Source organism: Plectropomus leopardus, chromosome 15 (assembly GCF_008729295.1).
Source record: "Plectropomus leopardus isolate mb chromosome 15, YSFRI_Pleo_2.0, whole genome shotgun sequence".
NCBI lineage: Eukaryota > Metazoa > Chordata > Actinopteri > Perciformes > Serranidae > Plectropomus > Plectropomus leopardus.
The window spans coordinates 30799639-31060301 of record NC_056477.1 but is presented as its reverse complement, the minus strand read 5'-3'; the positions used below and the strand labels follow the sequence as shown (position 1 = coordinate 31060301).

General features: G+C 39.4%; 6 protein-coding genes and 1 long non-coding RNA gene across 11 annotated transcripts; 3 read left to right on the top strand and 4 right to left on the bottom strand.

Annotated features, from left to right (window-relative positions):
• Positions 1-9016: 9016 nt before the first annotated feature.
• On the bottom strand, positions 9017-29737 carry eno4 (enolase 4). The gene is given in 14 exon segments (XM_042502844.1): positions 9017-9134; positions 9774-9891; positions 14884-14945; positions 15751-15925; positions 17367-17492; positions 17665-17829; positions 18323-18391; positions 19158-19286; positions 19376-19545; positions 20872-21014; positions 24048-24232; positions 27490-27618; positions 29509-29704; positions 29706-29737. Coding segments are annotated over 14 exon segments (1752 nt in total). The 3' UTR covers positions 9017-9081.
• A 33416-nt stretch (positions 29738-63153) lies between these two features.
• LOC121954294 lies at positions 63154-63734 on the bottom strand. The gene is made up of 3 exons (XR_006106561.1): positions 63686-63734; positions 63447-63602; positions 63154-63359 (listed from the first exon to the last, which is right to left on the bottom strand). It is a non-coding gene; the product is annotated as an uncharacterized LOC121954294 (long non-coding RNA).
• A 22868-nt stretch (positions 63735-86602) lies between these two features.
• kcnk18 (potassium channel, subfamily K, member 18) lies at positions 86603-101856 on the top strand. The gene is made up of 3 exons (XM_042501599.1): positions 86603-86828; positions 87081-87224; positions 101027-101856. Exons 1-3 carry the CDS (start codon positions 86603-86605, stop codon positions 101854-101856), a joined length of 1200 nt encoding a protein of 399 aa, XP_042357533.1.
• An 8452-nt stretch (positions 101857-110308) lies between these two features.
• On the top strand, positions 110309-152483 carry slc18a2 (solute carrier family 18 member 2). The gene is made up of 15 exons (XM_042502757.1): positions 110309-110483; positions 118791-119127; positions 126641-126699; positions 126799-126882; positions 131304-131396; positions 131574-131663; positions 132577-132620; positions 139107-139167; positions 140348-140443; positions 143902-143980; positions 146452-146503; positions 148573-148636; positions 148723-148842; positions 150275-150408; positions 152376-152483. Exons 1-15 carry the CDS (start codon positions 110351-110353, stop codon positions 152481-152483), a joined length of 1554 nt encoding a protein of 517 aa, XP_042358691.1. The 5' UTR covers positions 110309-110350.
• Positions 152484-163219: 10736 nt separating this feature from the next.
• On the bottom strand, positions 163220-220087 carry pdzd8 (PDZ domain containing 8). The gene is made up of 5 exons (XM_042501979.1): positions 219127-220087; positions 203586-203711; positions 197392-197494; positions 168390-168552; positions 163220-168296 (listed from the first exon to the last, which is right to left on the bottom strand). Exons 1-5 carry the CDS (start codon positions 220008-220010, stop codon positions 165940-165942), a joined length of 3633 nt encoding a protein of 1210 aa, XP_042357913.1. The 5' UTR covers positions 220011-220087; the 3' UTR covers positions 163220-165939.
• Positions 220088-225266: 5179 nt separating this feature from the next.
• On the top strand, positions 225267-246925 carry edaradd (EDAR-associated death domain). Of its 5 annotated transcripts, none has more exons than XM_042502849.1 (6): positions 225267-225444; positions 233511-233569; positions 234292-234334; positions 235528-235598; positions 237916-237964; positions 243437-246925. In XM_042502849.1, exons 1-6 carry the CDS (start codon positions 225387-225389, stop codon positions 243823-243825), a joined length of 669 nt encoding a protein of 222 aa, XP_042358783.1. In that variant the 5' UTR covers positions 225267-225386; the 3' UTR covers positions 243826-246925. The 5 variants fall into 5 exon arrangements, with proteins under 5 accessions (XP_042358783.1, XP_042358781.1, XP_042358780.1 ...); XM_042502847.1 differs by having other exon boundaries at positions 235525-235598; XM_042502846.1 differs by having other exon boundaries at positions 233508-233569; positions 235525-235598.
• Positions 246926-249976: 3051 nt separating this feature from the next.
• Positions 249977-258798, bottom strand: si:ch211-125o16.4 (neuroblast differentiation-associated protein AHNAK). Its single transcript, XM_042502676.1, has 5 exons — positions 258497-258798; positions 255425-255516; positions 255171-255291; positions 254849-255024; positions 249977-254354 (listed from the first exon to the last, which is right to left on the bottom strand). The coding sequence occupies exons 2-5, from the start codon at positions 255425-255427 to the stop codon at positions 250422-250424; spliced, it is 4233 nt and encodes a 1410-aa protein (XP_042358610.1). The 5' UTR covers positions 255428-255516; positions 258497-258798; the 3' UTR covers positions 249977-250421.
• Between the last annotated feature and the right edge of the window lie 1865 nt (positions 258799-260663).

Genomic DNA, 260663 nt, shown 5'->3' with positions numbered 1-260663 from the left:
AAGGAGAAATATGGTCCCTTTTCTTGGTTCCCGTTAGAACACATGCCGCAGCATTCTGCACCAGTTGGAGCGACCTAAGTGATTTGTTGGGGCAACCGAATAATAGGGAATTACAGTAATCCAGCCTAGAAGTGACAAATGCATGTACTGATTTTTCTGCATCTGTCAGGGATAGGATATGTCTAATTTTTGTGATGTTGCAAGTGAAAGAAAGCATTCCTTGAAGTTTGTTTTATATGGGAGGCAAAAGATAAATCTTGATCAAATAAAATTCTGAGGTTCCTTACAGATGTGCTAGAGGCCAAGGTAATGCCATCTGGAGTAATTACATTGTTAGAAAGGGAGTTTTTGAGGTGTTTGGGGCCAAGAACAATAACTTCAGTTTTGTCTGAATTCAACAAGAAATTACAGCTCATCCAGGCTTTAACATCCTGAAGACATGTTTGAAGTCTAGATAGCTGATCAGTTTCATCTGGTTTCATAAATAGTAACAATTGTGTGTTGTCAGCATAACAATGAAAATCTGATTTTCACTGAAAAGTTATAGAGCGTTTTCTAATAATGTTGCCTAGAGGAAGCATATATAAAATAAAAAGGATAGGTCCAAGCACAGAACCTTGTGGCACTCCAAAGCAGACCTTAGTATGCGTGGACGATTGGTCATTGATGTGAACAAATTGGGAACAATCTGATAAGTAAGATTTAAACCAGGTTAGTGCTGTTCCTTTAAGGCCAATTAACTGTTCCATTCTGTGCAGCAAGATGTGATGGTCAATGGTGTCAAAATCGGCAGATCTAATAGGACTAAAACAGAGACTAGACCTGAATCAGAAGCAATCAATAAGTCGTTGTTCATTTTTACTAGTGCCGTCTCTGTACTATTATGAAGTCTAAAGCCTGACTTACAGTCCTCGAATAAACTATCTTGGAGAAAATTCACAGAGTTTTAGTTTTAGTTTGTGGATCTGGGGGTTAAACCGTGGGACTAATTTTCTTTGTTTTATTAATTTCTTCTTGAAAGGTTCAACAGAGTCGAGAGCTAATCGCAGTGAGCCAGTGGCACTATCAACCAGACAATTAATTTGAGAATGACTTAAGTTAGTAAGAGTATTCTCAGTCATTGTAAGACATGTTAATGATGTCAATGCAGAAGGAATCAATTTCTTAAATTTAGCCACTGCTGAATCAGATAGACAGCTAGAATAGTAGCTCTTGCTGAGAAGCTTGTAGTCGAGTAGTAAAAAATTGAAAGTTATTAAATAATGGTCTGACAGAGCGGGATTCTTGGGAAAGACTAATAAATCTTCAATATCGATGCCGTATGCTAGGACAAGATCTAGGGTGTGATTGTAGCGATGAGTGGGTTTATGTACACACTGACTGAAGCCAATTGAATCCAGAAGTGTGGTGAAAGCAGAACTAAGGCTATCACTATTGATATCAATGTAAATCTTACTTCATCACTGGTCACATTGGGGAGGGGTCCAGAGAAAAAATTGCGGTGTCCGACTTCATCTTTGCATACTCACACACCGACTCTATCTTAATTTTAGTGACCGGGTGTTACGCTAATCGTTTAGCTTTAGCCAGCAGCTTTAGATTTGACTGGACATCGCCTGCTCTGGCCCCAGGGATTCATTTGACTACAGTCATTGTTGTCACTAACTTCAGGTTTCGCAATATAGAGCTACCAATGACCAGAGCTGTGTCCTCAGCCGGTGTGTCACTAAGCGGGGAGTACTTATTTGAAACGTGAAGGGGGGGCAGGAGGTGTACCGTTGGTCCCCTGCTACCTATGCTTCACTCGATAAGTCACCCAACCTCCTGGCTGCATGGGACAGGGACGGCTAGCAGAGGCTACGCTATGTCGGTCCGCACCGGCTACAGGGGGCTTGCTAACTATCGCAGCTAAAGAGGGATTTTCCATGGTGCAGAGCCGCGCTTCCAGATCGCTAAGCCTCGCCTCCAGCGCAGCAAATAAACTACACTTGTTACAAGTACCACTATCACTAAAGCAGGCAGAGGAGTAACTAAACATCTGACACACTGAGCAGGAGAGAGCAGCAGAAGAGGGAGAAGAGCAGGGAGAAGCCATCGCTAACCAGAGCTAAAGCTAAAGTAGCTAACGAGCTAACAGTGAGTGAGCGGCCATCACACACATCTCTGTGCCACCACTTTAAACGTAAATAAAACATCTTTTTGTTTATATCCTGGTAATTAACATTAGCTGTAAAAATGAGGCTATTTTGGTCTTTAAAAAAAAATAAATCATTTGTTTGATACCAGTAACTGACAAAGAAAGATAACAGTGACAGCGGTGTAGCAAAGCTAAACAGCAGCTACATAACACCTTTTTTGCTGAGCTTTCCTGAGTGAAATGCCATGCACACATGAACATGTGTCAGGAAATGGTGCTGAAGGTGATGTTTGTTTGTCTTAAAGCTACTACCCATGATGCAATGCAATGTTTTATTGTGAAGAAGACAACCTGAAATCCATTGTTCTGCTTTCAAGATGGAAACTTTGAAAGTTTGATGGTTTTCAAACTTATAAAATGAAAAACTGGATGAACTCATAATCATCAACATAATCATCTTAATCTTCTTTGGGTTTTATTGGCAGCTGGCAAATGTTTTGGTCCTGATCTCAACTTGATCTCTGCTATAGCTTTTTGTCACAAAGTCCCACAATGCTTTGTTCTGCTCACTACCACTGACATCACAATCCTATTATCGATAAAGCATTTAGTTTTTATACTACAAGTAAGGTCCTTATGTCTACACAACAGCACATGGCAACAAATGCAGGCCGTCAAAATGGTTGATATTGGCAAATTCGCCAATGGTTAGGTGTTGGCAAAAGAGGCACACGGTAAAGTGTAGAAATAAAACGCATATCCACACAGGGGCAAACTTTAGACTCCTGCATGAAAGCCAGTAGATTGTGGGACCAATCCACCACCCTGTCCACCCTATCAGCCCACTCACACACCTTATATTATGTGGTTATTAGCAGTGTTATTACCTGGCGGTGTCCTTCAGTGTTTCATGTGCAAGCGATGGATTTCGTCCGGCTGCGTTCTCAACCGGACGCCGCCCGTGTGCATTGCTTGTGGACACGCCCAGAGTTGTCTGGCTGTCTTTCAGTGTATAAAATGGTTCTGTCCAGTCGCATTCTCATCTCATGCCTTACAGCCGCGTTCTGGTTGGATGCGGAAGATGGCGTTTTGTGTCACACTCATACACGGAAAGCACTGAAAGAGAAGATATATTTGACAAGCTCTGAGTGAGAATGTGCTGTACAAGGTACAAGGTACATTTATTGTCATTTTTCCTAAAGCTGGATTAAGAGGAAAAGAAATTGAAGTTGATCCTAAATCCTACTACATCTTTTTGGCGTTGAAGGAGGAGTTGAGGAGTCTCACAGCCTGGGGAAAGTAGCTGCTCTGTAGTCTGGTGGTTCGGCAGCAGATACTTCTGTATCTTTTTCTAGATGGCAGCGGGGGGAACAGGGTGTGGCTGGGGTGGCTGCTGTCTTTCAGTATCCTTTGGGCTTTATACTACACTAGAGGCTCTTTTGGTCCCGCAATGCCGAAACCATTAAAAAATCACAAAGAAGGAATAAAGAAGGGACCTGGTAGTGGTTATATAGCGCCGTCTCTGTAAAAAAAAAAAAAAAAATAGGGCCAATGAGACTGAAAATCAATGCAAAGCTCTTGAGCCCTAGCTGTTTGTAAACAGTCTTAAAGTTTCTTATGGTGGATTTCCCCTGTAAGCCTCAGTCAGAGTTGACTGTTAGTCGGGTATGGAGTGGAGGATCAGCCTGTGCCCTTTGAAAATCAGAATGACTGTGCTGCCGATTTAAGAACAATGCTGGGCTACCCTTGTGTTGTTTTGTTTTCCCTCGACACCTGCCCAAATTTCCCAGACACTTCCTCGAGTGAGGGATTGAAACATGAAGAGCTGTGAACTATGGGCGATGTCCGTCACCTATTGTGTTCCACTGCTAATTAAAGCTTAGGCGTCTTTTAGCACTCAGGTGCAATTTCCAGCCCCTCACCCCCCCCCCCCCCCCCCCCCCCCCCCCCCCCCCACACACACACCACACACACACACACACACACACAGTGTAGGGGAAATGTCATTGTGGCTCGTCTCTTGGGCAGATTCATCAGCAGCACGCTCCAAAGACTCTTCCACACGTACATTCACTCCAGGAAGTCACACCCTAATTTTTTTAACATCACCATTAAGTCACAACAGTGGAGCTGGTAGAAACAGGAAATGATTCGTTAGGAGATTTTATAAACTAATCAGTTGTGCAGAGAGCAGATCTGGCGTTTCCTCTATTTTATCATGAGACAAGTAGCATGAGGATGTGTGAATGATCTCGGAAGATAGAGTCAGAGAGGTTCTTCAGTAGGAGTAAAATGAAAGAAGAGAAGGCCTTTGTATTGATCTCTGTATGCTCCCTTATATCCTCCGTATCTAATGAGGTTCTTCTGGTGGAGGCCGTTCTGGCACTGCTCAGTAGTTTGCCAACATGCAATATAGTGTTTGATTCAGAGGAGGTGTGGATGTGTTGTCTGCGTCCTTCCTCCCACAGCAGAAACAAAGTCAATGACCGGCTCAATTCCTTCCTCCGCCATCTGCTCCAGCCGCCGGACTCGCTCATGTTGATTGACGGATGGTACACATTGCCGATCAAAGCAAAACATGTAATTACACAAACCATGCTGCGTCCTTTTCTTCTCCTGCAGCCTTGTCCCTTGTCATCGTCTGATACAATATAATGTTTTGTTGTTTTTGTATTCTTGTTCCTTCAGGGACCAGCAATTAGGGAGGTCCTTTTAGTGTGTCTGGGAAACACTTAATTTGACCTATTTTGTTAGTCATTTCATTTATTTTCCCAAACATTGTAATTGCCTGCCGGGGAGCCTGAGTAGAGCCGCTGCTGTGTCCGGCCTCAGTTTGTGTCTGCACCTTTCATTGATTAGAGGTTGTCAGTTACAGCAGCACTGAGCGTACACTGCCAGCAAACCAACAAAACACACGTGCTCACACACAGACACAAAAACACACACAATCAAATTGCGAGATCCCATGGAGAACATCTGAGATTTCATTTGTGTATGATATTAAAGTACAGCTGAAGTTTATAGTGAATGAAGCAAGTGTATAATTAATGTAAAAATATTACTTTCTGTTCACCATTGCATATCAGGGAAACTGACATAATACATTTTAAAAAGTCAACACTTACAGCAGGGATCGTCAACGTGTTTTGCTTGGGGGCCACTTTTGCCAAACAACAGAAGGCCAGGGGCCAGTCACAGCACCCCATACATGTTTCTAGGATTTTAGGATGTTTCTAGGATTTCAGCACATTTCTACCATTTTAGGACGTTTCTACGATTTTAGGTCGTTTCTCATATTTTAGGACATTTCTAGGATTTTAGAATGATTTAAGGACACTTCTCAGATTTTAGGACATAACCAGGCTTACAATATTTTTCTAGGATTTTAGGACATTTCTCAGATTTATGGGCGTTTCTCGCATTTTAGGACATTTCTAGGACTTAAGAATGTTTCTCTGATTTTAGGGCATTTTCAGAATTTTAGGATGTTTCTAGAATTTTAGGATGTTTCTTGGATTTAAGATTGTTTCTAGGATTTTCCAACATTTCTAGGATCTCCAGATATTTCTAAGACTTTAGGAAATTAGGGACTTAGCTAGGACCTCTGTCAGGCGTGCGGGGGATCCTTCACATGGCACCTTGTTTTTGTTTTGGATAAACAAGCTCTATTTTGATGCTCTTTTATACACTCTGGATTCATATGTATACTAAACATAAACAGTTCCCAGTGTGAATCACTGTATTTGTATTGTGAATGAGAAAATGGTTGGGTGCCAGATTTGGCCCATTGGCCATAAGTTGATTATCACCGGTGTACCATTTGGTTCTGTGTCAACATCAACATCTTTAGTCAAAATTTTCATTTTCAGTATTTTTCTTTTTTTCCCAAGTGGTGCAGGATTGTTGGAGTGTGAGCAGGACCGTGTTAGCCAGACTGTGGGTTTCATAGAAAAGAGCCATGAATAAGGGAGAACTCACTTGACAGGCCCATTGATGCAGCTGTATGTGGCTGGTACACAAAGCACTTGTGCAGCTCCTCCATTTCCCACTGGATACAAGCAGGCTTTCTGTCTGTGCTGCAGGCCGGCCGGATGCTCGTCCACGCTGCTGCCCTCCTGTTTTTACACACTGACAGAATCATTTCCTCCAGGAACTGAGGAGCCATGAGAGGGGTCAGCCCGGGTGCTGACCAGTTATGAGGGAGTCTTTCCCTCACACGTCCCAATCAGGCAGGAGGCAGGCTTTGTTGGACAACACTGACACAGCTCTCTCTCTCTCTCTCTCTGTGTTTGTGTGTTTGTGTGTGTGTGTGTGAGAGAGAGAGCTTCGTACAGCCTTTTCTTTTCCAGTCCTCCTAAAGCATGGAGCTGCCAACGGCTATGAAAACAGCTATTTTTGTCACTCTTGAATCAATTTGCAAATATATAGTTTGATTATATTGTCAGTTATAAATACATGATATGAAGCCAAGATGATTAATTTATTAATTTATTAGTTTAACCCTGGTTAAATTGGTGTGATTTAAAAAAAAAACAAAAAAAATTGGGAATAAACATTGGGAATAAAATGCAATGACCAGCTTGACAAGAAATGTCCCACAAATTGCTACAAATAAGGAAATTACTTCAAGAAAATTACCTAAATTATTTTTTCAAAGGGAAATGGAATATTAAAAAATACTTAATTATTATTATTAATAATAATAATGAAAAAAAATGACCAAAAAAGGATGTTTATAACTATTATTATAATATAGAATATAAAATCATGTTACCGAACAAAAAATATTTTTTTTATCTTTTTTTAGCTAATTTCCTTGTGGTCTCCTCTTTTTTTTTTTCTTTTTTCTTTTTTTTAAAGAAACCAAACAAGTTTGCTCTGGTTAAAAAGGGTTAGCAATGCTCTTATGTCAGTGTGTAACTCAATATGAATATGTGTGATTGGTCATTCAGATCATGTCATACAGTGGAGACTTTTATTATATTTTAGAATAATAGTTCCCAACCTGGGGTCAGGGCTCCTCCAGAGGGGTGCAAGATCCATCTGAGAAGTCACAAGGTTTATAGAACAGGAGGACAGATAAATCACATCTCTCTCTCTCTTTTTTATGATTTGAAGTGAATAATTTGACCTCTTACTAAGATAAACCATTCTGAAGAGGAGGAATTAGTCTTTGCTCGAACTGGTCACAACCTGTTGACTTAACAAACTGTGAGAAGAGCTTTGGTGGAGATGGTCAAAAAATTGATCTTGGAATGTTAAAAATATACAAGTTGTTGGAAGTATTCTGTTTTTCTAGCTTGACAAAAAAAAAACAATTTTGAAAGTGTCAGAAAAAAAACAAAAGTTTTTGTTTTTTTTCTGACACTTTCAAATTTGTTTTTTAATGAATAATGTTTGTATTGTTAAGTTTAACAATACAAACATTATTCATTAAAAAAAGAGCATTAACCCTTTGACAACTGGATCAGTTTTCTTTTGCTGCATTCAGACGCCTTTCACAAGCATTTAAGCCTCTGAAACATGTAAACCTGAAAATTGGTTTTATTTCTTTCAAATCATCATGAGCAACTTGGCAAGAAATGTCCCACAAAATTTGTAAAAGGTGACAAGGAAATCTGAAAATCAGCTGGGGCGGTTTATTAGCTATGATCCAGAAATGAGGGGAAAATGTCACGAAAGCTATATTCATAGTACTATTCTATTGTTATTCAACATGACACACATATAACATAAAACACAGATAACACACATACAACATATAACAGAGTTAGTTTTCTTATTTTTTCATTTTTCATTTCTTGATAAGTTGCTTGTCACCCTTTTCCCATGTGTCGTAGAAAATATTTTTTTTTCTAATAATGTTAATGTAATCATGAGTAATTGTATGTAGTAGGAGTAGCATGGTTCAGTAATGTCATGAAGATTGTCTCCAGTAAGTCTGTGTGTAAGATACTACAAGAGCAAGACCATGTAGATGTTTTGGCTACGCTGATAGGCGCAGCTGCGCGACGTGTAAAATATACTGTTTAAAGCTGAATGACTCCTCTGTTACTTTAAGTTTTTGGTATGTCTCTGTTCATGCACATACATTATGCCAAAAGCTTCTCTGAACAGATATATGTAAGAAACATATATTCAAATAAGGACAACTGAGGCTCACCAAATTAATTTCACTACTTATTGAGTTATTTCACTACTTGTTAAGTTCATTTAATAGTACAGTTTATTATATTATTTATTGAGATTATTTAATTGTGCGTTGGTTCCTCAAAAGTACAAGATTTTCTTCAACACCATATTTTTTTTTAGAAGATATCAAGCCAATTTGCAGAGGTACCAAAGGGTTAATTAGCAAGAGCTGTCCCATAAAACAATGACTTCCACTGGTGGATCTCCCATGTTTTCACTGTACACATAGGATTATGTCGCTGTGTTATGGCTCAAGAGTGCTGTAATTTTTTGGATATATTTGTGAAGATGGTTGACTGAGAGCTTACAGAATGTGTGTGTGTGTGTGTGAGAGAGAGGGAGCGAGAGAGACAGAGAACGAGAGATCGAGAGGAGAACAGTGTAGAGCACCTGCTAACATGGCCTGTATATACCTGAAGTAGCAGCGAGACATCTGGGGATTGTGAAACCTGTTTTTATTGAAGGTCATGTTTACCCACTCAGCCCATCTCTGAAAAGCTTCATATTGATTTTTTTTTAACCAGTTTTTAAATAAACCAGGATGGTGACACTCGATTAATGCACTTTGTTTATAATCAACTCAGCAGGTTTTATAGGTAAAATCCTGACATGCAGCAGGATTTAATTATAAAGGTAAAATATAATGTAGCGCTGACACTGAAGACTTGCTTAAATCATATTTGGTGGATGAAAACGGAAGCAGTGAGCGGTGAGCCGGCCGTGTTGCACTGAGTCCTCTCTGTAGCAGCTGACTACTCCTGTGGTTTTCCACCAAACAGTGGAGGGGGGTGCTTCTCCTCAGAGACTGTGGACAACACAAAATAATGAAATGAAGAGAACGGACAAAAGCTGGACAGCAGACACTTCATATTTGTGGACCAAAACGATGTTTGTGCTGCTGCAGCTGGAGCACACTGAGCCTTTCACTGCACCTCCGTCCACTGTGGGCTCCAGCTTGATCAAGCATCAACAACACAAACATTTAATACGGATAAACATGTTAACCAAACTTCTTGATGATTCCACATAGAGATTCGCTTGTGTCTCATTAACCCTCTAGCGTCCCTGCTGCTGTTTGTCAATGATTGTGAGAGAAGGATTTGTCCCTGTGTGTAATTAGGTAGCCAATTAACTGATCCAAGGGAGGGGTTTTTATTCTTTCTCTCACACACACACACACACACACACACACACACACACACCAGCCCCCCACCCCCACCACACACAAATACACGTTTGTATGATTCCTCTCACGCAGTTTTCTTTCACATCAGACACAGTGAGAAAAAGAGAGAGATGTGTTCTTCTTAGGCACAGGGATTACTACCCCTCTCTCTTTCTCTCTTTCTGTCTCTCTCTCTCTCTCTCTCGCTTTGTCTAGCCTCTTTTTTTCTCTGTCTGGCTAAAAAAAAGAAGACATGGGAGGAGTAATAAAAAAGCCTACCCAAGATTCCCTGTTGGGCCAGTTCTTCCTCTATAGAAATTAGCCGGTTGTATTTAGTCATTCTCTCAGCACCGCTCAGACCTCCCAGTTTGACATAGTCCAGGCCCAGACCCACGGCCTGAGGAAGGACAAGAGACACTGTGAGACACACTGGTGCTGAGGAAAGGTGTGCGATTCCACTAAGGGACAGAGGCAGGAGGATACATAAACCAGGACCCTGCTGCTGGGATTTCACAGATGACTTTGCTGTTGTATTTAGACATTTAATGAAACTGGGGAAGGAGGGAGAGAAGAGGAAGAAGTTGTGTCCTATCACAGTTAAGACAGCTGATCTTAGCATGAAGGAGATTGGGATGTTATAAGGCAGTGACATTCAAATTACAGGATGCCTGGAAATGTCCTTAAATCCAAGAGATGCCCTAAAAAGTGAGCAATGCTCTAAAATCCTAGAATCTCCTTAAATCCCAGACATGTCCTTCAATCCTAGAAACATCCTAAAATCCGAGAAACGTCCCAAACTAAGACATAAGTCCTAAAATCTGAGAAATGTACAAAACTAAGACAAAAGTCCTGAAATCTGAGAAATGCCCCAAACTAAGACAAAAGTCCAAAAATATGAGAAATGTCCCAAACTAAGACAAAAGTCCTAAAATCCGAGAAATGCCCCATAATCCAAAAAACGTGCTCAAATCCTACAATCATTCTAAAATCTTAGATATGTCCTAAAACGTCAGAAACCTCCTAAAATAAATTTTTTAAAAAATGTCCTAAAATTAGAGAAATGTCTCCAAATCCAAGAAAGATCCTAAAACCCAACAAACTCTATCAAACTATCTGGACACCTAAAATCCTAAAAATGTCCTAAAATCCTAGAAATGTCATAGAATCGTTAAAACTTCCTAAAATCCTTGAAATATCATATATCAAATTGTAGAAATGTCATCCGTGTTTCAGGGGCATGTGTGTATCAGTCGCGTGGAGGTGAAAGCAGTTTAAAGTTTAAATTGGATTAAAAAATTCCTTTATCACTTTATCTTTATCACTGGTGATAATAATAACTAATATGTTTAGTCTATAAAATGTCAAAAAAGATTGAAAATGCCCATCACAGTTTCTCATAGCCTCGGCATATGTTATTCCTTGATAATCAGTATACAGCAGATTTTCAGAATTACCAAATGTAAATAAATAAATAAATACGAAAATCATCAAATATTCACACTGAAGAGCAGGAAACGTAAAGGACTATAGTGCAGAGTAAAAATAATTAAAAACATGTAGCCTACTGCAAAAGTAGAAATAGAACATTTTGATAAAAAATGTAAAAAATTTTAAAGAAAATATAATGTAAATTAGATATTTTTTTGTAATGACGAGAGCTGCTTTGATGATTGAAATTATTCTGTCACAAGAGAGGGTTCGGTTTGGGGATAATGTTTGTACTTTATTATCTTTTCACGATTATCACCAATAACCCCATGATAACCCCATAAGACCAAAAACAACAATGAATTTATTTGACATACCGCAGCTTCCCTGTGTCACCGAGCTGCTGTTGATCACACACACAGACACGATTGCATGAGGTACATATGTTCCTACAGCTGAGAAATAAAACCACAGGTGTGAGCGCATCATTCATAGTAAAGTCAAGCTAGAGATGGTTTGTTAAATGCCATGGAGACCATCTACCTCCAAAAGTGTTGTGTAAGGCAAGAGCCAGTTAGTCTGAGCACATCATTATAAACATAAAACTATCAGATGGTAACTTGTGTCAACATTAGTATAATTCCATTATTCTTGGTCCATTTGCACTCTAGTGGCACAACTGAGAGAGGGAAGTGAGAATGCATCTGACAAGTTTTGTTTATTTTATTTTATTTTATTTTATTTTTATCCAGAAAGAGACAGATACAAGCAGCCAGCAGGTGGCTTTAGTGCACAGTTCAAATAGTCTGACCACTTTGATCAAAGCAGAAAACTAGCAGCAGTAAAATGAGGGAAGATTCTCCAGAGGGTGAAAGGAAAGTTGCAAAGCTGCCTACCCTGTCCAAATGGCATGTGAATTAAGAATTCTTGTAAGTTAGCACCCTGGTTGGTGTTAAGATGAAGTGCCCTGACACACCAAGCTGAGCATCAGTCGTTTGGTCGATGTCAGGCTGTCGGTGAGTGTCTGTGGACCTAGTTTGTGTGATGTGTCCGAGCTTGTTCTAATTCTAGACAGCACCAGCTGAGAATGCGGCTGGACAGAACCTGTCATGCTGATCTTATGTGCCAGCAGATGGCCTGATGACACCAGTGCAGCAGCGTGATACGTGGGCAGTTGATGTCACTGGAGACTGTGGCCGGATGGAACCTATTGCATGATACACAGCAGGATGGCATCAGGTTGGAACATTGCCGTCAACAACGTCATATAAGGAGCACCAAGGTCCCTATAGGGCAGGCTAGAGGGGCAGTGGATAGATGCCATCCAGCAGTGTATCATGCAGATACAAAAGGTTGCTTTTGGCTCAGGATGTTACGCTTAAAGCACAACAAAAGTGGCTCTATTTGATGACTTTGGAATGAGAACGGGCTGGAGACATAAACCATGTGAGGCACTGGTTTTTCATGGTCGTTTTTGTGTGGTAAGGTGCATTATGTAAGATCTGGACATATTTTTTGTTGAAAAAAAACATAAAAAAAATTAACTAACCCTATCACCAGAGTGTGAAAAAGTACCACCTTTGACGTTATTTTCAAGATGCCTTTGTATTGTACTGCAGGGATATCCACTGCTCAGCAGCCAGGGACAGGCTGTCCCTTCTGTAATAATACATCCTGACTTGAGAGGCAATAGTGAGTCACTGCAGCCTCTAGTGAGCCGTGGGAGAAGATGAAGAAGTTAAGCTGGCCGGAGCACAGAGTCAATGGATACAGAAGAAGTTACAGTCTCAGTGAATTAGTTAGTGTATAAGAAACACAGCGATGGCAGAGGCTCCAGAAGAACGGCTGTTCTCCCAAAAACATGCGGCTCTCAGAAAACAACATTTGGTGGCAAAGAAGAGAAGCGATGTAAGAAGAAGCAAAACAAGTAAATATCTGTGTGACTTTCCAACACTGGATATAGCTCTGAGAGAGTAAACATTTAAAGGGTGAAATATTGCTGCTTATTTGGTTGGACTGGGTGGCTGGAACTTACACAATGCACATTTAAGTTGTTTCTAATCTTAAAAATGGCGGCTTGGTTGTATATTTTACAAAACAGTTGGGATGATATAATAACAGGATGAATATTTCAGTGGTTTTGAAATTGTTGTATGCAATGCACTTATGAAGAAGTTAGTGGCTGGCTAATTCAGCTCATGGCAAAGACAATCCAAGTTTTATTAAATACCTTCTTTTGTTTCGTCATTACTGTTTATTTACACTGAGATTGTTCATTAAGCTGGACAGATTGTATTGAGTTTTAGCTAAAATGTGTAAGTGAAGTTATTAAGATATGTGTAGTATGTAAGGACATCATGTGTTGGTGTCCTGAGAATACACACAAGTGAACTGTTGATATGGACAGCTGAGTGTTGCTCTGCATGTTTTGGCTGTTTTTTTTTTGTTGCAACTATACTACAGACAGAGCTGTGATGCCTCCTAGTCTCCATCTGTATCATTACATCTTTGCACCACTCACTGGATCCTTTCTATCATCATCATCTTCAGTCTCTATCACCACTATTCATCCAACTCATCTTTCTTTATCTTCATCCTGTGGGAGCCAGCGTGGACAGTTTTGTTGGGTTTCAGAAACTAAAACTGTGTTTGATGGACACTGAGTTTTCACTAAATTCACCAAGCTGCCACATGGAATGAATTGATTAGCAGTGCTAAGCTCTTCTCTGAAAACGGGATATTTATTAGTAAATAGTTTTGTATCATTTTAACATGTCGATGGTTCTGCCTGTGAGTGCAATTTAATTTTACGCCAAGGAGTTGTTGGAGTTGTTCAAAGATTCCAAAGTGGAAGATGTACTTCTGTAAATGAAATAACTCCCGAAGGGTTCTCGTTCTAACTCAAAGAAAATAAGACAGAAAAAGATAAACAATAATACACAACAATTGGATATAGAGGTATTTGGTTCTTGTTGGTAGTTATTAAGGGACGCCAGGCTTCATCCTGAAGGGCTGAGGTTCTAATCGGAACCGTTTGCTTCTGAAGAACCCTTTTTGACACTCACATGAGGTGGTATTTCAGACAATTCGAATCAGCCATAATTTTGCAAAACTGCAAAAGTCTAAGTTTCCAAGTCACATGATGCTATGGCTATGTGCTTGTCAGTAGGAACTTGCATGATGCAGCAGGAGCTACAAGGGTTGTTATTGTATCACTAACTCTTCAAAAGTTGAGTAGATCATCCAAAGTTTTGAATCCACAATTCCTCTGTGAAATTGTGGACTATCATCTCCCAGAAATCCCTCATACATGGCCGCTCCGACATATATGGGACTTGCCTTTCCATTATGGCTCCATAACACGCCTACGTGGCCTTGGACTGGAAATAATGATAGCTAGTGTAGTGGCTGCAATAGGAATAAAGCTGCTAATGTTTTGAATATCCATCACCGTGCTTCTTGGAATGTTATTGCCAGAGGAGAAGATGCTGAACATCACTCAGTGGAAACACAGTCATCTTGCAACTGTGTTTTATTGACATTTGGACAATATTGCTTAAGTTTTGCGTAAATCTGTGATGGAAAATTGCCTATTGTCCGTCTGTCATTTGCTGCTGAGCAGTTAGTGTGCAGTGGCTTCTCCAAAAGCATTCCTGTTGAAAACAGCTGCCTATTGCAGCAAAAAACGATGCTATGATAGTAGTGGGAGTGAACTGAGGTAGTAAAGTGTTGGGTCGGACAGCTAAACAATGAGCTTCAGCACTTGTTTCTGGACCTGCAGCAAAAGCAGTGGGTGGATGGTTTGTGACTCTAAGAGCACACAATACATCATTGCTGCAGTTTCCTACTCTGAGAGACTGTTCAACCAACAGAATGTGGTGATGAAACGATCAAGACTTCTCTGGTTAGGTAGATGACATGATGCTGGAAACACAACATGAGAGAAGGGAAACACACTCACTATATCTGACAGAGAGTCATCGCTGCAGGGCTCATTGCATGCTGTTCCCATTAACACTGAACCTGTCATGGAGATACACAGACAATTAGCAACAAAAACCTTTTTACATTCATTTTACATCATGGATTTCGCTATTAAACTCTAACGTAGCTCCTCCATAAAATATAAGCACTGGGTGCTGGCATGTGGATATTCTGTTTTACAAGCACTTTCGGCCAGAGATATCATCAGACTAATTAATGCAAATATTTAATTAACTGGCAAACCTTGTGTTGACTAACTGACAATTGTAACTGCTCCTAATGAGGATTTGAGCCAAACTGAAAGGCTGAAACAGCAAATATGCTTCTTATAGTAAGGGAGTCAATGAATTCTGTTTCTGTGTGGTATTCTTTCGGCGTAGGCGGAGCTGAACTGTATTTTACCAACGCAGAATGCAGCCCCACTATAGACGACTTCAGACGAAATCCACTCCCATTCATTTTGTATTTGGAAGCGACTGATTTCCCGGTACAAAGCATGCTGGGAGAACTGCAACATGAACCAAGCTGGCGGTGCGACCAGAGGGAGTGACAATTTTACAAATTCAGATGTATCTCACATCAAAACAGCCACTTAATCTGCAGCTCCAGTGACTTTCTGAACAGCTCTGAATAATTCAGGAAAGGACTTCAGTGAAACTTTCTGTGGTAGAGAAGGGGGTGAGGGATTGTGGATGGATACAAGTGATCAGTGGGGCAGGGCGGACGCAACTTTAGGCAAATTGGTCATGTATTGTGGAGCTGCACCATAAGAGCTGAAGTGAGCACTTGAACTGCTTGCTTTTCTACCCAGCATTAGAGATTTCTTATCGCTGGGATCTATTACCTTGGTGGTCTGATGTGATGCGAATCAAATCACTAACTGTTGTCTCATGAATGTGTTTCAGGATGTGACCTCTGACTCCTGGAAGGGGTGTGGCCTTTGGCTTGTGGGTGATGTCAGAGAGCAGCGAACATGAGTCTCCAACCACATTGCTCAACTTTTGCCACTGGTCTATGTCCTTACAGAGCACAAACACACAAGAACAGGTACACACATTTGGGCAAAGATGCTGTAGAAATGATCATACATATTCACGCAAACATTTACATTCAACACATAATCAACCACACAAACACATGAACAAGAGTACGCATAGGAATTACTACTAAAACCAAAGTACTATTGGAGTATTCCTAAAAATGTTATGTAACCTACAAGAGTTTCCCATAACATCTGTTGGTGACACTACAGTATTTTGGCAGTCAGATGGAGTTGTTGCTCAGCTAAGCCCCACACTCTTGCATGCTAGATTCTAGGATGCAGTTTCAAACTTGGGGTTCTACTGATATTACAAATTTGTTAGTAGAAACAGATAGGGTAGAAACATCAAAGAGTAAAAGAGAAAGACCAATATATAGTTGCTTTTGGTCTATTTTATGGGATTTGTCAAAATGAATATATAAGTAATGTAAGTTACAAGTAAAACTTAAGTAAAAGTAAGTATAATCAGGGAAATCTAAAGTATTAAAAGAAGAAGTACCTAATGCAGACAAAAAAAAACCCAAAATGCCCAAAAATATATATTTAAAAAATATAGAAAATAAAACCCCACCCCAACATTTTAAATTATAGAGAAGACTTAGATGTTTATCAAAATAGTTTTTTGTCGTTTTCTGTCAATTGACTGATTAATTAAAAAACCAATCATTGCACCCGTACTTTTGTAAACTGTTTGGTTATTTAATTAGAACAAAACATCATACTTTATAACCTCGTCTTATGTTTTTATGCAAAAATCTTAATATGTAGAGTAACAAGTAACTAAAACTATCAGAAGTACAGTACTTGAGTAAATGTACTTTGTTACATTCCAACACTGTCTGTGAAAATAGGTTGTCGTTATACATGACTTTGGACATATTGATAAAAGAAATGTCTTGAGCTGTGTTCGAAACCATTCCCTTTCTATTCTTTCTCATTCCCATTCTAGGAAAAAGTGAACTATATAGTGTGTTTGCCATTTTGTAGTAGTATTCGAATTCTTAGCGGTTAATTTCATCCACATTATAGTGCACTATAAAATATCCCCAGTGCCCTGCAAATTTGAGTGTATATACGATATACCCTACATTTTACTCCTGTATACCACAATGCAATGTGGTTGTTTATTTGCGGACTAAGAAAATTCCATCTTTCAGTTATTCCCTTTGTAGTTTACTATCTAATGCATACTACATGGAGAACAGTGAGTGTGTGAGTGAGTTAGTTAGTGATTGAGTGACTTTGAGTGAGTGATCGAGTGACTGAGTGACTGATCGAGGGAGTTAGTTAGTGATTGAGTGAGTAAGTGAGTGAATGAATGAGTGAGTGAGTGAGTGAGTGATTGTGTGAGTGAGTGAGTGAGTGACTGACTGACTGAGTAAATGAGTGAACGGTTTCGAACACAGCTTTGGACTTACCTCTCTCCTAAATGGATCGATTAAGGCCACCACCGGTGGGTATTTACTGATGAGGGATTGGTACATATCAACTAATTCATCTGGTGACTTTAAAACTCCTGTTGCAACTTCATACTTTCCTTTAGACTGAGAGGAAGAGAAGAAAACAAATTAGATTCTCTTTGCTGTTTGTGGTCTTTATAAGCTGTACCTATAACCTCTTCAGCTGTGCACATATAGAATTGACTTACAGTCTATCTCCTACTCAAGGATTACCAACACGCTGGCTCACATAAAGCAGCTACCGTTCTTGACTTACATTGTCCATTAACTCAGGGGCAGCACAGTTTACTGCTAAATGGATCTCTTTTCCCAGTGCCAGTCCACAGTAAGTACAGGCTTCAGTGATCAGATCTAGAGGCTGCTCAGGTCGCTCGTAGGTCACAGCCAGCACTCCACTGTCACACAGCATTGCCTGGGTGACCTCGGAGCAAAGACACAGTTTACCTTGTCAACAATATCTATGTATTATGCTTCACTGAAGCTGCATAGGAATGACAATAGCTAAGTATTAATTCATGGGTTTAAATGAAATGGTTGTCATTGCAAGATTATTGGAACACAAGTATGGGCACCCTCTTCACTGTTCACCTTCTGAATGTAAGGGCCACGAGTTATTGAAGAGAGCAGGAGGTAACTCTGTGTATACAGTGCAAATTCTGTGAAGGAAAGGTAAACCGTAGAAGTTCTGAATGCTTTGATAAGCATTTGGACATACCTCCAGGCCTGCATACCACAGTTAATGGAAGATTAAATATAAAAATGGGAAACAAATTTCCTTTTCTATCAGTAACTTTTCGGAAAGATCAGCAACAGAGCCTTGAATAGTTCCTCCGCCGTTTACATTATGTGCTCTAACAAAGCTTGTGTGAACTCAGGCTCTATTCTTGCAGTGAATAAATCGCTCTGTCCCTCACCCCAGCTTTTGTTGAAGTGTTCATTATTCTCATCATCTCCTTCTGTAACTCGAGGGTCATTGTGATGATCTGTAGAAAAAGTTCACAGTTCAGTGTGTTTAGCAAATTAAACTTTAATATACTAGAATTGAGGTGCCTTACCAATAACACACCACATCATAGCAACAACAAAGGAAGTAAAAGAAACTCACACAAAGAGCTCTGACTTCACACAGTCCACACACATCTATTCCATATACTGTATACAAAGATGGAAGATGCGCCCCCACTTACCCCCGCTATGCTGAAGTGAGGTTAAAATATCCGAGGCATGGGTGTTGCCATCTTATGAGCGTGATGCCATTAATAGCCTGCATCTGTGCAGCAGCGATATCCATGGTGGGCGAGTTCCTGCCAAAACACCCGTTTGACCAATCGCGAGCAGCTCCATTGAATGCAAGTGCACGGATTGGCTGTCACCCCCCTTTTGTATAATTTCATAACTCATTAAAGCCAAACTTACCATAAAAACAAACACTTGGACAAACATCATGTTCCCATGATGTTTGTCCAAGTGATGAACTACCTTCAGTGACAGAAACTGTCTTTGGTAAAAAATTGTTTGGTGTGTACTTTGAGTTTTTAGTTTGGCCTATGCCCCATTCAACTAATATGGAGGGGACGGCCTTAGGACCTGTACTGCAGTCAGACACCAGGGGGCAATCGAGACTGAATAGCTTCTTTCTGGGTTAGCTGTCGTGTCATCCATCTTTATATGCAGTCTATGGTCTAGACAAAGTGCCAACACACAGAACATGGAACAACTACAGAGAGATATTTGAAGAATGCTGAGTACTTGTTTGACTTGATGCCCAGTTTTGGGGATCAGGATGACTTCCTCTAGCAGATTCAGTTTTCCAGGTGAAGTCTTCCCACAGCTCAGCAGAGTGATCAGAGGGACAGGGATGTGAAACTGTGTTGGAGCCTGAATAACATTGTTTTAAGACATCATGACATGGCGCTCCCAGTGTAGTGTTTGAGTAAATATGCATGTCTGTGCTTGTCTGACCTAACCTTTCTGTTTTTCAGAGCTGCTATGTATTTGTACAGAGAGACACCCTGTATTTTTGCCCCAGTTTTGGCCACTGCCAGAGACACTGAGCCAATAGCTGAGCTCCCAGCAAGGACTGGTTCCGCCGGCTCTACTGGAGGAAATGGCTTCTCTGCAGTGTTGCATTTTTTAACTGGGAGGTAAGAAAAAAACTGTGAAAAACTTGGACAGATATTCATGTGACAAGAGGAGTCTGAACACACATTTTCATGCTATGCCCTTTATAAAGCTTACACTAAAAAAAGCAACAGAAAATAAGGCAAGATTCCTGACGTGTCACAGCAGCATGTGTAATATAGACCTGCCCATCCATTAGCTATAACTGCTTATTCTTTAGAACAGGGATACTCAACTTACTTTGCTTGGGGGCCACTTTTGCAAAATGACAGGGGGCCAGGTGCCAATTGCAGTAACACCATGCATCTTCCTAGGATTTTAGGACATTTCTAAGATTTTAGGATTGTCGGTGGATTTTAGGACATTTCTTGGATTTTAGGACGTTTCTAGGAGTTAAAAAATTTCCAGGATTTAAAGACATTAGGGGCTTTGCTAGGACCTCTGTTGGGGAATCCACTGGCACTTTTTTTTTTATAAACAAGCTCTATTTTGATGTTATATAATACATTCTTGCACCTTATGTATACTAAAAGTACAAAAACTGTTTCCAGTCATAAGAACTTTATTTTTATTGTGAATTAGAAAATGGTTGAGGGGTGGCAACCAACACCTCATCAGGGACCAGATATATAGATATATAGCTATATCTGTCAGCAATTATTGGCATGTAGATGTGTTCGCAAAGTTTGGGGCAGATTCGACAATGTATGTTGAAGTCTTAAACCTTGTCCTGTTAAAGGCAAAACAACTCTCTGAGGAGTTTGTTAAATTATTACCCTTGGAAATGTCTAAAAATGCTTCAAAATTAGACAGACAGTGAATTCAAAATGGCTGACCCTCTGTTGGGTTTAGGGTATGGCTCTAAGAGACTTTTTGTACATCTTCGGATTTTACATGTCTCCCAATTTTCATGCATTTAGGAGTAACCTCCTACGGTGGCTGCTTCATTTAAATTTTGAAGGGGGTTCTGCTGAGACTAGGTTTTGATACCATACTATGAGACCTATAAAATCTAAAAAAAAAATCACTAGTTCTGGTAAGTGTGCAAAGTTCTGTGAGTTTTTGAGCACCTGTTGCACCTTTACCCTCAAAAAGGCAATTCATTAGAGAAAATAATAATCATGCCCATGGTCTCAATAGGGCCATCATGACTGCCTGCAGTTGGTGCTTAAACCTTAAAATAATTTTTTTTAAATTATTTTTCTATTAGAGAGCTCTATTATCCCTTTTTTGGAACGAACACCAAAGCTTGTTTAAGTTCAGTATTTGTCAGCTGATGCGAGATGTCATAACTGTAGAAAGTGTGAACTTGCCAAACGAGAACAAGAAGTTGCAACCATACCTTTATCAGCACTCTTCTTCTCCTTAGTCTGTACAGGCAGTGGAGAAGATAACACCAGCTCACGCTCACCTGGTGAACAGCCCTCCTCCTTTTCCTTGTTCCTGTTGTCTTTAGCCTCCAGGTAGCGGGCCATGAAGAAATTGCTGCACAATTACAGAACACAGAATTACATTTTGGAACAACACAAAAGAGAAGCTCTAAAGAAGGCAGATCTGTAACAAAGGTTCTTTGTGGAGAAGAATTTAAAAAATACACCAAATAAAAGTGTGTAGGCTCCAAAATATTTGTCACCTACTACATGCCAACTAGAACACAGACGATCTCTACTGATGGTCTCAGGTCAGGTACAATCTATATAAATGATTGCTCCTGCACTGACTCATAATATGCCAATAATAACTGTTTCTATGCAGATGACAGTGTTGTATACATGTAGATCTTCTTCAACTCAAGCCATGTCCACAGTCTGCCTATAATGTACTTCACACATCTCTGCATGATCATATACCTGAGCTGAATTAGGATTTACCCTGAAGAACCTATAATTGTAACTTACATCCACCTGCCATTTATGCATCCATATAAATGTTTTTTTTTGGTTAGCAGTAGTCTTATACAATAACAATCTTCCTTTGAAATTGCAAGGGAAAACTGGTACCGAATCTGAACATAAAAATGGGATTCTTTGTTAATTAGAGTAAACTAGGTTTTTCACTTGAGGGATAAGGACAATATTAAATATGAGTTGAGAGACGAATAACAATGTTTTTAGATTGTTGTTGCAAATTTCACAAACTGTTTAGCAGGCTGCACTGTGTTCTGTAAAATGTCAATCACAGGGGCATTTCTTTTGTTTTTAAAAAATATTTTTTGTGGCTTCTAGCCTTTAATGATCAGGACAGCTCAAACGTGAAGGGGGAGGGAGGCATGCAGCAAAGTGCGTTCTGAAAAGTCAACATGTCTCAAAAATATTATCCAGTGATTTAAGGAGATCTCTTTCCCAATGTTAAGCAAATCGGGAAAAGTCTTTCTGAGCCAGTGTGCATCATGTGACGCTGTAGTTCCACTTTTGGCCACTATGTAAATTTTGCTTCAGAGGGTGAGGCACTTCCTGGGGGCCTGCTCTTGCACGGGAGATCTTTATCTCAATGAGATCACCAGATTAAATTTAAATTTATATATATATATAATGTATAGAGCCTCAGTATGAAGTCATTTCATGTAAATGAATATGCATCCCTATTTCTAGCTCAAAGCATAAATCTAGATGTCTGGACTGGATTAGACTTCATGTATCAATTAAACCTACTTTACAACTGCATCAAGGTACACTATGCAGGAATGGCTGGCTAGTGTTTGTTAACAGTAAGAGTGAACTGCGGTTTTTTCCACTTGGTTTTTCCGTCTTAACTTTCTCTGAAGTCCCAACCTCCCCTGCACACTGTGCCCTTGAAAGTCCAAAACACAGCACAAGGAGAAAATAATAATATAGAGTCCATAAATAGCTTCTTTTAATAATCTAGCAGAGTATACCTTTAAGGATGCAACCTGAGTATGACATAGTAAATCCAAATCTTAAACTACAGCTCACATTTCTCACATTTGGATAAATAAAGCACCCTGTCGAATCAAGCTATCCAAACTAATGCACTACTACTGACATGAGATTACTGAGATACTGCAACTGCTTGTAGCCTTACAAGCAGTTGCACGCTACAAGCAGTAGCAGTTGCAACTGCTTGTAGCCTTACAAGCCTTAAATTTCAATCCATTACAAGGCAGGCAGTGCAATAAACATCGCATTGTTCAACCCAACCCCCATATGATGCCTAGTAACTCATCAAGCTTTTCTATTGGGTCATGAGACATAATTCAGAAGCAAGCCATGAGTGGAGCTCAGTGCATCATGGTGATATGATAGGCTGTGACAATAGGCAAACAAGTGCAAAGCATTAACCTCGGCGTGACCTCATTCCAGAAAGGTCAATCCACAGTGAACTATATGTGACCCCACTGGATTCTAATGCACAAAAAAGTCCTAAGATGTATACAGTCTTTTTAGTTGTTTTTTTTTTTGTTAAATAGTTGGTTAGTTGTAGTTTAGGATTAAGATGATTGACTTCCAGATTAATGTGAATCACTCTCATTAGAGTTTCTGAGCACAGTAATTTCAGAATTCCAACATTAACAAATAATTTACTGTAATGATGCCTGTAATATGTTAGTATACTAACAAGCTTCAATTTGTTACCAAGGAGTTAGTAGTGTTACCTGTACTAATATTATTTCTACATATGTATTTTAAAAGTTTACCTTTACAGTACTTCAGATATTAAAAAAATATTTCAGAAATATTGAAAGAAATCATGCTGATATCATTTTTGAATCAAATATATAAGGGTATAGAGTATTAACAAGATGAATATGTATAATTTTTCTTTCATCTAAATTGTAGATTAATTATCTTAACATTACTAACTTTATTATGAAAGTTCAGAGTTTCTTAGAAAATAGTCAATATAAATGACATTTGTATAGCTTCACTACCTTAACCAAATCAAGGCCAAATCTACAGTTTGGTAAAGCATTTTTTAAATGACCCTAATTAGACTTTTATTTCTTGTACTAAGTCAGATAAATCTGTTCATTAAGACCCCTGAAACTTTAACATGTCGAGTAAATATGTCTAAAATCCCACCACTCACAGCCCTCATGTCTGATGTCTAATGTTGTTGTTACTAACTTCCTGTAGCATTTTTTAGCATAACTTAAACTGAATGGTGGAGATGGCTTTATCAGATTGAGTTCAACACATAGATCATTACGATATAGTAACTTAAAATGTGCTCTATCAAACAGCTGATCAGGATATTAAAGGGTTAAAAGCGTATCAAGAACAATTTATTACAAAATACACTAAAACAGTTAACTGGCACAGAATAATTTAAGGCTAGTAACTTCTGAAAGCATACTGACTGCCACAATAGAATATAAACAAACTTACAAGAACAAAGAAACTTACCTAGATGAAAAAAAAAATTACAACAAAGTATGGACCAATATGAAATGACAATAATTATCACAGCACAACAGCATAAAAATGGACTGATGAGCAGTTCAGTACCCAACCAGGAATGAAACCTTGAATGACAACTTAAAAAGTATTTGAACACTACCTGAGTATATGATCGACTTCTGATTGGTCACAGGGGTTTCGGCCCTTCAGCATGTTGTTCAGAGGTTCATTGATCCACTGGGCAGCAGTCACCACATGCTCTGTCCTCACCTGACTCTTAGCTTTCCAGTCCAGCGATGTCTCATTAGGCCCAGAGTGGCTGGAGATGGCAGCTGAGGACATGCTCTACACGCCAAGACAGAGGACAAGTTCTTCATCATAAGAACATGCTCTTTGCCTAAGAGTGGTTGAGTTGATATGAATTACAGGGTTGACAGTGTTTATGCTGAACCATATTACTTGCTTGATTTCAATTTACTGCATTGATTCTGTTATAAATCAGATGTATTTATATTTTAACCAACTATACAATGCATATGTTCTAAAGACAGGATCTAAGGACAGAGGTTGCTGTACACTCTATAGACTGTAAAGACCCTTGAGTCAAATTTATGAATGGGATATTGAGCTATATAAGCAAAAATGACTGTTTGGTGCATTTTATGCACTTTTCATTCTTCATTTTTTGATCATTTTGGCTGAGTTCATTCTCCTCAATTAGTCTAAATTACATTGTGGAGACTAAATTATTACATTCAGACTGTTAAGTACAAAAAATGCACCATTGAATGTCATTCAAGCTGCATTTTTTTAATTTGCAGCCATCAAATCATATAAACATGCATTGTTTTATTTCTGGGTGTCATTCTGGACTTTTGCCTTGGAATTTGTTATTATTTTTTCCCTATCTTTTTTTTAATCTTTATTATTGTTACCATATTTGGCATATGGAGAAAATACATGCTATTTCCACTAGGTGCACTGTCACAATAAATGTTACTGCTAATCATTGACATATTCCAGGCTGTCATCATCAAAAAAAAAATCTAGTTGGAGTTTATTGAATTATATATGTAAATATATATATTAACATTTTTAAATCTAAATACATAGTGGCATCATGAAAAAAACCTTTCATTTAAGGTGTAAAAATTCTGAAAATGAGTGAATATTTGATATTTATGATTAGGACTGATGTTGGCTAAAAAGAAAAAAAACTCTTTTTTATTTTTTACATAATCTGATTTAAATCAAATTGAGTGGTAGTGTGAATATTTTGATGCTGCACAAAAAAATAATAATCTATAAAAATCCATGTTGCAGCTTTTCATTAACACATTCTATGCTGTGATGATCAAAACAAAATCTACTTAGCATGTAGTACATTGAAAGTAGTTCATTTTATGTGGGGGTTTTTTTCTTTAAAAAAGCATAGTGACATTATAACAAACACCTGGCATTTAAAAGGTTAAAATTCAATGAAAGTAGTAGAAAATAATATTAATGTGTAATATTTATTAAAGCTTGATTTTGAAAATCTCAGTGTGTGTAATATTAAACCGGGCCGTAATGGTTGAGTTATTTTTATTATTATTATTCTTAATATTATTATATTTTCACTGTTGAACTGGCCTCCCTCCCTGACTGTGATATTATAGCACTGAGTAATACTGTTCAGTAAAAGCATTGATGCATGCCTATTGGCTCGGTCCTTGTTGTGTGCCCTCAGTGACCTCACCATGACCTCATTCATGGTGTCACATCTCATCTTACTGGCTTTTGTGATACAGTAAAAACTGAAATGGCAAGGGTTAGGGGTCATGGTCGGATTTCTGTTTGCTACGTCTTTGCTCGCTTCCTGCCTCCAGCTGCCTCTTCACGTAAGAGCCCACTGCATGTTTGAGGAGGCCTCTCATTGTCATTTCAAACCATCAGCACATCACTAATGAATCACATATCCTCTGTTAAACCTTCATTTGTTCAATTCTTACGCTTAATGCTTATTCTGAAAATCCAGAATTTGACACATGAGCAATTGTCAGTCAGCCACAATCCAAGCAGAAGCTATTTACCAGCTGATCCCTTAAAATTATATTGGACTAAAGCAGGGATAGGCTTTGCTTGGGGGCCACTTTTGCAACTTGACAGGGGACTATGAGCCAGTCGCCGCAGTCCCATACATGTTTCTAGCATTTTAGGGCCATTTCTAGGAGTTAAGGAAATTGCTAGTGTTTTAGGACATCTGTAGGATTAGAGAACTTTTCTCAAATTCTAGGATGTGTCTAGGATTTTAGGAATTTTTCAGATTTTAGGCAGTTATAGCATTTTAGGACAATTCTAGGATGTTATGATATTTCAAGGATTTTAGGATGTTTCTAGGATTTTAGGACATTTCAAGGATTTCAGGACATTTCTGGAATTCTAGGAGGTTTCTAAGATTTCAGGAAGTTTTTCAAAGTTTAGACGTTTAGGATGTTCCTAGGACGTAAGGATATTTCTACGATTTTAGGACATTTAAAGGTTTTCAGCATGCTTCAAGGATTTCTAGTAGAGTTGCTATATTTTGCTATATTTTTCTATTTTTTTAATACCATGGCCCCTTCTGCTGAAGCACGACTTTTCTATGATAGAGAAGCACTTATCAGCATCGGGAGAAGTTGTGTGGAGTTTGGGAGGAGTTTAGTGAGAGGATTTCCACCGGTGGCATGTGCCAAACGGCGAGTCAGACCAGAGGGGAGAAACAAAACCACAAGCGCCAGACAAAGAGCGAGAGGAGAGCCAGTATCAGGGTGAGGCTGATCCGACTTGAACTGGGAGCTATTCCTCTTCCAAGCCCTCTTCTGTCTAATATCTGCTCGCAGGAGAATAAAGTAGATGAGATCTGATAAAAGCTCATTCAGCAATGGTTTTTCTACACAATGGCCCGTTCTGCTGAAGCACGACTTCTCTACGTGGCACTTATCATCATTAGGAAAAGTACAGTAGACCGGGAACGGGTCCCCACCAACGGCATACGCGAACAAGCCAGTCAGACCAGAGGGGAGAAACAAAACTGAAAGTGCCAGACAAAAAGAGGGAGGAGAGCTGGTATCACAGTGATGCTGTCCTGAGCAGGAGTTGTTCCCTACCAAGCCTTCTTCTGTCCAGTGTCTGGTCGCAGGAGAGTGAAGTGGATAAGATGTGATTTTGGCTCACTGAGCAACGGGAGATCTGGGACTGCTCTGTGCACATCTTTACACAGACATGGCATCCCGGATCAAGCTGTTGCACTGGATGGGCAGACCTAGTTAAGAGCCATAAAGACTCAAGACTCTGATGCAAGTTCAAAAAATTCCCTGCAGGAATTAAACGATGCCATCAGAAGCAACATCACCAAGCAACCGGGTGGAATCTTCATAGTACCTGCTGATTTTACTAACTCAACCTTCAACTCAAAGATGTAGCAGGATCAAGGATAAATGTAATTTCGCTTTTCAAACTTTGTTTAAAAAATTACCAATAAATCTTCCTTCTACCTTCTCTTGGGCCTGCAGGCTGTAAGTTGAGTATTACTTGACTAAAGGTTGTGTCTGTTGCCACAAAATGTGCCCCATGAGTTTTACCTTTTCTTTGTTGCAGATGATGCAGAAGACCTCTGCCTCAATGGATATCTGTCCTCTTGCGTCATAAACCTCTCTTCCCGTCAGTCTGCTGATCCTTGGTGGTGCACACAGCTTCATAAAGTAATTAACCTAAAGGGCAAGTAAGAAGTTAGACAGTCTTTGAATTTTCTTCTGAACTGTTTGAAAAGTTATGTGACTATTTCAGCCTTTAAACCGGAGTGTTTGTTTTCAGAATTCATGCCCTTGATGAGCCAGCACCTAACAACAGCAATCTGGAGAGTACCCAATAAATATAAAGCATGTTCAGCTCAAATATATTTCACAATTACATTCAGTGACAATGTACATAAAGTTAAATGGACTTTCATGATAGATGGAATGCACTTGTATAATGCTTTTCTAGTCATTCACTTTAAGATCACAGTATTTGTTGCATTCACCCATTCATACACACATTCTCAACCTGGTGTGTGTGACCAAACAAGGTGATTCCTTCTACTCAGTTTTTTAGACATTCATACACATTAAAATACAATAACTAAACAGCCACAGGCAGTAATTTTGGGGTTCAGTATCGTGCCCAAGGATACTTTGACATGTGGTCTGAAAGAGCCAGTGATCGAATCAACAGCCTTCCAATTAGCTATCGACCTGCCCTACCTCCTGAGCCACAGCTGCCCCTTAATTATTTGACTCCTCGCTCTAGGTATCCTTCTGCATCTGCTGTTTATGTTTGGGGATGCTGCTACCGCAATGTCAACACAAGCATATGGTGGGATGATGCTCCATGTGGTTGGTTAGGATTAGGGGCAGGAGGAAAAGGGTAAGGTGTAGAAAAAAACACATCACATTCAGATTGGAAGTTAACACCTCATGAAAGTCCAGGGTTTGTTGGACCCATCCACCGCCCCTCCCCTCCACAGCATTTCAACCTAAGGCTGTTCTGTGGCATTTCATGCGAGCAGTGCAGGTGCCATCCACCTGTCCAGCAGCGACTGATTCCGTCCAGCCGCGTTCTCAACTGATGCAGGCGCGTCATACAGATGAGAAAGGCAGCTTTTGGCATAGGGATCTTACGCCAAACTCACTGCAATAGCAACGCTATTTGATGACTTGAGAATGACAACAGGCTGGGCTATCACAACAGTCAAAAAGTCTCAAATGTGCAGCAAGGTTAAGTCCTGACTGGTTACATGACTGAGGCTGCAAACTTGTATTTTGGACACAATCCAAACAGGTTACCCAGTTAGACCTTAGTAGGAAATGGTTATTTGAGTTTGTATCCACATTTTTGTGTATTTTTGTTATTGTGTAATTTTTAATACTTCACTCTGATTGTTACTACCAACCCAAAGTTATATTACAACTAGCCTCAGTAATAGGGCAGGTTGTAACAATGGAACTCCTGGCATTTGGCATCACTTAATTTAGCAATAGGCTTCCACTCAGGTTGTGTAATTGTTTTTATTGATGTTGTTCTAAAATGCTTCTTGTCCCCTGCAATAATCACATGATTTCTTCTAGAGCAGAAATTAAGAAATGGCAGAGTAAACTTTTTAATAATGAAGAAGGTGTAGGCTACTGTCATGCAAATTTGAGCACATTCTATATGTCTTGTGGACCAATAAGATGGCTTGGTAGGAGCTACTTGCTGAATAATGAATTATGTGATATAACTGGAGTTGAATAAAAAACTCATATTTGTAGCGGAGAAATAAGGATACTGTGGGACAAAATTTGAGAGATGTTATACAAAAATTCAGCAAGTTTTAGGTGCCCCCAACCGTCTCCCTGGCTCGAAGCAGCACCGGAGCCTCCCAGTAGAGCAGGTGAACGAGGGCCTACGGTACCCTCTAAGTGCTGCAGGCCTACGTAGATAGCGAAGCAGCCAGCAGACTCACATCTTGTTAATGGCTTCTGATGGGATTTTAGAAAGGTTTCTTACATTAGCTCTATCAGAACTCTCCGTGCAGCTGTTGACTGCACAGTCTGTTTAACGTGAGACGGAGAAACTCCTACCAGGAAGCCGTTGTGGTCCTCGGGCTGCTGCAGAAACAGCTCGTTCAGAGCTCTCTCGAGCTCCTGGGGGACCCGGTTCAGCCGGTAAAACTCCGCAGCTGCATTTCTGATGTCGTACTGCTCTTTCTCCTCCTTAGAAAGCCGGCTCAGAAACCCGCGGTAAGACATTGTCCCGGTGCCATCAGTGTCCCAGCACTCTGTGTTGTATGTTACCATGGAAACAACGCATTCAAGTGACACCCAGGAACCCAGGAAATCAGACTGACGTCGCGCGCTGCTACCATGTTTATCATGTCAGTAAAAAGGAATACATGAGGATGCTTCTGCATGACCCTGACAGAGGAGTAATGTCCGCTGTCATGTTTTGAAGTCTGTGCGAGTCACTGAGGAAAGGTAGAGTAAAAATAATTATAGATTGATAACCTTACTGCTCCTCATCAATGAGAAGATTCGATATTTTATGGTTTCCTGGCCCCTTATCAGCAGTAAATTAACCCTTTAACGCCTGGATTCTTGTGCCGCGTTCAGAGGCCTTTCACTAACATTTCATTAGGTTTAATTTCTTTCAGAAACAGAGGGAAAACACACACACTGAGCAACCTGCCAAAAAAAGTAAAAGGGGACAAGGAAATGATCTGAAAATTAGCAAGAGAAAGTAAAAAGATATTCGCCAAAAAAAAAACCGATATATTTGAAATATGGTAGCTAAAGAAAAAACAAATATGTTATCTCTTTCTTGGGGTCATATTCTTTTTTGTTGTTGTTTTGTTTTGTTTATTTATTTGGCTCATTTTCTGTTCTTATTTTCTTTTAACTGTTTAAAAATGTTCTTACTGTTGAGCCGCTTTTTGCCAATGTTTTGAAACAAATCAAGCCAATTTGCTCAGGGATCACAGGATTTCTAGCACAGTGTATGTTTGTGGGTGTGCTGTTTGAAACAAACAGCTAAATGTCTTAGCCCTTCTTATATTATTTTATAGCTGAAGAACTCTGCTGATCTTTTAAAATTCTGATTCTCAGCTACATCCAATATCAAACTACAACAGTTTCAAGGCTCAGCTAAATGTGAATCAAAGTGAAAAGCATTAATGTGCAAAAACTGCCATATGAGCCTTTTATGCAGTAAATTATTTGCATCCATCTTTGTCAGTGGACCTCTGTCAAAGGAGGTTTGTGTTGCAAGTGCAAAGCTCTGATTGGTATATCTGTACGGCAGGGTCCCATCAAAGTGGTGGAGCTTGATTTGCCACATGCTGATGATGCTTCTGAGATGAGGAGGATTTTAGGAATCAAATAGGTCTATTAACCCAAACCCCCACTGATGTGTTCAGTTGTTATATTATTTCTTTGCTCGATATCACACATGACAGTTTGCCTCAGAGGACATTACAGCATACAACATCCCTCTGTCCTTAGATCTTCACAGCAGATGAAGAAAAACTCCCCCAAAAAAACTTTAATGGGGAAAAAAAATGGTACAAACCTCAGGAAGAGCAACTGAGGAGGGATCCCTCTTTAAGGATGCACAGACATGTAATAGATGTCATGTTTACAGAACAGATGGACACAATAAAATAACAGTAATCCATATGATAAAATGATACATAGAGAAAGAGAGAGAGAGATTCACAGCAACAACAATAGTAACAGTAATGACTATAAAATATGAACATTGGTAAATTTAGTTTCTGATATATATTTAGTATACATATGTTGCATATATAATTTATACTGTAGCATATGTTTATGATGATAATAATAATAATATTTTTATAATAACAGTGGAACTATGACTGATAATAAAGTCTGTAGTAGTAGGCATCAGTCAGGACCATGCCATCAGCACAACCACGGCCCACGATCCAGGCACACATGTGACCTAGGAAAACTAAGAGACAAGGGAGCATAAATGCTCTGTAGAAGAAGCTGAGTCAGTGATATGCAGTTATATGACATGATTGGTTGCAGATGAAGAGGAGTGAGAGAGAAGGAGAGAGAGAGAAGGAGAAAGGAGCTCAGTGTATCGTCGCAAATCCTATATCCTATATCAGCCCAACTAGGGGCTGATCCAAGGCAAGCCTGAGCCAGCCCCAACTATAAGCTTTATCAAAGAGGACAACTGTTTCTCTCCAGAAGCTTTGCCACATGAGATATGAACTGTTGTTTTAGTGCAGCCCGTATTATTGGCATGTGTTGACATTTTTTGAGACCGGCCGAAGTTTAAACATGGCTGAGAAAGTTTGTGCTGTTTCTCTGGCCTGCTGATGAGACTGATCTCTGTGTCACTACCACTGCTACTTCTCAATGATACTTGAGATTTGGAGTTGAATGTTAGCTGCAGTCCTCTTCCTCTGGTTGGTCTCAGTGCAGCCAAAGGATGGAGGAAACAAGAATATGACTTGTTGGGTAGAGTTACAGTAAACAAGAATTTCTTTGAAAGTATAAACCTCTAAAAGTACACAGTGTGTGAAGCGTGTGTATATGTAAGATGCACGTAAAGGCTTGTGATTGTTTTCTTTGTAAATAACTATCTGTCATTGAAATAAGACATATGGGTATGACACAGCATAAAGTGTGAGAGTGGGGAATAGTTTTGTTATTAGTCTTGTTTCTTCTGTATTTGGCTGTATCATTTCCTTAAGAAGAAGAATGTTTACAGCGCCCTAAACTGTGCCAAATAGAGTTATATGTACTTGGGATAACAGATGTCAAGATAATTTAAATATATTAAAGAACAATTTATTTATATGAAAAAGAATATAAAAGTACCAGCACCTACATATACTGCTGTGATTCTGCCACACATTAGATTACCTGCACAGGATGGATACAGTGTATACACTGTGTGCATATGGTCACTTTAAGGCACATTATTAAAGCATAAATAGAAAAATAAATACATCAAATATAAATACAAAAAAAATTATTTAAGAAAATAAACAAACAAATAAAGATAGATAGATAAATATACAAAATAAAAAAATAAACAAATGCAAAATAAATCAAATATCTTGCAAAATTATTATAGAGTAAAAACAGTTGAAAAAAAATATTCAGGAGACAATGTTTGTGTTTACTTTCACCCCCTAAACCCAAACATTAACCACCTATCTGAACTGGGCTTTAACTGTATGTTTTGCCTCTAAGACATGTCAAGTCATGTCAGACACTCTGAGTTGAATTTCCTGGAATGTAACAGAAATGGTTCCCAGATTTCCAAGAAGATTTCCAGTTTCTTGTTTGTCTTCTAAGTGAGGCGTTGGAAGAAATCAGATTCCACAAGGCTGAGAAACCATTTCCAATTCAGTTTGGAGGATCACTCTTTCTCCAGCATCTGAGTCTGACCCTGTCAGCAGTGGTTATGGTACTTTTAGCCATTTCAGATATTTTTATCATCTGATATTTTTTTGCAGTGTTCAAGAGGCATAGACTTAGGTGGTTTTGTTCTCTGTTTTCAAAATCCAGATGTGATGGATATTTTCCTCTACAGCAGGAAACAGATGTTATTGTGATATGAAGCACATGTATGTTTGTTTTCATATTTTAGGCTGTTAATTGTTTTATTTGTTTTTGATAAAGTAGCCCATTCCCTTTATTTAAAGGAGAGTTGCCTCATGTACATTGTTCCTGGACACTAAATGTGTTAGCTTGCTCTCCTGTCATGATTTTTCATCTTTAACCCTTTGAAAACTGTATCAACATCACCTTTCTTGTGCCATGTTCAGTCACCTTTCACAAATATTTAAACCTTTGAAATGTATGCAAATTGCTTTGTTTCCTTTAAAAACATGGGGAAAAGGCAATGAGCAAATTGGCACAAAATGTCCCACAAACTGCAAGAAATAAGTAGAATTTTAAAAAGTCAAGGGAAAAAATTGTCATGAAAACTATATTTCCAAGTAACATCATCAAAAAATTGAAAATTGTTCTACAAAATCAAAATAATTTTCAAGACTTTTTCACAAGTCAGTTTTGTTTATTTGTTTTTTTACTTTCCATTTTGTGTGTCCTTTTTGTTTTTCTCGTAGGCTACTTGATTTTTGCTAAATTTGGGGTCATTTCCAATTCAGTTGCTTTTTGCCCTCTTGTAGTGACTTTGAAAGAAATCAAGCCCATTTTCCCGGGTTTCAAAGGGTTAAATGTCCTGTGATGGTGCGTTCAAATACCGCTGTCTACTCACCCTAACAAAAGTATATGGTCAAAGACACTGTCTGTCCGCTGTAGGCAATTTATGGAAAATATCAATACAAGTATTGACACTCAGAGCCTACTGATCACCAGTCCTCACGCACACACGCGCCCAGCGGGCTGCAGCCCTCTGAGTTTGCATTATTTGGAAGGCCTTAACCCCGCCGTCTTTCATTATACTGAGTGTCAACTTATTACCAGGCAGTGAATTGGATTCACAAACATCCAATCTCACCACTGATACCCACAAGGCCATGCGGCATTCCTAACTTTATAAGTGTTTGTCAATAAAAAGGGCGAGCATAATGACACGAGAAAGTTCTGAAAATCTTTTCCGTTTTGTCCCCATTGTCATTCAAGGTGTTGTTCTATAATAATAATGATACTAATAATAACTATAATAAAAATGGTGAACCCATCCGAAGGTTTTCAACGGAAGACGAAATGCGAGAAATTGCAATCATTAATTTATTAATGAAATAATTCCCTTCGTCCTCCAGTTTGTGGCGGATTCACAGACACTTGCGGTGAAAATGCACGAGCTGAACTTCTGAACTGTCCGTGACCTGAATCGTCGGGAGGAGGCAAACACACAGCCAGCATCAACCCCTGACGTTCACATCCTACTGAAGACATATTAAACAGTTCCTTCTCTCTCTCTCTTGCTAACACACACCGGCCGTGTATTGTTTCACTCCTCCGGGCTCATGGACGTTTTTATTCACTATTATTGTAAATCAATGAGGGTTATCTTATTAATTTATTTTGTAGTTAACCATTTCCTAATTTGGAAAATCCTGGTACCCACAGAGTCTTTCTTTGGAATTGAGCCACGTTTAATTTTATCAAAATGTTGAATTTAGTCTCCGGCGACTGGCTTCTATTTTATTTTATTTTTTTAAATCGAGGTTAGATTATAGATAGATTAGATTGGATAGATATAATATTTATTCACTCTTTGAATTAGTCAAAGTGAAGACTGGACAAGCACCGGTATATCCACAGACGTGACATGCAGTGGGCCTGTGGCTGTAGCTCGTGCCGGGTGTGAGGCAGCGTGTCAGCAGCAGCAGAGCGCGGAGCGGGAGCGCAGAGCCGCGCGGATCCGTTCCCCACAAAGAAACCCAAAGATCAGCGAGTCAAGGGCTCTTTCATGAACACAGAATGTGAGCTTTCTGGTTGAACTCTGCAGATTGTAAACAGAAAAACACACCTGTCGCTGCCTCTTACAGGAGACAGCAGCCGACTTCCAAATTCTGTCCAGTCACTTCATAAAAATCTTCAGATTTTAGTCTTCAAAATTAACACCCAGGCTGGTTTGTTCTGCGAGTCTACAATTATTTTCCCAGTGTAAATCTAATCCCCCAATCTTCAAAAAAAAAAAAAAAAAAAAAGCTGAAATCGCGCAATGCCCAAACAGAAAATTAATATTTTTTTTTTAAATTAGGCAACTCAGTATGATTTTAAATAAATTTTAAAAAATAAACAAATCATTTAAAATGTTATAAGTTCGCGCTACAGTTTAACACACACCCACACACACCCACACACACACACACAGCTATAGGCTGTTTTATAATAAATTTTATATAAATATTATATATAAATTATAACACACAATGTAAGTAGAATTTCTGACATTTCAGGCGCGTGCGTTTTGGCCTAAAGTGTTACTCATTATTTTTAGGCTATTCATAAATAATAATGAAACCTTGTAATACAGCGCATGTCATTCAATCAAAACGTTTGTTAAAAAAAATAGATGAAAATGAAGCGCGCGCATCACTAAAACAGGACGCTTTATGTATTCAGTATTATAACAGGCGTATAATCCAATACTATAATATGTTTTGAATGTGTCAGGGTCTGGCTGGGATCAGTCTGGGGGTAGCCGCAAGGTCGCGTGCTCCAAAGCAGGACAGCGTGCACGTGTCTTTAATGTAGCTCACATTTCCGTATTGACACACAGAAATGTCTTTATGCCATGACTCCAGAACGGTGCAGAGGGGCAGCCATGTTTGACACATTATTACTGATCATCAAAACTGCGCATCTTCAGCAGGAAATCACTTCCTGTCGTCCAATGCCAATTACCTCCAAATCTGTCTAATCTGCTCATGTAGTCCCAAACACACTGCATGCACTGACTCACAGTGCACACACTGACTCACCTGACTCACAGTGCACAAACTGACACACAGTGCACATACTGACTCACCTGACACACAGCGCACACACACTGACTCACAGTGCGCACACACTGACACAGCGACTCCAGCATACCTTGAGGATGGATAGGAAATAGTTTAGGCAACTCAGAGTAAAAAACTAAAAGATATCATCGAAACAACACCACACAGTAAAATCTGACAAATTGATTTTAGTTGAAAAATAAATAAATAAATAAACAGAATAAGTATAGAATATATATAGGCTATGTGTTTGTGTGTGTGTGTGTGTGTGTGTGTGTGTGTGTGTGTATTCTGCAAACTAGTATCATATTAGTATTTTGTTAAATGTGTTGACAAAACAGAACTGGCAGATCTCTGAACTTCATCATTGGAAAAATCCTCTTTGTTATGATGAAGTTAAGTCACACTAACTAGGTTTACTGCACACTTAAAAGTAGTCATATTTGCTCCTCTTAAAATGTGAAAAAATATACATAAATGTGTAAAATGCAAACATGTAATTTTGTAAACACTGCTGACAGATATGTTTTTTTAAATTGTATTCAGTCTTTACTTTAAAAGCATACAAATTTATGACATTCAGCTCCCGTGCGATACATGATAATATCTAATGAACAAGTAGCAGCATATGATCCAAAAGAAAGAGGGCAGGTGCTGAGCCCAGGGAGCGTGACACAAAAAAATAAAGAGCTGGAGTGTTCAAGCTGTTTATTTGTTGATTTAATCTCTAAAAAAATCACCCTGATGAGCTTTTTGCTTGTTTACATAAATAAATATTTAAAGTTGTCTGGCCAAATAGCCATGAATAAATAACACTGGTAACATCAGTGATGACAGGTTTTATTTTATTTTTTTCATTTGAGTACGTCATCATATGCTTTAATCCCTTGTTAACCCTTTAAGAGCTTTTCAAATTGACTCAATTTCATTTAAATTATGTGAATAGAAATGGTCCAGAGAGGAGCAAGATTTTTGCCAAAAAATTAAAAGAAAATTGCTATAAAATAAGACAAGACTAAAACACACACACACACACACACACACACACACAACACACACACACACATACATATATATATATATACATACATATGTGTGTGTGTGTGTGTGTGTGTGTATATATATATATATATATATATATATATATATATATATATATATATATATATATGTATTCCTTTCATAACATTATTTTGAATTTAAAATATAAATTAAGGTAATAGTAAAGAATAGTTTTCTCACAGAATTTCTGGTCATTTTACTTATTCTTGCAATTTGTGGGACATTTCTCACCAAGCTGCTCATAGCTGCCATGTTTTCTAAAAAAATCAATTCTTTTTTTTTTCAGGTTTAAAAGGTTTTAATGTGTTTTTAAAGGAGTCTGAACATAGGACAAGAAAAGTGATGCTGATCCAGATTTCAAAGGGTTAAATATATATGCTTACCATCTAATCTTGTGTTTGTATCTGTGTTACCACAGTGTAGATTAGGTCAGGTCACAGTCTGAAAGTTACTGCTGCCACCGCCTGGACGCACAGGAGAAGGCTCGTCTCTTTGTTATCTGGATCTTCTGTCTGTTGGTGAAATCCAACGCGAGTTCAGCAGCTCAGAAAGCCTTTTCACAAAGAAAAGACAACAATTACAAGAACTCTCTTCCCATGAATCCTGGATGGTGCAAGCCTTACCAAGAGCAGAAGCAACAGGTCCCGAGCAACAGTTTGAGGCGCAGTCTTTAGCAACATTTTAAAAGAAGGACAAACCCATTCAGGCCTGCCAGAAAGAGACACATTTTAAGATGCAAGATCTTAAAAAGGTGCAGCTTTCAGCCAATGAAGGCGAGCCCCAGCCTCCTCCCGGACACTCTCCTCGTGCATCAGAGGCTATAATAGGGCCATCATTCCATTCTTTTTGTTGTTTTTTTTCCCTCCAGAGGATGGTAGGTGACAACAGCAGGGTGCCTACAGGCTTTAAAAAAAATGCTAGAGCAGCTGCCAAGAAAATGACTCAGTGTGATGGCCAGTTTGGTCTAAGTGTCACAAATGGCATATGAAATTGGGCTGTATGAAAAGTGTTGATAGCTAATTTATCACAGGAAGAACTCTGAATGCCTTTTTTAAAGCGCTGGTGCCCATTGTGGGGGTCCAATAGAAGTCCTTGAGGGGGTTCTGGAGGTCCTCAAAGGGGCTTTCATGGGTGCCCTGGCAAAATAAGGAAAAGATTACATGAAACTGTTTTATCTTCTTTTTACAATAACGTAGAATGGAAGTTTGGCCCAAAGGCTTCCTAAAAGACAGAAGCTTGGTCAAATTTTGGTGTGTTTTATTGATAAAAATGCCAAATTGATGTAAAATAGATAAAATAAATAAATAAATACTCACTAACTCACTACAGTGTATCAGAAAATTCTGTCATACTATTTCTTATCAGCGTGGCTCATTGGCTTAATATTTATCTGTTCAACTCTAATTACTTTGATGTCTTGAAAAAGCATGGGGAGAAGACAGTTAGCAGCTTAACAACACATGGCCCAAAAATTAGCAAGAAATTAGTGAAAAAGTTACAACAAATTATTTGTAAATAAGCAAAAAATAAAAAATAAAATGTACAAACAACAAAAAAATACACATTTTTTTCTATAACATAATTTTAAATATATAAATAGAACAATCAGAAAAAATAATTTTTAGCAATTTCTTTGCTTTTCTCTGCCTTCCACCTTGTTTCTGAAAGAAATCAAAGCATTTTTTATGAGGTTTTTAAAGGGGTTTAACAGCTTGTAAAAGACATCTGAACACAGCACAACAGAACTGATCCAGGTTTCAAAGGGTTAAAGGAACATGGCTACACAGAGTTTCTCTCCACCTCCTCTTCTGCTGGTCACCTGTTGCTATTTGTTCATTCACACAGGCCATTCACGGCTCATAGACGACTCATCCCACGGCGCTGAATGTAATGGTGTCTGTTTATGTCAACACGCACAGCTCATTCAAATGAATTTCCGTTTCAATTGTCAGAGCGCTGACGTTAAACAGCTTGCGCGAGGTCTCCACAGGTCATATGAATACAAGTAGCCTCCGGCCTAATTAGAGCATCTTTTTTCTGCAGCCTAAAAAGCAGGGGTCGCATGCAGCTCTCTGCATGGTCGCCACCTCTAATTGCGTCTAATTAAAATCCTCTAGTCATGTTTTCAAACTTGACCAGGTGTGCTCTGAATGGGAGCATTGGTTGCCTTTAAAAGTCTGGTCTCAGACTGGTATCTGCTGGAGAATTGCTTGTGATGGATATACAGAGAGCTGAGGCAGTGCTGGGAACTTCAGTGTGTTACTGCTGACTTGTGTGTGTGTTCATGTGGTCTGGTTTGGGGTTCTTCAATGGTTTTTAAGCATATTCAGCTTTGAAAAGAAGAAAATGTTCCATTAGTTACACCTAAATTCATTAGATTTGTACCTCTTAAAATTCCATGCACTTATTGCAGATGTTTAACTTTTTTTTTAACACTGATTACTGTTTTGTGTGTTTTAGCAGGTAAACACACGTTTGCTTAGTTTTTATGTGTTTGAGCTGCAGCAAAATCCTCCAAACTGTGGACGTTGGATTTTGTAATTGTGAATGTCGAAATCTATAACACACATCTGGGTGACACCGCTTATGAATTTGATCAGTTTGAGTCATGCAGACTCCCATCAAGTCTAAAATGATAATGAATTCATTCTTTACTTTAGTGATCATTTTTCCTTTTTTTTTGACATCTGCCCATAGGAAAAAGTTTGTGCTGTTAAATGAATACAGTGTTACATAACGTGTTATTCTTTTTATTTTGTGTTAACAGCCGGCCACATGTCATGCTAGCCTCTCAGGAGGGGTGCTAAATCAGGCTCCAAATTCAGGCTAAATTTTGGTGATGGAAAAACGACACAGCCATTTAACAGGAATTCCGTGACCTCTGACATCAAGATATTTGAATGAAAATGGGTTCTGTGGGTCCTCATGAGTCTCCCCTTTTCTTACACTTTATGCTAGTCCTGATCAAGACAGTCTGGTAAGAACTTTATAACTGTTTTGGAATACAAAGTAAGAGTAAAGAAAACACCTGAATAAAAAATGTGATTAATTAAAATTAATTATTGAAATTCTATAATGAATTGCAATTTTTAAAGAAAAGGTTTGATGGCCCTGATTTTTATGTTGTTTTTGTTCACATTTCCATTTCATTGCTGACAATGACAATATTATTATTTTATTATAAATTTGTATTCATTATTATATACATTTAATTTTAGTAGCAGCATCATTATTAACAATACTTTTAATTATCACTTGCAACAGTTGCCTGAGACAATATTATTGTTATTTTCTGTATTGTTTGTTTAACAGTTCCTTGTGTCATATTAAATCAAAAAATGAAAAATAAAATCGCACTAAATGAATTCAGTGTTGGGTGCAGAATGAGCTCAGATAATCAGTGCAGATGTTTAAGGTCGCTCAGCAGTGTTTTGAGTCACAGACAGCTCTTATTGATAATTTATTTTAACATTTTTCTTTTTAACATTTTTTTCTTTTTCAAAAATGTAAATATGTCTGAAAATGAACATTAACGAGAGTCCAAAATATCCAGCAAAGATAAATCAGCCAATAAAAAAACCCACAAAAAAAGGGGAAAAAAAACAATCAATATAACCCTTTTAAACCCGGAGCGACATCACTTTTCTTGTGCTGCTTTGAGATGCCTTTCACAAGTATTAAAACCTCTGAACCTAGAGCAAATCGGTGCGATTTCTTTTGAAATCATGGGAAAAAAAGACAATGAGCAACTTGGTAAAAATTGTTTCGTGAATTGCAAGAAATTCGTGGATCTAGAAAATTATTCTTAGGTAATTCTTAGGTAAATTCTTTCCTTAGGTAGGAAAAGATTTCATAGAAAAAAGCAAGGGAAAAACAACACTTATAATTATCATAATTACAAATTTAAATTGTGAAACAGAATTTCATCATTTTAAGCACTTTCCCAAGTCTTGTACTCTACTGTCATTTTTTCTTCCTTTTTTTTCTAATTTTCAGTTTATTTTCTTGTGCTTTTTTGTGATTTTTTTTTTTTTTTTACATTTTTTGGGTCACATCTTCTTTTATTGCTTATTGACCTCTATCCTTGTTTTTGAAAGAAATCAAGTCAATTTGTGGAGGTCTCAAAGGAGTAAATTACAGTGAACAGCACTTATGAGAGGCTGACTGTTACCCATGAATCCCAGTGCCACAATGTGAGCTAGATGACCTTTGCTAAACCACTATGCCTTCTTTGTGTATGTTAACATTGAAACATATACATATCTGTTAATAGCTATTATTTAATAGCTTAGCATTGTATATATACATGCATGTTATTGTAGGCACAGTATACAATGTGATATGCAATGTTAAACAATATATTTAGTAGGGGGTCTCTGTTTCATCTAACTTTCAGTGAAGGGGTCTTGGCCTGAAAAAGACACTCGTCTTAGATGTGCTGATGGCATCTGTAGTTTAGACCCACATCGCACTGCAGTAACAATTACTGTCACCTCCTTACAGACAGTGATACTTTTAACTTTTTATTCTTGGGCAATCTGTAAATTAGAAGTCCATTTATGTCAGATCAAATATTCCGGTCTTTTATGACCTCATTTGAAAACTAATATGCAATATGCTAAAATATGCAATTGTTTCTGTGTAAATATGACAAAAAGGGTTTAACATAAAGTGCAGGGCTGTAAACTTTTATCCAATTTGCTGAAGAAACTTGAATGTGGCCTATACTATGCAGCACAAATACTGTATACTGGGCACTATTGTTGTATTTGATGAAATCAAACATAACTTATTACTGCAAATAACTCATGAATTTCAATCCTTATTTTCAGTCCTAAATATTACAGGACGAATGTTAGACTAAATACATGAAGTGACTAAAAAATAAATAAATAAAGCAGAATTACTTTACAAATTGCCATTCATTGTGTCGTATTTAATATTATAATATTGAATAACAGTTGATATTGTCTATGTTAAGTTAGCAATGTAATGCATTCCCCACAATTAAAACTTTAAATATTTTCTATTGTAATTCAGAAACACTTTGAGGAAGCTAAAAATCTGCGGATGCAACTCAATAATACAAATGTAGATTACAGTTCTGAGTATATTTGTTTTTATTTTACTATTTCTCTTTGATAAGTTACTAAAACAACTTGGTAGCTAATTCAGCCTTTTGGGATCTCTTTGTCTTTGCCATAATCTAATACCTCCATAGCAACAGCCTGCAGACCGCCAGTCTGCCTCCAGTTTCTACACTTGTACTACCCTCTAGTGATGCACACTGAGTACTGCAGCTTCATTTCCATCACAGCATGCAGTTTACTGAGCAACCTTAACATCCAAGTGTAGTAAAAGAGAGATTTAAGCTCTTATTATGTTTCATAACACATGTAACACCAAGCAAAATACGATATACAACTTCCACCAAGCTGTTACAGGTGTACATACATACCAGAACTGAGGCACATTTTATTTATCCTCACAGATGTTGTGGCAAGTAAAAAGGAAGACTGTGACGACCTGCTGGTGATCTCAATAAAATAGAAATGTAAATGTGCTTAACTATAATTAACAGCCAAAAAGGTGGAAACTTTGAAAGGCAACGCCCCTCACATGGTGAGTCCCACTGACTCAGGGCAGCTGTGGTTCATAGGCACAGTGGGTCTAGTCAGAAGGTGGGTGGTTTAAACCCTGGCTCTTCCAGTCAATGTGTCGAAGTATCCTTGGGCAAGATTCTGAACCCCAAATTGCATCCTGAAGCTGTGCTATTAGTGTGTATGTGTGTGTGAATGGTTACTGAGTAGCAGGTGGCACCTTGTACAGTAGCCTAGCCACCAGTGTGTGTGTGTGTGTGTGTGTGTGTGTGTGTGTGTTTGTGTGTGTGTTTAAATGGGTGAATGTGACATGTATAAAAGCACTTTGAGTGGTCGCAAGACTAGAAAAGCACTGTGCAAGTGAAGTCCATTTGTCATTTTACCATTTACTTGAAGTCTGAGACACATGTACAGGACCTCTCAATGTCCTCTACAAAAAAGGCTAATTGGACGATTCAGGCCTCTGAGATAGATTCTTTGCTCTTTTGCATAATGTGAAAAACAGTAATATGAATATATTTTTTGTGATTTTGACTCTATCAGCACCAGTTTTCTTCACATGCTTGTTAGACTGAGTTACACAAACCTACTATAAATGATTAAGATTGCTGGGGTGTTTGCTTTTCACCTGCTCCACCTCATCTCCACTTATGTTGACAGGGTGTGTGTCTTTGCCTTCTTCTTTCTAAAATCGATAATCAGCTCCTTGGTTTTACTGACATTGAGCAGTAGGTTGTTGTCTGTGCACCACTCTGCAATATTGGTGATTTCCTCCTGGTATGAAATCTCATCCTTGTTTGTAATACAGCCAATGATGGTGGTGAACAGGAGGGGACTGAGCACACAGCCCTGGGGGGCTCCGGTGTTGAGCACTAATGTAGAGGAGGTGTGCCAATCTGTACTCTCTCGGGTCTGCATGTGAGGAAGTCCAGTATCCAGTTACAGTATTACAATTTTTAAATCTAAATGTTAAATGTTATATCTAAATGTTATATCTTAAATCCGAATGTTAACTGTTATATTTAAATGTTATGTTAAATCTATATGTTGACTACTGGAGAGACAGTTGGCAGCTTGGAAAGACAGCACCAGGGGTGGGGAAGGTCGGCAGCCCAAACCGCTTCCTCCGAGAAGAGTAAACCCACCATCAAGCTACAGATCGACTCCTGGAAAAATCCCCCAGGGGAGCCCGAGGGTGGGGGGGTATGAGAACCCCAACCTGATGGACCAAACGCTAACAACAATTGGCTATGGAGAAACGACTACGACCGCAATGTGCAGATGCGGGAAAATCTGAATGAACAGCCGAGGCCTCAAGATACACCAGGCCGGGAAGAAGTGTTTGGAGGGAGAGGACATGACTCAGTGCACAGATACGGCATCTGATGAGATACAAGAGGAGCTGGGCCAGGAAGCAACCCATAGAGCCTAATAATAATAATAATAATAATAAAAATAATAATAGAAAAAATAAAATTAAAAAAAAGAATTCCCACGGCGGGACGGGCAGTGACCCACAGCCCCCCCCGCCACATAGCGGCAGCCCCCAGCAGGGACAGCCCAGGCACGGCCAGTATAGTGTCCCAAACAATCAACTCCCAGAGGGCCAGAGAGAAAACTTTTGTGTTGTTGTTGTTTTTGTTGTTGTTGTTTGTTTTTGTTTCTGTTTTCTTTGTTTCTTGTTTGTTAATTAAGTATATATAATAAAGTTGCATGTCCTCTCATGGGTGGAAGACTCCCAGCCCACCAGTAGAGGTTCTGTCCAACACCAGGAAAAAAAAAAATTAGAATTGTAGATAGTAGTAGTATTGAATGGGCAGTAATAGAGGTAGAAATGGAGTAAATAACCACAGCCATTAGAAAATGAATAAATAAATAAATAAAATAAGAACAACTGAAAACATCATGTAGTAATAATAATAATAATAATAATAATAATAATAATAATAATAATAATAATAATAAATAATAATAAGTATAATCATAATAATATCAGCAGCAACAAAGAGAATGCAAAAAGGGGGAAAAAGGGAATAATATATATATATATATATATATATATATATATATATATATATATATATATAAATATAAAATAAAATAAAAATAATAACAATAAGAATAAGAATAAAAATACAAGTGAAAAAATATGAAGGAGAAAATAAATATAAAAATAACGATAATGTAAGTAATAATAATAATCGGATAATGCATTTTGTGTTGTGGTTAGTAGGAGTGTTGAACGGACAATGGTAATAGTAATGGGAAAAAAAGGACAAAAAAAAAAAAGAATGAAAAAAAGAGAGAAAAGAAAAAAGTTTATATTAATAATTTCAGCCATTAATTTGGAGGGAGAGGCTTAACATAAGAAGGAAATAAATAAATAAATTAAAAATAAGAGTATACACTGAAATAGAAAAATAGGGAAAAAAAGAAGAAAATGAATCATGTTGTCACTCAATAATAAGGCAAAAATAAATAAATAACAACAATAATAAGTCTAAGGGAGAAAAAAATGACCCTTTATTGTGAAAGAAGGGGAGGTGAGAAGGAAAACATGAAAAATAATAAATATAAATAAAAATAAATTGACTGTACCTCTAATAGGGTAAGACAAAAATAATAATATCGACAATGAGGAGAAGTAGAGAAAGAATAAAAGTATAAGAGTAATTAAAGAAAAGGACCAAGAAAAAGGAGGAGGTGTGGAGGATTATGAAAAAAAATACTATCATCAAAGGGTTATAATAGTAATAATAATAATAATAATAATAATAATAATAATAATAATAATAATAATAATAATAATAATAATAATAATAGTAATAATAATAATGGAGGATTGTTTGGATTTCCAGTTTTAAAAGATTATTTTTTTGGTAATAGAGAAATGAGTAATAGGTTTCTGTGTTTGGTTGGAATGGTGAGTTTTGTTAAGTCTCCCAAGCAATCAAAGCAAGAGTTTTTCAGTGACTGCTCACCAGAGTGAGTGGACGGGGTGACAGTCCAAAGTGGCGTGAAAGTAATTATCTGTGTTACCCATAGTGCATCGTGAGCAGGTGTCTGTGTTGGTTAGTCCCATTTAAAACATTTTCCCTTGGGTGTACTCTGTGGATAGATTTGTATTGTATGAGTTGGAAATTAATGTTGGTAGTCATTGAGAAGATATTTTTATTGATTTGTATCCAGAAGTCGGGGTCAGGAGGGAGAGACAAGTCATTTTCCCATTTTGTGGTTGGGAGTGATTTGATGAGGATATGATTTTGTGAAGTTTTGAGGTTATTTTGGGGGGCTTGTGATAGACACAATTCCGTAACTTAATTGAGAAGGTTGTACGTTGTTATTGGTTATGTTAATTTTAGATTTAATTAAGGATTTCAATTGTTGGTAATGTAGGAATTGATCCCTCCCAATCCCATACTTCTGGATTATTGTGTTGAATGATATGAACTGGTTGTTTGCGCATAGGTGATGGAGGTGAGTGATGCCCTTTTGTTGCCATGAGGGAAAGTGGATAGGAGTGTTGTGCAGCTGGAAGTCAGGATTGTGCCAAATTGGAGTATGTCTTCATGGTGCTAGTGATAATTTGATAATTTGATGTGTTTTCCAGCAGGCTGTCAGAGCTGTAAAGATTGAGATGTTCTTGAAGTAGTCCAGTTTCTTAACTGATTGCGGTTAAAACGGGAGGCCTGTGAGTTACGTGGGTTTACATTGATTTTGTTCTATTTCTAGCCATAGGTTATTGAAGTTTTGCTTTTGGGGCTATTTGAATAAGTACTGCATCTGGCTTGAGAGGAAGTTGTGAAGGACGTTTGGAGCATCTAGGCCACCATTCGATTTGGTGTTCTGTAATGTTGAGAGTGAGATCTTAGGTTATTTATTGTTCCGATAGAATTGGGGTGTTAGTGAGTTGAGTGATTTAAACCATTTGTCTGTGGGAGTGATGGGAAGCATTGAGAGTAAGTAATAGATTTAAGAGTCTGCAGATGTTGTCTAAAGCATGTTTGTTTTTGATGAAGCCTGTTTGGTTGGGATGAATTAGTAGTGGGGTGACTGTTTCTATCCTTGTTGTTAATGTTTTTGTAATAATCTTAACTTGAAGGATGGGTTTAGTCTTTATTGGGTTTTAGTAGCAGTGTCATTACGCAGTATTCATATGTGTGGGTATGGTGGATGTAGTTTTGATTTCTGTGGATACTGTGAAATAATGGTGATAAAATGTTCCAAAAATGTTTGTAAAATTTTGCAGGAAATCCATCAGGTCCAGATGATTTATTGTTTGGCATTTTATTCAAAGCTTTATGTGGTTCATCAGTGGTGAGTGGTTCATCTAAAGAGTTAGCTATTTCTGTTGGTAGCATTGGAAGGTCCAGTTTATTTAAAAATGTGTCTATTTCTGGTTGGCTGGGTTCATTGACTGGGGAGTAAAGATCATTGTAGAATTTATGGAATATGTTGTTTATATCCTGTGGATTGTGGGTGATGGTGCTTGTGGAGTTAATTATGGATGGAATGATTGCTTTTTCTTTTTTGTGTTGTAGGAGATTAGCCAGATATTTGCTTGATTTGTTACTGTATTGGAAGTTTTTAATATTTGAGCTGTTGGATGAGGAACTGTGGGGTTTTTTTGTGGATAATGGTTTCTAGTTGTGATTTAAGTTGCGTTAGTTCATTTTGTTTTTCTTCATTGGGGTTATTGGCCACTAATCTTTTCTGGTTTCCCATAAAAGAAATGGTGACATTTCTGGAGAGATGTTCATCTCCAACTGGTGTCCAAAACAAGGACTACAAGAACTGTCTTTTGCTACGCAAGTGACTGGAAGATCCTGAGAGTCATATAGAGGAGAGGAAAGGTGGCACAGCAATGGAGATTTGCTATAGGAGTTTGGATCCCTAACGGGGGGACTCCAAGAGGATCGACCAGCTCAGAATAATCTTGCTGCTGAGCGCGGAAGGAGAGATCTTCAGCATATTAGCAAGGCGGCTGGCTGACTTCCTCTCAAGTAACAAGTACATGGACACGTCGGTGCAAAAGGGAGGAATCTCTGGGGTGCTGAGGTGTCTAGAACACACTGCTTAGGTTAGACCTGGCCAATGAGTATGGCTCCATTCCCCACAAACTGTTCCAGACAGCCATGACCAAACACCATGTGCCACACAGCATCACAGATGTAATTAAGAGCTTGGGCAAGGTCTTCGATAGCAGCCTCAAGGACTCCTCATCTGTGCAGGCAACCTGTCAGGACCTAGACAGCTGGCTAAGTTCAGTCGACAGATTTGCGATCCCAGGCAAGTTCAATGCATGGATATAGCAGCATGGTATATTACCAAGGTTACTTTGTTCTACGAGGTCCCAATCACCAATGCAGCTGTCTCGGGAGATGGTTGGGGTTGCCCAGAAGCCTCATCGCCCTCTACAGGAAGAACACAAAGCTCCGGTTGGCCCTGAAGTCTCTGGAAGAGGAGTGTAAGGTTACGTGGACAAGAGAGGTGCTGATGTACAGAATCTACAGAATACAGAAAGTGACCCAAAGGTGGCCCTGGCAGGAGTGGCAGTATGGTAGAAGGTAGAAGGGTAGAAGGTCGATTTATTGGTCATCTTTTAAATAAAGTTTAAAAAACAAAATTTCATTTGTCCTTGTATCTACTAAAATCTTGAGTTGGAGTTGAAGGTTGAGTTAATTAAAATTGAAAGCTACTATGAAGATTCCATCCGGTAGCTTGGTGATGTTGCTGCTGATGGCATCATTCAAGTCCTGCAGTTCATTTTTTGAATTTGCATTGGAGTCCCTTGTCCAAATGGCCCCCACAAGGTCAATCCCTCCAGTGCAACAGCTTGATCCAGGATGTCAGGTGTTAACCATGTCTCTATGAAGATGTGCGCAGTCCCAGATCTCCTGTGGAGTGCTCAGGGTTATGTAATGGAGGCAGAGTCACGACTGTGCTACAGAGATCTCCTGGGTGTGGTGGCGCATAGCAGAGCAGTTTTGGGAAATGTTCCCCATACTTTGGCACAAAGAGTGCAAGGGTAAGGAGAAGCGGAGGCAGATCCAGGAGGAGGTGAGGGCAGCTGTGGAGGAAGGTCGGTCAAGTAGAGCAACTGGTTTGAGGAAGCAAACTTGGACTTGCCAGTTGTAGGTCATGGACCACAAAGTCACCTGGACAGATCTACGGCAGGTTGATCCACACTGCATTACCCTCCTGACTCAGGCAGTGTACAATGTCCTGCCTAGCCCAGCAAACCTCTTTACCTGGGGAAATGTGGAAACCCCAAACTGCCCACTGTGCTTAGCAAGAGGAACATTGGAGCACATTCTGAGCTCCTACCCAAAAGCACTCGGCCCAGGCCGATACACCTGGTGCCATAACCAGGTGCAGAAGCCATCAGCAGGTGAATCAACAGCTGCAGCGAGTGCACAAGACCACCCGTGCAATTGCTTTTGTCAAGGCAGAGGAGCAGCCACAGGCAGGACAGAAGAAGGTGGCAGCAAGGATCCTGGCTACAACCCAGGACTGGAAGCTCTCGGTGGACCTGTAGAAACAACTGAGATTCCCCCAGCACATTGTTGGCACCACTCTGAGGCCAGATATCTGCCTGGTCTCAGAAAACTCCAAGAACATCATCATCATGGAGCTGACCGTGCCTTGGGAGGACCGCTTGGGGGAGGTGCATGTAAGGAAGAGAACAAAAGCAGAGCTACTGTATAAAGAACATCACCTAAGCAGCTGAGAAAGCCTTGAGATGGCTCTGGATCCAGAGAGGAGATCCATGGGGACAGTGAATGCCACCTGAACACAAGCCCCAGTCTGATCAACTGTGGCAGGGTCACCTGGGCGAGGGTGTCTGATGTTGAAAGACCCAAAACACCCAATAACCCCAGGTTACATCATTGATGATGTGCTCAGGTGTATCGCGAGATGTATTTAAGAACTAACTGTTATATCTAAATGTTACATGTTAAATCTAAATGTTAAATTTTATATATAAATGTTATATCTAAATGTTAATTGGAAAATATAAATATTTATTGTTAAATGTAAATGTTAAATACTATATGTAAATGTTAAACATTGAATCTAAGTATTATATCTTAAATCTAAATGTTAAATGTTATATCTAAATGTTATGTTACATATTAATGTTAAATATTATATTTAAATGTTAAATGTTATATCTAAATACTAAATCAAAATGTCAAGGTAATTATCAAAATAAGAGCTTAATGTATTGATACAAATGATCAGTCACTTGTTGTTTCCTGCAGGTATGTATTAGCGGATTAGCAGAGCATATTGGTACGACTGTTTTGACTGTAGACTTTCTGCAAATTCAGCATTAGTGATGGGATCTACCACAGAGACACCACAGCACTCAGTAAATTTCTTTTCTAACAGGCGTTGCATATACAGGTTGGTAGACTGTATTTGGTTTGTTTAGCATGCATGTTAAACTACAGTAACTAACGTCAGACCAGTAAGGGTATGCTATGTTAGGTTTATGTAGCTAGTGAAAAAAAGACTTCATACTAAAGCACATTTGTCTTGTTTTTTTGCATAACCTAACAAAGCTTACCCCTTCTGGGCTGACATTAGAATCATGACATTTAGATGTAACATTAGATGTAACATTAAAGGGTTTCATATAACATTTAACATTTAGACTTAACATATAACATTTAGATATAACACTCAACATTTATATTTAATAGTAATAGCTCTAAATGTGATTAAAAAATGACTGTGAAATAATCAAACCTCTTTTTAATAACCTTGCACAACTTCACAATCAACGCCAAATATTGTAAAGGGCTGAGCTTGGTGGGAAAAAGGCCATAACTGTAGTTGGGTGAAAGCAATCCCGATTAATCTCAGCAGAGACATCCTGCATTTAGTCCTAAACATACACACCAAGTTTCATTAATATCTGCAAATAGGGACGAAATGGTGGGCCTTTGAGTGGGCAGTTACAGAATGCTGCATACATTGTAGCATTAAAATAAATGTGATACATCTCTCTCCTGCTTTAAACAAAATTAAACCAGCTGACAAGATTTTGCTCAACTTGTGAAGCCCAAATCTCGCTCACTGTTGCTTGCCACTTTGATTTTGACAATTGAGCTGCTCCCTTCTGTTGGCCAAAAAATGTGCTTAAACCAAAAATTGCCGCTTGCGGATCATTTAGGGTTCACGCCCTAAAGTGATAGAACCCTATTGTGTTTACACTGGTTTATGGACATTGTGCTGGTTTATTATTGAGTGTCAAGCCCTAAATGGGCTTTGTGGGACTGAGAGATACATTTCTACTATAGAGATGAATGATTACTTGAAACACATGATTATAGATTAATCAAAACACTTAGCAAATGGCAGGGTTTAGCAGTTAATTTGCCATAGCTCATTAACAAATTTTTTAGTCATCATACATCTTGATAGATGTTGTTCAATGTTGAAATATTGGTCAAAAACCTACCAAATAGTTTTTTTGTCCAACTCATAGCGCCACAACTGCAACAATGTATGTGTGTACCTAAAATGTACACCTAAAATCCCAGTGGACAGATTTTCACCAGATTTAGTGCTCATGCTCTGGGGCCAAGAAGTAACTAAGATCTGAAGTGCAATATTAATTGGCGAATGTGGCCCAATTAGCATGATCTACTATAATAGTAATAACAATGGCAGGACTTTTATTGTGCTGTGGTTGAAATGATGCAGGCATTGTAATGGTGGGATAAGTAAGAGATCGGTCTCACCCTTCCCGACAGACTTCGATTTGCCGAAATGTCTTTGCACAGCTTTTAAAAGCCCCAGACTCGGTCACTGCAGCCAGCAGCTTTGTTTCTGTGGAATTGAGCCATCTTTCTTTTAAGGCTTAAAAGAGCTGAACCCGCTATTACAGCTTGCGGCTATATTGCGGCTATTATTTTGTTTTTGGTATGCTACTCTTTTATGCATTTTTAGTAAACTGTAATGAGCTAGAGACATGAAACTTATGGCCAAATATTTGGATATGATGTGCTGTTTCCAATGAATATGCCAAAATCATATGCTGTTGCTATTATTACTGCTCAAGAATGAGATTTTGGAGGGCATATGCCCCTCATACTGTAATTTCAGTTTACTTGAAATTTGGCACACATGCCCTGCTCAATGTGCTCTCTGAAAAGCGTTATGGATTTTTTTTTTTTTAATTTGAAAAACTGTTAGATTAATAGACTTTTCTTCATTTTGACCCCAACAAAACCAAATTTGCTAACAGCCTTGTGGGACTGAGATACACTTTTGTGCAATAAAAAAGCCAGATAAGTCAAAAAACATGGCCAACATAAATTGAAAACCTTTGCAAATGGCAGAGCTTAGCAGCCATAACTCATTATTGATTTGTCCAATTATCATAGACCTTGTCCATTCAATACATGTTGGGGAATGAGCGTGCCAAAGCATTTTGAGCTCAACCCAAGGAGTTGCCAAAAACCCTCACACCAATTTTCATTCACATCTGAACAGAAGGCGGTACTTTGAGTATGCAATTATTGAAATGCTGATAAAATTGAAGTAATGATGATACAAGTGTGTGCTTGGTCTCACTATTTTTGGACAGAATGAAACCAGCTGAAGTGAATTTTCTCAGCTTTGTAAAGCCTGAAACCCACTTGCTGTTAGTGGCTTTAATTGGGGACAGCTTAGTAACTTCCTGTTAAATAAGGAGTGATTTAAACCAGTGGGATTGCCATTTGTGGCTATATCATGTATGTGCATAATTTCCAGTCACCTTTCTCTTACCTCTGCTAAATTTAGACTAAATGTATGCCCATATAACTATTTTGTGAGCTTTGGTGATTATTTTTGAGGGTGGCATTAGACGGTGGTGCTGTGTGGCTGTGACTGACTTATCAGGAAGAGGAAATCAACTCACCGATTTATAAATTCTCCTCCTGCTAACTCCCCTATTGCTGGCTAGTTCAAGGTTTTGAAATGTCAACATCAGTAAACATTGAGGAAAAGATAGCGAGGGTAAGCACCAGACGAACTAAACAGACCTGGTAAATAGACCTGCACTTGTATAGCATTTTACTAGTCATTTTGACCACTCAAAGTGCTAGCATCTTGCTAGCCATTTAACAGGCATTGGATAATAAACTGGACAAATGCCGTACAGCACTGTACAGGCACTGTAATGTCCTTTGATTCACCAAAACATGGCTAAATCCTGGACAGTGCTATTTAAGCAGGTGACTCTGTTTCTATATGTATGTTTGAAAGAACAGAGGACTCTGGTGAGACATGAGGAGGAGCTGCTTTATGGTAAATACGGACTGGTATGACAGCAGAGTGCTGTCCTGTTTCTGCTTGCCTTGTGCCACAAGAGGAATAAATGCTCTGGATTACTATTGAGTGGGTAGGTTATTAACATACAGAAATTTGAACAGAGAGACTGTAGATATGCATGGGGAGGATGTAAATGATATTGTAGGAAAGCAGCTGTGTGGAGATATTGTAAGTTTAAGAGTCATTAATGATATTTGTGGCGAGAGTATCATTGCAAACAAACAAAAGGGCAGGCTGTACAGGGTGAGAAGGGAAAAAAAACAAGACTAGCTACAAGAGGTGGAAGAATGAATATTATATTATCTAATTGTATAGTCAGGGAGACTAATCAGTTTTTGATGGATAAAGGAATACAAACAAAAAGAAAATAGAAGAGTAAAATAGTCCACAACTTTTTATATCTGTTTCAATATAAAAACATTCATTTTTGGTCCAAATTAGATGTTGGGATCCATGGATGTGATGTCTAAATAAGACAGATACTGATTAGCAGTTAGTTTTTCTATTGTTCATAAAATCGCTCCAGCAGTGATCCAAACAATATCGTTCACCACTTTGGTTGTTGTTATAGATGTAGTGTGGACTTTGCCACCCATGTGAGATAGAAAGAATTGTAAAACTTTTTTTTCTTATAGTTATTGTTCGTGGTGTGCACAGTCCTTACCATCAAACATTTATACCTTAACACACACACACACACACACGATGATATAATTGTAGAATGATGCAGTGCTAGATGATGCAATTATACAATGTTACAGTTCTAACTGTCTAACACTAACACTGTCAGTGTTAGACAGTTAGAACTGTAACATTGTATAATTGCATCATCTAGCACTGCATCATTCTACAATTATATCATGACAACATTCTGTAAGTGTAACATTCACATCATAGCACTCTAGAACAATAACATTCCAGAACCCTACAAATGTATTCTAGAGCACAAATATTCTAGACCTAACAACATTATACAATTGAATCATAATAGATAAGGACTATAAATTCAAGAACCTTACCATTCTCAAGCCCTTACATCAACTACGTTCTAGGACCCCAACATCCTGGAACTAAAAGCATTTTACAATTGTATCATTAAAATAGAGAACTACAACATTCTAGATTCGTAATAGTCTAAAATAGTGTCATTCTATAATAACATCATCACTTTCTAGAACTGCATCATTCTACAATTTCATTATGACATTCTAGAACTGTATTATTTTATAATTACATCAAAACATTCTCAAACCCTAATATTGGAAAACTGTAACATTCTGAAAGAAAATTCTAAAAATTTCAAGATAACATTCCCTGAATGCTGACATGGTAGAACTGCATCAATCTATTATTGCATCATAACATTCTAGAACTTTATCAATCAACAATTACATGATAACATTCTAAAACTGCAACATTCTACAAATTCAATTTCAATTTTATTTATAAAGCCCATTATCAGAAAACACAGTTTGCCTCAGAAGGATTTACATGATACATTCTAGCACAATAACATTCTACAACTCTAGAATTCTTAAAGTGTAACATTCAAGAACACTCACCCTCTGCAACCAACATTCTAGAATTAGATCATAACCTACCCTAACCCTAATCCTGACAGCTCCTGGGAGGGAAGTCCAGTTATGTGACGGACTCCTCTCATTGTTTACAGCACTGATAGCACTGTCTCCCACAAGCAGGATATCTCTCGCCCTTACCTCTGGCACAGATCCTTTGTCCTTGAGTGCCTTGTGCTTCTTCTTCTGTATGCCACAGCGAATTTCACGTTTCCCCTCGTGAATCTGATCATTTTTAATTCCCTGCTTAAAATCGCTCTCAGGCTCATTCACAGTTAGTTCAGACAGTGGTTGATATTTGTTTCTTAGCTGTATGCCTGGCGATGCTGTAATTCTTCCTGTGATACCAGCATTTGTTTTTTCTGATTCTGTTCTGTTTTGGCTTAGCGCCAAGTGTATGCCAGGCAGCATCAGTCTGTTCAGGTCCCATTCTAGCAAGTTTCATGAAAGACACTGTGTCATCCAGGTTTAAAATATTTGAGGTAGACTTAGCTGTCTTATCATTGGATGTTATTGGGAGTGTCTCATGAAGTCCTCTTTCTGCTTCAAGTAAATCCTAATCTGTAGCACAGCAATTTCCTGGAGATATTTCCAGCAGTTCTGGCATGATGTGCCTGTTCTTGATTTTACAGGATTCAACACATTCTTGTCTCACAGGATCTGACTGCAGCTCCCACTGGTCCGAACCATCCCTTGCCATGGCTCTGTGTCAACATACATAGTTTCTTCTAAAGAAAAAGTAGATAATCCCGATACAAAAATGTCAAAAGTTATCCTCCAAATGATTTCATCGTTGTAGGGAACGTAGTTGTAGTTTGTGACAAAAAGGAAAAAAAATAGGAAAAATAAAAACTAAGCAGAGAGCAAGCAAGAAGAGCGTCTGCACTGTAGCGAAGCAGGAAGTAGAATTGTAATACCGACACGCCTTTGCAACTGAACATTCTAAAAACATGATTCCAGATGGCTGACATGCTAAAATTTTAACATTCTGCTTTTACATCACAACATTCTACAACTGTATAACACTACAATAACAACGTTACATCCTAGAACTGTAAAATTTCACAGTAACAGCATAACCCTAACACTGTAAAACTATTCTGGAGCTAACAAAATTCTACAACTGCATCATAACAATTCAGAACTTTGATATTCTAGAACTGTAAGCTTCTAATGCCTAACATTTTTGAACCAATTCACATTCAGAACTACATTCTAAAATCATAACATAAGATTCCAGACAGTATCACAACATTCTAGAACTGTGACACTGTAGAACTGTAAGCTCTAGACACCTAACTCTCTTATAATGGGCTGTCAAACCACACACACACACACATATATATATATATATTTAAATTGTGATTAATCACAGAATTTCAACAGTTGATTGTAATTAATCACATTTTCAAATATGTTTTCAATTGCATTACTTTGTACATCAAAACAGAGTTAAACTCCATGTTGAAAAGATGTAGCAATTCTTACCACATTGTCTTGATTAGCAATCAAAGGACAGAAAAAAAAAGTATTATTACAGTGAACAGCTCAGCCGACTGAGAGCACGAGGATTACACTGTGTCTCTTGTTAATATGGTCACCCTGATGTTTGAGCATCTTGACTTTGGGATGGTGAGCAGCTCAACAGATCCTGTTAGCACTTAGAATTATAACTAGAAAGCTTTTAATTCCAGTGTGAAAACTCTTTTTTTTTTTTTTAAATAGTATTTATTACATGGGATGGGAATTACAGAAAGGCATCAGTACCCTGTCTGAGCAGCAGAAGAGCAATGAATGAAGGTCAAAACCCTTCACCTATATATATTGCTGTCAGTATGAAGGATGGATAAAGGGCTGTGAATCGAAAGCTGGTTATTATCGTGGAACAAATTTTTTTTATTTGTAATTTAATTAGTGGAATAGTTGAAAATTACACTTGACCATTTACAATCATCCTAAAACATTGTGTGCAAGATGATTGAAGACCAAGGAAAATATTTGTATAAGTGCAGGTTTAATCACATAACACTAAAGTCAGACCTTTGAATGCCAAGTGGTTGTTGTCATATAAAAATGTCATTAATTCTGCAACTGAAATAATTATTAATCCGCATATGGATATATTCAGCACAACAAAGCTCATGACCTTATTGCTTACAATAAGCTGGAGTGCTGTGCTGTGCTGTGGATGCACCAGCAACACTTAAACAAGCCTGTTCTGAAGATGATGGGTTCTCACATTTCTATAGAGAAAGTAGGACAAAGGCAGGAAGAGCTGCAATATTTACTTTAACTCTAAAAGGCAGAGACATTGACCCTGGAGTGTTTCTCTCTTTTGAGTATAATGCAATAATCTTGAACTGCCAGTTGCCATTGTTATCAGGAACAATATACAGACCACCAAAACTCTGTGTCTCTCAGGGTTTGATTACAGTTTTTATATGTACTTATGCTCAGTATTCAATTTTAATTGGTGAATTTAGGAGGCTATACATAATAAGACAGATTAGAAAGTGAAAAATTATCAATTAGCATATGGATTTTGAACAGCATGTTTAAGAGCCAAATCATAACCTAGGGCGTACTTTCATTCTGGTTATTTGTATAGGTTGTCGCCAGTAAACTTAATTCATATAGCATCTTTCCATAACTAAAGTATGCAAAGTGTTTTACAGGGTAAAAATAATCAAACAACAGATATGTTAACATTCTACAATTACTTCATAATATTCTAGAACTGCATCATTCTACAATGACAACATGGCATTCTAGAAATGTATCATACTACAAAAACATCATAACATTCTAGAATGATCCAATCCTATAATCACATCATGACATTCTAGAACTGCATCATTCTACAGTTATATCATAACATCCTATAAGTGTAACATACTACAATCAAATCAGAATCCTGCAAGAAGAACATTCCACAACCCTAAAAATGTAACTGTAACATTCTAGAACCCCAAGATTTTTGACCTAACAACATTCTAAAATTAAGGCCATGTCCACACAGAGACAGAATCTATATATTTCTTCATTTTAAAAAAGTTTTCCCAAACATGGAATCCTCTCAACAAAATTTGTGTGTCCACACAGAACCACTGAAAACGCTGTAGTATATATGCCAGGCCCGTGGCAGCCTCAGAAATCCACCAAACACAGAGAATAAGACATGGAGCATGCACATAAAACTTGTGTAACGTAAAAATTTGCGTATTCAGGCTCCCATAATGCTGGTTCCATGTGGACGAAACGTCCATACAATAAAACTTTTGTGGATACACCTAAACTCGTCTCTGTGTGGATATGGCCTGAATCATAATCAACAAGGTCAACAGCATTCCAGAACCTTACAATTTTTAACTGTAACATCAAAATTGATTTCAATGTTGCACAATGTCACTAGTTGCACCACTTCCTTTCCGTAGGCTGTCTAGTCATGGTTGCTGATGAGCTCCACTACAGTTGCGTCACCTGCAAACTTTGTTGGATCCGGATTTTGAGATCAGTTATGGGTGAGCAGATGAACAGTAGCAGACTGAGCATGCATCCTTTGGGGGCACCCGTGCTCAGCATGATGCTACCTGATGTTGTGCTCCCATTACGAACTTACTGTGGTCATTCAGTCAGGAAATCTAGGATCTAATTACAGAGGAAGGTGTAGAGACCTTGCAGAGTAACTATTGGGGAATGACTGTGTTGAATGCTGACCTTAAGTCAATGAACAGAATTTTGATATAGATGCCCTTATTATTCAAGTGAGATAGGGCTGAGAGCAGGGTATGAGAAATGGTGTTGTCAGTGGAGCGGTTATGCAAACTTTGAAGGGGCTGAGTGAGGGGGGATTTGATGTGTCTCATGACTAGAGACTTGAAGCACTTCATTGTGATAGATGTCAGTGCCACAGGGTGGTAGTCATTAAGACACGTCATACTTGACTTTTCTGGCATGGGGATGATGGCGGTACTTTTAAAGCTTGTAGGACTACAGCCTGGCTCAGCAAGATGTTAAAGGACATTGGCTAGCTGACATTATCTTGGTATTTTGTCCAGGCCTGCAGCTTTCTGTGGGTTAACTCTGGACAGGATTCTTCTCATGTCAGCTGTGTCCAGACAGAGTGCTTCGTCAGGAGGGGGGAGGGCCTTGTGCCCCGGCTTGTTGTTCTGGGCTTCAAAGCATACATAGGAGTGGTTGAGTTCATCAGAAGATGGACTTCACTGTTATTGGCCTGTGATGTATTTTTAAAGTCAGTCACGGTTTGGATGCCCTGCCACATGCCTAGTGTCCCTAGTGTCACAGAAGTGGTTTTTCGTTCTGTGTGCGTACTGGCATTTTGCCTTCTTGATGGCTTGAGAAGGTCAGCCCTCACTGACCTTAGGAACCTGTGGGCTCTCAGCAGGCCACAGACCTCTGCTGTCAGCCACGGCTTGTGTTTGGCACATGTAGCGATGTGCTTCACTATGGCGACTTCCTCAATGCATTTCTCTATGTATCCAGTCACAGAGTATGTATATTCCTCAACACCTGCGCTGGCTATAAGTCGCTACCTCCCTGAACATGTTCCAGTCAGTGCTCTCACTGTGGGGCTTTGTCTGCATATCAGCTTGAGGATACACAGCATCTTTGTCCGTGCTGACCATAACTGTGGAATTTTGCTGGTAGTTCTGCAGTTTTTAATTCTGTTAACTGAGCTGATGTTCAGAGGGGTCTTTCTGCTGTAGTGCAGACAGTCACAACAAACATTAGCACACAACTTAACCCTAAACCTAGCTAGTTTCTCCAATTACGACGATGACGACAGCAGCATATGTAGATGCAGCAGCTAATAGCTCCTCAAATCCTTGCTACTTTTTTGCTATATTGCTATATTTTTCTTTTTTATGACACCTGCTGAAGCATGACTGTTCTACAATAGAGAAGCACTTATCAACATCGGAAAAAGTGTGGTTTTTGGACTGAACACAGCAGACCATGAGAGTATCCCCACTGGTGGCATGTGCCGAGAGGCAAGTCAGACCAGAGGGGAGAAACGAAACCAAAAGCGCTGAACAAAGAAAGACGAGGCTGACCCAACTTGGAACAAGAGCTGTTTGTCTACTAAGCCATGCTCTGGCTAATGTGAGGTTGTAGGAGAGTGGAGTGGATTTGATGTGATTGAGGCTCACTCAGCAATGGGAGATCAGAGACTGCTCTGCGCACATCTTCACAGAGACATGATTAAACCTCTAACATCTGAGATCAAGCTGTTGCACTAAATGGACTGACCTTGTGGGAGCCATTTAGACACAAGACTGATGCAAGTTCAAAAAAATGCATGAACTAGGTGGAATTTTCTTAGTAGCTGCTGATTTTAATCAATTCATCCTTCAACTCCAAAGATGTAGCAGAATCAAGGACAAAAGTCATTTGCTTTTTAAATCTGTCTTCTACCTTCTATTCTGGCACCTAACAACACGATAACATTACATTTTAAGACTCCTATGACAACCCTGTGGTGGCAATTTATGTTTCCCTCCTGTTTTCTTTTGTTTTATCTGCTGTTAATACTATGATGTACAGGGTGCCTGGAAGCTCAGTGGGTAGATCAGGCATCCCATGTACAAAGGCAATGTCCTTAATGCGGCAGCCACAGGTTTTCCTCCAGCTTGTAATCATTTGCTGCACGTCATCCCCTCTCTCTCCCCCTTTCATCCTAACATGCTGTCCTTTCAAATGAAAGCAAAGGCCCAAAGATAAATATATATATATTATATATATAAACATGCTGTCCTTACAAAAAAAAGCAAAGGCCCAAATATATATATATATATATTATATATGTCGGCCCTAAAGAGTTCTATGACTTGGGGCCAACTGTTTCTGCCATCAATGTGAAAAAGTTTAATTAAACACAAGAAACTTGTGCTCCAGAAAAGGATAAGCACTCAACGAAGAACCTAGGATCACTAATCAGCTAATATGACTTAAATTTAAAGGCCAGTGAGCAGTGATAACTAAGACGTCTTTGGGGTCATCAGGTGGGAACCTCCTTTTATCAGTGTTTCACCTGGTTAGTCCCAAAACACCTCCAGGAGGCTAGGCAGTGATCTCTGGTGTCCCTAGTGCCAGCTCTCATTGCTCCTACGCAGCCAAAACAGCTCCGTTTATGCAACCTCCAGGTAATGTCAGTGCCGATGCTACCTTCCCTAGTAACTGCTGTGTACCAGCTTACCTTACCTCTCTTACTAAATGGCTTATCACAGCCTAAACAGCATTACCATCTTCCACAGACCCAGGCTCCATTTATGCAAGCTCCAGGTAGTGACAATGCTGATAGTACCAGATACAAGGCTAGGCTACCACATGGCTATCACAGATACAAGACTAAGCTACCACATGGCTATCACAGATACAAGGCTAAGCTACCACATAACCACATACTATATTACCTTACCTGTATTACCACATGGCTATCGCAGCCCAAAAAGCACTGCCACCTTCAACAGACCCAGGATCCATTTATGCAAGCTCCAAGTAGTGACAGTATCGGTACCACCTTCCCTTGCAACTGCCACATACTATCTTACCTTACCTATATTACCACATGGCTATCTCAGCCCAAATAGCAATGCCACTGTCAACAGACCCAGGCTCTGTTTATGCAAGCTCCAGGTAGTGACAGTGCCGATGCAACCTGCCCTAGCACATACATCACACTTGCTATATATTACAACTCAAATACAATGCCCAAGCTAAAGAAAATAAGAATGAACTGGCAGAATCAACAAACAAACTTGCAGCATGATCTCACACAAAGAAACTCAAACAGGCCACTCCCACACCTAAATACCTAATCCTAATCCAAATTCATTGACTGAATTTAACTGCCTCATCTCATTTCCCTCACTGTCTTCCTCAAACTCTGTTCCGGCACTCCCAGTTCCCCCAGGAGCCAGACAGCTGATCCTGCTACAAATCACCTACATCCCACTTCAACTGGGCGAACCCTAGCTTTCCATCTTTTTTGCTCAGCTTTTGCCTCTAAGTCTGTGTACATAAGTTTCTTCTTTTCATAGGCTTCTTCCACTGAGTCTTCACAAGGGACTGTTAGCTTAGTGAAATAAATGATCCTTTGACTCACAAACCACAGCACTATGTCAGGCCTCAAATTAGTACAGACTATTTCCTGGGGAATAACAAGCTTTCCTCCTAAATCTACCTGCATTTCCCAGTCACAAGCTCCTTCCAGGCGGCCACATCCCTGCCTCCTCCCTAACTTACTGCCTCTATGTTTCTCCCCCTAACGCACAAACTGGACAACTAGACTCTCTTTTTTAAAACCTCCTGAATTCACCCACCTTCTTCTCCCGTCAATATCTGCAGCTAAGCTTCTCAACACCTGATTATGTCGTCACGTGTACCGGCCCTGTGATAAACTAATTTTGCAGCCTGACTAAATATGTCTTAAGGTTGCAGTACCTGAACAAAATGGGCATGATGGGTCACCATTTACCCAGAGCTTCAAGTTCTGGGGGGTTGGCAACACATCGTATAGCCCCTATCAGGAATCTAATGTGGCTCTCCTCCATACTCCACAGGTCCCTCCAGCTAAGCTTCCTCCTCTCTACACTTTCCCAAGTAAACCACTGACCCGGCTTAGCCTGAGCCACTGCCTTAGCACCCCTTACAGTCTCCTCCTGTCTACGTACCTGTTCCACTACCAGCTTTCTATCCTTGTGTGGCGATCAGCATACGAGTGGGAGGCTTGAGTATTAGGGAATGACCAACCAAACCAGACAACGCCACCATGGGAATTTCACCCAAGGAAATAGTTTTGTTTTACCTTATTGGAGCTAATACCAAGGCACTCAGGTTTGTTCTACTTAAGGAGCAGGAGATGTGGTCCCAGTTATAAAAATCTATATTTTTTTATTAGAAATTTTCATAAAACCGACATATATTAAAAGAGACTGTGCGTGGCTCTTAAACAGAAGAAAGTGCACAAATCAGGGCTGGAGCTTACCAGTGGGGGAGGCTAGGAGAACGGGGAGGTGAAGGAACCCAGGGAGAAGAGCACCCCACTTGCTCGTTTCACTCAATCACCAAAACCAAGTAAATGAGGAGGGGTCGCACAGCACACACACACACAAAAAAAAGGGGAACCCCACCACCAGGACACCGGGACCGCCACCGTAAGCGTCCAGCACCTGAAAAACAACAGGAAACAGTATTAACGAAAGGAATAACGCAAAACAATCAAGCAAAGCAAACAAAAACAGCCCAATAAACAAAATAACCAAATAAATAAATGAGGCTTAAGGATAGGCAGCAACCAAGGTTACAAATTAACCAACTTAACAAAATTGTCACTGTAGCTGCCAAAAATAACTCAATTTAATGATTAACACAATGAGCTGACAAAAGTGAATAAGTAAAAGAAAAACAAATGATTTACTAGAAATAACAATTATACACAAAATAAATCAAATGATGAAAGTCCAGCTACCGGAGTTTACAAAACTCAGGCACCTTGACCAAACAAATCACAAAGTAATCCCAATTTAAGAGAACAAACAACAAAGAGCTACATTCAATCAAAGGTAATTAATTACTAAACTAAAAAGAAGATAAGATCTGATTAAACAAAACCAAAACAACAAAAATTAACCCAACATCATAAAGAAATCAAAACCAACGCATGCAGCATCGGGGCTGAGGCAAAAGAAAGAAGGAGCTAACTAAATAGGGGTGAAGAAGTTCTGTCGGTGGGCACAGAACATCCCGCCTACAGCGAGCACGAGCAAAGCCCAGCAGAATAAAGCCAGCACAGGAGTGATGCGAGCAGCACACTAAGCAAAACATGCAGCAAAGCAGCAGCGGGTCTTCCAAACAGCGTCACACCGCACATCAGTTAACATCTACAATGAAAATATCAAATAGACTAGATTAATATTAAAAGAATTAATGCTGAGGCGGAGAGGCTGGGCAACATGGGCCCCACATACCGATCAGGCAGCGTCGATGACGCACACACACTGGAGAGGGTCGGAGCACTTCAGGTCTCCCAGCGGCAGTGGCAAAACGTGGCTGACCAATAGCACGTTGAATGGCAGATTACGGGCGAGCCAGCCCCATAGACGCAGCGTCCGCCCATCGGACGTCTGTACACAGACAAACCATAGCTGTGACAACCGCAAAATCCACCGCAAACAACAACAAAACCAGGCAGCAACCGCTACATTACCTGCACAGGCGATGGCGAAGAGGAGGAAGTGAGGCGACCTGGAAGTGGGTGGGCCTCAGAGCCAAACAGCAAGAGGAAGGCGAGATGGACACCGTCTCCCTAAATAAGGTGTCCTCAGGTGCGGATTGGCTAATAAGGCAGGGGAGAGCAACGCAGCACACTCACCCATGGGAGAGCACTTCATCCTGCTACACTTGGGGCCTGCTGTATTCCACACCAGTTTGCCTGGCCGAAGCCCCAGGCCTCCCTGGCAAAATTGAACATAACCTACTATCTCTGCATGCCTAAGAGCAGCCTCTGCGTCCTGAACTGCCGCACTTGGGTTCTATTTTCTCTCCTTGAAAGGATTTGGAACCACACTCCTAACTATTACATCATATCTCCCGGCCAACAACAGCTCTGCCCTGACCTTGGTGCACTTCTGTTAAGCTAGATACTGATCCTCTGTTAAGATAGATACTGGCAGCTGAAGTATCCCTTTCCCATACAATGCCACACTACTTAGACACCTGAGAGCACCTAACCACTTCCTAATATATGAGCTAACCAACTTTTCCATTCTCTCCACAGCAGATACTGGGACTTCATAGATGTGTGATGACAGTGGCAACATTAACCTAGGAAATAACCCAAACTGCAAACACCACAACTTAAACTTTCCTGGGAGCCCTGACTCATCTATTCTATCCAGTTCTTCAGCGACATCTTTTCTAAATTGCACAACCTGCTCATTCAAATCCACATTGTACCACCTACCTAGGCTCTTCACTGGACTTAGCCCAAACAAACAAACATAGAACCCTGTGTGGTATGCGAAATCAGCTTTTTTATCATGTGAAAAATATTGCGGCCAGACAGAACCGGTTGGAATGTTATTATATGCCAGCGGATGGCCAGACGGCACCTGCTGTGTCTGCCCAGTAAACTTAAGGGTGACGGCGGCGGCAGCACTTGAGAACATAGTCAGACAGAACCTGTTGTGTGCGCATGTAATGTGGCTGGAAATTATGAAATATAAGGCGTAGCAGGAGGAGCAGGCAGGAGGGCAGGTGTATGGGTCAGACACACTCAGACTTTGATGCTGTGTTTGCTTTCCACTGGAATGTGATGTTTTTTCTACACCTTACTATGTGCCTCCTTCCTCTAAACTTGACCACTCGTTACTTTGTTGCCTAAACTTAATTATCCATACCATCTTGTGTGTTTGTCAACATCCTGGTGTTGGTTGCCATGTGCTTTTGTTGCCTAAACGTAACCAGCAGTGTGCAGCATTATCCCACCAAGTGCATTTGTTGACATCACAGTAGTGGCATCCTGGCACGTAAACCGCAAATACAGAAGGATACCTAGAAAATAATATGTAGACACAGAAGTCCACTGCAATGGGGCAATAATGACTTTGGATTGGAATGTATTGATTTGTGTCAACAAACTAAACACACTTGTTTGGTCATATGGGATCCTGTCACGTCTGCAGCCTCTCCTCACACAGCTCTCTCCTAATCAGCCTGATTTCTTCCACCTGCAGTGCTTCCCTCTCTCTCTCCCTCTGCCTGGCTGCACCCTCGTCAGCAGTAACCACCTCCACCTGTTGCTCATTTCCTGTCTCCGCCTACATAACCTGCCCTGTGTCTCACCCTCAGTGCCAGATTGTTCTTTGTGATGAGAGACTTTCCAGCATACCATTCCTGCCTGCCTGCCTGCCTGCCTGCCTGCCTGCCTGTTGCCGACTCTGTCCGTCCCCAACTAACCTGCTTCGTCTCTGTCCCGGTGATCCGACCTGCCTTCCGATTCCCAACACCGAGTCTGATCTGCGCCTTCCTCCCTCCTGTTCCCTGAGACGGGGAGGAATTCAGCGAGCCTGCTCTCGGGTGAGATCCGCCATTGTTGGGGTTGATTCAACTGCTCTGCTCGACTCACCTGCTCCGTTCTTCCGGTGGGTTCCCTGCCCGAACCACGTCACCAGTTCGGCCAGCTCTAAGGTTCGGCTCGGTGGATCACCGAAGTGGACTTTCACTCCCGTAGACATTGTTGAGACTGTGATTATCTTTGTTTGTGCCAATAAAGCCCCTGAAAGACTCTGTCCGGTCCCTGTGTTGCTTTTGGGTCCTACCACCAGCCCTGACAGGATCCTAATCAATTTTTATGTAAACCTGCTGAATTCAGTCTCTACATCTTGGTTAGTATTGATTATTAATTAGTATTGATTTAGTTGACTTGATAATGATAAATATTCTAATGTCTGTAGTCAGTTATAAATCATTAAAATTAATCAGAGATCTTAGCAGTGTTTGTAAGCTCATGTCCTGTGAATCCCATCCATGAAATGTGATACTTTAGGAAATTCAACTTGCTACTAGCTTGCCTCAAAGTGTCAAGTCTGATCTTAGTCTGAAGTCTGATCTTAAGCCTCCTGCAGACTGTGAGATTCCTGCAATCTTATAAGTTTGGTGCAAGCTACACTCTGCAACATGGATCTTAATAAACTAAAGCAGACTGTATGATGCTGAATTGCAGGCTACGACCTATGTCCATCGTCGTCAACACACAAGAACAAAACGTTGTTGGCATGCATCATCCATCTACGCTGCTGTGGTGGTAAGAGCACAATGTAAACAAACTATCAAGCCCTCGCTATAGTGCCATTCATGTGTGTTGGGAAAGTTTAGAGAAGAGGAGGAGGAGAATGTGAACGCAGTCCTGGCTGGGGAAAAACGGCCAACTTTAGCATCTACTAGCATTTAGAATACGTTAGCAGAGTTGCACTGATCAGTGCATCATATGCTGCATTTCTGTTGGTTGTTAGTAGATGCAGGTTGAAGCAGTAGTCAGACAGTGAGATGGTCATTCCAAATTTCTGACAATGTCCGAACTGAATCCCAGGCTGTCTTTGATCGCACGACCATGATAACTGCCATTATTGAACCTCTCTCACTGTGCAGCGTAGGACCACTGTTTTAGAGCCATGACCAAAGATATCGCCACGTTTCTGCCACAGTGTTTATCTTTCCTCTGAGACAGCCAAAAATCGTGTAGTGCATACCGGGCCTTAGTCTGAAGTCTAATTACAGTGTGAAGCCCGATCATATTCTGAAGTCTGATCATACTCTGAAGTCTGATCACTGTCTGAAGTCTGATCATAGTCTGAAATCTGATCATACTGCTTTAGGACAGCTGTGGTAAGGATATTGTCCTTATAGTTAGTGCTGTAGGAATTGCTGCTGCCAGTGCTCTGTGACACTTATAAGCCTTTTATCAGAGGCAGAAGCAGCAGACCACTGCTGAGCTGTGGTGGCTCGAGACTTACTCTAATGGTTTACTTTACTTTCCAGAGAGGCTGGAGATTAGTGGTTTGTTTCACCAGTATAACAAAATACTTTTTATGATAACACACATTGTGCATAGATGTCTTGGCGATGTTAAGACAGGTGTTAAGAGGTGCTTAATTTGTAAATCAGAAGGCACTGCAACGCAGAGAGGCTGCTGATCTGCCAATTGGGGTTGAAAAAAATAGTTCTGGAATGTATGTACAGAACACATCAAAAGCTCAGTGCCTGATGTACAGACAATGCCTAAGTGCTTTATGCTCAAAGCATGATGTAAACAACATTTTGTGCAGCACACAGAGAGAAAATATTATTGCCTCTTCTGACATGACAGTGGAACCCTATAAACACTGTAATTCCCACAGCGATGGGAATTATAATTGACCATACTCATTTCACTGCCCAGCACAAAAGCCCATTAGCTGTGGGCATTGTAGTAATATACCAAAGTAATCTATGACATACACATATCATGCCCACAATGATGGGACTTACAAGTTTTCAATAACCATACCCAATTCCCCTTTTCACAGCACACACACACACACACACACACATTTAGCTTTAAAGGCTTACAGCAATCACAAGTAGCATTCCGCCTATCTATTGGCCTGATGCATACATTATCATCATCAACATCATTACCCTCCAAGTCAATCATCGACACTTGACACCAGGGAAAAGTAATGAAACTGCACATTAATATTTTTGTTTATTTGTCCAAAATAGCCCACAAAACATCCAACATGTTCCCATCCCAAGTCGTCCCATTTTGTAGCTTTCTTAGTGCAAATTTCTTTCATGAAATGTATCTGATATTTTGTGAAATACAACTTGCTATTATGTGTATTTCTTCACATTCAGTACTGAGATGAGCCTTCCCTGCTTATGGGCTGTACTGTAGGTTTAGAGGAGCTGAGAGGACAGCAGGCAGACAAATAGCTTTTTTCAGACTAACACATTTATTAGACAACAGTAGTTCAGGTGGGCTTCAGATTTGTTTATATGTGCAATAATATGTGCAATATATAAATGTTACACTGAAGTTCCGTGGTAGAAGTTAAGATCAGAATGCCAGTGTATTTTGTTAAGGTAGAGTTTGTCATTTGTTGCATTCAGTATAAGAGGCACTTAGTATTACATTGTAACATTGTAAGACATTGTAAGCGACATTGCCAAACAGACATTAACAACAAAGTTTATGGCTTAGACTTCCAAAATAGAAGGTCCTGACCAAACAAAGGCTCTGAGTGGTGAAAGAGAGAGAACATTTTAACTGGAAAATATCTGTCTAACTGAGGGGGAAGGCACCCCTTAAGACTTGAAAATACATTGTGTAAATGGCTTTAGGGTATGATATAAAGTGTTATATGCCATCACAGCCCTCTGTGTCCAAATGGAATTGAATTACATTTCATCATAATTAAATTTTTCCTGATAAGCTTTCTTTGTGATCTGTGCTTCTGAAAACGTAGTCACCCAATGGTTCATTATATGTGCATTTGCAACCTGAGTTTTAAATACCCCATGGGAGCTTAAATTGTTTAAAACAAACAAATTCTGATGGAAAAAATCCAAATCTATATGAGCACCTTTCTACAACTTATATTAAACACCATATCAAGTCAAATGGACCCACCTATATTTTAATTATTACACTTCTGGATAATCAATAGGCTTCCTGAGTGTAGGCCAACTAATGGCAGAAAAAAAGGATGTATAAAAAGAGCACTTCTCCAAAAGTGCATGGGTGGCCCACCACATGTCTCCACACAAGGCAATATTCTGAAAGCTCTTTTAGCTTTCACAAAGTGGCTGCTGTTCCCTCTGGGATATACATGAAAAAATAATAAACAGGGGGATATAACTGCAGAGATTTTTCTGAGGGCAGCACTGAAGGGAAGGTTATTGCTTCACTAAAAATCTGTTTTTGTCAGTTTGGCTTGAGGCTGGTATTAGAAACAGCTGTAAAATATATAAAGAAAATTTCATTAGGAATCACTTACATCTAAATTTGACCTCCAGAATTGTTACAAGCCATTAGGTCTGGTATTTAACTTTTATTGGAGTAACTTGGCTGCCATCTTATAAAATCCTACCTAGGTTAGGGTTAGGGTTAGGGTTATACATCCTTACCTTGAGGCATCAGTGTGCTCCATGAATTTAACACACTCTTATCCCAAGCCATCACATATTGCTCCTTTGCAGTGGACTACATATTACGCTCTAGGCATCCTTCTGCATCTGCTATTGACATTCCGGGATGCCACTAAAGTCATGACAACAACAGCACATGGTGGGATGATGCTGAAGGTGGTTATGTTGAGGCAACAAAAGCACATGGCAACCAATGCTGGGATGTCAGCAAACACACATGCTAGCACAGATGTTTAGGACTGGGCAACAAGGACCTGATTAGGTTTAGACAAAAGAGGCACATGTTAAGCTGCAGAAAAAAGACATTCCATTCAGAAAGGAAGCGAACACTGGACTGCTGCATGAAAGTCCAGGGATTTGTTAGAACCTACCACCCATCCCACCCGCCTCATTCTGACTTTCATGCTCTTCATATTACGCCATTACCAGCAGCATTTCAACCTGAAGCCGTCCGGTGGCATATAATGTGGACACGACAATACCACGCTTTCAACTGACACTGATCAGTTATGCTGCCATGGTAGGTGTCGTCAGTCTGTCCAATGGCGTATAATAACACCACAAATTGTTCTGTCTGGCCACATTCTCAGCTGGCTCCATCCAGCTGTGTATCATGCGGACATGAAAAGGTGGCTTTTGGCGTCAGTATCTTTCACCAAAATCACTGCAAAAGCATCAGTACTTGATGACAGGTTGCCGCGACAAGGATAACTAAAATGTCATTGGTTCACGCGAAAGGTCACTGACTGACTGTCACCATGTGATGGCTTCAGAGTGAGACTGTGTTGATAAGATCAACTGGAAGAAGGTCCAATAACAGCTAACTGAAAGAGGGCATGTTGCCACCCTCCGTGGTGGAGTTGGACATACTTCAGTAAAAAAATCGATTTTCCCCCGGTGCTTTTATGCTGGGACAAGGATAGTAGTCCAATTAAATCACCTAATTTAAGCTATAACTGTAGCTCCACTTAACTGTGCATGGAAGACACTGACACATTGATTGATTTGTTTATTTGAGTTTCCTGCACGACAATTGTGTCCATATGGACTTAGCTATGATGGCTGACAGCGGCAACCATGATGCCAATAGACAAGACACAAGCAAATTAAGAAAACATCATTAATTTGAAAACATTTGTGCAGCATTTGGAGAACGCACTCCAAATCCCACAACACAGCACATCACAAAAATACACAGGAATACATCGCAACACAAAGTGTTTCCACAGGACACTTAATAGTGATGCACACAGATGATTTTTTAAATTTATGTATTTTTTATTTTATTTTATTTGTAAAGTGACTTTGAGTTCCAGTAAAAGCACCATATAAATACAATGTATTATTATGACTTTTTGTACTGCTTGTTTTATACAGTCTATGGTTACTGGAGTCAGATATCCGTCAGTGGTGTTAGAAAATGCAAATGTAAGTGTTTACTGCAGTCAAGCCAACCTCAACTCCACAAAAGACAGTTTAATGAGTCCCCATGTGTGTAAGAGCTGACTTTAAAAAAAAAGCTTCAATCTAGTGGATCACTCAGTCTGTCCTGTGTAAATGATTAAATAAATTAATGTATTACCATTTTTTTAATTTCAATTCATTTGTCTTTTCTATTTATTTGTGTATGTATTTGTACTTATGTAGTTATTATTTATCTTTTTTTCATTGATTACTTTATCTATTTATTTGTTTATGTATTTATTAAATTATTTATATATGACAGACTGACAAACTTGTTAAATTAATGTAAATCATCGTAAATAGGCTTTTATTTTTAATTCAGCTCTTACACACTCTTACTGTAATGCCTATCATATAAACAAATATAAAGTTTGTCTTTTTGGAATGGAGGTTGACACAACTGCAGTAATAAAACACTTACATTTTAGCTCATTTTCCAACACCACTGACGAATAGCCAACTCCAGCAACCATAGACTGTATTAAAAAAGCCAGTAACATAAGTCATCTATGTGCGTCACTATTAAGTGTCCTCTGGAGGCACTTCTGTTGTGATGTAGCGTGTTTTTTTAATGTGTTATGGTGTGGTCTTTGGAGCATCTTCTCCAAATGCTGCGCACAAGTCTTCTAATTGATTATGCTTTCTTAATTTGCTTGTGTTTTGTCTATTTGAAAAGTGGTTGCCCCTGTCAGCCACCATACAGGACACTGTACAACAAGAAGAAGAAGAATGGCCATACAACCAATAATAATAAACAGTCCCACAAATTCAAAAAAAAAACATTTCAAATTCAAGTTGGAAACAGTTTTCTCTGCCTTAGTTGCCAATCCTTCAATCTTGCCAAGACTCATTAAAGAGCCAGCTCCACATTACCTTCAGATGCCCAAAGTAAATAAGAGGTTCTTTTACTGATTATGTTATCAGAAAAGTCACTGTACATGGGGTAATGGAACATAAAATAAATTTCATCCTTAACACGGATCACAAAAACACATAAACACTGCTCATCAGGAATACCCTTATGTCAGCCTCCCTTAATTGTTACTGGTTGGGTATACGTTCTTTACTGGGCACACAGGGACCTCTATCCTTTCTGTTAAGAAAAGGATCTGGGTAGTTATCTTTGATTTCAACGGATTATCATCTTTGGCGTATTCCAGATCTCCTCCTTTCACTGTTGTTTGTGGCTCTTTAGTAGTGTTACATATGTCCACCCATCCATTGTTGTCCGCTTATCCGTGGCCGGATCGCCGGAGCAACAGGTGGAGCAGAGCATTCCAGACGTCCCTCTCCCCAGCAACACTTTCCAGCTCCTCCTGGGGGACCCCAAGGCATTCCCAGGCCAGACGAGATATGTAATCCCTCCAGTGCATTCAGGATCTGCCATGGGGCCTCCTGAAAGTTGGACATGCCCGAAACACCTCCAGTGGGAGCAGCAGCGGCTCTATAAGCTCCTCCTGGATGTCTATGCTTCTCACCCTATCTCTTAGGCTGAGCCCAGCCACCCTGCAGAGGAAACTCATTTCTTCCGCTTGTATCCGCGATCTCATCCTTTTAGTCACTACCCAGAGTTTATGACCTTAGGTGAGGGTTAAAGCGTATATGGACCAGTAAATCAAAAGCTTTGCCTTCTGGCTCGGCGCCTCCATTCTACCCTCACTCCTGCACAAGACCCTGAGATACATGAACTCCGTAGCTTGGGGCAGCAACTTTCCCCCCACCTAGAGGTGGTAATATAATATATATGTATATATATCACACAGCAGATTTTTCCTGAAAATAAAATGTAAGCCAGATGAAAAACATATAAAGAAATAAAGCTTACAACACTGTAACTCTAGTTCTACTAGTATAGGTGAAGCTCTCTACTGGACTTTTGGTAATACTCCTCTAATCATGAGCGTGCATTCACACACTAAGAACAGCAAAAATGTAGCCAGCCAATTTGGACATTCTTGCCCGAATACGTGCGGACATTACAGTATATAGGAAGGTGGATTCCCACTGTCAGAAATTCTACACACTCTTCAGTAAACAGCGTACAAATGACAGGGCCCCTAGGTAGAGCACCCAACCTGAGCTAATAGAACTAGGGTTACAGAGCCCATCCTCTACTGGACTATTTGAGAACAGTGGGTGGAGTCCAACAAATGAGTGCCCTGTCATGACATAACAATGACCCAGCCACACTCATCATAAACAACTAAAGGTAAGTCACAGTAGCCCACCTACTTCTTCTGCCAAGAAGGCGAGGGCCCCAGCCAACCTAGTTGGTAAGCTACCAAACTGGGTTGAGTGTTCCAAAGACAAGGGGGTCTAAAGACAAGCAATAGACACCCAGGACACATTTCCCGGGTCATCCAGGAGCATGGAAACATGTTGGTGTATCAATCCAGAAGCAGAGTCACGTACAACACAGTCAACATACACCCAACCCTTTCCATCATTCTTGTATCAACAGACCCCCAAATGGAGCTCAACATGTCCAAGAGATAAAACCACATGAATGGCAGGGTGTATACCATGATGTTGTGAGACATGTCCTCGACACTCAGCCCAATGAACAAAGCCACTGACACCAAAGGGCAGTAAGTTTAAACACTGTCTTGGCTGGAGTCATCACAAGCAGCAAAGCTGTCTTAAACGACAACGCCTTCAGAGAGGAGCACTCAAGAGAATGGTAAATGGTAAATGGACTATACTTCTACAGCTTTTTCTAGTCTTATTGACCACTCAAAGCGCTTTAACACTACATGTCTATTCACCCATTCACACACACATTCACACACTGGTGGCCGAGGCTACCGTACAAGTCAAGTCAAGTCAGTTTTATTTATAGAGCCCATTATCACAAAACATGGTTTGCCTCAGAGGGCTTTACAGTGTACGACATCCCTCTGCCCTTAGACCCTCACATCACCCAAGGAAAAACTCCCCAAAAAGAACCCCTGTAACGGGGAAAAAAAAGAGGAAGAAACCTCAGGAAGAGCGGTAGAGGATAGTGAGGGATCCCTCTTCCAGGACGGACAGACGAGCAATAGATGTCGTAAATAGCAAATGAAATACAATCATGGCAAAAAAGGAAAGAGAAAGAGAAAGGGGGAGAGGGGGGGGGGGAGAGGGGGGGGGCACAGCAATAATAGAAACAGATGTATGTCATATTACAATAATGGTAGGTGTGAAATTAGTAATTGCTCTCTATGATGATGTTGAGAGAGATGATAACAGTCTCATGCATATGTGAAAGGGAGTTGTCCAAAGGCAAGATCACAGCATCAGCGCAACCAGGACCAGACCACGATCAGGGCGAGCGGGGGGCACAGAATCAGTACAGCCACAGCACGAGCACAACCAAAGGCAGGGTCGCAGCATCAGCACAGCTATCACCACGGTCAGGCACAGTCAAGGTTACGGCCAGGATCCAGGGAAACTAGGAAACAAGGGAGCAGGAACGCTCCTGAGAGGCAACAGGATTAGCGTAGTGCAGTTCAACAGACCCAGGCTCCGTAATCGCGAGCCCCAGGTAGTGAGAGTACCACATGGCTATCACAGAGCTAAGCTAAGCTTGCACATGGCAATGCAGTTAACAGACATGCATGATTTCTGATGGCGGCATTGAGAGAAGGAAAGGAGCTCAGTGTATCAGGGGAAGTCCCCCGGCAGGTTAAACCTATATCAGCCTAACTATGGGCTGGTCCAGGCAGCCTGAGCCAGCCCTAATTATAAGCTTTATCAAAGAGGAAGGTCTTAAGTCTACCCTTAAAAGTTGAAACGGTGTCTGCCTCCCTGACCGAAAATGGAAGATGGTTCCATAGGAGAGGAGCATGGTAGCTGAAGGCTCTGGTTCCTAACCTACTTTTGGAAATTTTGGGAACCACAAGTAACCCTGCGTTTTCAGAGCGCAGTGGTCTTGAGGGTTGGTAAGGAACTATGAGCTATGACAGATAAGACGGAGCCTGACTATTTAGAGCTTTGTAAGTAAGGAGGAGGATTTTAAATTCAATCCTGGATTTCACAGGGAGCCAGTGCAGAGAAGCTAAAACAGGAGAAATATGATCCCTTTTCTTGCTTCCCGTTAAAACACGAGCAGCAGCGTTCTGCACCAGTTGGAGAGACCTAAGAGAGTTGTTGGGGCAACCAAATAATAGGGAATTACAGTAATCCAGCCTAGAGGTGACAAATGCATGTACTAATTTTTCAGCATCTGTTTGGGATAGGATATGTCTAATTTTTGCGATGTTACGCAAGTGAAAGAAAGCCGTCCTTGAAGTTTGTTTTATATGGGAGGCAAAGGATAAATCCTGGTCAAATAAAACTCCGAGGTTCCTTACAGTTGTGCTAGAGGCCAAGGTAATGCCATCTAGAGAAATTAAATTGTTGGAGCTTCTGAGGTGTTTTGGGCCAAGAACAATAACTTCAGTTTTGTCTGAATTCAACATCAGGAAATTACGGCTCATCCAGGCTTTTACATCCTTAAGACATGTTTGAAGTCTAGATAGCTGATCAGTTTCATCTGGTTTCATAGATAGATATAATTGCGTATCATCAGCATAACAATGGAAATTTAAGGAATGTTTTCTAATTATGTTGCCTAGAGGAAGCATATATAAAGTGAAAAGGATTGGTCCAAGCACCGAACCTTGTGGCACTCCAAAGCAGACCTTTGTATGTGCGGAGGGTTGATCATTGATGTGAACAAATTGGGAACGATCTGATAAGTATGACTTAAACCAGGCTAGTGACGTTCCTTTAAGGCCAATTGAGGTTTCAAGTCTGTGCAGTAAGATTTGATGGTCAATGGTGTCAAATGCCACACTGAGATCTAATAGGATTAAAACAGAGACCAGACCTGTGTCAGAAGCGATAAATAAGTCGTTATTAATTTTTACTAGTGCCGTCTCTGTGCTATGATGAACTCTAAAGCCTGACTGAAAGTCCTCGAATAAACTGTTGTCTCGGAGAAAGTCACAGAGCTGATGAGCAACCACTCTCTCAAGGATTTTAGAAATAAAGGGGAGATTAGATATCGGTCTATAGTTAGCTAAAATCTCAGGATCGAGAGTGGGCTTCTTTAGAAGAGGTTTAATGACAGCTACTTTGAAAGACTGGGGTACATAACCTGTCAATAAAGACGCATTGATTATATCTAATAAAAAGTTGTCTAATAAAGGTAAAACTTCCTTAAGGAGCTTAGTTGGGATGGGGTCTAGCAGGCATGTTGATGGCTTAGATGCAGAAACCAAAGTATAGAGTTGATGAAGGTCAATGGGGGAGAAATGGTCTAGATAAATTTCGGGCCTTGCTGCCATATTCAGGCTATCTGAGTTCGGGGTCAGGTCAGTTGAGGGTAAGAGGTGATGGATTTTATCTCGAATAGTTATGATTTTATTATTAAAGAAATTCATAAAGTCGTCACTGCTTAGGGCCGAAGGAATACAGGGCTCTATAGAGCTGTGACTCTGAGTCAACCTGGCTACAGTGTTGAAAAGAAACCTGGGATTGTTTTTGTTTTTCTCAATAAGTGATGAATAATAGTTTGCCCTGACATGGCGGAGGGCCTTCTTATAGACTTTAAGACTGTTCAGCCAGACTAAACGGGACTCTTCCAGTTTGGTCGAACGCCAATGTCTTTCAAATTTTCGCGATGTTTGTTTCAATTTGCGAATCTGGAGGTTAAACCATGGGGCTAATTTTCTTTGTTTCATTATTTTCTTCTTGAAGGGTGCAACAGTGTCGAGAGCTGATCGCAGTGAGCCAGTAGCATTATCGATGAGACAGTCAATTTGGGAATGACTTAAGTTAGTAGTAGTGTGCTCAGGAGTTGTAAGACATGGTAATGATGTCAAAGCAGAGGGAATTAGTTTCTTAAATTTAGCCACTGCTGAATCAGATAGACATCTAGAAGAGTAGCTCTTACTGAGAGGCTTGTAGTCAAGTAATAAAAAATTAAAAGTTATCAAATAATGGTCTGACAGAGCAGGAATCTCAGGAAAGACTAATAAATCTGCAATATCAATGCCGTATGCAAGGACTAAATCGAGGGTGTGATTGTAGCGGTGGGTGGGTTTATGTACACACTGACTGAAGCCTATTGAATCCAAAAGTGTGGAGAAAGCAGAACTAAGGCTATCACTATTAACATCCATGTGAATGTTAAAATCACCTACGATAATAATTTTGTCTGATTTGAGCACTAAACTTGATATAAGCTCAGAGAACTCAGATAGAAATTCAGAGTATGGGCCGGGGGCGCGGTACACTATGACAAATAGAATTGGCTGTAGAGTTTTCCAGGATGGGTGAGAAAGACTAAGAAAAAGGCTTTCAAATGAATTTTAGTTTAACTTGGCCTTAGTGTGAATTGCTAAGCTTGAATCAAAAATAGCAGCGACTCCCCCTCCTCGGCCAGTGTCCCGCGCAACGTGACTATTTATATGACCAGGAGGAGTGGATTCATTCAGGCTAACGTACTCTTCAGGACAAAGCCAGGTCTCAGTGAGGCATAATAAATCAATATGGTTATCCAATATTAAATCAGTGACTAAATGAGCCTTGGTTGATAAGGATCTAACGTTCAAGAGTCCGCATTTAATTCTCCTGTTATGATGCTGTATGACAGGAGATGAGTTAATTTTTATGAGATTTTTATGTACAACTCCCCTTTTGTTTATTTTAGTATTAAACAAATGAAGTGGTCGGGGGACAGACACTGTTTTTATAACATTTACATTATGGGTGTGTGACTGTGCTAGAAGAAGCTCAGAGAAGCGTGTAAGACTGCGACTCTGAAACCTGGTCCCAATTCTGGTTTGTCATGGCTTTGGGCCTCTAATAAAATCGGCCAGATTCTTAGAGTGAGAGCGGCTCCATCCAAAGTGGGATGGATGCCGTCCCTCCGGATAAGACCAGGTTTACCCCAAAAGGAGCGCCAATTATTAACGAAGCCCACATCATTTGCTGGACACCACCATGACAACCAGCGGTTGAGTGCTGACATGCGGCTAAACATGTCATCACTGGTCACATTGGGGAGGTGTCCAGAGAAGATTACGGTGTCCGACATCGTCTTGGCGTACTCACACAACGACTCTATGTTAATATTAGTGACCTCCGATTGACGTAACCGGGTGTCATTGCCGCCAACGTGAATAACAATCTTACTGTATTTACGTTTAGCCTTAGCCAGCAGCTTCAAATTTGACTCGACGTCGCCCGCTCTGGCCCCAGGGATACATTTGACTATGGCCGCTGGTGTCACTAACTTCACGTTTCGCAAAATAGAGCTACCAATGACCAGGGTTGTGTCCTCGGTCGGTGTGTGGTTGAGAGGGGCATACTTATTTGAAACGTGAAGGGGGGGTGGGGGGTGTACCGCGGGGTTCGGCTTACTATGCTTCGCCCGGACAGTCACCCAGCCTCCCGGCTGCAAGGGGGTTGCCGGGGGACGGCTAGCAGAGGCTACGCTATGTCGGTCCGCACCGGCTACAGGGGGCTCGCTAGCTATCGCAGCTACAGAGGGATTATCCACGGTGTGGAGCCGCGCTTCCAGATCGCTAAGCCTCGCCTCCAGCGCAGCAAGTAAACTACACTTGTTACAGGTACCACTAACACTGAAGGAGGCAGAGGAGTAACTAAACATCTGACACACTGAGCAGGAGAGAGCAGAAGAGGGAGAGGAGCAGAGAGAAGCCATCGCTAACCAGAGCTAATGCTAACGAAGCTAACCGGCTAACAGTGAGAGAGCGGCTGTGAATACACAGGAAAAACCGCTGAGAGGAGGAGACAGCTGTGAGTGATTAAGTAAAACTTATGTGAGTTTTCAGTCACAGATAGATAAGAGCAGCCGAAGTAAGGAACAAGTTAGAAGATTAGCTGAGGATCACTCGTAGGAGCAGCTCAGAGACGCTACCAGAGACACAGACAAGATACACCGGAAGTGATGTAACACGCTTACCCGCAGTACGTGAACAAGGTGCCACCTGCTACTCAGTAATCATTCGCACACTCACACTCTGATGACACAGCATCGGGAGCAATTTGGAGTTCAGTATCTTGCCCAAGTGTGGCAGGATAGCGCTGCACTCCCTGCCGTGAGGGGCAGTGTGGCAGACAATTGCGCATCACCTATAAATAGACCAGGTCGGACCCGTCTCGTCCTTTCCGCTTCCTCTTCCTCCTTCACGGAGCCGACAGCGTGTGTGGTGGCGTCTCGCTGGTTTGCAGGTTAGATCTCAAAACAAAGGTATGCATGCTCTGTGTCTCCTCAATCCGCTCAAGTTATTCTGTGTTGTGGGCCTGGCGCTTACCTCAGTTTCGCTCCGTCTGGCAGTGCGGTGTTACCTGGAGCCGGGCTGTCTCCCTCGGGTCAGTGTGTGTGTGTGGTGCGCTCTCTGCGGGTAAGACGCTCAGTTCTCTGCTATTTTTATATTATGCTGCCGATGGTTGGGTGAGGTGTACTGATTTGTTTTCTCCCGGCTGTCGCTGCTAGAATCTGGGCTGTGCGCTTCCTCCTCCTGCCGCGGTGACATCTCTGATCCTGCTCTCCGTACGCGGCCGTCACGCGCCGCTGTGAGCCTTGCTGCTGTCCTGGCTCTTTCTGTGTCCGGGCTCTTTCTGTGTCCGGGCTCTTCCTTTTGGCCTTGGTTTTTTTTTCTCTTTTAGTTTCGTCTTGGCTTCGGCGTTGTCTTGGCTCGTGGCTGTCCCTCTCTCGTTCATTCTGCCGGTGTAACTGTCCTCCGTGTGGCTCTTCGTGGGACTCTAGCCGCTTTGACTCGGCGCTCCGGTTCGGCCTGCATTTGACTCTCTGATCCGGCCCTGTTGACTGCAGCCAAAGGCTGTGGCAACACAGCCTAGACAAAAGTTGCCGGCGTGCGCCCAGAGAGGCGTCCTAACTTTTATTGCCACAGAGCCATACCCGCCAAGACTGTTTTAAATTAGAGTGGCAGACATTTATTGATTGTTTGGGTTTATTTCTTTTCTATTTCTTTCCATTGGATTATTATTGCGTCTCAGTGTTATATTGCATTTATTGTTTGGATTTATTTATGTTATTTCTTTTCATTGAATTATTATTGCTTGAGTTTCTGTTATATTGGATTAATTGTTTAGAAATATTTCTTTTTCCTGCTTTTGATAATTTGTGATTTAGTATAGTTCCTTTTGGCTTTGGGGTGTTATTTTTGGTTATGTTGTGTGTGAGGACTGCCTTGATTTTATGGTTTTAATATTGTTTTCTTTCTGTTGACAGGTGCTGAGGCCCAGAGCAGCAGCGGTTTCCCTGGTGGTGGTTCCTTTTTCACGTTTTGGTTTGCAGTGTCACGGGTGAAGTGTAGTTTTGGATCCCTCCTTTTTTTGTTACCGCTGTCGTGGTAAGCCCCAGCCCTGTCCCTTATTTCCTTTAAGTGGCTCCTCACATCATTTCTCACCATTATTATTGTCTTTATTTTGATTTATTTAGTCTGTTACTCAGTTAAAAATAATTGTTTAATAAAATATATTTTTATAATTGGAAATCACGCTCCTGTCCTGTGGAGTTTTTCGAAATGTGTGCCTTGTTTCAAATCGAAAACTGGTAACTTATGAAGTCCTGTTATATCCTGGGGTGAAAGCCCCCAGGTGGCGTTGTCAGCAACCTTCTTATTCCGCTCGCCTTGCCACACAAGGATATTTCGACATGTTGCCCAGAGGAGCTGGGGATTGAACTGCTGACCTTCCGATTAGAGGACGACCCACTCTACCTCTGAGCCACAGCCTTCACCAAGGTATCCTTCACCAACGGTTCAAGCGCCAGTGGCAGGTTCCATGGATTGAGTGGTTGTGGTTCCAGAGATAGAGCAGGTCATTCTGTTATTGAAAGGTCAGTGGTTGGATCCCCAGCTCCTCCACACAACATGTTGAAGTATCATTGGGCAAGATAGTGAATCCCAAATTACTTATGATGGCTGCTCCAAAAATGTGTAAATGTGTATAAATGCTTAAAAACTGAGTCGCAGGTGACACCTTGTACAATAGCCTCGGCCACCAGAGTGTGAAGGTGTGTGTGAAGCAGTGAATGTGACTTGTAGTATGAAAACAGTTTGAGTCGTCGGACGACTACAAAAGCACTATCCATCCATTATTATCCATTTACATTCACAATAAAGACCAGACCAAAGCACTTTTACATTGTGTAAGTAAGCCTTGCAGCTAGTAAGATTTTCCTCTACTCATTGGTTAGGTTTAAGGCTAAAATTTTTAAACTGGGCAGCTAACATTGCTGTGTTGCTGTCAGAAGTTGATGGAGTGAGCTGCCTGGCCAGCTAATATTATGTCTTGTTTCCTGAATATTTTATCTCATAACAGCATTGTTTACATACAAATCGTGCTCTGTCTATTTACACGTATTTTCTCAGAAATCCCAAATATTTCCACACTGCTGATTTATTCCTGAGGTTATAATATTATCCTCATAATCTGTTCCTTGGCTGCATTCCAATATCTGTCTATCACTGTTGGACGGTGACACCAATTTAAAAAACAAAGATGTATCCCAAAGATGATCACACTGATCGATGATTTCACTTTGCATCGATGACATTGGATCACTGCTTACCGTTAGATTAATCATGACAGGTGGATGTCATGCCAGTCTGTATTCACCATAAAGCACACGCCTCCTCTCCTCCTTTCGTCAGAGCCCCTGTTCTGTCTGATTGCCATATGGGGAAAAGAGTCACCTGGTTGGATGACGTTGTCCACTTTTTAGCCAAGTTTTGGCGAATCAAAGGATGTTACAGTCCCTGATATCCTGTTTGAAACTGATATGGCACAGAGGTAATTAATTTTATTATCTACTGCCTTTACAATGCAGAGGAGAGTTTACAGAACGGTGATTTAATCTCCTCATTGCGAAGGACAATCTGCAGCCACAGGCCGCCATTGTCCAATGCCAACCACAGAAAGCACCACCAAGACTTACAAAATAGACACAAGAGCCTAACTTTAGCACAAACTTAGCAGAAATGAGAGACTGAATACATCAGCGTCCATTGATGCACTGAAGTAACTTAAAGTCAACTTCTCTTTTGCCTCATTTAATTACTGAATTGGAGACTACTGCTGGCTCAGGGGTTAGAGTGGGTCGTCCACTAATCTGAAGATTGGTGAGTTGATCCATGGCTCCTCTAGTCTGCATGTCAAAGTATCCTAGTGGTCACGAACCAGTCACGATGTTATTATATGCCAGCGGACAGCCTGACTGCACCTGCCACGTCTACATGAAATGTAGCAGGATGGCATCAGGTTGAAATGCTGCCAGTGACCACATAATATAAGGAGCACAAGGGTGCCTACCAGATGGGGTGATGGATGGGATCACTAAACCCTGGACTTTCATGTGGCACTCTGGTGTTTGCTTCCTGTCTGAATGTGATGGGTTTTTCTCTACACCTTACTATGTGACTCCTGCCCCTAAGCCTAACCATCTATGTCAGCATGTATGTTTGTTGACATTCCGGCGTTGGTTGCTATGGGCTCGTGTTGTCTAGACATAACCACATGCCATGTCATCCAACCATGAGCATTTGTTGACATCACGGTCGTGCCACCCTGGAACATAAATACCAGATGCAAGAGGGATACCTAGAGCATAATAAACGGACACAGAAGGCCACTGCAAAGCGACAACATGAGACGAGTTGGGATAAGAAAGTTTTGGTTTGCCTCGGCCATCAATGAGTGAATGTAGCATTTAGTTTAAAGCACTTTGTGTGGTTGGAAGAAAATTATGATGCTATACAAATGTAGCTCCATTTACCTGCCACTGTTTGACGATTATAATGAATATCAAAATAAAGGCATATCCTAAAAATGATGATATGGATTAATGTTTTCACGTTGCATCAATGATATCGAATCATTGATCATTAATTTGTTACACCTCTAGACTTAGACTTAGACACGTTTATTTATTCCACTTGTGGGAAATTAACTTGTCACAGCAGCCGTGTGTACAGAAAAAATATATAAAATATCAATATATACAAAATATAAAATATACAAAAGTGCACAAATAGGCATGTATCAAAGAAGAAGAAAAAATTTACAGGTTTTAAATACAAAAATCAAAGATATACCAGAAAAAAATCAAAGATATACAGATTAAACAAGATGCAGGTAAGAATGTGGGAGAATGAGGGAGTACTGTTGTTGTATTGTAATAAATAGTAATAAGGATAATTAGGCAGGGGCAATTTTTAATGGAACACCAGTCATTATTCACCATGTAAAAGTTATTTGATTCACTGTTATGGAGAATGGTGCGCACAGTGAGTAAAGGGCTTGCAGTGGAGAGGCCTTTGTTGAATGTGTATTACTCAAAAAGCGGTTAGTGGTCCTTTCTTCAACCTGCTTAAAGTTTCCCTTAATTTGAACAGTTTCTACCAATATCTTTAACTAGGAGAAAACAGCAGCTATAGCTGATGAGTGTCCTCAGGGTATATCTGTAGCCTGTGATAGCTCTGACTTGTAGTCAGATTTTTTTAGGAAGCACATGTTACGGCTTTGCTATGGAGCCTACGCCCTAGCAGCTGTAGTTAAGCTGCTAACATTTATCAGCAGCTATGAATCTGCCTTTAGCCTGCGGGTTTCCACATGAAACATTCATTAAGTGTTCTGCCTTCTTCAGAACCTTTACTTTGGTGACATAATGTGAAACGAGCCACAACTCCTGCACCTATACTGTGTGCCATGTCAAGCACATGGCTCTCAGTATGGTCCACATGTGTCATGCTGAGACAGTAATGTGGCATGGGTTCCAAGCGGGCCTTAGTAAGGTTACCTTCATCTAAAAAAAAGTCACAGTAAAACAAACACATGCGCCTTAGTTTGCCTTTAAAAGGTTTGTGTGGGACATGGTGTATGTGGCCAAGGATGACATCGTTGTGTTTCTGCTCTGACTCGCCGCTTTGGAATGGTGTCACTGTTAATGTGATGATTAGAGGCCAGAGCACCATGACTTTCTAATGGATGTTTATTTAAACCAGAATGCCAGCCAAAATGTTTATTCCACTGATGCTGAGCAGACATAACGGCTGTTCATGTTATGTATTTTACAGAGAGAAGCCAAGATTTCCCAGACCTGCTCTGCACTGCAGTTTGTCCGTCTTACACCAGTTATGGTCATACATACACTAAACTGAGAACTGAACTGCACGACAAACTTTATCATCAACTTGAAATATCCAAGCAAGTCTCCATTCGAAACAATGGCCAATAGTGCCAAATAAGTAATAATGAACAAAGTGTAAAACTCGATTATTAAGTTATGATGTTACTCTACAATTTTTTATTGATCAATTAACTCTTTGAAATCTGAGCAAATTGGCTTGATTTCTTTTAAAGTCATGGGGAGAAAGCAAGAAATTAGCAAAAGGTAGAAGAAAATTACCCAAGAATGTGTAATAATAATAATAATAATAATAATAATAATAATAATAAAATCCAGTTTTTTTAAAAAAAAGTAAATTACCTGGAAAAAGTTCTTAAAATTATAGTAATTCTGTAGCTAATCTAATTATGATTTTTAAAAACTGCTCATAAATATGTGTAACTTTGGGCCTTGATTAACTGTAAATAGGTGGGCTATATAAACCCCCCCTCCCCTTCAAGGAACTTTGGCATTGGCCTTATTTTTCAACCTGACAGGTTGCTGCTTGGACATGCTTTATACACTGTACTCCAAATTAAATAACAATAACAATTTCTTGACAAGTTCTTGTAAAGATCCTAGATTGTTAACCCCTCCTTAATTTTACATATTATTTTATGGTATCTACACATATACATACTGCACTGTATAAGACTGTATATAAAGATGGAAAACATGACAGCTCCCCCAAAGTTAAGCTTTTCGGTCCGAATCGCCCCCTGGTGTCCTTCTGCAGAATAGGTTGCCCCTCCATGTTACTGAATGGACATAGACCAAACTAAAAACTAAAAGTACAGGCCAAATAAATTTTTCACAAAGATGGTTTCTGTCACTAAAGGTAGTTCTCATCGCCCTGGTGTTTGTTCAAGTGATAGTTTTTATGATAAGGTCAGTTTTAATGAGTTACTCAGTTCTACAAAAAGTTAATTTTTTCACCATGACTAACAGTTATGAAAGCCAATACATGCGCTCGCATTCAATAGAGCTGCTCCTGATTGGTCGGACGGGTGTTTTACCAGAAACTTCCTACTATGGATACTGCTACTGCACAGAATCTGACTCTAAATGATGTCACCAGTGCAAGATGGCAGTGCCCATATCTTGGATATTTTAGCCTCACTTTAGCATGGGGGGTAAGATGGGGTGCATCGTCCATCTTTATTTACAGTTTATGTTGCTGCACTGGTAGACCATTAATACAGAAAATTCCACTGTATATTGGAATCAATGAAGCTGGTTGTTGTGGGCAGTATTCTAAAATGTTACCAAAAAAAAAAACAATTACACTGAGTTATCAAGAGGTAACAAACTAAATGAGAGTATATTTACAAAAAACAATATAGTTGATCAGTTTGAATATCAACTATGTTGTCCTTGTGCTGTGTTGAATTAAAAATAGGTTAAAAAAAAATTCAAATCATTACATTCTGTTTTTCTTTACATTTTACACAGTGCCCGCACTTGTATGGAATTGGGGCTGTGCATATTGAATAAATTTAGTGTGATTCACTTCACAGTGAAGTGGGTATTTTTCCCTACAGTCAGTTAAAAGTTAAAAGTAGCCACATCTCAAATAGAATGTCACGGCATGTTTAATAGTTTTGAAGTATTCACAGTAAGAGGCCCCAGTTGTTGTCTGACTCAGACTCCCAGTTGACCCTCACATGGTTCACTAAATATAGAAATCCTGCAGCACCTGTTGCCTCTGGTGCTTGAAGACCATTTGTTTTGGAGATTAAAGGGGCATAATTGCTGTTTCAGTGAAAGGGACATCCAAAAAGAAAGTGGATCTAACTGACTGAAGCTTTCAGCTGTGGTGCAAAGTACATTCACTCAAAAACTACTTAAGTACAACTTTGAACAACTTAGAAGGACCAGTTCATTATTTGTGCTACTTTATCTTTCTTCCACATTTCAAAAGAAAACTTTGCACTTCCTACTCCAGTCCAGCTTTGTGTTCTTTTCAGATAAAGATTTTACATTGAAAAAAAATATAAATCAGTTCATGAAATATATTGTTAAAGATTTAACAGTGGTCCTTGATTTGTGGCCTCTTAAAATAGTAAAAACAAAAAAAAAAGTGTGTGCATGTAACATAGGGAAAAATTTCAACAAATCTATATTTACATTTACTATAATTTTATAATTAAGATTGTGTTCCAAGAAAAAAAAGGTAAAGTTATAGTTTTTTTAAGATCATTTCAGCACTTTGGGGGCTCATTGCCTTCTCCCTATGAAATCAAACCAATTTGCTCAGGTTTCAAAGGGTTAAATGAGCATTAAAGCATTTGAAGAGGTCGAATATCCATTTAAGATAAAGTGAATGCATACATGTCTGATATCAAGTGGAATTTATAACAATTGCAGATTGACTGTTACATTTGTCATGAGGTCACTATTCAGGTTGATTCTCCAGGCTGCAGCTTTATTCAATTTGGTATTAACAAAAAAATCTTTAACTTTGCTTGCTGGGATAAAAGTTGATGACAGTCATGAAGGTGTAATGATGGTGGTGGTGTGAATGTTTGTCAGAGCGTCTGTGTGGCTCTCCAGGAGCCCCAGGCAGTCACAGAGGGTAGTAATAGACTATGAAGTCAATAACGGAGTCCCCGGAGGCCTCCCCACAGAGGCTGTAATGCGTTTATGGATGATGTGCAGTGTTTACTCCCTGCCTGCAGCAGTCTCGGACACACTGCCGGAGCGGGACCTGAGCTGAGGGAAATATAGCTGCTCTCCACACGGACTGAGGCTGCCGAGGAGGAAGAGGACGAACTGCAGGAAAAAATGTCACTGGCCGTGAAGAAAGGAATAAGCGCTAAGAACGAGTCAAGAAAATGCGCTGCACGTTTCTGGAGACTCTTTCCTCACCTTCTCCTGAGTCTGTCTCTGGTTGCGTACGCCGCGCTAGGTGCGCTCATTTTCGAGCGCATTGAGAGGTACGCGTCCCCCGACAACCAGGAGTACCACCAGTTCCTGGGTCAGATCGTCAGCACCGTCCAGAACCTCACCAGTAAGTGGACACTAACATCTGTTTGGTACATCATCTGATTATCACTGTGCTACTTAACTCTTCAAACATAATTATAAAAATATGTATGGACTTTTTATGTTTACTGATTAAGTCTTTGACTATATTTTTCCGTTGTAATGCTGATAAAGAATTTGAAACTAGTCATGCGTAAATATTTGTCATCTTAACCAATTATTCAAATATCTTTGCTCTGCACTAAGTATCTGTTTATCTGTATATCTTTATGTTCAGATAATGCCTCTCTCACGCATAACAACATAGTGCAGCGAGTGGAGACAAAGATGCTTAAATTCAAGTCCATATGGCTCCAGAGACCCGAGAGGTGGGATTTTTTTGGCTCCATGTTCTTCTGCTGCACTGTATTCACTACAGTTGGTAAGTCAGAAGGATCGTAGCCAAAAATACTGTCACTATTTCCTGAAAATGAAATAAAATTCGCATTTAACCAGACCGAATATGGAGCTACATCAGGGCAATTGTTTTCATAATCTGAATAAAGAAATGGAAATTTAATAACTGTTTAAAACTGAAAGTTATGTTTAAACTTTAATTTTGGAAAAACAGGCCACTGTATTCAAACTAAAAATAAGTGTAGGAAAAGTTTTTTGTTGTTGTTGTTTGTTGTTTTTTTTTTTTTTCAGTTTAAATAATAGTAATAGTTTTGATTCAGTTCTGGAATTCTTTTGAATAAATTATTTCTTTTCATTTTTCACTTTATATTTTGATGTTTGAGGTCTTTTTTTAGATGAAGATTTTAAATTATCAAAATCAGACGTTATTCTTACAGCTTCCAGCTTTCAGATTTTTTTTTCTTTTTCTTAGTCTGAGCTCTTGTTTTCACTTTCACATCAGATTTTTTTCAGTTTCAGAGCTTTGGCCCTGATCTGACGTGGGGGATGTGGCATTATCTGAGAGGGGCAAAGAAGGCTGAGGATCCACCTCAGTCCCATTGCCTTCAGTAAATGTAGGCACTGTGTCAAGCCAGTTAAAATGATTGTTTTTTTCAGTGATGTCTCAAGGTTTTGACAAAAGCTAAAATGCGGGAGTGAAAAAAATGCGTAAATGTATTAGTTTTTTAGTAAATTGTGTGTGTATGTCTATATATATATATATATATATACACAGGAAGAACTAATTATGAGTCATAGCCTGGCTGAGTAAATGTGTTGTGTGGCTCTGGAGGAGCATGGGCAAATGGAAAACCTGAAACCTGCAGCATTAACTGGAAAGGAGGATCTAACAAAACACATCAAGTTGCATTATGAGTCATGACAGACATGTTTCTTGTCAGTCCATTAACTCACATCTATACCTCATCATGATGTGTATCAATTATTTTCACTTTTTTACAGTGAAGTTTTATACAGCTTACAAAGAAAGCTCATTATAACTCATTGACAGATTAATTATGATTAGGAGTTGGGCGATTTATTGGGTGGGCCAATTAATCAGTGCCAACAGAAGGTTTTAAAAACTTAAGACTGATAACACCTTTATTCAACTGAGAAATACAACTGTACACCTTTTGAATTCAACATTATCTCAGTCATGAAAGACTGTCGAGGCTTTATTGCCACGTTAACTCAGCATAAAACGTACTTCATTCAAACTTTACAGAAACAAAATCAAACTGACCCAAACCATCTTGGTTACTCTTGCTGGTGATCAGGTTAGTAAGTCCACTGTTCCAACAGTCAATAGCTTCGATTTGGTCCAAATAAATCCTTAATTCACCAAGTTAAATGTAAAAACATGCCGTTATTCCCCACGTTCTCTCTGCCTGCTGGCCACCGGCTGTTTACAGTCTTGTAACATCTCCCTCCACCACTAGGTGTTACTGTGTCTTTCAGCTCAGCTGCCTGTTCCACCAGTAGAGACCAAAGACTGAGCTCTGGTGCGTGCTGTGCACTACATACAACGACTTTAATAGAAAGTGGAGTATTCATTCGGGATTTCTAAATAGCCTGGTATTAAGAATTAATACACTGTAATACCATGATACAGCCCAAGCCTAGTTAACAATGAGCGAGATGCTGGACGCAGCAGGACTTGTTATGTGATTCAGTTGCATTTAGCCAAATACCATGTTGTTCTTTAGCAAAATTCAAATGACAAAATACTCAAAAGTAATTACATATGTATTTTAATACATTTATTTGAAATTCTGCCCATCTCAGGAGAAAAAAAAGTCTTACAAATCAGGGTATGATGTGTCCAACTGGAAGAAGTTGAGCTGATAAAACTGACCCATATTTTGTTGTTTCAGTCTTTAAGTTTTGATTTAAACTATCATCAGGATTGGGTAGAGGGGCTGAAACAGAAAAACAGCAGCTGATGAATATCAGTTGTTTCAGGTGACTGCTCTGTTGTGTCATAGGCTGCTGATGTCATAGGCCTAACCTGTCTGTAACATGTCAACACTAAAGGCTGTATATAAAGATGGACAACACGTCCCTACAAGGTGTCACGCCTGTCAGTTAGGGCTGCAACTAACAATAATTTTAATAATCAATTAATCGGTCGATTATTTTTTCGATTAATTGATGAATCAGATAAAAAAATATATTCATAAAAATAATAATAAAATAAGCATTTTTTTTCTCCCATCACTTTGTTAAAAAACAGATTATCATTGGCAACAGTGCTAAAAATGCATAAACGGGCAGTTCCTTGAACATCCCTGAGCTGTCAAAATAATGTTAAATTATAAATAATAAAAAAACTACAAAATGAAATATGAAACAATTCAAAAACCAAGCGCTGACAGCTTTTACAACATACCATTACGTTTCCTTACTTTAAAACTGAACATACGTCATTTTGTGTCGAGACTTTCCCTACTGTTAAGCTCTCCTCCTCACTTTCACTTTCGTTTTAGATGCCGCATCATAACTGTCATGCTCATGTGCTATGCCGTCACTTTTGCATATTTTGCAGCTCACACTTCCTTGTTTTGCGTTACATGAAGTGCTCCCAAACTTCTGAGGTTTTTGTATAGCACGTTCTCTCTGCCTCCGCCATGCCTCTTCAAAACAGTGGCTTCTACATATCTGCTCCCATCTATATGTGAGGTAAACAGTCCCACTACACAGAGAGTGATGTAATAATCGCACGACACAACGAATCAATATGTTGTTGCAGCCCTTCTGTCAATCATGGTGGAAAATCCCCTTTTTGTAGAACTGAATAACTCATTAAAACGTAATTGTAAATCAAACACTTGAACAAACATCAGGGTGATGAACTACCCTCAGAGACAGAATTCTTTGGGAAAAATTTATTTGGTGAGTACTTTGAGTTTTTAGTTTGGCCTATGTCTATTCAATAGCATCGAGAGGCGGGCTTTATGACCTACACTGCAGACAGACACCAGAGGGCGATCCAGATTGAAAAGTCACTGTGGTCCATCTTTATATACAGCCTATAAACATCCAGTGCTCTTGTCATGTGAACAACCTAAGTTCTTTGAAAGCTTTTGGACTTCTGTTTGGAGATTTTTATCTGCTAGCGGCAACTTTGGCTCAGTCTCAGTGCTATCGTCACACAGTATTTAGCAGAGAGCCAGGTGTGTCCCTCAGGAGCTGGTGCAGACAGAGCTAAGAAAGAGCAAACATTATACCTACATAAAGCATGTGGGCAAGTAAATGATAGTTTCCTTGTGTCTGCTTGATGTATAAAGCAGAGTGTTGCGTTTACAGCTTGTTGTGCTGTCCCCCAAGCAAATATCCCTTCATATTTATATTCATATTTAATAGAGTAAGTCTATTACTGTAAGTCCCACATATCAGTGGATTTCTCTGCAACTGATCCGTGTTACAGCTTAACCTGATCTGCCTCCAGGAGGTATTTCTAACATGTAGTTGTGCTGCCTCTCCTTAGTAATTGTCATGTGGTGGATAAGCTAACATGTTGTATGCAAATAAGAATCAGCAGACTGTTTGTTTGTATGTACTTGCTGTCTCTTTTTTGTCAACATGGTTGTGAAATAGCTTCAAGTAATCTGTAAAACCCAGCCTAACACTAACATAATCCTCAGTAGTTAAAAGCAAAACATATGATAATAACAATAATAATAATAATAATAATAATAATAATTGCTTGAATTTATATAGCCTTTTTGCCAACCTGTCATTTTTTCTCATGACAGGTTGGCAAAATGTATGAATAACAATCCAGACAGGAGTTTTGACCGTGCCTTAGCAGCACTGCCCATGCTGGCAGTGTGGCTGCTCTAATCTGTTAAAACCAGTGCTGAAATAAAAAAAATATAGGATTGTCGACACTCACACAGGCCATGTGGCCCAGGTGTAATTATAGGTCAAAACATTATTTTACATTAACCCTTAAGGCAAGCTTTAACATTACACACACACTCATATTACTCTACACACAAATACCCTTTTCAAAAACAAGCTTTAAAAAAAATTATACATTATTATTATTATTTTCTACTTGAGCAGAGTAGAGAATTGAGTTAATTTTTAACCAACATCAGTCCTAATCATAAATATCAAATATTCATTATTGTTCAGAAATATAACCCCTAAATGTTAGCTTTTTACCATGATGCCACTTAGTTTGTAGATGAAATTTGAAAAAAAGAAAGATTAATTTTCAATCCATACATACTAAGTAAATTATTATTATTTTGATTATCAGGATCTGGGATATGTCACTGATTAGCAGCAACATTTATTTTTATACATTAGAATTTTTTATGCAGTGTCAAATACTCATATCGCTCTACACACAAAATGGGTTTTTCAAAAAAGAAGTTGTTGTACACTCATATGATTTTCTACTTTCATTGAGTTTACTTTTTTAACCAAAATCCATCCTAATCATAATTATCAAATATTTATTAATTTTCAGAATTTTACAAGAATTGTAAATTTTTACAAATTCTAAGGCAAATGCCCAGAATGACACCCTGAAATAATACAATGCATGTTGTTATGCTTTGACGTCTGTGGGATCAAAAATTGCAGTTTGAATGGGTTTCAATGGCACATTCTTTTCACACAATATATTTTAGACTTATTGTAGGAGCTGAGCTGGATATTTCAAGATTAAACAAAAATACACAATCTTGCCAAAATGTATGCCATATGTATGAACACAGCCAAACTAATCAAAAAATGAAGAATGAAAAGCGTGCAAAATGCATTAAACAGTCTATAAGAGTTAATACAGGGTTTCCATAGGAATTCTTGCCCAACCCAGTGCTATGCTAAAAGGCAATGATTGTTATGTAGGTCCTGTAATACTAAATGCTTTTTTCAAACAGTATAGCCTAAATTCATACAATAATGAAATGCCAGACAAAACTGGAGCTGTATGACTTAAAGCCTTGCCCTAAACCCTCATTATACTGATTTTGAAGATATTATTGAAGTTCCTGACTTGCAGGACAACACAGAAGACAATTTTTCTCGAAGCTCTGACAATGTCTAATAAGCTTTTTGTGGTGATGTAAAAAGCATTCTCCTCTGAGACTGCCCCTTCAATGAGTTGTGGGCTTCCTGTTGCTGCCCAGCCATTAGCCATTACTTAGCTTTCCTTAACCACTTATCATGTATAGGAAAGTAAGAAACATTCTAATGTATTGCAATAAGGTTACACATCAAATCATGTTGAGAAGAGGAAGCTCCACATAGATGATAGATAATTAGACAATATAACATGCAAATAAAAATTACTCATAAATCAATCACAAATAAGTTATAAAAAATGGCAAAGGAAATGTTATCTACTTGTCATCTTAAGACATAATTCTAGCTAATGAATTTGAGGCTTCAAGCTTAGAGTTTAGAGTCAGGCTTTGTGAGGCTGCACTTTAGCACAGTAGTAATTTGAGCTAATTGCTATCATGCTGACATTAGCATTATAAGTCATCTTGAGGGGGGTATGAATGTCTGAGCAAAATTTCATGACAATCCATCAAATAGTTCTAAAGAGTTTTCAGTCTTTAACTCATTTTAGTTCATGCCAAATACAGCCAAATATGATCTTAAATGAGCAGGGCCAATAACACTATTGAATAATAACCTAGAAATAACTACAAATGTTTCCTTCTTTTAGCGTAAAGAAGTAGAAGTACATTCTGAAAATATTTATTTCTAAAACAGATGATGAACAGCCTGTGATGTCTTAGAAATAAGTGCAATTTCAGCAGCATGTCTCACTCTACTTATCACATGTGCATTTTTCCATGCATCATGACACCAAACTAAAGTGGAAGCTATTGAGAAAGCAGGTTCAGTTATGTCCTGCCTTACAAACCATTTACAAATCAAATGTTATGGCTTGGATTTAGCAACAGGGTTTCCCAAGTATTTTTTATTTCTTTTTTAGATAGAATTGTGATAAAGATTTTTTTCTGTACTGATGCTGTTGATTGACAATATTTTGCACAATGTTCAGTGGTTCTCATTCATGAAATGTTAATAAATCTGTGAGTAGATTTGCATATAAATCACCTTGGTAATAGAAATCTACACTGGATTCATGAACGCCGCAGGAAACTCTGATTTGATCATAGGCACATGTGCATGTTCATAAATGCCAGTCAGTCGTAAATAGATGGCACACTCCCGCTAGTCAGCAACTAGCATACATCCCTGCCCATAAATAGCCAAAGAGCACGAGATGAGGAGAAAATCACTATGGATGGGTGCATCCTGTCCACCTGTGAGCATGCAGAGAGTGAGAGATAAAGAAGGGAGATAAAGAAAAACTTTGCCCACATTGAAAAGTTGTGATTTTAGGTGAAGTGGAGACAATTTTGGGTGAAGTTGAGATGACAAAATATATTTACCTTTCTTTATGAAACTGCCATGAACTGTGTCATGCTTAAATGGCACTTTGGCATGAGTTTAATTAATTGAATCAAGACTGAAAGAGACAAAAAGAGGTAGGAGAGGCAGGAAAAGTGCATGTGGATAACTGGGGAGGAGAGAGAGACAGAGAGCATGCAAGAGGGGGGCATAAATTGAGAGGAGAAAGGAGGGCTGCAAGACAATTTGGTTGGCAGTATTTGTTTTTGCCTCCCTAGCAGTGGAGAAAGATGTGTGTGACATGCAACAGAGAGTGGTAATCATCATCTGGGTGCTGAGTGACCATGGATCGCCATGCTTACTAGACACACCACGGAGCGCAGCCTGCTCTGCTTCTCCTGCATGCAGAAGATTACAGACTAACAAAAGGAAGAGAAGAAAGGGAAGTGATACATATTTTTAATATTTAAAATAGGTCTATTTGGACAGTACAAATTTAGATTTTTAATCGGTCTTGGGCCCAAAACTGAACATAACACACCAGCTCCAAGGATATCATTGAGCACTAAAATTGTAATTTCTAATTAAAGCTGCAAGCAGCGATGAACAGGCCCTTACACCCCCACGCAAGTCATACTGTAGGGACTCGAGTGATGCAATCATCCATTTCAGTGAAACTTTAAAAAGGTATGTAGAGACTTTGGACCCTTGAGGGAGATATTTCACATGGTGAATTACTTCCTTTGGACACACAAAATCTGTGGCATCTTGGTCTACATCATTTGTCGAACAAAACATGTAAACTTCATGAAAATCAAAGGATAGTTGTGGTACAAGTTGACAGGAGGTGGCTCGGTGAGTATCATATTAAAAGACATGCTGATGTGTTAAGGGCTGCAGTCTGACCACAACTGTGAAATCATTCAAAATGGCCGACTTCCTGTTGGGTTTAGGGTATGGGTCCAAGAGGCTTTTTTGTAGGTGTTGGGCTGTTACACATGCCTCCCAAGTTTTGTAGCTCTAGGTGAAATGTACTCCATGGGCTGCTTCGTTGAAATCTGTAGGGGGCGCTATAAATTCATTTTGGCACATCAGTGCAAAAAAAATCATATCAAATATCACATTATAGGACTTCTGATGTGTGTGCTAAGTTTGGTGAGTTTTGGTGCATGGCTTGCCTCTCAAAAAGTGCTTCCAGTTTTATGGCGAATAAAGCGTAACTTTGGCAACAGCGTTTGATGAAAACTCAAAAGTGTAATTTCTGTGCATCATGAAGGTCTTTACAGTACTCTTGAATACTTGAATATGAGGTCAATTAGGTTAACCTGCTACAGGGAAAAATCAAAGAGTAAAAAAAGTAACTTCCTGCTACCAATAGGTGTTGCTATGACTAAGATTCAAAATTGCACTGCAGATGTCTTCAGGCCTGGACTCTTATCAAATCAGTGAAATTTTGTAAAGATCTGACCATCTGGGGCGAAGTTACAACAGTTTTTGATGTCATGTCGAAACATCAAAATTGTCCACCCGACTTTGGTAACTCCTTTCAATGAAAACTCTTAATATTCAATTTCAAGCATCATCAACGTCTTAAAGATTTTTTGAGACCATTTTAAGATCAATCGAGTCAACCTGCTAGGAGCTGGACATCTTACTGTAAAACTTTGCTTTTCCTGTGCCAATAGGTGGCGCTCTCATTATCGCTTAAAATTGTCATATAGATGTGTTCAGGGCAGGACTAGCACCATTCAGTGCTCGGGCCCTAATAATAATTCCTTGCATTCCAAGAGGGTCCTTGCACTGTTCAGTGCTTGGGCCCTAATAATGCCTTTGATTTCAATAGGGTCCTCGCACCCTTTTGGTGCTCGGGCCCATCCATCCATTTTCTTCCGCTTAGCTGGAGTTGGGTCGCAGGGACAGCAGCCCAGACTTCCCTCTCTCCCCGGCAACTTCGTCCAGCTCTTCCCGGGGAATCCCAAGAGATTCCCAGGCCAACTGAGAGACATAGTCTCTCCAGCATGTCCTGGGTCTTCCCCAGGACCTCCTACCAGTGGGACGTGACACACTCTCTCTGTCTGTGTGTATGTTTGTATGTGTGTGAGACAGAGGCAAAAAGGGAAACAGCCAGCCTGTGTGATTGTGACTCGGCTGTATATGCTCTATTCTGCTGCTCTGTAGTGCATGTGATTTACAGTGCTGAGAGTAGTGTCAACAATGACACTACTACTATACACAGTATAGAATGCAACCATTTCAAAAACACCCCAGTATCATTTACTGCTTTATATGGTCTGTGAACAGAGTTTCCCTATGATCGAATTTGGGAAAAAATATGTGCAAAGGCTAATTTTGCTCTATTATGTCTGTAGAAGGCTTACATCATTTGATAATATAGGCATATTGAAAATCTGTTGGGCTCTATCAGAAATAGCAAAAATTTGGCAAAAAATGTAAAATGGTGGACTTTATCTTGGGTTTAGGGCATGGCTCCAAGAGGTTTTTTTTTGTAGATCATGGGGTTTTAAATATGTTTCTCAAATTTCTAACTTCTAGGTTAATTAGTGTGTCCTTCATGTAATGGTGGAATCTGTATACTTTTCAAGTATTTTAGAAGGGTGTTTGTGTCTCTCTCTGACTCTCTGTCTCTCTCTGTGTGTGTGTGTGTGTGTGTGTGTGTGTGTGTGTGAGGGTCAGCTAAAGCTGCAGCTGTGATACATTTGAAAAGGGATCCAGCCTGTGTGATTGTGGCAGAGCACTATGGGGTCTAATATGCTGCGTTCACAGTGCTGAGAGTAGTGTAAACAATGGATTAAGAGCTCTATCTGCTGGACAACTATAGAATGCAACCAGTTCAAAACCACCCAGCATCATTTTCTGCATTATATGGTCTGTAAACAGAGTTTTCCTTTCAGCGCATTTGGGGAAAATATACCCGGCTGTATGACTGTAAAAGGCTCATATCAGATGACAATATAGGTATATTGAAAAATCACTAACAGAAATGGCAAAAAAAATTGCCCAAAATTTCAAATACAATGAAAAATGGTAGACTTTCTGTTGGGTTTGGGCCATGGCTCCAAGAGGCTTTTTTGTAGGTCTTGGGTTTTTTCACAAGTGTCTTAAGTTTCGTAGCTCGAGGTTAAACGGTTCGCGGGGGCTGCTTCGTTAGTATAATAGTAGGTGGAGCTACAGAGCTTATTTTGGCCCATCACAGCAAAAAAAAAAATCATATCAAATAACACATCATAGGACTATTGATGTGTCTACCATGTTTCGTGAGTTTTTAAGCATCTTTAGCCCCTCAAACACAACTTACTGTTTTATGGCAAAGATCGCCACAGAACGGCTTCAGCGTTTGATGAAATCAAAAATGGCTAGCAATTTAACATCACCAACTTTAGGGAATACTGGTGTCCAGATTTGAAGTCAATCAGATGAAATTTCAAATTAAAATGCCACACTTTCTGTTGGGTTTAGGGCATGGCTCCAAGAGGCTTTTTTGTAGGTCTTTGACTTTTGAACAAGTTTCTCAAGTTTCGTAGCTCTCAGTTAAACGGTCTGCGGGGGCTGCTTTGTTAAATTTTTTTAGGGGGCGATCAAGAGCTATTTTTGTATATCGGTGCAAAAAAATCATATCAGATTACACAGACAGGGATTTCAACTGAGCACAAGAAACTTGTGCTCCAAGAATATACACACTAACAAAACTAGGGTCACTTATCAGCTATTATGGCTTAAATATAAAGGTCAGAGAACAGTGTTAGTCCCCACTGCTCTCTGACCCCTATAGAAAGTGTCCTGCCAGGTTAAACCTATGTCAGCCTAACTATGGGCAGGTCCAGGCAACCTGAGCCAGCCGTAATTATAAACTTAATCAAAGAGGAAGGGTCTTAAGTCTACCCTTAAAAGTGGAAACGGCGTCTGCCTCCCTAGCTGAAACTGGAAGATGGTTCCATAAGAGAGGAGCGTGGTAGCTAGGTTCCTATCCTACATTTGGAAACTTTAGGAACCACAAGTAATCCTGCATTTTCTGAGCGCAGTGATCTTGAGGGTTGGTAAGGAACTATGAGCTGCAACAGATAGGATGGAGCCTGACCATTTAGAGCTTTGTAAATAAGGAGGAGGATTTTAAATTCAATCCTGGATTTTACAGGGAGCCAGTGCAACAAAGCTAAAACAGGAGAAATATGGTCCCTTTTCTTGGTTCCTGTTAGAACAGGAGAGCGGAGTTCTGCACCAGTTGGAAAGACCTATGTGATTTGTTGGGGCAACCGAATAATAGGGAATTACAGTAATCCAGCCTAGAGGTGACAAATACATGTACTAATTTTTCAGCATCTGTCTGGAATAGGATATGTCTAATTTTTGCGATGTTACACAAGTGAAAGAAAGCCGTCCTTGAAGTTTGTTTTATATGGGAGGCAAAAGATAAATCTTGATCAAATGAAACTCCGAGGTTCCTTACAGATGTGCTAGACGCCATGGTAATGCCATCTAGAGAAATTGTATTGTTAGAAAGGGAGTGGCGTTGTGGCTAGCACTGTTGCCTCACAGCAAGAGGGTCCCTGGATCAAAACCCAAAGTCGGAGCATTCTTTGTGGCATTTTGTGTATTGCACAACATTGATATGCATCATGGATGTCTCTTGGACATAAATGAGGGCACATTACAGGACATAAGAGGGCATGAGACTGAACTGAATGTGCTGATGCCAGTAAACCCAAATATGCCAGCAGCAACATGCACACTGAGAGACCGTTTCTGCTTGATTTTTACACTGAGCGGCGAGCTTTGTTTACCCTTCCTTCTCATATTACTGTACACTTTTTTGCATTTTAAGGCCGTTCTGGAGGTTCCCAAAAATGATTTTACCTGCACCACTACATCCTCTCATGCCTGCTTTACCTCTGCTGCTTTTGGTGGATATCTGCTGCTTTCACAAATTAACTGCCTGCTTGCCTTCACCTCACACACAAGCAGATCGGTTTCTTCAGCATTAGCCAAATTTGCCAAATCCATCATTCAGATCGTAATCCGCTAATTCCTGGGGCACCTGGCTTTCAAAGGGAATGGGAGCTGACACACAGATTGGTTGATTCACGTACCACTCAATACACATCCAATTCAGAGTCCAAATACAACCCCTCTGCTGATTATCTGCCATTTAACTAACAAAATGAACTTTTGCACGCCCTAAACGCATTTGTGACATGCGCTTTAGACCATGCGCTATAGATCGTTTAAATATTGCCCTACATGTTTTTCACAGGCTTTTCTGGTGTGTCCCTTTTTAACACGTTCTCATCCCAAGTTGTCACATATTAGTGAACATGTCTACATATTGCACTCCAGGTATCCTTCTGCATCTACTGTTGATGGTATACTGCTACCAACGCTGGGATGTCAACAAACCTCATTGTGGTATTATGATACAAAACATGCGGTTATGTTTAGGCAACAAAAGCACATGACAACCAATGCTGGGATGTCAACAAAAGCTCATACTTAGGAATAGGCAACAAAGGCACGGTTGCTCAGTGGTTAGCACTGTTGCCTCACAGTAGGAAGGTCCTTCCGCACCCCTGTTGACCCAGACCTTTCTGTGTGGAGTTTGCATGTTCTCCCCATGTCTGAGTGGGTTTCTTTTGGGCACTCTGGTTTCCCTCACCACCTTCAAAAAAAATGTACATTGGGGTTTGTTGGAACCTGCCCACCCTATAAGGCCTTTTATGCCCCATATATTGCATCAATAGTAGCAGCATTTCACCTTGAAGCCTTCCAGTGATGATGCCTGTCCGCTTATCATGCTGCCATGGCAGGTTCCGTCCAGCAACATATCATAAATTTGCAACCAGTTTTGTCTTAGTGTGGGTTCTCAGCTGACCCCACCCAGCGGCGTATTATACAGCTGCAAAAGGTGGCTTTTGGTGTTGGGATCTTATGCCAACATCACTGCTGAACTGCTTGGCTGCTCTTTTCCAGGCATTCAAAGCATAATCCATTTGCTCTTATACAGTTCACCTTTTCTTTGTTGCTTCGCTTAAGCTTCTCAGAGAAGTAAATGAGATTTTTAAACCTTGCTCTTCTGTCCTTTTTACATGTCACAGACAACCTTTAGTTATGTGCAGGTTAGTGAGTATTTTGGACACAATAATAATAATCAATGTTTGATACATTTTTCAGCACATCCAACCCCACCCTGTAGCGCTAACATGAACCAGCAAAACTGTTACGCTACTCGGTTCCGAAGGGGGTGGGAAGAACCTAACAGCATTCACACAGATGGGGGAATGAGCAATCAACAGAGTTTTAATGATGATGAAAATGGAATAAGGAAGGGAATGGAGTTTGGGTAACGGGAGCCATGGAGCAGAGGAAGCTGGTGAGACTGGAGGGATTGATGGCGGTGGTGAGGCGGGGAGAAGCGTGAGCAGAGAGCAGGGGTTGTCCGTGGTCGTGAGGGTGGCGAGTGGCTGAGTCCGAAGGCAAAGGGCTGGAGTTCGAGGAAGGAAGGCACTGGAGGAAACACAAAGAGAGCACGAATGAGCACAAAAATCCTTATTCAAAAAAGCACGAAGCACTAGAAACATTTCTCAGAAGAAGCAGCCGATCTACCACTGGTGAGGTGGGAAATAATCTGGCGCTGATAAAGAGCGAAGCAGGAGCTTTCAAGCTGCTGGGGAGGTGATTGGAGATGAGGCGCAGCTGAGGGTGTGTTTAGAGCTCCAGCACCCAGAAGCCACGCCCAGCCCCTGCAACACAGGAGGACACACAGAGACACCAGCAGAGACACACAAAAAACAACCCCAAAAGCACACCACAAAACAAGGCACCACAAAAACTTACCAAAAAATGTGACGGTACTTCATGCCAACAATGTCTATTTCCATGACATTAAAATAAATTTTCGGCCCGCATTGTATTCTTGTCTAGTCCAGAAATAGCCATTCCAATTCAAAGAAATTTTGACTTAATGTAACAACATCTGAAGGTTGCATTACCTTGAAAGGGCAACAGTCTGTTGTGGTTTTAAAGATACACTGTTAACAAAACTTGTTAATGTGTGTGTGCGTGTGTGTGTACTTTACCATTTCCTGCAATGCAACAGATTCACAAGGATTCCCCTTGGGACTATAAGAAAATCTCTTATTTTATCACATCACAGAAAAGTGATTCTATGTTGAAATCCCATAGCATTGCATAATATTTAACTTTGGTAGACACATACTTAAAGCCATGGTTTTGTATTTCCAGGTTTATTATGACTTTGAAATCAGTCAGATGTTTGTGTAATTCATTATCCTTATCCCCCAAGGAATTGAGCTAACCTACAAATGTCAGTCTTACAGTTGCTCCTGCTTGACAGTATTTAACTGTCCATTTTCTCCCTTGTTACTGCAGGATATGGGGAGATCTATCCGGTAACCTTGACTGGAAAGGTGGTGTGTGTCTTGTATGCCATGGTGGGCATCCCTCTCATGCTTCTGGTTATCCTCGATGTGGGAGACTTCCTCGCTCTGCTGATGTCCAGAGTCTATGTGCGCTTTCATGCCTTCTGCAAAATCCTCCGCTCCCACACCTGGTCACTGTGCAAAGCTCGGAGGGGGGACTCTAGCCACATGGCCCAGGAGAACAGTAGCTGTCTTTTCAGCCATGACATTTTGGTCCGGGAGCCCCTTGACATCCGGCAGGTCCTGCACAGCCAGGCAGATGTAAGGCAAAAGTCTATCCAGCTTGAAAACAACAAAGAGATCTTTGAGAAGATTCTTATCAGGGAGAATTTACTCAGAAAAGGCCCCCTGCTCAGGACCCTCTCCTGTCCAGAGCTAGACCGTCTGCCACCAACTAAAAGAATATGTGCCATCTGGGACTTCACAGGATTAGGGGATGGAATGGAAATGCTGGATGTACCCTTTGTGCTGATTCTTTTCATCGTGTTTGCCTACATTTTTTTTGGTGGATTGATTCTGCCATTGTGGGAAACAGAATTCAAGGGCTTTGATCCCTTCTACTTCTGCTTTATAACACTCACTACTATCGGTTTTGGTGACATTGTTCCCAATCACCCGAAGTACTTCATGCTCACCTCACTCTTCATCATTGTCGGCATGGCCATCATGTCCATGGCTTTCAAGCTTGGACAAACACGAATTGTAAGTTGCTATCGCCAATGCATCAAGTTCATCAGCAGGGGAAATGTGGAGACTTTTAGAAATAGAGAGAATGATTAAGTTACCAAGAGAATATCTGCTTCCTGTCCAAGAGTTGTACAAGCTCACAGTTCTGGTTTTGACACAGGTTCAAAACAGGAGTCTATGTGAACTTGTCCAGTGCATTCTTTGTGCTGGCTGTTCAGTTATAAGCATGAGCAAATTAAAAGTGTGCATGTGCCAAACGCTTTTGCCAATAAAAGGAGGGTGATATTCAAAATTTTTGCTATCAAGAAGAACTTCAAATTCTGCATATCTAGCTGTAGTATATTGACGAGAAATGATTGTTAGTTGTATTGTAGTACTATGTGGTACTCTTGCAATTGAACTGCATTGAGGTTGGACACAATAGTGCTGCATTTGATTACAAGACAATTCTTAATTTGTAACTCGTTTCTAGGAAAAGCAAATAAAATTCATTTTAAATTCAGTTTTGTTTATTCATTGAAACTTCACTGAATTATTCAATAATAATGTTAATAGATAAGGCTTCTCACATGCTCAGCAGACACAACGTAAGCACCCAGAATAAATATTTGTACTGTACATGTCTGCAAACATTTGGATGTTATAATGTAGCAGATTTATAAAAGTTGATGGTTCTTTATGCTTCAAAAATGTTCATGTTTTGGCTTAAAATCCCTTTTTTTGTGCTACAATAATTGTTGCTGCAGAAGTTGGCTAGAAAACTTGTGGCATCACAGCCTGTTCTCATTGCATAATTGTCAGTGTTTTGACAGTTCTTTCAGTATTCAACCCAAAAGCCAAAAGGCACCTTTTGTGTCTGCATGTTGCATCCTTGGACAGCATCAGTTAAGAACGCAGCTGGACAGAACCTGCTGCTTCAGTTTGCAAATGCATGGCATCCCTTGAGGATGCGGCTGGACAGAATCTGTCACATCAAATGATTCACCACAGAATGGCAACAGTTTGAAACACTGCGAGTAACAATGTAATATAAGGAGCATTAGGGCACCTTATAGGGCAGGCGGGAGAAGTCCAACTGACCCAGGATTTTTGATGCAGGTGTCCAGTCTTTGCTGCCTGTCTTAACATGATGTTCTTTTCTTTACCTTACCATATGCCTCCTTCCCCTAATCCTAACCATCTGTAATAGCATGTGCATTTGCTGATGTTCCAGCATTGGTTGCTATGAGCTGTTGTTTAAATATAATCATATGCTGCATCATCCCACCATGTGCATTTGTTGACATCACAGTAGCGGCATCTTTGGAATGTGAAGACCAGACGCAGAAAGATACCTAAAACATAATACATAGACATTGAAGTTTACTGCAAAGCTGCAACATCCAAAAAGAAAACCTGTGTAATACACGGTACATTCACTATTTTCTCAACTGAGCCAGGGAGCAAAAATAAAGATCGGAAAGGAGAATGATGCTGTGATTAAATATTTCTCAAAGCCAAGAAAGATGAAGTGCAGCAGTGAATTTAGCACACTCATGATGTACAACTATTTTGTAAATATATATAGCTTGTTCAAACATTCTTTACCTTATTGTGTCCACTTTGTTTAAGGTTTTTAATATACAGGGTGAACACTGAACATTCACGCCAATAACTTTACCAGGCATTGCATTTGTTCAGGGCGGCATGGTGGCATCGTGGTTAGCACTGTTGCTTCACAGCAAGAGGGTCCCTGGTTTGAACCCGGGTTGGAACGGGGTTTGGTCCATGGGCAGGGGCCCTTCTGTGTGGAGTTTGCATGTTGTCTGCGTGGGTTCTCTCCGGGGTCTCCGGCTTCCTCCCATAGTCCAAAGACATGCAGCTCAGGTTGATTGGTGACTCTAAATTGCCCTTAGGTGTGACTGTGAGCGTGTATGGTTGTCTGTCTATATGTGTCAGCCCTGCGATAGTCTGGCGACCTGTCCAGGGTGTACCCCGCCTTCCGCCCAGTGACAGCTGGGATTGGCTCCAGCCCCCCCGCGTTACAGCACACATTACAGAAAATGAATGAATGAATGAATGCATTTGTTTAGGGTTTTTTCAGTGTGAACAACCAGGTCTGAAAAAAAATCCCAGGGAAACACTGTTTTCAGTCTTGTTCCCAGTGTGCTACTTTTGCTGCTGATGTCCCTTGTCCCTCATGTTCCTTGCATACTAGTTTGTTCTCTTTTAGCGTTGTTGTCTTTTCATTTGTTCTGCCTCATCATCCTTTCCACAACTTAAGTTTGTTCAGCCAGCTTACTTCATAATAACTTGCTTGTTGTTTTCATGTGTTCATGTTGCCTCTTTGTTCAGTCAGTTATGCACTGACAGCTGCTCACCTGTTGCATCTTAACCATATACAGAATGTGCATGCCTGTTTGTCTTTGCTCTCTAACTGATGAAAACACAGTAGTGTTGGACGTTGCTCTGTTTGTACTATTAAAGGCTGTAAAATGATCAGTGCGCTGCAGTCCTTTCTTCTCCCTCGGGAAGTTTCTGTCCTTGAGCTGAGAGGCACCAAATATGGCCACATGCTGTTGGATGATGTGTTGTTTCAACGGACAGCCGGCTGTGTCATGACAAATATGTGAGGTGGAATGAATCCACTCCTCCCAGTATTTATTAACCCTAAAACTAAACTTATTTTTAATTTATTCTAAAACCTTTTTTTCACTGTAATATATATATAGTTTTTTTATGTAGGCTATTGCATGTTATGCAGTATTATTTTTTTTAAAAAATCACATTATTTAATTGAGTGTGTCACTTTTTGGACTCCTCCAACAGGTCAAATTGTTAACAATGACTGCGAAGCAAAGACAATAGTAGAAATGAATGAGGCTTTGATATGCTTTTGATGATATAATTCTCAAAAGCAGCAATGCCACAGTTAAAACAGTCTGCTGCAGGTTATAAGGCCTGCATTTAAAACTTTTGCATGAGTAGAATAGTAATTTTTGTTGCAGGGCAGCATTTCCTCACACTTAGCTGTCTGCTGGGATTTATCTTAAAAATGTCATGTAAAGCCATTGCTTAATTACATGCAGGGGTATAAAACATGGTGAAAGTAGGCCTACATAATTCAGTACAGTAGCCTAGTAGATAAAACTTACTTCAGCACAGTACTTGAGTAGATGAACTTGTTTAATTTTATATGATAATGTAATATTAGGAGTTATGATGCAATTAATCACTAATGTGTCATCATCAGTTATACAACATTATATATTCCATTTCGGATCCATTTATTTTGAGGCACATTTTACCACATTTATAAGAGTAATTGAGTTTGCCAACTTTATGAACTCATCAGCTGCTGCATCACATAATGGGAGGATTTGTAACACAGTTGAGTAATTCTGCACTAGGCCAACAGAAGGGCTGTTGTAGTAGCGTCATCAGGGCACAAGATGGAGCTGCTGTAAAATAATGAGGAGGCGGGAGAGTGAACAGTCTGCCTCTCACTGGTGAGGCGTCAGGTTTTATTCATTTCTTGGTCTTCAGGTTTTTGGTTGGAAGGAAATGAAATGAGAAACAGTGAAGAGAGTGAGAGCAAAGCATCAGTGGGATTGTGTAGGGTATTAAGATAGACATGAACAATATCTAATGTTTTACAGGATGCTGAAGTTGGAAGAGCAATTTTAGTAGCTTTTGGTGCCGGTGTTGAGAGGTTCTACATGCCCACCGAGAACTGCATAAAACTTATATAATAATGATAGCTCAAAAATCATGCACTGTGTTTATTATTATTGTTGTTGTTGTTGTTGTTGCTGTTATTATTATTATTATTATTAACATACTATACTATGACATTTTTCAACAAGCTATTCAATGATATTTTTTTATATACTATGATTTTTTACAATTTATTTTTGACATAGTATGCAGTGACTCTTTTTCACATACTATACAATTATAATTTATAATATATAATTATTTATAAGGTTTTTCAACAAGCTATTCAATGATTTTTTTTATATACTATGATGTTTTACAATTTATTTTCGACATAGTATGCAGTGATCGTGATGCGACACGATGGAGAATGCAATAATATATAATTATTTATAAGGTTTTTCAACATGCAATACCATGACTTTTTAGATCTTACTTTTTAGACATGCCGCACAATTTTTTTATGACATAAAAAACTTTTACTTTTTTTTAAAAAACAAATGATACTAAGACTTTTTTTCAGCATGTTATCTTATGACATTTTTAGGGATTTTTTTAGATGTACTGTACAATTTTTTTATCGTATAAAATGTCACAGTGTATTATGTCGTCCAAAAAATCATCAAAAATCATATTATACTTTGTCATACAAAATGTAATCAAAACTTTATAGGATAGTATGTCATCCAAAATTTTGTCAAAGCATCATAGTATAGTACCTTGTCCAAAGTATCATCAATAAGTAATAGTAAAATGTATTGTCAAAAAATACCATGAAAACGTCATAGTAAAATATATCGTCCAAAAAAATTATGAAAATGTCATAGTATAGTATGTCGTCAAAAATCATGAAAAAACATCATAGTACAGTATTGTCAAAAACTATGACAAAACATCATACTATGGTTTGTCATCAAAAATCATGAAAAGGTTTTTTTTTCGAAATGCTATACTATGACGTGTCTCTAATGCTACACTGTCTTTTTCAGACATTTTTTGGACATGTCAAATTTTCACGTTTTTCAACATACTCAAGTAAGTTTTTAAGTTTCTGGGAGTGCACATCACTGAGGACATGACTTGGAGTTTGGAGTCTGAACAACTCCTGTATCATCAAGAGAGCGCAGCTGAGACTGTTCTTCCTGAGGACCCTGAGACACAACAGGCTTCCCACATACACACGCACACAGATAACTGTCAGTCTCCCCCGGACCCAGACTTGGTGCAATAACTGACTTAGTGCAATAATGAACTTCTGCAATAACTGTTTTTAGTCCCATGCTCTCTATCTATTTATATATATAATTAGTGTTTTCATCATATATTATTAAGTTTTTATGGATATGAATGTGTAAGTGGTTATGAGTATGGGTCAAGTCAAGTCAAGTCAATTTTATTTATAAAGTCCTTTTTCACAAAACACGGTTTGCCTCAGAGGGCTTTACAGTGTACGACATCCCTCTGCCCTTAGACCCTCACATCACCTAAGGAAAAACTCCCTAAAGAGAACCCCTGTAATGGGGAAAAAAAGGAAGAAACCTAAGGAAGAGCGGCAGAGCATGATGAGGGATCCCTCTTCCAGGATGGACAGACGAGCAACAGATGTCGTTAATAACAGTTGAAATACAACCATGGCAAAAAGGAAAGAGAGAGAGAGAGAGAGGGGAAGAGAGAGGGAGAGAAGGAGAGAGAGGGGGAGAGATGCACAGCGATAATGAAAACAGACGCATGTCATATTACATTAACGATAGATGTAAAATTACTAAATGCACTCTATGATAATATTGTAGGTGTTGATAAGAGTCCCATGCGTATATACATAGTGGAGGCGTCGTCATAATAATGGCAGTAGAGGGTTGCATTAAGCATGATCAGGGCATCAGTGCAACCAGGACCCACAACACAGGCGTAGCTTCAGACAGGACCACCGCAGTGGCAAAACCAAGACCACGATCAGGGCGAGCTGGGGGTACAGTATCAGTGCAGCCACAGCACGAGCACGGAAAGCTCTGCCACCTCCTCCCTGTAATATGAACAGGGATTTCAGCTAAACTTTGAACTGGTGTGGTGTGCTTGAGCTTGTGTGTGTATGTGTGTACTTATGTATGTAAACGTACTTATATATATTCTTTATATTTTATTTATGTCATGCTGCAAACTGGACAGCTCCAAAAAAATGTTGTTGTATAACCTGCAATGACAATAAAGGTCTAAGGTCTATCTATTTATACTATACTATGTCTTTTTCAGCCATTTATTCAACATGCTATATTGTGTCGTTATCAGCTATTTTTTCGCAATGTAAAAATTTATGTTTTTTGGCGTTTCATGGACTATGTTGTTTTCAGCCGTTTTTTTCAACATGCTAAATTATGGCTATTTTGGCTGTTTTTTCCGACATGCTATGCTATTACGTCTCAACATGCTAAGCTATGTCGTTTTTAGCCTTTTTTTTTTGACACGCTATGGCATTTTGGGCTGTTTTTCTGATATGTTCTGCTATGACGTGTCTCAACATGCTATACTATGTCATTTTCAGCCATTCTTTCAACATGCTATATTTTGACTTCTTGGGGCATTTTTTCAACATGCTATGCTATGACATGTCTCAACATGCTATACTGTGTCATTTTCAGCCCTTTTTTTTGACATGTCAAAATTTGATGTTTTCAACATGCTATACTATGTTGTTTTCAGCCCTTTTTTTGACATGTCAAAATTTGACGTTTTCAGCCATTTTTTTGACATGTCAAAATTTGACACTGACTTTTTTTGACATATGATAATATGTCCTTTTTAGCCGTTTTTCAACATGATATAAGATGATTTTCTGCCGTTTTTTCACCATGCTATGCTATTGCTGAGCTGGTTGGTCAGTTCAACATCTGCATTAATTTTGTGAGAATGTCTCCAGTTTAACATAAACTGTAATTCTTTTTTTCTTTGATGGAACATCCAAAATTTGATGTTTAACCTTCTTACAAGAAACGAGTTTCTGCTCGGCGAGGCTGACGTCTCGCGCTCCTGACGCACGCTGTGTAAAACGGGCCTTAGGCTGGTTATCTCTAATGTGTCACTGAAAAACACAGGAGAGTACTGGTGTGCAATTCTGGTCCCAGGTCATCAGTGTGTATCAACAACTGAAATTCTGTTAAAGTGCAGAAATCTGTTTGGAATTCACTACACTTTCTACAAAGTGAGATTCTCAGTAATCAGCGTTCTGCGTCTGATCCTCTTGGTTGTGGTTGCTGGGAATGTGAGGACCAGGAGAGGAAAGTGACAAGTAAGTGAAATAACAATGTAAGATGCACATGAGGGGAATTTTAAGATGGGAAAATAAGAAAAATAAATGCAAAACAATTAAACAATAGAAAGAATACTGCACGAAAAAGTAGGACAGTTTGTTTACTGAATATGGTGGGCCTTCTAGTGTTGTTTTTCTTGCTCATATATTTTTTCACCTAAATTATTTGGTATCTTCAAAATAAAGATCTAACCAATGTATAGGCTATGTCAATCCAGAAGCAATAAGATTTGCAATCAGCATGCTTGTTAATGCAGTATATATGTATTCATGAATTAACAGGCACAGATGTGTCCTTATCAAGTTGAATCAGTTCAGTAGGGTTGCAGCGGTATCACAGTTTCAGTTATACAATGGGATGGATTGACGGATATCACACTGTTAACGTTTGCTTGTCCACGGTATTTTAAAAAATGCAGCTGGACAAAGAATTTTACCTTTTTTTAAAATGTATTTTCAGAGAGAGACTTTTTACACATATTTCCATCTAAAAATGTTTTAAGGTCTCTAGTACAGCAATAAAATTTTTGTTCAACCAAACAAAAAACTTACTGGTATCATTCATTTAAATACTCATGAAAGCCATCTGAGAGCAGTACAAGGAAAATGATATCGCTCCAGATTTTAAAGGTTCTTTTTATTACCAATAAAAATTAAACTTTTTTTCTGTGACATGTTATTTCCCAACACTGTCAAGATCAGTACTGAGCTGAAATTGTTATGGTATGATAAACATTTCAGAAACTATCACAGTGTCACCATACTACAGAATTTTCCTTCTGGAATTTCAATAACCACAAAATTTGTAACACATATGGACACATATGGATGAGATGCAGCTTTGTTTATATGATTTATCATTAACCCTTTGAGCCCTAAAAAAATTGATTGATTTCTTTTAATAAAATGGCAAAAGGACAACGAACAACTTGGTAATTAATGTAGCACAAACTGCAAGAAATTAGGAGATTTGGAGAATTATTTTTAAAAAGCTAGAGATAATTATAGAGCTGGAGAATTATTTTTGAAAAGCTAAGGACAAATGTCTAGGGAAATAAAAGCTACAGAAAAATTGTTTTAATATTTCAAGCACTTTTCCAGCTCATTTTAACACAATTTGCCTAGGGTTAATACATTTTTCAGTAAAAATAAATCAATAGCTTAGGTGAAGTCCATGTAAGGATATGATATTGCCACACAAAAATATCGCGATATGCCGTATCGCTGTTTTTTCCCCCACCCACTATCCAGCAGTTGTGTTGTGGATGTAGGTCTGACGGTGGATCTGACGGGGACTGAAGCTGCTGACGTCATAAAAGTTGGATGACGTCAGTAGTGGGTCCTCTCAGTAGAAAGACAGCATCTCCTCCTCCCGGCTCTGCTGCTGTTGGCCTTTGTGCATTCAAGGTAAGATCTCCACAGCGCTGCGCTCACTGCTTCACACACCCTCAGCTCTTTGTTATGTCATGTGTGATATTTCTAACTTACCAACTGCTTCATATTAAGTTACTGAACCATCACTGCCACTTGTGTCTCACCAGGACTTGTGATCCGGTCTATTGTCTTGCTGTACTCGGGAATAACACCATGGGGAGATTAGATGCGCTCCGGCAGTTTAATTTGGTCAAATGGCTCAGGGAGGAGAGACAGTCGAGGAAACTGAGTCTCTTCATCGTTTTCGTCGCTCTGCTTTTGGATAACATGCTGCTCACTGTTGTCGGTAGGTGCTCTCCTGCTTTCCTCATCTCTTACATCTCTACAGAGTGCTTTTTTGTTTTTTTCTTTCGGCGCAACAGGTAGTCCAGTTCACCAAATCTATCCAAAATATGCAAATCACGATAAGATGCCGTCTCATTAATGCGCAGTTTGTTGCCCCAGTGAGGAGATGAGCAATCCTCAAATGTGCCCAAGTACCCCATCCAACTAAAACCCACATTTCGTAGGCTGTTGACTCTGTGTTCTACAGTTTATGCGTAAAAGATGATGCAAGTGGTGCGCTAATAAACTTTTTAATTTATTATATTTAACTTTAAAACCTCATTTTGTCCGCTGCTCTGCTTTATGTGACTGAAAACTACAAGATGAGAATGAAGCGCAGTACGTGTATTAACCTCTCCATCTTCATCCTTTCATGTGCAACCTTCTAATATATGGATGTATGTATATCCACCGGAGGAGAATCCAGTAGGTGAAGTAACAATAGACAGTACGAAGGCTTTTATAATTCATCAGAGTAAATATTGCTGTGCCTATTAACCCTTTAAAACTGGATCGACATCGCTTGTCTTTTGGTGATTTCAGACGTCTTTCACAAGTGTTTAACCCTTTGCAAGTTGGCACGATTGCTTTCGAAAACATGGGGTGGGTGGCAATGCGCAACTTGGTAAGAAATGTTCAACAAATTGGAAAGTTCAGACTAATGTTCAGAAATAGTGATTTGAAAAAAAAATTGAAAGCTAGTGAAAAATCTCTGAAACTAAATTTAATAAACACACATAAATTTAAGATTATTTTTTACACAATTTTAAGCACCTTTTTTAGGTAATTTCCTTAATATTTCGTCTTTGATTTCTTTTTTGTTTGTTGTTTGAGATTCTTTTTAAATTAAGCAGTTTTGTTTTACTCTTATTTATTGCTAATTTTCGGATAATCTCTTCTGAAATTGCTGAAGAAGTCAAGCCAGTTTGCCCAGGTTTCAAAGGGTTAATGGTCATTTTGTGTTTGCTCCAAAACCTATTCTCCCTGAGTAAATGCGTAATCGCCGCGGGGTCGGGGTCACGTCGTCACTTAAACATGATAAATTAAAATTTGTCCCCTCTGATATTTGCAATGACCAATCATCAAATGCGCCCAAAAGCTAAAAGAAAGCTTCAGATCCAGTGTGTGGACCCGGTGGTTTCAATACGGTCTGATCGCACTGAGGCAGCAGCGTGCACGGCCAGCATCACTCATGCCAGCATCACTCATGAGCAGCTGACTTTGGAAACTTGCTCTGTGCTTGATTTGTCATCAAACTGTGGAGCTGCGAACCGTAAAGTTTATCACAGCATTCCGCACTGTGCGCGATGTCTGTAACGCGCGCTCCTTACCACTCTGTGCGTGACTTACTGGTTTGAACATCCAACATACAGCTGCTGATTCAAGAGGAAATACTGACAGTACAGAGAAATACTGAGTGGCTGTTGGTGTTCCCAGAAGGCGCCTCTGCAGGCCTGTCAGCTGTGTGTACGTGCGTTTAGATACAAAGAGATGCCAAACAAATACAGTGTCATTTTGCAGAGCAGCAATGCTGAAATCATCAATCATCATCAATCATTGCAATTCTGCAAATCATCATAAATAATTTACATGCATAGCCTACAGACATGCATATGTGCGTGCATGCGTGCATGCGTGCCTGTGTGTGTGTGGTGTGTGTGTGTGTGTGTGTGTGCGCACGTGTGTGTCTGTGTGTGTGTGTTGGTGTTAAGTATCATCAATCATGGGGCGCCCCATGTGCAGAGGCAGTGTCCTTGCCGCAGCAGCCACAGGTTCGAGTCCGGCCTCAGCCCTTTGCTGCATGTCTCCCCCTCTCTCTCTACCCCTTTCACACTCACACTGTCCTGCTGATTAAAAGCAATAAAAGCCCCCCCAAAAAAGTATCATCAATCATAACCCATCATTTACAAGCAACAGTCTTAATACCTTTCATCAGTGCATTAAAATACCTTGAATACACATCTAACACCTTAACCTAAAGTAAGGTGGCCATGCCTTAACATATATTTGAATTTATTAAATTGATTAATTAAAATACCTTGATTTATTAATATTTCCATCAATAATCTCTTTAACCCCTTGAAACCTGAGCAAATTGGCTTGATTTTTTCAACACCGGAAAAGGGCAATGAGCAGGGAAAGCAGAAATGACCCCATATGAGAAAGGAATTATTCAAAAGTACAAAACTACCTGGAAAAGGTGCTTTAAAAATTATGATGATTTTGTCACACAATTTTGAATATATAAGTATAACAATTTTCCCTTGCTTTTTTCTTTATTTTCTTCCGTAGACAGTTTTCCCTACATTTTAATATTAATTTTCTAAATGTACTATTTTCCAACAAATTGTTGAACATCTCTGAACATCAAGTTGGTCATTGCCTTCTTCTTCCATGTTTTTGAAAGAAATCACACCAATCTGCTCATAGTTCAAATACTTAGGGTTAAGTACTTGTGAAAGGTATCTGAAAGAAGCACATATAAATGGTGTTGCTTCAGGATTCAAGCAAAGTTCTAGTTTAATGAAATCAAAAATATTAAAATGATTAAAAGGTAAAACTGAATGGACTCAGTTACATGGTGGAGGAAGCGTTCATGACTGAGAGCAGCACCAACAGCTCACTGTCATGTTCTTACAGGCTCTCACAACATTTTGTCAAGTTGTGTTACATCTCCATTCACCGCACATTTCGTTAACCCTTCTACCCTGAGCAAATTGGCTTTATTTCTTTTAAATAAATTAGTAAAAAGAAAATTACCTGAAATCAGCAAAAAATAAACAAGAAACATAAAAGAAAAAAGGAAACGATGTGAAGTGGTGAATTTAAATAAAATAAAAACTGATAAATATAAATTACATACATATATGTGTGTATGTATATATATATATATATGTATATATTATATATATATATATATATATATATACACACACACACACACACACACACACACACAATTAGTTTTTTGAAAAAAATCAAACCAATTTGCTGAATGTTTCAATGCTTGTAAAAGGCGTCTGGGCGCAGCACAAGAAAACTGATGTCGATCCAGGTTTCAAAGGGTTAACACACAGGCACTAGCTGTTTGCAAGTATTCCTGGCAGAGCTAATAATGAATCTCTTTCTGACAGATGGAAACATTTTCATCTATTTGAAAATTTCAAATTCACCTTTATTATTTATATTGATTTTTACACATTTATTTCTTACACAATATGTTAAGAAAATGTTAACTTTCAGGTTTGTCATGTGTATCATTTTCTTAACTGTTTTGATTATAATTACTTCTCCTGCCAACATTAACAGTCCAGCCATTACTTTATGATCTCAATGCTAAACATGCTAGTATTAACCATCGGCTGAAGTCATCATTCAAGAGGTGTTTACCACAGTAACCTTTGAAACAGGAAAAGATCGGCACATCAAACATTTGTTCAAAGGGAGTTGCATCATTCTTTTTGTTTTTTTCTGAGTGATCTGTATACCATGGCACATCTATACACTCCCACTGTATCGTAGGAGGCAAATAGCCACATTGACAAAGGTTTCCAGGAAGCAGCATGTGAACATTATGTGCCCCTTTCAGAAAGTCAGTTTGATTGTCAATTTGATTTTCACTCTGTCATGTGATGAAACTCAAGAAAGCAGTTTCTTTGCCATTGCCTTGTCACTTTTTTGTCATTATATAATCTCATATTTTTTTAAATTCACACAGTATCTGTTCACATTTAGTGAGAAATCAAAACAGTTAAGGTTGCTATTGTAATACCACTACTTGACCTGTATTGTCTGTGAATCACTCTGGATAGGTTTTGCTCTATGAACGTCTGTATGTATCGTTGTTTTTATTTTCTGTTACAGCAGCTGCAGCATTTGCCCATGAGCATCTTGCTGCCTGCCTGCATCATGTCATGTGCAGTGCTATATTACTCGTTCCTACACTCTAAATAGAGTTCCAGTCACCTATATTAGAATGTCAGGGTTTGATGGCACCCCATGTTCTTGGGGTTTTGGTTGCTGACCATGAAAAGCCAACTGGAGACCTTCATAGCATTCTGCTCTGAGAATCCTTCTATCCTCATTTCTTGTTGCCTCTGTTTAAAAAAGCCCATAATTCCCCAAAATACACAGAAAATGAGTAACAGTTTTCTGCAGACCAAAAAATAATAAGCGTTTAATGATCAGCCCTAACGACACCGCTGGATCAGACTAAGAATCAGCTTTACTGGCCAACTATGAGTGCACATACAACACATTTGAATTGGTTTTGTGGGTTTCAATGGAATTAAATAGAATAGACACACAGCAAAAAAAACTAGGACAACAAAGATCAAGGAGGTAAACATAAACATCTGACAACATGCACACACACACACACACACACACACACACACACACACACTTATATATTTGGGTGCAGGCACGAGGCCGCAGACCGAGTGCTGCAGATAATCACAGCTGTGAAGATATCGATTGTGATATTGCTTTTATACAACAGTTCTACAAGTGTCTTTCATTAGTTAAAGACAACAGATTATGATTGTCTAATTAATGGATTTTTTGGCTCCGCTGACACAAATAGCTCCGCAACTGCTGGAAGTGACAACTGTTGTCTAGCATGACATCAACATTTTCCTGCACGCTGCTTGCTAATCTGTGTAAACTCGGTCTGCATGTTATTGACAGACTAGCTGCTTCATATCATGAACATTTATGTGTGAGTTTTCAGTATCTATATATTAAAACCCTGTTTTGAGAGTAATAGATCACTGCCTCAGTCCATCCTTTGATCCATCTGTATGCTGGTCAGTGCATTAGGAACCTGCTCACTGATGGACCTGGTAATCCATGGTTTCCTTGTGGAATGATTGAAATATAGTTTTTGATGCAGTTGCTTCTGTAGTTTGACAGATTAAATACACCTCAGAGCCAGTGATTTGATGGCGGTGTACTTGCTCCAGACTGCATCGTGTAGTGCAGACTGCAGAGTGGCTCCTGTTTTGCTTGACCCTATCTTGACCTCTTATGTCATTGGGAGGATAGTTTGTTTCAAAATGTTCTCATCCCAAGTCATCATACTCCTTTTGATTGGACATTGCTTTAATTTTATAAACTTGCTTTAATTGTCATACTCCTTATGATTGGACATTGCTTTAATTGTATAAAACCTTAAAACATTAAAAATCTGCCAGATCCGCAGCTGGCTGGTGGATTTCTGCGATGTTCCAGGATGGTGTTTTTGTGATGTTACTGTGAGGTCAACAAATCCACATGCTCCTAATAATACGTCGTTACTGACTGACAGCATTTTTACCTGACGTCATCCTGCCGTGTTTCATGCAGATGCAACAGGTTCCATCCAGCTGCACTCTTAACTGACGCCAACCATCCGTGTGTCAGGCTGCAGCAGGTGCGGCTGTTTGCTGCTGTATAATTACAACATCTGACGCTCTCCAGCAGCATATCATCCAGACATTAAAGGTGGCTCTTGGCATTGGGATCTTATGCAGAAAGCACTGCAAAATTTGACAACTTCAGAATGACAATGGGCTTGTTGTAACAAGATGACCATGGTTGCTGTTCAGGAGGCATTTATGTTCTGCAGCCACCTCTAAAATGTGTAAAGTGGCCGGGAATGTTTACTCCCCTTGTGAAACACTCAACATGTTGCTGAACCCAGGTGCAACCTTCTTAAGGTTCACCTGATTGAAGCCTCAATCAACAATGAGCGCAGTGTCAGGATTACTGTTCTGTGAGCAGTTCAGGTGCTGAAAGTGTGTTCTGCAGTTGATTGACAATAACTTCAGATCAGGTAAGCAGACACAGGATAGCATTTTAATATTCCCACTGTCACACGAGTTCTTATTTACCATAAATTATATGACCCCTCCCTTGTTCTTCCCAGAATTCTTCTGTTCTGGCACATCAGTAAATGTAAAAACAGTCACGTGGTTGAATGGCGCTGTCTGGAATATAAGGATTTACCAAATGTCAGTGAAAGAAAGCACATTATAGTTTCTAAAATCCCCACAGGAAACTGACAAGGCGAGATTGTCCAGTCTATTATCCAGCGCCTGTCACCCAGCCCTGCCTGCTGGTAATAATCTCTCCACAATTGCCTCGGCGCTTTCTCCAATGCCGAGATGGGCAGGGAGATGGTCTTGCTTGTCAATGCAGTCAGAATTGTAACTGGAGCTTATCTTTTTCACTTTTTCCTTGATGGTTTTTTTTCTGATGTTTACATTAGAAGGCCTCCGCTGGACAGTTAGCTGAAGCAGCAGGAGGAGAGTTCATAAAGCAGTCACTTTTCTGATCCTGATGAATGTCTTGAAGTCATATGTTATCATCATTGTCCAAAATTAATTATGAATAGTATAGCTGATATTTGTAAATAGACTTCAATAGCATAGGTAAGCAAAAATTTTACTGACTGAGAGGCGTCTGGAGAGGTCCGCCACTGATGATGAACTTACAGTTTATAGACTCTACTGTAGCATTGTGTGCACACAGTTTTTGGTGTTGTTGAATACATTTGACCTAGATCGATCTCTCTCTCCCTCACTTTTTATCAGACTACAATAGAGACAAGAATTAGCTAGCTAGTGCGCCCCACAATCTTGTATTCTATATACTAAGAGAATGTTCGCTGGGAGAGAGTTGTTGGAATCTTTGGTGATTTGCATCAATAGCAACTGTAGAAGTCGAGTGCTGTCCGCTTGATGTGAGTCAGACATAACCAACTGCTTTAACCTGCTGATGGAGGGATGCTGGGGACCGGGATAATCAAGGAGCATTTGAAGTAGGAGCGTATTACCACAGCTCCAGTAATTTGCTGAAGATCTGTGATCTGTTGAAGAACACAAAAACTGACATAAGATACTACGATGTCAGTGAGTTCATCCAGGTCTGAAGTAGCACTTTAGTAACACTTCAATCAGTGTAGTCAAAGCAGGCCTGTCACTCCTATTTTGCCTGTTGGTTTATCTCCTCACAATGTTTACCATAGGCTTAGCAGATTTAAGCTTCTGCCTGTCAAGAGAAGGTGAAGCAGACAGTCATTACATGATGTTAGAAAAAGTCGAATTATTGTATTATTCAGACTAAAACTGGACTTTTGAAATAAACATTAACATGTTAGTCTGACTAAAATTGTACTAAGACAAATTTCTCAAAGTTGAACTAACACACCTAGAGAATTCAGTTAATTCACTCTTTCATGTATACACCCAAACCAGACCTGAACTGGCCTAGTTGTTCTGTGCATGCTCCATAGTCCCTGCATTACGCTTTGACCCAGAAGTTGGACATCATAAACTGTAGAAGAAAGCCAGGAAAAACAAAAGAAGAAGATGGGAAGAAACCAAACTAGACAGAGGTACCTAGTAAAGTGTAGAGTACGTACAAAATGCAGAGCGCTGAAAAGTTATCCATGTTATCACTGTTCAACATGTAACCCATTTGCTGCCAGACAATGCTTCTCTGTCAGCTCTGCTAAATTTGGGCTAAATGTAATTTTGATTTTATGTCTATTTTACTCCTAATTAGACATAAACGGCATGTACTGTAGCTTGAAACATCACCCTTGAATTCCATATTTATGGGAGAATTATCTGGTGTGCAGACTTTGTTTCCTCATAATCAGCTACATTCCAACCACACAGACAATCAAGATCATCTTTGCATCCATATCTCCTTGAGAGGCACTGTGGCAAATATGGAGGAGTCAAACACAAGCTTCCCGATTGCATGGATCTTTCTGCTGAGCTATCATGCTAGAGCCATTGTACAAGTGTTGGATAGTAAACTACATGACCTCAATGGAACGATGTGTGTCAATGTGTGCTTTATGGTGAATAAGGACAGGTGTGAGGGTGGTAATGTGAGGTGCTGACCAGTGCCTGCTTGCCCTGAGCCACAAGGAGAACAAACACTAATTGACTGATTGATTTGTTGATCAGGGTTAATATCTGAAACTATCTGCATGAATAGATATCACTGGGGCCAAGTGACAAATGTGGATGCATTTACTTTTATTTTATTTTTAAAATGTTTTTATTGGTAATGTATCAATCTTTGATTGGTTACAAAAACACATCTTTGTTAAGGTTTTTTGTCTTTAAGGTAGTGTTTATAAATCACTTTTGAGGAAGCCTTCTGTCTCTCTGTTGACATATGTTGCAGTGATATGTGGATTTGCATTAGGCGAGTGAGCATCACTCAGTGGTTGTGTCATACTTCATTGCATCTATCTTTTCTTGCCTTTTAGTTCCCATCATTCCCAGCTACCTTTATAACCTAGATGAGTCTGCAGATGTGGTGTTGAAGAACAACACCTTGTCACAGCGGGTTCCTCCAGGTGCCTTCCAAAACATTGTGTCCTTATACGACAACACTGTGAGGACTTCAGGCTCTAACACCACAGTCAGGTCAACTGACCTGGCCCCTACAGCCCCCAGTGCTACAGAGCTGCCACAGAACTCCTCCGATTGTCCAAAGTCCGAGAGCAAGCTGCTCAGTGAGAATGTCAGAGTGGGAATGCTTTTCGCCTCCAAAGCCACTGTACAGCTGATTACCAACCCCTTCATTGGACCGCTCACAAACAGGTAGGTTTTGGTCTTTTCCACCTCTTTGTGTCTGTGTGGAGGCATTAGATGCATATTATTTACAATGTGGAAAATTAGCTGGTTAAAGGTTTCTGTAGCACCTGGGAACATTATTATTACATTTGTAGTAGCAGCCTGGAAATTTATGTCAAAGAATAACAAGATGCAACTGAAACTCAAGTCATTGTCAGATAATCAACAGAAATCATGCATGTTTGCCATTCTTAAATCACAAGATGCCATTGATCCTAACATATCATTGAGGTAACATTCTCAATCATTTAAGGGATACTTTGCCCATTTTCAACCTGCTTTGTATGAAAACAATATGGGTAAAATGTGTGAATGAACTGTGTTAAACTTTTCTATATTTGCACACAACACACAACAAAAATTAATTGAATGATTAATTGGTGTCTTTATTTAGAACATGTAAAACAGTAATTAAAAGCATATCATTAACAAAAGAAAAAGAAATAAAAAAAACATCATTAATTCCGAAAGGGATGTGCGAAAGGGAGTAGGAAGAAGTATAGCCTTATTTAATTCTACCCCTTTATTATGTAATTATACTGTTATCAAAAACTCTCCTAAAGAAATGCAAGGCTAGTCATACATGTACCAACGTGCACACCAAGATCTCAATCGTTACAATTTTAACCATAATATATACTACTTGTTACACACCCTTATATAAATAGAAAATAGACACTTGTGTATCTCATATAAAAAATATTAAATTATTACCAGTGCTATAGATAATATATGCATATATGTGTGTGTGTATGGATGTGTGTGCGTGTGTGTGTGTATATATATATATATATATACATATATACATACATACATCTATATACACATCTCCACATACATGTAAATGCATACATGCACATAAATATACACACATAAACATGATTTCATAAACCAATTAACTGCAATGTCTTTCAATATATCTGATATACAATAAACTATAACTATACTTATAAACAAAATATGAATGTACTCACATTCACACAAACAAACTGAATATTTACACTTAACTACACCCCAATCTACACATAAATCCATATAAACACCAGGTGATGATCAAAGCTCTCCTCATCCCTGTACATTAAGACAATCATATCCCTATACTCCTTTTTAAACTGGATGATGATTGGACATTGCTTTAACTGTATAAAACCTTAAAACATTAAAAATCTGCCAGATCCGCAGCTGGCTGGTTCTTGGGCTGTTGTTCGAACTATAGATCGTCCTTCATTTTTCTTTGTCTTTGTCTTTGTCTCTCTCTCTCTCTCTCTCTCTCTCTCTCTCTCTCTCTCTCTCTCTATGAGCACTAGGCAGTGCTGATAAAATACAAATCATGGATTTGTTTCTGCGCTGCCTTATTCTTGCCTAAAATGTTTTAGGACATGTCTTTTAGTGCACTGTTTAGCAGTAATATGAAAGTTTGTGATCAAGAAGCGGACACCATATTGTTGTTCCTAGTAATAAAGGAGAGCATAAAAAAATAGATCAAACAGTAAGACTAAGAAGTGCTAATCAAATATGAAACAAGATTATTTTACTACATTGCCTATTTCTCGCCCAAAATGTTTTCAGAAATATATTTTAACTTCTGCTTTATCTGTCAGACAAAATTGTTTGGTATGGATAAGCTGCCATAATGTTTTCTGGAGGAATAACTTAAGTCGCCCACTAGCTTTTATTGGCGTTAGTGAGGAGCAGTGCATTCTGATAGCTGTAGTTTTTCTACCTCTTGTACAAAAGTGAATGCTACAGTCCTTTCTCTCCCTCTTTTTACAGGATATAATGTTTGACACCGAACTGTGATTTTAATGCCCAGCATATTTTCCCCTGAGACATACCATTAGGACTAAGAACAGTTATTCTTACAAGGGGTCCATGCAGCTACACTTGTTGCTCAAATCCTGTTAGTTTGTTGTTGTTTTGTTTTGGGTTTTTTTGTTGTTTTTTTTTTCTTTGTTTGTTTTTGTTATTATACTTTCTTCCTCCCTTTTATTCACCACTAGAAGTGTTTGTGCAGCAAACATCATAAAATCAAATTCACCCAAATTATCTGCTGGAATGCAAATTCCATCTGTTACTCAGGCACATTAAAATGAAACTCGTTGACCTCAAGGTGGTACTGTGACAATCAAGTTTAAACGTTCATGTATCATTCTGAACTCATCACCACTTTTTGTGGCTTCCCAAAACTTTGCCAGGATCACCTACAGAGACCTTCAGTGATCTAAACTCTTTGAGGAAAATTTCTGTACTTCGGTCCATTTTCTAATAATTTTTTCGTTTAAACCTTTAAATTAAATTTTACATAAATCAAAACTGGCTAAAGTGATTGCACCAAAAAGAGGTGAACCTGTTTCGATACTAGTTCCAAGCTTTGCTACGCAGTCTTGGTACATTCTGTCAGTGGAGAGCGCTACAACATGTTTATATCTCGTAAACATCAACAGGGACTCATACAAAATCCATTAGGGCCATGACTCAGTCCATGCATAAAACATGGTAATGATTAGCTTATTTCAACACATCAAAATTTCTAGACATTTCATTTTCAAAACAATAAATAAATAAATAAATAAAATAATTAAAATAGTTAAAAAATCATCCTACAGAGCTGAATTTTTACTAGCACATACACTGAATTGTGATAACGTTTTCCTCACATAAGCCCATGATCAATTCAGAAGTCACTCTATACTTTTCAAAACATGCAAAAATTAATTAACATCTATATCTCCACAAGTCTTTCTTCAAATGCTACCAATACTGATGCAGACATTCTTTGGATAGTAGATATCACATGTTTCAAAGGATGAGAATGCTTTATTTGTCATTGTAGGCAGAGCATACAACAAAATTATGAGCGCAGCTCTACTTGGTACATACAAATATAAAAAAAATAAATAAAAAGTGTAGCAGTTATTAATAATTACGTTAGAATTTGGATTTTGCACTTGTTAAAGTAAAAGAGACACCATTCTCCATTTAGGAGAAAAATTTATTTTATATTATAACAGTTTCAAAACATGTTATCACTTTAATCAATCTCACAATCTGTACCATTTATCCTATATACATTGATCTTGTTTCTCTCATGAAATAATATCCACAGACAACGACTTGGTGATAAATGTTATATTTTATTTAGGCTTATAAAATGATGAGTAAATAGAGGGAGGAATGTGGCATATGATGAAATAAAACAAATGAAAGGGAACCAAATTAATGTTTATTCAGGTGATGTAAATGATTAATTATGGATGATAGTGGGTAGAAATATGTGCCCGTCTAAAGCGTGGATGCGTGCTGAATGGTAAAATAGAATTTAGAAATCTGGTATCAAAGCTTCGCTATACGATATCAACTCTGATCACTAGAAGATGTTATTCTGCCTACTTTTGCCGACTTGGATAAACTTCTCCGGGGAGGTCCAGGTAGTCACTTCGCTCCAGTGGAGAGTTGCGGCGCGTCTTCCAGACGAGGTGACCCGCTGAAAGGCGGCGTCGGCCAGGCAGGTGGAGTCGGTGTGCAGCGGTCTTTAACTGGCCTCGGTGTCCGCCTCAATGAACCGGTAAAAGTCTTTAAACAAAGTCTTTAAGGGCAGGCAACGGATGCTGATAGTTTGTGCAGCAGGTGTTGCTTCTAGATCCGTGGCAGAGTTGACGGCGGATCGCAGAGTGTCCTTCCAAATTTAAACCTCGCAGAAATAATCAAAAGTAGTGCCGTTGGTCTGATAAAGCCACTTTAAATTAATATTTTGAGTTTACTTGAAATGAAATGCAATAATGTCTTTACTGACCAAAAACTGGTCTAAAGAAAAGCATCAAAGAGATTTAAAAAGAGAATGGCTTCAAAAGTTAAAGTTCAGTAAAGCTCTGGTGAGCTGTTGCGGCTCCTCTTGTAAAATTGAAGAAAAAGAAAAAGGGTGTAAGCGAGGATACAGGAGAAGTGCCGCGGTGAAAGGGAAAATAGAAAGAAGCTCTGAGCTGAGAGCTCACTAAGTTTTAATCTATGAATTTTGTGGTGCGAATGGGAGGCGGGGTAGTAAACCTTTACACCGAGCGAACATGCAGCGTTGAGTTTCAGAGGACCTGACATGATATAGGAGACATTTATTTTTCATAGCTACTTTGTGCTGAATTACTCAATTTGATCCTTTACATATAAAGTCACGTCTCTCATCACCACGATGGTCCTATTGCAGTAATTACAAACACATGCTAGGAGACCTAAAGTCAACTATGAATGTAACACACAGCTTTGAAGATCCTTGGTTTGACCTTATTAAGTAATCACACATAACATAACGTTGTCCAATGGACTGAAAAGAACTTGGTAATTAGGCCTACTTGGATTTAGGATTACCGTTTAACATTATACAATGAATGTAAAACACGATAAAACTATAAAGTTCATTTCGAAGTTACGCATAACTAAGGCCCCTAGATGGCAGTATGGCTCCATCACAGAAAAGGAATAAAATATAATTTTACCTAACTCCCTCATATTATTTTTCACATCCTTGTGTCAAAGAAAGGTGATAAATGATTGTTCTTGTATGTCTGAATGGTTCCTGGAGTTCATTTGGATGTCTTGACACCCTGTTGTGAACTAGAATAGACCCCACAAAACTGTCAAAGTTTCAAAGGCTGACACTTTTTGTGGCTTAAAAGCAGAACCTGTTTGCAGATGTCAACTGGGGAGTCTCAACAAAGTTAATTTAGAACCCTCTGCTAACTCCTCTGGGTTCAGAAAACAGTTTCTCTTGACGTGTCCCCCACTTGTATAGGGAAAGTTAAGCTCTGGAGTTCCCCAGAGGGAAAATGTAAAGACCACGCCAAGGCAGTCCACTACTACTACTACTTTAGCTTTCTGCTTTGGTTTGTTTTGACTCAGTTGGTTGCTGTCACATTTTTATCTGTTATACACTGACCTCTCAGTGACATACTTTTTATACTGGCTACTTCACAAAATGTCAGTTGTAACAAATACAGCGTATCCTCAGAAAGCTTTCTGACTTCAGTGTTTAGCTCTAATGAAGCCATGCGGGGAACATATATTGAATAACTATATGGAAGGCCTTGTGTGGCATGTGATAGAACGTAGGGTCTGCATTTTGAGACATGAAGCAAGAAATGTTAAAAAGAAAATACAAAAAAGAACACTGGAGAGGAAATAATGTCATTTAAATCAGAATGACAAAGAACAGAGCAAGAGTATCATAGTATCATAGTATCATAATTTATCAACGAGTCCTTTCGGGCCACAGAGGCTTCCTGCTAGCCCAGGGCCAAACATGTGCTTCAGATTTCCCCTTTTTGTTTGGAAAGCTCAAAATAACAATTATGCTCTTATCGAATTCAACATCTAACAGAAATTGAAGATATACAGATTCTTTTTTAAGTTCCAGAGAGGATAATCAAATGATGCGTATGTCAACATGTTTGATATCATGTAGGTTTTGAGGGTGTAATGTCATGTCAGCTGCAACAGATCCAATCCTCCTGAATCAAATACAGCACAGTTCCTGATTATGTGTGATCACATGTATGTGCATGTGCATCTGTCTTTTTTTCATGCATGGCTGGCTGGATTATTTATTCAGCATATCTGAGTGTGATAATCGTTGACACATGTTGATCAACCTAAACACCTCTCAAAGTATACTTGTCTTAAGACCTGAAACTGTGTGTGAAAGAATCATCAAAGGGCACCTCGGGTTCAGCAGTACTGTGTGGTTCAGTCATCATGCTGTGAAAAGCTGCATAAAGCACTAAAAGTTTATGTGCTTGATTGTAATTCTGTTGGGATCAGTCAATTCAGCGGCCCTGGACAGATTAGGGCATGTTTTTTCAAATCTTTTACAGACTGCACTTTGATGATTTATTTGGTCGAGCATCTGATATTGCAATCACTATAATGAAAATACAACAGCAAATTTATGGCAAAGGAGAGACCATTATTATTGAATTAGGTTGAGCAAATTGGCTGGATGTAATATCTGGTATTCCTCTTCTCTTATGATCGTCTCTTTTTTATTTTTTGGGTTTAATCTTTCCATTTTCTATGTTTTTGTTGTTTTTTTTGGCCACAGGTTGAGTGGTACCTACATTCCTGGAGGAGAGTAATAATAATGGGCCAAAAACAACAGAAACTTTCTGAAGATTAAAACCTACCAGAACAGAGCCTGTCTGAAGACTTGAGCAGAATGTAAGATAGATGTGTAGGGGAGAGAGGTAGTGTAGATGCTCCAACATTACTGGCACCCACCTCAAAAGCAATATTTAGTGGCTCAGATGGGCACTCAGATATGGTGTAATTGAGGCGAGGAACATTACCGGTTCTTAGTCACCTTCCCTCCTGACAGAGGACAATACAAGGCAAGTCAAGCATGTCGAGTGTCTACGGGGGAATACACTAGCTCTGATGTGCATGACAGCTTTTAGCATTTTAATGAAACACAATGTTGTCATCCTCCTCCGGTTAAAATGTCAGGCTAACAATTGTAACTGGCAAGAAGGTGTCATGCAAATGCAGAATTTCTACAAATGCTTCGTGTTTATGGTGTTACAAGACAATTTTTGCTTTGCAATTTATTTTGATTGTTTTGACCTTCAGGTTATGCTTTCATATTGCTACATGGTGGTGCCGCTTGCTGTTTTGACACCCCATATACAGATGGAGACAATCTACACCAGGGACACTCAACTGGCTTTGCATGTGGACCACTTTTGCAAAATGAAAACAAGGCCAGGGGGCAGTCTTAGCAAGTCTCCAGGATTTTAAGACATTTTTAGGATTTTAGGGCATATCTAGGATTTTAGGATGTTTCTAGGACTTAAGGGCATTTTTAGGATTTTAGGATGTTTATGGGATTTTAGGACACATCTAGGATTTTAGGAGGTCTCCAGGATTTGAGGACATTTCCAGGATTTTAGAACATTTCCAGGATTTTAGGAAGTTTCTCAGATCTTAGGACATTTCTAGGATTTTAAGGCATTGCTAGGATTTCAGGACATTTCTACGATTTTAGGGGCTTAGCTAGGACCTCTGTCCAAGGATGCAGGGCATCTTCCACTGATACTTTTTTTATATATATATATACAAAAGCCCTATTTTGATGCTGCTTTATGCTTTCTGGCACCTTATGTATACTAAAAGTACAAAAACAATTCCCAGTGTGAATCACTTTTATTGTGAATTAGCACACTGCCGTAAGCCAGATTTGGCCAGCAGGCGATACCTAGAGTATTCATGATCTACATTACCATACTGGTCCTTGTTGACCAAAGCAATAGTGGATTCAAACTGGCAATCAGCAGCCCTCCAAAACAAATTTGCTGCAGGTCTCACTACTTTAGAAGGAGACATTATGAAAGGAATGAAGTTTTTTATGTCATGTACTGTATATTTGTGTAGACATATGTGACTAATTATATGCTTACTGCACAAATGTAATGTCTGTCCTTTCTCTTTGTGTCTTTAGAATAGGATACCAGCTTCCCATATTTGCAGGCTTTTGTATCATGTTCATCTCTACAATCAGTAAGTTCCAGACATGTCATCATTATTAGAAAATCAGATCGCTTGGATCATGTCTGATGTTCCTTTGTCTATATTTCTGTTGTTCTCGCTGTTGTGAAGTGTTTGCCTTTTCATCGAGCTACGCTCTGCTGTTTCTGGCCAGATCTCTGCAAGGTGTGGGCTCCTCTTGCTCCTCTGTGGCCGGTAAGACCTCCCTCTCTCTTTAAAAAAAAATATTTTTTTAAATGTATATTTTAAGAAATATGTGGCATAGTGATACAGGAGTGATAAATCATAAAAAATGGAATTTTAAATAGTAAAGAAATATAAAAATTGAAATTAAAAAAGAAACAAAATAAAATTCATAGGATATCTTGCATCATAAAGTTAATTCCATGAAAAAAAAACTGACAACTGGTTCATTTAAGTCAGAGGATACCTTTTAACAACAAAAGATATGATACGATACGATGCAATATGGTGCCATAAATGCACACACACACACATTATTGTGTATACCCTTGTAGAAAAAGAAAAACATAAGTACAATTCATATCACGTTATTTTAGTTATTAAATCTGACAGGAGAGTCATTGGAAAAATTGCATGTTTCTTCAAAGATATGGACTTGATTTCTAATTATCATGGTCATTTTTTAGGGCCCGATCACCGAACGGTATATTTACTAGTCATAGTCGTGCCACCAACTGGCAACAGGAAGTAAGCCTTGAGGGACAATTATCATTGGATTTACGTGATATTTTACATGGTTTGGTCAATCCTACAGGATTCATCCGATCGACTTCACAATTGGTGAGTCCATTCTCAACCCCCTGGTGATGAAAAGTTATCACAGGTCTGCGCAAAACTTTAACGGATTACCAGTTATGTGGCGTACAATTTTGATGTCTCACCATACAACAGGAAATTGTTATAACTTTGCTGTACATTGTCCGATCTGCCTGAAACTTTTCATAAGGGTCCCGCGCAGAACACATCTGTATAACAATATTCACTAGCCATGATTGCGCCACCTAGTGGCCTAAGGAAATAATGTTATTTTTATTCTTTTAATAACTTGGCCTACACAATAATTGGATCTGGTTGAAATTCTGTGTGTATGATCTTAAGACCTTCCCAATTAAAAGTTATCAATGGTCTGTGCAAAACTTTTACTGTTCTCCAGTTATGTGGCATACAATTTTGATGTCTTGCCATACAACTGGAAATTATTGTAAGTTTAGTGTAGATTGTCCGATCTGCCTGAAACTTCATAGGTTTGATGGGGGTCCTGCCCTGAACACATCTATATAACAATATTCATTAGTCATGATAGCACCACCTAGTGGCCACAGGAAATAACTTTTTTTTTTATACTTTATCAACTTGGCCTACACAATTGATTGTATCCAGTTGAAATTCTGTGTGTATGATCTTAAGACCTTCTCAATTGAAAGTTATCAATGGTCCGCAAAAAACTTTTACGGATTTTCCATTATGTGGCGTACAATTTTGATGTTTCTCAAGAAAACAGGACATTGTTGTAACTTTGGTGTACGTTGTCCAATCTTCCTGAAACCTCATAGGTTTTATTAGGGGCCCACTCTGAACACATCTGTATGACAATATTCATTAGTCATAATAGCGCCACCTACTGGCAACAGGAAGTAAGCCTTGAGGGACAGTTACCATTGGATTTGAATGAAATTGATGTGGTTTGTACAATAATGATGTACAAAAAGATGACATGGAATTTGTCTCTCCTCCACTGCTGGAAGCTGGAAGCTGGCAGCTGGAAGTACTACACAATGTGAAATAGCTTACTCCAGGGTTCAAACTCTTTGCGTATATTATGCGACTTTTACAGAAATACACGATCTCTATAGCTGGAGTCCCACCAGTACCCCAACATACATGGGGGTGCGAAGGCCCATTCATCACTGCTTGTAGCTTTAATTATTATAAGGGCCCGAGCGCCAAACGGTGCCAGGACCCTCTTGAAACTGATAGAATTCTTCTTATTTTTATTATTATTATTAGGGCCCGAGCACCGAACGGGTGCGAGGACCGTATTGAAATCCAAGGAATTATTATTAGGGCCTGAGCACCGAACTGGTGCGAGGACCCTATTGAAATCTAAGGAATTCCTCTTTTTCTTCTTCTTCTTCTTCTTCTTCTTCTTCTTCTTCCTATAAATGAATTGCCTTTTGGGGGGCATTATCATACTCAAAAACTCATGAAACTTTGCAACTTTATCAGGTCTGGTGAAAATTTTGATATTTTAAGGGTCTCAGGTGCAAATTTTAAAAAAATTGCTCAGAAGCAACCCCTATTACATCTGTGTAACACAGCCCCGCCTCTGCTTTCACCTACATTAACCAAATTTGGTAGGCACATGTAACACCCCAAGACAAATAAAAAAGTCTCTTGGACCCATACGGTATATCCAACAGGAAGTCGGCCATTTTGATTTGAATTTGCAATTTTTTCACGTTTTTGGCCATTTTCAGGGATCATGTTTTTTATATCTTCTCCTACAGATTTCAGAAATTAAAAACATCTTCTAAGAAGGAGTCGGACACCAAAAGTTATTAAAATCGTGAGTTTTTGTCACACCGTGTGGCTGTTATGGGGCCAAACAAATCATCACACAAATCACGTGTTCTTCTTTGATGTGTATCTCCTACAGGTTTCTCCCAATTGACTGTGGTCAATGACACCTAAAGACATGTGACATAAAAACTGATTTTTCTCACACTATGTGGCCGTGACTTGGTTTCCAACTTTGATGTTTCACCATGAAACAGGAAGTTGTTGTAACTCAGCCAAACATCATCCGATCTGCCCAAAACTTCTTATGTTTGATAAGAGTCCCAGTCTGAACATATCTGCATGGCTCAATTGAGTAATCATCAAAGCGCCACCTACTGAAGACAGGGAGTTATATTATTAATATTTTGATGTGCACCTCCTTACAGGTTGACTATATTCAGCTCAAACTTGGTAAGAAAAGTGTTGAGACCTTGAAGATGCCTGCTTGTGATTTCAGAGCTTTTTCATGAACATCGTTGCCATGACAACATGGTCTTAGCCACCAAACAGGAAGTTGTTATAACTTCACTTTGTATCGACTGATTGGCCCCAAATTTTACAGGTGCGATCAAGTCGCAGCCCTAAACACAGCAACATGTCAATTAGGTCTGATAATCACAGCACCACCAACTGGAAAAAGGAAGTAAGCCTCTTAACACAACTATACTTTGATTTACATGACATTTACATGGTTTGGTCTACAGATGATGTGTTTGTCTGGCCTCTAGCGCCACCTAGTGGACACAGGACATATTACTGCATATGAAATATCTAACTGGATTGATTGAATTGAAACTCTCTGCCCGCTTGTTCCGAATTTCACTGAAATGAAAGATCCTGGGACATCGAAAGTTATTCAGTTTCTGGGTTTTTGTCACACCATGTGGGTGTGGCTAGGTTTTTGTAACTCAGCCAGACATTGTTCAATCTGCCCCTAATTTCTCATGCTTGATGAGAGTCCTGACCTGAACACATATGCATTGCTCATTTGACTTATCAGCATACCGCCACCTACTGGAAACTGATATATATTTTTAGGTGCATCCCCTTTCAGGTTGACCACATTCAGCTCAAACTTGGTAACAAAAGCTGACCTTCATGATGCCTCCTTGTGAAGATCATATGTTTTCAATGAAAGCCATTGCCATAGCAATGGAGTATTCGCCACCAAACAGGAAGTTGCTGTAACTTTAGTTTGCAATAACTGATTGGCCCCAAATTTGACGGTTGTGATCAGGTTGCAGCCCTGAGCACTTCAACATGTGATACTCAATGCACCACCTCCTGGCAACAGGAAGTATACCTTGTAACACAATTATCCTTTGACATACAAGAAATTTACGTGGTTTGGTCTACAAATCATGTAGACAATGACTTACATTTGTGTTGTTTAAGGCACCACATAATGGTCCACATTGTCTGCATGCATTTTCCGACTTTCACTAAAATTAAAGACTGGGACAGTTGAAGTCACGCCAGTAACCCCGACTAGCGTGGGGGTGCGAGGGCCCGTTCATCGCTGCTTGCAGCTTTAATTCTATTTGAAGTTTTATTTAGAACATCCTTCCATTGAATGAATGGATGGATGGATGGATGCATGGATGCATGGATGGATAGGAAAACATAGAAATGAACTCAAATATAATCATACATAAAAGAAGCAGTGACGAATATGCCAACCTCTCATCCATGTCAATATGAGTTCAAGTTTATCACGCACAGGGAGGCTATTTGTCTCTTAATGAACTAAGATGCATTATTATGGCAAACACCACGTCCTGCTGCAGACTTCATGTGACCAAAACGTGAGAAAGACTCCAGCCAATCACCTGTTATAACACTGCTCACACTCATATGTGGGTCGTTTGCTCCAAAACAGTACTGATTCTACTTTTAAATAAGAAAGTCGTCATCATCATGGAACTAGCTACCTCAGCACTTATGTTAAATAGTATTTACTGTATAAGTGTTGTAGGCTTTGCCACCCTGTGTCAGCAACTGTAAAAACAGGATCTATATGTCTGTGTTTTCAGGGATGGGAATGCTTGCGAGTGTGTACACAGATGATGAGGAGAGAGGTCACGCTATCGGGATCGCTCTGGGAGGTCTGGCATTAGGAGTGCTAGGTGTGTATCCACATAATGTGTCTGTAAAGTCACAACTGACAAAACATCAGTTTTACATGTTGAGCTAACATATTTATTCATTAAGATATGTTTGCGAGTAACTGAGGGGGAAAGCTGCTGTAACTACAGCAACTATGAAGTTGATTTTTCCAAAACTGACCCATGTGTCCTTCACAGTTGGACCCCCATTCGGCAGCGTCATGTATGAGTTTGTTGGAAAGACGGCTCCTTTCCTGATTCTGGCTTTCCTGGCTTTGTTTGATGGAGGTATAGTTATATTGTTTCTTACGTCCAAATGAATAATAGTAAAAGGCCATGGATACGTGCACACCAATATTCCCTTATTGTTATGAATATGACAATATTCTGAATTTGATGTGGCTTATATAACAAGCATATTTCCATGAAATACTTGAAATTAGGCTGTTTTCAGAATTAGCAATATCCGACAGAGACATGTGGGATATGCCCCAATTATTTGGGTTTTAGAAGCAGTATTTGGGCATGTATACAGCAAATATGGAATATGCATCTCAACTGCTGCAGTTTGCGACACACTGCCGCTGGTTGTTTACAGTCGGCTCTGTGTGTTGTAATGGATACCTTGTACACAAACCAACTAGCCAACAGTTTGCAAAGCTGTGGTGGAGATGCATGTAAAAGAAGGAATCCCACATTTCTGTCCAGAAACATTCCTGCTTTTTTATGAAAGACTACGTTTTTTGGATACCTGGGGGAAAAAAAGCAGCAAAGCCCATCTCAAGAAGATGGTTGCAGGAAAGGGAGTCCAGCTAGTCAGCCACCACTAGGAAACTGTGAAAAAAAAATCAAAGTTTTAATGCAAAGAAGCAAAATGAGAAGCAGCTCCAGCTCTTCTATTTCTTTGTTTTATTATGATAAATGACATGTGAGGGCACATCATTAAGAGAATGCACAGCTGCATGTAAACAGGAGTATTAGTGGAATATTAATTTTCATTAGACATGTGAACAGCTTAGTAGGAATTTTGTCTTTTTTAAATTAGAGCAAAAACCAGACTATTGTAAACATGTTCACTGTAGAAGGAATTGTTTAAATGAATGAATTTTGTTTAAACAACATGATTTCATACATTTTGAAACAATATGTATCCTTGAAATGAAAGGAATCCATTAAGTGTATTCACTGTGTGTCTCTACAGCTCTGCAGCTCTTTGTTCTTCAGCCCACCAAGGTGGAACCAGAGGTGTGTTGTTTGTTTTTTTCTTTGCCTTGATAATTCATTTCCTGAAAGTGATCTTATTATTGAGGTGACCTTTCCAGCTGCAGAACATGTTAAAGACTATGTTTTTTTAATTGGATAGTGAATACAGGAAGTGTGGAGAGAAATGGAGAAAGTGGATGGCACCTAACAAAACATCCACGGCTCTTGGTAAACAGATAATGGACTGCACTTACTGAGTGTGATTCATAAAATGTTAGTCTGTGAGTAGATCTGCGCATAAAACACTGTGGTACTAAAAACCTACAGCAGATTTAAGAACACTGCAGGATCGTAGGCATGTGTTTATGTTCATGAATGCCAATCAGTCGTAAATTGACAGCACGCTCCTGCTAGTCAGCACCTAGCATACATCCTTGCCCATCAACAGCCAGTGAGCACCAAATTAGGAGGGGGCAATTACAATGCATAGGTGCATCCTGTCCACCTGTGTACATGCTGCTAACAAAGAAAGCGAGAGAGGTAAAGTAAAATTTTTCCGAAGCTGAGATAAAAGTTATTTCCAGTTGTTATTTCTCACTTTTTCCTCTGGCATGAATCGTGTTGGGCTCTCACCGATTTAGCATTATAATTATGATTTTATTTTATTTTTTATTTTATGAAACTGTTGTGATGCATAAATGGCACTTTAACAGGAGTTTCACAGAACTGAATCAAGACGGAAAGAGATAGGAGGCGTGGGGACAGAACAACAGAGCATGTTAAGAGCTGGGGGAGCGGGGATGCACACAAGAGAAGGATGGAAAATGAAAGAAAGAAAAAGAGAAAGGAGGGCTGCAAGATGACTTGGTTGGCAGTGTTTGTTTCCTGCCTCCCCAGCAGTGGGAGAAAACTAAACATAACAGAGCACAATATGAATTAAAAATTGTAATTTCTAATAATGACAAGCAATATTTCTGTGCATTCCTTTTTTGACACAAGCACTACCTGCAGTCAGAGGCAGCTGTAGATTCCATTAGTACTTAAAAAAAGATCAGAGCTATTAACATATTCATAAATGCTGAAATTTCCTTCTTTGAAACATTTTACACACAAATTCGTGCTACTGGTGTTTCATAAATGAGACCCAGTTTATATATAGCGCCTTTAACACTGATGCAAAGTACTTGACAGTGCCTGACATTCACAAAGGTAAATAAGGACACTAAAACATTTATGTTCCAATCTTAATTTCAAAAGCAAAGTTAAAATAACTAGCATCAAATTATGTATGTGAGCATAAAAAACCTGAAGAGCAGCAACATAATGAAGTGTAATTGATGAAAGTAATATTTTGTCAGACTTTTGAATGGCTCCATTCTCTGATCTGTGGTGTCGAGTATCATTGAGTCTGGCTACCAAGAGGTGTCAGGCAACAGCCAATTAGAAGGCTATTTGAAAAATTTATAAGTAAATGAGAATTAATAAGTGGATATTTTTTGACAACAAAGCTCATGAGTTGTAATGCAGGCGGTAAAAAGCGAAAGAGCCCATGACTGTCAGCCATATTTGTCTGTTTCTCCATGTTTGTTCCTCAGCATGGAGTTTAAATGCAGAAAAACTTAAAAAGAAATTTCATAGTCAATAGTCAAACACTCAGCAGTTTAAAGGTATGAACTGAAATGTGATGCAGCTTTGTAGGTGAAATATCAGTGTTCAGCAGACTTGTCTGATTCACTTTGAAACCTGGAGCAACATCACTTTCACAAGTGTCTCATCATTTGAATGCTGAGCAAATAGGTTTGTTTTCTTTTAACACATGGGGAAAGATGCAATGAGCAACTTGGCAAGAAATGTCCTGCAAATTGCAAAAAAAATATTGAAAATTAGATAAGAGAATGTCAAAATTTCCATAAAACTATATAATTATCATAATTATATATCTAAATTATGTTACACAATTATTATTATTTTTAAGCACTTTCATTTCCTTTGTTTTTTTTACTTTCCTTTTTACTTCCTTTTTCTTTTATGTGCTGTTTTTCTTTTCTTTTCTTTTTTTCCTGCTAATCCTGGGATATTTTCCTGTAAAGATGCTCGTTGCCTTCTAGCCATGTTTTTCAAATAAAGCAATTTGCTAAGGTTTCAAAGCATTTGATGATTCTTTTTTTTTTACTTATTATGATTTCTTTATGGGAGAATGATCTACCCAACCGTAATGTGGGATGCTCTGGAAATTATCAACATGTCTATAACTGTGCTCACAAGATGGCTGGGGTATATGTATTAATGGCTCTTGAAGCCAGTCAGGATAAAGAGGGTGAAAAGCACTTGACAGAGGCCTCAGTGACCTCATTAAGAGAAAAAATTTTAACACTAATTAATGACCCCTTCAGGAAAGAGAGAGAGAGAAAGAATACTCTGTTGCTTGAACAGAAGTTTAACATAGTGGCTGAGATAAAAGAAAAAAAATATCTGTTACTGCAAGCAAAGCCAACAATAGAATCTGTGTCTGGTCATTAGTGCATTCTTTCATTTTTTCAATGTAATTCATCATCAGGTATTTCTGAGAAATGTCCAGCAGCCTGCTTGGATACTTTAATAAGGTTCCACAGAGACTTGAAGCAAGACACAATTGCCCCATTCAGTTCAAGCCAAGCTGTATTCGGCTCACTGTTATTCTCTTTGTATTGAGCAGGAAATCCCATTTTCTGTTTCCTGTCTGTAAGGTGTTTGACTTTTCATTAGCTCCAAATAACGTGCAGATTCTTTTAGGTCATAGACATGTTCACTAGGATTTATTATAGAAGGGAGTCTGTCTTCAGAATACAGACTGAAATTTCATTTTCTTCTCATATTTGAGTTATTTTTATGCCTCTGTGCTAGTGACAGCTGAGGTCTGAGGCATCATGTTTTTGTGTTGTCTGTCATTCTCATGAACGGGATATCTCAAGAACACTTTGAGGGATTTTTATTTTTTTTTTCAAATTCGGCACAAACCTTCACTTGGAGTCAATGATGACCCGATTAGATTTTGGTTATTATAGGTCAAAGGTCAAGGTCAATGTGACCTCATCTGTCTCGTTCTTGTGAATGTAATATCTCGAGAACACCTTGAGGGAATTTTTCCAAACGTGGCACAAATGTTTGAGTGGACACAAGGATAAACTGATTCTATTTTGGCGGTCAAAGGTTAAGCTGACTGTGACCTTACATTTGTCTCATTCCTGTGAAAGTGCTGATTTTCTTCTAATTTGACGCAAACATTCACTTGGACTTAACAGTGAGCTAGAATTTGATGTTTAGAGGTCAATGTCACTGTGACCTTGCATGAATGTTTTTCTTTTGAATATGATATCTGAAGATGACCTTGAGGGAATTTCCTCAAATTTGGCACAAATGTCCACATGGACTCAAGAATGAACTGATTAGAATCTGGTGGCCCTAGGTCAAAGGTCAAAGTAACAGTGACCTCATACAATATGTTTTTGGCCATAACTGAAGAATTCATATGCTCATATTTCTCACAAATATTTCATAGGATATAATGATGAAGTTCACTTTACATCTTAGAGGTCAAATGCTAACTGGGACACCAGAAAATTCTGCATAAAAACACTTTCCTGACCATTACGCAACATCATATCTCAGGAACAGAAGGGAAGCCCTAATAGGTGGCATGAATCTTTGGTGTCCACCTTAAAACTGAGCTGACTGTAGAGACCTTCTGTGCTACTAGGAACAGGATGTGTGTGAAGCATCCATGTTTTTATAGACATGGCTGTAAACTGCAAGTTCAACCTGACTGATGCATGTAGGCATAGAATCACAATGTGCTACTTTTAGTTTTTATTATTTATTCAAAGTTTTTGTAAATAAAAAGGTAACACTTTACAATAAGGTACACAAAAAAGAGTAGTAACTGAGGAACGAATGAGGAACTAATCATTACTTAATGATCCATTTTTGAGTAACTCTCAATCAAATGCCATACAGTAGCTAGCCATTACTTAAGGAACAACATGAGGAACCAATGAGGAACTAACCATAATAAGGTACACCAAAACTGAGAAGAACTAATGAGGAACGAATGAAGAACTAATCATAAGTTAATGGTCAGTTCTTGAGTGACTCCTCTCAGATGTCATACAGTAACTAATCATTAGTTAACAATTCATTAATTGATAATGACCGAAGGAACTGATGAGGAGCGAATGAGGAGCTAATTATTAGTTAATGGTCAGTGCTTGATTAACTCCCAATCAAATGTCATACAGTAACTAATCATTAGTTAATGAAAAGTTAATTTAGAAATGAGTGCAGTAACTAATAAGGGATGAATGAGGAGCTAATTATTAGTTAATGATCAATTCTTTGGTAACTCCTAAAATTAGTTGATTAGTAAAATGAGTGAGGGAACAAATGAGGAACAACCTAATAACCAATCAACCAATCTTCATTGGCCAAATGTAATCCTGCCAGCTCCTGCATACTGTGCAACAAAGAAGCCCAATAAGTATTACTTATAAATAATGAACAAATTAGCATCAATATATGCATGGTTGGAGGGAGCAGTGATCCTATTTGGGATCCCAGTGGCCTGAGAGTAGAAGCTACCCCTGAGCCCCTCAGCATCAGCCCGTGCACGGAACAGCATGGCAGAGAAAGGCATTTGGAATCCCAAGAAGAACAATTTGGAAAGAACCACAGCAAGTGTTTAGTCCTGCTATGTCTACTTCAGCATTTCCCCAGATGCAGAGATGGATGCAGAAATTGTCTTGTGCATTTATGTGGTCTGGATCAAAGCTAGTATTTATCCTCTTTACCTAGATGTTTGCACTGATAGTTTGACAAACCTCAAAAGTTCCACAAAAAACTAAAAAGTAAAACATAAAGTGAAATATCATACTGAGTAGTTAGAGAGTACTGAATCATTACTTAATTATTACTTGACCGTTAAATTCAATTTAATATTCAATTCAATTTTATTTACAAAGCCCATTATCACAAAACACAGTTTGCCTCAGAAGGCTTTACAGTATATGACATCCCTCTGCCCCTTAGACCTTCACATTGTCTGGGGGGGGGGGGGTAGAAACCTCAGGAACAGAGGTCCCTCTTCTAGGAAGGACAGACATGCAATAGATCTCGTAAATAACAATTACATTACAGTAATGACAAAAAGGAAAGAGAAAGAGAGAGCAGGGAAGAGAGGGGAAGAGGGGGAGAAAAGCACAGCAATAATGGTAACAATAGCATATCATATAACAATAGTGATAGACATAAAATTGCTAAATGCACTCTTTGATAGCCTGTGATGTTACGTTGTAAATATCGTAGGTGTTGTTAAGAGTCCCATGCGTATATTAATAGGGTAGGCCTGATGCATAATATTGGCAGTAGAAGGTCGCATCGAGCAGGATCACGGCATCTTCGCAACCAAGGCCCACGACACAGGCGAGCTGGAGGTACAACATCAGTGCAGTCACAGCACAGGTATTGTGGCAATACCACAAAAACAAGCAGAGGAAAGGATGACTGAGGATTGCAAACCTCATCTGCCCTCAGCAACAAACAAAATGGCTACCCCTGCTTTATACAGGAAGTTATCATCTAAGCGAAAGCTATCAAAATAAAAGCCCTAAATTTAAAGAAAATCTCTTTGGACATCCATATATGTTACTCATTTGTTAAATCTGTTACATCACCAATATCACAATCATGTTCAAATCAGAGACAACTTTAGTCACGGCTAAACATAATAAAAATAAGTTATTATCACCACAGTATTAAATTGACATACATACAGGAACAGTTAGTTCCTCATTCGTTCCTTATCAGTACCCTAAGTCATTATCAATCAATGAATTAACTAATGATTAGTTACTGTATGGCATTTGATTGGGAGTTACTCAAGAACTGACCATTAACTGAGGCGCCTGGTGGCTTGGTGGATACAGTGGGCGCCCCATGTACAGAGGCTGTGTCCTCACCGCAATGGCTGTGGGTTTGATTCCAGCCTCGGCCCTTTATGCATGTCACCCCCTCTCTCTCTCTCCCCCCTTCACCCTTGACCTTTCCTATCCAATTAAAGGCAAAAAAGCCCCAAAAAATAATCTTTAAAAAAAAAAAAGAACTGACCATTAACTAATGGTTAATTTCTCATTGGTTCCTCAATAATTCCCTATTAAGTAATGATTTGCTGCTATATGACATTTGAGGAGTTAAACATTTGGGAGTTTGTGCATCCAATGGTATTTTATTATTAAATATGGTTACAAACATTGTTCGCGATTGTATTCAGTCAATGCTATGACACCCAAACCATACATTAGTTTTCAAAGATTATATTTCAGATTATTCAGTTTGTGTGCAAACGTACAAAATAAGTAGATTTTTTCTCTCTATGTAGTCAAAAGCAGATTGTGTTGAGATTTATAGCTTGAATCTTTAACAGTAGGTTTGGTTAAGAATGACAGTATACAATTTTTGTTTTATAGAATGTTACTATTGTGTCTGTGTCCTTCACAGAGTCAGAAGGGGACCCCACTGCTGACACTAATGAAGGATCCATACATTCTTATCGCAGCAGGTAAGAAAATAGAGTAGATGTATAGAAACCGAAGCTCAGCCCACTTAGAGGTATCCATGGGATATTGCCTTTCATATTGGACACACACAGATACGTACCAAGATGAGAAAAAAAGGGCCACACTCAACTTTAAACAATACCACCAAAAAAAGTGTATCAATAAGTCAAGTCAAGTCAAGTACATTTTATTTATAAAGCCCATTATCACAAAACACGGTTTGCCTCAGAGGGCTTTACAGTGTACGACATCCCTCTGCCCTTAGACCCTCACATCACCAAGGAAAAACTCCCGAAAAAAAAGAACCCCTGTAATGGGGAAAGAAAACAAAAAAGTAAGAAACCTCAGGAAGAGTGGCAGAGGATGATGAGGAATCCTTTTCCCTCCAGGAGGGACAGATGTGCAAAAGATGTCGTAAATAACAATTGAAATACAATCATGACAAAAAAGGAGAGAGAAAGAGAGAGGGGAAGACAGGGGGGAGAGAGGCACAGCAACAATGGAAACAGATGCATGTTATATTACAATAATGATAGGTGTAAAATTTCTAAATGCACTCTATGATAATATTGTGGGTGATAATAAGAGTCCCATGCATATATTGAGTAGTAAGTAAGTGGTATTGGAGTAAGTATATTGGAGTAAGTAACAAGCTTCTCTGTCCACAAAAGAAAAAGTTGAAACCAACAGGCTTGCACTTCCTCCTTTTCTTACAGTCGGCCATTTTAGTTAAAAAAAAAAAAAAAAGGGTGTTTGTCCCTAACTGCAGTAAACTTGGGGGATGGTAGGAACCTCAGGAAGAGCGACTGAGGAGGGATCCCTCTTCCAGGACGGACAGACGTACAATAGATGTCATAAATAACAATTAAATTACAGTAATGAAATAACAGAGGGAGAAAGAGAGAGGGGGGGAGAGAGGGAGAGAGGAGGAGAGATGGTCAGGGGAGCTGTCACCAGATTAAAAAAAATCCACAAAATTTAGAGGCATCTTTTCAGGCTCAGCGGCTAGGAATTAGTGTCACTATATGATACTCTTAAGTAGGGTAATACGAATGTATGTGTTCTTGTGTGAGCTGGCCTTTCCCATCATGTCTCCATGACTGTCACTGCAACAAAGAGCAAATAAGGACCAAAGAACAAAAACAGACCCTAAATGACACTGACACTCATTGTTTTGCCCAGGTGCCATTTGTTTTGGAAATATGGCCATTGCCATGATGGAGCCAACACTGCCGATCTGGATGATGGAGACCATGTGTGCCAGGAAATGGCAGCTAGGTATTTTCAAAGCTCTGTTCAGCACTCACTCCCAAAAAAAACATTACAGACACACATTATATGTTGTTACAACACTGAAATGCTCATGAAAAAAACAGTCCTAAAAATGCACACATAAGTAAGAGGACACACACAAACTACAGTATTTTCTGTTTTTTCTAATGAACATGTGTACATTTAATTATTGTTGTTCAATTATTATTGTTATTATAACTGTTGTTATTGAGGTCATAGTAAAATGTGGTGTTGAAAAAGACTAAGTTATACCAAGAGGTGTTTATAATTTTTGGTTCTTTCCATTTGCATCCATGAGTGGTGCAGATTATTAGAAACAAGCTCTGAATATAGTACAGTGCGGCACAGCACCACCTCTTTGACCTTGTTGCTATAACATACTTTTAAGTAACACCTCTATGGCAGTGTTCACAAAAACTGACCAATAAAGGACCACACTGGGTTTCTGCATTGTTAAGCCCCTTCATTAGAAATAATATCTAGACTTTATGTACTGTCAACCATTTCCCAAAGTACTTCAGAACTTCTGATTAGTTTCCATTCTCTCCAGAACTTCCATTCAATTTAAAATCACCCTGAAAAAACTTGAAATAATAATGTTTCAGTAATCCATCAGAGTGGAAATTATTTATTAAAACACCTAAAACCCTATTACATCAACCATATTGCAATTAGGAACAGTAATCTTTTCTTGAAGTAACAAATGCATGGACTAGTTTTCCTGTATTGTTTTGAGACATGATGTACCTGATTTTTGCAATGTTATGCAGGTGTAAAAAGGCAGTCCTTGAGGTTGTTTTATATGGGAGATAAAGGACATATTTGATGAAATATGACTCCGAGATTAGAGCTGCAACAATGAATCGATAAAATCGATTATTATAGATTATTAAATGTGTTGGCAAAGAATAAAATTGTCCATTCATAATGTCGTGCGATTATTATGTCACTCGCTGTGTTGCAGAACTGTTTATGTCACATGCAGGTGGGAGAAGCCAGTGTTTTGAAGAGGCATGGCAGAGGTAGAGAGAATGTTTCCTATGAAAACTTCAAAAGTTTGGGAACACTTCACATTATGCAAAACAAGGAAGTTCGTGAGCTCCAAAATATGCAAAAGTGACACGGCATGGGAGCTTGATGGTTATGCAGCATCTAAAACAAAAGTGAAAGTGAGGAGGAAGAGAGCTTTACGGCAAGGCAAGGCCCGTTTCACATAGCACACGTCAGGTACGCAAGATGTCATCCTCACCGTACTGCAGTGTGTTTCATGCTTGTGCTGTTCACATGTGCAGCGTTGTTGCAATGTCACTGCTGTGTCACGGCCCGCTGCTATTAGTACTGTATTTTCATATATATAAGCACATTTTCCAGTCATTTATGAATTTGTGGAGCTCCTACACAGCTGACAACCTGGTCCTGTAAATGTTTCAAATTAAAATGCATTGTATCGGCAACTGATAGCATTCTGTCTACAGAGACACTGTCAGAGGGCTTTTGTTTTGAAAGGGAAGCAGGGAGGTTAGAGTAAAACAGATGTCTTTGTATTTCCTCATCTCTGTGACCGAGAGAGACTTTTAAACTGCAGTAAAAAGGGATATAGAGTCAATATAATAATCAAAACATCATATTTACTGTCTGTTTCTGCTGACAAAAGCAGATGTCACGCATAAAAAATCATCAAGCCACCGTTTCTGCTCAGGTGAGCAGCAATTGTCAGCATGCTCCAGACAGTGATCCTGGAGGCCATCTAGAGAAACTATGAGTTTCAGGGTTATTTATGGCCAAGTACAATAACATCAGCTTTTTTTATTCTTAGTTGAACATTAGTAAATTGATAATTATCCAGGTTTTTATGTCATTTGTGCATGCTTGAAGTTTAGTTAATCTATTGGTTTGTTTGGGCTAGATTGATGGATTTAATTGGGTATCATCTGCATAACAAAGAAAGTTTATGGGGTGCTTCCATTAATATTGCCTACAGAAATCACATATAAGGTGAATTGAAAACACAGATGCCTCAGCTTTAGTTTGTTATTGAATTTAATAAAACTATTCAGTGAATCTAATGTTATATTGTCATTGCACAGTATTTTTTACCCTCACTCAAAAAAAACTCATGTAATCATACAATCCTGAGAAGTCTCGGGATGTAAACACTCACATGTCATAAACATGGGAATCCATTTGATAAGAACTCCCCATCAGCCTGCACCTAGTTTAGGTTTGGGCTTAAAGGCATTTTAAGCCACTTCTGAAGAAGTGAGAGATTCAAATTATCTACAATCAAATCAAGCAAACTAGGATATCTCTGCAAAGAAACAGCCCGGGATGCAATCTGGTTCACCAGTTGGTTTCTTTCTTGCACCCAGGCATAAGCCTTCCAGGTAAGGCTGAGCGGTGTGATATAACGATATTTGGAGTATCTTCCATCCTCTCAGTCATAATACCAGTCTATAGTCTTCAGCCAGTGTGTAATATTAAAAAATGCATGCTGTCCAAGCCTCTCTCCACAAAGGTTCTGTTGCTGTTATTACATTGTTACCAGTAGCGTTTCAATATGGTCATTTTGTGGCGTATCTTGCACACGCGACAGTTCCACCTGTCTGCATATCAGGCTGACACGGCCAGTGCCGTCTGGTGGTGTATAATAACAACACAGTCGGTTTTGTCCAGCAGCATTCTCAGGTGATGCCATCCAGAAGTGTATCATGCGCAAGTGAAAGGTGCCTTTTTGGCATTAGGATCGTGCACAGAAAGCACTGTCAAAGCGCCGGTATTTTACAAGTTCGGAATGAGAAAGGGCTACCATATCCTAAGTCAAAATCAACACCAAACGCCCTCAGAAAGGCTACCTTAAAAAAATGTTTAAAAAACTTTGCATTTTTGAAAAAAAAAAAAACTTCTCAAAATTTACAAGAAAGTAGAGGAGTAGATACAGAAAACCCTAACTGCAGAAACATGTATTTAAAAACCCCTTTATGCAAAAATGCATTGTCATTGGCTCTTAGGGTTGATGATGAGTTTCTATAGATACTATGTTATAACTTTCACAAAATTTTATCATCAGTCTTTGCTCCAAAATTTTTCCTGTTTCATTTACAAATTATACATACATTTTATTTTCTAGTGACTTGCCATAGTGGAAAAGTGTCACTCCTCTGTCCTGCAAGATATTTTCTATACAGAGGCCTCCTGCAGTCTTTGGTCTTATTAGTTTGTTCCAGTACATTGTATATGAAGTCTAGGTCAGATAAAAAGGGATGAGAGGAGAACAGGATATTAGGGTGTCATGTGCTGGCAGGTGAAAAGCACAAGTCTTCATTACAGACAATGGAAGATGTACAGCAGCTCAGTGATTAGGCGCTGATAGAGATCTGCTTATCTTGGAAAGCCTGCCCACACCTTCAGTCTCTCATCTGTCTGTGTGTGTGTCTGTGGCCCAGGCGTCGCTTTCTTACCAGCATCCATCTCCTACCTTATTGGAACCAACATCTTCGGCACATTGGCACACAGGATGGGGAGGTAGGGAAAGAAATTATCGTTATCTTTCCTCTCTCTCTCTCACCCCACCACCTCACCCCTCTCTCTCTCTGTCTCTGTCTCTGTGGATGTGATATCTGTTTCCGCTCCTCTAAATGAGTTTTCAGTGTTTTTAATGTTTGTGAGGCTGGCTTTATTGAAGCCTAGATGATAAAGATTATATACAGTGTGGGGGGAATTATGCATGTGTGATATGTGTCTTGTGAGAGAGAAGAAAGAGAAAGTGAGAATGTATGAATGGATATTATGTGAATAGTTTCATAGACTATGAAATTGAATAAATAACCATATTGCTTTAATAGAGCCATTACAGGGCTCTATACATCTTTATAAATTTGAGTTTTTGGAGCCTTGATGTGTATGTGATTTACTCCATGTAATGAAGTGAAATGGAGCAAATCAGTATTGTAGGGTCGGTTTTCAAACACCTAATTATAATGCACTTAATGGCTGCCTCTGATATAACAAATACACTTTAGTCCTTCCCTACTACTTTTGGATCTTTGGGAATATTTCTTATTCACATCAAGTTTTGCCAAGAAAACTGCAGTAGATTGAAATAAAGCATACATTCAAAAACCAAAAGCAAAACTTATCGCCATTTGAGTATTGTCTCCCTATTCACACATTATTATTTTAAAGAAAAGTAAAATGAAGAGTGAAAACAGTGGGTCTCATTCATGAAATGTTAGTGAATTTGTTTACACATAAAACAACTTCGTACTAAAAACCTACACTGCATTCATAAATGCTGCAAAAACTCTGATTTGATCATAGGCACATGTGTATGTTCACGAATGCCAATCAAGCGTAAATTAACAGCACGCCCCCACTACGCAGCAATTGGCCTACATCCCCGCCCATAAATAGCTACATAAGGAGGTGAAAGTTACTATGGATAGGTGCATCCTGTCCACCTGTGAACATGCCACAAAGAAAGAAAGAGAGAGAGAGAGAGAAACTTAATAAGAGGTTATTTGGGGTGAAGTGAAATTGAGAAAAAAGAATTAATTTTCTTCTGTTAGTAGTGGTGTGACGGTTCTGGGCTGAGCCGAGCTGTAATTTTTCACTATTCCTTCGGGCTCGATTTAATCTTTATTTATTTTATCTACTTTCATGAAACTGCTGTGAAAGGTCTTGTGCTAAAATGGAACTTTGGCAGGAGTTTGAATGGACTGGGAGAAAGAGAAAGGAGAGAAAGACAGAGGGGGGAGAGAGAGAGAGAAAGTGACGGAGAAAGGAGGGCTGCAAGATGACTTGGTTGGCAGTGATTGTTTCTGCCTCCTCAGCAGTGGGAGAGATGTGCGTAATACGCAGCAGATAGTAGTTATCATCATCTGCACACTGCATCACCATAGATCGCCTTGCATACTAGATGCATTGAGGAGTGCAGCCTGCTTTAATGTACTTAGTTAAATATGCTAACTGATGACTAATTATCTTAATATGTAATATTTCTAGTCTTTTGTCATGTCTAACCTACACGTTGAGTATTGTGAACATGAGAGAGCACAATACAACTTAAAATTGTAATTTCTAATAATGAGTAAGTAAGTAATATTTATGTGCATTTGATATTACAAGCGCTATGAGCAGTCAGAGGCAGCTGTCGATTCTGTTAGTACCTACGAAAAGATCAAAGCTAATAACATGAATGAATGATGAATGCCGAAATAGGCGTAAATTTTCATTCTGTGAACAATTTACACACAAATTCATTCTGCTCACGTTTTATGAAAGAAACCCGCATGTGTAAAATCAACTTTCCGGCAAACAGGTTTCATTGTTGTCACAGTATAATTTCATATTCACTCACCAATTAAGGTCACTTTTCACAATGACATCACAACTTGCAAAAAATGTGTGAAATTGTGTGAGTTTTTTTCCCCACTGTTCTACTGGAAACATTTGACCAAATCCAGAATTTATTGGTGTTTCTTACACAGAGGGTATCATATGAACTTAGTAGGTGAAGTAGAAATTGGGCTGTATTGCCTGAAAGAAAAGGGGAATATTTGGAATGGTGAGTGGACTTTTGGCAATATCTTCTGGTAATTCATAATGGCGATATCCTGTTACAATAGTACACTAATGGTCCTTCCCTGTTTCCTTCTTGTCATAACCCCACCATCACATTACCCCAATGATATTTAAAAAAGATGAACATGTCAAGGACTGGCAAAAAAAAGCACACCTTGTGAATAGGGTTATGTCACCTAGACTGTTCATTCCCAGCCGTTGAGCAATGTCTTTGTAACTGTGTTTACCTAAAAAAAACTTTGATTTACAGTGTGTCATGATGAGTGATGAGGTATAGGTTAATATTTAATCTATGTAGATAAGTATATAACATACAAACAAATTCACATCCGGCGCTGAGAGATTATTGTAGTTGATCAGCGTAAACGTGTTTCGGATTTGATACCACTGACCACATCTTCCCTTTCTTACAGATGGCTTTGTGCTCTCATTGGAATAACTGTGGTTGGAATCAGTGTAATATGTGTAAGTATGAGAGAGACAACTACACCATTTGTGTGAGTTCAGTTCAATTTTATTTTATTTATACAACCCAATATCACATATCTTCTGGGGCAGACAGGCGTTCAATACAGAACAGATCATCAAAAAAAATACAGTAACTAATATGAGGGAGAGTGACAGAGATGCACAGCAAGAACAATAATAAGTGTATGAGATAGTATATATATATATATATATATAGTAGTAATAGTAGGGGTCGAGCAGCACAACAGCATCGGTGCACCTTTTCTGCCCTTTGACGACAGGTCCCGATCTGACGAGTGACGGGTGCACTGTCTCCTATAATGAAATATTACCTTCAATTATCGACAGAGTGACACTGAAAGAAAAAAAAAAAATTTCAGGCATTCAGCTATATGAATGGCAAAAGTATATGTTAAGGGGAGAATTGAGAAAGATATACAACCTACACAACTTAAAATAAGTATATGAATAAGTATTGTTCACTAAACACAGGTCATGTTTTGGAAATTTGCATAGCCAAGATACAGTTGCCTATTCACCAAATTACTATGAAGACAAATTCTACATTCTTAATTAAATTACACAATATAAGACATACAAAAGACCTACGTTAAAAGTTAAAACAATCAAAATGTCAAAACAGTCGGTGATGGTGCCTCAAATTGACTCAATTGACTGTTGCAACACAAGAAGAAAAAACACACTGAAAACAGTAGCACAACCTACTGGCAGAGTTAATGTCTCCCGGCAAAGCACCCACGGCCCATGACTCAGGCACAGAGATGAGGGAGCACAAAGGCTCTAGAGAAGAAGCCGAGTTGGTAATGTGTACGAACGAGACATGAACGTTTGCAAATACAGAGAGCTCTGTAAGATATGACGAGCCTGAACCATTTAGAACTTTGCAAGTGAAAAAAAAGGATTTTGAATTCAATTCTGGATTTTACAGGGGGGCAGTGCTGAGAAGCTAAAACAGGAGAAATATGATATCTTTTCTTGGTTCTCTTCAGCACACATGCTGCAGCATTCTGGATCAGTTGGAGCCTTTAGGGACTTGCAATAATCAAGGCTAGAAGTAATAAATGTGTGTACTAGTTTTTCTACATCTTTTTAAAACAGGATATGCCTACTTTTTGCAATATTATGTTAAAAGGAAGACAGTCCTTGAAGTTTGTCTTATATGAGAGTTAAAGAATGAGTCCTAATCTAATACTACTCTGAGGTTCCTTACGGTGGTGCTGGGGTGAGGCCAGGGCAATGCCATCGAGAGAAACTCTCTTTAGATAGAGATTTCCTGAGGTGTTTGGGGCCAAATACAATAACGTATGTTATGTCTGAGTTTAACATCACAAAATTGCATCCAGGTTTTTTTTAATCCAATAAATGCTTGAAGTTTAGTTAACTGTCTTCTTCTGGCTTGATGGATAGATAAAACTAGGTAGAATTTGCATAGCAATGAAAGTTTACAGAGTGATTTTACTGATGTTGCCTAAGGGAAGTGGATATTTGAGCAAAGGTGGGTTTGACATAGAGCAGAAAGTTGCTATTAAAAAAAATGAATTCCTAAGAAGACTCATAGGGTGCATAATACTATCTTTATGCACATTTTAAGATTCATCAGTCCAGAAATATTTTTTTCATTCAAATTCATCTGCCGGTAGAAACACAACAGTAAATCTACTACAAATGGATGTGAACTGCTATATCATGCACACTTGGTGTTAAAGGTTTATTTTCTCAAAACTAGTACCTCCTAGTACTTTAAGTACTACAAAGAATTGAGAGGGTTAAAAATGGGATTTTGCTCTTAGAGTTTCAAGGGTAAAATATAGACATCCAGACTGTCAAAATCGTCATGACTTCCATTTGGGTCAGTAGCTATCATAACTCCTCAAATCTCAGTCCAGTGTCCATGGGAATATGTGTTCACATGGATTTAAACACTATAATAAAGAAGCTGCCAGCATCTGTTTGTCGTTTACACTCCCATGAAACACAAAGGAATAAATTCAAACTGAACAAACAAATATATATGCATTTTCTGATATGTGTCTGTCTGTTTCTAGGTTCCATTTGCCAGTAACATCTATGGTCTGATAATTCCAAACTTCGGTGTTGGTTTTGCTATTGGTGAGTCTGTTAAATTTAGTACTATGCTAAACAAGTATGTATCCCAATGAGCATGCAAGACCTTTATTGTTTGTGGTATGTTACAGGCATGGTGGACTCCTCTATGATGCCTATAATGGGCTACTTGGTGGACTTACGGCATGTGTCTGTGTATGGAAGTGTGTATGCCATTGCTGATGTGGCTTTCTGCATGGGATTTGCTTTAGGTAAGTAGGAACTGAAAAACTTTGGCAATATTATAGGCTATAAAACTACAGGTAATGATGTGTCTAAAGTGAATTTGAACTGCAGCAGAGTGAGTCTAATATGAAGAAGTCTTTGGCTCATCTTGTTTGTCCAAATTAAATTTTTGTGTCATGGTAGATGGTTGAATGTAGATTTATTTGCCTTCTTTTAAACAAAGTTGAAAAAATTACATTTGTCCTTGATCCGACTACATCTTTGGAGTTGAAGGATGAGTTGATTAAAATCACTAGCTAATTCCATTCGGTTGTTTGGGCATGTTGCTGCTGGAGGCATCATTCAATTCCTGCAATTCCTTTAATTTGTATATGAGTCTTCTGTCCTTATGACTCCCAACATTGTCCACCCATTCAGTGCAACAGCCTAAATCGGTAGGAACAAAGGTCTTTGAAATCTTGTCAGTGGTTTTTTCTCTTTCTATATCTCTCGCTTATTCGGTCGCTCTTTCAAACTCGGTACAGATGTGTTTTTGTATTGGTGTTTTTGTGCAGCTTGGGAGGAGACAGATGGTAATAACACAGTAGAATGTATTTTTATTTGTCATTTTTTCTAAAACATAAGCTTAATGGTGACGTGTCATTGCATTTTGTCAGTCAAGGAGCTGAAATGACTGCGTTCACCCGGGTGTTGTGTTCCCATCAATGCCAGTTGGAGTTGGAGGCAATAAAAACCTGTGTCTACTGCAAAGTCGTTTGACCTGGGTGTCAATGCGGATTTTACGCAATATCATTGTATTAAAAAGCCAGATGTTAGTAGGTGTTAGCTGGTTTTTGTGCAGTGGGAATGAGGCTTTAGTCATCATTTGCCTCCAAATGTGCCTCCAACTATTGATCATGTATTTGCTGTCTAAAGCAATGTTACCATGACATTAATTCATCAGGTGGCTTGTGCAAGCAAGTATATGTTTCAATGCAATAATGCTATAACCCCAACAAAACAGGTACAACAAAATGTTACCTTACATTCATGTTACATTCAGGTTTTTAAAATGACCTTATATATTTAACCTAATATAACCATATTTTTCTGAGCAGATTATCAGTCAATTAATCAACCAATATTTATCTCTATAGCCCTTTACAATTACCAAAAAGGAACCCAAAGTGCTTTACAGCAGTATCAGAAATAACAGTGCAGATAAACAGTGTAAATAACAATAAAACAAACAAACCATAAAACGATACATAAAAAAGATTAGCCAGTTGTTACCCTGTTATTACCATTTATCAATGAGATTACCTTGATACCCTGAGATGTTTAAATTACCACAAATAATAATTATTTTCATTGTTCCAAAATATGTGTTTTATTAACCCACGTTTACAAGTATGTCCGTACAGAGCTGCAATGCACAGCAAACTAAAGCAGTATTTGATGTGTCCTGGGTTAACATAGGTCCATCTATCGGAGGATCCATAGCTGAGAGTATTGGCTTCCCCTGGCTGATGACCATCATTGGAATAGTGGACATCTTGTTTGCTCCGCTCTGCCTCTTCCTTAGGAATCCACCGGGACAAGAAGAGAAAATTGTAAGATTCAAAACACACATAAATACCCATCACCCAAATCTTACATAAATACGTGACAAGACATATGATAGCCCTGAAAGGCAAGGTCAGCAAACACAATTTGGAGATGTTCTAGTTTGGGTGGCTTGGTAGTTTTTGGGTGGATAATGAGTAGTTGTATTCCCAGCGCTATTTTTTTTTACATTGCCTTTAAGACTGAATGGTGTTGCTTTAACATGTAATTCACTAGGCCCAAAAAGACATCAACTCTCTCATGTTTTATAGACTTTAGTGAACGGAGAAATAAAAAAATGAATAACCTCACTTGACATCAGTGGGCTGCATGCAAATCTCAAATCTGCATGCGTGTGACTGAACCTCTTCATGCTGCAGCTCCATCCCTCTGCTTTAAGAACCATTTGTTTGTCTTCATGCTGCATCAGCCATCATTCATCACCTCTCTTCTCCATTACATTCTGTTTGTATTTACCGCCATGTATTGGTCCTCTCTGCCATTGCCTTCCATCTGCATTTGCCCCTTTTACTCTAGTTTTAATTAGGTATGATCTGATCTGTCAGATCAAGAGCAGTCCAATTCTGTTGGGCATCAATCCATATTAAAAACTATAATATTTTCTGTTCTGGTTCTGTCATTTGCTGCAGTAAGCTTATTTTGATTCATTGCTAATACATAACACATGCTGCATGTGCTTTACAGTAAATGCATTTGAATGTGAGGGCAGTGTTTGGGGAGAGTCGCCACAATTGTAACATTTTGACTTTTCACTCTTTTACTCAGAGACTGTTTCTGTAATATTTCCAGGCAATCAACCTACATGTGTCTGCTGAACTCAGAGTGCATGGTGTTTAGAGACGCCATTGTGTAACTGTGCGCTGAGCCCTGAGGATTCGACATAGCAACACTCCAAATCACTTTAGCCACACAGTCCATTTACATTTGCATTTATTGTCAAACAACCATCAGACAAGTTTTATATATATAAGTTCAGTAAACAAGCTGTGGTTGCAAATATGGCAGTTAAAAACAGAACAGGTGTGCTACAAATGAGCCACCAGACACAAACCATGCTTTGAGTGTGCATAACATGTGAAAAGTGTGCTAATTGATGGAGAACAGATGCATGCAGACAGCCGTGTGGACTTTAGCACCACAACATAAAAACATCAAGTTATATTTGAAAAATAGCCCTGGATCTTAGTTTCTACTTAGTTTGTGTTGTGGATATTAACATATTGGCATTCAATACTATGACATTTTCATGATATTTTAATGATATACTATACTGTGGCATTTTTGAGTCCTAAATGACATACTTTCCTAGGCATTTTTGTTATTTTAGCAAATGATATACAATGCTTTTACATTTTTATGGTTTTATTGAAGAACATAGTATACGTCATGTTTTTATTATTTCTTATTTACAGTATATATCATACTTTGACATTTTTATGATTTTCAATGACAGACAGTTTTATGATATTTTTAGAAACATACTATACCCTAACATTTGTATGATTTATTAAAATGACATAATATTTTAATGAATTTTTAATGATATACTATACAATGACTGGTTTTCCAGCTGCTGTTGCAGGATGAATCTTGTTGATATTTCGTAGAGATGTTTCCTACTATACTGGCCGCTTGCCAACATGATGACGGAAATGATGACTGAAATGCTTTACATTGAAGGCGACTCTCCTTAAGTCCTCTACTCCTTGTAGAATTTCTATGTGATAATGTATCTGTTATGTGATTCCCATTCAAGACAATCTTGTCTGCTTTACCTTGTAAATAAGGACTTCAAACCTGTTTTGAAATGCAAAATTATGGGTTGTAAAAATGCAATGAAAATGTGTGATTAATTGCATTTAATTATTGAAATTCAGCGATTAATCAAGAATTTTTTAAAATTGTTTTGACATGCAGTGGCAGAAACAACACTTTCCTACAATTGTCTTCTCAGGCCATTTTGATGGACACCAACTGCTCGATGAAGACAAGGTCCTACTCCACACAGGGGACGTACTACCAGGGTGAAAACATGGATCCAGAATATGACGATTATGATTAACAGGACACCAACCATGCAGGTTAACCCTACAAAGGATCTATTTTGTTGTATAAAAAAAAAAAAAAAGGAACACAGAAGAAAAAAAGCAGCAATGAAAGAAAACAGCCAAGATATTTCCATGTGAATGTCTAGCGTTTGTTCTTCACTGTTCTGTGTCCTCTTAGCAGTTGTACTGGAGCAAACCAAAGTTGTTCTTGATCTGTGGTTGCATTGTGTGAGAGATATTTTTTAGCCAACAGCCTTATTAAGTAGAGAGATGTGTCAGAAAGCACTTTGGAGGCAGGAGGAGGGTGCTAAGCAACAGGTAAGCTTTGCTGGTTTATTTTGGATACAAATCTGTTTGGATCTCTGTGTCAGCCATTAAAAGTCTCATTTCTATCTCCTATACGTCCATGAAACTGTCTAGAGTGTTATTACCAGTTCTTGTGCAGTTATTATATTGGCTTGTTGAGTAAAAGACGTTGTTTGTTTAATGTCCAGGGAAATGTGTTGCTCTGGTTTATGGCCCTTATTTGCATTGATGCAGTTCCAATAGTTCATAATTAGAACTTCCCCAGCCCAACACAACACAACACATTTGAGCTGCTAAAGAAAAGGATGAGAAATGTATTGGAAAACACACTAAAGATACATGATATCCTCCTCAGACCAGAACCTACAGAACCCTCCATGGCATGAGGTCATTCATGGCAACTTTGAGGAAACGATCATGTAAAGCTGCTGTTCAAGATGTTTTCTGGTTTGTTTGTTTGTTTTTAGAGACCCCATGCCATATTAGTGTGTAAATGTATACTATTATTTTTGTTTAACATGTTTTCCCACATGGTACTTAATAGTTCCATGTGGACGTAACGGGTCGTCCGCCAGCATATGATACCAACACCACGGGTTCTGTCCAAGCACGTTCTCAGCTGACACGTTCCAGCTGGATGTGAAAAGTCATACACCAAGCACTGACAGAGTGGCACTATATGACGAGTTCAATTTACGAACGGTCTAGTTTGTGCCAGAGTGCACTCTGACATTCACTCAGAGTGAATGTCTCCAAATGCACCCTCTTGAAAGGAACGTTCAGGGATTTCAGTTTGTCATTTTAAATTAGTATCAACTGACAGCTGACCTTTGATTGGCTTTATCCATATTATGTGATATGGATCAGGGATAACTACACCCAAATCAACTCAGCTTCAGGAAACTGTGAAAAAACTAGAATGACATATCTCAAGTTTGGATTGGAGCTAATGTTTGATCATTGATGCTTTTTATTACACAATTAAGACCCGAAATTACATATTAAGACAGTTTTTTGTGTTTTGGGTTCCAAGTGACTGTAATATTCTTTTGTCCTTTGAGGGGGGTTACTGTAATTTAATGTGGAGCAGGTTGAGCCAAATGCAGGGGATAGTTGGCAGCAGGAACTCAGAAGATCACTTTATTTTAAGAAAACAGGAACTGAACATCTCATGACCAAATCAAGAATCCAACAAAGACTGAAGTGAAAACCAGGACTAACTAGACTGGTGAGGGGATGAAGTGCAGGTGGGGATAAAAGGCAGAGAGCTCAGGAGAGGGGAATACTGTGATGAGGCAGAAGAACAGGCAGAGAGCTGATTGGCTGAGAGAAACTGAGGAGCAGAGAAGGACTAACGAGGCTGATGAGACAGGTGTGACAGAGAGAAGGCAGGAAACAGGAAGTAATACAAGACATGACACGTGGATATTTCCTACAAAATAAATCAGACAGAAAAACCTGAAAAAAGTCCAAAACAACAGAATGTTAACAAAAATTTGAGATCATGACACACCAGGCGGGTTTCCATTACAGATTTGCTGAAAACGTATATTTTCAAAATGTCTATAAAACACAGTTGCGAAATGACTGTGTTTCTACTGAGTGATGTTCTGCGACTTCTTCTCTGGTGATAACATTACAAGAAGCATGGTGATGGATGTTCAAAACATTAGTAGCTTTATCTACCACACTAGCCGTCATTATTTCCAGTCCACGGCCAGGTAGGCGAGCTATGGAGCCATAATGTAAAGGCGAGCCCCTTATACGTGGGAGTGGCCACATATGAGGTATTTCTGGGAGATGATAGTCCACAATTTCACAGAGGAATTGTGGATTCAAAACTTCCACATGATCCGCTCAACTTTTGAAGAGATATGTGATGCAATAACAGTTCTTGTAGCTCCTGCTGCATCACGAGGAAGCCAGTTCCTACTGACAAGCTCATAGCCGTAGCATCATGTGACCTGGAAAAGACTAAAAAGGGTTTCCATTGCAGTTTTGCAAAATATGGCTTTTTCAAATGGCCTGAAAAACCATGCATTTTTCAAATTAACATGTTTCCATTAGACATTAGGCATTTTATATTCACAATTTTAATTTGCAATTTTTCAATTTGAGGGTTAATGGAAACCTGCCTATTGATTTGTTAAAAAATATCAGTGATGACATAAGTAGCTGGTGGTCACATGTTCTTAGTAGACGGCCAAGGCTGGTATCAGGCCCAGCAGTTTTACTCTCATTGCCTCTCCGGAGGGTACCTCTCACATCTGCTTTGGACACTTACAGTGGTTGGTCCTCTGGAGGCGAGGCAGGCTGACAGCTGACTCTTTGCTGAGGAGTCCAAAGCAAATGGGGGGTGTGTTTCTGCCCAGAGCCATCATTAATGTTATTACTAACAGAAAAGGTCCGTTATCACAGTGACAAGTGTTTAGTAGTTGGGTTTTAGTAAGTTTTCCTTTGCTAGTATATATATATATATATTTGCTAGTGTATATATGAACAGTACAGTCAACTCATAATTCACTCATAATGGCCTTCATCAATATGTATTAATAATTAATTTCTGTAAATTATTAATTTCTGTTGTCATTTCAGTCGTACTGTAACATATAAAGATATGGAGTGTAACATGGTAGCTTGGTCTATCTGTCATTGCTGCTGTGCTTACCCAGCTAGCACGAAACATTCTCACAACACTTCGCAAGTTGCAATAATGTTTTAAAGCAAACATTTTAATTGAATGTTCAAAAAACGTTTAAAGATGTTTATCATTTCAAATAATGTTCCCTTAAGGTTAAATGCTGTCTAAGACGTAACGGCTTTCACTGCAACATTTACATTAAGAACATGTTATTGAGGACTGAGATTATAAAACTTTTTAAAAAATAAAATTTTCCCGTAATGTGATGTTAACAAAATAAAAATGACAATTTTAACATTTTTATGATGTTTATATAAAATGTTACTCTAACTTTAAGAAAAACATTCTGGGAAGTAAAAGAAAACATGCTGCTAAATATATTACTAAATTGCATTGTACCAATCTCAGAACATTTTCAGAACCAGACTCAGTTTGATAAACCAAATCCACCAGCACGGAAGCTCAGCAGTGCACTGCTGTAGATGGGGCCACAGGAAAATGTATTTTAGCCACCTTAAAAGATCAATACTCAAAGTGTATATGTGCTGTGTTGGAATATTTTCTTTGCTTTACCATACACGCTACCTGATAGAGACAGTGGTAGACCAGCAACGCCCGTGTCCTGCAGAGTGAAATCACCATTTTAATCAGTGGAATCTGGCTGTGATATAATGTATTTAGTGTCAGTAACGGCAAGGTAAAGTGGTGAGCCCATTGTAAATATAGCATACATTTAAATTAATACTGATGTTTTAGGTGGCTATAAACTAACCAATGGAGGCAACATTCACTCAGTGCCATTTGATTTTATAAACGTGATGCAGGGGGGTTCTATCCAGAAGTTAGTGATTAAACATTGTGATTCTGTTTATTCCTTTAAGTACAGGTAACATTAGGTATGCGTGCCAATTATTCATCCTATCGAAAACATAAAATACAAAAAAATCTGATTGTTTGCACCATAGCTGTGTTAGTGTGGTGGAAAAGCATCTCAAACTATGTTTTTGTCATACTTTGAAAAAACTAGAATGACATATTTCAAGTTTGGATTGGAGCTAATGTTTGATCATTGATGCTTTTCATTACACATGTAAGACCCTAAATTAAAAATTAAGAAAATTTTAACTGAACCACAGGCTTGGACCAAAATGCAGACTCAGACACAGGTGGAAAAAAATTAACAGTTCTTTAATAGCAAATCAATCAGGTAGGTACACAGAAGATCCAAAAAAACTCATGCAGATATACAAAATCAGCAAGCAAAATGCAGAGTTCAAAAGCACAAAAAGGCCAAAATGTCAAAAGGCTCACAAAACTCACACAGAGAGTGCTAGGACACTGACACAGTATCAAGCTGAACTGGCCCGGAATGAAGGGAAGACAGAGACTGTATACTAAGAGGGAGGAGAGACAATTAGACACAGGTGCAACACATTAAGGTTGGGCAGGTAATCACACAGGGGCAGGAAGTGCAGGATCTGAAATGAGACAAGATGTGAGTGTCAAAATAAAACAGGAAGTACAACACAAGGGGAACAAAAAAAGGCAACTTAACTGACAGGATGACACATGACAGTTTGGGGTCTCTAATGGGACATTCAGATGCAGTATTTTTATCCTTCTAATAATCCACCCAATTGTTCTTCATTTCAAAATGTCCCACTGAGGCATTCCTATTACGTTTTTTTTTTTCATAGACAATAATGACCATTTGTAGATCATGATTTAATTGTATTGCATCCTATGCTACCTGCCCTGTCCTGGGAGCCCATGTTTACTTAAAAACCACTATCCATCATGTGGATTGGTTCAGTATAGCTGATGCCTCTTGTTGTCAGAGACTAAACTTTGCCTGAGGAGTATTTTGTATTTTGTATCTGTTGATGCAGTTATTGTACAACCATAAATGAAACTCTCTTGAATAACTGGACAATGTGGCGCTCTCGACTTACAAAAATGGACAGTAAAACTCAATTTATCATGTGAGATGGTATTTCAGGTGATTCAAAAAGCAATATTTTGCAAATCTGCAATTGAAACACCTTTTGTCTTTTCTAGGTCACATGATGCTATGGCTGTGTGCTTATCAGTAGGAACTGGCTCCCTCATGACGCAGCAGGAGCTACAAGAGGTGTAGCGGATCGTCCAGAAGTTTTGAATCCACAATTCCTCTGTGAAATCATGTACTATCACCTCATAGATGGCCACTCCCACGTATAAGGGGTTTGCCTTTTCATTATGGCTCCACAGTCATCTCGCAATTGTGTTTTATCAATATTTGGAAAATATTGCTTAAGTTTTGCACAAATCTGTCATATGAACTCATGCAGGAGCATATATTTCCTCTTAAGATCAGTAGTATCAATTCTTTGTATTTTAACTGCAAAAGCAACACTTAATCAATATGAGTATACAGTGTATACATATATTACTAGTTTTAAACAGGGGAACCCAGTTTCCAAGGCAACCTCCAGGCTCTTATCTTGATGAAAGCTGAGTGAGCAAGTCGTTGGTTGGTTTACAGGTTTATAGGTTGGTTGGTTGGGTTGTTGGTTGGTTGTTTAGTTGGGTTCTTGGTTGGTTGGTTGGGCCGTTGGTTGGTTGGTTAGTAAGTTGGTCAGATGGATGGATGGATAGATAGAAATACTTTCTATCTATCCATCCATAATTAGCTCTTAGGGTATTTCGTGTAGTTGACCATCGAGGATAAACACAACAAAATACAGTGGAGAAAAATTTGAACATTTAACATATAGTTTTTGCTCCCATTTATCACAGATTTAAGTTTAAGATCTTAGACTTTTTATATGCACTCAATGGGTACATTTCTCTCTAATTTTGGTCACAAATTTGTCAAGCACTTCCCCTTTTCCAAGATAATCCATCCACCTGACAGGTATGACATTTTAAGATGCTAGTTAAACAAAAGGTAACAACGTTACATAAGGAGCGAAAGGGTGCATGTTTGTTTTTTTGATGTTCTGGAATGAGTTGCTTATGTTGCCTAAACATAACCATGTGCAGCATCACCCCACCATGCGCTTGTGTTGACATCACGTTTAGAGGCATCCTGGAATGTATAGAGCGGAAGGATGCCTAGAGCAAAATATGAAGTGGCAGAAGTCCACTGCAAAGCAGCAATATGTTACAACTTGTGATGTGAACATGTTGGACCATCCTAAGGCCCTCCTGTGTAGTAATGATGCTGATTAACAGGCTTGTGGATACGCCACACCAGTCAGGTGGATTATTTTGGAAAAGAATAAGTACTAACTAACAAAGATTTTAACAAAATAGCAACCAAAATTTGACAGACTTTTTCATGCATCGAATAGGGATTTCTAAGATCTTTGACTTAAACCAGTGAAAAATGGGAGCAAAAATATCAGCTTTTGTTGCATTCACATTACTGTTCCATGTATTTTACGGGGCCTTTATTTTGGCAACATTTTTGAATCCCGTTGTGTTTTGTTTTGCTGTGTTTTGTTTTTTTTTAATTTCTACCTGATGAACTTTTTTGAATGAATGTCAGTGTCTTCCTCTGGTGCAGCTCTGCTTCTGAGAAATATTTGGGAAATACGCTACAATGTGAATTACTCTAACATTTTAATCATGACTGCTGTAATGTCTGTTGTGTTTTTGTATGTACTGTAATGTTCAGAATGTTGTGTCACATGTTGTGTTTTTTGATTTCCTCATAAACTTGTAGATTGGCTGTGAAAAACTGTACAGGAATGTATTGGGTTTAAGTAAAGTGGTAAAATAATTTTATTACCATACAAACCAACTGGAGCAGTTCATCCATAAATCTGAAGGTCAACAGACTCGCTGGTCTGAGCTGGAACCAACAAACTCTCCCCTCAGAATCAAAGTAACCGGATTAACACTTATGAGTTCACCTTTACACCACATTCAAACAGTGAAACATTCACTCGCACTCTCATGAAATTCAGAATTTAGTGTCTTCCCTAGGGACAAGTGGACAGGAGGAGGCAGGGATTTTTGTTTCTAAAAACATTCTGAGAATGCTACAGTGCAACCAATGTAATATTTTGGTAACATGTTCAGCAGCAAGTTTTAGTTCCCAGAATGTTCTTCTCAAAGTTAGGATAACATTCTCTATAAACATCCAAAAATGCAAAATCCAAAAAAACACACACAAATCACATTACATTTTTATTTTTAAAAAATGGTCTGTAATCTCAGTCCTCAACAACATGTTCTGAATGTTGCTTTTAAAATTTTCTTTGTTCTCATGTAACATTGTAGGAATGTTTTATGAAAGAACATTCTATGACCCGTCACCTCTTAACATCACTAAAATATCCTCAGAATGTTGCAATTAAAACGTTGTTTCTTAGTCAACCTTAAACCTTAGAGGAACGCTATTTGAAATGACATTCTTAAAACATTCTTTGAACATTAGATCAAAATGTTTCCTTTAAAGCATTATTGTAACTTGTAGGTAACGTTAGCCATGTTGTGGGAATGTTCCCTGCTAGCTGGGTAGAAGACAGTCACTTGCAATCTTATGCAGATATTAATATGTTTTGTTAACCAACCATGTATTGCAAATATCCAGGTGTGAACATCAGTGTGTGAGCCGTTCTTACATGTACTTCATTGCCTGGATGTTCTCTTCTCTTCTTTTTTTGTTACTTGTGGGAGCTCCATATTCATTATCAAATGTGGTAAACTCTGAAAACGATTTTTTCTCATAAAAAAAACCCAAAAAAAACCCCCAGATGGATTTTCAGCACCACTGCTTTTTGGTGCATTGAAAACTGAGCATTTCAACTGCTCTTGTTGTTACCCTAAATGCTGTTTCCCAGTACTGACATGCTGGTTAGGGTCTGAACAGAGTAACATGTATGTACAGGTACCCATAGAAATATCAAACAGCTGACAATGTATATGCTTTTCAGTTTGGGGGGAGAAATCCTGCTGGTAATTGCAGGTGCTGGGTAGTGGAAGCCAGCGGAATGAGTTGGCATGATGGGGAAATGTGGGAGCAGACACACTGTAATCAGCCTGTCCATCTCAACACTGGCCTTCAATTACTTTGCAGATGCTCACACAATACCTTCCTGCCTTTCTCTTTTCACTTAGAACACAAACAACTGTGCTTCTTATACAGCAACAAAGGTACAGGGAACTAGAGGGAACTACCAAATCATTTTTTTTTCATCCCATCAGATCTCTCTTTTTTAAAACTAATTTTTAGGTAAGTTTCTTGATACATTTTACTCATTTCTTTTTTCAATTTGCGTGACTTTTCTTACCAAATTGGTCATTTCCTTTTTTTCAAAATCTTTTCTAAAAGAAATTAAATAAATTTGCTCATATTTTAGGATCAAACAACTTGTAAGGGCATTTGAATGTAGCACAAGAAAGCAGATGATAATCCAGGTTTCAAAGGGTTAGCGTCTTCTGTTTAGATTTTTGCCGGTGGCGGGATTGTTGTAGGCATTGGATCACAGATTGAGCCTGTAAAGTTGGTCTGTGTGAGCTGATTAAAGCATGACGCAGAGTGATAAGAATTAATTTCAGCTTGTTTATTTAGGTTATGTACAATAAAGCTTCTTCACATGAGCCTTCTCAAAAAACTGTGCACAACATCCCTTACACACAAACGAAAACAAACACCACGTCGACCTGCTGAAAGCCGTGGCAGGCAGTCATGTTATAAGTGCAGTTTCAAAGGGTGGGCCGGTGTAGGGTGTGTGTGTGTGTGTGTGTGTGTGTGTGTGTGTGTGTGTGGGCGGGGGGTTAGAAAGAAGCGTGTGAGTTCTGTGGAAGAGCGTAACAAAAGCAGCGGTAGCAGCAAAAGCTTCTCAGGCCAAAGGAGAGGTTTAACCTCTTGGGTTCTCATTGGTCCCCTCAGGTTACACGAGCAGACACATGGACACACACACACACACACACACACACACACACACACACACCGCATGGTTTTAAAGAGAAAACGAGAATCACTGACATGGGGATTCATTCCTGATTATCAACTTCATTTCTTACAAAAATATTGCACAAAAAAATCTGGATATACAGAGACTGGAAGAGATTGACAAGTATAGCAGCCAGTAAGCCAATATGTACATGGGCAACATATCTACGACACAGAAAAGAACAGGAAATATGCCTTTGCTTGCCAGGATTCTACACTATGAAAAGAAACCACTTGTTTTAACTGAAAAAAAAGCTAGAATGTGCTGCCTAAATGTTTAAGTTGACTGAATTTGAAAAGACAAGTTGAATCATTACAATCTTACCTCAACTTGTCTTTTCAAATTCAGTCAACTTAAAAATTTGAGGAAGCTCGGAGACTTGTCTTTTTTAAGTTAAAACAACTAGTTGGGTTTTGTTTGTTTGTTTTTTAAGAGTCTGCACTGTAAAAATAAGCTATTTGCTGGGGTAGGTTTATTATGATCCAACTTGTCTTTTCAAATTCAGTCAACTTAAACATTTAGGCAGCAGAGATAATAGCTTTTTAAAGTTAAAACAAATAATTTATTTTCACACTGCAGAATGCAAAAACAACCCAACCAAACAAAAAAAAAAACCCTTTAACTTAAAAAAGTAAGTATCTGTGCAGCATACATTTTTAAGTAAACTATATTTGAGAAGACAAGTTGAAGCATTACCTTACCTTGTCTTTTTAAAATCAGCGGACCTAAAATTTTGAGGAAGCTTGGATGCTCATTTTTTGGTGGGTTTTTTTTTTTTTTTTTTTGGTGGTGTTTTTTTCAATCTAAGTAAAAATGTAAAATTTTGTTTTAACTTACTGTAAAATTTGAAGTTGACTGAATATGAAAAGACAAGTTGAGGTAAGTAATGATTCGACTTGTTTTTTCAAATTCATTCAACTTAAAAATTTTTAAGGCAGTCCGGACACTAACTTTAAGTAAATTTTTTTCTTTTGTACCACTAGCTTGGACAAGTGCTTTGGAGTTACGTTACATTTAAGGAAAAATCTACCCTTAACTAACTCACCTAAATCCTGTTTTACGCAGTTTGGGTGATGTATTTTTATTTTTGCATGTGTTAAAACCTCTATCAGCCTAGTTTTTGTTCTCTGTGCAAGCAGCCACAGAGCACTGTCCATCAGGCTGGGAGCAAGCAATATGCAAACAAATGATATTTTGAGAACATTGCAGGCTGTTAAAGGCTGTTCTGGGGGTACCTTGAACTTGGCGCATGTTACCTCATTTCCTCCCATGCTCATTACAGAACTCATTTTGTGAAGTAGGTCATCAGAGCGTAAGCTCACTAATCCATCCCCAACCACACACCCCCTTGAAATGCATGTGCTGTAACTGCTGCAACAAGCCAACAACAAAAAACGTTGGGCAACTCCAAAACACTATTTAACTGTATTGTTACATGATGTGCCTAAGTGGGGCTGTCTGATTGTCTGGAAAGATGCTGTTTGGATTTTATTTGAGGCATACTGAGGTCTTAAAAAGGATACTCTAACAATCTTCAACCATTTATGTGTCAAAACAATATGGGTAGTATGGCTCTTGAAGGTGTTGGTGGAACTACAGGTTGTACTTCTGCATTTTCGTATTGCCCGCAGTCGCACACACAAAGAGTATACAGCTGATCAAGAGATTTACCCGCCCCTCTCTCTCAAATTTTTACCAAAATCCTACCAAACGGTAAGACTAGAAAGTGCTGATCGAATATAAATCAAGATTATGTTACTGCACTGCCTATTTCTCTCCTAAAATGTTTTCAGAAACACATTTTAACGCCCTGTTTAGCTGTAATAACGAAAGTGTGTGAACAGGAAGTGGGAGCCATACTGCTTCCTGCACAGTCAAAACAGAGGCTGAAAATACAGAGATCAAATGGTAAAACTAAGCAGTGTTGATCGAATAAAAACTCAGATTCGGTTACTGAGTTGCATATTTCGCAAATGTTTTTAGAAACATGTTTTAGCTTCCCCTTTAACTGAAATACAAGATCCAGTTGACTGCCATTGTTTCACATGGACTATTCCAGATTACGTCACCCACCAGCGGGAGGATTTACTGGTCTGGTGCGGCACAGTGCATTCTGGATTTTCTACCTCTGGAGCAAAAGTGGTTTGTTCATGTATCATCAATTTTAAAAGTATTTGTGTCTCTCTGCTGCATGAATAGTCTAGTTTTATTTGAGGATGTTCTTTATATCGGTGAAATCATTTATTCTACGTTTACCAAAATGCTGTTCAACAACCCACAGAGACACCCTATAAAGCTGGTAGGCTGTATGCAGACCACCATCAGCACAGTGTGGAAAACATGTGCCCCTTTATTCACTTGAATCACAATAATCCAAAAGCACAGCAAGGTGCCAACACAGGGTCGTTGGGCAACAAATCTGAAACAGGCTCAACTTTTGCCTCAATTGCAGCATCATCTCCCAAGGTGCTGGTCAATCAAATATTTGCAAATGCAAATTTGCTAATGCATGACTTTGTGACACTAACAGCATATATCTACTTTTCCCCCCACAATTGTCAGGAACAAGATAAAATGCTTGCTTTGTGATTCCTGTTCATATTTTTTTAAAATTCTTCCCTATTGTATTTACAGCTGAGTTGCTTTTTGGCATCTGGTAAGCCATCAAACTCAATCTGTTACTTCAACTGGACCCCTCCAGCCATGTTTCATTGTCTAATTATGTTAACGCAGGGCTGCTTTCCAACACTTACTCTCAACTGAACATCAGCCCTTTATATGCACATTTCCTTTAACGGAGCTCTCCATGTTTGTTGAGCATCACAGTTCTGACTGACTGATACCAAAAGCTCATTTGAATATATCTGATATGTCACTAATTGGCAAAAAAGAATACACAAAGAAAACAAACATCTTTAAAATAGATTTCAAAATTGTTTAGTGTTTTAGGATAGATTTCCATAAAGTATGTAAGAGGAAGATACTGCCTCATCACAACCAATCAGTGGCTCTCTGGGGATGGAAAAGTCAGATGAACAGCTTAGCATTCAGGAGCTGTATCTTGCTTATGATAGAATCACTGGAACAGACTACATTAATGCTTGATGTTCAGCAGAGAAATGAGGGAAGGCAGTGCCAAACAGCCGTATATACACAAACACACAGACAGGACTGAGCATACATTCTGATGGGCAAGAAAACAACTTGTGAAGGCAAATTATCTGCAATAAATCACATTGAAACATCACAAAGCATGGAAATCATCTTCGCGCGCACACACACACACACACACACACAACCAATTAAATAAATGGAGGGAGATTTTCACATCATGAGAGCATTAAAATAACATTCATTCAGAGAGTAAGCAAAAAAGTCAGTGATGTATTTTTCACATTGCATTGCACTAATGAAAGTCTGGATGGGTTGGCAATAGTTGGGTTTTAGAAGTTGACAGGGTGTTCTGAACAAAACATGATTTGGAAAGACCAGAGGAGAGAAAGAAAGAAAGAAAAGAAAAAAAAACATAGTTAATTATACCCCATGATATTAACCTCCCTACACACGCTAAAAATAAATATTTGTTTTGAATCAAAAAGGTTAGTGTTCGGGCTGCCTTGAATTTTCAAGTTGACTGAATTTAAAAAGACAAGTTGAATCGTCACAAATTTACCTCAACTTGTATTTCCAAATTCAATCAACTTAAATTTCTTTTAGACAGACACTAACTTTTTTTAAGTTCAAACAAATAGTTTATTTTTACAGTGCACCCTCCCAGGAGACAGCAAACTGTTATATGGTAAAATATGTTTGGCCCAACCAATACACACAAAAAAAAAGAAAAGAGAAAAGAGAGAGACAAACTATACATATATATGATTCCACTTAGAATTGTGCAGCCGCTGAAATCTCACAGAGCTTTGTAAGCAGGGAGTCACTTTTAAAATCCAAATATATTACAGTAAAAAAAGTGCTCAAAACAAGATATGTATGATAACTTGCAGGGTTCTTAGACAAATGACCTGTTCCACTGAGGTGGATGTTTAAACCTGCTTTTCCCTGGTATAATTCACACTGTTACTGACTCGAATATTTCACCTTCATATGGGCTTGTTACTCACAGAAAACAAATATTCAACAATTACTTTCCTTCTCTAAAGTTAAGTTAATTCAGATGAGTAGACAACAGAAATGTGCACATTTCTTGAGTCCTTCTGTCAAAGCAGTTACAGACAAGACGACAAACTAAATTTAATGCTTACAATGAAGCCACAGAAAAACAAAACTGGAGGATCCACATGCAGCACTACTGAGGGCAGATAAAAGTGGAGCTCTTCCCTTTAAAAACCAGGAGCATGGACACAACATCACAGTGTGCAAAATAAAACATCAATAACATGAATCCTTAGGGAGGAAGAAAAAAAAACTGTGAATCAAACACTGGACCCCAACATAGAAGATATTTAAAATGGCCTGCTGAAACTCCCCAATCTCAAAAAACAAACTTAACATAATTTTGTTAGGAGGCACGAGCCCAAAGCACATGTTCCCCTTCCTTCTCCTTTCTGGTCTAATTCAGTGCAGTGCCTCCACACAGATCTGCTCCTCAGTAATGTCATCCAGCAGCTGCACCTCCACAGGGCTGCATATGTCACTGTCATAGACCTCTGTCCCCATCATGGCCTCCTCCTCAAGGCTTTCTCCTTTGCCTTTAAAGCCTTGCTGCTCTGAAGGAGAGGTGCTCTCCACTGACTCCAAGTCCTCAATGCCTGCCCGGTAGTGGATCATGAGCAGAGTGAGGGCCTGAAGTCTTTCCCCAGACTTGGCCAAGGCAGTACTAATAAGGGCCTTGCGGCGGGCATCTGTGGCCTCCCTCTCCTCCAGCAGGAGGGCATTATTGTGCTCCAGCTCCTGGTCAATTTCCTGCTGCAACTTGTCCAGCATCAACTCCAGCTTCTGGGAGCGCTCATCTGTCGGCAGTCCGCGGTACAGGTCCCGGCCTATCTCCTTCACAGCAATAAACACGCTGTCGTCCAAGCCGCCTTCCTTGCGTACAAGTTTACTGCTACCACTGCTGCCGACAGGCTGCTTTGAGGGGCTGGCGCCACTGGTGTAGGTCTCAGTATCACTGCTCTCATTGTCTGAAGTGTTGGGGGTATGCTTGGGTGACGGCTCCACTACTCCAGGCACCACATCGGCCACCTGCTCAACCAGTCGAGTCTTGGGTACCTGGCGGAGATTGAGCAGGCGGGAGCTGGTGTTGATGATATGGCGCGTTAGGCCAGTGGTGGCCCGGTTAATGGTGGATTTTGCTTCAGGGTCAGCTCCGCGACGTTCAGTTGCTGCCACACAGAAGGGATTTTCAGTGAGGCACTTGTCCTGGCACTTCTTGTGGCAAACGTAGGCGCAGATCATACACTGAGAGGCTGCCTTGGTCCACACCTTCTTCTTGCAGTATTCACACCACGTGGGGTTCTGGAACTGGGTGTCTTGGAAGTTGTGACGAACTTCCACCAACTGCATGGCGCCATAGGCCAAGTCATCTCGCTGTGCAGCAGGGATTTGCTCCCTCTCCCTTAGATCCTCATCATGGAGACTCCCCTCTCGCTCTCTTTCTGGCACCACTCCAGGATACTCTATCTCACCCTCAGCTAAGTAACAGAAGTTCAGAGTAACATCACCATAACACAACTTCTCGTTGAAGCCCTTGTGGGTGCTGAGGCTCCGAAGTGCAGTGCGGCTGACGTTAGCTCTCGGCTCTGGAGGACCCAACCTAAAGGTGCTCTGGTACTCTGCTGAGGATGTGGCCATGCATTCCAGGGCTACATGTTCCAGCTGGAGGCTGACATGACCCAGGCACAACAAACTGCCCAGCTTAAAGGGATCTTTGCACCACAGGGCTACATTAAGGTACTTATGGTTGCTCTCCACCTCAAACACGACAGAGGCCTTGGGCCAGCGTCCTGTCTGGTTACGAAACATGGTTTCTGGGGATTCCCAGAGGGAGTGCTCCTCTAGACTGTCCCGTGTGCTGCAGGAGCTCTCTGAAGCCTTGTCCTTTGCTTGATCAGCTTTGCTGCTACTGGTCACAGCAGAAGAGACTGGCAGCTCATCACTGGACTCTGCTGGCCTGGTAGACTGCTTGGCCTCAGTCTGTTTGACACATGTCTTCTCAGTGCCAGCCTTGTCTTCACTGGCTCCAGTGGTAGGAGCTTTCTCTGGAGATTTTTCAGAAGTGCTGGAGGTGGTAGTCACAGTAGCAACAACAGTAGTATTAGTAGTTGTAACAGACTCAAGGCCTTCCAAAAGACTGGTCTCTGAGGAGGCTGATGTCAACCTTATCTGAGGTCTTGGCGGCACTGGGGGACGAGAAGGAGGAGGTGGGGGAGGGACAGTTGGGCGTTGCAGGCCCTCCACTGGATCACTGTTGGTCTTATGTGGTGAGGGCTTTGGTGATTCTTTGGGCTGGGGCTTTAGTGGTGACTGGAGACCCACCAGGTTTAACTTGCGGTTAAGGATGGGTGATATGGTACCAAGGGGCTTAGAGGCCAAGTTGGCCACAGTCCTTTTGGGGCTTTGGTTTACGGTAAGTAAGGAATCCTCCTTAGTATCACTGGTGTATGAGGTGCCACTGTTCGGCCCACCAGTCTGGAAAGGCTTGGAGTCCACAATCAACTCTTCAAATTCAGAGTCCATGTCTTTGCTGTCGGATATGTCAGAGAGGGTAGTGATGGGGGCTGGGTCTTCCTCGTAACCACCTGACTGAGGAATAAAACCAGTTTCCTCTAGCTGCCCGAACCCTTCTTGAAGAGTTCCGAGGCTTCCAAAAGAGGGAGTCTGATGACGAACAGGTCTCTCATAAAGTACCACCACTCTGTCTCCAGCCTGTTTCAACAATTTGGGCACTTGAACAGAGGATGTCACTTTGACACCTATGAAGACATCAGGAAATAAGTTTTCAATTATATGCAAAGGACTGACAAATAGGAAAAACTGCAGTGGATGAACACATAAACATCTCAAACCTCCGATGGCGATGAGACGATCACCCTTCTGCAGGTCTGCCAGGGCAGCAGGGGAGTTAGGTGTGACTGTCTCAATGCTGACATGAACTGCATCCCCCTCACTGGCTGGAACATGCCTGAACGTCATTCCCACGCTGCCACATGGCCCCTTCATCACCTCCGTCTGATGCATACGTGTAACATAAGAAAACTTATGAAGAAGACCAGCATCAATTTAGAAGCCATACGCCACATATATGTTTCTAATTTTTATAACCATTTATTAGTAGCAGGACTGAAGTGGAAAAAGTTGTTGTAATCTTGTATGATTGGTATTTATGATCATGTTTATTTCTCTTGTACAGTGCAATATTCAGGGTTCCAACACATATTCATAGTCAAAATTTGAAAACTTTTCCATGACTTTTCAAGGACCCATTTTTTTTCTTGCCCTTCTTGCCTGTAAACTGTAATTGTAGAAGCTACGCTATATCAAAAGCTTCAGAAAATAAAATTGCTGTTATGTTGCATTACATTGCACAAAATAAAAGCATTTCAATACTTTTCCAGGTTTTCTATAACAATGAAAAGGTCCAGTGTATAGATTTTTTTTAGGATACTATTTACAAAATGCAACATTTACATTTTGCATTTTGTAAATAGTATCCTTAAAAAAATCATCGTTCATCAGAGAAAAATAGCACATTTTTAAATTAATTTACTTTATGAACCATCACATTTTAAATAGTAAAAAAAAGAAGAAGAAAATCAGTATATGGGGGTCCAATGCTATGCACGCTGCAACAAAGTAAAGGAAACACTGAATTTAGTATAATGGTAGTCTATTAGATTCTCTTACATGTTTGCTGCTAAACGCATGGTGGACAGGGGTATTAGAGGGAGGGGAAGGGACATACACAGTTTCTTTATCCATGCATAGGTTTCAATGAAAACAAAAAATAAAATGTACCCATTACTAAACAAATCTGTTTCCAGGTTAAAATTTAAGTATAAAGTAATAGCTTAATCAGAACAGATTTGCTTTGACTTTATGGACATGTAGAATGTCTATGAAACTTGAAATTTAGAGGTCCAGTGTATAGAATTTACTGGCACTGACTTACTCAGGGGTGGCATGAAGTACAAGCACTGCTGCGGGCACAAATGTCAGCATAGCTGTCATTTACCATTTTTTTTCCACTACCCACACCTACTTTATTACTTACATTGCTGTGGCTTAAAATCCTGTTTATAGTTTGGTTTAACAGATACGTAGACCTAATCACAACACAACACAGTCACACCACACAGATGTATAATACCGCTTCCATACTTTATTAGATAAATTGTTCCTCTAAAAGTAAATATCACATACCAACAAAATTAGAGTGTCAAAATAATAATAATAATTAAAGCTGCAAGCAGCGATGAAGAGGACCTTACACCCCCACGCAAGTCGGGGTTACTGGTGTGACTCCAACTGTCCCGATCTTTAATTTTAGTGAAAGTCAGAAAATGCACGAGTTTGGACCATTAAGTGAGATATTTCACACTGTGTAGTATTATCATTATAATGCATTACTGGCTGCACTGGAGCCCACAAAAAATGTAAGTCATCCTGGTCTACATCATTTGTAGACGAAACCATGTACATTTCATGTAAATCAAACGATAACTGTATTACAAGGTATACTTCCTGTTGCCAGTAGGTGGCGCATTGAGTATCATCGTTAACTGACATGTTGATGTGTTCATGGCTGCAACCTGATCACACCTGTAAAAAATTTGGGGCTAATCGGTTAATGCAAACTGAATTTACAGTAGCTTCCTGTTTGGTGGCGAATACGGCATTGCCACAGCAATAATGTTCATTAAAAACATATGATCTTCATGGAGGCACCATGGAGGTCTTGAAGGAGCTTTTGTTAGAAAGTTTGAGCTGCATGTGGTCAACCTGTAAGGGGATGCACCTAAAAATATAAATCATGTGATTTCTCATTTCCAGTGGGTGACAGTATGTCGATGGGTGAAATGAGCCATGCAGATGTGATCAGGTCTGGACTCTCATCAAGCATGAGAAGTTTGGGGCAGATTGGACAATGTGTGACTGAGGTACTACAACTTCCTGTTTCATGGCGAAACATCGAAGTTGAAAACCTAGCCACACCCACATGGTATGACAAAAACTCAGAAAGTGAATAACTTTTGATGTCCCAGGATATCTTTCATTTCAGTGAAAGTCGGAATAAGCAGGCAGAGAGTTTCAATCCTTCAGTTAGATATTTAATGTGGGGTAATACTTCCTGTGGCCGCTAGGTGGCGCTAGAGACCACATAAAATTCAAGTCATCTTTGTCTACATAATTTGGAAATAGAGCCATGCAGAAATGTTCAGGCCGATACTCTTAGCAAGCATGAGAAGTTTTGGGCAGATAGGATGACGTTTGGCTGATTAACAAATTCCTGTGTCATGGCGAAACATCAGAGTTGGAAACCGAGCCACGCCCACATAGTGTGACGAAAACTCCATTTTTTAAATCAGTTGTTGTGTTACAGGTCTTAAGGTCTTAGAAACCACATTTGAAGTCAATTGGGTGAAATTTGTAGGAGATATACATCAAAGAAGAACACATGGGATTTTCATGTCAATGCCTGTGGCCAGTAGGAGGCGCTTTAAGAAATGGTAATCCTTATCATGTAGATGTGTTCAGGGTGGGACTGTCATCCAACATGTCAAGTTTGGTGAAGATTGGACCATATCCCTCAGAGTTATAAACTTCTTCCTGTTTACCTCCTGGTTCATGGCGAGACATGGAAATGTTTGGCCCATTAGCTCCCCCATCTAATAACTTTTGATTTCCCAGGCCTTCTGAGAGGATTTTTAAATTTTTTAAGTCAATCTGATGAAATCTGTAGGACTAGTTCGACAGGTTATGACCCCTCTGAAAGGCCAAAAATGCACCAAAATTGCACTTTCAATTCAAAATGGCCGACGCCCTGTTGGTTTTAGAGTATGGCTCCAAGACACTTTTTCGTTTGTCTTGGGGTGTTGCATGTGCCTGCCAATTTTTGTAGGTGTAAGTGAAATGGCCTTTGGGGGATCCTCCGTAGAAACTGTCTAGGGGGCGCTCCTGAGCCATTTTTATAGGTCCAAGCCTGAGACCTATAAAATATTGACAAGTTCATCAGTTTTGACAAGGCAGCAAAGTTTCATGAGTTTTTGCACATATTAAAGCCCTCTAAAAGCAAATTAATTTCAAGGAAAAATTAAAGCTGCCAGCAGCGATGAACGGGCCCTAGCACGCCCACGCAAGTCAAGGCTACTTTGGGGACTCTGATGCAATCATCTACTTCAGTGAAACTTGAAACTTGAGTGAGACTTTAGACCCTTGAGGGAGATATTTCACATGGTGAATTACTTCTTTTGGACACACAAAATCTGTGGCATCTTGGTCTACATCATTTGTCAAACATAACATGTAAACTTCATGAAAATCAAAAGGATAGTTGTGGTACTAGGTGTCCTTCCTGTTGACAATAGGTGGCTCAGTGAGTATCATATTAAAGGACATGTTGATGTGTTCAGGGCTGCAGCCTGACCACAACTGTGAAATCTGGGGCCAACTGGTCGATGTAAAGTAAAGTTACAACAATTTCCCTTTTGGCAGCCACCACTGGGTCTCCATGGCAAAAGCATTCATGGAAAACCTATAGTTCAGAGGGAGGCATCATTAAGGTCTTAAAGGTTTTGTCACCAGATTTGAAGTCAATTGGATACAATCTGTAGGAGCATTCCATCAAAGAAGAAAGCGTGTAATTTCCATGACATTTCATGTTGCCAGTAGGGGGCGCTAAAAGTAATGGTAATGGTTGTCATGGAGATGTGTTCAGGGCAAGACAGTCATCAAACATGTGAAGTTTGTTGAAGATTGGACCATGTCCCTCAGAGTTATAAAGTACTTCCTGGTTAATGGTGAGACATGGAAATGATTTACCCAGTAACAACCACACAATGTGACAAAAACTCACAAATGTAATAACTTTTGTTGTCCCAGGCCTTCTCAGAGGATTTTCAAATTGTGAAGTCAATCGGATGAAATCTGTAGGACTAGTTCGACAGGTTATGACCCCTCTGAAGAGATTGAAAGATCGAAAAATTGCAAGACCTGAAAATGGCCAAAAATACGCCAAAACTGCACACTCAATTCAAAATGGCCGACTTCCTGTTGGGTTTAGGGCATGGGTCCAAGAGGCTTTTTTGTAGGTGTTGGGCTGTTACACATGCCTCCCAAGTTTTGTAGCTCTAGGTGAAATGTACTGCAGGGGCCGCTTTGTTGAAATCTGTAGGGGGCGCTACAGAGCCATTTTGGCACATCAGTGAAAAACAAATCATATCAAATATCACATTATAGGGCTTCTGATGTGTGTGCCATGTCTGGTGAGTTTTGGTGGATGCTTTGCCCCTCAAAAAGTGCTTCCAGTTTTATGGCAAATAATGCGTAACTTTGGCAAAAGCATTTGATGAAAACTCAAAAGTGTATTTTCTGTGCATCATGAAGGTCTTTACAGTACTCTAATTGAATAGGAGGTCAATTAAGTTAACCTGCTACAGGGAAAAATCAAAGAGTAAAAAAAAGTAACTTGATATTGGTCAACTCAATGAGTTGTTACATATTGGATATTGGCAAAAAATCCAATATTGTGCAACCCTCCCCAACTTGAAAACACGAAATGCCCTATCTAGAGTCAGTGTTTGGTTTGTTCTTGGCTACTGTAGAACAACATGTGTGGTCTCTGTGGGAGAGTACTTGCTCTGTATGTAGACAGAAACTGCTCTTTCTAATGGAACAAAAACAATTCTTATTTTCAGGTGATTATAAACAAATGAAAAGAGAGAGAGAGTTATTCATGTTATATTCCATTTCTGCCAATAGATGCCCCTAAATCCTACACACTGGGACTTTAATGGACACTTAATGTAAATAAATTACTTTCTTGTTTACTTTTGTCTATATGTCTTAATGTTAAAGGTCTACAGCTAACAACAGGTACTCAAAATCTGTTTAGTATGGATGCAAAATAAGAAGAATGAGAATAAACTGTAAATTGTCAAATACTTCAAGTGCAACATTGACATCTGCCTCCAGCACTCTGATGAGGAAGTCCAACTGAAAGTGGCAATTATGTGGCAGAGAAAGAGCTGCAGTTAAACCCCTGCCTCCATCTGCCTTAACAACAGCCACTACACACAGCCAGAGTCGCATATCCCACAACACACCTGTTATGATACCGAGGGGACCCGTTTTAAGTCTGACAGGTCATCTATCAAATGATGGCGCATTTACAGCACCAAGACATTTGTGCCTCCTCAGCTGATGATTGTGTACGCAAACCCATGCAAATCTAACTGTGATTGGGGGAAATTGTAAGCTTAGCAGAGACACGTGGTAGGGTCTTTCCTGGTACAAAGAAAGAGCTAAATAAGGTGGAGGAGGAGGAGATAGAGGATGAAGATGGTACAGGTGTCCTGGTTTAAAGGATGGAAAAGGAGGACTGACATGATGTGGGTAGACAGAGACAAATGACTGTAATTTCCCCCCGCTGTCATTTGTTATGGTTCTGGTGGAAGGCAGTGATTGAGTTAGAGCTGGCCATGAATAAGCACATAATCTATACAAGCTGGGGGGTGGGGGTGGGGTGGAGGTGGGAGGTGGGGCAGGTTCACTGAAGGGTGGTTCTGATCCACTCTCATCCCAAGTTAGTTCACAACAAAAACACTTGGCTTGGGTAAAACTATGCTTCATCTACTCCTCTATATACACTGAGCAAAAATCTAAATCCAACACGGGTCAACATTTCTGTTATGTAGCTTGGACCCAGATGAGCATTAAGCTCTCAATAGATATATTTCTCTCAAATTTTGGTCCCAAATTTGTTAAAATCTGTGTTAGTGAGCACTTCTTTTTTTCCAAAATAATCCATCCATCTCTCAGGGAAGCTCAATAACATTCAGTTTAGGTGCAACAGCTCTGGTGGACATTCCTGCTGTCAGCATGTCAGCGGCACGCTGCCTCAAACTTTTTAACATCTTGTGGCACTGTGTTGTGTGATCAAACAAATTTTAAAGTGTCCTTTCATTGTGACCATACTAAGACACACCTGCGCAGTAATGATGCTGTTTAATCAGCATCTTGCTGTGTCACACCTGTCAGGTGGATGGATTCTCTTGGAATGTACTTAACAATAAATCTGTTTGAAAGAGTGGTTCTTTCCACCCAGTGACAGTGTATTAAGAATTTTTATAGCTATATGTATATATTCATATATATTCATAGCTATACGTGAAGTTCTCTGATGCTCCAAGGACTTGTGGATACCCATCCCTTGCTCTGTGTGTGTGTGTGTGTGTGTGTGTGTGTGTGTGTGTGTGTGCGTGTGTGTGTGTGCGCGCGTGTGTCTCGAGGTTTAATCTGATCTGACCATGTTACAGCTCTTCCATGAACACGATAACAAAATTGCAGAAGCAACAGGTTGCTGTGGGGGAGGTGTATTTGTGTTTCCTGGGAAAGCGAGTCATGATCCACTCTACTCTGCCTCACTCTGTCCCTGATGGGCTCACTCCTTACACTTTTACCCAAGCCCAAACCAATCTCACTCCTCTTACCTAAATCTAACCAATCCAACCAACAAGCGCTAGCTAGTCAGAGGGGGAGCAGGGCAGGTCATGCCTTTGCCACAGGAAACCAGCATGGGGACAATGTGGAGGCTACAAATGTATTCAGCTTCACATCACATCATGAGCATTGCTTTGTGTTGGGAAGTTGACGTGTGAACAGCAACAGGACACAAACAAAATCACATTAATGATAAGAATATTAAAGCTTAACAGCACATGTATCCACAATATGGAACTGGTAATTTAGTCAGTCTCACAGGTAAGGCTGCAAATGTATGAGATTTTCACAGTTCAATAACTGTCTCAGAAAAAAATCTGTTTCACAGTATTATATATAGTATTACATAATTACTATTACTTTCACTATTTTTGGTTGAACTAATACTATTAATGTAATAGAAACTTGTAACCTGAGCAAATTTGCTAGATTTCTTTCATAAACGTTAGACGAAGGCATTCAGCAAGTTAGGGAAAATGACCTAAAATGTATAAAGAAATTAAGAAAAAGTACAAGAAAATGACCTGAAAATTAGCATTTAAATGTACACCATTATACCTTCAAAACAGAATACCACACAGGGCTATCAGTCCTGCCAAACATCAGATCTGATCACAGTCACACAATATATTACTCAAATATATATTCGTCTTTTAACGTATTTTACCACCTGAATTTTACCAGAATTTTAGATCTGCATTCTGAGCAGTTTTGCCACATTGAGCTTCAAAGTTTTGCATTTCAAATGACATGAATTAAATGAACTTTTTTTTGTTTTCTAAATAAAACTTCCAAAGATGCATATAACATAAAAAGCACCGCACATAATGTTAACAAGTTGTCACAGGATAAGAATATGTGAATAACTGCTCAATTCTGACAAAAATGTCAGTGGTCATTTTGTAGGTGTTGCTTTCTGATGTTGGTCAGTCAGTCCATAAAGCGACACACATGGTCAGCGACAATAATCATTTAGTGCTCACTTGGTATTCAGGGGCCAACTGGGACCTTCTTGTACCCAAGAAATCAACTAATTGTTGAATGATGAAACAACTGAATTGGTCAGTCTCAGCTAATAAGCTGCTGACATGTTACACTCTATCTGTAGGTGGACTTTCAAAATTAAGTGTTGCCAACACATTTCTCTCGAGCGTCATCTTCACCTCTCTGACCATCTCCATCTCCCACTACATGTCCCCGACATCCTCCACTCTCTCTCGCATTCTGCCCCTGTGGGATGGATGTGGTCGAATAACATCTATCGTAAAATAATTTTTAAAAACTGAAAAATGATAGTGGCCATATTGTCAAGTTGATCTAAAAATGGTATATAGAGATTGTCTCAGGGATGATGTTTTTCTGTTAGCCAACCTGCTAACATCGACCTGATTCACTGATCAAAAGGCCTCTGTGATTTTTCCTTGGATTTTGGTTCATTGCCAAAATAAACTCTGTGGTGAACAAATGTTTATGATGCTTGTATGTTTTTAACTCAGAAAGAAAATCTTCACAAATTAACACTTTCAGGATTTTGAAGCCTAAATTCAAAAGTAGAAGTAAAATCTTTGCTAGGCTAACACAAACTACACTATGGTGGCATCACCACCACTAGAAGGTTGTTAACCCTTTGAAACATGGAGCAACATCACTTTACTTGCGCTGCTTTCAGATGCCTTTTACAAGTATTCAACCTTTTGAAAATTAAGCAAATTCGTGTGATTTCTTTAAAAACTTGGGAAAAAAGGCAATGAGCAACTTGTTAAAAAATGTTCCACACACTGCGTGAAGTTGGCAGATTTAGAAAATAATTTTTAAGGAGCTAGGAAAAATGTCTTGAGGGAAAAAGAAAAAAGCAAAAAAAAAGTCATAATTACATATTTGAAACTATATTATTATATATAAAATTATAATATTTTGAGCACTTTTTCCAGGACATTTTCCTGATTTTTGTTTTTTTCTGTATATTATTATTATTCTTTTTTAAACAATTTTTCAGGTAATTTTTTGTACTTTTTAAAAACTTCTGATTGCTGATTGTCTTGCTGATTTCGGGGTCATTTCTTCTTTGCTCATTGTCTTCTTACCATGTTTTTAAAGGGGAAATCAAGCCATTTTGCTTAGGTTTTAAAGAGTTAAACCATATTTGACACAGTTCAGCGTGATAACTTTTTTTTAAGCTATTTTTCAATTAACATGAAAGTCTCTTCAGCTCGTATCAACCACAGTCCTTATTTCAGGCGTCTTGCCAAAAATACATTTAAAAAAACGTTGACTTAGAGACGAGGGAACCAGAGGGATTTAGGACTCATTACTGGAGTTTTCTATTGGTGTTCAATTCTCAAGAGCATGGAGGAACACTGAAATAGACGATTAAACTAATCATTTATTTTAACCCTATTTCTCAAACAACAATCAATAAATCAGTCCTATGTTTCTGCCTGAAAAGGGTTCTAACGAGAGTGTCCGATTGTCCTATTTATGCATCCACCATGTTCCAGTAGCATTTGGCACATGGCAGGTGGTAACTTCAGATCCTGGTGCCAGTGCTGAGGGGGTCAGCTTCTGCTCAAGATCCACAAACAGACTTTCAGGGCGCTGATATTTGGCCCTCTGAATAAGAACTGCTGAGAGGTGAGTGGAGGTGCTGAGTATTCCTAATAGGGGAGGCACTGTAGCTTTGTGTGTACAGCTGCACCGCTGGCTGCAGTGTGGCCATTGTGCCTACAATAGATTTACAAAGGGGAACATATGAGTCCATTCTTCTGAAGTGCAAATTGTGGCAATCTCCCTTTTACACACACACACACACACACACACACACACACACACACACACACACACACACACACACACACACGCACACGCACACCACCAATATATGCACAGTCACAGACACTCATATGTACCTAATTACATGTTGGTTCACACAAACCAGTGATAAGAGCACTGCTCTCAGCAACAGCACTGCTTTCAATGGTATAAGGCTTGAGGTTTGTTCGAATTTCCTGGTGATCTGCTCATTTAGTTTTTGAAACTACAATGTCCAAGCCAAAAATATAAGATTTAAATAAAAAAACAACTTGGGTTATACTCATTCTTTTGGCCATCATTCCTACTAATTATTATTATTATTTACTTCACCAGACCACGAGACAACAGAGCTTGATATAGAATTTGCTTTAAAAAAAAAACAAACTCAAATGCATTTAAGTGGTAAATTATATAGCGCATTTCTCATCTTTCTACACTACAAGTTACAATCACACATTAACACACACAATCAGAAACTACAATAATCACTTTTGAATCAAAGACCAAGCATGAAGAATCCTGTTGGAGTTTCCCAGCGATTCAAACCCCAACCAGACTACAGTTCACTGTGTGATTAAACAGTTGCTGGGCTGATGGGGTTAATGATATTATTCTTCTTTACACCTCTTTTTAACGGTGCTGATTTTGTTTGGTGGAGAAATGTGCTTTAAACACAAAGTGAGATGTGAGAGAAAAGTAGCTGTGGTGCTTCTCCAAATTGCAGTTGTTGTTTGGAGAGCTTTCTCTCGGGGGTGACTGGACTAACCTTGTTAACATCGACTTAGACAACAAGCAGCTGTTGGTTCCTTGTCTCTGAGCAGAAAAGACAAAGAACTGAGCCACCCTGAAACGGCCAGATGGAAATGGAGCAAATTCTCGATGTATTTCAGCAAATCCAGCCTGTCTTTAATCTACGCTGCCACAAAGAACAAATGAAAGGTTAATATGTTCAAATGGCAGCTTTCACTGCTTTAAAGTTCTTTCCTCTAGCTCCAGGACCGACACACATGTCCCCCTTTGATCCCTGAATAAAACACTCATTGTGACAAAAGACATCGATTACACTTCCTGTTACACTTTCTCTTATATTTGGCTTCCTCACGCACACACTGAACTTGATAAAACAAGACATGCCCTGCTTAGAGTAAAAAAAACAGTACTGAAGTACAGAAATGTCAAGAAACAAAGTAACAACCATTAAACGGACTATGTAGTCTGTTAGCTGTTTTCAGACCTGGTGTGTCGAGACCCATCTGGCTGATGATTTTAAAACAATTGCTGAAATGGAGCTGAACCAGGCTCCTAATCATTTTTAAGGTAGAGGGATGAATGGGAGAGGTGAACCCTGTGGACCATTTCAAACATTGTAAATGCATCCAATGTATTTCCTGTTGGAATCTTTGCTAATGCTGTAGCTGACAAAGAAACTATAAAAGAAAAACCTTTTAGAGTTTCCTTGGTAGCTGACAGGAAGTAAATAGGGACCAAAGCAGTTGCCTTAGCAACAGGAAAGCAAAGACAATGGTTTCTATAGGTTTCAGCAGTTCTGTTGGCCCACAGACCGCTTTATCAATGGTTTACCTATAAGCTATATCCTTATGTCTGTTGGAAGATCCCAAGTTTATCACTTGCAACTTTGCGGAGTGGTGAAAAAACTTTGCTCAGAAGGATGCGACAAAACAAGCCAACACCAAGCATTAACAGAAGGAAACTTTCAGAAAATAAAGCACTCACACACTGATTGCAAACACAGCTGGGGTCTGGCCAACAAACTGACTGAATATGCAACTGCATATGAGCCTAGAGCTAAAGAGCGCAACCGTCAACTGAAGCCCGAATCATTCATCATCCACCAGAACAAGAAAGGACGAAAAGGTCACAAAAAAAGTATCTTGGAGCAATACCATAAACCCAAAAGGAAGTCAGCCATTTTAAATTCACTGTGCAATTTCTGTGTATTTTTGGCCATTTACTTCAATGAACTCCTCCTTGAGATTTAATCCAATTAACTTCTAATTTTGTCTATACCATCTAAAGACCTTCCACATGAAAAGTTATTAAAGTAGAAGAGCTTTTGTCATACCCTGTGACCATGGCACCATGTCAAACTTCCATGTTTTTGTTGTGTAAAGCCTTAAGACCTTGATGATACTTTCTGGTGAAAAAATTGAGTTTTTTTCAAACTGCGTTGCCATGGAATGGCAGCCCTTATGCATGTTTCACTATAGAACAGGAAGTTATTGTAACTTCAGCATACATTGTCCAATCTGCATTGTCCAAATTTGTCCTGCTTCATAAGATTCCCAGCCTAAACACATCTTCATGCCAATAATTACCTATAGTTACAGGGCCAACTACTGGCAACCAGATATTACATTTTATACTTTGAGCTGAATGTGGTTAGTCTGTATGGAGGCATCAAATGTTCACTTATTATTTCACTGCACGGGAGCGTAATCTGGGCACAGATGGAACAGCAGAACCCCAGCACAGTGTAAGTGAAACTTATCTGTTCATTGTACTGTCTAAAAGTTTGCTCCTCTCACCCATCAATCTGTTGTGTGTTGTAATAGCGCAAAATCAATCATCCACCCCTCAACTTAAACTCCTCAAACTTCTGCTGAGGACAAAAAAGAACTCCTGAAGAGTTCTGCTGGCACTGCATTCACGGACCCACAAAACCGTGACCCCCACCAGCCCCTGTCGTAGGCTACCGCCACACATAGATTGTAATTCTAAGGGAAAAACCGTTGCAGCTAAAAAAAAAAAATAGGGGGAGCTTTACCTCAACTGCAAAATCAACACAGTGCTAGCAAAACACTCTCCCACAAATACCTCTCAAAACCACTTCATGTATCTGTTGTGATGCCTACAGACAATGTGCAGGCCTGAAAAGGGCTACTGTTCACTACATTCTCACATAAACAACCAGTTTAAGCCTCACCGTTATACATGTAATCATGTGCATATATTAGAGTTGAATGAACGATGCTAGCCTCGATGGAAGAAGTCATCAGAGGGTTGTGTATGCTGACAGCAGTCTGCAGGGAGAGGTGGCTAGCTGAAGGCTGCTCTTGAAGCCAGGCTTGACGGATAGCTCATATGGAGCAGTATCTCCTGTTGCTTGGCTGAGCATCCCTCCGCTCTGCAGCAGGTCTGGGAGGGTGCGTGTCAGACAGAGAGGTGGGGGGGCTGAGCAAATCCTTTTCCCTGTCATTGCGCTGCCTGGTAATTTAATCTAATACCACATGTCAGATCGATTTGTGTATGGTTATAGGTTACAAGTCGCTGCGAGGCAAGTGCACAGCAATTCCCTGCCACATCCAATTAGCAGCCCCGCTGGTGATGGGGTGGGCTCAGGGGTGGGGTGCATGGCCAGTGGCTGTTCAGGTGTTTACGTGGGCACTTATTAGGCTGGTTAGCAGTGACACATATTCCGTAGAATGTATTCTCAGACAGATTATCACAGATGTGTGTAAGGTTACATTTTAAGAGTCTTTCTGTGGAAAATGTCCTGTACACAGCAGATGACTTTATTGAAGCAGTGCTTGAGCGAGTATCATCTTGGAAGGGGATGAAATGAGCTCAGTACTTTTCTAAGCGGTCACTGCTCTGCCAACAAAGAGCTAAACTGTGAAAACTCTACAACCTCAGTGTACAGTAAATAAAAGAACTGAAATTGAAAATCATAAAAGAAATGTATTAACTCTCTGAAACCTAGAACATCAATTTTCTTGTACTGTTTTCAGACACCTTAAATTAAAAGTATTTAAATCTTTGAACCACTGATTTCCGTCAAAAACTTGGGGAAAGGTCCTTGAGCAACTTGGTTTGACATTTTCCACAAATGGCAAGAAATAAGTAGATTTGGAAAATTACTTTAAAGGATGCTAGGGTAAAATGTCTTGGGGGGAAAAAAGGAAAAAGCAAGGAGAAATTACAATTATCATGATTACACATTTAAAATTATTTTACAAAATTAGAATTTTTTTTAACTTTTTTTTTTCCTTTTTCTTTTTTCTCTCACTCATTTTCAGGTAGTTTTCTTGTAATTTTAACTTATTTCCTGCTTATTTCTGGCTCATTTCTTCTTGTCTTGCTCATTGCCTTCCTCTTATGTTTTTGAGAGAAATCAATTTGCTGAGATTAAAGGGTTAGCAGTAGGACACCCCTTAGTTTGACCAGTATATCGCTGTGGAATTAGCAAATACTATATGCGTTTTATAGGGCCATTAAACGATTTTATTTTAATCGTGATTATTCGCTGAATTTGGTTAGCTAAACACAGTTTGCTGTAGTTTGAGTTAGTTTAACTCTGAATTTATGTTAATTAGCTATGCAGATCAAAGTTTGTTGCCTGTTAACAGTATTCATCTTGCTTTTGAATTTATGGGAAATAATTGTGCACAACTGCAGTGATGAGACCTTTTTTGGTGGGCTGTAGCATTGCACATGGTAGATATGAGATGCTAATAAATGCAAAATGATGAGAGCTCACTTCAGAAATCTCATTTGTGATGTCATAATTTTTCTTTTCTCAATCTATGATAAAAAGTATGCAAATTCTCACATCCGTATACCATCTTCACCACACCACTTGTACTTAAATGTATTTACTCCTTTCCACATGATATTCACACAGAAGATATTACAACGTCAACACAAAGAAATGGATTAATGGACAGATATTAATGACTCATTACTTTCAGAATGGAACAACTTCATTAAGCTCAGTGATGTTATAGAATGATGGGTGGCTGTAAACTGCAGCAGTTTCTAGCATGTCTATTTGGACTAAAATCACCATGAAGTTAGTTTTACACTTGTGTTTGCTGTGTGGCTCAATCAGAATTTTCAAGTTGCCTTTTTATCATAGAAAACAGGTTTCAAAAGCATTAAGAACAAAGGAGTTGTTATGGAGACACAGGCAAACAAAAAGGTGCCTCGCCTAATTTGCACTTGTATGGACAGCGACAGCCGATTGGTCGCCCACACGCTTCTTTTTTGTAGCTGTCATTGTCCTGGTATCAAAAAATAATGAACTGTCATGACTGTTGCATCATCTGTGCCTATTAAATGACAACTAAAACTACTAGCATTGGTTCAGAGAAGGCGCAACACAACATTTCTCTTGTTATCAACTTGGCATTTGAGTGTCTGCTCTCCTTTGAACACCAGTGCTCATCTGTCATGCAAATACAGAGCCTATCTCCCTCCTCACTCAGCTCAACACTTGCTTTAGACATTGGGATTGCCAACGTGTTATTTTGCTTCTTGGAACTTAGAGTGAGCAATCTGACCACTCGACCACGTAACATTTTCTTATCATTCATTTAACATTTGCACAGCTTCACAGACACTTCATTTCAGCCTACACATAGGTTAACAGGCTACAGGTCATAGGGTCAGTAATGTCTCGTCTCTGCTGGCTCTTTGAAATCCTTTTAAAAAACTATAAGCTATTCAAAACAGCCAACTCACATGGACCATCATCCCTCAGTGAGCAGGGGAGGAAGAGCACATTAAAAATAAATGCTTTTATTTTATTTGGCTCTCCAGCTGCACAAATCATCCTATATAATATGATTTTTGTTAAGAGAAGTACAAACGGCAAATATACTCAGTGGTTACCATCACTTTAAATAACCCTGACATAGCAGAAGAAAAACAGACGAGCCTACGTCATGTCAGTTTTTCAGATCCTTTGAGATGGAAGAGGAGTGATTTCTTACGTCAGTTAGGCTTACTCAAAGATGACAGGAAGTCTGTAAAACCAATATGTACAAGGATAGAGAAAATAAGGGCAGTGTTCAGTCTGTAAACTTCCAATTAAATGACAACAACTAATCTGGTATACAAAAATATGGAATTTGTCCATAGGCAAACACACAGTTCAACATGTACAGAGAAAGACGTTTCCAATATGCTTGGGCAGTACCACAGTATCACGGTATCCCAGGGTATTTAGAAATCCTAAAGGTATGTTTTTCAACACCCTCATAGATACAGGTGCTCCTCTTTCTATTTAACTCATTGTATGTAGTGCACAGCACACACCACCAGAGCTCAGTCTCTGGTCTCTACTGGTGGAACACACAGCTGAGCTGAAAGACACAGAGACACGTAGTGGTGGACGGAGAAGTTACAGGAGCGTAAACAGTCGGTGGCCAGCAGGCAGAGGGAGTGTGGGGAATAGCGGCATGTTTTTACATCTAACTTCGAAAATTAAGGATTAATGTCGACCAGTCCAGAGCTGGTGATTGTTGCAACAGTGAACTCAATAACTAAATTACTCGTAAGAGTAACCAAGACGGTTTGGATGAGTTTTATTTTGTTTCTGTCGAGTCTGAGTGAAGTATGTTTTATGATGAGTTGCCATGGCAACTAAGCTTTGTCAGTCTTCCATAAGAGAGAAAGTAGAATTCAAAAGGTGCACAGTTATATTTCTCTATTTAATGTAGGAAAAAGATGTGAGATTATTACTTTTCTTAAACATTTTGTGGGTCTCTATTTTGTTAGTCTGAAAAGCAGAGAGTAAGTAGCGCACTCGCTGTGAAATTTCAGGAAGGTATAAAGGTATGAAATATTACAAACCCCCCAAGCCCAAGTAGTAATACTACAGTGTGCAAATACATATGTTGTCCAGAGGGAAGGTGGCTAAAAAAGCTTAACAGCAAGCTCTGCACACATGGAGTTATTAGAAAACCTCTGTCGAAAATATTAGTGTAAAATTTAAAATTACAGACTAATTGCAAAATAAAGTATTACCCAATGTTTCTGAAGTAAGCTGCTGCTTTTTTTTTTTTTTTAATATTTTTTTCCCCCAAAATACTCTCTACATTTAAATCTGGCTATTTTAAATTAAAGTGGACATGTACTCAAAAAAAAACTAAAAAACTAAAAACATCCAGCCAGACAAAGGATCCTTTGTTGACTACCCTTTTACTCAGAAGCTCCAGAATACAAATAACGGGGAATGAATAAGAAAAATATATTCCTCTATGCATATTATTGAAACTTTCTCAAATACTGTATTTAGATACAGGAACATGTTGAGTAGAAAACACAGATGTTTCACATCTTCAAAGATAAATTAACCCTGTCTCTGAATCCAGCTTATCACTCATCAAAGTGGGCATTATTTGGAATTGTGTGTGCTGATTCTGACATTCTGCAGTGAGTAACACGTCCTTTTCTAATGAGATACCATGCCTATAAGATGAGAAAAATACATTCCAAATGAAAATAGAAAGAAATCTGTAATATGGCTGTGGCTCTGTCTGTCATGCACATGGTGGCTGGCCTATCGAGTTTCCTCTGAGGTGAATTGATCCATGGGAGAAGCGATTAGAAACAAACAGCTTGTGGAACCAAACTCTCATGTCTTTAATCTGCTGTTTGCTGCGCACCCAGCTGTTGTCAAACAGAATTAGAACAGGCCATTTAATTGGAATGGCAAGGCGAGACGAAAGATGAACGTGTCATCCGCCACGAGTCAATCTGCGCATTAGGAAAAATGACAAAGGCGCTCCCCTAGGTGCTATTTGATTATGTGCTGGGCGTGCACGTTAACATGACAAACAATGCTGTCCTAGCTTATTTTTTTTAAGGAGGCAAGACATAATCACATTGTCTAGTATCCAGATTTAAAAGACCTTTAAAGAGCATTGCACTGTTACAGATGAAAAGTGTTGCACTTACAGGAGACTTTAAACATGTAAACTAAGAGAATCTTTTTTTTATGCAGGATGGGGTAATCAATCCATCAGTCATTTAATTGTCACATGAAATCATACAAAGTACAACTCCAGTGAAATGGGATCCCATCAGCTCCTTTAACTTTTGCTCTGTATTTTCAGTCAGTTTCTGCGTCCACTTACATTGTTGGCTGCTTTATAATTGTCCATGTTTCTGGATGGTTCTAATAACTCATAGTTTGTGGTTGTGAAATGATTTATCGGTTCACATTAGTGTTCATTTCACTGATGAAAACTATTATGAAATTTATTCATCACAGACCTTTTTTTTCCATGACCAATATGAGACGATGTCGAGCTAAAAGTAGATCTTGATGATGGTAACAAACTATGTTTCATTTACATTGAGGAGATGAACTGAGACAAAAATGTCGGCGGTGGACTATCGCACATTGAAAATGAGAGGATCGGAGAGGAGAACAGAGTGGCCAACAAAAGCTGTGCATGTTATCATTTTCTAACGCTGTATAGGCAATAGTATGAGATTGGAGCACAGACTGGCTGTAAACTCCAGTAAATAGTCGACACCAGGATGTTTTCGAGCCTGCAAAACAATGGAGCAGCATCAGTCAGTCAATCTGTTACAACTTCACCCCTCTGGGAGGCGCTACACGACACTGTACACCAAAACAAGCAGACACAAGAACGGTTTTCTTTCACAGGCTGTCAACATGATGAGCACTTTACACCAGTCATGATGTCAGGAACAACCAACTTGAATTTGTGTTGCAAATGTGTCTATCAATGTGTATATCTCTGTCAGTCTGTCAGTTGGTGTCTGCATGTCCTTAGGCAAATAGGTGTGCTCAAGGACGAGGTGGCCATAGGTGAACCTGACTACCAGCCAATGCAGATGATTGGTTGACCAACAGTAAACGAAGAGCCAAATAGGCAGCGGCTCAAGGCAGAAGAAAAAGGTATCTTCCTTCTCTCTTAACCAGCTATTCAAGCACAAGCACACACACACAGCCACAGATCGACTATTGTTGCCTCACTGAAGATTTTGCTGGAGGTAAAAGGGACGGGCTGCCTATTTTGTTAACTTCGTTTCCTTCTGTTTAACCCTTTTGGACCTGAGCAAATTGGCTTGATTTCTTTCAAAAACATGAGAGGAAGGCAAGGAGCAATATAAAGAAGAAATGACCCAAATTGAACCATAAATTAGTAAAAAGTAAAAGAAAAAATAAAGAGAAAGAAAGAAGGTTAAGCAAAAAACAAGAAAAATATAATAATTCTGTAACATAGCTGACGTATGTATTCACCATAATTGAAAATACAGTTTTCCCTAGCTTTTGTCTTTTTTCCCTAGACATTTTCCCTAGCTTTAAAAAAAAATTCTATTAATTTCTTGTAATTTGTGGAACATTTTTTACAAAGTTGCTCATTGCATCTTCATCATGTTTTCGAACAAAATTGCACCAGGGTTAAAAGGTTTCAGTAAAAGCAGCACACACACAAAAACGGCATGAATTAATGCCTGGTACGCATTGCACAAGAATTAAGCCAATTTGGGCCTTTATGTCTATGTTATACATACACCACATATACATGCATACAAAAATGATTTGCCTTTGCCAATTCATTATATCCACATTACTGATGATTATTTATCAACAATCAACCCCACAATATTGTTGCAATATCCATATTGAAGTATTCAGTCATAAATATTAATTAGATTTTTCCCATATTGCCCAGCTCTAAGTAAAAACATATCTATGCAGGCAATTTAAAAAGTTGATCAAATAAAAAGATTATTTACTTTAAAGTCAGGTATGATATTTACAAATATCAATAATCAAGCCAAGTTCTGTACAAATTTTTCTTTTGTTGGATTTAAATTGAAATTAGTGTTAATTTGCTGGATTTGCCAAAAACAGAGATTTGCATTCCTCATTTGACCCAAAGTTGTTTTCTCTATTGATTTTTAAGGACAATTAACGACAAGTTAATATTATGCCAATAAGTGATAGAAATGTACACCTGTGGCCTCTCTGCTGCTTCAGGCATCAGATGAGTCACTGTTGTTGTGGTGGTGGTGGAGGTGGGGAGACTCAGTATGTGTGTGTGTGAGCCTCCTCATCAACCAACTGTCTGTCTTTCATCGGGTGTCCGTGGGCAGATTAAAGACACAAAGACAACCTAAGTGGAACATCAAACAACCTCTGTGATGGGTGTGTGTGTGTGTGTGTGTGTGTGTGTGTGTGTGTGTGCGTGTGCGTGCGTGCGTGCGTGTGTGCGTGTCTGTGAAAGACAGTTTGTGGGGGGGTGCATCACAGATGCTTAAATCACCTGCATAAAATTGCCTGTTCTCTCTCTCGAAGTGTGACTGGTGATAAGACAAAATGCCGTGACTGATGGTGAGGTGTTTGGCGACAGCTGTGGACAAGACTCTTGAATGTTTTCAGATCTGACTAAACACCCAAACCGTGAACAACGAGCCTCAGATGTAACTGCTCCAAATCAGTCCTTGAAATTGCAAGAGTTAAAATATTTTGACTGCTTTGGTACAGTTTCATTGTGAAAAGGAGCCAAACAGATTTGTTAATTTCATACTTTTCAACACAAAGTGCTACAACGCACTGACTTGTTAAGAATACAGCAATCTCACACTGGCACAACTTCCACTTCTTACTACTTGGTGTTGCAATCAACCAGCAACAAGTTGTCCTGGACAAGTCGTGTAAACAAAGAAAAATCGATTTTGTTTTTTTAATTAGTGATTTTCATTTTTTTGCAGAATATGCAGGTTGAAATCACGAAGAAGCCATTCCATGCTTCAAATAACAGTATTGGGGGCCTTAAAACCATAAACTTTGCATCTGAATTTGGGTTGTTTTAGGGGAAAAGCAGGTTCCTAGTTGCTTTTGTTCCTTTTTCAGCCCATCAGCTGCATGTTAAAGAGGAACCACATGGCTACTTAAGCAGCCGCTCCTGCATTTAAAGTAGGCTAGTAACTGTCACTGCTACTAGTTTTTATCATTGAATGAAGATGGAGCAGGAAAAACGCATCGCAGAAGAACTAAATTGGGGCTGTTACGGCACAAAACTTTAGCAGTACTTTTTCATATTCAATATTTTTCAGTTTCTTATGGGGTGAGTTTTCATTAACGTCCAAGTTATCTACGTTACATTAGTGTTCATTTGAAGTCACATACAGGGATTACAAACTGTTTTTCATGCAAGAAGCTATGTTTTAATATTCCACTGTCCTAAAATCCTAGAAATACTTTAAATTCTGGAAATGTCCTGAAATCCTCGAAATGTGCTTCAATCCTAGTAATGTCCTAAAATCCTAGAAATGTCCTAAAATTCTAGAAATGTCCTAAAATTCTAGAAATGTCCTAAAATTTGGGCTGGATCCAGTATTGGTTAGTAAAAGGAGCTGCAGGGAGGGGTCCTGCGAGAGTACATCCCTCATTAATCCTCGTCTTACTTACAAAGCTCTACATGCTCAGGCTCCATCCTATCTGTCGCAGCTCATAGTTCCCTACCAACCCTCAAGATCACTACACTCTGAAAATGCAGGGTTACTTGTGGTATCCAGAGTCTCCAAAAGTAGGATGGGAGCCAGAGCCTTCACGTTACCATGATCCTCTTTAATGGAACCATCTTCCAGTTTCGGTCAGGGAGGCAGACACCGTTTCCACTTTTAAGGGTAGACTAAAGACCTTCCTCTTTGATAACACTTATAATCCCTGCTCCCTTGTTTCCTAGTTTTCCTGGATCCTGGCTGCAATCTTGGCTGTACCTGATTGTGGTGATAGCTGTGCTGGTGCTGTGATCCTGCCTTTGGTCGTGCTCATGCTGTGGCTGTACTGATACTGTACCTCCGGCTTGCCTCGATCGTGGTCTTCATTTTGCCGTTGCTGTGGTCCTGTGTTGTGGGTCCTGGTTGCGCTGATGCTGTGATCGCGCTTGACGCAACCTTCTACTGCCATTATTATGAGTCATGCCTCCCCTAAATATATACGCATATCAACACCCACAATATTATCATAGAGCATTTAGTAATTTTACACCTATCATTATTGCAATATGACATGCATTTGTTACAATTATTGCTGTGCATCTCTCCCCTCTCTCCCTCTCTCCCTCTCTCTTGTCCTCTCTCCTTCTCTTTTCTTTTTTGTCATTATTGTGATTCAGTTGTTATTTATGACATCTTTTCTGTCTGTCCGTCCTGGAAGACAGATCCCTCATCATCCTCTGACGCTCTTCCTGAGGTTTCTTCCATTTTTTTCCCCCATTTCAGGGGTTTTTTTTTTGGGAGTTTTTCCTTGGGTGATGCGAGGGTCTAAGGACAGAGGGATGTCGTACACTGTAAAGCCCTCTGAGGCAAACCATGTTTTGTGATAATGGGCTTTATAAATAAAAATGACTTGACTTAACTTAATCATCCTACAATCAAAAACCATGGATTAGAAGAACAATCCAGAAACATGAACAATTATAAAGTAGCAGCCAACACTGTAACAAGAGGCAGAAATAACTAAATCACAGTGCACAGAATAAAAGAGCTGATGGGATCACATTTCACTGGTGTGTTACCTTGTACAATTCCACCATGTTATAGATAAATGATTGAACACACTAGGTCAATTGCATTTTCTGTTAAGGGTTCTACACATTGAAATTCTATTGTGAAAACTGAGCCAAAGCAGGTGTAAAATACTGCAATACAAACACACTTCTGCAAATAAATGACCTAATTAACTAATGCTGGGCAAAATAAAGATATTTTAACATACTGTGATGAGACTTAATATCGTCTTGATATTGGACATTGTTACATCAGGATATTGAACAAATGGTGCTTTTTCCTGACTTTAAAGGTTGCATTATAGTAAAGTGATGTACTTTTCTCAACCTATCAGACAGTTCTACTTGTTTTAATACTTGTCTTCACCCACATAATCATAATGCCTACATTATAGATGAATACCGATCAAAAATAGAATGGTGTTGAAATTTTTGGGAAGAGAAAATTGAAATTTCCCCCTGTTTAAGCATTAATGAACTGCTTTTGAGGAGATTTAAAAATATCTGTATCGGGTATCAAGATATAGCCTTAAACTATCACAATGTAATTTTCAGCCCATATCGCCCAGCCCTAAAAACACAATTGTAAAATAATTTGATGAGATGAGGTGTACTTAAAGGTGACAAGCATATCCAACATTTCAGATGTTTTAAAAGTAAAGCCAAATGTCTGGGTTTAAATATTGGTCTAACCCCTAAACGTGCTGTCTGACAGAGACCTTAAACAGAAAAAGGCATCTGGCGAGAAGCTGTCCATATTTCCTCTACACTTTGATTTCCTAATGACTGACGTCACATGGTGCTGTGGATAAAACACTGGGTCTGGGAAGAATCTGGAAACTGTATGATTTGAAGCTTCGGGCCATGAGACTGACAACACACAACTTCCAGCAGAGCATTCAGCCTCACACCGCTGTAAATACACACATTCTCTTCATACAACAGAAAGCCACCCACTGACAACATCCAATGTTACACAACAAGATGTTCAGATGTAGTTTAGGCATACACACTAATGCACACGTGCAGGCACGCATGCACACACACACACACACACAAACATTGTCGGTCTATTCAGTCAAGCTGTCAGCAAGAATCAGCATTCAGGGCCAATGATGGAATCGACAGGGCAGATGTGCAAACACGCCTGACAGAGTTCCCAGCCCCCTGACCTCAACACACCATAAATGAGTAATAAAAAAACACCCACCCAATCTCCCACTCTGTAATGGAACAGTGCTTCATTTACCCAGTTCACAGGTGGCCTGTGTTGTGCAAATGCAAGTGCACACAGCAGCAGCTGGAGTAAACATTGACCAATGGGAGGCAGCAGAGATAAAGGGTCATCTTTCTCTGTAGAATAACTATGACAATGGAGAATCCATTCAGAGCGAGTAGCCCAAAGTGCTCAACTTTCAGACTAGCTTTTGTCCAAATTTAAAAATGGAATTTCCTGTCTACAACAGTAAAAAAAAAAATAAAATACCTGCAAAAATTCTCACAAATCACAAATTTAAAAAACAGGTTTGACTTTTTCAAGGCTAAAATTACAATACATTCCATAATTAAGTTTCAGGAAAACATCAAACATCACCAAAACCCAAAGCTAAACCTTTAAATTGCTTGTTGTCAAACCATTTTTTCACCACAAAAGGTATTCCTTTTAACATGGTATGGATGAGCAACAAGGACAAAAATCTGACAATAACAGAGGCTAAAATAAATGACTTTAACTAAAGAGCAAGTTAAGAGAGAGACACTGTGTCCCTCATGGCTTTACTATTAGGTGGGGAAACACTGCGTCAGGTGAGAGATTGATGCCGTGCGCCATGGAGCTTCAGTGTTACCTCAGAGAGAGCCCAGTATGTCTCCGACTGCTTGACAGCTTTGTGACGCTTTATAGTTTGTAAAGTTAAAAACAAATCAGACAGTTATCAATACAACAATCTGTGTCCAGTGTTCTGAATTAGTCAGTTAAATTATGGAAGGGTTGTGTATTTGCTTTATGGTGCTGCTCACACTATGCAGAAATGGCTCGACTCAGTCAATTAACACGTTAATAACCGTTGGGTGAAATGATCATGCCTGTCAATGTGTGTGTGACAGGCGCAGCAGCAGTATAACAAACACTTACAGGACATTCATCCTCTGCAAAAAAAGAAAAAAAAGAGAATATCCGAATGCCTAAATTGAAAACAGAATGCCTACCCAATTAAAAAATATTTAAATAGCTGAATATTTGGGTCCAGCCCAAGACATTTCTTATTTAACAGCTGTCATGTAGGCAAATACAATGTACAATATCTGCAGTAGTCTAATATTATTCAACATATTGATGCATAATATTTAATTGAGTTAAAGTGTTTTTAAAGGATTAACAAAGACAAAGAAGCAAGCTTACAAAGGCATAAAAAGGGGATATCAAATCAGTGGCGTTTAATGACCTCAGCCTTTCTCAGATGTTGCCTTGAAGCCAGTTTAGGACGTGAGGTGTTGGTGAGCATGAATTTAATTGAGGGGAAGAAGCACAAAATGTTTCAGGATGCAGGCTTTGGTAGAGAGGCCTTTTAAGATGAATGAATGCTCCAGTAAATACTGTTAAGCTACCAAATACTGGTGTTCAAACATACTGTATGTGACCCCAGGTAATAGATAGTAAGGCAAATATACTTTGAGTATTCAATTAACAAGACAGAATGATATTTAGCAATTGAAACACTGAGCAAACAGAATGTATGTGAAATTGAGAAGCTCAATAAAAACAGCCTTTGTCTCTCGGGCAAATCGAAAACTGGTATTGCGGCTTTCTATTGTGAGTAGAACCAGAAACTAAATACTGATATCCGTCTGGAAGATAGAGTCTTTAAGGTAGCCTTGATAAAAATGTTGACGCTCCCTGATGAGAGTGGGGAAGACAGAGACAGTGAACAGCAGGAGCAAATGGCTCACTGGTTAAAATGAGGGAATATTTAAATGGCATGAAAAGCATTAACATACACAAGACAAGCGGCTGTTTTCATATGAGAAGCACAGGAAGCTCATATCTGGCAGTCATCAGGAGAAGGAGGGAGAGAGCGAGAAAGATGGTGAATTGACCTTTTCCAGATGGTATAGCCTTTAATCCTTACTACAGAGTCCTGCTGGCGACATGCGGACTGGAGGGGCTGATAAACCAAGCTCAAATGCCACCGTGAAGCTTCATCTCTATGCGTACATTAACAAAAAAGGATACAAGTGCTTTCAAGTGGGTCCACTTGGGCTGCACTGATGTCTATATTGGTTGAGTGTTGGGGTGACACGGTTCACATATTCATTATTTACTGGATTACTGGCAGCTTTACAGACCTTGGGGTCAGTTCTGGAGGAGGGTTTCTATGTGTCTTTGCATAGTGCAGCAACTGCATTTTTGTTGTATCATTTGCAGTATCACCTTATACCAGGGTAAGCAGAAATCCTCAAGTTATGTTTATTTAAACCGTCACAAGTACAGGTGCGGCTCTTTCTATTAAATTCATTTTATGTAGTGCAAAGCAAGCACCACCAGAGCTCAGTCCCTGGTCTCTACTGGTGGAACAGGCAGCTGAGCTGAAAGACACAGTGACACCTAGCGGTGGAGGGAGAAGTTACAGAACTGTAAACAGGCGGCAGCCACCAGGCAGAGAGAGAGTGCCTGGAGAATAACGACATGTTTTTTTGCATATAATTTGGTGAATTAAGGATTTATTTCCACCTGGAGCTGGTGACTGTTTGAACAGTGGACTTACTAACTAGATTATTGGCGAGAGTAACCAAGATAATTTGGATGTATTTTATTGTGTTCCTGTTGAGTTTAAATTGAGTGTGTGTTACGATGAGTTAACGAAGCAATTAATGTTGGTCTTCTGTGACCGAGAGAAAGTTAAATTCAAAAGGTGTACAGTGTTAGTCTGGTGAGACCATCCTGATGATGTAAGCTCAACATTCTGTTTCCCTCTCTGTATCAGTCTGTACTCTTTGCCACCCCAAACGATATCAGTCCAATGCAGTCTAATCGGGCCAACCAAGGATCCGCTCTCTAACTGACAATGTAGGCAGCCAATCAGGGACTGCATTGTAGTCGATGACTTAGCATGAGGGCCACTGCTTTAAAAACAGTAATGGCGTCTCGTAATGTCTCCTTTCCTTACTCACTCATGTCTCAGCTCCTCCCAACAAGGATGTGAAGCAGAGATGGGAGGAAAAGATATGTGGACGAGGAAGCCAAAGCATAGTGGCATCACTCTTCATGTTGGTGGCTGTTGGTGGGTTCTCTGTCCAGTGGAAAAGAGACTGGAGAATACTATTTGCCCGAATAATAGAAGAAGAGTACTAATACACAGGCAACATGAATGTGAGATTAAGCTTAATGAATGTATTTCATGATTTATTTTTTTTTATGTTGTATAATCAGGGCTGTCTCTTCTCCTTCAAGCATTTATTTTCACTTGAATCAAACATCATACAGGACCACTGATTTTTAAAATCACTACAATCAGTGTCCATATTCACATAATCCATGCCTGAAAACTCCTTTTTTAACAGAAAACAAACAAACTGTAGCCTAACTTACAGGAACTTCACACACAGAAAAATAACTGACCGTAGGTTGTACTATGTTACAGTAAGAACTGGGCCAAGTCACCCCCCCCCCACCACCACCACCCACACACACACACACACACACACACACACACACACACACACACACACACACACACACTGCACCTAATGCATGCATGTGACGTATCATGTTTGTGAGTCTCTCTTTTGTGTGTATGTGCGTCTGTGAGAAGGAGAGCGCCATAGAGAAGAGCAAAAGAACCGAAACGCTGAGGCCAGTCTTGTGCCGGTGACTCAAAAAATTGAAGTGACAATTTATACTCCATGTTCATGACATGGTTATATCATACAAACAACATGGAACACAAAGCAATACACTGAATATATTCGATATATCACCCACCCCTTCTTACAGTGAAGGTTTTAATTTCATGTTGGAACCTTCTGTGGGACCAGATGTGTAAACGACGTGTACATACAAAAACTATGTGTGTCTTCTCCTGCACATAAACTAGTTTTTAAAAAGGAAGAATGTGCTGTGAGAATGTGTGCACCTAATGCAGACTACAGACCAGTGGAAACACAATTTCAGCCAAGATAGCTGCAGGTGAGATGATAAGGAGGAAATTAAATATAAGAGATGAATAACATTGTTTTTCAGATTCTTTGCCAATTTCACTGGTTGTGATATTTCCAGGCTATAAAATATTCTGTAAAATGTCAGTCAAAGGCTTGATTATAAAGTTAATTTGAAAATATTTAAGAGAGATAACTGTCATAATTTTTTAAAATTGGAAACTACCCACTATCTCCCTGTTGCCGATTGTTTCATTTTATTGATGTGGCACACTTTGTAAAGTCAACAAGAGCCCCATGAATCGTTCATCTTTTTGCAAATAATAATGATGATTGGGATTTTACTTTACTTTTATGATGGCAGTTTGTAAAGATTAGATGTATTAGTGGCACAGACACTAAAAATTGCCACAGCAGTGCGTAATGCCGTTTGCTCTTGTACAGCTGGAGTACCGCACCAACATGACACAGTCACAGAAATTGTACTTTTTTTGTTGGACTTCTAATCGACAGGTCTGATGAAGTGTAGAAGTGCTGATATACAGCCAAGTATTTAAGGGCGTTTCTACATCCAGTTTTCCTCAGCTTTGGGTGTGGAGATGAGGCATATGCACATGCGCAAAACACCACAATCATAAAGATTTATAAAACAGAATCAAATGCACACACAGCTTTATAAATTTGACGTGTATTTTTAACAATGTGTATGCACAGTTCTGCCTTTGAGCGTGTATGCATCTGAGCGTGTATGCATCTGGTCCAACATGTTTCCCAACAACAATTTCACAAATATATGAAAATATAAATAATTAGTATTATTTTGGTTCATAATATGCAAAGAAAATATTACCTCTAAACTCCAGTCCTATAAAACACAAACCTACAACCTACACCTTTTTTGTAAATGTACAATGAAGTAATGTTTTGGGGATAAAGAAAACTGACAGAAGGATGCTGTGGTTAGTGGTGAGAGGGATGGCTGATATTTCACTGCCCCCTGCTGGACAGGGAACATTACCAAAAAGCTCAGCGTGGAACAATTACTGTTCAACACAATACAAATAATCTTTGAGCCATTGCAAATGTCATTCAGAAGTGTGTGGCAAGGACAGAAGCATTAGGCTTTGCTGGAGCCAGAGCCGGTAATTAGGGCTGACATTTTCCTCTGAAATGGTCATTAGTCACTTCCAAACAAGCCTGATGTGAGAACTGTAATATCTTTAAATTGCAGCAATTAAAAAAGGTTTGCCGCAGGGGCCTGAAATTTTTTCTCTCCTGCTCGAAATGTCAACAATGGGAAAATCTCATCAGTGCAGAGAAGATGAAAATAAGCTTGTATTAATGTGTCAATAAGACAAGGTGTCCAATATGTGCCTTCTGCACAGGAAGTGTTTGTGTTACGCTTTGTAAAGACAATCCAAAAGCTCCATAGTCTGATACCGGAAGAGCTCAGCAACAGGAGAATTTATCTCAATGAATTGTGGACTTTGTGAACTGGCAGAGGTACCCTCTTTGTTACTGACAATTATTTGACTGTTACAGCTCTTATAAAGAGATAATGGTCCACATGGAACCAATCCATCTACAGAGAAAACTGAAATACAAAGTCACTAGGCAGGTTTCCGTTAACACTCAAATTGTACAAACTGAAATTGCGATGATAGAGTACGCCAAAATGGAAACTCGTCAATTTTAAAAAACACTCCTATTTATTGCAAAAAAGTTTTTACACTCACAAGGTGGTATTTCAGAGGATTCAAAAAGCCATATTTCACAAAACTGCAATTGAAACACTTTTTTGGCTCTTCTAGGTCACATGATGCTATGGCTACGTGCTTGTCAGTAGGAACTGGCTCCCTCGTGATGCAGCAGGAGCTACAAGAGCTGTTGTTGCATCACATAACTCTTCAAAAGTTGAGCAGATCATCTGAATCCACAATTCCTCTGTGAAATTGTGGATAGCTCTCAAACTAGTTACCTGTACCGTGAAGCATGTAACCCTGCACTCCCAAACCAAAGAAATGAGAAGGAAAACAAGGAGAAAAAAAGGAAAGTAAAGGCTAAGTAAAAAAGGAGGAGAACCCACCCGTTTGATGGAGCTGCGAGTCTTCTCCTTCCACTGGTGGCTGCTCACCTCCAGGGTGCAGTGAACATAGGTTTCTCTGTCATAGGAGCCCAGGATGAAGAGTCTGCAGGGACATGACACGGGACATATGACAATAGCTGTGACATTTGACCACATACATATTTAGAAACACCAATGAAGTCAAATCAATAGGTGTTGACTGGGCCCTGAAAGCCTTTACCCACTGTCATCGTCTGTGTGTTCTTTACACTGCTTTGAATTGGTCCAGACAGTGGGGAAAATTTAATGTCACACATTTCTGAGCACAAATCAGGACAGAGCAATATTTGAATCAAAATCTGATAACACTTTTTGGGGTTTTTTAGTTACCATTAGGTATGGGCAGTCTAGAACGGTTTAGAACTCCAGAAGTTATGTCTTTCAGTACCCTCATAAATACAGTTGCTCCTCTTTCTATTTAACTCACTGTATGTACGTGTCCCCTGCTACGCTCAAGTGAAGCTGAAATATCCCGGATACGGTTGCTGCCATCTTGCACTGGTGATGTCATTCGGAGCCGGAGTCTACACAGTAGTGATATCTGCAGTGTGAGAGTTTCTGCCAGAGCACCCAACTGACCAGTCACAAGCAGCCCTATTGAATGCAGGTGCATGTATTGGCTGTCACAGCTGTCAATCATGGCAGAAAATCCCCTATATAAAGAATTTAATAACTCATTAAAACCGGACTGATCATAAGAACAAACACTTGAGCCAACATCAGGGCAATGAGAACTACCTTCAGAGACAGAAACAATCTTTAGGAAAAATGTATTTGGCGTGTACTTTGAGTTTTTAGTTTGGCCTATGTCCCATTCACTAATTCTTGAGGGGCAGGCTTTATAACCTATACTGCACTCAGACACCAGGGGGCCATCGGGCCTGACAAGCTTCACTTTGGGGTAATTGTCATGTTGTCTATCTTCATATACAGTCTATGGGTGGAACAGACAGCTGAGCTGAAAGACAGAGCAACGCCTAGTGGTGGAAGGAGAAGTTACAGGACCTAAACAGCCAGTGGCCAGCAGGCAGAGAGAGAGCGTGGGGTTTAACGGCATGTTTTTATATCTAACTTAGTGAATTAAGGATTTATTTGGACAAAACCAGAGCTGGTAATTTTTGGAACAGTGGACTAACTAACTAGATTACTAGCAAGAGTAACCAAGAGGGTTTGGGTGAGTTTTATTTTGTTTCTGTCTGGAAAGTTGAATTCAAAGGTGTACAAGACAACAGAACAGGAGTGCTGCTAGGTCTCTGTAGTGGTTACATACAGGTATTCTTTGGATACTCTAGGTGAACTGTGTTTATTCCATCTTATGAAGGGCTCTTTGCATGGATGAAGTCAACTCTCCATCAAAAATATTAAATGCAAGACTCATTCAAAAAAGATCCAAGGTACACTGTAGGGTTTGAGCAAAAATTAAATAGCCTTTCATTTTCAGGGCGTTTTAGTTTAAAATGACCAAGGTGTTGCAGGTGGGTCAGCTCTCAGCTGTCAGCCCGCTGTGCGCTGATTCGGTGGGGAGACTACAGAGTGCAAAGTGCAAAGTGTAGCAAATAAAACAACTAGTTAGTGAAATCAGCCCTATGTTGCAAATCGAGTGGGAATTTTGATTTTGTTCCCTCAGAGATAGAAGAAATTAAGCTACCAGTCTAAATTTGCCTGGCAGTTGTTTGTTAACCAAACAGTGCACGAAAATCACTTTTTCTAGGTGATATTGCACAATTATTGGGTTGAAGAAGTTTAGTTCTCCAAATAAAACAAATATTCTCTAATAAGTTATTCTTATTGTCTGCATGATAAATTTATGTTGGGGGAGAAACATGTTTTATACTCCACTTCTTCGCACATCTTCACAGAGACATGGTTAACCTCTGACACCCCAGCTCAAGCTGTTGCACTAGATGGGCAGACTTCATCCAGAGCAGAAAGGTCACAAGACTTCGGTAAAAGGAGAGGAGGAGGGCTTTGTGTTATAAATGATGCTTGGTGCTCAATCGCAGTTAAAGTAGATGGACTGTGCTCACCAGATGTTGAGTTCTTGGTGCGAAGACGTCGTCCATATTATCTGCCCAGAGAATTTACCAGTGTTTTTATTGTTGCTGTATTCATACCCCCAGATGCAAATTCAAATTGTATGATGCCATCAGCAGCAACATCACCAAGAAACCAGATGGAATCTTCATAGTAGCTGGTAACGTTTAATCAAACAGATCTCAAATCTGTTCACTTACCTAAATTCCACCAGCATGTCCAGATCTCCACTTGAGGAAGAAATATCCTGGACCATGTGTAAACAAATATTCCTCACGGCCACAAAGCACTCCCATGACCTCACTTTGGCCTATCAGATCACATTTCTTTGCTCCTCCTGCCAACATATTGTCAGCTGATAAAAAGAGTCAAACCAACAGTTAAAACTGTTAAAGTTTGGACAGATGAAGCCACAGCAGCACCACAGGATTGTTTTGCCACTCAAGATAACAAGATCAGTCTTGAATATGCATCTCCAGTGACATAATATGTCAGCAAATGTGCTGATGATGTGGTGATCACCAGACTGTGAGATCATTCCCCAACCAGAGAGCCTGGATGAATGGGGAGGTGAAGGCTCTTCCCAGAGCTAAAAGGACTGCCTTTCAGTCAGGGGACAAGGAGGCATACATCATCTCCATAGCACAACTGAGAGCTGGCATCAAGGAGGCTCAGAGATGACATCAGCAGAGACTGGACAGAGACCTCAACAGCAACAGCACTAAAGACATGTGGCAGGCGACTGAAAATGTCATAGGCTACAGAAGCAGTGCCCCCATCATGGTCATCGCACATCACCACCCAGGTTAAAAAAGCACAGAAAAGGCTCTACTTTCTGCGGAAACTTAGGGAGGCTAAATTCCAGAGCAAGATCCTGTTTAACTTCTACAGAGGAGCAATGGAAAGCATACTGACTAGAAACATCACAAACTGGCCTGGTTCGTGCACGGCCCAGGACAGGAAGGCTCTACAGCGGGTGATTAAAACTGCCCAAAACATCAGTGGTTCCCATTTACAGAGCATCAGTGAAGTGACGTGTCTACACAGAGCCCAAAGGATACTGAAAGACAGCAGCCACCCCAGCCAGTCTGTTCACCCTGCTGCCATCTGGAAAAAGATACAAAACTATCCACAGCAGAACCACCAGACTACAAAGCAGATTCTTTCCCCAGGCTGTGAGACTCCTCAACTCCTCCTTCGACGGAAAAAGATGTAGCAGGATTTAGGATCACCTTTAAATTTCTTCTACTATGTTTAGGAAAAATGATAATAAACTTCCCTTGTACCATGAGATACTGGATGTACTGAGATACTGGAAGGGAAATATTTTTTGGCTCCTGCTGCCCCCTGCTGGGCTGAGGGGGTCAATACCTCAGTCATTGATCACAAGGAATTCTACTTGCTCAGCCTGAGATGGAGAGAGGCCTTTTTCTAAACCACCCCTCTATCCTCTCCCTACCCACACCCACTTTGTTTTGCCATTCATGCGAAGTGACCTGTAGTCCCAAACCATCTAGCAGGAAGCAGAGGCAGGTTATTAAACCCTCCAACAGCAAGCCTGCATTGATCCCAACTTATTGACCACATTCATGTTGCGTCCATCATGAACGTGATTATGACAGTGCAGAAGTGTGATTGCCACAATCATATCTTAACATCTTAAATTCTACATTGTGTTTAGGATCAAACCTCTAGTTTCTAGTCATGTTTATTTCATTTTTGAGTTTTACAGAATTCTTTTGAAAAATGAGAAGATGTTTACAAAAGAAAAACTAAATTTGTGCAGTTAAGATCAGCACAGCACTCCAATTATAACTTTTTTTTATTGTCACATAAATGTTTGGGGCCATATTACAAAGGAGGCCCACAGGTGAGGTTTATTATAAGTCACCACATCAAAACATAAACAGTGCTTCCCAGCAGGGGGAGCCAACACTTTTTCAAGGCATAGAATCACAGTAATTTGTCAATTTATATGTATTTACATCATAAAGAATAAAAAAATAACATGTATACTGGATTAATTAAAAAATGCAATTTATAAAAAACAAGCAAGTGAAATCTCAATATTCAACCCATTAGGAATGAGGGTGTCATGGTGATGTATCCAGTATGTCTCCCTGCGGATTTTGTCTCACTGGCATCTTCTACGCCCATGTACTGCAGCTCACTCAAGCTGTGTTTCACAATATTGACTTCAGTAACATGAAACACATTAAATGTCTGTGTGGCAATAAAACAGTGATACTTGTGAGTGCTGTCCTGATCTTTGCAGCAATGACATCAACTCCGAGGATTAAGCATCCAGTATCAAAAAGTTTAATAGCGAGTGAGGACTTTGTGTCTTTTTTTCTTTTTAAAGGAAAAAAAGAGAAGAAATGTCACAGATTAATCTAAGGACTACATTTTATTTATTTATTTATACATATATTTATTGGTTAATTTATGTATTTTAACTACAAAGGGATAATATAGCCTGCCAAAATTCTGGTAAAGAGTAGCACAGCCTACGGATCAGACAAAAAAAGAACATAAAATCAGCGTAAGCTTTTTTTTCTACATGGTTATGAAATATTACAACAGCTCCTTTTTTTGCCGCAGAGAGGGAAGTTTGTCCCAAAGAGTGCCGATGTATTTATACTCTGTTCCCTAAAGGAGGGAGCTTCATTCAGCTGTGAAGGTGACTAAACAGAGTAATACTCCATGAAGGAGTGGGAGTAGGTAGGGTACGGTTTATGAAGGCCCAAAATGTACCTCTGAATAAACTTGGCAATATCTCAGGAATAGTGTGATACCAGCATGATCATCATCAGAGACATGATGCTGACTTACCTCTATAGGACTCACCTGTTTCCTCTCATGTCATGGTAAATGGGTGGATGTTTCCCTCTGCTGGACGTTTACCGCACGCTACATCTGATGTGTTTGCTACACTCTAACAATCACTTATACAGCAGGTGTGTGATCAGATCTGATTAAACTGTCAAATGTGCAGGCCAGGGAGAAGACTGTCTGTATACGCTTCTCAATACTGCCGATATAGAAGGTGGCGATGGAAGAGAAGCTGTGTTCGAAATAACTCACTCACTATTCTCTATGTAGTGTGTATTACATAGTGAACAACAGGAAATAACCAGAAGAGACTTCGGAGTCTATGCTGGTATTTTCTGAATTTAATTGCGTCAACAGATGCATCGGATATTTGTGTAACACAGCAGGTGCGCCCAGTACCACGAAAACAAACCCCGCCCTCAGGAGGACAGACGAATGGAGGTAATATGGATGTTGCATGTTAAGTTTTCTGTTAACTCCCAAATAAGTTAAGTTGAAAGTTGAAATTCCAATGATATGGAAGTGTGGCTTTGTCAACTATGGTCCTGTGTCCTGATCCCGAGATAGGGAACAGTTTCGAACACAGCTATAAAATACATGATAATAATGGACTAGACATGAATTATTAATCTGATGATTTGGTGGTCTATCATACACACCTAACCATGGTTCAGACCACACACGCAAACATGTATAATAAAGCAAACATAACTTGTATGTCTCTCCGAGTAGGTGAAAGGCTGGGGCACGAATCCACGCCTGGAATCACTGATTTGACTTTTGGGCAATCAAAGTTTAACACACCAGCTTTGGACAAAAACAGTGTGTTTGTCCCAGAATAGGAGCCTGGCGAATAAAGAACATTCTGTCCAATATGTTGCGTTTTGTAGATGCTATGGGGTTTGAAGGCGCATTATAATGGCAGCTGCCACTGAAGCAGAGATAATGAGGAAACATTTAAAATTCGGATTCCATTTAGATTCTGTTTCCCTCATGTCAAATGTCCAACTCAATCAGATATTATTATTATTTAGTAAAGGTTCAAGGTTTATTCATTCAATTTGTTGTGTAAAATGGATAGATATCACAATGAAACAGACATTAAGGTACTTACATAGATATATTAAGGGCATGTTAAGATGAGAACGGGCCTACAAAAACCAGAAAAGCCTTTCCTTTGCATAAAAAAAAAATCCCTGCCGTTGTCATGGGAATGAAAGGCCAATCACAACAAAAGTTTCATGCAAGAACCGTTGCCATGTAAAGTGTGTAATAAAAAAGTGTCTCACCTGCTACATTCAATGAGGGTGACTTTGAGTCGACCTTCCACCAGCCTGCTGTCCTGGACTGACAGGTCCAAATCACAAGCTGAACCCAACAGAGGCTGCACTTGGAAGGGGAAGAAGGGCTTGTACCTGGAGAGAGACACAGGAAACACCCAAAGTCTATCTCAATTCACTGATGGAAACTCCCTAAACAATCAACTGATGCAGCTGCAACCACAGATGATTATCAATACTCCTCTCTGCAGGGAATTCACACTTTGATATTACTTTGAATACAAGTACAATACAAGTACATGTTGGAATATATTTTACAAAAAATCAGATTTGAAAAACCTGTCCACCAGCTTTGAAAGGAATGCATCGGCACCGACCTCTCACAGATTTATCGGTATATATGTTGTCCGAACCAGTACAACTTAATTAATTAATATTATTTTTACAGAACTAAATCTTACAAAAAGATGCTTTCAGTACTTGATAATCTTTACATTCCCAATTAAGTTTACTGTTTCACTACACTGATTTAATTTTTGACGATAAAGTTTGGTGTTAAACTGTAAAATATCCCACCTAATTACATATTTACATAAGTGTTTGATTAAAAAAAATCAGGGATAGTTGCATTGTAAAGATAGACAGATAAATATAAAAATGTGTTATGCATAGCCCGAGATCGAAATATATAAATATATATATATATATATATATATATAATATCCCACCTAATTACATATTTACATAAGTGTTTGATTAAAAAAAATCAGGGATAGTTGCATTGTAAAGATAGACAGATAAATATAAAAATGTGTTATATTCACACACTGGCCGAGGCTACCATATAATACATTTGCATATTTTGGGGTTAACACACTTCCTTGTTTTGCATGACATGGATGGATAGATAGATTCCCACTGATGATCTTGTAAGCACAGTCCACTTAAAAAACACAAGACGTGTTCTCACCTCAGTATTCTGATGGAAGGGTTGGATTTAGGCTAATCTTGGTTATTACTGTGATTTATACATATGTTCAAGGAAAATAAAAATAGCGTGTTGCTACATGCTTACATGTCAACATGCTTTACGGGGACATGTAAATAGAACAGAGCCACCATTAATGTTATTAGTCACACCAGCGCTTTTCCTACTATGATCAGTCAAACTGTCTATGGTGAGAAAGGTCTCATACCAGGGTTAGATTAAGACTTTTTTAACGCCACTCGCAATTACGTTTAAAACCAATTTTCTAATAACCAAAATTGAACAAGGACAATTATAATTTTGTCCAAATGTTTACTGTAACAAAGACACGGCCCTTTGTCTAAAGAAAAAGTTAGATTATCAATGTCAAATGTTGGAAAAATAACTCTTTTTAGAGTGGAGCACATGAAGACAATCAACATATTTTATTTTCATTAAGGTATCTATTTAGTTTATCAACAGAAGTGGGAGATATCTGGCATTTCTGCCCTGTTTTCTGGTGATTCTTTTTCTCAGTCTGCATGTAAAATTCCACTGCTTGCATTCCCAAGCAGGGGAATCATTTAAGAATTGAATCATTTGATTAAAAAAAAGGAAGAAAGAAAATGATTTTACCAGTTATTTTGAGATTTTATTCTGACGAACGCAACGTCAGAAAAGAAATTGTGAAATCCCACTTCCTTAGCAATCTTAGCATGTTTAAGACTTCTGAAAGATTCATTTAAGTCAATTTAATATCAATTAAGGCCTTATTTTTAGATTAATGAATTCAGTGCCTTTTTAAGACATTATTCTTATTATTAGTCTTATTCTTATTTTGCCAATCGGGAGTCCTGAACACCAGTAGTTAGTTTTGGGTCATTAAACTGACTGCACTGACAGAGCCAGACCATCATAATAATAATAATAATAATAATAATAATAATAAGCAGAAGAAGAAGAAGAAGAAGAAGATCTTAGATTTATATAACGACTTTCATGATACCCAAGGACGTTTCCCACAACTGAATAAAAAACGGAACACAAATGAACAAACTGAACAGAGTTACAAAGATGAGTGACTGGCAGGTTGAGGAGTTGAGTGAGGTTGTGGCTGTGGTGAACCGATGGTTTGAGGAGGTACCCGCTTAGGGTACTTAGACTCCTGGAACCAGAAAATCTGAAGATTGTCTTTGATTTTTTTGTTTTAAAGACATTGTTGGGGCTTTTTTACGTTTATTGATAGGACAGAGTGTATGTGTGAAAGGGGATGACATGCAGCAAAAGGCCGAGGCCGGAGTCGAACCCGCAACCTCTACACATGGGTCGCCCCCTCTATCCACTGTTAAAAGATGCATGGCTTTTCCAAAGGTGTTTTTTGGCATCATTTACAGCACCACCATGTGGTCAATTAGTCAGTCATTTTCCGTAACCGCTTGTCCTCGTAAGGGTCGCAGGGGGGCTGGAGCCGACACATATAGACAGACAACCATACATGCTCACAGTCACACCTAAGGGCAATTTAGAGTCATCAATCAACCTGAGCTGCATGTCTTTGGACTGTGGGAGGAAGCCGGAGACCCCGGAGAGAACTGCAGACACGGGGAGAACATGCAAACTCCGCACAAAAGGGCCCCCGCCCATGGACCGAACCCCGTTCCAACCAGGTTTTGAACCAGGGATCCTCTTGATGTGAGGCAACAGCAACCGTGCCGCCCCTGTGGTCAAATAATAATTAAAATAATAATAGTAATTAACCAGCACAAGCTCAACAAACTTCTGCACATTCAGGGTTTGAACCCTGACAGCAGTGCTAGAATGAGCCCTAAAATCCAGAAATGAGTTAGCATTTCAGCACTCTCAGTTCCTTCGACTTGAAGTCAATAGGTTTTTTAAAGAGGTTTTTGCTCAGATGCCTGATAAGGTCTGTGGTTAACAAAAGCTTAAGAGACTTTCATGTTTTGCTCTACAGCAAATATACTGCACATCAGTGTTAGCTTCTCTTCCTCTATTCTGACCTTTCACAATAAAAGCCCTAAACATATACACTGAATCACTGCTTAGCAGAGGGAAGTTATTCACAAGCTGTGGTTGCAATATATAAAAAAAACATTTCTTCAGATTTTGCTCTGGCCTCCACTTCAATTAGTATCTCAATGAAATGTATTGAAACAGAGATATATGTGAAACAAAAGGGCAATTTAATAGTTAGGCTGGTAGGAAAAGATGCTTGGCCAGTGGATGTTTTCATCTACCAGCTACCTTGGCCGGTGAGTCAAAAAGCTAATTTCTGCTCTATAAACCAGCAGAAACTCAGTAGATTCTGTCACTTTGGAGTTTGAACCCTAGTTAGCCTTAGGTAGTCAACAAAGCCAATGCATGCACAAGCTTTTTTCACAGGTTTCTCTGCTCTTCCTCCACTAAGCCTCAGCAAATGCAGCTTTATGATGCATGCAAAACTGAACCAGGTAGCCTGACTAATAACTAGGGCAAAGTATGGCCACCGCAGATTTGGCTTTGAGCATAGTATTCCCCCATAGCTGGAGTTGTGACTCTATGTGGGTGCTGTAATGCCTGGATTACCTCCAGTGGGTCCTCGCCCTCCCCTTCACATAACTACCATCTGTGCCACTCTGCAAATCCCGAGGTCCAGCACTCATTCTCTGCGTCTGCTCTTCATTACATCATCTCATCACGCTCACTCTCTCTGCATGATGGTGGCTGATACACAGTCATGCACATTTGGAGCTCTTGTGTTTGCTTTAATACTCTCCCAGAGAACTCAAAAGCAGTAAATAAGTGTTTAACACTTGCACTGAACAGTTGGCCAGGCAACACAGATCTTTTGGTGAGGTATTTAAAAATACATCCCATCGCAGCAGCACTTCCGAGGGGCATTTCGCAGGCTGGTGCACTCCCAGGCTCAACTTCCTGGATCCTAAGCACTTCATGGAGTAAACAGTAAAGCCTTTCAGCCTCTCCTGACTCATGCTTCTGTGCTGAATCCTTTTTAAGAATCTGATCTTGGGGAGGCTCACCTGCTAGAGTGCTTACTATTAAGGCTCAGTCCTTCCTGGGTTCCATTACAGCCTAGGCCCTTTGCTCCATGTCATCCCTCTCTCTCTCCCAAGCCTTTCCTGTCTCTCTTCAGCTTTCACTCTCATATGAGGACAAAATGCTCAAGAAAAAAGATATGACTTTGACGTTAATTACTCAGAAGTCATGGTTATGATTAAGGAGACAAATAACAAGGTCTTTTACTGTATGGCAGAGACACGCCATCGTATATGAAAGAAAGGAATGCCTCCACAAATGTGTTTCTGAGATGTAATATTAAGCTTCAAGGTGACCCTTCACACTGTTAAACGATATATCGAATGATTGTTTGAACTGTTCAGTAGGCTTGGGTGATATGTCAAATTCCATACCTTCATACCTTCCTGAAATTTCACACAAGTCTACAGTATATAATATGGTATAAGTGTGCCACACCAATCTACAGAGACCAAAGACAGAGCTCTAATGGTGTGGTGCTATGCACTACATACAATGAGTTTAATAGAAAGAAGAGCACCTGTACTTATGACGGTACTGAAAAACATACCTTCAGGATTTTCTTCAGATTTCTAAATACTAATACTGTCATACTGCCAAAGCCTAACTAAATTAATGACAAGACAAGTTGGGTCACAATCCATCTGATTCAGCTGAGCAGCAGATTGATTGATTAATCCCACTGTATGGTTCAGGACTGGAATTCCATTATTTATCCCTTTGAAGTCTGAGAAATTGTCTTGATATTTCACAAAAAAAGAAAAAAAAGGCAATGAGTAACTGAGGAAGAAATGACCCAAAAAAGAGCAACAAAAACTAAAATTCTCCAAGAAAAGGAACTGAAATTAGCAACAAACAGGAAAAAACAGGAAATGACAAGAAAAAACCTTCTTTAATAATAATAATAATAATAATAATAATAATAATTTATTGTTTCTGTGAACTTTTTAAATATATTATGATAATAATTATAAATACACTTTTCTTAATATTTTCCCCAATTTTGTGATAATTTTCTTTTCTCATCACCTTTCACAATTTTTTGTTTTGTTTTTTTGGCTATTGCTGAGAAATTTTTCCCAATGTTTTTGACAGAAATCACACCAATGTGCAATGTTTCAAAGATTTAAATGCTTGTGAAAGGGGTCTGAATGCAGCAAAAGAAAACTGATGTCCATCCAGGTTCCAGAGGGTTACAGGCTCATTCATAGTCCCTTTAAATTTGAGACCGATATGTCCATTTCATAAACAGCCTTCAAACTTCCATCCTTTATGTTGCCATAAATACAGCCAATAGATTGCAACAAATGGAGTGGTGGTGGAGGAGGTCGTAATATTGTACCTTTACACAGAGGCAGTGTCATAGATCATGGAGGTCTGTGATGTCATTTAACATATCCAGACATGTGGACGGATCATTTTTTTCACTATATTATTGATTCGTCCTATTGCGCCATCATTTACACTTCTTTATTGTCTCAAATGATTGTGTCTTATTTCGACTATGCTCCACTTTCCCAATGATCTCCCGTGGTCCTGCTCAGTTTCATCCGTATCTAGCATTTTCAGAAAATGTGCACCGATACAGACGAAAAGAACGTTGTAACGTTGAGCATAAATGTGACTTTTGGGACGAGGCCACTTTGGTGCAGTCGATTTTTTGAGCATCCATAGTCTGTCAAGTCTGCTACCTGATGTTGGTCTGTCTGCCCCACAGCTTCATACCAATCCAGGAGTGTTGTGCTGTAGCCTACAGTCAAAGTTCATACTGTTAGTGGGTTGAAGATTACTGGCCGTATTTTATTCTTAAAAACACATTCAGCTTCACAATTACATCTTAAATTATGAAATGCGCTGCTGCTCGTCTGCTGGAATTACAAGAACTGTCTGGAGTGACTAACATCATTTTGGGCTGTATTTTGGCTTGTAGTTTACTAAGTAACATCTCTGAAACAAGGACCCAATAACACAAGTTTCCATTTAGTTCTGCTTTCTCTCACAGAAACACTTTCGTCTTCCCTTTTTCTCTCTTCTTCTGTTTCTGTAACTTCTTTAAATTCCCCTCCCTGCAAAATTTGTCACAAACAGGACTTTAGGACCTTTAGGCCTATGTTGTACTCAGAAGCATGTGATTTATTTTAGAGTGCTTAAATGTAGCTTGATGTTTCTATTATCTTTTAAAATGTGACTGTAAAGACACGTCTCTGTGTTCCACAGCATTTGTTCTGTGTAGGAAGTCATAGAAAAGTCTCAACATTACAACCTAATATATATCAAAGCAACCTAAAGCAAGCCACTGAGTCTTTTTTCTTGTAATAATAAAAATGATCTGGCAAATTAAATTCCAAGATCAGTAGTTTCTTTGAACTGCATCTTGCAGTCTTCAGAATCTACATCTGCTGATAAAAACTGTGAGATGTGGTTAAACGTTCAGAAAAGAACACTTAAATGGTGGACCTTGACTTTAAGATTTGGGATCTGGGATTTAAGATTTTTTTTGGCCAAACTACTAGTTTCCAGTTTCAGAATGAACTTTAAATCTCATATTTTACACCAACGTGAACAAAACATCCTTAGAATGAGAAAATGGACATTCGATCTACAATTCCTGGCTGGGCTATCTCATAGGCTGAGAAAGATTGCTATATATGTATCAAATTTTCCAGAGGAGCTCCTGAGTGAGCCTTGTGTTGAGACTGTTTGTCGTGGAAGAGTTTTTAGATGTGTTTAGATCGTGTGCAGATTCCAACACCTGGGTCATTATCATTACCTAGTGGGAGGCAGTTGAAGACCATTATGTGATATGCCATGTATCCCAGTTGCATGTTACATACTAATTCTAACCATTTTTTATGCATGCAGCATATGCAAAGTGTTAAGCACAGACACCAAGGACACTTAAAAGCCCCGATATACAGACTTCGAAAACTCTTGATCTTTTTTTTTTTAAACATGTTGAGAAGACACTTTTTCTCTACAATAAAACTCAAATGGAAACAAGCTTAAATTGAAAGGAACCTGATGTTCTATCAGGTATTAATCTGTTACATTTTTAAGGATCTTGGGATGCTCAGAAACTACAAATTTTGGCACCCACATCATAACTGGCAAAAAGTTCTACATTGACTGGGCTCAGGTGCTGCCAGCGCCCGATTGCCAGGGTTTAGATAAAGTTCCTTTGATGGTCCCAAAATCTGCCTGGATCATTGCACTCATCTTTAAGAACACATAAAATTGTTTTGTCTTTTTTTTTTCACCTGACAGAAAGTCAGCCATCTTGGATTTCTTGCATTAATTGTCGTTGTAGAGAACTTAAGGATTAGGGCTGCACCTAACGATTATTTTTTAACGATTATTTTTTCAAATCGATTAATCTATCAATTATTTTTTCAATTGATCTAACTTTTTTTTATTAATCGATTACTACAACAAATTTACCAAAAATAACATTTTAGAACGCTGCAGGGCATTATTCCCCAACAAAAAATAACCCAGTATTAACTTGTAATTTGTGTTTTACAATTTGATATTAAGTCTCTCCAAAATAAAATTAATGCAAGAGCTTGTTCCACTCAAGTAAAAGGAATATAGTGCAAACTACATTTAGCAATACAACAGCAAAATAAATAAAACAATGTAAAATTCATGTCACTTTTAGGAGGAGTAACAAAACAGTTACTCTTTGTTACAGTAACAAACCTCAAATCTAGCAGTCCAACAAAACATCTTACAGTAAAATTAATGCAATTTGAATAACACTTTAACTTTTCTCTAACAGAAATAATTATAACTAGTACATTCTTTCTGCATCAAAATAGTCCAGCCTTAACTGGGCCTTAAGTCATATCGGTACCTGCTGATATGAGTGCTGTATTTTCACATTTATAAGCTCATATTCCACTCATTTATGAAGTTATACAAGCTCCTGCACAGCTGACAACCCCGTCCTGTAAATGTTTCAAAATAAAATGCATTGTATCAGCAACTGATGGCATTCTGTCTACAGAGACACAGACAGATAGTTTTTTTCTTTTGAAAGGGAATTAAGGATGTCGAGGTTAAACAAACATCTTTGTATTTCCTCATCTCTGTGACAGAGAGAGGCTTTATACTGCAGTATGAAGTGGTATAGAGTCAATATAAGCATTCAGTTTGTCAGCAGTCTATTCCTGCGGACAAACGCGAGCGTCAAGTCTAAAAACCGGCGAGCCACCGTTTCTCTAGATGTGCTGCAGCTGACACGCAGCAGAGACGCACCTGACAGGCGCTGCTCGGGCGAGCAGTGTGTGCCGAAACAAAAACAACATGATCGGCGCTGCTCACGCTCTCATGGCACGCGCTGTGTGAAACGGTGTGAAGCGTCGACGCACGTTACGTGAATCGACGTATTCGATTACGTTGACACGTCGCCCCAGCCCTATTAAGGATGCACAAAACCTTGTGAAACTGTGCACCCACATTGTGCATTTGGGCTTGTTGGACATGGCACCTCGGCTCTATAGTGCTCACAATTATTTGTAGCTTTTGAACAACATTTTGACACCTTTGGTATACTCGATAAATCACAAAACCTGGCAGGCACATCGGAACCTGTCAACTTTGTGAAAATGCACCGATTAGGTTTCATGTAGGGCTGAGCATATGGAAAAAAGTCTTATCATGATATTTTTTTGATATCAGTCAATATCGATTTATATCACGATATACATTAAATCACTATTTCTGTCAAGCTTAAAGGTTCCCTTTTATGCCTAAGGGAAATATGAAGATTAAATATTTATTTTCTGTCAGACATTGAACATGACAAATATACTGTAGAACAGGCATCACCAACTGGAGGACCTATTCTACTAAAATTCAAAGAGGTCCAGTTACTAAAATTTTCTTCCCAGCAAAGGTCCAAACCTCATACCTAAAATCAATATCGTGATTAATTGAACAATTCACTTCGATTATGATTAATGAACAAATATTTTGCTTTTTTTTATGGTTTGTTTTTTGCCCTCATAGTTCACTGACACAGTTTCATTTGACCCTGGTGTGTTATAAACATATGATTTATTAAACTTTCCAGCATTATCAAAAATTAAAAAGCTCCATCTTAAACAAACTTCAGGTACATTTGTGCGGATAATAGGCCAACCTCTCTGACTTCAGGACTTGAACTTCTGTGAATCTTCTGTGAAACATGTGCGTTAGTGATCATTTTACTCAGGAAAAAAACAACTCTTAAGTAGGCCTACTTCTCCTATAGCTGCCAACAGCTCGCCAACATCCCCAGTTAAAGAAAGGGTGAAAATAAGGTAAGGTGCCTGTGGTCCCAGGCCCCCAAAACATTACATCTGTCCCTGGTAATATTAATGAGAGCTCAGCGCAAGCGGCTGGATGAGACATGGAGCGATGCATCCTGGGTTTTTTTCCTAAAATAATTCCATCCAAAGTCTGATTTAACCTGAAACTAACACAAAGTAGTCTGTAAATATCTACAGAAGGCACTTTCCACCTCTGCAAATTTGGTTGTTTCAGACACTTTGGTGCTGGAGAAGCTCCGCTCTGTTTGTCTGTCTCACTGTGCTGTTGTCGGACCGTCAGCTGTTTGATCCACGATAATGAAACGCCGTGGAAGCACATACAACTTGGTTGTCAAACACTCAGCTGTATTCTAGAGTCAAAGTCGTTCACTGCATTTGGTTTGCCGTGGTGCTATTCATATTATCATATTTCAATCGAGGAAAAGTTATTTCCCGATTGATATTGTTAGCATTTTATCGCCCAGCCCTAGTTTCATGCATGTTAAGCAGGCCCCACGCGTCCCCTAATGCATGGAAGGGTCTGTGTTGGGACTTCTATCATTTGGGACATCTTTTTCTTTGGGTTTCATTCGCTTCACCTCACTGGAATTTCGCCCTTGTTTAAATTTTGTGCATTTATCATAAATTTTATGCAAACTTTTTCAAGCTCCTCCTAATATCAGATGAATTTCAAATTTGGGTGGTATAACCATCCAACTAATGTGACACTAAACTGCAAAGGAAAGCTGATCGCTTAGACAATGATGTCTTAGGTCATGTGAAAACAGGCCATGAATTTTTCAAAATTCCTCCTAGAGGACTCAACAGATCTGTCTCAAATTTGGGCAGCAGAATCTTAAGACCTTCATGGTGCCATTGCAAAGATTTGCATTTTCATGGAACGGTGTGCATGTGGCAACCAGGAAAACTTTGATGTTTCAACATGAAACAGGAAGCTGCTGTAACTTGACTTTACTTCAGTCTGCCCCAAATTTCACATGCTGGATAAAAGTCCAGGCCTTAAGAAATCCACATGCCACTATTAACTCATAGCCTTGGCGTCACTGACTGAAAACAAGTCGGCTTTATGTTAAGATATTATTAAGCTAATCTGACTTACATGAAACTTACATGGTATAGTCTACACATGATATACAGCAGCATGATGTACAATTAACATATGCTCTAGCACCACATAGTGGGAGGTGGTACACAATTTGCAAAATGTTTTTAAAGTTTCATTACCACTGCACAAAAAACCCACTAACATCCGCTAACATCAGGCTTTTTAATGTAATGGGAATGTGCACAATCTGCATTCACACTTGGGTAAAATGACTCTGAAGTAGACACACGTTTTTTATCACTTCCAGCTCCGATCAGCAGCACTCAACACCCAAGTGAACGTGGTAATTTCAGCTCTTTAACTGGCAAGATGCAATGACGAGCCATTACTAATTATTGTCCGTGTCCACCTAAGCAGCTAAAACACCGATCCAAACACATCTGCACCAAGTCTGAAAGGGGGACTTAAACAGTAAGAAATAAATAACCACTGAAAACCTTTTTCAAAGACTTCTGCTTCTGCTGCTGTCTACTGTTTACCTGTTCTCCTGCCTGTCCATGACATCACACCAGCTCACCTACAAGACAACACACACACACACACACACACACACCAGCTGACAGAAAGTCCGACTCGCTCTCCAGCGGTAAATGTGGCAGTGGGAATACAGACATTTAGCAGGTTTACCCGTGTTTAAAAAACCTGCGTGCACCCATTAATTGCAGTGGGAATGTGGTATCAGAGTGCAGCACGTTCAACACAGTGTCTGATGGTCAAGGAAGTACAGCTTTGACCAGAATCCTGCCAGCAACCCTGACAGACCCCTGAGGGCCCAATCGCTGGATGCTTGAAGCTTCAATTTGGACTTTTTTTTTCCTATTCAAATGAGGCAGCAGTAATTTTTGCTATTGTGACCATTTGAGCTTCACTCTCTGGAGTAACTACAAGAGGAGTAAATGTGTCAAGTGTGTGATGAGTTTCTTAAATCTCACTTCCAAAAACAAAACCGTTTTTAGCCTACTGTAGCAATAAACACTCTTAGCTGTTTGTTTAGGAGGGATGCATTATCACCTGTGACCTCTAGCTCTTTTCCCTCATATTATCAAGTGGAGATTTGTTATTGATTGATTGTTATACCATTGTCACTTCCTGTGTATTGTTTTAAAGTAAAATAGTTTCTGTCTAGCAGACCTCTAACAGCACTAAAGATATGTGGCAGACGATTCAAAATGTCACAGGCTACAGAAGCGCCCCCATTATATGTGAGGCCACGCTGCCAGACGAGCCGAACACATTTTACGCTCGCTTTGACCTCCTCAATAAAGACTCAGCTGTGAGGTCCACTCTGCCTCCAGAGGACCAGCCACTCTCAATGACCACAGCAGATGTGAGAAAACTCCTGCTGAGAGTGAATATAAACAAGTCCACGGGCCCAAACAACATTCCAGGACGAGTACTAAAAACTTGTGCTGATCAGCTTATTAATGTTATAACTGAAATTTTTAACATCTCACTCTCACAAGAGAATGTTCCCTCTTGCCTCAAGAAAGCCATCATTGTTCCTGTATCCAAAAAGTCTGCTGTGCCTAGTCTTAATGACTACCACCATGTGGCTCTTACCCTAATCCCGATAAAGTGCTTTGAGAAATTGGTTCTCCAGCACATCTAAGACAACATCCCTGCCAGCCTGGACCCTCACCAGTATGCTTTCAGAACCAACAGATCCACAGAGGATGCCATATCTACAAGTCCTCACTCAGTCTTCACTCACCTGGAGAATAAGAACAGCTACATCAGGATGCTGTTTGTTGACTTCAGCTCAACAGTCAACACAATCTTTCCCATGAAGCTGATTGGAAAACTTAACACTCTGGGCTTCAGTGCAACACTCTGCAACTGGATACTGGACTTCCTCACTTGAAGACCCCAGAGAGTTAGGATTGGCAGTCATACCACCTCTACATAAGTGCTCAACACCGGAGCCCCCCAGGGCTGTGTGCTCAGCCCCCTCCTGTTCACACTGTACACCCATGCCTGCACTCCTAGACATCAGTAAAACCAAGGAGCTGATTGTTGATTTTACAAAGAATGAAGCAAAGACACACACCCCTGTCTACATCAGTGGAGCTGAGGTGGAGCAGGTCAACAGCTAGAGGTTCCTTAAAATTACTGTCACTGAGAACCTACCATGGTCATCACACATCACCACCCAGGTTAAAAAACACAGAAAAGACTCTACTTCCTAAAGAAACTTAAGAAGGCTAAATTCCAGAGCAAGATCCTGTTTAACTTCTACAGAGGAGCAATGGAAAGCATACTGACTGGAAACATCACAAACTGGCCTGGTTCGTGCACGGCCCAGGACAGGAAGGCTCTACAGCGGGTGATTAAAACTGCCCAGAACATCACTGGTTCCCATTTACAGAGCATCAGTGAAGTGAGGTGTCTGCACAGAGCCCAAAGGATACTGAAAGACAGCAGCCACCCCAGCCAGTCTGTTCACCCTGCTGCCATCTGGAAAAAGATACAAAACTATCCACAGCAGAACCACCAGACTACGGAGCATATGGAGGATCACCTTAAAATTTAAATTCATCTTAAATTAGTTTAGGAAAAATGACGATGAAGTTACCTCGTACCTTGTATGGTGGCAGCATCAAACTTTTCTACACATATACAATACAGAGACTGCCTCAATTTTTTATTCATTCTATCAGAGGACTGCTGAGACTGCCCATCACCTGAAACTGCTTTGCATCATCAGTTAGACAATGGAGTTTTTTAACAATGAATCACAATAAAAATAATAACATAACAACATCGTTTATCATCATAAACATCATCCTACAATAAATAAAATTCCTCAAATGGTCACAAGACACAAGCATATGAATAAATGGAGCAAACAGAATAAAAACCAAATTCATCTGTCAGCATCTAACCAAGCAGGATAAAGCCAAACTACCATAAAGTGAAGAAAATTTGTGTTAAACAACTCTTGGGAAAACAGTTTAGAACATTTTTAAATTAAAAAAAAATAATACTCATTTTGTTGTAACAACTCTTAGAAAAATTTGATAATTACAAAAAACCTTTAACTTTTTAATCCAATTGGAAACTTTTTTAGCAAAACAAGGCCCTGCAGAAAAGGGAAAACTAATTCTTGACATTCAGCAATTGCACACTCCAGAATACACTGACTGGGGTGGGCAAGCCATAAATCAGGCATTCCATATGACCAGCCTCTTTTGAAAAAATATATACACACTCAACACTAATTGCAAGCATTAAGTGGAAGCTCATCATTCATCCCTTTTAGAGCCAGAATCGGCAACTTGAATATTGTCTACCTCTCTTTCTAACAACAGATCATGACCTCCACCCTGAGGTGACATCGGTAGTTGTTCAGTGGAAGCAGAGGGAGGCCACGCCATTGAGGTGGGCGGCTATAGGATATTCTCTGTCCTGTCTGCGAATTGCACTCTCATGTTCACTTGTTCTTAGTTTGAGTTTTCTATATGTTTTACCCATTTACACAAGGCTGCATGGGCCACGCATCATGTATACAACTTGAGTGGATGCATAGGTAATGATGCTATTTAAAGGAAACTTTTTCCCTGTAAGGGGGCAAAGAAAATGTGTCATTTTAACAGTGTTGTGGCACTGAGCACAATTCCCACATCGATCTTCAATAGTTTCCATTTGCAAAAGGGTTTAAAAGACATCTTTGCAGCAGACTTTTGTAAGTTATTTTTTTTTAATTCAATAAATATGTCAGCAGAAAGCGGGACAGTGTGCGGGAGTTTCTCTCTTTGTTTATGAAATGCCCCCTCCTCTGACGTACCTGTCACACATTCAGGTGTGCAGAGATTCTCTTCAGCAATTTCAAAGGAAAATAGTTACCTTCATTACTTCATGCTTACACATTTGTTTGTCAAGGTTGACGCCTTGAATCTACATTCCAAGAAACTGTTTACTGATTTCTGTTGTAGGCCAACCCATTAGTCCAATTAGGTTTGGATATTTTCAGTATGCACTATAGAAATGAGACATATTAAAGCTTTTTCCCCTACTCGTCCATAATTTAGGTGTTTTGTTGTCTGTTTAATTATGAGATGTAACAGACTGAGTTTTCTTCATTGGTTTATTTGTTTGTTTTGTTTTTTTGTTTTTTAAAAGTTTTGTTTTGTTTTTTTTTTTTTTGCTTTCCTTAGCAGCATCAAAACATCGATCCAAATAAGTCTGCACTGTGTTTGAAAGAGAGACTGAATATGTAAGGGCTATATTAAGAGGAGTAACCACCATAAAGTTTTCTGACCTCTATTCATGCTGCTTTTTCCTGTTTACCTGTTCTCCGGTCTGTCTGTGAAAAGGCATACTAATCTGCTGCAGCGCCATGTACACAGCTCTGCTCTTCTAGCAATGAGAACGTATTCTATAGCTTACTTCTGAAAAACCTGCACACACACTCTAGTATTCACTGCAAAGTTTTCACAGATGGCCCTGCGATAGTCTCGCGACCTGTCCAGGGTGTACCCCGCCTTTCGCCCGATGATAGCTGGGATTGGCTCCAGCCTCCCTGCGACCCTTGCGAGGACAAGCGTTTTGGAAAATGAATGAATGAATGAGTTTTCACAGACCTCTGTCCATGCTGCTTTCTGCTATTTACCTTATTTTATTTACGTTCTCCGGTCTGTCTGTGATGTCAAATGGACACACAAAAACCAACACACACACACACTGAAGTCTCTGCTGCAGCACCACGTACAGAGCTCTGCTCTTCTAACAATGAGAAAGGAACCTATAGCTTAAATTTGAAAAACCTGCATGCACACACTTTTCCACAGACCTCTGTCCATGCTGCTTTCTACTGTTTGCCTGTTCTACAGTTCGTACGTGACACTGAACAAAACACCATAATAACCCACACAAACAAAGAAAGGCATAGCCTTCTGCTGCAGCGCTGTGTACCCCATTCAGCTTTACTGGCAATGAGAAGGAAGTCTGAAGCTTCTTTTTTGAAAATCTGCACGCACACGCTAATTTTGATGGGATAGAGGTATATGTTAAGTCTGGTGTTTAAACCGTTTTAACAGGCTAAGGTGCTTTGTGACTTCTTCAGATCCTGGTTGTTGTAGTTTGAGTAGGTAAACAGCAGTTCATTGAGCCTACCTGATCTTGTAGTTGGGTAAGGTGTGTTTCTTTTTGATGACCCGTTTCAGCTGGTTCACTATGATGGAGGTGAGCTGGGGCAGAGGCCTCCCTTCAAACTGGGACTTCACCTCAAAATCCACCAGAGGGTCCTCGAGGAAGGAAAAGGACCAGTGGGAGAAGGGCATGCGCGTGAACTGCAGCCTCAGCCTCCCCACGACGCGTCTCATCTTCACGAACAGGTAGGCAGACTTCCCAAACACCAGCTCGACGTCGATGGCGAGGTGGAAGCCGCCATTGTATTCAATGTCCACCTCAAAGTTGAGCTCCTCGGGCATGCCGTCCTCGTTCAGGTGCACCGGCTTCATAAGTCTGGCCGTTTTAAAGACCGGCAGAGAATTCCCCAGGGAGATATCCCGGAGGCTCAGTCCCTCCAGGAGCCGACCCGCCGTCTTGGTCTGCAGCAGCTCCTCAAACTCCACCTTGATTTTTTTGGTGAGCCAGTGTCTGACGAGCGGGGTGTCTCGCAGCTCTCTGAACAGGAACAGAAAGATAGCGTTTAGGAAATTACATGTCTCGGCTTTGGCCGCATCCGCGGGCTCGCTGTGGGAAGGCGGTGGCGGCTGTTGTTTGGGGCTGCCGCCGGTGACAGCCGTTTCCTGCTGCCTCGCGGACACGGCCTCGTGCTGTTTGGATGCAGCAGCTGCGGCGCTGTCCTGCTGCTGATGGCCTGCTTCGGCATGTTGAGTATTAAAGTAATCCTTCAATGCGTTATCAGGCACTACTTTGACATACTGCACTGTCCTCCCGGTGGGCTCGGGGCTCCTCCGGTAGATCAGCAAAAACTGCAGGATCAACGTCACCAGTGCCCCAGAGAACGCGGAAATCAAAATTAAGTAAATCATTTCGAGCAGTTGCCGTCTCTGACACTCACTTATCTCATAATCAAGCGTTTGGCCGCATTAACAAAGCAAGTTCCACCTGGTCGCTCCCAAAGCTGCCATATCATCTGCTTCTTTCCTGAGCTGTAGGCGCCTCCTCTGATTGGACAGACGGGTTACGTGGTGCGTGATGACGAAGATAGAACATGTTTCTGCTGATGCGTTCATTGTAAGTGGGTTTTCCCGGCTTTGAACCAGGAAAACCTGTTTGAGTTGACCTTATCCAGCAGGATGTGTGACCCGGCGTCCCCGTTTCACTGTGGCGACGAGTATGTGACGGAGGACATGCGACTAACACTGCAGCAAACTGAATTTGACTTGTTTAAGAGAGTTAATTTTTCTTTGTGAGCAAACAAAAATAAAAGCAAAACCAATTGCTGGAGAACAAGCTGTTTCTCTTGTTTTAACAAGTTATTTTAACTATGAGGTATAAAGTTATTTCACCTTAACAAAATAAATTTCCTCCCTTCATTTAACCGTATCACCCTGTGGACAAAATGCGTTTTTCGAAAATCAAGCTTTAATAAAGATTAAACATTAATAATTCAACCAACATCAGTCCTATTTATAAATATCACATATTCATTAATTTTCTGAATTTGAACCCTTTAAATGCCAGATTTTTGTCAACAACAATAGTAAAATGCTAAAAGTATTCATACAACTGCCTCAGAAAATGATAAATGATAACGAAAGAAAGAAAGAAAGAAAGAAAGATTTAATACTATTAAGGAAGTGCAATTTTGCAATGTGCAAAATTAGCCATGCCACTCCTGGCAAAGTGCCATTTTGCTACAGCTATCAACACAAGCAACAAATACAGCCAACAGTGACAAAAGCTAAAATACCATAACAGTGACAGTAAAAACAACACCAACTGTCCAGTCAGATACAGTACAGCAGTGTTAGTCAGCAGTCCTTGTTCAAAAATCTTATTGCTGCAGGAACAAAAGACCTCCTCAACCTTTCTGCAGAGCATCTGAGTAACAGGAGCCGCTCACTCCTGCCACGTCTTAAATAAAAAGTGCTGTGCAGAGAGTGGTCCTCATGGTTCTCTGCTCTAAAACGACCTCCAGTGAACTAAGGCTCAGACCAATAATGGAACCTGTCTTTTTGATAAGTTATTGATCCTGTTCCTGTCCTCCATTGTCAGGCTGCCACCCCAACAAACAACAACATAAAAAGGACACTTGCTACAAATCCATTACAGAAAACATTTAAAAGAGACCTGCTGATTTCAAATGACCTGAGTTTTCTGAGAAAGAACAGTCGGGACTGGGATCAAACGTCAAAGGTCAAGGTCACTATGAGCTCAACTGTCTCATTCTTGTGAGCACGACACTCAAAAACACCTTGAGGGGACTCAGATTTATTGTCAAGAATGCAGTATCACAAGATGGCCCTGAAGGAATTTCCTCAAAATTTGGCACAGACGTCCATTTGGACTGAAGTGATTGGAATCTGATGGTTGGAGGTCAAAGGTCGAGGTCACTGTGACCTAATGAAACATGTTTTTGGCCATAACTTGAACATTCATATGATCAGATTTTACACAAATATCTAATATGATATAATGATGAATGTCTGATGGTTTATCTCCAGATGTTCTGCAAAAACACTTTTCTACTAAGCATCATATCCCAGGAACAGAAGGGGAGACATTTGGTCAGATACAAAGTTGGTGATACTAATCTGTAAACTGTGCTGATTGTAGAGATCTTCTGTGCTGCCGGAGGGAAATATGTCTCCGGCAGCATTCTTTGTGTTAACTGTAATTGTGCAGAGGCATACAACTGCATGGCAGTAATTCTAGAAGAACCTAATTCTAGAAGTCATGAAAAAAATGTATTGATTTTCAAAACAGTTGTCGATCAATTTCATTTCCTTAATTGACCAATTGTTACATCTCTAAAAATAAATTGTGTTAAAAATGATTGAAAAGAGATAATACATTTTTTATCAATTAAAAACTGTTTTGATTTCAAACACTATTTTTTTATTCAATTTGTGATCAGCCTTTTAGGCGGCTGTGGCACAGGTGATAGAGTGGGTCATCTTATAATTGGCAGACTGGCAGTTCGATCCCTGGGCAGCTCCTCCAGTCAACGTGTCAAAGTATCCTTGGGCAACATACTGAACTTGTTGTTTCATTGGTGTATGAATGTTTAAGAACTGAGTAACTGGTGGCACCGTGTACAGTACCCTTGGTTACTAGTGTTTGATTGTGTGTGTTGATGGGTGCCTGTCACAAGTAGAGTAAAAGCACTTTGAGTGGTCACACAAATAGAAAAGCACTATACAAGAGAAAGGCCAATTACTAGTTGAAGATCACAGGATTTTCTAATTTTTCACATAGACCTAACTGCTTGCAGTAAGTAAGCTGTGTATAAGCATCAGTGCAAGTCACACTCAGACTGCAGCAGCTGTGGACTGAGTGTCTGTGGAGAAGCTGTAACAACATGTGGTGTCACTAGGTGTATTATCTACAGCAAAGAACACAGGAGTGCACTCAGACTAGCAGCAGCTTACTGGATTAATACTGCCCAGGCCACTAGTTGTGATATATGCTGGTGAAGTGTAAGTAGTGTGTGAGTGCCAGGGACTGCTTTGGTGCAGAGGCAGAGTGCAGCAAAGAAGCCACGAGACTGAGATCATGTGCTGCACATTTGTGGTAATCCTGTCAGGCTCAGAGTGTCAGCCGCTGGAGTAAAGTCCCGGCCTGCAGGCACCACGCAGTCCACGCAAGACTTCTACACTTTACAGCTCACAGTATTTACAATATAAGACTGGTGTATCTAAGAATATATAAATAATGTTTCAAAGGATTGCACTGTTTGATGATTTCATCAGTGCAGTAGTGGAATATAGCTGAATTTGAGGTACTTGTACATTACTTGAATATTCTCTTTTCATGCCACTTTATGTTTCCACTCCACTACATCTGAGAGGGATTTTTATTTTTACTTCACTACATTTATCTGACTTCTTTTAAGACTTTGCATATTAGGATTTCTGTATAAAAACATAAGAAGAGTTTTCAAAATATGACAAAATGTGATTTTTTTGTTACAAATTAAATTACAATTAAAGTACAACTTTAACAGTCAGCCGATAAATCAATCAGTCAATTCACAGAAAATAAATTGTTAACTGTTTAGATAAACATAGAGGTTGTTTTATTGAAAAAATATATACAAATTTAGAGTTTTGGGGGGTTGTCTTCTTTTTTTCATGATTTTCAGTTTTTGTGTTTTTTCTATTTTTATAATTGTAGGTTAAAGAAAATATTTTTATGCACTGGGTACTTTTACTTTTAATACTTTAAGTGATTATACTCTCTTACTTTTACTGAGGTAACATTTTCAATGCAGGACTTTTACTTGTAACAGAGTATTTTCACTGTGTAGTATTAGTACTTTTATTTGAGTAAAGGATCTAAATACTTCTCCCACCAGTGCATTGTTTATTGTTTGTTTTTTATGACAAACTAATCATATACAAAACATTAATTAAAAGGTACAGCACAGGTAAAAAAAAAAAAAGAAAAAAAATTAACTAAAAATGCAGTATATACATGATAAAAAATTAAACAGACAAATAAACAGATGAGAAAATGAAAAAATAAATAGATAAATGAATAAAAAGCAAGAAATCAAGCAAAGAAAACATATAATAAGAAACAGAAAAAAAGAAAACGGAAAGTGGCATAATTTTCCAAAAGCTTGATGCTTTTATTGTTATTAACTAAGCTGACTGACTTAAACAGAGCTTTCAGTTGCAGGAGGAATGATACAAACATTGGAATTGTCTTAGAGAATTTCTGTTTGTGAATGAAATTTTGCATTTAAAATAACAACATTCATTAAATATTCAAGAGCTCTATTGTCTGGATTATCAGAATAACAGATTGTATCTTTGAGGTTAAAGGAGCCGACTTAGTCGAAGGTTTCAAAGAGGTGAGATTCCAGATCTGTCAAAAATCATCATCATTACAAAATAGATGGATAATGGTTTTTGTAATATGTTTGCAAAAGGAGCAGGAATTTTCAATCTGTGAAACTTCTTCCACTAGTGCTGACTCAAAGCAGCAGATCTACTGACATCATTGAGGGAGCTGCTGATACAACACTGGTTACTGTCTTTCAAAGAAAAAAAATTAAAAAACAAGAATTTTCTGCTACATTCATTTTTTATCCTCCATTACGACGTGGAACAAAGACAAAGAAGGTGTCATGGCAGCAGCTGACCTGCTGGTGGTGCTGGATTAAAGCTTACCGAAGTCATTTTTCAGTAACCACAAATGTCCACATTTTATGGCAATCCAGCCAGAGTTTGTCGAGAATCATATGGCCAAACGTATGTGGACTGAAAGCAGCTCAGGCGTGTGTTTGTAGTGCTGTAGGGGGAGTCCTGCTCCCTGCTATTAGCCTGAGCGCTTTAACCTTTGAAACATTGGCAAACACGGAGAGATGTCAACTTACCAAAACATGACCCATTAGCAGGGAATTATTTAAAAAGTTACATGAAAATAACCTGAAAACAAACAAGAAAAGGAAAGAGAAGGAAAATAATGCCAAAAAGTGCTGATTTTTATACATTTATTTATTTTTTGATAGGTGCACATATAGTTTTGTTGACATTTTCTCCATTTTAAAAAAGAAAGATTCTAACCCCACTTTTTAAAATTAATTTGGAGGTCTTTTTTTTCTTGCCAAGTAGGTAATTGCCTTGTTTTTTAAAGAAATTACACCAAATAGATTTTGAAATTGAACGCAGCACAAGAAAAGCGACGTTGATCGAATGCTGCATGTAGATCTAAAAATAAGTATCAACCCTTTGAAAGCTGGAACGACATCACAGGAAACCTATGCAAATTGGTTTCGTTCTTTTGAAAACAGGCATTGCCAAACTTGGTCAGAGATGTCCCACAAATTTCAAGAAATTTGGAAAACGTTACAAGTGAAAGACCCGCGAATTATTTTAAAAGACAGGACAGGTTTTTTGTTGCTAAATTTCAGGTAATTTCTTTGTAACTCGTGACTTGTAACTTCCTTCCGTTTTTTTTTTTTTTTTTTTTTTTTTTTGAAAGACATCAAGCCAATTCACTCAGGTTTCAAAAGATTAAAACACGACGACGACTTCCGAAATTTTGATGTTTGGATTTCCGTGGGGTCGTTGAACGCAGCACAGAGCCTGTTACCCTTTCATCGTGAGGTGTTTCAGCAGTGTATGAGGTGCTGCGGCCGCTGCTTCCTCTTCCTCACAGAGAAGGATCAGAGTGTGTTTCTCCTGTTAGAGTAACGCACAGTTTTTTTCTTAGCCTGAGACTCGGAGCTGCATATGGGAGACGGCTCGGATTCAAAAATGAGCAGTTTGAGGGCGTTTAAGGAACCATTTGGTGAGTCAAATATTGTTTTTTAAGAGAGAGAGAGAGAGAGAGAGAGAGAGAGAGAGAGAGAGAGAGAGTGTGTGTGTGTGTGTGTGTGTGTGTGTGTGTGTGTGTGCGCGCGCGCGCGCGTGTGTGTCAGGTAGTTTCCTCACACAGTGTGTTAGTGTGTGTGTGTTTTATCCCCATCTTTTTATGTTACAAACTAAAAAATCACTTTGAGACCTCCTATATTCCAGTTGCCTTACTTCTGTTTTTTTGAGTAACAATACACATTCATACCCTATATATTTGTCAGTGAAAGTGTTTTTGTAACAATGATTTTTTTTTTTTCACAATTCATTATTTCATCATGCTTAATTTGGGGGAAAACAGCAAGTGTTTCCTGGTGAGTCTGCAACCACCACCAACAAAGTTTCCACTTTTAAAAATCCCCTTGATCTGATGATGGAAAACCCATTGCCTTTTGACCCAGTGAAATTATTTATAAATGAGGGCTCTTTCTCTACACTGATTAATACCATTACAAATGCAGATGGATCACCAGGGGCTAGGATTTGAGTGCACTGGGGCCTAGCCCAGACCTCAGTAAGGGGGCCCAGGGGCATCCTTCCATGGATTTTCTTTTCTTTATTTATTTTTATGATGAACAAGCTCTATTTTGGTCCTTTTTATGCACCCTGGCACTTTATCTACCCTTAAAAACATTTTTTTTAGTTTAACTTTCCCGATTAATTAGAAATCATGATGACAAAAATATTATTATTAGTATTAGTAAAAAAGGAATTAGTGTTTGTGTTGAGTACAGAACACTTTACAAATGCTATTATTAAAATTTATACACTACAGTTGGAAAAATAGTTCAATTTATATTTTTATCTCAACAGTGGTGGAATGTAATTACATTTATTTAAGAACAAGTAGAAACAGAATGACAGATTATTCAATCCAGGGCTCCAAAACAAACAAACCAGCTGATTAAAACAGCTATAAACATAGAATAAAATGGTTTCATGTTATAAATCAGTGAATCTCCAATGGTTTGGCATTTTGAGCACAGGCTGCTCGCCCACAACAAGCTCACCCCTCTTCTCTCATGAGTTAACTTGTGCACACCTTTTTCTGATTCAGATGTTTAGGAGGTTTTATGTAAATGTGTGTTAGTCTGATTTTGAGAAATTCCATTTAGTCTGATGTAAGTCGGACTAACATATTTACTTGTATTTTAAAAGTCCGGTTTTACTTGGACTAACATGGTAATTCCACTTTTTCTAACATCCATCATAAACTTACTGACTGCTGTCTTTGATGAGAGCCGAATGCATTTGTTTCTGTGGAGAGTTATTGACTCTGTAGCCTCGTGCAGCTCAACAACTTCTCTAGCACATTTGGATTCATCATGTAGACTTCAGAAAAGTGCGATTTTTCCAACAGCTGCTGTCTCACCACAGAAGCAAACACGATCTCATGGCATGTGCACACACACTATTAACAGCCGACTGTATCATTTCTGCTGAGTGCCACCATCTTTGTTTTTCCTGCCTGTATTTACCTGAACCACTTTCACACAACTGGCTTCATATAATGAACATGTGTTTAGTGGCACTGTGGGTTAATGGCTGTTTGTTTGCAATCCTGTATGATCCAAGTGTACACTGTAGTTCCCTTCCCCCGTGACTAAACTGACAATTATCACAGTTTGTGAGTAAATCTATAAACTAAGCCAGGATGTGGAGTTATAGTAAAGTTAAAAGTGTCTTCTGCAATCTTTAATCTGAAGGTTCAACATGGTTTGGTTATTGTGGAGTTTCTGTTGGGTTTCAGCCTCAGTGCCTGTCTAAACTTGACCCGACACAGACAACAACAGAGGACGTAGGTCAACTCCACTCACTTTCCCTTAGTTATTAAACTGATGATGGAAGAGTTTGAGTGTTGGGTTGGTAACCTGAAGGAAAAAGAAACATAAAGCATGTCAGTCAATTCAACCAATAAATCCACGTCTTAAATAAAATCACTTAATTTCAATCAAATGATCAAATCCAAACAGTGCTGTCATGTTAAACACCATCATTAATTAAATCAATCTCATGCGTGCCAAATATTTATTAAATGTATTTATTGCAATTAAAAAGCTTTGTTTTAGATAATAATAATATTGTTTTTAAATAATATTTGTGGTAATTGTTCAATTATTTTTAATGTAATTTTTTGATTCCAAACAAATTCAGTCAGTATTTAAAACTAATAATCATAACCACATCAAGAATAAAAATGACTCACTCACTTAATCAAATACTTCTGTGAATAAAATAAAATCATGGCCTCTGTCAAGAACTCACAGGCAGGCGGACACAGTAATGCAGCACATGGGGAAGACAAGATGAACTGGCACAGATGGAAGGGAGAGCTTGGCTTTTATACGCACAAGGGAGGGGAGAATGAGACACAGGTAAAGCGCATGAGGGTAATCACCAGTGGCGGGAAAGGGAGCAAAGGGAGGAAGTAAACATTGAGACAACACTGGGGGAGATGATGTTTTACAAAATAAAACAGGAAGTTACAGACAGAAAACTCAAACCCTAACAGTACCCCCCCCAGGGCCGACGATGGAAGTCCCTGATAAGGTGATCTCCCTAGTCCGTGGAGCTGACTGATGACATAGTTCAGTTGGGCTGAAATGACTACACAGCATGGTAAACACTAGTTAGTTCAGATGCTGTTACCTTATCTGCATTTGAATCTTATTTGGGTTTTAGCAGGAACGTATGCATAGACTGCGAAGCCTCCTTTTGAGCAATACGTTTTTTGTGAGTCTTGCACTGTCTTTGTTGTTTCACGTCCTATTTACCTCCGTGTGAAACGTAAAAATGACTCAAGCTAACTTCAAACAAAACTTTTGCAGACTCGCCTTGCACTGGTTTCACCCAGGAATAGATAGTTTCCCAGTCTTTGTTGTAGCTGCATTTCCTTTTCCTAACCACACGGGTCGTGCTTTCCTCCATGTCCTCCATTACGGCTGCATGCCGATGCCGTTCTGACCTGATTTGCATTGTTTCTTGTTGGTGGGTGTGCCCATCTGCGTCGCAGTTTGATAGACACGATCAAACAGCCCACCCCACCCCCTGATGACAGCCTTGCCACTGCTTTCTCCACATAGCCACTTGATAAATGCCACATTACTGGTATAAAACACGCCTTTCCAAACTGGAGTCTGACTGTCAATAACAATGCGGGACAACGTCTCAATTTGCTCACAGACACACACACTTTCAGAAACACACACTGCATGACAATGTGTTTAACACTGTAGGGATCAATTCAAATCACTGCTGCCAAGATAAGGTTTTCTGAGAATTGGGAGAGGGAACTACTGTCCTCCGGTGACTTTTGTGATTTCTCTCTGACAAAACGTTTGCACCTGGAGACAGATGTGGTGTTTAGAGAGCATGTGTTTGCTAAATGAACACAGTGAATTATTTATTTGGCCAATTGTGTTTTGCAGCAGGAATATTGAATATTGAATCCTGTTTATAGTTTTGTGAAATGGGTCTGTCTCTTGGTAGATAGTGATATAGTTTGAGATGTTCAGTTATAGTGATTAAGCCATGGCGAAAAACTGCCAAACACAGAGTTAAGATTTGTTTTAAACATCTCATCTATTTGCAGTAAGAAAGTGAGAAGCATATTTCCCAACATGTTGCAGTATTCCCTTAAGGTCAAATTACCAACTATACTTCTTTAGTGGCACTAATACTGTAAGATTAGATAGCTGTTCAAAAATACATGTAAGTTTTTGAAAAAATGTTTTCATGTGACTGACTATAGATAAACATCCTTTTTTGACTGGGTGATATGTTTTTAAAGAGGTAACATACCGTAAAACTTCTATTAATAGCCTGGGCTATATTTTGCTTTAACCAGTGAATTCCACAGGCTTATATTTGGGATGGGCTTTCAACTGCTTTCACACAAAACTGTTGCTCAGCAAAGATGGAAATACAATCAAATTGTTTATTTAAACCTCATTTTTGCATGTCTCATTCACTATGCCAATAACACTATCTTCTGTGTTGCTCATGGTTTCAGTTAAATGAACTGAATGACTGAATTGTAGTGAGTCTTATGTTGTCTCTGGTGTAGGATTCTATACATCTTAAGCTAACCAAGTGTGTAACATGTCTTTATTGACAAAAGCTTAAACATTTACATTTGTATGCACAATCTAATCAGCTAACTAACATTAGCCCCAGCAGGTAGCCAAAGAACTTTTATGAAAATGAACTGCATGGTAACCGGGTCTCTAATAGAGTCAGGCTTTTATTTCTCAAAATCTGTAGTTAATTTACTAAAGTAGTAGACATTGCGTCTAAATGGGACAAGCTTATATTTGAAGTTTTATGGTAAGCATGAACCAGTCAAGCCAAGAATACACACACACACACACACACACACACACACAGAGTGAAAGAGACACAATTTACCAGCCACTTTCATCTTTGTTCAACATGTAGCAGAGCGAGTGTGTTTGTGTGTGTGTGTGTGTGTGTGTGTGTGTAGCTGCCCTCAGCCTAGACTCCTCTGTGGCCTTGCTCAGGTATTGGCATGCCATTCACCTCCATTCATGTGTGGAAACAAACTCAAGCTAAAGCCCTTTACAGAGGCTGCTGAGAGACTGCACTCGGTCCTGATAGCAGACATGGGTGGTCAAAGCAGAGAAAAGCTGGGTTCACCTGTGTGGAATTATGGCCCTCAGCAATGCATTATGATGTGGTTTATACTTCATCTCTTGAACTTTATCCAGAGCGTGCGGTGACATGCCCCTGCATTCCCAGAGAGGGAGAAACAATGCTCAACTGATCTGGGCTTCGACTTACACTTGATCATTGGGTAACTGGCTTTAAGTCCTATTACTGTATGCATTATATTTTAAGGGGAATACCACCCAGGGGAGCAATATTTCATTCAATTTTTGAGTATGTTAACTTACATGTACCTTATCTTACCTAACTTTTGGGTTTTGTGCAGTGGTGGATGAATACCTGAAAGCCATACTTGAGTAAAAGTGCCGACATCTTACCAGAAAATGACTTTGGCAGAAGTCGAATTCACCAATTAGACTATTAGGCTACTTGAATAAAAGTCTGAAAGTAACTAATATTTACTGTACTTCAGTATCAAAAGTAATTTTATATCATGTATAGTTAAGTATGGAAAGTAGAAGTACAAGTAAAGTACAAATGACAAGTAAGCACCTACTTTTTCCAGTCAGTGAGAAGGTCGTGATAAACTATAGAAGACTGTACTGAGAAAAATAGAAAGTAAACTTCTATTACAGTTATTGAGTGCTTTGGAAAATGGTCGGCAATAATGTCTAGGCATTTTGATTTATCTGTATCTGCATTTTATTTTAAATATCGACGATTAAATTAAATAATTAAAAAGTGTACTTTGTAAAACCTCAGGGAGCTATTTTTATTTATTCATTTTTCTGTTGAAATTTTCACTTAACTTCATGAAAAAAACTTGTATATATAGCTGTATATGATGTTGACAGTTTCAGTTTTAATTAAACATTTGCTAAAGGCATTTAAACAAAGTTTTGTGTTGTAGTTTGTGATATTACAGATTCTAAACATTGAAGGAAAGATTTTCAGTTTTATTGTAAATGCCTATTGGTTCCAAATATCGGTTGGTTGGTTGGTTTTATTAACTACAAATAATTGGTATCAGCCCTGAAAAAACAATATTGGTTGATCCCTACTAAAATGGGAAGCTGATGGTAATGTGAGTCCTTGAAAGGTCTCCTGCTCTAACTCATATAGTCTAACATCTCTGCAGATCTACATGCAAAGGTTTTATTGTGCATGAAATATTAAGAGGTTGGTTTAAATGAATGCTGGAGGAAGCAAAATAGGAAATGAAAGCCTCTTCAGTATTCTATTCAGCCACAAATGATTGATTCCACAAATACACAATAACTTAATTACTTTCTAGAAACAGACAGACTGAGAACAATGTGGGTGCAGATTGCAACACGTCAACATTTCCTATTCGTCTTTGTGTGGGCTGATAAGAGGTGAGGGGGATTTACCTTTCACTTACCTGTTAGTGGATTACACTGGCTGTCACTTCTTGTGCTCTGTGCCCTTAAAAAAAAACAAAAGTGTAAGTGTAAATGTTTCATTCCATAATGAAACATCTACTGTCAGTGCAAGACAAGACAGTTGAAGTACACGTAATAAATCACACTGAGATGTGGAGTTAACAGCAGCCAGGAAATGCAGCGCCGTACCCCAGAAATTACCACTATGACATATTAGACCCAGAGCTTTCACACCACACACATCATAAGGCTCATATGAATCAAGGATGGACATTTTATTCAACTTCCATATTCGAGTAATTGCATTGTATAATTATGGAGCACTCAAATACTCACAGACTGTAAATTTAGAGTTCACATTCTGAAAACTCTGTTCCCTGTGCTTCTGCTGCTGTCACCAACTATTACCCATTTGTCCTGCAGCTTTAGTCTCATGATGAACATAGAGGGAGAGACACAGAGGGGTGCAGCAGGGCAAGCAGACGCTGAGAGGCAAAATCTCTACAATTAAATAATAATAAAAATAACTCCATTACAATAACAATGTAGTACTATTATCAAGGATAATAATAATAATAATAATCACTATTGACTATGACATCACTACAGTAACAATACAGTATTATTATCAAGGGTTATAATAATAATAATAATGTACTATTGGTATTTAAATTCCAACAATAACAACAATCTAGCAACAATTATAATACTAATTTTAATAACAATACCAATCGTTATAATATTCATATCTATATTATAATATCACTATTAATAATGACATCATCATTACAATCCCATTACAATAACAATTATATAAATATCAAGGATAATAATAATAATAATAAAAATTATTATTATTTCAGGTAATGTTCTTGTCAGTTTTTGTGTCTCATTAATTCTTGATAATTTCCGGGCTTTTTTTTTTTTTTCATCATCATCTTTGTCTTCATTCCCCGGACTGGTTCTCCTCTTTTATTTTCTATTTAAAAAAACGTGATTATAACATATTATAATTCTATCGGAGATATTTGTTGCTAAAATCTTACATACAGAAATCTAAAGGAAGAAGCAGTATAGTTATGTGCAACTAGTCATAATGCATATGAAAATGTCATTATTATACCAAAATCCAAAATATCCATCACTAAAAGGCTCAGGCTGACTGGAGTGTTTAACAGTCTGAGGCTGGTATCCAGGCTGGTTCCACAGTCTCTTTGACCCACATACATGACGGCTGCTTCAAGGCTGCATGGAGGAAACTGCCTGTTTACACCTGCTCACTTCATCGGAATTCTTTTTTCCAATGCAAAATTAAGTTTCATCGTCATTGTGTAACTCGAGAAAGGCCAGATGAGTTCTGTATTTGGTGCCCTTGGGATACAATGGCTTTATAGTGACGTGGACTGATGACGGCCCACATAGCCCAGTTTAGGTATTTTCAGGAGCTGAAAAGCTTCCTTTGTGCTGCTCTCCCAACTCATCCGTGAATGTGCCTGTTAGAAATATTCCTTTTCAGTGCTATGGGGCATTCGATTTAAGAGTTTTACATGTTGGTGCTGAACAGTCATTTCATTGTTTCTGAGAGGCTTTCATGCACTGAAAGCCAGATAGTTTTATCAGGACTGAAGTGGCGAGTAAACACACCTAAAATCACACTTTTGTATTTGGGAAGACTATAAAATAGGCATTAATCACTATCTTGAGAAAGCCTTGCTGCTTTTTCAAATTATAGTTTACTTCCCTTTAAATGATCATGATGTGTCATTACTACCCAGTATACTGCCTACGCTAATGTGTTTCTAATACGTCACAGACTCAGAGCAGAATGTGTAGGGTGGCAGGTGGATGTGGCTTTTCTCTGCATCTCTGCAGTTGATAGTTTGGTGATATTTAGGAAGTGGATGAAATAGGTGGGTGACAAGTCACAGAATAAAGTCATTATATTGACTTGTGTTTTTCCATCATCTTCCAGCAGACATAACCACCTCTGAACCTGTGGAGGACACAGACACCACTAGCTTTGTGGCAGAATTTGTAAGCACCTTTTCTTGTTTCTTTTGCTTTGTGAAACTGTCTCATTGTCTCAACTTGTCTTCTACCCAGTCTGCTTTGAGCTGATTTCTCATTTTTCTTTCTCAGAAAACACAGTCTTACAGTAATCTGCTAGGAAATGTACCATAACTGAGCACACTGTGCTGTGATTGTTAGTGCCTGAGGGCTCATTGAAGAACAGGTTGTAGCAGGCTGTTCCCATCTTTGCACACAACAGCCTCATTTTCTTTCACAGTGACTGACTGCATTTTGCCTCCATTAGATCCAAAGAAAAGGGTCACCAGAGCAGACAAACTTTTGTTTCTGAGGTTTTCCTTCTTAGCTTCATTCATAGTTATCCAAGTAATGTTATCCCAATTGGCCACATGGTCGCATTGTAATTTCCGCCCCAAAAATGTGATTTTAGAAAGGTCATATCCCTCACACCATAAGTCAGACTGATTTTACATGAGGGACACTTAACCTTTTCAGTGTACTCTAGGGCTGAACTCTACTCAGAATCATGCCAGTTGAGTTGGATTTAGTTGGAATAGTTTTAAAGTTAAAATGGGATCCACGGGATGTTCAGTGTTACAGTGGCATTCACATAATTTGTAAACAAGCTAATGACTGACTGTAAATATGAAATATTTTTTGCCAACATGACAACCAGACTATATATTTTCTTGCTAATATTATCTTATTTGTATTTGTCTCCTCCACAGTCCCTGGAGGCCAATTATCCAGTGCAGGTGACAGATCCTAATGGTAAATAAAGCAGTCCAACCACACTAATCCATTTTGCAAAGAATACATGTACATAGATGTACTATGCGATCTATCTAGCTTTCTGTCTATATCTATCTATCTATCTATATATATATATATATATATATATATATATATATATATATATATATATATATGTATATGTATATATACCAAGGCCTTTAGAAATCCGTAGGGTATGTGTTTCAATACTGTCATAAATACAGGCACACCTCTTACTATTAAACTCATTCTATGTAGTGCACTGCACGCACCACCAGAGTTCAGTCTCCTAACTCTACTGGTGGAACAGACACCCGAACTGAAAGACACAGTGACACCTAGTGGTGGAGGGAGAAGTTACAGGACTGTAAACTGCTGATGGCCAGCAGGCAGAGAGAGAGCATGGGGAATAAAGGCATGTTTTTTACGTTTAAGAATGTAAATTAAGGATTTATTTGGACCAAACCACAATTGGTGATTGTTGAAACAGTGGACTTACTAACTGGATCACTAACAAGAATAATCAAGATGGTTTGGGAATAAAGTATGTTTTATGATGAGTTAAAGAGGCAATGTTAGTTACAACCTGATGAAATTTCAGGAAGGTGTAAAGTCATAAAATATTACATACCGTCCAAGCAAATTAGGTGTTATGCCTTGGGTAAAGAGGCATTTCACTGCATAATGTGAGATGAGTTGAGTATATGACTAATAAAACTTGATACTTAAATTTCAGCACCCATGTTTGTAGACATGTCAAAAATAAACAAGGCACACAGGAAGAACTGAAATACAATTAAAAATCCAAATAAGATTAACTCTAATAGAAACAGCACATAAAAAAACAGAGAATAGAAACGAAGTTAGGTATGACATAAAGAAAGTGTTGACGTTGCATCGACAGCTGATTAAAACAGGAAACAGGGAATCTTGTTCCAAAAATATGATGAAATACATAAATAAAACACAGGGAATTAGAAATAAAGGACTGTCTCCAATTCAGACCTGGACCAAAGAAAGGCCTCTCTCTGCTGTTGAGGTAAACTTAGAGCTGGCCACTGTTTGATAATTAACAGTGCAGTTAAAATGTCCTCTGTTATTTTGAGAAATGATCAATTTGTTAATAATAAATGAATTCCTGCAGTGTTTTTTGTCAGAATACACTGATGTGAGGAATGTGTCTCCAGCAGATGCTGTGACACTCCACCTGAGCTCCATGCCCTCTGGATACCTGAGCCCCTCCTCCAACAGAATACGACAGGTCAGTATCACCATCTCTTTTCTTGTTCCATCTTTTTTTAAAGCCAGGTTCCAGAGTGTAATCTTTTGAAAATGCACCCCCTTCTGTCATTGTGTAAACTGGCAATGCTCAGATCCTGTGAGAACAGTGAGCACAGCAGCACTTCGCACATTGCGTTCTTTTGTGGTGTGTCATTACAAAGTTATACCACCAACGACTAGCCTGGTTTGCATACTACAACATTTTGGCTGTTTTTATGGAGCCATGTACACTAGGATTGTTCTCACAATGTTATCATATGAACGTGGATTTTTTAAGAACACAAAGGAAGACTTTTGTGTTTTTAGTAGGACCGTTCTTGTCTAAACTTGGCCTTAGTTGTTTTTTTTCCATCTTCTTTCATTGTTGACTGCTTTATAATAGCCCATGTTTCCTGATAGTTCTGGTAACCCGTGGTTGCTGGTTGTGGAATAATTAAACTGTAGTTTCGAGTACAGTTGCTCCTGTCGTTTTACTAATTGAAATCCACCATAGACTCTGTGAGTTCAGTGATGTCATTTGTGGTGTCAGTAGTGGTTTCCTGGAACATGTCAGAGTTTTGGGGGGGTTTCTTACTAATTTTCAGGTAATTTTCAATTCAACTTCAGTGCAATTTCTATTTCAGTTTGATCTATAAAGTCCAGTATCACAAATCCCAGTTAGCCTTTAAGGGTTTAAGCACACAGCATCCCTCTCTCCCTAATATGCTTTGGAGCAGGAGGCCTGTTCTTATTTTTTGTTGTTGTCTTTGTTTAGTTTTTTCCTTTTCCAAAAAACTCTCTACTCTGTCTTTAAAACTAATAAATACTGAGAATTCTATTGTGCTGTGGTGTGAGCATTGTGTATTTTGGGCTGTGAACATACAGGAAGTGGTTTTTGTCCCAGTGAACTGGAGGTGCAGCGGTTAATAACACATATCACAATTTGAGGCACATAACTTTAATAAGAGGAGACATGCACCTGCAACAACCAAACCAAAAAAGAAACTGGAGACAAGCAAAGCACAGATGATTTTAAAAATCAGCATTATGTTCTAATAGCCGACTGCTGTGGGTAGTAAACTTAGCTTGATGTCAACATGGAAATAAAGCTGATCAGACCATCTGATTGACCTTGAAATCACACAGTTCTGTGGAACTATCTATTGAATTCTAAAGTCTTTTGCACCTTCAAAATTATATATTTTAGGGGCTTTAACAGCTTTCCTCTCCATGTTGTGTACCATCATGTTGGATTTGGTACAAAAGCTGTTAGATTGGATCTTGGCGCAAAACAGATAGGGAGAAGTCCTAGAAGTAGGTGAATGGAGAGAAAGAAATATTATAACATATATATAACAATAGAAACCCACAAAATGTTAAGAAAAGTAATATTCTGACATCTATTGTCCTTATTAAACAATAGAAATACAACATAAATACAACTGTACACCTTTTGAACTCAACTTTCTCAGTCACTGAAGACTGATGAGGCTTAACTGGCTCATTAACTCATCAAAAAGTACATTAATTCAAAGTCAACATAAACAAAATAAAACTCACCCAAACTGTCTTGACTACTCTTGCTAGTAATCTAGTTAGTAAGTCCACTGTTCCAACTATCACCACCTAAGGTTGGTCCAAAAAAAATCCTTAATTCAGTGTTCATTAGTTCAGTGTAAAAAAATATGCTGTTATTCCACACGCTCTCTTTCTGGCTGCTGGCCGCCGGCTGTTTACAGTCCTGTAACTTCTCCCTCCAGCACTAGGTGTCACTGTGTCTTTCAGCTCAGCTGCCTGTTCTACCAATAAACTGATGATCTCCTGAAAATCTCCCAAGCAGGAAAGTATGTTGTGTTACTATGACAGCCAGTAACAATTAATCTTTTTGTCATATAGAGGGTGAGTGGAAGGAGAATGGTGACTGTTTCTCAAATCTTCATATTTCAGCCATGATTGGTAACTGGACTTGCACTTGTCTCATGCTTTTCGAGTTAGTTTGACACAAAGAGTTTTCACACTGCTTGTCACATTCACCCGTTCGCACATAGAGTCATACACATACATTCATTCAGCCCGGGCTACCGCACAGACTGCCTCATACATTGGAAGCAATTTCTTCAGTATCTTGCCTGAAGATACTTCGACATGTTGACTGGAGGAGCTGGTGATCAAACTTAACAGCTAGAGGTGACCCTCTCCACCACCTGAGCCACAATTGATCCATGTTTGCAATCGAGTTTTGGCAGGTAAAAGAAAATTAACCGTATACTGGATGTGATGTAACTAATAGTCATAATTTGTGTTTCCCTGTGTTGTAGCCAGTTCAAGATGTTGAAGAATGCACCTGCCCAATGTCTACGTCACCAGGTACATCAGTTCTTATTATGAAATTATTCTGCATGTAAATTGTGCTCATTTTTGGTAAATTGTTGAACTGAAATATTGCCAACAATTTTCACAGTGTCATCAGCATACTTGAGGCATGGAAAGTTTTTGAATACATAATGTCTGCGTAAGATATGAAATGACACCAACAATGGGGCACCAACTATGGCCAGATGCAAAACCAAAAATTACATTAATTTGCAGTCTGGTATAGTGTGCCATTCTACATTTCCCTCACAGATTACAATACGATACGATACAATATGATACACTTTATTGTTTTGGACTCAGTGCTGCACACACTATGCCTCCACACTTCAAACAAAAACAATTTTCACACTATGACATTAAAAACACAACAGTTTGAACAATACAGTAATAATCCAACTGAGCATACACCTATTCTCACTTTGCTCTTATACTGCTCAATTCTCCATTTGTATGTGCGAGTAATTTGGGTAGCTTGTTTGCTCTGCCAAGAAAGTCCAATTTTACTGCGTTGTCCTACTGATTTTATATTTAGTCATCTTCTCAGAAAGATGCATGAGATCCTTAAAGCCTGTTGTTGAGCAGGTACCATCCCCTCCAATTAACACACACGGCAAGCAAAAAAAAAAAACTGTCTTTTCTGACAATCTAAGTAGTAGGCCATTTTTAAAATTGGCAGATATTTTTACCAGCCATTTGGTGTGTTACAATATCCTGCAGCAGGCAGGCATTAAGGGGATTCACACTTAGGGACTGTTTGGCACATTTACAACACACTTTTCATCCTTCATCTTTCGATAATTTTGTTCATTTTGTATATTCTTGGAATTTCCAGCTCAGCTCCTACAATAAGTCTAAAATACACAATTTAAACACCATTGTTACATTCATATTGTTAAGTGCAAAAACTGCACCACTGAAACCCATTCAAACCGTAATTTTTTTATCCTACAGCCATCAAAGCATAAAAACATGCATTGTAATATTTCTGGGTTTCATTCTAGGCTTTTGTCTTGGAATTTGTCTTTTTTACTATTTTCCATGATGATAACATCATCTTTACCACATCTGGCATATGCAGAAAATACATGATATTTCCACCAGGTGCACTGTCACAGTCAGTGTTGCTGCTAATCATTGACATATCCCAGACTGTGATTATCAAAAAACAACTACTTTGCACGTAATATGTTTGCACTCCTGTCTCTCCAAAACTGGAGTACACCGACCGCAACATCTGATTATGGATGAGTACTTCATAAAACCCCATTTAAAAAATCCAAAATATCTCTTTGATAGCTGAAAACAGAGACTGAGGAGACATTGGGGAACTGGTATGCGCCTGAGACCATCCAAGTGCACGCTATATGGCCATACCCTCTGACAGCCATCAAGAGGCAGATAGTTTAAGTAACTGGATAAATTAATTAAGAAATTAATTAAACTGTAGATGAGATATTTTATATATATATGTAGAAATATATATATATATATATATATATATATATATATATATATATATATATATATATATATATATATATAAAAATTTGCTGTCAATACATTGTTATTGTGCAACTTGCATGGCACAAATTCAATTCAGGTCAAGTCAATTTTATTTATAGAGCCCATTATCACAAAACATGGTTTGCCTCAGAGGGCTTTACAGTGTACGACATCCCTCTGCCCTTACACCCTCACATCACCCAAGGAAAAACTCCCGAAAAAGAAAAAAAGGAAGAACCCTCAGGAAGAGCGGTAGAGGATCATGAGGGATCCCTCTTCCAGGACGGACAGATGTGCAATAGATGTCGTAAATAACAAATGAAATACAATCATGGCAAAAAGGAAAGAGAAAGAGAGAGGGGAGGAGAGGGGGAGAGAGGGGGAGAGGGGGAGAGAGGCACGGCAATAATAGAAACAGATGCATGTCATATTACAAAAATGGTAGGTGTGAAATTATTAATTGCACTCTACTATGATATTGAGGGAGATGATAACAGTCTCATGCATATGTTGATAGGGAGGTGTCCAAAGGCAAGATCACAGCATCAGCGCAACCAGGACCAGACCACGATCAGGGCGAGCGGGGTGCACAGTATCAGTACAGCCACAGCACAAGCACAAACAAAGGCAGGGTCACAGCGTCAGCACAGCTATCACCATGGTCAGGCACAGTCAAGGTTACGGCCAGGATCCAAGAAAATTAGGAAACGAGGGAGCAGGATTGGTCCCAGAGGCAACAGGATTAGCGTAGTGCAGTTCAACAGACCCAGGCTCCGTAATCGCAAGCCCCAGGTAGTGACAGTACCAAATGGCTATCACAGATGTAAGGCTAAGCTAAACTACTGAGGCTAAGCTAAGCTTGCAAACGGCAATGCAGTTAACAGACATTCATGATTTTTCCGATGGCGGCATTGGAGAAGGAAAAGGAGCTCAGCGTATCAGAGGAAGTCCCCCGGCAGGTTAAACCTATGTCAGCCTAACTATGGGCTGGTCCAGGCAACCTGAGCCAGCCCTAATTATAAGCTTTATCAAAGAGGAAAGTCTTAAGTCCACCCTTAAAAGTGGAAATGGTGTCTGCCTCCCTGACCGAAACTGGAAGATGGTTCCATAGGAGAGGAGCATGGTAGTTGAAGGCTCTGGTTCCTATCCTACTTTTGGAAACTTTGGGAACCACAAGTAACCCTGCATTTTGAGACCGCAGCGATCTTGAGGGTTGGTAAGGAACCATTTAAAGCTTTGTATGTAAGGAGGAGGATTTTAAATTCAGTCCTGGATTTCACAGGGAGCCAGTGCAACAAAGCTAAAACAGGAGAAATATGATCCCTTTTCTTGCTTCCCTTTAGAACACGAGCAGCAGCGTTCTGCACCAGTTGGAGAGACCTAAGTGATTTGTTGGGGGAACCAAATATTAGGGAGTTATAGTAATCCAGCCAAGAGGTGACAAATGCATGTACTAATTTTTCAGCACCTGTTTGGGACAGGATATGTCTAATTTTTGCGATGTTACGCAAGTGAAAGAAAGCCGTCATTGAAGTTTGTTTTATATGGGAGGCAAAAGGAAAAACTTTGACCAAAAAAAACTCGGAGTTCCTTACCATTGTGCTAGAGGCCAAGGTAATGCCAACTAGAGAAATTACATTGTTGGAAAAGGAGCTTCTGAGGTGTTTGGGGCCAAGAACAATAACTTCAGTTTTGTCTGAATTCAATATCAGGAAATTATGGCTCATGCAGGCTTTTATATCCTTAAGACATGTTTGAAGTCTAAATAGCTGATCAGTTTCATCTGGTTTCATAGATAGATATAATTGTGTATCGTCAGCATAACAATGGAAATTTATAGTGTTTTCTAATTATGTTGCCTAGAGGAAGCATATATAAAGTAAAAAGGATTGGTTCAAGCACAGAACCTTGTGGCACTCCAAAGCAGACCTTTGTATGTGCGGAGGGTTGATCGTTGATGTGAACAAATTGGGAACGATCTGGTAAGTAAGATTTAAACCAGGCTAGTGCCTTTCCTTTAAGGCCAATTAAGTTTTCCAGTCTGTGCAATAAGATTTGATGGTCAATGGTGTCAAATGCCGCACTGAGATCTAATAGGATTAAAACAGAGACCAGACCTGTGTCAGAAGCGATAAATAAGTCGTTATTAATTTTTACTAGTGCTGTCTCTGTGCTATGATGAACTCTAAAGCCTGACTGAAAGTCCTCGAATAAACTCTTGTCTCGGAGAAAGTCACAGAGCTGATGAGCAACCACTCTCTCAAGGATTTTAGAAATAAAGGGGAGATAAGATGTTGGTCTATAGTTAGCTAAAATCTCAGGATCGAGAGTGGGCTTCTTTAGAAGAGGTTTAATGACAGCTACTTTAAAGGACTGTGGTACATAGCCTGTTAATAAAGACGCATTGATTATATCCAATAAAAATTGTCTAATAAGGGCAAAACTTCCTTAAATAGCTTAGTTGGGATGAGGTCTAGCAGGCATGTTGATGGCTTAGATGCAGAAATCAAAGTGTAGAGTCGATGAAGGTCAATGGGGGAGAAACGGTCCATATAAATTTCAGGCCTTGCTGCCATATCCAAGCTATCTGTGTCCGGGGTCAGGTCAGGTAGGGGCAAGAGATGATGGATTTTACCTCGAATAGTTATAATTTTATCATTAAAGAAAATCATAAAGTTGTCACTGCTCAGGGCCAAAGGAATACAAGGCTCTGTGGAGCTGTGACTCTGAGTCAGCCTGGCTACAGTGTTGAAAAGAAACCTGGGATTGTTTTTAATTTCCTCAATTAATGATGAGTAATAGTTTGCCCTGGCATGGCGAAGGGCCTTCTTATACACTTTAAGACTGTCCAGCCAGACTAAACAGGACTCTTCCAGTTTGGTTGAACGCCAGTGTCTTTTAAATTTTTGCAATGTTTGTTTCAATTTGCGGATCTGGGGATTAAACCATGGAGCTAATTTTCTTTGTTTCATTATTTTCTTCTTGAAGGGTGCAACAGAGTCGAGAGCTGATTGCAGTGAGCCAGTAGCATTATCGACGAGACAGTCAATTTGAGAATGACTTAAGAATCAGTTTCTTAAATTCAGCCACTGCTGAATCAGATAGACATATAGAATAGTAACTCTTGCTGAGAGGCTTGTAGTTGAGTAATAAAAAATTTTAAGTTATTAAATAATGGTCTGACAGAGCGGGATTCTTGGGGAAGACTAATAAATCTTCAATATCGATGCTGTATGCAAGGACTACATCGAGGGTGTGATTGTAGCGATGAGTGGGTTTATGTACACACTGACTGAAGCCAATTGAATCCAAAAGCGTGGAGAAAGCAGAACTGAGGCTATCACTATTAATATCCATGTGAATGTTAAAATCCCCTACGATAATAATTTTGTCTGATTTAAGCACTAAACTTGATATAAGCTCAGAGAATTCAGACAGAAATTCAGAGTATGGGCCGGGGGCGCGGTACATTATAACAAATAGAATTGGCTGTAGAGTTTTCCAGGATGGGTGAGAAAGACTAAGAAAAAGGCTTTCAAATGAACTACACTTTAGCTTAGCCTTAGTGTGAATTGCTAAGCTTGAATCAAAAATAGCAGCAACTCCCCCTCCTCGGCCAGTGTCCCGCGCAGCGTGACTATTTATATGACCAGGAGGAGTGGATTCATTCAGGCTAACGTACTCTTCAGGACAAAGCCAGGTCTCAGTGAGGCATAATAAATCAATCTGGTTATCCAATATTAAATCAGTGACTAAATGAGCCTTGGTTGATAAGGATCTAACGTTCAAGAGTCCGCATTTAATTCTCCTGTTATGGTGCTGTTTGACAGGAGATGAGTTAATTTTTATGAGATTTTCTTGTACAACTCCCCTTTTGTTTATTTTAGCTTTAAACAAATGAAGTGGTTGATTCTATTCTATTGGGCTTACCCCATCTTCTTTGTCCATCTCTGAGCTCAGACTACCCCAAAGAACTGCAGTTACTCAACAGTCCCTGTGAAAAGTGCTGCTGCCCAGCACCTCCTCCCAAGATCAGTGACCTCATGAATGACAAAGATCTCCTGGACTTACTGCGCCTCAAGCTGGATCCAAACCACTGCACCATCAAAAACTGGAAGAACTTTGCAAGTCGCTGGGGGATGAGCTACGATGAACTGACCCTGCTGGAGCACCGGACCCAGGGCTCCTTGTACCACAGCCCGACCCAGGAGTTCCTGCTGCGCTACAACCAGAAGACGGTTACTGAGCTCACCGAACTTTGTCGCATCTACCAGCGCATTGATGTGCTGCGACTGCTGCAGAGCTGGATCGAGAAAGACTGGCCGTCACGCTGGCAAGAGACTCATTAACCAGTTCGACACTGTACATTTTTCTTTTGTCAGGGTTGCATGTGTTAGAGATTTTTTCTACTTCATAAGCTTGGACACATTTTAACATTTTTAGCAATATTGACTTAAGCAAGAGATCTTATGAGAAAGATAAAAAGTATGATAAACAACTGAAAACTTTCAGTAGATAATTCAGTTTAGCTGGGTGCCTGATATAGCACAGGACAGTATAGTACTTGCAAGACTTACTACTGGTTAACAGCATGGCAACATTTTCAGCCCTGCAGATGGCATCACTCTATAGTTAGCAATGTTGTTTTGTCCAACATCTGTTTCTTGTTCTGTTGGTTCTTCCACCCATTGGTCCAAACTGAAACATCTTAACAACTGTTAGACAGATTGCCCTGAAATGTTATACATACATTCAGGATTTTAATTACCTAAATTCTGCCTTTGGGGATAAATAAAAGTTTATCTATTATTCATGGTCCCCCAGAGCATAAATCCTGTGGTAATCCACTGTCTTTAAGCACCATCTGCAAGTCAAAGTTTTCATTTGTTCATTGAAATATCTCAACATTTGCTGAATGGATTTTTACAAATCCATGTACAGACATTCATGGTTCTTAGATGATATATGACTTTTGTAACCCTCAGACACGTCCTCCAGTAGAAGCACAAGGTTTTCATTTGAGTGAATTTACTCAACAACAATGCCTATTGGATAGCTTGCAAAGAAGTTTGGTGGAGACATTTCTGTTCCCCTCGGGATGAATTGTGATAAAGTTGGCGATCCTGTAATTTTTTTCTGTAGCGCTATCATCAGGTCAAAATTTTCAATTTGCACAATACTTTGGTTTATGACCAAAATGCTCAAGAATCGACATACCATATGCCTCCGCTTAACTTTGTGTTCAGTGCTAATTAGCAAATGTTAGTATTCTAACACGCCAATGCACAAAAGGAATGGCAGAGTATTTACTTTTAAATATTTTGTTTAAGTTTTGGAAATAGTACACATATTCGTACAATGTATACACCATGTTAGCAGTATGTATGTTACAACTTAAAGAGTGGTTATACCATTGGCTGCATCTCATTCAGTCCCTCCAGGATTTGACGGGCTGTTTTTAGGTTTGTTGTGGCCTGAAATGCCCGATTTCAGGGCAGCTTTTCTAAGAAATTCCAGTGATCCTTGCAACATTTGTAGGCATTTTCTGCAATGAAATGCAATGTAAGCTGTTAAGATAGATGTGATGCTGTTATGGATTCGGACCTATTACAATGAACATTCCGTCTTTCCAATAGAATTAGAATCTATTTGTGATGGTATGGGGATGGGTAGGGCAACAGTTGATTGTATGCAATGAGCTGTTTCTGCCTTTTGCAGCACCAAAGAACCATCTCTGTGAGCCACTCTCCTTCTGCCCCCTCTGCCCAGTTAGCACAAGCTAATACAACAGCAGTGGCTAACATCTGACACTGACCATTTATGGACCCAACAGTCCCACACTGACACAGAAACAGCTGGGCTTTATCATTAGTTTTGTTAATAACCATTGGGTATCATTAGCCATGTGATAGTATTTAGTTAGCCCTGTCATTGTGTGTCCCAGGCACAGAGCTCTGATCCTGCAGCAGTAGTCTCATTATAAACAGTGAGGGAGAGAGCAGGGCAAAGAGGGTCTTAGCGAACCTGTACACTGCATGGAGCTCTACAGTGAAATGAGATTTTACCCATACCCAGTGAATGGTTGAATTTGGGTTCTTTTTTGCAATCACGACATTGCAACATCCTGGAGGGACTGCTCATGTACTGTTGTAAAGGCAGTGTAATGGAGCTATGATGTGTGGACAACAGGTTGTTTGCAAAGGACGTCATATCACTGTAAAAAAAGAATAACATTATTGATGGCCTCCATGTTGTTCTCTTGATTGCTAACTTGTTTTCTGGCCCTGTCCATGAAGTCAAATGTGACTTGCAAGAAAAACAAACAAACAAACAAACAGAGAGTCAGACTCATCTGCTGCAGGGCTGTTTACACGGCTCTGATCTATTGGGAATGGGAAAGCAGCCATGTTTGAAAAACCTACATGCAGGTGCATATTTAGGCGGAACCAAAACATTTAACATCAACATGCCATTCCGTTTTTATGTTTGAGGAAAGCACTTACAGAGTTTCGACCTGCTCTATATGAAAAGTGTAATAACTTGTTATGATCGGAGAATCATATGAGGAAAACTAACTAGAATGAACTGAATTATATTTATGTTTTTTACTGTACCCATTTCCACTAAAATAAACACATCAGGCTCTCTAAAAGCCTTAGTCATGTCTAAAGTAAAACCTGACTGTCTATTAATTACATGAACAGGTTTTTGCTTTTAATTACATTGTGATCTGATATTCATCAGTAACACCTAAACTGCACAGCTCTTTCATTATAGTTCAGATATAAACATATTTCTTTCATATTTGATTGTAATTTTCTTTTAATCTGTTTGTGTTTCTTGATTTTTGCAATACTTGCTTTCATTCCCAGTTTCATTTTCTCTTTCTCTATTTATGTTATGCACCAAACACCAGAGCAGATTTCTTGTATGTGCAAACCTACTCGGCAATAAACTGAACTCTGATTTTAATTATATAGTGTTCAGTTGGTACACTTCTAAATGGTTAATATCAATTACTTTGAAACATTGATGACATCACTTTTTTTCATGTGTGTCTTTCAGACACCTTTCACAAGTATTAAATTCTTTGACACCTGAGCAAAGCGGGGTCATTTCTGTCAGAAACAAAGGGGAAAAGGCAATGAGTAACTTATGAGGAAATGCTCCACAAATTTCAAGGAAATACTGTATTCCATCCATCCATCCATTTTCTACCACTTATCCGGGGTCGGATCGTGGGGGCAGTAGCCTAAGCAGGGAAGCCCAGACTTTCCTCTCCCTGGCCATTTCGTCCAGCTCTTCCCGGGGTATCCCAAGGTGTTCCTAGGCCAGCTGAGAGAAGTTGTCTTTTAGTGTGTCCTAGGTCTTCCCCAGGGTCTCCTACCGGTGGGACATGCCCTGAACACCTCACCAGGGAGGCGTTCGGGAGGCATCCTAATTAGATGCCCAAGCCACCTCATCTGACTCTTGTACCCACAATCTTGTTCTTTCGGTCACTACCCAAAGCTCGTGACCATAGGTGAGGGTAGGAACAAAGATCGGTAAATCGAGAGTTGGGCGGCAGCTGTAGGCCGGGACCTTGGCGGTCCGATCCTCGGCTGCAGAAGCTAGCTCTAGTGATGTGAGATGTCACCTCTCTGGTGGGGAAGGAGCCTGAGCTGGTGCGCGAGGTTGAGAAGTTCCGGCTAGATATAGTCGGCCTCACCTCAACAAACCAAATCAGTAGAACCAGTCTTCTCGAGAGGGGTTGGAGTCTCTTCCACTCTGGCGCCGGGCAGGGGTGGCAATACTTATTGCCCCCTGGCTCGGTGCCTGTATGTTGGAGTTCACCCCAGGGGACAGGAGGGTAGCCTTCCTCCGCCTTCGGTTGGGGGGACAGATCCTGACTGTTCTCAGTGCCTATACTCCAAACGGCAGCTCAGAATATCCACCCTTTTTGGAGTCCTTAAAGGGGGTGCTGGAGAGTGCTCCTTCTGGGGATTCCCTCGTTCTGCTGGGGGACTTCAACGCTCATGTTGGCAACTACAGTGAGACCTGGAGGGGTGTGATCAGGAGGAATGGCCCCCCCGATCTGAACTCGAGTGGTGTTTTGTTATTGGACTTCTGTGCTCACCAGAGATTGTCCATAATGAACACCATGTTCAGGAATAAGGGTGTCCATATGTGCACTTGGCATCAGGATACCTTAGGCCGCAGTTAGTGATCTACTTTGTAGATCATCGGACTTGCGGCCGTATGTCTTGGACACTCGGGTGAAGAGGGGGGCGGGACTGTCAACTGATCACCACCTGGTGGCTCCAATGGTGGTGGACACCAGTCAGACCTGGCAGACCCAAACGCATCGTGAGGGTCTGCTGGGAACATCTGGCAGAGTCTCCAGTCAGACGGAGTTTTAACTCCCACCTCCAGGAGAGCTTCAACCATGTCCCGAGTGGGCCATGTTTCATGCCACCGTTGTTGAGGCAACTGATTGGTGCTGTGGCTGTAAGGTGGTCGGCGCCTGTTGTGGTGGCAATACCTTCACCCGTTGGTGGACACCAGCGGTGAGGAATGCCATCAAGCTGAAGAAGGAGTCCTATCGGGCCTTCTTGGCCTGTGGGACTCAGAGGCAGAGGTAGGCCAAGTGGAGTGCAGTTACGGCGATCGCCAAGGCGAAAACCCGGGCATGGGAGGAGTTCAATGAGGCCATAGAGAACAACTTCCTGGCGGATTTGAGCAGGCCCTGGACCACCATCCGGCGTCTCGAGAGGGGGAAGCAGTGCTCTGTCAAAACTGTGTATGGTGGGGACGCTGTGCTGCTGATCTTGACTCGGGATGTTGTGGAAAGGTGGAAGGAATACTTCGAAGACCTCCTCAATCCCACCGACAAGCCTTCCGGTGAGGAAGCAGGGCCTGGGGACTCGGGAGTGGGCTCTTCCATGGGGCTGAGGTTGCCGAGGTGGTCAAAAAGCTCCTTGGTGACAGAGCCCCAGGGGTGGATGAGATCTACCCTGAGTTCCTTTAGGGCCTGGATGTTGTGGGGCTGTCATGGTTGACACGACTCTGCAACATTGCGTTGACAACAGGGGCAGTGCCTCTAGACTGGCAGACCGGGGTGGTGGTCCCTCTTTTTAAGAAGGGGGGCCGGAGGGTGTGTTCCAACTATAGGGGGATCACACTCCTCATCCTCCCTGGTAAGGTCTATTCAGCGGTACTGGAGAGGAGGGTCCGCCGGATAGTTGAACCTTGGATTCAGGAGGAGCAATGCAGTTTTCGTCCTGGTCATGGAACTGTGGACCAACTCTGGATCCTTGAGGGTGGATGGGAGTTTGCCCAACCAGTCCACATGTGCTTTGTGGACTTGGAGAAGGCATTAAACCGTGTCCCTCGGGGAGTCCTGTGGGAGGTTCTCCAGGAGCACGGGTATCGGACCCCCTGATACGGGCTATCCGTTCCCTATACGACCAGAGCCAGAGCTTGGTCCGTATTGCGGCAGTAAGTTGGACTCATTTCCAGTGAGGGTTGGACTCCACTAGGGCTACCCTTTGTCACCGATTCTGTTCATAACTTTTATTGACAAAATTTCTAGTCGCAGCCAGGGCGTTGAGGGCATCCGGTTTGGTGACCTCAGGATTGGGTAGCTGCTTTTTGCAGATTATGTGGTCCTGATGGCTTCATCAGGCCGTGACCTTCAGCTCTCACTGGATCGGTTCGCTGCTGAGTGTGAAGCGGCCAAGATGAAAATCAGCAACTCCAAATCCGAGGCCATGGTTCTCAGCTGGAAAAGGGTAGAGTGCCCTCTCCAGATCAGGGAGGAGATTCTGCCCCAAGTGGAGGAGTTTAAGTACCTCGGAAATACTGTATTCAGAAAGTTGTTTTTAAAAATCTAGGGGAGAATGTCTAGGAGGGAAAATGAAAAAAAACTATATTTAAGATTATAATTATAATAATGACACATTTAAAATTATGTTACAACATTTGTATATATTTAAGCACATTTTACAGATAAATTTCGTTTGTGATTGTTTTTTTATTGTCTTTTTCCTTGTACTTGTACTTTTTAAGTATTTCATGCTAATTTTGGAGTCATTTTTTTGTTGCATTTTGCTGTTTTTCCATGTTTTTGAAAGAAATCATGCCCAGGGTAAGGGTTGATTACTTCTGCATTCAAAAAGCCTTTAGTTTAGCAAAAGTGAAATGTGCTCAATATGTAAAGCGTATAATTTTGCTTATATGGAATACAGTTTCCAATAATAGTTCACATTTATTGGGGTTTGACAGTAATTGTTTTTTGTTTGTTTGTTTTTCAAGGAAATTCCTATTTGTCCAAAATCAGTCCAAATTTATATTTTGTTTTGATTTTTTTCCAGAGAGCTTTCTAGGAACTTAAATATGGATCTGTAAAACAAAGTGTCATAAAGCCTCTTGTTTGTTTCATGCATTTGCTGACTTTTGTTACAAATCAACAAATCATAAGTTTATTATTTTTCTTTTTTAAAGAATCACAAGCCTAAGGAATGTTTTTAATTATTTATTGAAGAACAAAAACTGACGAATATATTCACGCACACAATTCTCTTATCATGTTAAATTTTTAAGATAAAGTAATTCACTTCTCAGAAACTTAAACAGCTCAATATGATCACATGCAATACTGAGGGAGTTATTTAAAAAGTAACATACTTTCAAATCAACAATGTGTAGAAAACAGCTTATATAAATAACAGGAATATACACATAGTTTCTAAAAACGATTTTCTTCTTAAGGCTACCGCCATTATTAAGATCCACAAGAAGGCGACTGTACTGTACTGCACTGATACTTATCTGCAGAAAACTGTTGCAAATTTAATTGAACCGTTAACATCTGTCTGCATGGTCGCAAACTAAAGAAAAGAATTGGTTAAGTTACATGTATTTACAATTTTTCTTGACTTAATTTATCAGGTTAGCCCAGCGGGAATCAGTCAGCATCTGAGTCCTTGATATTAAGACCAAGCATATTGGAGAGGCCCTGTGACAATTTGTCATTTTCATCTGATGTCGAAATTTCAGGGACTGAAATGCCCAGTACTGACTCTGGCTTTTCGACTTTGAAAGTACCTTCTCTTGTCAAAGAGGAATCTCCTGCTTCTGCAGAGGAACCGACATTAAGACCTGGGAGCTTCAGATCAATATCAGTTTTTGATTCAGTGGGTGAGACATTGACTGATGGTGCTTTTTCCTTTGCTTTCATCAGTCTCTCCATAATGTCAATTTTCTCTCCTGTTTTTGGAGTAGCATTTAGTATCGGCAAGCGGACCCCTTTGCTCATGACATACTCCTTTTCGTCTGTGTCAGATTTTAATAAGCCCATGGTATCACCAATTTCTCCAATGCCATCAATGCTGTTCCTGGGCAGTCTGTGGATTCTGAACACAGGAACCTCCATCTCAGCCTTAGAAGCATCATTTTCAGAGTCAGCTCCGCTCCCCTCCTCATCAGTACCTGAACCAGACTTAAATCCCCATCTGAAGGGCCATCTCCGCTTACTTTTCGGAGAACCTTTCACTTCAACATCTGCATCAGGCTTGATATCCAGTTCAGGTGTGTTCAAGCTTGTCTTCACTTCAGGTGATTTTAGGACACCTACATCAGGTAAATTGATATCCCCATCAATACTGGGAGCTTTGACCTTCATATCAGGCGAGACTTCAAGATTTGCACTGGTATCAACCTCAGGTGCTTTTATTTTAGACCCTGGAAAGCTGAACTTTGGAAATTTAAAATTTGACAATCTGGGCTTTTCAAGATTGGCATCCACAGTTGGGGCCTCGGGTCCTTTGATATCTCCCTCTAAGTTTGGCACACTCACGTCTACTGCAGGTACAGAGATGTTGGTATCCACTGAAGGAGTGCCTAAGTTGACCTCTGGTGCCTTGATTCCAGTCTCCACTGAGGGATTAATATTGGGAACATCTGCATCAGGACTTGAAAGACCAAACTTTGGAAGTTTATAATGAGGCAAATTAATGTCACCGAGATGGGAATCAAGTTCTAAATCTGGTTTTTTAAACTGTACATCGGGTTGTTTGAGGTCTGCTGTTGGTACGTTGCTAATCACATTTGGAGTGTTTAGAGTGACAGGTGCTTTTAGTTCAGCGTTTGGCAACTTGGTGTCTATGTTTAGTGCTGGAAGGGTTCCATCAATTGTTGGTGAAGACAGACTGAGATCTGGTGCTGTCACGTTGGCATCAGGTACCTGGATGTCTGCTTTTGTGAGATCCAGACTGGGTCCGTCAATCTTCAAGGTAGAAACATCGATGTCTGGCACAGTAATGTTTGTTTTGGGGGTGGAAAGGCCCAAATCGGTCTTAAGGTCAGCACCCAGATCTATATCTGGAGAACTGACATCTCCATTAATGGTGGGACCAGAAAGATTTAAGTTCGGTGCTTTGACATCGTGCGCATCGACATTGAGATTAGGCCGTGATAAGCCAAACCCTGGTATTTTGGGAAGCCTCAATTTTCCAGCAGAGGCATCAACCTCCTGAGTTCGAAGATCTACATTAAGACCATCCACCTTCGGTAAACTAACATCAAGATCAGGTGCATCAAGACCAATTTTAGGTGCAGATACGGAGAGATTAGATGAGTCTATGTCTGCATTAGGTATATCCACATTGCCCTTAGGTAAGTCAAGTTTGGCATCAATGTCTGGTGTCTTCAAATCAGCATCCAATTTAGGAGCTTTGACTTTTGGTCCTTTGAGTGCTGGTAATTTAATTTTAGGAAACTTCAGGTCAATATCTGGGTCAATATCTGGACCATTAACATCCACATCTAGACCTTTGACATCAGCATTAGGCATGCCAATATTGATATCTGGAGTCCCAATCCCACCCTCAATTTTTGGTGCTGAAAGTTCTGGTGCACTCAAATCCACACCAGGCGCCTTGAAGTCTGGTGTGTCTGGTACCTTTACATCAGCATCAATGTTACCTTTTGGACCCTTCAGTGTGCCAAATTTGGGTATTTTGAAGTTGAACCATTTATTAATTTTTCCAGAGGGACTTTCAATATCTGGAGTATCAATGTCTACCACAGGGCCTTCCAGGTTAGTTTTAGGTAAGTCTAGATTTACATCTGGTGGATTCATCTCACCATTGATTGTTGGCGCTTGGAGATTCAACTCAGGGGCTGAAACATTAGTATCTAGACCTGCATCTGGGCCATTTATCTTAGGACCTGAGATTGACCACTTTTTAAAAGTAGGCCATTTGGATTTCACAGATGGAGCCTTAATGTCTACATTTGGTGCGTTAACATCAACATCGGCTTTAGGTAAATTCACATCAATGTCAGGTCCATCAAGTGATGGAGGAGAGACACTTAGGTCAGGGGCTTTAACTCCAGCATCAAGATCAACATCTGTGCCTTTCAGCTTGGAAGTAGGAAAGGCAAACTTGGGCTTCTTGAGTGTTGGGAACCTGAGTTTGGTAGAGGGAGTGTCAATGTCTAATGCTTTAACGTCAACATCAGCTTTGGGCAAAGTGACGTCGACATCTGGTGTGCCAATCTCATTACTCATTTTTGGAAGAGAGACATCAACATCTGGTGCGCTTAGATCTGTGTTAAGGTCTGCATCAACTTTGGGGCCATGAAGTTTTGGTTTCTTCCACCACTGAGGAAGCCACTGATGCTTCCCTGATGGAGCATTAATGTTAAGATCTGGGGATTCAACATCTACATTGGGGGAGTTAAGTTCAGCTGTTGGAAGACTTAGCTCAGCATTTGGTAAATTTGTGTCACAATTTAGGTCTGCATTTAAGTCTGCTTTTGGGCCTTGAAGTTTCGGCTTCTTCCATTTCAAGTGAGGCCAGGGGATTTTTCCAGATGGTGCCTCTGCATCAATATTTGGGGTTTGCACATCTAGATCGGGGCCTTTAAAGTCAGCCTTCGGCGCATTAATGTCAACATCTGGGGTATTTACTGCTCCCTCCAGTGTTGGAAGAGAGGCATCAACAGAAGGCGTGTTCAGATTTGCATCTAAGTCCAGATCAGATTTTAGGCCAGGAAGTTTGGGTTTCTTTAACTTCCAATTCCATTTGGTTTTATTAGATGGGGCATCAATGTCAAGATTTGGAGTTTGGATAGCTAGATCAGGGCTTTTGATGTCAATATCTGGTGTACTTAGATTCCCATCAATTTTCGGTGTAGTGAGGTTGACATCAGTTGCAGGCAGACCAGCGTTTAAGTCAGCATCTGGTCCTTTAACTTTTGGCAATTTCCAATTTTGATGGGGCCACTTTCTTTTGACTGAGGGTACCTCGATATCAGCATTTGGAGGTTCTACATTTAAACCAGGACCATTCAGATCCACTTTTGGCCCACTGAGATCCAAATCTGGAGTTTTAAAATCGAATGCTGGGGCTGTCACATTGAGGTCTGGTGTTCCTAGATTTCCACTGACAGAAGGGAGGTCTACATCACCAGAAGCATCCAAGTCTGGTTTAGATGTTTTGACATGAGGCAGATTAAAATTTGGCATCTTGAATTTTGGGGCCTTGTATTTCAGGTTGCCTGTCTTGATTTCTGGTTTCTCAACATCAAGCGAGGCACTGGGGGTGTTGAGCTTAGGAGCTGAGAAACTGACATCAGGTGCTTCAAGGGAGCCATCTAGATCTCTTTTAACACCTGATCCAGTCAGTCCTAGGTCAGGCATTGTGAACTTGGCACCTGCATCAGCTGAGGGCGTATTAAGACTGAGACTGGGAAGGTCTCCATTGAGAGTAGGACCACCTATTTCACCCCCTAAACCCTGTGCAGCATTTAGCTTTCCACTTAGGCCATTAATGGAAAGGTCTGGTGCCTCCGCTGATGCATCCAGTGACAGATCCTTTTTTAGGTCAAGCATCTGTTGATAATGGAGGGATAAACAAAGTAGGTTAACATCCGTTAATGCAGCATTTGTGTAATCAGTTATATTAAGCTTATAGTCTACAATCCAATTGTTCTTGATACTACTGATACTTAGACAGATGCTGTGACTATTAATACAATTTCTTCCAATTTATTTAATTATTAAAATGTGCAAAGGAAGCATGTGTTGTGGGTTGTAGGGACCTTTGAATTGCAAACACATTTACACTTACTCCCGCGCTTTACCATGCTGCCATAAAAAAATGTACTTATATATACTTTCGTTTTTCAAGGCAAATGGTTTCCAAGGTTGTTGGGTTTTTTTTTAAACTAAGATCAACTTTTCAGATTTTACAGTGTGTATAAAGCTATGCAAATGGTTTGGAGTCTTATTTATAAAGATATAAATTTTTCTTGAAACTACTTTGAAACACACTAGAGGTAAGTGTTTCCTTTTAATTTGGGTGAGCCAACTATTGCGACGTTTACCTGTGCAGGGTCTTTGAGACCCAATCCCAAAGAACCAAGGCCAGCACTGGCAACAAGCTCCTTCTTTGTCAGAACCTTCATGTTGTTATCGTACGGCTCCAGGACCTTCAGGATGTTGAGCACTTCATTTTTGTTGAGGTGGTCCAGGTGTATTGTGGCTGCAACAATCTCATCCCCTGGAACAAGCAGAAACACACATCAAAACCAGCATGGATCTTTTGCTTTTCCTTAAATCTTTTATCTACAGATACTGGTTTGGCTTTCCAAAACTGCAGCAAGACTAAAATATGATTGTAAATATTCACTGTTTTTATTTTCTTACCAGCTTGTAGGCCACTCTTTGCAGCCATTGTGTCATCTGTGATTCCGGTAATGATGACTCCACTCTCAGAGTCGTCTAGGACCAGACTTTCTGAGAAATGTCTACCCGTGCTGTCCCCGCTCTGTGTTTAAAAATGTTGTGCAGTGCACAAGATGAGACAGGTTTGCAACATTTTCACATATTTGCACCATGTGTTTTAAACTCAGACATATGGATGTCTGTGGATGTTTTTTATGTTGGTTTTTCATACTCACCATTATTTGTCAGTTGTATTTACATCCACATATCATGGAATTTACACAAAAGTATAAGCAACCATGGAAACTTCAAACCACAGCAAAGATACCTGTAAAACACCAGAGCAAAGCAACTTAAGTTATTTATTGATTTTAATCTCACTTAAATCAGTGTCATAACTAATGTACGAAAAAAACGTTAGACTATGCTCCCATAAATATTTAATTTAATGATTACTGGTGGTGATTAATTACATATTTATGGCCGCATGCACTGTAAAAAGACATTATTTATTTTAAAGATAGTGTTTGGACTGCCAAAAAGACAAGTGGAATAATTATAATATTACCTGAATTAGTTTTCTCAAATTTAACCAGTTTAAATTTTAAGGCAGCCTGGACACTAACTACTATAGTCAAAACAAAACATTTCTTTTTAAAGTGTGGTCTGCTGTGTGGTCTGTTTTTTTGTCATTTGTATTATCTTTTGTCTGTCCTGCACCTTGTTGTTTTTTTTGTTGTTGTTGTTTTTCCTTTCATCTAGTGTGTGCATTTGCAAACTTTTTGCGCAGTTATACTTTTCTGAATACAAAGATGCAGTGCAGGAATTCAAACAACAAATGATCATCATTTCAGTCCAAAAATGAAATCTGTATTTATTGACTGAGATTACTGTAAGTCATCTTAATTGTTCATGAAAAACCTCTCTCTCTTTCATTTAGAATCCTTAGCAAGAATACAGCCAACAACATGTTTTTTATGCAATTAATACTTTCAAACCATCAACATAAAAAAACTAGAGAAAATGTCCATAACTATAGTTATATTTATTATATTATTATGTTTCAGAAATTATGTATTTATTTATTTTTAAACACTTTTTCCAGGTCATTTCCTTGTTTGTTTTTGTTTTTTATCTTTTTACTTTTATTTTTGTATTTTTGCTTATTTCAGGTTATTTTCCTGTCACTTTTTACTAATTTCACTAAACTTGGGCCCATCTATTGTTAGGCTGGTCATTCCCTTCTTTCCATGTTTTTGAGAGAAATGCAAATTTTGAAGCAGTTTAGGTTTCCAGTATGTAATTTTTTTTTCTTTTTTAATGCAGTGAACAGTGAAGTGGAGGCGTGTGTGTGTGTGTGTGTGTGTGCGCGCGCACAGTGAATATAATGGAAGTGAATGTTGACAAGTGATGGTCTATGGTCTTGGTTTGAATTGGTTGAAACTGATTTGAGGTAATTTGAGTAATACTGCCAAAAATTAGATGCAGTACATTGGTTTCTGAGTCAAACACACGTGTGATAAATCTGGACATTTTAATCGATGTACATACTTTGATTTGATTTATGGCTTATTTTCATGTTCAGTCTCCAATATACCTGTACAAGCTACCTAAAACTTTGCTGATGTTTGACCCAAAATGAATACACACAGTAGAACATGAAAGTTGATCCTGAACCATAAAAGAAGATGGCAGGAGTAAAGACACCACCATAAAGAGCCATAGTGTGATTACAGCACCAGTTTTACAGGTATAAGAAATTATTTCCCTCAGCTGTCTGTAGCTGTCACTATAGGCTCAGGTCACCCCTGAACCCACAAATCCCTGACAGCACTTATGGTCCTTCATCTGTCTTTAACAGCTCTTTAATTTTCTGATCCTGACTGACAGAGAAATAACAACGCCCCCACACCACATCGCCTCACACCTCAGGAATCCAAAGCCTCTGCCAGCTTTGCTCAGGGGAATGCGTGCATCTAAACCAGTTAGTTTGGATGCATTCTGACTAACATGCCACACCGCTGTGCGCACACACGGCCCTCCCTTCAACCACACCCCGACATCTTCACATGGAAATGCTAATGTTGTTCACCTGCAACATAGTCGCATAAATAAAGAGAGGTCAGGTTTCAAGTTTAGCATTGCTAAACAGGTCCTCAAATGGGAAAAAAATTGGAATCAGTGACATTTTGTCCACAAAGATCCAAACTGCCCAACAATGCTTAAAAAAAAACATTGATCACCCATCAGTGTTAATGTGACATTCATGATTCATTCAACTCCAAAAACTAATCTTTAAACGGACAAACAACTACTTCGCTGTGTGCAATAATAGGCCACATGTAATTAAGTAAGTGTAAGTAATTACTGACCTGTTGACAGATTTGCTTAATGCATGTTTTTTTTCTAAGGATATTTAAAATGTCCAATCAAAATACACATCAGGGGATTATGGTTATAATACCATGACTTTTCAGAATCGCTGATGTTCCTTTTTTCCAAAGAAATACAAAAACGGTCCAAGTGCAAAGTGACTTCAGGCTCTGTACTTCCTCAAATCAGCTATTAAAATAAAACAGGCAAGTCATGAGAGAAAAGAAAAACCGTCAGATCATTACGGTTAATAGGTGTATCCTCTGAAAACAGGGCGTCAACATCATCAGCGACATGGACACAGCAGAGTGTGAGTCAGATGACAGCAGAGTTTGGTATGTTTCAGCCGGGACAACAGCAAGTCAAACATGGGCAGCAGCACTTATTAACAATACTGAATATATATTTTGACATCATCTTTATCTACACTTTACTCTTTATTTTCAATCTTCCCTTGACGTTAAAGCCAGACACCACAACACATTTCCAAAATCCTGACTTTGCTACTGATTTGTGACGTATCAAAATTTTACAAACCATGGTACGTTTATGAAACAAAGTTTAAAGGCATATTTGGAAATAATTGCTTTTAATTTTTAGGCTTTTTTTTTCAAGTAATTTCCTGCTTGCTTTTGTTTTTCTTATTCTAACCCCTCTTTTTGCTAATTTTCAGGTAATTTTCTTGTAATTTGTTGTTGGGTTTTTTTTTACCCATTTATTTCATCATTTGCAGGTGACAGTTAAACAGTTATCAGGTTTTTTTCCTAGACCAAAATGGATAATCTGAAGAAGAACCAGGAGCAAAAAAAAAAGAAACACATAAAATTGATACTCATAATGTAGATGCAATACACAGTTCACAATGCAAATTATTTAAGCAACTGTCCTTCCAAATAATCTCATAACAACCAAAAAAACATATTAGATGGACTCACCATATACTGCTGCCAGAGACGCCCCAGCAAAGGACAGCCACAGGGACAGATGTCTCCTCCTCAGTGTATCACTGCTGCTCTGTCAGGCAGGACAGGATGATCTGCCACTTACATGCCTATAAGCTTGTCGCAAGCCAGGAGAACAGGTTAGGCAGCATCAGCACCGCCTTTCCTAGTGCCCCCTTTTCCCCTTACAACACACACACTCCCACATGCACACACACACACACACACACACACACACACACGCCTCCACTTCAAACTATGTCACAGAGAGTGTCTCTCAGGCCTCTTTGCAGCCGAAACCTGACTAGAGAGCACAAGAGAGAAAGACACCGCAGAGAGAAACACACCACTCCTTCTGAACAGGACCAACCAGGTTTACAAAGAAAAACAAGTAGCAACAATGTCTCACCCACAAACACTGAGCTCACACTTCGCATCCATTTTGATATCAGACATTTTGGTGTTGGACACACACTTTTGCTTCCGCAGAGCAGGCTGTGACCACTGCCTTTTGTGAAATGTGGGTTAAGTTCGCCATTTCTGCATAGTAGTTACAGATTTATTGTAACATTGTTTTTGCATGCTGTTGGCATTTTTAATAAGCTATGAGTGATGCATTGCTTTCGGTAATGATATTTTCATTATAACAAACCTCACTTGTTTCCATTCATTGTAGTGTGTGTTATGAAAATCAAGCTACAGAGCTTTACACATGCTTTAACTGCCCCTGTTGTGTGTGTGTGGACTTTGCCAGTCAATTAGCATTCATTAAACCATACAAACTTAGCAACAATAAAAGCTTACATGATAATTGTGTTTGCTCTAGCTATCTATCAACTCCCTGATTTCCATACTAGTACAGGAATGTAAATCAATGGCTTCCAGAGCAGGCAGAAAGAACACATTCAGAAGACACAAATACTAGAAGAGCAGCGACTTCAAATCAAACATTTCAGAAATGCTGAATCATTGAAAATGGTACTGCTTAAATCACATATTAAGAAACCAAATTATTTATCTGATTTCTTTGAAAAACACAGGAAGAAATCAGTGAGCAATAAAACAAAAAAAATACCCTAAAATAGCAAGAAATCTGTAAAAAAAAAAAAAAAAATTACCCAGAAAATGTACTTAACAATTATAATAAGTCCATAATAGAATAGAATAGAATAGAATAGAATAGAATAGAATAGAATATTCAGAATGTGGAGTGCAGACACAGAAGGATACCTAGAGCGTAATGTATAGATGTGGGCGTTCCACCACAAAGTGGCAATATGTAATGACTTGGGATGAGAATGTGTTGGTGTGTCCTGCGTCGTTGCCCATTATTGGCCTTTGATTGCTTTTTTGGGAGATTCAGCATGTTTAATCAGCATCAGCAAGAAACGGAAGTGAGAAATGTAAACAAACAGCTAATGTCAAGAGGGCTTGAAATCGAGACCTGCTAACAGGCTCACTAACCTCTGGTATCTGTCCCATCAGTCTTCTGGCTTTCCTTTTTGAACGACAAATACAGACTACCGCCACCTGCTGGTATGGAGAGTTATTTCTTCTCACACAGGCCCAGAATGTAAGCGCTGGTTGGTCGTTGGCTGTAGTCTTCGCAATGTGTTCATGTGGAACTTTTGGCCAAGACAAAGGGGACGTGAGGCGATACAACAGTTGGCCTTCATCACATTAGTTTTTTAAAGTTGGTTTATTGTGTCTGGGCCTTTAGAAATGTCAGTAGATAATATTGCTTTAATAGTCTCCTTACTGAGATAGATTTGCAGCATGAGTCACTACCCAACCCGTCCAACCAATTAATACAATGTGATGACTGTGTATAGGAGAAGCTGAGGAGGGTGTTGTCAGGTAAGACAATAGGCAAACGATGAGTAATAGAAACTGGACTAAAGAAGAGAAGAGGAGTGAGTTGACATGTGAGTCTCTTTAATGTTGAGGACCTTTTCCAGCACAGTGACTTCCTCAATAGATAGCAGATAGTAAAGTTATTCTAAGTATGATTGAAATGTAGTCTCAAGCATTCTATCAACATGATGATGGTCAGTCAAAGCAGTCTTGTGTTTGTGACTTTTTTTTTTTTGTCGATGCCCTCAGAGAAAGAACTCACTAAGAACAAGAATTTTTTGCATGCTGAATGGTTAACTCTGGTTGT

What these genes read in the sequence shown, in the direction of transcription:
- kcnk18 (XM_042501599.1), top strand. Translation starts at nt 86,603, where the DNA reads ATGTCACTGGCCGTGAAGAAAGGAATAAGCGCTAAGAACGAGTCAAGA. An exon ending in CACCGTCCAGAACCTCACCA is followed by an intron (nt 86,829 to 87,080) that starts GTAAGTGGACAC and finishes CTTTATGTTCAG; the next exon opens with ATAATGCCTCTCTCACGCAT. An exon ending in CACTGTATTCACTACAGTTG is followed by an intron (nt 87,225 to 101,026) that starts GTAAGTCAGAAG and finishes TTGTTACTGCAG; the next exon opens with GATATGGGGAGATCTATCCG.
- slc18a2 (XM_042502757.1), top strand. Translation starts at nt 110,351, where the DNA reads ATGGGGAGATTAGATGCGCTCCGGCAGTTTAATTTGGTCAAATGGCTC. An exon ending in TTGGCACACAGGATGGGGAG is followed by an intron (nt 143,981 to 146,451) that starts GTAGGGAAAGAA and finishes CCTTTCTTACAG; the next exon opens with ATGGCTTTGTGCTCTCATTG. An exon ending in TTGGAATCAGTGTAATATGT is followed by an intron (nt 146,504 to 148,572) that starts GTAAGTATGAGA and finishes GTCTGTTTCTAG; the next exon opens with GTTCCATTTGCCAGTAACAT.
- pdzd8 (XM_042501979.1), bottom strand. Translation starts at nt 220,010, where the DNA reads ATGATTTACTTAATTTTGATTTCCGCGTTCTCTGGGGCACTGGTGACG. An exon ending in CTCGCAGCTCCATCAAACGG is followed by an intron (nt 168,553 to 197,391) that starts GTGGGTTCTCCT and finishes CGTATGCATCAG; the next exon opens with ACGGAGGTGATGAAGGGGCC. An exon ending in TCGTCTCATCGCCATCGGAG is followed by an intron (nt 168,297 to 168,389) that starts GTTTGAGATGTT and finishes ATGTCTTCATAG; the next exon opens with GTGTCAAAGTGACATCCTCT.
- edaradd (XM_042502846.1), top strand. Translation starts at nt 225,387, where the DNA reads ATGGGAGACGGCTCGGATTCAAAAATGAGCAGTTTGAGGGCGTTTAAG. An exon ending in CTAGCTTTGTGGCAGAATTT is followed by an intron (nt 233,570 to 234,291) that starts GTAAGCACCTTT and finishes TCTCCTCCACAG; the next exon opens with TCCCTGGAGGCCAATTATCC. An exon ending in CCCAATGTCTACGTCACCAG is followed by an intron (nt 237,965 to 243,436) that starts GTACATCAGTTC and finishes CTCTGAGCTCAG; the next exon opens with ACTACCCCAAAGAACTGCAG.
- si:ch211-125o16.4 (XM_042502676.1), bottom strand. An exon ending in AAAGAGTGGCCTACAAGCTG is followed by an intron (nt 255,025 to 255,170) that starts GTAAGAAAATAA and finishes TGCTTGTTCCAG; the next exon opens with GGGATGAGATTGTTGCAGCC. An exon ending in GTCTCAAAGACCCTGCACAG is followed by an intron (nt 254,355 to 254,848) that starts GTAAACGTCGCA and finishes CATTATCAACAG; the next exon opens with ATGCTTGACCTAAAAAAGGA.